Genomic DNA, 257,396 nt, shown 5'->3' on the forward strand with positions numbered 1-257,396 from the left:
AATCTTTCTTGTTAACACCTTGTAGGTTGGCCCTTGATTATTCCGCTGGGTGATTAGCGCCCCTACAATAAGTGTTAATCTCTTTTAAAATGCCTCAAAGCTCTGCCCTTTCCTAAGCGTTGCTGCCCGGATCAGGGTATTGCAGAGAGGATATCCCTATTGTAAGCCCTATCTACGAGACATTTCCCCTGCACACCACCAGCTCAGGAAAGGCCTGCTTCAAATCTTGTGGCACAGTTAAAATATAGTATTGCAAGCCCAGGTTGCACACACCACATTCTGTAGACTCCTGCTGTATGCACTGCTAAAGGCAGAGCCTGGTGTAGTAATACTAGTGAATAGACCTCTAGAGGGCGCCCTCGGCAGTTCTGTCCAGGGAGAGAAGGTTCCAGGTCGTGAGAGCTCTGTAGCCTCCTCTAAAGCAGCCAGAGCAGCTGCCAATGCTCTGCGGACCAGTGTGAGACCACCAGCAGCTTTCTGTAGCCAGTTTTCTCCTAGACAATGAGTGTATATGAAGTAGTAAGTGAACTAAGTTGGCTCCTACAATGAATGGTCCTTCCTATTTCAAAGTGAGGTGTGGCTTTGTCTTAAATGCAGCCCAGAGCAGCGGTTCTCAACCTGTGGGCAGGTGGTCAACTTACATTAGACCATGGCAGTTTCAACACGTTTAAAAGTTTGCAATAAAGAATGTCTTCTGTATTCCCCTTCTGCCCCCTTCTACATGCAGTCAATATAAAAAGTACTCAAGTCTTACCGTGTGTGACATTATTGCAACTAATTTCATTATTTCTCTTTACAGCACACACCTTTAAAGTGAGATGTGCTTTTGTATCATTCTTCCCATTCACCCTCTCTTTGGCGTACACACAGCAAACATTCCCAACCCATTTTACAGGCTAGAAAGTGGAGGTCCAAAGAGACTGAAGCTACCAGCCAGCGAGTGAAGTTAAGAATTTAAGTTCACTAAGCCTAGGATGTGGAGCAATGCCTTTAATGCCAAGACTCATGAGGCAAAGGGAGGGGGAACCTCAGAGATCAAGGCCAGCCTGGTCTACAGTGAGTTTCAGAACAGGCAGGGCTACACAGAGACTCTATCTGGAAAAACCAATAGCTAAACAAACAAAAAAACAAATAAAAATAAAGTTGAACTAGGCCCTACATATTCAGGAAACAGTTGTGAAGCTTGGGCTACCTGAGGTGTCCCTGGCAGTAGGACCAGGATCTGTCCCTGGTGCATGAGCTAGCTTGTGGGAGCCCATTCCCAATGAGGGAATGCCATGCTCAGCCTTAACATAGAGGGGAGGGGGCTTGGTCCTGCCCCAACTTATTATGCTAAACTGTGTCGACTCCCCATGAGAGCCTTTGTCTGTTGGGAAAAGTGGATGAGGAAGCCTGGGGGAGGGGTAAGGGGAATCGGGTAGAAGGGTGGAAGGGAGAATATTGGTTGGAATGTAAAATAAAATTTAAAAATGCATTAATTAAAAAAAATAACAAAATGAAATAGTTTAATGTCGCATCACCCAACTTCCTCAGTCAAGTGCATCCCCGGCTAATGTCTGTAGAGCTCCTTCTCCAACATGCAATCATAATTGGTGTGAGTCACAGCATCAGGACAAGGGCTAGAAACCTATTAGCATGCAGCACCACTGCACGGAGCCGAGAGCATGCGTCTGTCCATCCCTAGACAAGACAAGTGGGGGGGGGGAACCCCAGAACCAGGCACCGTAGTGGCAACTAGTAGTGAGTCATGGAGCTGGAGCGCAGAAGTGAGAATTCCAAAGACTGAGTCAGGGACAGGTGTGAGTTAGCGTGTAGTTTTGGTATTCTTCACCTGCACACTCACCTGATCAGGTGGATCAATGAATGGACCCCCAAGTATGGCTACTGGAAATGGAGGGTACTTATTAAAATCAGGCCCACCAAAAGTGAGACCATGGAAGGCTCATACAAGCAAGCTTCATGGGGATTCTGACCATGTGGGGGATGCAGAAACTGCTTAATAAATGGTAGTATCAAGAGTACTATAAAATTGTAGGTCATTTCAAGTCAATAAATATTACAATTATATAATACTTATTCTTCCAAAATGACTTCCAATTCAAGGCAAATATTCGTTAAAAGCCATGTGCTAATTCTGTTATAAAAAAATTAAAATCCAATAAGCTTAAATTTTGTTCTCAACAAAATATCATGGAGAGAAATTAATGCAACCAATTTTCAAATCCCATGAGAACAGAGTGGACGATCTGATTAAGAACTCTGGCAGGCTGAGAAGGGGGAATTACACAGCACACACAACTGAGGATCAGATCAGCCCTGGCTAATTGTAGCGAAGCTTCTTGTCCCACATCCTTGAGCTTTCTGAAAGGTCAGGAAACAGGTGCTCAGTGCCATTGTTCTTGGCTCCACTCCTCCACTGAAAGATTCTCATTAAATCAAGACACTGAGGAAAGCAAGGAGAGGTCAGGCCCAGGTTCAGCAGCACTTAAAGGGTCCGGTGGGGAGGGATCAGGAAGAAAGGAGGCTGCCAAGGCTGTGGAGAGGTCAGTGAGAAAGGGCCAGAGGGAACAGGTTCTAGCAACAGGTACCCCACCTGAGCCAGCTCTCATCCTGCCTCTCTGGGAAGTTCTTTTGGGAACCCCTCCCTCCACCAGCTAGAGGATATTCATTGGCACTGCCCCAGCCTTCCGGAAACAGCCACATGGAGCAGTAGAAATCAAGCCCAGAACAAGCCCTCACTCTCTCAAGCCATGCAGCCAGTTTTCTTCACTGACATGTATTGGCAGAGCTAGGCCTGACTAGGTGTTGGGGTTCAGAAGTAACCAAGGGAGTCCTCGTTTTCGTGGAGGAAGAACGGATAAGTAAAAACATGTGTAATAAAATGCCAGGATGGGAGAGATACCATGAAGCAAACAATGTAGGTCAATGAATAGAGTGGCAGGATAGTAGGGTACCATTGTAGTAGATGAGGAAGAGGTTAGGTTTGAGCAAAGGCTTAACTAAAAGGAGGGGTAAGCCATATAGGTCTGTGTTGTAGCAGAATTGTAGCAAACAACCAACAGGAGCCAGGGCTCCGAAGACACATGGAGCTTAGTGTACTAGGCATCACTGAGAGCCAAATCAAAGGCAACTGCAAGGATCCCAGGAAGTAGAGCGCGGTGGTACATGCCTGTAATCCCAGCGCTCAGGAGGTAGAAGCAGGAGGATCAAACGTTTAAAGTCAGCCTGCGCTGCATGGAAAATTTCAGGCCAGCCTCAGCTAAAACTATAGCTTCATTATAAGAAATTGTTTGTCTTTAGTTTCTAGGGAAATGTTACAGAAGCCTAGAGTTGGGCCAACAGAAGGGAAAGCAGTAGCTTGGAATATGGCTATGTTGTCTAGCACATGATCATCAGTATATATATTTTTGTACTGTTTAGAGGTTTGCTTGTTTGTTTGAGACAGAGTCTTACTATATAGCACAGACAGGATTGGAATTTGCTATGTAGACCAGGTTAGCCTGGAAACCACAGAGATCCACCTGCCTCTGACTACCCAGTGCTATTACTAAAGGCATGAGCCACCACACCCTGCTCATTTGGAGTTTTGTGACAGCTTTAATGTAGTCCCAGCTAGCCTTGAATGTAATATGTGGCAAAGATAACCTGAAACTCCAGGCTCTCCTGTTTCTACCTCCCAAGTGCTAGAATTACACAAATATGCCACCACACACAGCTTAATTTTTATTTTGTATATTTATTTATTTTGGAAAGGTATTGTGCCCTGGCATCTTTGTGGAGATCAGAGGATAACTTGGTGGGATCTGGCTCTCTTTCTAGCATGTGGATTCTGGGGACTGAACTCAGGTCATCAGACCTGAGGCAGGCCCCCTTACCTACTGAGCCAACTCACTGGCCCAATGTTTATTTTTAAATAGCACTCCCCCCCCCCAACACACACAAAACCACAGAAAATGAGTTATCTTTTAAACATGGAAATCTTTGTTATAAAATTTTGAGTGGCAATTTATTTTTATAAACACACACACACACACACACACACACACACACACACACACTACTTGAAGTCTTACAAAAATCCAGTGAAGGACTAGGGACTCGGGCCAGTTGGTAGAGTGATTCTTTAACATTCCCAAGGACCAGGAGGGTACATGACTATAAGCCCTACACACAGAAAGTGGACAAAGTCCTCTGCTGCTTAGCAAGTTCAAGGCCAGCCTGACACAACCCTGTCTCAACATAAATAAATTATCTGCAAAGCTGACAAAATGGTGCTATTGGGGAAAACAAGGCAGCATTAAAAAGGATGGATAACGTCACAGAAGTCACACTGCCAGCACCCCGCCTGCGAAGCTTCAGCTGTTCTCAGTGGCCCCTTCCTGCCTCCAACACAACACCATGTGGGATAGCCATACACCCTACCAAGTCCACTGCCAAGTGGGGTGTAGGCTTAGCCACTGGACCACAGCTTCTGTATGCTGATCCTGAGGATCACCTCCGTGATGCTGGTCTCTTATTAATTTCAGCCCCAGCTAACCAGCCCCAATTGTCTCAGGAAAGCAAAGGTTTCAGTTATAAAGATTCCTAATGCAAATATATTATATGGTTGGCCCCGATAGAGCCCTTGCTTCTATCTGAAACTTCACCACCCAGGCCTCCACCAACTGCATCTCTCACAACATTCTCATCTTCCGGGTTCCTGCACAGAACAGCAGACTAAGGTCTAAGGACTCAATGACTTTTCCACTCCCTCCACCACCCTCCAAAATGCACCATGGTCAGGCTCTTCACATTCCAGGCACCTATCTCTGTCTTAGTTTGTTTCTCTGTTGCAGTCACTAGCATTGGCTTACGGGTCATACTCCATCATTGTGAAAAGTCAGGGCAGAAGCTCAAGGCAGGTACTGAAACAGAAACCATGAAGGAGCACTGACTGACTTGCTCCCCCTGCACATGCTCAGCCTGTCTTTTTATATCCCCCAGGACCATCCACATGGAGCTGGACCCTCCTACACCAGTCATCAATCAAGACAGAGTCCCAGAGACTTGCTCACAGGCCAAGCTGACAGAGTCGGTTCTGCAACTGAGGTTTATTCTTCCCAAGTGTGTCAATTGGACAGCCAAGATTAGCCATCATAACTATGGTGTCATCAAAGTCTACTGTACTCACTCAAAGAGAAGGGAAAGTTCTGGTAAGAGTGAGGAAGGGGCCTGTTCGTTAGGATGTGTGGTCTTCTCCATGAACTATTTCTTAAACTAAATTTGGTGTTGCATTACAGCCCAACTGAACTTTAAAGGTATGGAATAGAAAAAAACAAAAACAAAAACAAAACAAAAACTTAAACATAGGAAGAACATGTGTAAATGTCAAGTTACCAGTAGCCCTTCCTAGTCAACTCGCAGCCCTGGGGACAGAAGCTGAGGCTGTGCACATGCTAAAAAAGTGCTGCCACCGAGATGCAGGCAGGCCCTGGGCTTTTGAGACAGGGTCTCACTCTGTAGCACAGGCTGGCCTCAAGCATGTGATCCTCCTGGCTCTCTGAGTACTGGACTTACAAACATGGGGCTGCAGAAGCTAGGGCATGCTTATGGGGCTTGAAAGTTGGCCACCAGGAGACCCAGGAGGGCCCTGTGATGGAGGGCCTGGCCTGAGAACAAGCCTCAAGGGATGAAGAGACCTGTGTTCCCGCTCTAAGGCGAGCAAAGAGAAAAAACTGTCCCTGTGGGTCACCCCAGGCCTTCCATTCACACCAGGGAGGACCATCTGCTTTGCTTATGTATCCATTCAAATGTTAATCTCACCCAGAAACACTTTCACAGACATCCCAGAACTGGGTGTGGTCTAGTGGACACATGAAATGACTGGAAGCTTCTTTTTTTTTTTTTTTTTTTAATGATTTGGATTCCATTTCAGGACACAATCCAAATATCATATTTAGAGGTCTCTCCTTTGTGTGTGACTTCCCCATGGGACCAGGAACCCAATCTTTGTCCTATCTGCATTAGTACCTCTCTGCACTGATAATATGGTTACCAATGGCTACCGAGTTTCACTTCTCACAGGCCCCCACCACAAGAGAGGAACTGTTCTTACATTCTGTGGTTCACACTCAAAAGTCCTAGAGAAAGATTTTGACAGACTTGACTTGTCACGAGTGGCTCCCACTGAATCAAGCAGAGATAAGTAAGGGAGGAGGGGTCGCACCACAGCAGGCTTGGGGTCCCATCCTTGAGAAGCAGAGGAAGGGCCAGCACTAAAGAGCAATGACATCAGTTGGAGCTTACTTATCGTCACAGTCAGTGCCCACCCAGCTCAGCTCATCAACCCCACCTCCCTCTCTCTCTCTCCTTTCTCTCTCTCTCTCCCTCTCTCTCTCTCTCCTTTCTCTCTCTCTGAGACAGGGTTTCTCTGTGTAGCCCTGGCTGTCCTGGAACTCTCTCTGTAGACCAGGCTGGCCTCGAACTCTCAGAGATCCTCCTGCCTCTGCCTCCCGAGTGCCAGGATTAAAGGTGTGCGTCACCACGGCCCGGCTCATCTACCTTATTTCAAAGATGAGGAAACTTGGGTCCATAAGTAAATGGCATTCCCAAGGCCCCCACCCAGCCTCTGGGGAAAGAGAAGTGGAGTCTGGGCTCACGGGTACCGGTCTCAGGCACTCTCCTCTGCATCCCTGAGCACTGCCTTGACTTTGGTTTTGATTCCAACATGGCTCTGGCAGGCCTTGCCCTTCTCCCTGATTCCCTCTGCTAAAAACCACTGGATTACATCCTAAAGCTAGCCACCGAAGTCTATTCCCTTATTTGGCCACCCCCCCCCCCAGGTAGACTACCAAGGGCCAGCTGTCAAAGTATTGCACTCCTGCAATCAAAAGCCCCCTCTGGCTGGCCTAAATAACATGCCCAATTAAAATTAAACACCTCATCCTAACACAGGGTTTCCATTTCACCTTTATAAACCACCATTTGCCTATGGGTTACACCTGTCTCCTCTCTAGCCAGAGGCAGTCTTTTGTCTCCCCCAGGACAAATATCTCTGTCCCCTTTCCTTTGGTCCCTTCCCCGTCTCCCTTATCCTCTATCGCCTGTTTTTGTCTCCTAGTCCCTGCCCTCTCCCCCACTGGGGCAAATAAATCTCCCTTATACTGAGAACTTGGTCTTGGGGCTCCTGAGACCATACTTTTTCTTTCACCAATGATTTTTATTGGGGTTACTTACAGAAACAGAAAGACAGCTGCATCACCAAGGCCCACCCCCAGCATGAGTGATGGCTCACAGAAACGCAATGCACAATCTGTAGGGAGCTCATTGTGTTGAAGAGTGTGCTTTCCAAGTGGCTGGTTGGTTGGAGCCTCTTCCAGGCAACTCAATTTAGCTGAGCTCTGCTTCTTTTGGCAGCCTGGCCTTGTCTGACAGCGACAATCTGCAGGCTTTACTGCATATGTATTCTTAGGGAGGGAGGGACGTAGTGAATGTGGTCAGTTTCGGGAACTTCCTGGAACTGTGTACTTCATATTACTTAACCAGCTTCCCTGCAGGATGGAAAGGGCTTTACAAAAGACTGGCATGTGAAGTCCTAACACCCAAACTGACTGTTGTGTTCCTCTGAGACTGAAATATTCCAACTTGCAGGGAAGTTATTTAAGATAGGAAGTAAACAATGCAAAAAATCACTTCAGGAAGTTCTGGGAGCCTACCAGATTTACTAGGCCCCTCCCTCCCTCCCTCCCTGAGAGGAAGCAGTAAAGACCACACCGAGCATCACTCTCAGAGGAGCCCAGCTTCAAAGGAGACTGGGAGACCAGACAAGCATCCTGAAAGCAGCAGAAACCAGCCCACAGCAGCTGAGGCACCTGGATCGAACACTTCTCAAACTGTTGAGTAGTCTGTAGGCTGTGAGGTATGTTCCAGGTTTTCAGCTTTTATGAACTCTCATCCATGCAGGGGGGGGGGGGGCGTTGGCAGTGCAGCTGTCTTTGAGTCATTTCTGACCCTATAAGTCCTCACCAACATTTCTGTAAAACAAGACAATTCATTGGTTCACCAAGTTGGATTTTGGTGGTACGTGTTCTTTGGTTTGTTGTGGGCTCTCTATCTGAGATGAGAAGGTAGGTGTGTGTGTGTGTGTGCGCGCGCGCATGTGTGTGCGTGCGTGCACACGCGCGCTATGTCTCCCTGCCCAAAAAAAAAAAAAACTTGTCACATAATATTGACTGCAGAGACACAAACCTTTCTCATTTATTTCTCCAATAGCAGGATTTCAGGATTAGAATGCAAATTATTTTATTTAGCAAGTAAGTGGGAGAGGAGAGAGAAAAGATTATCCTGCTGCAGGTTTATCAGACACCTAGAATACCATCACTACTAAGACCCTACATTTCCACTAAAAAGAAAGAAGCAATCCACACATAGCAACAAAGCAAGTTGCATACAGAATATTAAATAGAACACTGTGCTAGAAAGAAAAAAGGGACAAATTGTATAAGCCTGTTTATATGAGAGATAATGGCATTAGCAATACCAGCCTGACTGTGAACTGTCTCATCAGAGCTGATTGGGACTGCAGAATGTTTTGCTTTCTTCATGTTACTTTCCTATAGTCCTTGAATTTTATTAATAATTTTTATTGATTACCAAAAACATTATGCTAAGTGGAAGAAGTCAAACACAAAGAAACACATTGTGTGATGTGTGATGAAATCTCCAGAAAACTAGCCAGAAAGTAGAGCAGTGATTAGCAGGAACTGGTGTGAGGGAAGATGGGGTGTGAATGCTTCACACATATGGGGTGATCATGACTAAAGAGGATCATTCCATATGATGAATTTACTAAGTACCATCATATTGTACAGTTAATAATAGCTCATTTTATGTTATAAGACTTATGCCTCAATTCAAAAAAGTGTTTGGAGCTGGAGAGATGGCTCAGTGGATAAAACATTTGCTACACAAACTTGATGCATTAATTAAATAAAATTAACCTTGGGTCAGGAGGCTGAGTTAGCTATTAGGTGATAGAAAGTAATCCTAGAGCCTCAGAGGGCATCTGGGAGAGAGTAGAGGAATAGAGAGGAATTTGGAGTCATGCTCCTTCTGGAAGAGGCCAGCAAGGAAAGAAGGTCAGCTAGTTGCTACTCAACCTTTCTGAGCTGGCAAATTTCCACCCCAGTCTTTGAATCTCGAGTCTTTTTAATAAATAGAACAGTGGAGATTTAGTTAAAGCTACCTTTAGCAGCAGGGACACAACCAGTGCCTTGGAACAGGATTCCCACCAGTTGCGGCCAGAGTGGCTGGGCCATTGCCAGAGAATCAGGCGGGTATCTGCAGAGTCACAATTGCTGGCTGAAATAGCAGTAGATTAAGGTGCAACCATTGTGCAGAAGTTAACACAAGTAGAACATGAGTTCAGATCATCAGCACCCGTATAAAAAGCCTGGCACACAGACTTGTGCCTATAAACCCACCACATCAGAAGCAGACATAAGAGGGTCCCTGGGATGAGTCAGGTCTAGCTGTATTGCTTAGCGCGCGCGCACACACACACACACACACACACACACACACACACACACGGGGAGAGAGAGAGAGAGAGAGAGAGAGAGAGAGAGAGAGAGAGAGAAGTACAGAGTATTTTTCTGCAATGTGGAACCCTGAGGAGTCACAAACTCTCCCTCCACTATGGGTTTGACCACAGCTGGCCTCAACTATACCTTCAGGTTCTAACACTGTGATTCTAGACACATTTACTCCCTACAGTGATGTAATACTTAATCTAAGATTGGGAAAAAGGAAATGTTTTCGACAGATGCATCGCATTGGTGACCTTACACCAAGAAGACAGGAGAAAGAAACTGCAGCTTTCATAGATTCTAAGTGTATAGAGTCATCCAAACCCAATCACAGCTGGACGGTGGCGGTGCACACCTTTAGTCCCAGCACTCGAGAGGCAGAGATAGGCAGCTTTCTGTGAATTCAAGTCCTCCAAAGCTACAGAGAAACCCCGTCTTAAAAAAACCAAAATAATAGTAATAAAGAAACGTGTTGGGTGTCTCTAGAACACACCATGCCTTATAAATAGGTCTTATATTTTAAAACTCAGTGGTTGGGAGGAAAACTTGAAAGTGCAATTTGCCCAAGAACTCATGTCCCGTACACAGAAAGATGGTGTTGAAACTTGAGTTTATTTATAGTTCATAGTCCATGTTCCTCCCATTTATCTATTCTTTTCCCAAAAACAAAACAAAACGGGATTCAAGGAAAAGGAGTGAGAAGTAGGAGCAATAAAATGCTACAGCAAAAGCAAAGATGGTCTGGAGGTTCGCCCGTAGACAGATTCCCAGAACCCTGGGGTGGAGCTGAGGCAGCAAATCAGGCTTCCAGGCCAGGAGAGCTACCAGCAAGTTCCAGGCCAGGAGGGCTACCAGCAAGTCCAGGCCAGGAGGGCTACATAGCAAGTCCAGGCTAGCTTATACATAGCAAGTTCATGCTTCAAAAGAGTCTGAAAATACATGAAAAAAAAATCACAAAAGCAAGCTAGAAAGTGAAAGGAAATAACAAATATCCAGGTAGTCCCAGCCCTCGAGAATGGTCCTCCGTGGCGGGTTCCCATCCTGATCCTCCCGTCTCCCTTCTTGATAGCAATGAAAACTATGTTCTTTCAACATTATATGCAATAAACAAGTCCCACTGTATTTAAAGGGTCTCAGACACATGTTTCCACAAAGGAATTCTAAAAGTTATTGTAGAGTTGGTGCATATTAGTTCTTTTTTTTTTTTTTTACTATATCAAAGGAGCTAGACCAGAAAAGGAAGTAACCCTAAAATTAGATAAATTAGAAATAAAGATTTGTTGTAAAGAATAAGTGAGGTGTGGGTAAAATAATAAGCAAAGCAAATGTGCAAGTAACCAAAATGAAGACTCAGATGAGCACAAATAACTAACGAGGGGGAGAAGCTGAAACCAACTGTGGTCCTCCCTGAAGATGCTTGATAAGGGAAATGCAAAGTTGTAGGAAGTGGGGGGGAAGTGAGAAAGGACAGCAGATCACTCACTGGTAAACAGTAACCTGGCAGGAGCCAGGCGCCAGCTCACGGACAGAGTCTACAGTGTGCAAGGCCCAGCACTTTGCATGCACCAAAGAAAAGAAATGGCAAAGGTAAGGCGGTCAGAGCCTAGAGGAGGCAGCTCCATCCTGACCCTGAAAGAAAATGCTTGGGAGATACTGAAAACTCTTCCAAGAACCAGTTTTCAGTTAAACTCAGAGTCAAGAAATCTCTCTCTCTCTCTCTCTCTCTCTCTCTCTCTCTCTATCTATCTATCTATCTATCTATCTACTCGCGCACGCGCACACACACACACACACACACACACACAGAGGGGCTTGTACATGTACATTCCAGACAAACTCTCTACCACTGAGCTATACACATCTCTAGCTGTCAGAAAAAGAAGACTGCTCTGCCGGGAACTGAACCTGGTGTGAGAGCACCAAATCCTACTATCACTAGGCCATCAGAGGACATGGTGGGTTTCTTTGGCTTGGCCTGCTTGTCTGCTTTCTCCCTCCCTCCCTCCCTCCCTCCTTCCTTCCCTCCCTCCCTCCCTCCTTTCCTCTCTCCCTCCTTCTCTTCCTCCTTCCCTCTCTTCCTCCTTCCCTCCCTCCCTCTTTCCCTCCCTCCCTCTCTCATTCCTTCCCTCTCTCCCTCCCTCCTTCCTTCCCTCCCTCCCTCCCTCCTTTCCTCTCTCCCTCCCTCTCTTCCTCCTTCCCTCTCTCATTCCTTCCCTCTTTCCCTCCCTCCCTCTCTCATTCCTTCCCTCCCTCCCTCCCTCCTTCCCTCTCTCCCTCCCTCTCTTCCTCCTTCCCTCTCTCCCTCTTTCCCTCCCTCCCTCTCTCATTCCTTCCCTCTCTCCCTCCCTCCTTCCTTCCCTCCCTCCCTCCTTTCCTCTCTCCCTCCTTCTCTTCCTCCTTCCCTCCCTCCCTCCTTCCCTCTCTCCCTCTTTCCCTCCCTCCCTCTCTCATTCCTTCCCTCCCTCCCTCCCTCCTTCCCTCCCTCCCTTGCTCATTCCCTCCCTCCTTCCTTTCCTCTCTCCCTCTCTCCCTCCCTCTCTTCCTCCTTCCCTCCCTCCCTCTCTCATTCCTTCCCTCCCTCCCTCCCTCCCTCGCTCATTCCCTCCCTCCTTCCTTCCCTCTCTCCCTCTCTCCCTCCCTCTTTCCTCCTTCCCTCCCTTTTACCCCTTCTTCTCTCCCTCCTTCCCTAACTTATGTACTCTTTTTTGCACAGGGCACCGCACATCCTGAATAAACTATCACTGGCTCCATCCCATCCCACATTTTACCTTTTACTTTGGGGCAGAGTCTCAGGAAATTGCCCAGGCTGGCTTTGAGCTTGTGTCCTCCTGCCTCAGCATTCCAAGTGGCTGGGCTCACAGGCCTATGCCCCCAGGCCCAGCTGTCAAGTAGGATCAGAACAAGAACAAACAGAAGGTACAGAAGATAAAGGACAAGAAAATGTCATGGACCAGCCCAGAGGAGAGCAGGTTCTAGAAGCTAAACCTGATCAAGCTGGCTGCTTGCGTACGGTGTCCTTTCTGGAACATTGCCATTTTGCTAAGGTTAATAATAATAATAATAATAATAATAATAATAATAATAATAGTGTCTGTTTTCAGAGAGTGTGTAAGAAGTCCTGGTTTCAGGACTGACCATTTGGTATTGGATAACCAATTAGGAGCTCATCCTTGGGAAACACTAAAATTTTCTCTGTCTCTCTGTTTCTGTCTCTCTCTGCCTCTCTTTCTGCCTCTCTCTCTCTCCCTCTCTCTCACTCTCTCTCTTTCTCCCCTCTCTCTCTGTTTTTGAAACAGGATTTCTCTGTGTAACAGCCCTAACTGTCCTGGAACTCACTTTGTAAACTTGAACTCACAAGTGCTGGAATTAAAGGTGTGCTTCATAATACCCAGCTAATTATCCCACTCTCAGCAGTCAATAATGGCCTGTAGTTCTCTGTCTAAGGGTGGGTTCTGATGAGATTTCCCCCATACACTCATTAACTTGTCTATTGGTGTTGTCCTTGTCCAGGTTTGGTTTAAGCAACCATTTGAGTTACCCCAGGTAAAGCATCCCTGTCATTTCTGAGATTGTGATCTCACAGCAGATGTCCTGGTCCTCTGACCTTTACAATGTTTCTGTTACCTTTCCTGGAATGTTCCTTGAACTTACAGGAGTTGTATCATAGATGTATCCACTGGGGTTGGGCACCCCATGGTCAGTTGTTACCATTGTTTTGTTTGTTTGTTTTCTGTATTTTAACCAGTGGTAGCTTTCTATAGTGATGAGAGGTGACAGCTACCTACACCTATCTGAGTGTAACAGAAAACATTTAGCTAAGATTATTTGCTTGTTTGGTGGCAGAGGCGGGCACAAGCATGTGGGGTCAGAGTACAACCTCTTCCCATCACCCTTCCCCTTCCATCTTGTCCTTGAGCAAAGCCACTCTTGCTTCTGCAGCTGCACTGTTATGAGAGCATCTGGCCATTCTCTTCCCCACCTTCCCTGTCACCCCAGGAGTGCTGAGGTTACAGACAGAGCCACTGCCTCCTGCTTCTTAAATAGGTTCCAGGAATTGAACTCAGACCCGCAGGCTTCCGCAGCAAGTACTTTTACCCTATAAGCCACCTCCCCAGGACTCCAAATGATTGTTAAAGACATTCAACCTTGCTAACAGCAAAAGGAAGCTGGGCGGTAGTGGTGCACGCCTTTAGTCCCAGCATTCCAGAGTCAGAAGCAGGCGAATCTCTGAGTTCCAGGCCAGCCTGGTCTAGAAAGCTACACAGAGAAACCTTGTCTCGAAAAACAAAAGACAAAAAACAAAAACAAAAAGAAAGAAAGAAAGACAAATTAAACTAAACTCCGTAAAATTGGATAATACCAACATTGCTAGGTGTTTCAGGAAACACGACCTCTTGGACTTCTGGGTGGATTGCAAAAGGGTACACGGGCACCCAATTTAGCAATGCTTATTAAAATTTGAAATGTACATACCCCCACCCCCCAAGTCAGGGTTTCTCCATGTATGTAGCCCTGGCCATTCTCAAACAACAGTGACACTTCCAAAGAAATCCTGACACATGAACAAAAAGACCTTTGCACAGGAATGTTCAATATTGAACGATCTGTTAAGTCAAAAAACAACCCCCAAAATCCAAAACTGAAATAGTCCAAGTCTAATGCAGCAAACTAAGTAAATAAGTTATAGCACATTATACTTTGAAACATCTCTAAGCTACAGCAGCACAAAATAGTGAGATAAATATATCCACACTGATATTTTAATCAATCTAAGATGTACTGTTAAGGAAAACATGTTAAGGAAGAGCATGTGTGTAACTCATTTCTAGCTTTTGCTGATGTTATTGTTGTTGTTTGTTTTTGTTTGTTTTTTGAGACAGGATTTCTCCGAGTATTCCTGGCTGTCCTGAAAAGTGCTCTGTAGATGAGGCTGGCCTTGAAGAGCTGGGATTAAAGGCATGAGCCACCACCACCCTGGTTTCATTTTAGCTTTTTAAAAACAGTAAGATTTTTTTAAACATGTATTACAACAGTATATGATAATTGTTGTTTGGTATTGAAGCCTTGAATTTTATTTTCTCTTCCTCCCTTCCTCCTTCCCTCCTTCCCTCTCTTCTCTCTGTTCCTCCTTCGTTCCTTTCTTTCTTGTGCTGGCAACTAAGCCTAGGGCCTTAGATGAGCTGGGCAAGCTCTCTATTACTGAGCCACTCCAGCAACATAAATTTTTAAATTATACATTTCTGTTCTTAGGTCAGTGTCTGGGTTAATAAAACACATTTACCACTTTTGTAATTAGAAAAGACGATTTTTAATTATCGGTCTACAGGAAGTGCTGATCTCTGCACTCAGCATTTACAACTGTCAAGAAGGCTCTCGACAAATGTCCCAAGCCTTTCTCCAGACAAGGGCACACTCAATTCTGCACTGGGAATCTGTTCTCTGTGCTGACTGAGGTGGGACGGGATCTACCCTATTACCATTAGGGAGAAGCTGAGACCCAGGATCCAGGAGCAAACGCTGAGAAGAGTAGCCAAAGCTCACTCCAAAGAGCCAGGCAGAGATGTAAAACCAGTGTACTGCTGACCTCCACGTGTGCACGCACACGCATGTGCACACACCGCAAGCACACACACCAACTGTGGTGGCTTATGCCTGCAATCTTACTACTCAGGAGCCCCAGGAAGGAAAAGTATCAAGAGTTCAAAGCCAACTTGGGCAACATAGTAAATTCTAAGCCAGCCTGGGCTATTACATAAAACCCTGCCTCTAAGAAACAAACATCAACCAAAACAACTGAAAGAAAAAAAGAAGCCAAAAGAAGCCATAAAGTAGGAGGCTTGTTTAAATATCCTATTTTAGATGGTTTCAGATTTTTTTTTTTTTTTTTTTTTTTTTTTGAGCAGGGTTTCTCTGTGTAGCTTTGGGCCTGTCATGGAACCCACTATGTAGACCACTCTGGTCTTGAACTCACAGAAATCTTCCCGTCTCTGCCTCCCAAGTGCTGGGATTAAAGGTGTGTGATACTACCACCCAGATGGTTTCTGGGTGGTTTCAGATTTTTAAAAAGAAAAAAAATTACCTTCCTAAACTATATATATATATATATATATATATATACATATATATATATATATATATTTTTTTTTTTTTTTTTTTTTTTAGGTGTAACTTCAATTTCTTTCCGGTCATAGGCCTCTGAAATTTGTCATACTTCCTCCATGCAAATATTTGTTAAGACTGCCTCATCATATCAGATCAGCTAGAGGACTTTTACAGAATCCAGCTCTTCCTTTGACATCTGCTTTTGGGAAATGAACTTCATGTTGGACAGTTGCTACCAGGCAGAACCCTCAAACCCCAGAAGTGTAAAGCTTATGCCACCATTTCCATCCCCCGAAAAGCTTTGTGTAGGGAATCTCCAGGGCAGTCAGCCATTTCCCTCTACAGCAAGGCTGGGTGAGAACTCCTTTTTAGGCAAAGCATTAAAAGGAGTTGGCTAAGCAGAGAAGAAAAAAAAGAAAAAGAAAAAAAAAAAAAAAAAAAAAAACCCTGGTCAACAGGGTGGAGACAGCCCTGGGGAACAGTATTACTTCACTGTTGCACTGGCTTCCTGTGGCTGCCAATAGAGGCAGCATCTGGCAGGCAGCCTACCAAAGGGAGGAGGGAATTCGGAGGAAGAAAATAACCCTGGGTATGATGGCTCACACTTTTAATCCCAGCACTGGGGAGGCTGAGGTGGGAGGATTGTTGCAAATCCTATACCAGTAGCTTGGTCTATGTACCAAGTTCCAGGCCAGCCAGTTAAAAAGTGAGACCCTGTCTCAAAGAAAAGACTAAAAGCAGAAGAAAATAACAATGAGTCCTCAAATGTGAAAATGTAGCCAGCCCAGGGCCAGAACTGTCTGCAAGTCTTGCTATTCCGTGGGACTTGGCACACAGCATCCTTCCAGGCTTCAGATACCCATCTGGGGGGAGCATTTTAGTGGTGCTTTTCACACGTTCTTTGACGTATATAATTTATTCAGTATCAGGGGATTAGAGAGCTGGGTGTGCTGGCCACCAGTCTGTAGTCGTAACACTTGAGAATTTGGGGACAGGAAGATTCTGAGCTCAAGGCCAGCCTAGATCTGAACATAAACTAAGTGAGTTTTAAGGCAGCCTGAGCTACATAGTAGGACACTCTCTTAACCCAAACAAAATAATCTTAGCATTCAGAAAGTAGAGGAGGCTAGAGGATCAGAAATTCAAGGTTATCTTCAGTTACATGCAGGTTTCCAGGTCAGCCTGAGCTACATAAGACCCTAGCTACACACACACACACACACACACACACACACACACACACACACACACACGTTATGAGACAGGTGTGATTATCACCTCCATATTTCACTTGGAAAAATGAAAGCCCAGAGAAGTGACATCGGGGAGCCAGTATCAAATCGGGGTGACAGGTCCCACAACCCTTCACAGTATTTATTCATCACTGATTCTCTCATGTGAAAATCAAGAACTCGAGGTAAAGGCTTTGCCCGCCCAACTGACACTGTGGATTGGAGAGATCTTGCCTCCTCCCCGGTAAGTAGTATTTTGGGTTTGCCTTCCTTGCACCCAACCAGGCAAATGACAGCAATTCTAAAGGGAGATAAATATAAAAACAAGAAGTGAAACACAGCAGACACCTGAACCCCGAGCATTGCTGCAAGCAGAGAGCCTGCAGAGCCACGGGACACAACAGAAATACTTGTGTCCTGTTTAGATAGGTTTTGTTTTGCTACACGGCTGCATATGCAGCAAAGTGATAGCAAGTCCTGAGGGTCCAGTGCTCCTTTGATGAGTTAAACACACAAAGGCCTACATTTTGATGCAATCTGATAGCATGCAGTTAAGTCCCAGACAAACTGCCACTGGGAGGAAGCGATAAACACAACTTCCTGCACAAAGCCGCCTGAGATAACACTTTCCATGGACTGGAACGGGAAAGAGAGAGAGAGAGAGAGAGAGAGAGAGAGAGAGAGAGAGAGAGCAGGACATGATTGCTGCAGAATTTAAAAGGAATCATCCCGTCCCTAATAAATAACTTCTTTTTTGATGTGGTCCCAGCAACATCTAAATAAAACCGACGATGACCAAGTGACCCTGTGGTAATGCCACACTATGACTTGATTCTGACTTAGTGCTTGGCAAAAACCGACGGTGACCAAGTGACCCTGTGGTAATGCCACACTATGACTTGATTCTGACTTAGTGCTTGGCAAAGTCACTCGAGATTACTCTCTTATTGATATCAAAGCCCTGAGTCCTCAGGTAACTTCTTGGCCCCACAAACTGCACTGATATATAACAAGAATTCAGATGGAAAGAACTGAGGCTGCCGTAACTGGCAAGGTGCTGTTCTTCATTGAGCCACTAAAGAGGCCCATTCAGTCTAAATAAACACACATCGGAGTAAATGCCAACTTGCCTAGCTTCTGATAGCTGTTTCCACAATGCCAAAATAGGGTCAAAGGGGCGATTTCATTGAGTATTTGTGTAGGTTGTGTCATATATAAACAACCAATAAAAGTCAGGTGTGGTGGCACACGCCTAGAATCCTGATTTCTGGAGGCTGAAACAGGAGGATCCAAGTTCAAGGCTAACCTGGGACACATTGCAAGACCATGTCTCAAAAATAACCAGTAAGTTGGGACTTCTCTGCTAACACATCCATTCATTCCCTCACTCACTAATGCAACAAATTTTTTCATTTAATTTTACCTCAGACCTAGTACTTTTTTCATGTGTGCAGTATATATGTACATGTGTATATCTGTGCTCACAAGTGCAAGAGAGAGAGAGTGTGTGTACATATGCACATGTTTGTGCACAAGTGTGAATGCCACAGATCAACCTCAGGAGTCCTTTAGATGTCATCTACCTTGTTTTTTGAAACCAAGTCTTGCATTGGCCTAGGGCTCACCAAGTAGGCTAAACTAGCTGACCAGTGAGGCCCAGAGATCTGCCTGTCTCTCTCTTTCCTTATTACAAATAGGCCACTACATCGGGCTCTTTTATTTGGGTGCTAGAGGTCAAATTCAGGCTACTAAGTAACTTCTTTCTCCACCAGACAGAAAATCTTCACTGAATCGCTACTATGTACCAGGAAATAGTGGTACACACAGGAAAAAAAACAAAAGACTTAGAATTTTCCAGCATACCTAGGGAAACAAACAGGGTAAATTCACAAATAAATGTATGATGCAAACACTATTTGGTACTTTGAGGAGAAAAAGATTGAGTGATCTGCTTCTAATGAGGGAAGTCAGTGAAGACCTAGCCTTTGCAATGACGAGGCCTGGATCATCCAGGCAAACTAAGAGAGAAGGAAAGCTCCAGCAAAGAACTATGACAGATAACAGACAGCTTTGAGGAATTAAAATGTCACCAGGCTGGAAAGTAAGAAGAAGCCAGACTGCACAGGACTTGTAGACCACATGTAGGAGTTGGGTTTTAGTCTTAACACCTGGTGAATAGTCCACTAATTCTTTATTTTTTAAAAATTTGTGGTGTGTGTGTGTTGATGTTCTTACACAAATCCGTGCACGTGTATGTAGAGGTCAGAAACTGACACGGTCTTCCTTGACCACTCTCCACCATGTATATTAAGGTCTAGTTTTTTTCACTTGAACCCAGAGCTTGCCAATTCAGTTCATGTGGCTAGCCAGCCTGCTCCCTGTCTCTGCCTCCTGGGTGCTCGAATGACAGGCAGGCCATCATACTACCAGCATGTGCATGTGTGTGGGGACCCAAACTCCAGCCTTCACATCACATGGCAAACGCTTTCCACTGAGCCACCTTCCCAGATGCTTTCCACTGACTCTGCTTTATGGGCTCCCTGGTGTTGAAGCTCCAAACTAATGCAGCAGCTTTAACATCCTCCAGGAGAAACTGAAATCAGATTCCTACAGGAATTTGGGGCATCAAAGAGTTCCACTAAGTTCAGTCTATTTGGCTAGACTTCTGATGGTAATAAAATTAGGGCTATAAAAAAATTAAGGATTTGGATCACATGCCATATTATTTTAATGTGGTTCTTGTATCTAGATAGGGTTCTTGTATCTAGATAGGACTTTGGTAATCATATGAGCCCATTCTTTCCCATTTTATAAGGGAAGTGATGGAGGGCTTGAGAGCCACACTGGTTTATCTCCCGATTCTGAGCAGTCTCCTCCATAAAATGGCTGTCCCCGAAGAACAAACATCAGGGCTCCTTCTAAGGCCAGGGCTCAGAATCTGTGTCCAGGTTGCTAAGAGGGCCTCTGGTCCATCCCTGCCTCTCAGACTCTCACTGATGCCTCCTATGCCCCCTTCATTCCCCTCAACCTCCCCCACCACCACACACATCATCTGATCCAGCCTCCCTGGGTCTCCTTCATAGGGTTTCCACATTACACTTCTGAGACTCCTCTGTTGAAGGCATTGTGGCAGGAAAGTGTGCCAATGTTGACAGCCTCACGGAGGACCGAGAACCTGAGTGTCCGGGTTCTGCAAGCCCTGCCATTTGAGCTTTCTTTGTGAATTGCTATTACTCTAAAACCAAGACTCCTGTATCTCTGAGAACATATTCTGTGTCAGGCCCTTGGGCAATCTGAGCCTCACCTCGATATGGAACAAAGTAAGCAAAAGTCTGAGCCTACAGAACCCTTTGGGCACTACTATTACTACTCAGATTGTGTTCCACATGTGTACTGGGGGTGTGTGCACACATATGAATATGCACATGTGGAGGCCGGGGGTCAACCTCAGCTGGCATTCCTTAGGTGCTGCCCACCCTGTATTTTGAGACAGAGCCTTTCACTTGGCCTGGAACTTGCTGATTAGGCTGGGTGGTCACTGAGTTCCCGGGCCATCTTTCTCTGCTTGTCCAGCATGCACTGCCATGCCCCATTTGTTCCATGGTTCTGGGGATTGGCCTGAGGCCCTGCTACTTGCATGGCCATCTCCACAGACCCCTGTAGCAGTGCTCTGATCCCAGTAGTTATCCCATTGACTTTACTGCCTCTGGGCCTCCACTTCCCTTTAGATGATGCTCAGGCCTCACATGGTCACACGCTGATATCCACAAGTCAAAGCATTTGGAATCTCAACAGAAGTTACCTTTAATACCAAACTCTCTAAAACAGAAAGGCAAGGAGAGGGAGGGGGAGAGTGAAAAGAGGAAAGGAGGGGGAAGGAAGAAAGGAAGGAGAAAGAAAGGGAAGGAGGAAGGGAAGGAGAAATGAAGGGAGGAAGAGAGGAGGGAGGAAAAAGAATGGGAAGGAGGAGAGAAAGGAAGGAGGAAAAGAGATGAGGGGGAATAAAAAAAGAAAGAAAGAAAAGTAGTTAATGAACAGAAGCTCAGGAAGGAAGGCTGGGAAAGCTGTACTTTCCAAACCATAATTACAATATGTTGAGTTTTTGCTATGAAATGATGCTTATTTGGCTTTCAAAACACAGCCCAGCAGAGACCACCCAGAGGACTCAGGTTGAATTCCCAGCACCCACATGGCAGCTCAAGACTGTAACTCCAGTTCCAAGGGATCTGACACCTTCATACCAATGCACATAAAGCAAAGTTAGATAAATTATTCTTTTAAAAAAAAGAAAGATGAGCTGTTATCAGTAAGGTTTTCCCGCTGGTCTGGTCCCACCAGCCCCAATTAACACACACAGACTCTGTATTAGATATAATGCTGTTGGACTTGTTTCTCTATCTTAAGTATTAACCCATTTCTATTAATCTAAGTATTTCCACGTGGTCTTATCTTACCAGAGAGTGAGGCTAGTGTCTGCTCTCTCCGGTCTCTACGTGCTGACTCCTCCCTACTCCTTCCTCGAATCCTCCTTGTCTCCTAGTCCCGCCTATTTTGCTTTCCTATTGGTCAACAGTGCTTTATTTATTAACCAGTATAAGAAACATATTTACAGAATGACATCTCCCATCAAATTCAGCAGAACTAGATGGCCCAACGGGCTTTCCTAGCTAGTATTCTGCAGATGCTTCTAATTCATTACTGCCTCCATGGAAACAGCTTTTCACATCTGTGGAATATTTCTGTGTGAATATATATTGCTGTGATATATATGCGGTGAATATATATTGCTGGTTTAATAGAGAAGCTGACTGGTCAATAGCTGGACAAAGTAAGGTTGGGGGAGAGCCAAACAGACAATTCTGGGAAGAAGGGCAGAGTCTGAGAAGTAGTGAGACGCAGAGAGAAGCAAGATGGACATGCCGTGCTGAGAAGGTAACCAGCCACATGACAAAGAATAGATAAAAATATGGGTTAATTTGCCTGTTGGCAGTGGCACACGCCTTTAATCCCAGAAATTGGGAGGCAGAGGCAGGTGGATCTCTGTGAGTTCAAGACCAGCCTGGTCTACAAGAGCTAGTTCCAGAACAGGCTCCAGAGCTACACAGCGAAACTCTATCTCAAAAAAACCAAATAAATATATATATAATGTGTTAATATATAACATATATATGCTAATTTAATTATATATTAATATGGCATATTGATATATAATTATATGTATAATATACAAAACATATATTACATATATGTTAATTCAAATGTAAGAGTTAGCTAGTAACAAGCCTGAGCTATCGGCCAAGCATTTGTAATTAATATTAAGTCTCCATGGTGAGCGGGAAAGAAAAGTCTGACTACACACATCTTGTTATGACTGGGTGTGGTGCTCACCCTCAGGAGACTAAGCACAAGTTCAAGGCTGGCCTCAGCAATATAACAAGACTGCTTCAAACAGCCTGAATGACGTCAGGCATGGTGGCACATGCCTTAAATCCCAGCACTCAGTAGGCAGAGGCAGGTGGATCTCTGTGAGTTCCAGGACAGCCAAGGCTACACAGAGAAACCTTGTCTGAAAAAACCAATTGAGAGAGCATATAATGGGCTAACATTTGCCTAAGAGATGATTTGTGGCACCAACTTTGAGCAGCACATCCTGGGAAATGCTATCCGGAGGAGTCTAGTTCTAATACTTCCTGTGGCCAGCTGCAGGATTGTCAGTCTTCCCAGACTCCGCCCACTCAACGTAAATCACAACATCCTCTGAAGATCAAATACTTCCTACAACTAGAGTGCAAGCATTCTGGAGAGTGCCACTTCCCTGAAACTTTCTCTTCACATCACAATGTTTTGCTTTCCCAACCACTGTCAATGGTTTTGTTCCAAGCTTCATCCACCCATCAATTCTCCAAAAGGAAGAGGTGGGGAGGGGGGAAGCTATTGTGTAATGTAAAAATTTTGGCAAATATTATGAAAACATATTCTTGAAACATCTGTCATTTGGGAGAAACAAAGTAAAATGTATGAATTGTTCTGTTTCATGATTTGTGGCTACAGGGAGGTATTTTGGGCAAATCTATATAAAACAAGTACTGAAACACTCAACTGGAAAAGATGGGGAAAAAAAAAACTCCATTAGAAAAACAAATCTTGAGCGGGGGCAGTGGTGGACACCTGCCTCTGCCTCCTGCATACTAGGATTAAAGGCAATCTCTGAGTACTCAAGGCCAGCCTGGTCCATAGAGTGAGTTCCAGGACAGGCTCCCTCACTAGTGAAACCTGAGGAGTCTTATCTGCAGTCACCTCTGGCCTTCCTCCGGCCTTTGGCATTCCTCCTCAATGGAACCATACTCACCTCATCAGTCCTCCTCGGATCTATTTGCATACACTCCAAATCCTGAAGTCCCCTCCTGGCACTCGCCTTTTCAGCCTTCAGAACAGCTTGTCTAAGTCGCCTTTCCACCTGGAAGCCCATCCCTGCCCTCATCCAACTTGTTTATTCTTCTCGCTCCACAACAAGACAGCCCTGAGTGTTTTCACGTGTCACTTACATATTATATTCTTCAGCTGATACACTGTATGGTGAGAACGGCATTCGGGTCCTCTAACTCAAGTATGTTCAGGTTCACCCCTAGAAGTTTAGACTCTTGAGGCTCTCTCCACTGCTTTTAGGACACATAGTTCATACAAACCGACCCTGTTTGCCTGCTGCACCAGAGCAACTCTGCTACTTTGCTCTCAGTGTTTCCGTCACAGGGACAACTTTCGGTTCCTTAAAAGTACAGTGCTCTGCAGCCTTGAGGCCCCCACTCTGGCCATTTCTGCCTGTCGCTCAATCCACTGCCTTTGCCAAACACACTCCTGTGCATCCTTCTCGACTCAGAACAAACCTCAGGTCCAAAAATACAACAACCTCACCAGAGCAGACCTGGTCAGCAGCATTGTTCATGCTCTCCCCGCCCTCCACACTTGCTTCCATTGATCTGATTTCATAAGTACGCCAGGGTCTTAGTGTTTCTATTGCTGTGATGTAACACCATGACCAACACAACTTGGGCAGGAAAGGGTTTATTGGGCTTATACTTCCACATCACTATTCATCACTGAAGGAAGTCAGGACAGGAACTCAAATAGGACAGGAACCCAGAGGCAGGAGCTGAGGCACAGCCATGGAGAGGTGCTGCTTCCTGGCTTGCTCCACACGGCTTGCTTAATATGCTTTCCTACAAAACCCAGGACCAGCAACCTGGGGGTGGCCTCACCCACAGTGGGATGAGCCCTCTCCCATCAATCACTAATTAAGAAAATGTCCTATGGGCTTCCCTACAGCATGATCATATGAAGGCAATTTCTTAATTGAGGCTCCCTCCTCTTAGATGACTCCAGCTTATGTCAAGTTGACATAAAGCTATTATACAGGACTATAAGGGCTATATAATCATTTGAGTGAAGATTGGCTGAGTTGTTATGGCACATGGATAGCATAGGAGCTGCTTAACAAATTTTGAACGGAAAGGAGGAGGGAGGGAAACGGGAAGGGAGGGAGGATGGAAAGAAGGAAGGAAGGAACAGGCAAGGAGGAAAGAGCAAGGAAAGTGGTAAGCAAAGAGGAAAATAAATAACCACTGACAAAATCTAGATGGTCCAAAGCCTAGTGGTATTGGTGACAAAGCACAGTTGCTTCCTAATATCTTCAAGGTATGCTGTTTTTCTCAAAGCCTGCAATTTTCATATCCCCTATCTTTTCTACTTGTATGGAACCCCAAATGACTGACCCAAGGGCTTCACCGAATGGGACTTTAGTGTTTCTCTTGTGACTAAGGTCTTGAGATCCGCCTGAAGCAGTTGCCTAAGAAAGAGGCCTCACACACCCCTTGTAGCTACTTTACCTGTCACTCTTGCTGCCTGACTTTCTTCCTCAACAGCCCGGTGCTGCCCCTGCCCCCACGGGGCCCACATTTCCAGGCAGGAAGAGGCGGAAGTGTAAAGGACAGGACACATGTGCCAATTGCACTCATCTGTTTTGTTAAGGAAACAATGGCTTTCCTGGAAGTGCCCCACGCAGGAAACTTACACTTATCTCTCAGAGGCCAGACCTGGACTGTGAACATTCCAGATTTAGGAGGTTGGGGGAGATACTTGTTCTTGAAAGGGTGTCAGCAATCCTGAGCACAACTGGAGTTCTGTCAATGAGCAAGAGAAGCCAGTTGCCAGGGTCTGCTACACTGCTGCCTGAGACAAGCGCATCAACTAGATTCCAAAGCTCTGGCTCATCTCAGAAGCCTACAGGGAAATAGTCATTTCTCAAACATGGATTTTTTTATTACAAAGATGCAGGATGCAGGTTCTCTCTCTCTCTCTCTCTCTCTCTCTCTCTCTCTCTCTCTCTCTCTCTCTGTGTGTGTGTGTGTGTGTGTGTGTGTGTGTGGTACTAAGCCAGGCAAAAGTGGAAGTATCCCATCAAATCAAAGGATGGTACATATGTAATTTATTTCTATTTAAACCAAACACAAAAGAAACTTTCTGCCTAGCAATATTGCTTTCTGTTACTGTGCACAGTTTGATTTAAGGATCCCCTTTCAGAAAGGTAACACTGCAGATAGACCCATGTCTATCACCATGAACAAAACTCAAGTCCAAATGGATCAAAGACCTCAACATAACTCCAGCCACACTGAACCTCTTAGAAGAGAAAGTGGGAGGTACCCTTGAATGAATTGGTACAGGAGACCACTTCCTGAACATAACACCAGTAGCACAGACACTTAGATCATCAATTAATAAATGGGACCTCTTCAAACTGAGAAGCTTCTGTGAGGCAAAGGACACAGTTGACTAGACCAAACGGCAGCCCACGACTGGGAAAAGATCTTCACCAACCCCACATCTGACAGAGGGCTGATCTCCAAAATATACAAAGAACCCAAGAAACTAGTTACCAAAACACCAAATAACCCTATTAAAAAGTGGAGTACAGAACTGAATAGAGAATTCTCAATAGAGGAATCCAAAATGGCTGAAAGTCACTTAAGAAAGTGTTCAACATCCTTAGCCATCAGGGAAATGCAAATCAAAACAACTCTGAGATACCATCTTACTCCTGTCAGAATGGCTAAAATTAGAAACAGCAAGGACAACTTATGCTGGAGAGGAAGTGGAGAAAGAGGAACACTCCTCCACTGCTGGTGGGAGTGCAAACTTGTACAGCCATTTTGGAGATCAGTATGGTGGTTCCTCAGGAAAATGGTAATAAGTCTATCACAAGACCCGGAAATCCACTTTTAGGCATATACCCAAATGACCCACATTCATGCAACAAAGACATCTGTTCAACTATGTTCATAGCAAGCAGCATTATTTGTAATAGCAAGAACCTGGAAGCAACCTAGATGCCCCTCAACTGAAGAATGGATAAAGAAGATGTGGTACATTTACACAATGGAATACTACTCAGTGGAAAAAGATAATGGAATCTTGACATTCCCAGACAAATGGATGAACTTGAAGAAACCATCCTGAGTGAGGTAACCCAGTCACAAAAAGACAAACACAGGATGTACTCACTCATATATGGATTTTAGACTTAGAGCAAAGGATCTTCAGCCTATAATTCACAATGCCAGAGAAACTAGGATACAAGGAAGAACCTAAGAGATTCATACAAGGTCCCTCACAGAAAGGGAAAGGAACAAGATCTCCAGAGCATATTGGGAGTGGGGGGGGATAGTGACTGGAGAGGGAGTTAGGAGAAAGAGAAGGGGAGGAGAGGAAAACACGTGGAACCAGGAAGATTGAGTAGGGGGACGAATAGAGGAGAGCAAAAAAAGAGATACCATAATAGAGGGAGCCATTAAAAGGTTTAAAGAGAAAACTGACTCTAGAGAAATGTCCAGAGACCTACAAGGAAGACCCCAAATAACAATCTGAGCAACAGTGGAAAGGCTACCTTAAATGCCCTTCCCTGATAATGAGATTGATGACTATCTTATATGCCATCCTAGAGTCCTCATCTAGTAGCTGATGGAAACAGAAGCAGACACCCACAATTAAACACTGAGCCGGACTCCTGGAATCCAGTTGCAGACAGGGAGGAGTGATGAGCAAAGGGATCAAGACCAGGCTACAGAAACCCACAGAGACAGCTGACCTGAACAAGGGGGAGCTAAATGATCCCCAGACTGATAGCTGGGAAACCAGCATTGGACCAACTCAGACCCCCTGAACATGGGTCTCAGTTAGAAGGCTTGGGCAGTCTAAGGGACCTCTGACAGTGGAACCAGGATGTATCCCATCAGCCAACTATGTGTTGAGTTAGGAAGTCACAGAGCAATATAACAAGGATTCAGACTGCAAAAGAATAGGCCCAGCAAAATGATCAGTAAAGCTCTCGCCATGTGAACCTGATGACCTGAGTTCCATGCCTGGAACTTACATACAGGGAAGGGAAAAACTGACTTCACAAGTGTATCCTCTGATCTCTACACACATACACACACACACACTCATACACACACACACACATATACACACATTCAAACACACACTCATACTCACACACACACTCATATACTCACACACACTCATACACACTCCTACATACTCACACACACTCACACACACATACACACACATTCAAACACACACTCACACACTCATATACTCTCACACACACACTCAAACACATATACACACATACACTTATACACACACATTCAAACACACACTCACACACATACTCACACTCTTATTCTCACACTCATACTCATACACACACACTCATATATTCTCACACATACTCATACATCCACTCACATACACACTCATACACACACATACACATACACACACACATACACACACATACCCATACATACACACACCCATCTACCCTACGATAATGATAAGGAATGGACTGGAATAGAGCTCAATGATAGAATGCTTCCCTAGAGTATATGAAAAGTCCTTGGTTGAGTTCTTAGCACATCACCCTAAAAAAAAAAAGAGGTGCAATAATCTATGAAGGGAAAGTTCTTCTCAGCAAGGAAATTATACATTTGCAAGCAAACACGAGGCCAAGGCCAATAAGGGATTAAGCAAAGATGCTAGAAAACAGGACACGCCTTCATAGGAAGAGTTTGTTCTGAGCTGGTATCCATTCATCAACATTTACTGGCCAACCCTTATGTGCCAGGAATTCCAGTGGAGGCCAGTGATCTTCTTGTGTGTGGTGGGGGATTGGATATTTTGCGAGATAAAACTTTGTAGAACACATAAGCATTTTATAAAGAAAGGGATTATGGTCTGGAGAGACTAAATCCCTCTCTGTTGTTGCCGGTTGAACTGGGTGAATCTGAAATGTCCCCCACCATTTCATGCTTTGAATGCTTACTCCCTAGTTGATAGAGCAAGTGTGGAGCCATGTGGAACTTCTAGGAGATGGGGCCTCGCTGGTGGTAGACTAATAGAGCTGGGCCTTTGAAGGCCACAGTTAGCCCCTATTTCCTGTTGCACTCTCTGCTTCCTGGTTCACCATGACGTGAATAGCCTCCTCTAATACTCCCACTGCCATGAAATGGATTTGCCTTCTCTCCATCCTAATGGACTGAAATCCTCTCAAACCCATGAGCCAAAATGAGCATTTCCTTCAGTTATTTCCATCAATCACAACAGTACAATCTGATCTACAGAAGGAGTTCCAAGGCAACCTCCAAAGCAATACAGAGAAACCCTGTCTCAAAAAAAGAAAGAAAGAAAGAAAGAGTCCATCACCTACCAGGGTAGTTCTTCCGTTGCAAAATGGATAGGTTTCTGCATTGTTGCTATTGTTTTGTTTGATTTTTAAAACTGAATTAGCACATACAAAGTCAAACCATGAAAAAATCATCTCTGACCCTCAGATGTGTGTTAGCTTTGTTTCTTTGGCTGGGGTATTAATTTTCTCTCTATCTTATTTTCGGTGCCTGAGATTCTCCCATCTCTTGTACTCTGTTGGGTGAGGCTTGCCTCTGAGCTTCCTGTTCACGGTCCTAAATTCTTCATTTCCAGGTTTTCCTCAGTTTGGGTTTCCCTTATTGATTCTAGTTTCACTTTCAGATCTTGAACTATTTTATTCATTTCCTTCCACTGTTGGTGTTTTCTTAGATTTCTTTAAGGGATTTATTCATTTCCTCTTTAAGGACCTCTATCGTATTCATGGTCTATCTTAAGGTCTTTGTCTTGTGCTTCAGCTCTGTTGCAATACTCAGGGCCTGCTGTGGTAGGCTTGCTGAGTTCTGGTGGAGGCATATGTTCCTAGCTGCTATTGGTTATTTTCACACTGTAGGCGTCTAGGTTTGGGAAGATTGGAATTCTAAGTGCTAATATCTAGTCTTGTCTTTGTTGGGTGGACACTTTGTTCCTTGGTGTTTGTTGCCCTCTCTGGTTCTTAGAGGTGTGGTGGCTGTGTATTGCCTGGTAAGAAATTCTTCTGGGTCCTGATTGTTATGGCCACTGAAGATCCTAGGTAAAATATTTTATAGGTATTGGGAGCTGATGTTATGAATGGGGATGGGCTGGTGGGGGAATCCACAGGAGGAAGGAAAGTAGGGTGTTCCACCAGGATCTGCTTAGTTCCCTGGGAGTGAGGAGGGGCCACAACAGGTAGTCTGCTACTGAGCTGGGGATGAGATTGGGAGAATGGATCTGAAGGAGAGGAGAGAGAGTGAAGGTCTGTGAAGCTCACCCACCTGCTTAGCTCGCCTCATTTCTTCTCTAGCAGGTTTAGCCAGGGCTCTCAGGGAACTCCTGCAGAAGTTGGTGGCTGGGATGACGGGACGATCGGAGATTGGAGGAGGAGGTCTGTGAGACCAGCTGGAGATGAGGGCAAGGGGGGGGGGTACAGAACTGATCTGAACAGAGGTGGGGTGAAACTAGGGAATTAGATTTGGAGGACTGGAAGGAGAGGTAGAGATCTGAAATAAGGCTACCTGCTTGCTTGGCTGGTGTAGCCTTTGGATTCCCAGGGAGTGCCTGCTGGAGTTGGGGACTGTGGTAAGGCAATGACTGATGAGAAGAACTATGCATTTCACTGGAGATGAAGATAGTGAGGCAGGCCAAGCTGCAGCAGGTGGTCTGCTACAGAGCTGGGGGCAAAGGGGGATTTGATTTGGAGGAGCGAAGAGCTGTGGTTATCCTGCCTGCTCCTCTGACCTGAGTGGCAGGTGAGTTCCCAGGGAATGCCCCATAGTGCTGTAGGCCCAGACAATGGGATGGGTAGGAGAAGGAAGGTGGATGGAGGTCTGCAAGATCTATTGAAGATGGGGGTCAGTGAGGAAGGGGAGAGCGAAGTGAGCTTTCTGCTACAGAGCTGAGGATAAAATTGGGGGACTGGATTTGAAGGGGAGAGGGAGAGATGAAGGTCGGTCTGCAATTAGCCTACCTGTTCCCTTTTGCTCCTTCTCATAACATATGTCTCTTGATGTACAGAATGAAATGATGACTATAGTCAAATCAACTATTTATGGTTTCATAGTGTGTGTGTGTGTGTGTGTGTGTGTGTGTGTGTGTGTGTTTAAAAAAACAAAACAAAACTAGAAAACCTACCTGGATGGTGGTGCTCACCTTTAATCCCAGCACTCGGGAGGCAGAGGCAAGCAGATCTCTCTGAGTTTGAAGCTAGCCTGGTATACAAAGAGAGTTCAGGACAGTCAGAACTGTTACATAGAGAAACCCTGTCTCAAACAAACAAACAAAAAAACAAAAATTTAATTTAATTAAAAAATTTAAAAAATAAAAAACCTAAAAGCCTACTCTTTGAGAAAATACCAGCATGCAATGGGACATTTCCAACTTTAGTTCTCATTGTTGCACTCAGCTCTCTAGACTGTAACTGCAACTTTGTATCCTTCGCAAGCCTCTGACTTGTCACCTGTAAAATGCCAGTAATGACAGGACCTCCCTCACAGGCTGGTTGTGAAATTAAATGAAAGAACATCTATAAAGTGCTTAAAATAGTAAATGGTAAGTCCAAGGCAAATATGAGTTTTATTGCTATGAGTTCGGTGACTATATCTTATAAAAAAAAAAAAACCAATTTATGGGGCGGTAGGAGAAAACGTGTAGGCGCCTCAGATTAAAAGACGAAATAAAACACAATGCTAGCTAAGAGTTACAAATCCATTATTTTACTTGGACCCAAACTGAAAAAAAAAATTTGTGGCTATACTTGTGATCTTAGGGCCACAGATGTTGATGCTTGAATGTGTTCTGTTGGTTTTTCTGTAGGCAGAGACTTTATCGGAACCACCAGCTCCAACATAAATGCACAGAGACTTAGTATTAATTATAAACACTCAGCCAATAGCTCAGGCTGGTTATTAGCTAACTCTTACCCACTCACCCCCCTTTCCGTTGGTTTTCTGAGACAGGGTTTCTTTGTGTAGCCTTAGCTGTCCTGGAACTCATTCTGTAGACCAGGCTGACCTCAAACTCACAGAGATCCACCTGCCTCTGCCTCCTAAATGCTGAGATTAAAGGCGTGCACCAACACTATCTGGCCAAATTAGCCCATGTTTTATTAATTTACATTTTGTCATGCGGTGTTTCCTCTCTTTCGTCTTGCACCTCCTGTTTCCTCTCTCTGTCTTGCTGGTGACTCAGCTCTGACTCCTCCCTTCTTCCCAGGCCTTAGTCTGGCTCTCCCGCCTAACCTCATCCTGTCCAGCTACTGGCCAGTCAGCTTCTTTCTTAAACCAACCACAGCCACATATATTTACACAGTATAAAGGAATGTTCCACAGTTTCCCATTACTGTAACAAGATAGCAGAAGTAAAGAAATTAGAAGGAGGAAAAGATTATTTTGACTCATAGTTTCAGAGATTTCAGCTTTACGCTGAGGCAGAAGCATGTGGCAGCCACACATAATGGAGAGGAGAAGAAAGGGTTGGGGTCCCAATAACTCCTCCCAGGGGCATGCCCCTAATGACCTAACTTCCTACAATGAGGCCCCGCCTCCTAAAGTCCCACCACTTACCAGTGGTGCCACAAGCAGTCAAGTCATTAGTGTGTGTGTCTTTGGGGGACATAAAAGATCCAAACCACAGCCAAGAGCTACCGCCTCCTCTCCAACGTTCTACAAGATGATATTCTCTATGTTGTTAAAGTGACAGATTATCTAAGAGTTTCCGAAATTCTGCGATGCCCCAACTCCTGTCTGTCTCAGTCCTTTCTGATCACTGTCCTTTCTTAAGTACAGTGAGGAGAATAGCAGGTCAAAAATCATTGTAAAATTTTTAAACTAGCTAGCCGGTGGTGGCGCACACCTTTAATCCCAGTACTCAGGAGGCAGAGGCAGGCAGATCTCTGTGAGTTTGAGGCCAGCCTGGTCTACGGATCAAGTTCCAGGACCAACTCCAAAACTACACAGATAAACGCTGTCTTGAAAAAACAAAGACAAGGGCTAGAGAGATAGCTCAGCCATTAAAGGCTAGGCTCACAACCAAAAATATAAGAAAACAAAAACAAACAGATTTTTAAGCTATATCTTTCTGTGAGCATTTCTGCCGATCACTGAGGTTGTCAGGTAAGAGGCCATGGCTGGTTTGGGGCTTTTGACATGAGTACAAATCATGGGTTACTTAGTAAGAAAAAAAGAAAGATTCCTGACTGTCAGTCACACATATTGAGAGCAGCTGGCATTTAAAAAAAGAAACTAACTCTAGTTTAGGTTGAATAGTTCCAACCTAGAGGAGACTGAAGAAGTTTTTCTCAGTGTTAGGATCAAACTCAGGACCTCGCCCAAGCTAGGCAAGCACTCTACCAGTGAACTACATCGCAAACCCCACCCTGCCCTGGCCCTTTGTTTCCTTTGAGAAGGATCTCACTCCACTGCACAAGCTGACCTTGAATTCAAAACTTGTGAGTCTCTTGACTCTGCGTCTAGTGTTGGAACTATAAGTATGTTCTAACCACACCAGGCTTAGGTGTGTTTTAATAGTAGCCTGGTACTTCTGCTGTGGGTCAGGAGACATACCTGGCTGAATGCAACTTTTCATCCAAACAGACATACATAAGAAGATGGTTATATGTACAGGCTATCGTTCAAGGCTCACTTTACAACTTCTTAGATGACCTTGAGTAGCGCAGCTGACGGCGTCCCTCTGCATAAAAGTGAGGTAAGCAGCCTGCTGTGTAGAACAAAGCAATGTGAGAAAAGGGCGCAGGACAACGCCTGCACATATTCATTCGCACCAAGGGAAAGCTATTAATACCCTGTATGCAAAAATGAAAACAGTGAGTGTGTTTCGTACGGAAATCTTCTGGGTTTATTCTTTGAGGGCTACCCAGGTGGTAGGTGCTTTCTTCATCACTGCAAGTGGACTAAACTTAACTCCAGAAATGAAGTCTAAGAAGTAAGCCAGCTGGAAATTGTCACCAATTCCCATTCTTGCCAGTTAGGTGCCTGTAGGAAACCTCGCAAGTCTCGCTCCGCACCATTGTCAAGCGTGTGCCTTGAACCATCATGCATGCTTCCTATGCTGCAGGCTTTCCAGTCTCGGTGTCATCAAAACCTCAAGGCACCAGGAGCTCTGCCTTCGGAGCCCACCTACCTAAGGCTTGGTGGGTGAGCAGAGGAAGCCGGTGAGGAGGAAGGAGCCCTTTCCGCGGGGCTCTGCAGTCCTGGCAGGGACCACAGTGTAGTGAGTGAGGCCTATGCTTGGATCTGAGCTCAGATCAGTCCTCCTCATTAGTTGCTCCAGAGTCTCTCACAACCATGATATCCTTTCTTCTAAAATAAAATTAAAAAATAAATAAAGCTTCACTTTTTCTTTGAAACCCATAGAGATATGCAGGAGAAAAGACAATAGAAAGGAAGTAGGTCTGGTTAAAATTATAACAAGCAATGTTTTGTAGTTAAGAACATGGCCTTTGGGGCAGGCCTCAGTGGTTAAGAAAACAGGGTGTTCTTGCAGAGGACCATGGTTCGGTTCCCAGTGCTCCCAACTGCCTGGAACTCCTGTTCCAGGAGATTCAACACCCTCTGGTCTCCAAAAGTATCTGTACCTGCATATACAAGATGAACATAAACTCATGCAGACACACACACAAATAAATAATTGATTTTTTTTAAAGCATGAGCCTTATACACAGGTACCCGCCCTGAGCTAGGGACACAGCCTAAACGGATTTAAACTGTCAGTTTTCCTTGTCACTAATATGGGGCTTAGAGTGCCACCAAGCAGAGTTGTTGAGCAAATGAAGTGACAATCCATGGGCAAAGCTTTTAGCCCAATGTCTAGGACATAGTAAACGTTCAATAAGTGGTAATTAATGTTTCTGTGCTTTCAGAAGGCTAGGAGAAAGCATATAAACTGTTGAAACTGTGACAACTAATAATACCAGATAATGAACATAGGTGTCTATTGTGTTCTTTATACTCTCTGTTCATCTAAAACTCTTTGTAAAATTTTTAAGTTAGAAAGCAAGAGATCCATAATTCTCTTCAACTCCACCATTCAAGACTTGATCTGATGCCAGGCAGTAGTGGTGCACATCTTTAATCCCAGCACTCAGGAGGCAGAGGTAGGCAAATCTCTATATAAGTTCGAGGCCAGTGTGGTCTACAAAGCTACACAGAGAAATCCTGTCTCAAAAAATACAAAAAACAAACAAATAAACAAAAAAACTTTATCTGTGTCCTCACGAAGTATTTGTGAGGAAAATACTTGTCTAGGCTGGTGAGAGGGCTCAGCAGGTTAATAAGCACTTGCCACCACGTCTGAGGATCTGAGTTTGACTCTACATAGTGGAAGAAGAGAACAGATTTCCAAAAATTGCCCTCTGGCCTTTACATGTATGCTCCTGTGGCGTGAATGCTCCTCACCTACCCTACACACAAAATAAATAACTGTCATTTTAAAAAGAAAGTATTATGAAAAAAAATAAATATTGCTCAAATTGTTGGCCAGGACTTTGGGTATTACCAGTGCATGGGATGCTAGAGTCTCTACCCTCAGAAACTTCTAGTCCAGCTGGATTAAATACAACATCACACAGACACCAGAACTTGCATAGATTGCTTAAAACAAGGCTCTGATAGTGTTGACAATGAAAGACATGTAGGGACAACTCGTTTGAAGGACTGAAACCAAAGGCCTGAGAAGAGCTCAGTTACAGAAAGATGGAGAGCACCCATGGGTTGGTGACTAAAGAGCTAGCTAACTAGAGAGGCTGGGGCTGCAGCTCAGCTGGTGGAATGCTTGACTCATACCCACAAGCAGCCCTGACTTGTCCCCAGCACTTCAGGCCCTGTGCCTGTAATCCCAACATTTGGGGAAGTACAGATAAGAGGATCAGAGAAACCTCAGTGATTTGAGGCCTCAGTTACATGAGACCTGGTACCACCACCACCCCCCAAAAAAAAGAGAGAAGAGGAGCACTTCAGGACCCCGTTTGTTCTCAAGCCTGAAGGGGGAGTGGCAGGCCCAGGAATCTACCGGAGTGTGCTTTGATCACAGAGAACAGACTGAAGGGGGCATGTTTGTGTATGAATGGATTTCTTTACACGGATACACAAGGAATCAATGTAGTAGGAGCCTCTGGGTGTGGGAACTGGAGAGATAGATAAGGTTGGAGAGAGGCTTAATGTTCATGGTGTGAGCTTTACGACAAGTAAAGGGTGGTTTTGATTATTTTTGTGCACACATACTCTGGCCACGTGCATTTATTTAACCTAAGTCAGTGGCATACTCTTCCCCCTTCCCCCACTGGCTGTGCAAGGCCCAGATTTTAGACCAGCTTCCACCTTCCTAGAGGCAGAAGATTTTATAGCATCTGTTATTAATTTGTTCTTTGGTGTCTGTTGGTCACTCACCCTTTCACCCAGGCTGGCCTTGGACTCCTGACAGTTCTCCTGACTCGGCTCCTCAAATGCTGGGGTTACAGGCATCAGCCACCACACCATACTTACTGCATTGGTTCAGAGTGCTTCCGAGAGCTCAGCCGGAGCTCCTTCATCCTCCCAGTTAACCTGTGGGAAGACAGCAGTAGCATGTGGCTCCCTGTGAGTCAGGAAGCTCTATTGGGCCTTCTCTTGAGGATGCAGCAGGGAATCTAGCATCACAACCAGGAAGCAGGAAGACCCCCACCAGCCAGATGGATGCATAGCTCGTGCAGGTGCTAACCTCAGATTCTCCAAGGTTGTCATTACACCCTGCTGGCAGCACAGGGGGTTTCTTAATGGAGTCTCTTCTATTGAGGTCTGAGGTCAGGGGTCAGCTTGGGAGGCTGAATAGTTGCCTGGTGGCCCTAGGCCAGGTATAACTGCTAAATCTCAATCAGCCAGGGAGGAGAGCCGGAGGTAGCCAGCCATATGACACAGCAGGTAAGGGCCTTTGGAGACTAGTGCTCTGTTCAATGCCAAACTCTTAGGCTTTTTTCTCAAGCGAGGAATCTGCCCCCTCTGGCCACTAGCTCTACACCACAGAGGAGCCAGGCAGCCTTGCCCCCCACAGCCCTCTTTTCCTTAGACATTTTGAGTGTTGTGTTGATGGATTTTTCTATTGAAATAAAAAATTTTATATCATTGTATGAGGAAAAAAAATCCCTCTCTTAAACCCAAAAAAATTTAAACCATATGTCAAAAGTATATGCTCATGTGTTTGTGTGTGTGCGTGCACACACACACACACACTAGCACGCACACACACTCTCACCATTGAGTTATATAGCACGTGACATATTTCAGCCTACACCAGTGTTTCTGGTGATCACTGGACTTCATCCCCCTTCTGCCTTTAGAAGTACCACCTTCTAGAAGGCCCAAGAAGGAGGGATTCCAGGGAATGCTGGAGTTTTCAAAGTCTGTAAAGACCATGGCTCTTGAGGCACTGACCATGACCAAATGCCCAGGAATGTGTTCAGGCGTGCACGGGTGACTGCTTCCTGGAGGGAGCTCTAAGGTGCACGCAGGGCTTTCCAAGGGCTTACAGAGGAGTTGCTGCAGGCTCCAGTGTGGGTACAGCATCTGGTCAGTGCTGAAGAAGGGACCTTGTGGGAACCCCATCTTGAGGAAAGAACACTGCTTCATGAAGGCCCTCGACAGCAAGTTTCATCTGTTCTTTGTGACTTGGTCTATGGCTTTTCCTTCTTCCTCTTTCTCATCTTGTTCAACACAATTATTTGACGGCAACTTGTGTGAAGATTGTTTGTGGCCTGCAAGAACGAGGCTAACAATAACTGCAGCGATTTGCTGGTGGTGGGACTGCGGGTTATATTTTGGTGCTTCCTCATTTCTCTCCTTTCTGATGCACACTTACTTTTGACTTTTGCAGTGGGGGAGGATGCGGTGGTCCCTTTCAATTTTGTGTGGGGGTTTTTGTTTTGTTTTCTGCCACCAAATAATTTTTGGTTTTATATTGAAAATACAAAATGAACCTCAGACAGAATTTAGAAAAGTTAAGATGTAGGTACTACCAAGGCTTTGGATTGTACCAAGGCTTTGTTTGTTTGTTTGTTTGTTGTTTTGTTTTCTTCCCTCTCATGTTCCCAAAGGACTCAAAAATTCACCCTTTTCTCAATTCTGTAGCCCTTGTTCCTTGCCCCCCACCTCCTGCCTCCAACACCTGCCGGCTGGGTCACCCCTTGAACTATACTCTTCAGTTCAGCTGCCCTCAGTAAATTAACTTTCTAAACTGGGAAAGCAATACTCCACACCGCTAAGCAGAGTCAGTTCCGCTAAGACAGATGGAAACAGACATGGGACCACATTCACTTGGTGATTTGCATAGGGCCAGACACTGAAAGCCAGAGCCTCAGAACCCAGCCAATGCATTCTTACAACTCCTGAAAAGCCACCCTCCCCTTAGCCTCGGGCCTCAATCAGTGACCCTCCACCCCTTAAGGACTATTGCTAACTGAACCGGGGCTAAGTATACCCAAGAGTCATGCTGCCTTGGCTCAAATCTTCATGCTGCCTCTTCAGCTCTTGAGACTTGAATAAATCACTAAACCTCTGAACCCTCTCTAAGTAGTGGCGACAACATAAATGGGGTGAGATTGGACCCATGGCCCTGAGTGTACCACACACGTGAGCTGTCTTTAACGACAGTGAGTGTGCCATTCCTTCTCGGGGGCTCAATACACACAAGTTTCTCACACTCAGATCTCTGCTTCAGTGAAGAAGTATTTACAATAATATTTTGTATTTAGTGGGCTAAATAAAATACACAATCAAACTAAAAGAAGAAGAAGTACTTACTTACATCTGTGGGTGTAATGACACACATTTTTAGCCCCAGTGCTCTGGAGTTTGAGTCATGAGGATGACTTGAGCCCAGGAGTTCAAGGCCAGCCTAGGCAGTACAGTAAGACCCCAGATAACAAACAAAGCATGCATTTTATTTGAGGGTGATTAGGAGAGCTTTGTCTGGATTTTGTCCAAGGTGTCACAGACATCAGCAAAAAAAAAAAAAAAAAAAAAAAAGAATTCCCTGGTTAATTGTTAAGCTCCCCTTGAACGGTTGCTCAGAACAGCTCTGTGTGTAGAATAAGTGAGAGGAGAAGGGAGAGAAAAGGGGAGCGAGGATGGAGCAGTGCAAAAAGAGATCTTGTTGCAAGGAGCCATCCATGAGGAAGGGGCCCCTAGAGGAAGTCAGTATTCGGTCTTCTCAAATGATGTCGTAGACAAAGCTGGGGAGTAAAGCCATGCTTGGTTATTTGAGAAACGTAAATGTACATCTAGAATATGGGTCTTAACTAGAGGTGGTTTTGTTCCCCAGGGGACATGTTACAACACCGTAACTTTATGACCCTGGGAGACCGAGAGAGCGGCTCCTGGCATCGCTGGGCAGAAAATCAGCATCCTACCTACAAGAGAGCTGTCTGGCCCCGAACACCACCGGTGTGGGAGGTGATGACGTCCACTGAGGTGCTTTCAGGGTTTTCAGATAGGTTTGTTCCTGACAACAGACACCGTTTTCAGGCTCAAGTCGTGATGGCATCTCTTCCTGCTGTCGCTTTCAGGACCCCTGCTCGCTCACCTGATGGCCTCAAGTCTTGCATTTGGGGAAAGGAAGCAAAATGAAGGACAGCAGTAGCTACCCAAATCAGATGACCATGTGACGGCAGAAAACATTTCAGGCCCAGAAGCCACCTAATGTTTAAATAAGTCACTTTCCACTCATCGAGTCACTTCAGCAGTGCCCCTCCCCCACGAGCCACCAAAACAACCAACAAAAAGTGTATCACGACATTAATCAGACAGGGTTTTCTTGGCTTGGTTAATGCTTCTCACTAATCAAACACCAGAGGAATTCGGTTGCTGCCTGTTGGCCCTGGTAACTCGACACCACTATGCTGTGTTTAAATTGATAAATTTGTCTAAAAGAATGCCTGCTTCCCTTTACTGTATGACTCCTTTGGTGGGGGGGTGTCTTTTTCTAAAAGGAGGAGCTTGGTTTCCAAGAACCTAGGGTTCAAGGCAAGGGAGGCCTGCTTGGAGGAACTGAATCTCTCATGTGAATATATAGCCCCAGACTCAGGCCCCTGGAGGACGTAAGGCCATGTCCCTTCTTAGAAGCTGCCTCCCTACTCACGTCAGCTAGGAGAGGAAGTGGAAAGGTCTTTCCATGAAGCCAAGAGCATGGGGTGGGGGTGGGGAGGCAGTAGGATGTGTTCTCCAAATATACCCCCCTCTCAGAACTCCTTGACTTTGATACCTAATGGAGGGCTGAGACGCCCCATGCAGAGACAAATGGCATTCCAGAAAATCAATGACCACTAATCAGGAGTTTCAGAAAAGCAATAGGGCAGCATTTGTAAGATCCATTGCAGATGTGTAGCAAGGGTGGAAGGCGTAGTTTAAGAACAGGACATATGCTGGGCGGTGGTGGTGCAAGCCTTTAATCCCAGCACTCAGGAGGCAGAGGCAGGTGGATCTCTGAGTTTGAGGCCAGCCTGGTGGTCTATAGAGGGGGTACCAGAACAGAGAAGCCCTGTCTCAAAAAACCAAAACCAAACAAAGAAAAAAACAGAACTTAAGCTGGGTGGTGGTGGGTGGCCCACACCTCTGATTCCAGCACTCTGTAAGGCAGAGAGGCAAGCAGGCCTCTGTGTGTTTGAGGACAGCCTGGCCTGCGTAGTAGGTTCCAAAACAGCTGGAGCTACATAGTTGAGCAACGTTCATAACAATTGTGTGTCAGTGAGATGGCTCACCTGGTAAAGAGCAATTGATACCGAACCTGACCAATGAGTTCAATCCTTGGAACATGCAGGACGGTGGAAGCGGAAAAGCCACTTCCAAAGCTTATCCTCTGACCTCCACACTGAACTGTGGCATGCACATGCTCACATATGCTCACAAATATGCATGCATTTTGCACACACACACAAATAAAAAGTGTAATAAAAATGTTCTAAAGGAACTGAGCCTTTGAAAGGAGTTGGCACCGAGGTCAGCCTTACTGTCTCAATGGCACTCCACTATGCCCTTCTGAGCACTGTCGGCCATGATGCAAGACGATGTCTCTCTTTGGATCATTTGATCCTTACAACAGCCTGAGGCCAGTTCGCTTATCCATCCCTGAAGTGAAAATGAGCGGAAGTCTTTGGAGACAGGAATTAGAAAGAATGCCGTCAAAATGCATGGCAGGCAAGGTGGGTTCCACAGGCCTATGTGACTTAAAGAAAAGCTGCAGGAGAGAATTTAAGAAACCCAAGCCAGTAAAGGAGGGAGTGGCAGGAGAGATCTGAGCAGCTTGATGGAAGGACCATCTTCAGGGATCTAGTCTTTGGACAGTGGGATGCAGCTACTTGTGGAATAATGGATCTCTGTGAGCATTTACTAACAGCAAATCAAGGGGTTGCTACCTCTTCGGTTCTGGTCCCTTTGTTTTAAGTCAATGGAGAAATTTCTGCATTTGATACTTACAAGTATTAAGTCCATTTAAATGTTGATGTAATCCCACAGACAAGGATCAGGAATTCAAGGTCCTCTCTAGCTATATGTGGGGTTCAAAGCCAGACCCTGTATCAAATATATAAATGTAGATAGATAAATTTTCACATCATCCTTGCACCAGGGCCATGTTCATCTTCTCTGTTAGTCTAATTTTTGTATATGTGATGTTGAATCCAGCAATCCATTACTTGATAGCAAAGAGGAAACATTTCTCGGTCTTAATGGTTCTCCTCATGAGACCCCACGCATGAGTTGATCTCAAATTGCTAGAAACAAAATAAGTGGTTCTCCCAGCCCAGTGTCCCCAGTAGCCGGGACCCCGGGAACATGCCGTTTCTCCTGACCTCCAGTTTGTTCACAGGAAATGCAGCTAGAGAGTAGGAACACTGGTTCGTCTCACTGTTTTTTTTTGTTTGTTTGTTTGTTTTGTTTTGTTTTGTTTTTTATGATTACTTTCTGTTTACGATGAGTCATACTGGTTTCTCACAGTAATTATGTAAAGTTCTCTCTGAAGACGAATTTATTTTGTAGGTTATATGGTGTAAAGAGAACTGGTTAAATGGGAGTGGGGGAGATTAAAAAGTAACCTAAGGGAGAAAGGGGTTTATTTCCCCAGGGGTTTTTTTCCCCTTACATTTCCAGGTTCTAGTCCATAATTGCGGAAAAGTCAAGGGAGGGACGTCCACAGTCAAGGACGAAGGGAGAGAAATAAATGCACCCAACCTCTCTTGCTGGTTGCCCTCAGTTTGATTTCTCCACTCTCAGCCGTCCCCCTGCCTAGAGAATGGTGCCACCCACACTGTGCTTGGCCTTCTCACATTAGTTAACTGAGATACCCTCCCACAGACATGCCCATAGGCCAACACAATGTGGACAATCCCCACTGAGACTCCTCCCTCCCAGCTACATGAAGCTGACAATGAGAATCATGCATTACCATTAGGTGGTGTGGTGGTTTGCATGAAAATGGCCCCCATGACTCATGAGGAGTGGCGTTATTGGGGGGGTGGGCTCTCTGGAGTAGATGTGGTATTGTTGGAGGAAGCATGTCACTGGGGGGGGGGCATCAAGCCGGGTCCCTGTCTCTTCCTGCTGCCTGTGGATCCAGCTGTAGATCTGTAAATCTTCCTCTGCCTCCCCACCATGCTTCCTGCCATGACGGTCATGGACTAAACCTCTGAGCTGTAAGCCAGCCCCAAAAAATGTTTCCCTTTGAAGGGTTGCCGTGACTGTGGCGTCTCATCACAGCAATAAAATCCTGAGACGCAGGGGTAGTTTGAAAGGTAGTATATGACCTTTGTCCTCCAACGGCCTCCTCACTCATTCACAGGTCTGAGGTGTATGCCACGGAGTTTATGCTTACAACTAAGAATTCCAATTAAGCTACCATGAGCTGTTCATCTCACAGGTCAACCTGACTGTACAAGAATTTGGGGAGCCTTAGAAAATTGGGCCCTTGAGGAAGGGAGATCCTAGAGAGCTGAAGGCCTTGGAAAGGACCTCAAAGAGATGAGAGGGAGCCCTGAAGGGCGCCTGCCACTTTCCCATTTTGATCTAGATCGTGCCTGCCAGGATTTGAACCAATCAACTGGCATTTGTAAATAATAGCATTTAGTTTTGTTGTCAAGTTCGTTTCAAACACTGCTAGTTACAAACTCATCATCACCCAATGTTTAGACGTGTCTTGTTCATGTATGTACAAATGTCTGTATGTATACATTCATGGAGACCAAAGAACAGCTTTGAGGGTCATCTTCAGGGACACCATTCATCTCCTTTGTGACAGAGCCTCTCAGGAACCTGGAGCATACCAGTTAGGCTGGCCAGAAACCAGTTGGCCCCACCACCCCAGCAGTGGGACTCCAAGTGCAGGCCTCCACACTTACTTTTTTATGTGAATGTTGGGGATCATAGCCAAAAACCTGAACCGCAAAGCAAGTACTTTAGTAACTGAGCCATCTCTTATCCAGACTGACGACTATTAACATTTTGAACTTAATTTCATGATCCAACTCTTGTTTTGGAGGGATCCAACTAAGGTTGTTGTTTGTTTTATTGTGGGGTACGTATGTGTGTGTGGCATTGTGTATACCCAGGTGTGTATCCATGGAAGCTAGGGGTCGGTGTCAGGTGTCTGCCTCCGACACCCTGTACCTTATTGTGTTTTGTTTTTGTTTTTATGGGTTTTCAAGACAGGGTTTCTCTGTAGCTTTGGAGCCTGTCCTAGAACTCGCTATGTAGACCAGGCTGGCCTTGAACTCACAGAGATTTACCTGTCTCTGCCTCCCAAGTGCTGGGATTAAAGGCATGGGCCACCACTGCTAGGCTTACCTTGTTTTTTAAGGCAGTGTCTTGGTTAGTCAGGATTGCTATTGCTGGAGGAAAGGGTTCATTTAGCTTACATTTCCACAGCACTGTTCATCATCAAAGGAAGTCAGGACAGAAACTCAAATACAGCAGGAACCTGGAGACAGGAGCTGATGCAGAGGCCATGGAGAAGTGCTGCTTACTGACTTGCTTCCAAGGCTTTCTCAGCCTGCTGTCTTGGAGAACCGAGAACCACCAGCCCAGGGATGGCACCGCCCACCTTGGGCTGGGCTCTCCCCCATCAATCACTGAGTAAGACAATGTCTTATAGGCTGACCTACAGCCCGATCTTCTCAATAGAGTCCCTCCTTTCAAGTGACTTGTGTCGAGTTCACATAAAACTACCCAGGCCAGACAGGATTTTTTCACTAACGAAAGTTCACTAACTGACTAGACTGGATGCCCAGGAAACCCTGAGATTCTCCTGGCTCCTCCTCCCAGGTGTGCGCCAACTGCCTCGTGTCACATGTAGTCCAATATTTTTCTACTGTGACCATAAAACACCGTGCCCAAGACAGAAAAGAAAGGTTTATTGGAGCTTATCGGCCCAGAAGGGTGATATTATGGCAGGAAGCATTCAGGCAGACATGAAGGCTAGAACAGCAAGCTTAGAGCGCATATCTTAAACCACAAGCAGGAAGCAGGAAGCAGGAAACACACAGGAAATGCCACAAGGCCTTTAAGCTCTCAAAGCCCGCCCCCCAGTGACACAATTCCTCCAACAAAACCACACCTCCTAAATCTCCCAAACAGCAGCATCAACTGGAGACCAAGTATTCAAACACCCAATCTTATGGGAACATTCTCACGCAGACCCCCAGACACGGGTGCTGAGGGATGAACCTAGGTACAAGTACATCAGGCACTTTAGCCACTGAGCCTTTTCCTCCGCCACAAGCCATCTCTGAAAACAGTGTTAGCAGTGAAGCCCTTGGGAAGCTGTGGGGCATCAAATGAACAAGATCTTAGATATTGCTCGGGTCTGCCTGTAGGCAGAAGTTTCTGTCCCACAAGACACTCTCAAGTAACCACACAGAGGCTTGATACTAATTATAAATGCTCAGCCAATAGCTAACTTTTACTTTTTGTTTGTTTGTTTTGTTTTTCGAGTCAGGGTTTCTCTGTGTAGCTTTGGAGCCTGTCCTGGAACGTGCTCAGTAGACCAGGCTGTCCTCAAACTCACAGAGATTCACCTGCTCCATATTTCTTCCCATCCAAGTACTAACCAGGCCCGACTCTGCTTAGCTTCCGAGATCAGACAGATTTGGACGCGTTCAGGGTATGGCTGTAGACCCCATATTTCTTATCTATGCTTTCCCACGTGGCTTGGTACCTTTTCTCAGAACAGCATATCCATCTTGATTCTCTCTGCATCTACTCAATACTCCTGAGACTCAGCCCACGATTTTTCCCAGCATCCTCCTAGTCTGGCTCTCATGCCCAATCTTTTCCTGTCCAGCTATCAGTAAATCGGCTCTTTATTAACAATGAGAGCAACACGTTTTCAGAGTGTACAGAAGGGTTATTCCACAGCATCTGCCCCATTGAACATTACTTACATGCTGAGATCCTGACTGTAATGTGTATTGGAAGGTGTTGAAGGTAATCTGGTGTTGAAGGTGGAGTTCTGGAGGTGGAAATAATGCTCTGTGCCTTTCTCTCTCTCTCTCTCTCTCTCTCTCTCTCTCTCTCTCTCTCTTCCTTCCCCCACCCCCTTCCCTTCCCCAATAAAACTTCCTTCTCTTGTAATTTCTGCCTGATGGCATGTTTGTTTCCCACCATGGGATCAGCCTCGTATACCATGTATCTCATGTACAGTATAAAATTAGTCACGTATGTATCAGAGAGGGGCCTCTGCCTAGCACTGGATGCATCAGCTTCCTCAGAGTTCCCACTCTCTAGGACCGTGAGAAATGTAGTCAGTCTACATGGTATTAGAACAGAACAAGCCGACTAATACAAACTGAAAATGTGGCACCCACACAGAGTCACACCTACACCAGCTCTGCTGACTGCCATGGGAAGGGAGGGGTCTGCTCAGTGGCAGCTCCCTCCACTGCTGGTCTGCACCACACTCTGCCTTACAGAAGCCTCAGGCCCCTCCCAAAGTTTTCTTCTCTTCTTTGTTTCTTTTATATCTGATTTTCCTTCCTAAAGATGGAGTAGGGCCTGAGAAATGGCTGAGGGGTTAGCTGCACTTCCTCCCCTCCCAAAGGACTTGAATTTGGTTCCCAGAATCCACATCAGGTAGCTCATAACCGCCTGTCACTCCAACTCAGAGGATCTGACACACAGGCAAACACACACACACACACACACACACACACACACACACACACACACAGCATTTAAAATAAATCTTTTTTTTTAAAAAAAGACTCTTTGAAATACAGCTAGTTTCAACCCAATAGTCAAAAAGCCCTATTGATCCTTTAGAAGTCATCGTAATGCTACAAATAACAATGATGGCAATAGCTCACATTTGCTCAGTGCTTAGTCTATGTGAGGCCTTTCATTAAAGGCTTCATAGGCACTGGTCCCTTTAACACCCACAGCAGTATTTCGGGGCTATTGCTATGAGCACTGTGGTAGTATGAATGAAAACCGTCCCCATAGGCCCGATGGGAGTCCACTATTATGAGGGGTGGCCTCCTTGGAGTAGATGTGGCCTTGTTTGAGGAAGTATGTCAATAGGGGTGGGTTTTGAGGTTTCAAACGTTCAAGCCAGGCCCAGTGTGTCTGTCTCTTCCTGCTGCTGGTGCCGATCCAGATGCAGAACTCTCAGCTGCTTCTCCAGCACCATGTCTGTCTGCATGCCACCCCACCATGCTAAAATCTAAACTAACCCTCTGAACTGTGAGATGCCCCCATTGAAATGTTTTTTTTTTTTTTTTTTTTTTTTTTGGTAAAAATTGCTGTGGTCATGGTGTCTCTTCACAGCAATAGAAACCCTAACAAAGACAAGAACCATTTTAGAGATGCGATGGTAGGGGCCTGGGGATGTGAAGATCTGATCATGCTAGAGAGGTCTTGGGCAGAGCTAGGAAGGTCTGACCTCACTAGATCACAGATGGAGATGTTATGTCTTACCAGCTAACCTCCTCTCTATCCCTCCATCACCTGAATCGAGGCAATCTCCAATCCTTAGGAGCTTCATGGGAGTTAGGTAAAATAAGATGCTGGGAGCCAGAAAGATGGCTCAACAGGTAAACCCTGACAACTTGAGCTGAATCAGAAGGCTTGCAGATGAAAACTGACTCCTGCAAGTTGTTTTCTGACCACAACACATAAACACACACTCACACACATAGACACACACACTCACACACGCACACACACACAGGCACACACAGACAGACACATATACCACAAACACCACAAACACAAGAGGAGTCAGGAAGATTGAATGGAGATGAATAGAGGAGAGCAAGACACATCAATAGAGGCAACCATTATAGGTTTAAAGAGAAATCTGGCACTAGGGAAATGTCCAGGGATCCACAACGATGATCACAACTAGGATTCTAAGCAATAGTGGAGAGCCTACCTTAAATGCCCTTCCCCTATAATGAGATTGATGACTGCCTTAAATGCCATCCTAGAGCCTTCATCCAGTAGCTGTTGGAGACAGAAGCAGAGATCCACAGCTAAGCACTGGGCCAAACTCCTGGAATCCAGTTTCAGAGAGGGAGAAGTAATGAGCAAAGGGGTCAAGGCTATACTGGGAAAGCCCACAGAAACAGCTGACCTGAGCAAGTGGGAGCTCATGAACTCCAGTCTGACAGATGAGGAACCAACATAGGACCTAACCAGGCCCCCTGATCGTGGGTGTCAGCTAGGAGAACTGGGCAGTCTATGGAGCCTCTGACAGTGGAACCAGGATGTATCTATCCTTAGTGCACGAACAGACTTCAAGAGCCCATTTCCCATGGAGGGATACCCTCTTAGCCTAGAGACACTAGGGAGGGCCTAGGCTCTGCCCCAAATGACTTGACAGACTTTGATGATCTGTCATCGAAGGCCTCACCTTCCCTGGGGAGGTGGATGGGGGATGGGATGGGGAGGTCAATGGGGGGCAAGGGGGATGGGAGGAAGAGGGAACTGGGATTGCTATGTAAAAATGAGAAAACAAATATGAAAGAGAGAGAGAAAGAAAGAAACAAAAAGTGAGAGAGAAAGAAAGGAAGGAAGGAAGGAAGGAAGGAAGGAAGAAGAAAGGAAGGAAAAGGCGAAAGAAGTGAGATGCTGAGCTGGGGTCATACTTTGGTCCCCAAGCCTGATCCTAGCACTCAGGAGGTGGAAGCAGGAAAATCAGCCTCAGTCTCAGCTACACCATGACTTAAAGTCAGCCTGGACTACACAAATCTCTGTCAAAACAAAAGCAAACGCAAAAACAAAACAAAAAAGCCCAGGAAACTTGTTGACACAAATGGCCCTTGCCTCTTGCCATGTTCCTATGTCACCATCAAGCAAGCCTTCACCTGAGGACGTCCCTCAGTCTTATACTCTGGGACCCAGGTGACCACCTGTTCTTATGTGAAAAGACTGAGCATACTCAGGCAAAATGATGTTGAAAACCGCAAAAATGAAAGACGCGTCTCAGTTTCCAAATGTGCTGTAAACAATCTGTGGCTATTCCCCCAGGTTCTGAGTAGTTAGCACAGAATAGAAAGATACTTACAAACCCCACACACTTAGCTGAACCCATGTGTTTCAAGCCATGCCCCACAAAGCTGTGCTTCCTGGGGACCTTCCCTGAAAGCTGTTGACTTCTCCAGCCAGCTGCAGCAAAAGTCCCAGGTCCCCTCTCTTCCCTCCACAGTGTGTGGCTCAGCTAGCTTCTCTTATACCAGCTTGGTGACATTTTTGGATGAGAATGAGGGTAATGTGACAGCAAAAGCACTTGGGAGGTAGAGGAGAGAGGATTAAACTCAAGGTCATTCTGGGCTGTATAGGGTGTTCAAAGCCTGCTTCTGCTACATGGCTCAAAACTAACAGACGAAAGAATGCCAGACTGTTTAAGAAAGGTCAGCATTTGAGGATCTGGTGATGTGGCTCAGTGCTAGAGTGCTTGCCTTGCCTAGCATGCAAAAGGCCAAAAGAGTTTGGTCCCTACCTAGTAAAGGAAGAGGAGGGAGAAAGGGAGAGAAGAAGGGGGAGAGGGAGGGAAGGAGGGAGGGAAGGGGAGAGGGAGAGAGGGAGGGAGGGAGGAAGGGAGGGAGGGAGGGGAAGAGAGGGAGGGAGAGAGGGAAGGAGGGAGAGAAGGAGGGAGGGAGGGGGAGAGGGAGAGAGGGAGGGAGGGAGGGGGAGAGGAGAGGGAAGGAGGGAGGGAAAGAATGCCCAGGCTTTGGGACCCTGCTGCCACTTGCCTTCTTGTTCAGAGGGAGAGAATTCACAAGCAAGCAGAAGCCAGGTGGCCAGCAGCCTAGGGGAACAGTCACTGCCAGCCATCTCACTTTCTCCTTTCTCTGAGGACGCAAAGCTCTCTTCGAGCCCATCAAGTCTTCTCGCTGACGGTATTGAGTGGGTGCTGGGTCAGGAAGTCAATAACAGCTTGAACAGTGTCCTGTTGCATCCCTGGAAATGCAGGGCACAGGGGGACAACTTGCTCATCTGATCAGTGGAGAACTGAGGTCCACAAGTGGCATTAATACTTATATTTTGGAGGATTCAAGTTTGAAGAGCCATTGAGGGGCTTATCCTGAGCCAAACAGTGTTGACTTACAAAGTCTATGAGTTTTCTGCCTTGGCATCTCTTGAATTATTTTTTCTCTTGGGACCTCATTCCCCTTCTTTTAAGGAACTAGCTCTCTTATGCTCCAATTCCATGTAGATCTGTTAATCAGAAATTGCCAGTAAGCACCAGAGCTGGGATTTGAACCCAAGGAATCTGACTCCAGAACTCGTTTCCATAGAAACGGCCCTAGCCTGCTTCCTGATGCCCAAACGTGGTGTTTCCTGTTTGCACATCATTTGAGATTTATTGTTCTAAACGGCGGGATGCACAATAGAACTCCTTGGCCGTTTGAATGTACAAATATAAAGAAGATGTTAGTTAAGATGTAAGATTATGGAAAATAAAAGTTCTTATCTCATAATGGGACTAGCTTCGTTTTAGTTTTAGGTTCTGTTTATCAAGAGGACACTAACCTAATTGTCTTGGGAATATCAGTTATGAATCAAGAAGTATATTATGACTTAATTGTTCATTACACAAAAATGATCCGGCCCCCTCGTTTGTTGCATGCTTTCCCTCTATCTAGAAGGATATTTAACTAAGCAATCAGGGATATTACCTAGCACAGCTGAAGCAAGAGCAGCCAAATAAGCCCTGTAATAACACTTCGAAGCCTCAGCAAGGTTGGCTAGGAATAAGCACACAGCACTTAGCTGTCCCTTTGGATGTGTTTGCAGATACATTTGCGATTTCATGCCCAGTTTTCAATGTTAAGCATTAATCTGAAATGGGCACTGAAACATCAATAAAGTCTACATTTTGTCCCTTTTAATGAAAATGCCAGATACAGATTTAATGCAAAACTAAATATTTGGCTCAATATGTTCTACTCCAGTAAATTAGCTAGTGTTTGTCATCTTTTTTAAAACAGCGGGGGTTTTTTAATGCCCCATTTCACATGGTTTTGTTAGGGGCAGATAGAAAGCTGATAAACAACCCATTTGTTCAATTATGGTAGCCCCTCGTCACACCACTGAAGTTCATCCTCAGAGCTCATTTCCTTTACAAACTGTCTTGGGAGCTGAAGTGGGTCAACCCCTTTTAATCATTTGACTGAAGTGCAGTCCTGGCAAGGCTACTTTCTCATATGTCCCAGACAAGTGCTGGATGGCGGCTCCTGAAATGACTCAGGCAACCCAAGAGTGAGGGTGTACCAGCCCACCCCTCCTGTATGTTCTTCAGATGCATTAGCCACTGTGAGCTGGAGGCCAGCCAGGGCACATAAGGATGTCTGGGCAGGCTACGTAACAGAACATTTTCTCTAAAACACAAAATAACAACAATGGAAATAATAATAAAGCATTACCCTTCCATGTCCTTGAGAGAGCCATGTAACTACTTTCAATTTGGAAACTGAGGTCCGAAGATGAAGACTTACAGCCTGTAGGGGATAGACCTCAGATTTTCACACACTCCTGTTTTCCCGTCCAAGTATTAAGCAGGCCTAATGCTGCTTAACTTCCGAGATCAGAAGAGTTCAGGATAGCGTGGCTGTAGACCACACTCCACTTAAGATAGCCCAGAACCAGATATTGGCAAGCTCTGGACTTACCACATGGCTGGAGTCCATAGTCCTGAGTTCCAGTCCTGTGTACTTAACAGGATATTAGGTAATACAAATCCTGCTTTTTCTTCTAATCCTCTTGCTTCCACTCCCCAAGCACTAGAATTACAGGTGTGCTTAATGCATTGCTGGGGATGGGACTCAGGCTTCAAATGGTACTAGGCAAACACTCCGCCAGTGGAGCCACAGCCTCACCCGTGAATCCTGCTTTCTGAAAATGACTTTTCAAAAAACTGCACACTCACTAACACAAACAGCACGTTTTCCAAACCTGCTCAATCAATGTGCACCAAAGTTCCTTGCCACTCAGAGAGCCAGCTAGCTAGCTGGTTACTGCTATGGACAACTAACAGGAACAACAGATATAAAAGCTGTTTGAAGAGGTAACAATACCATTGGGACATGGAAGGATGGTACCCAAAGTCCCACTCTTAAAACCCATAGGACAGACCCGGGCCTGGACTTTTCATAAGAAGCACAGGAATAATTTCTTACCACAAGGGGGGCTAGAAAAGAACAGGTTCCCATCTAGCCCTACTGTGTGACAGCAGTGTCACCTATGGAGCTGGCCTTACCCACACTATCAAAGCCATTTGTAACTACAGAGACCAAGAGGAGATTTGGCACTAACTTTAGACAGGTTAGGAGGGGCACATCAGAATGAGAGCCATTGGCTGTTCTAGAGACTAATAGGCATTTTATTTTTATATAAAGTTTCATATTTGCATTCTATTCATTTAAGCATCCTCTCTCAGCCTCTGCTAAGCCCCAGCCATTTTTCTTTCTGTCATAAAGCAACTTTATTTCTTCATAAATGTCTGATGTTTATAGCCAGGGAGAAGTAGAAGGAAACTCAAGTGTCCAACACTCCTCCCTGGGCTAGCCCTAAGTCCTCAGTAGCAGCACACAGGCTTCAAGAACTTTACTGGGGACCAAAGATGTTGACATCATGAAGGTCAAACTGTTACCAGCTGTTCAAAGTTACCTAGGACTCCATATTTGCAGGGCCATCTGTGGACATCCAAAGACATCATCTGCATTTCGAAGCTCTAAAAAAAAAAAAAAAAAAAAAAAAAAGACTTCTACTAAGTTACTCATGGTGGCCGTGGACTCTAGGAACATTCCCAGTGATTCTGGTATCATCCCAAAGAAATATGTTTTCCTAGAGCAATGCCTTTTGATCCAAAAGACTTGGGAGAGTCCCAGGGGGAAAAACAAAATACTATAATTCTAGACCTGTTTTCCAAACTGTTTACACTGAAGATTAATTCTAAAAGAAATAATGGGCTCCTATAACTAAACAAATTTTTAGAGGCATTGTGTTAGATGAAATTAAATGTACTCTGTTCTAATGGAGCTCTCAAAGCCTTTAAGGTAGTAATGTGCCGTATAGCTATCCAAAAGAGAAAAATGTGCCAAATTTCTCATGTTTATTTCGCCCGGGAATCTTTTATTTCCCATGCCACATTCTCTGAATCTAGTCTATCTCTAATGTTTTAAGCTATGAAGTCTTGAGACCCGTAAAACGACTCAGAGAAGCCTGACAACCTGGCCTGGTTTTTCCCAGCCTCCCAACCAGCCAGCCCCCTCTACTGTAACCTGACCTGTTCCGTTGATGTGGCTAAATTAACTGATTCCTGGAACCCACATGTAAAGTGTTTGCACTGTGAGCTTGAGGACCTGAGTTTGATTTGGTTAGTTTGGTTGGTTGGTTTGGTTTCTTGATACAGAGTTTCTCTGTGTTGCTTTGGAGCCTTTCCTGGAACTTACTCTGTAGACCAGGCTGACTTTGAACGCATAGAGATTCACCTGCCTCTGCCTCACCAGTGCTGGGGCTAAAGGCTTGTGCCACTAATGCCTGGAGACGAGGACCTGAGTTTGAATCCCCATCATCTATGTAAAAAACTAGACACAGTGACATTCTCCTGAGATCCTAGCTCTGGGTAGCAGAGATAACAGGGTCCCAGGTGCTTGCTAAGCAACTAGTCTTGCCTAATCAGTGAGCCCCAAATTCAGTAAGAGACCCTATCCCTAAAAGTAATAATGTTGGCCAGGCAGGCGATTGGTGGCACATGCCTTTAATCCCAGCACTCAGGAGGCAGATGCAGGTGGATCTCTGAGTTTGAAGCCAGACTGGTCTACAAAGGGAGTTCCAGGACAGCCTTGGCTACAGAGAGAAACCCTGTTTTGAAAAACAAATAAAAAATTATAGGGGAAGATATCTGACATTGACCTCCAGCCTATACACACATACACCTGCACACATATTAAAATGTATACACACATACATAAATGAATAAAAACTGGTTAGAATTACACAAATCTCCAGGCATCCAGACTCAAGAAGGAAATCCTATGTGTTTGCAATGCCTTTCTGTAGGCCTCTGTCTTACTTTTCTTTGTGGGGTGGGGGCTGGGGGTTGTTTTATTTTTCTCTGCCTCCTAGGTGCTGGGACTGAAGATATGCACCACCACACCCTTAGTTACTTCTCTATTCCTGTGATAAAATACCCCAGCCAAGGCAATTTGTAAAGAAAGCACTTACTTGGGTTTAAGACTTTAGAGTGTAACTGGGTGTGGTGACAGAAGCCTTCAGTCCCAGAGGCAGAGGTGGTGGATGTCTGTGATGAGTCCCAGGACAGCTAGGTCTACATAGTGAGTTCAGGACATCCAGAGCTGCATAGTGAGACCATGTCTCAAGAAAATAAAACAAAAGTTTCACAAGATTAGTTTTCAAAATGAAGTAACGAAGGCCTGGATAAAGGAACCGCTGAGAGCTCTAGAGGTGGGAAGCACGTGGCGCTGGCGGGAGTCTGGAAACCTCAAAGCATGTCCATAGTGACACACCTCCTCGAACAAGGCCAAATCTAGTTCTTTCCAAATAGCCACCAACAGGAAACCGGGTATTTAAATGTCAGAGGCTTATGGGGGACATCTTGCTCAAAGTACCACAGACTACTTGGTGCCCATGAGAAGGGTTGGAAGAGTGAGCCTGAGACATTCCTCCCCAAGGTGGAACCGCTCCGAAGCATCTGCCAAGGTGCGGAAATGGAGAAGGCAAATCTGATTCATCCTCAGGTATGAAGACAAGATAGTGCTTGTGGACCTTGACAGGGAGGTGGGAACTGTACCCAGGGATGGACTGGGTTCACTTGCTGCTGGATGAGGGGCTGAAGGTCCTCCACCAATACAAAAGATTGTTCAGTTGAAATGGAGATGGGGCCGGACCTCTGCCTGGACTCTGGATCCAGAATTCTACAGGAGATAGATGTTATCTGCCACTGGGTATCCGGGAGGGTTGAAATACTGTAACATCCTCCCTGGACATAAACTTTGTATCTCAGAGAAAGGGTCAAGTCAAGGCAGAGCAGGCGCTGCTGCTAGGAAGAACCGGGACTACCTTAGCTGCATAGTGGTAGCAGGGGGCACTGGTTTCAGAGGGTCCAGGGTCTACACCATCTTGTTATTTGACACAATTCTATCTTTATTATTTCAAAAGCACTTCAACAGAAAATATCTGTGTGTCTTTGCTGTATCCAGAGTTTTGACAGTAGATCATTAGATGGAAAATGAGAAGCACAAGCAACAACAACAACAAAAGTAAATTAATTAGGCTGGGTGATGGTGGCCCACACCTTTAACCTCAGCACTCAGGAGGCAGAGGCAGACAGGTGGATCTCTGTGAGTTCGAGGCCAGCCTGCTCTACAGAGCTAGTTCCAAGCCACCCAAGGCTACACAAAGATGCCCTGTCTGGTCCGGAAAAAAACAAAATAAATAAATATATGCTTGTTCATGTATATTCATAGCATCACTATTCATAAAATGGCTAAGAGCAAGAAACAACTAAAAGTTCTATCAATCCAGAAATGGATAAGCAAAGTTTATGTACTCCCAGGATGGAGTATTACCAAGCCATCAAAAGTAGTGAAGTTATTACTATCTACTTAGATGCTACAATGTGAGCAATCTTGAAAGTTCAAGGCCAGAGTAAGTAGAAGTGGGGGCAGGGGGATTTGCCAGGGGCTGAAGGGAATGCCGAATGGAAAGTGACTGCTTGGTGGGATTTATTTTGCAGCTGTGATTACATGCATAGGGTTCCTACAAGTAGAGCCCCTCAACATCCTGTCATGGAAGGGGTAGGAGCTTGAGGGGGCTGCCCCCTCCCCTGAGGCTTATTACCAGTTAGTTACTGATGGGCAAGGAAGAGACTGTCTTTCTTACTAGTGTAGCCACTAGTAAAGTGCCAATGCTTTTTATGAATGACCTCACCAAATGAAACTCATTGGTCATGGGGGGAAGACATGAGGACAGAAGAGGCCAAAGGGAGGGGACCAGTGAGAGTGAGATGGGACCAAGAGTGGGTAATGGGAATGCAGTACGACTAAATACATTATGTACACGTATGTCAACATGAAGCAATTATTACGTATAATCAATATACACTAGTAAAGCATTAAATAAAAATAGTCTCATTCGTGGTACAGTTTTTATGCTTAGATAAACTAGTTCAAGTATTGTGAGGGATGGGCTGTAGTTTAGTGACAGACATCTTGCCTAGCATGCATGAGGCTGGGTTCAGTCCCCAGGAGCACAGAAACCCAGGATGGTGTTGGCACATGTAGCTCCAATAAGGGGAGGTAGAGGGAAGAAAATCATCCTGAGCTAGAAGCCTAAACTTTGTCCTTGACCAAAATCAGGTAAAAACATCACACTTACAGGCTGGAGAGGTGGCTCAGAGGTTAAGAGCACTGGGTGCTCTTCCAGAGGACCTGAATTCAATTCCCAGCACCCACATGGCTACTCACAATTGTCTGTAATTCCAGTCCTAGGGAACCTGATACCTTTACACCAATGCACACAAAATAAATTATTTTTGTTTAAAATATAACTAAAAATTTACTTACTCAAAAATATTTATGTGGTTATTGTTAATGTGGTACTTACAAATAAAAGTTTCCTTGAAAACCAAAATGCTATGCAGATAAAAATGTATTTTGGTACCTTATGTTCAGACAGGATAGTTAACAATGAATACTATATACCAAGAATTGGAGACTTAAATTCCCTGGTCACCGTTAACACTATGTATTTAATGCCTGAAATAACATCTCAACAACAGGCAGCTGCTTCTGGCAAAATGGTGTTCTGGTGAGTTTAAAGACCTTAATGAGATCAAGTAATTGCTTGGTGAAGCTAACAATTTTACCTTCATTTAACTGACCACCATCATACTGCATCGAAGCTGCCTCATTCCCTTCCTCCTACCTAACATCAAGTCATTATGGGAGGCAGGTGTCTAAGAAACCACTTCCTCTGGACAGCTGAACCTATCTATACTCAGGGAACATTTTTTAGACATTAATTGAATTAGCCTGGTCTAATTTACAATTAATGGAAAGTGTGTCATAATGTGTGAGTTTCCACTGGAAGCAAAGGAAAACAGAAACTTTACCCAAACACACTCTTTATTTCCTGCAATTTGTGAAAATAGTTTCAGAAATTGTTGAAAAACATTTGGGTTTCCTGCTTCCACTTGCTAAATGGTGATGCTGGTAAGATATAGTAGTAACAGGCGCCCCAAATGGTGTCTTTTCTTTTTTTAAGTAAACTGACATTTTTTTAATAAAACTCTTGATTGAAATTGAGAAGTGTGAATCCGTCCTTGAATAAAATGGCCAAGTTGGAAAGGAAAGACGGCCAATAAAAACCACAGAAGCACTTCCTCTTAAAACGTATGCTGTAAAAATGGGGAAGGCTCTTTGGATGCTTACTTAGGCTTCTACAGACTTCTGTGTCCTCTTCCCACCATTCAAAAACCTGGGACTCTCTCCAGCATTAGGACCTGGGAGTAACTGCTGTGTTCCAGGAGCCATTTAAGAGAAGTGTGTTTCCTGTGGCCAAACAATGGGAAATAAAATGATGATGCAGGCCTTAGGGAGGGAGAAAATGCCTCTCTTATCTTTTGAGGAAGACACACAGCTTTCACTTTCATTCTGTTGTACAATGTTTATTAAAAGCTCACTACATGCCAAATACAGAGCTAGATGCTGGTGACTTAGAAGGAAGCCTCTCTACTGTAATGTTGAGAGTTCTCTGCAAAACATGTGTGGATGGATGACAGCAAAGAAATGTACTAAGCGGTTTGGAACATGGAAGAACTTGGACCGGAGGCAGACAAGTTTTGAATGCTCTGAAAGATAATATCATGCATATCAGTGGAATTTCACACAGCTGTAAAGGAAGATAAAAACATAATGTGCAAGAAGATGGACACAACTGGAAATTGTTAAGTTAATGAGCCAGATTCAGAAAAATATCCAAAAAACAACTTTTTCCCCCCCATATACAGAGAACCTAGACATAAAAGTGTGCAGCACTAGGGAGGCAGAGGCAGGAGGATCTCTAGTTCAAGGCCAGCCTGATAGAGTTCCAGGACAGTCAGGGCTATGTAATAAAGAGACCCTGTTTCAGAGGGAGGGGGAATGTGAAAGAGGGTGTATGTGGGGGGGGGGGGAAGAAACTAGCCAGTAGGTAGTATAAAGAGAGGAAGGGATGCTAAAGAGGTGGGCAATAGAGAGAATAAAGGGTATAAATGTGGTTAAAAAAAAAAAAAAAAAAAGGAAGAGTAACTCAAGGACGGAAGAGAAGGGGCCGGAAGGATGGTATCCAGAGGAGCAGAGTGGGGAAGAGGATGATGAACACACGGCGACGTTGACACACATATTTGAAGATCGCACGATAAAACCTAGGACTTTGTATACTAACTTAAAATACTCATTCTAATAAGTTTAGAGCACGATCATGTATTTTATTATGGTCATTTCCCCCAGAAAACAAGAAAATGGTGTTCCTTTTGGTTGAGTCACCAGGTAGAATAATGTGCTGCACCCACAAAAATTCCCTATCCCTATATTTTAATTCTAGACAAATGATTTTTAAAAGTGAACAACAAAAACCCTACCCCACTACAGTTGCCTTCTAAATAGAGCCATGCCAGCCATGTGGTGGTTCATACCTGTAATCCCAGCATGTGACAGGTGAAGGCGGGAAGAGCAGCAGTTCAAGGTCATCCTGGGCTACAAGTAATCAAGTATCAAAAAAAGAAAGAAAAGAAAAGAAAAGCAAGACACAAGCAAAGAAGGCTGAGCAGATTGAGAGTTCCGCCGTAGGTAGTAATGGCTGATACCTGTAAATTCACTTCTCTGTGACAGTTTCTTTACCTGGAAGACAATGAAGCTGATAACAGGAACAACCTCATAATGATGTCATAAGGACAGAAACACTGAAAGATGTTACATGATATTTCGGCCCAGCTGTTGGTTGGCCTTTCATGCCAACACTTGGGAGACAGAGGCAGGTAGATCTCTGTGAGTTCAAGGCCAGCCTGGACTACAGAGTGAGTTCCAGGACAGCCAGAGCTGCACACTGAGGCTCTGTCAATAATAATAACAGTACTATTAATAATAATCCCTACAGCATATGTAATGTATGTTCATCTGCTTGTTGATCCCACAGTTTCCAATGCTTACTGTGTTTCTGGGTAGAAAGTACAGCCCCGAATAAAACAGATAAAAATCCTGATTCTCAGTTAATATCTTCTGAAGAGAAGAAATAACTCAGTAAAACATACCAGGCATGGCAGCTCCTGATTATAATCCCAACACAGGGGATTAGGAGGTGAAGCCTACTCTCATCTATGTAGCCTGCCAGGATCTCTCTCTCTCTCCCCCCCCTTACAAACACGCACTTACACTCACACACACACTCTCTCTCTCCCTCCCTTACAAACACTAATGCACTTACACTCATACACACACACACACACACACACACATTCTCTCTCCCTCCCCACCCCCCTCACACACACTGTTAATTTGCTGGTGCTAGGGATTGGATCTAGGGCCTCAATGTACCACTGAGGTAGGTACACCTCTAGCCTTCTTTCTACTTTTTATTTTTGTGACAAGTTCTCACTAAGCTGCCCAGGGTAGCTTGGGATTTATTCTGTAAGCCAGAAAGGCCATGAACTTTCAACCTCCCTGCCTCAGTCTCCTGAAAATGTGTCCTATTGTAGTAAATGAAGTAGAGAAAAGGGAGACTATGGGGAATGGAGAGAGAAGAGGATTTTGTGGCTATACATAGGGTGGCTGGGTCCGGGGTGCATGTGAGGAGACAGTAAGCGGTTACCCAGGAAAAGGATGCTCCAGGGAGAGGGACTGCAGATGCAAAAGTGAAGAGCATCCTACATCCTGAAATCCCAAAACCTCCAATGATGGAAGTCATGCAGGTTCCCTCCCCTTCCCCACCTCCAGATCTGAATTCCAGATCTGATTTTTTTTTTCTTTTTCTTTTGTTTGTTTGTTTTGTTCTGTTTTTTCAAGGCAGGGTTTCTCTATGTAACAGTCCTGGAACTCACTTTGTAGACCAGGCTGGCCTCAAACTCATAGAGATCCACCTGCCTCTGCCTCCCAAGTGTTGGGATTAAAGGTATGCAGCACCAACCGCCCGGCCAGACCTGAATTCTTGGTCAAGCCTCTTTATGGGCCAGCATCCCATTTCGTTTTGTCAAATAGGAGCCCTGGCTGAGTCTGCCCTCATCCTCTCCAAGGCATCCATCCATGTGTCCCAAGGGTGCCAAGTGCCTTGACCCTGGGTTCTGCTACTGTTGATGTTCCTGTGAGGTCCTGGTTCTGCTTATCTTTATTCCTCACACACCTGAAGCCCTGTAGCCACAGGGTTAGAAGCTGGATAACACTCCTACGAACTTCAAGAAAACATTGTTCTTTACACTGACATCTAAAGAGTGGAGATTATTCATTTTCTGTTCTTAATGGGAAAATAAACTACGTAAGTATCAAGCTTCATGGGTGTGGGAGAATGAAAAAGGGCAAAAAAGGAAGTGTGGGGGGAAATGGAGGATATAATTAAGGTATAAAATATATAAAAAATATAAAGGTTGAGACAGGCCCAACAGGGCTCTCTCCCTGCAAGTTATTTGTGAATACTGGGAGGAGACCCTCTACTGTTAACTTGCTTTACTGTGCTTGCTCATCTGCATATCTTAAGGGTTTGTTTTCTAATTGTTGCGTCGTTTTTTGTAACAATAATCACCCCTTTCAAATTAAAAGCGATCCTAAAGAAGGATTAGAAATAACACCTTGACTAATCTTTCTACGACGGAAAGCAGCCCTCACTGGTTTTCATATGGAAAAATCACCCTAAATTATCAATGACCCCCTCCTTCTCCTAGAAAATTAAAAAGAACGATGAATTGTGCAGGACCATTGGCAGCCCCGAAAAGCTCGCGGTGGCCGCCGCCGGATGCTCCAAAGTCATGATCCTCCGCAGACAGGAAACGTCAGCTCCCAAGTTCTCCTTCCTACAGCGTCTCAGTCTGAAGAGATTTGTGTGTGTCCAACTTCTGAAGACTGCTGGGCTTGCCTAGACTCCTGGGTTTGCTGGCCATGGCATTTGCTGGGATCCAGGTACGAATGCCTGCTTTCAAGAGCGGCATCCAAAGGGGCTGGAAGCTAGAATTCATGTCGCCAGGAAGCAAGGTAGAGGACGCCTACCTGCCTGCCTGCCTCCATGAGGATTACTACAGACATCTCTGAGGCTGCTGCTCGGTGGATCTTGAAGTTCTGATAAGGAATCTACCAAGTGCTTCATGTTTAGATTAGTAATATCAAAACAAACAAACCTCAGGGAACAAACTTATGCTGCTGCTGGGCACTTACAGGGTCCACCAGGGATTTAAAAACAAAAAACCCTCAATGGATGAAAAGTAAATGCTAGTAGAGTCTGTGATTATTTTGGCCACAAAATGACAAGCATATGATGGCATCCAGGGTGGCTGGTGTTCCACATTCTGTCTGGTGTTTTAGATGTAAAAACCTCCAGTCACAGAATCATTGGATCACAAATCACTGGATTTTAAAAAAATCATTTTCACAAGGCAGTATGGCCAGAGTGGAAATTCTGGTGTTTTCTTGAATCCTTGTCCTGTCCACATTTTAACCAAGCCGAATAGTCACAGCGATAAAACCACAAATGAAAGAGCTTGTCAGAAATGTTGAAAGAGAATAGGTACTTTCACTATCAGTGATGGTTTCTGCTTTTCCCACAAGATGTCTTATCAGCTTTTGCCCTGAGAAAAACCATGAAAAGAAAAAAGAAACATTATGCAATAGTTCTCTAAATAAAATAGTACGCAACAGGCTAGTCATCCTTAAAAGTGATGTTGTGTAAAGAGTCAAAGTACATCATCTAGCAAAATCAATACCCTATTAAGTTAGGTAGGATTCTGGATATCAAAGAGCAATGAACTGAATAACTTAAACTATAAGTACACGACCCAGGGGATTAATCACACACTGTCACAGTGAAATTAGGACAATTCTTCCAATCATTAACGTTTTGCTTACAGAAATGTGCTTTTCTGTTTGTCTTTCTGCTAAATGATAACCGTTTTTCAAGTTGAATCTCCTGATAAAGAGTTAAAAAACAAGACAGGAGCTGTGCCATAAAGGTCATCCATGCCGCTTCAACATGAAATAGCCCAAGGGCAAACAAATGAAAAATGTCTGGATTGTTGTAAGAGTTTGTAAATATCCATTGGCAGCTTGTAACAGAGAGCTTTATAAAAAGTTAATGCTAACCTGTGTCCTGAGAATGTTGTACTTCCTCCACCACTCAGTTCTTAAGGACATGTTTAGAGTCAGAATGTGAACAACTTGAAGGGAACCTGGGCTAGCTTCCAGTTGGAAAGCAGCATGCTTTCAGCAAATTGTCCACTTTAAAACAAGATTTCACCCCTTAGCTTTGCTAGTGTCAATCAATACAGAAGCAGCTGTCCCTCTGCCTAATGGTCATGATACAGTTCCTCCCGAGAGTAAACATTACCCAGAGGTTATCTCCAGCAATGAAACACCGAGGTTTTGGGATCAGTTTAATTCCACACAAATGTCTCATTCTCCAGAACTTAAATATAGACAGTCCCACCTTCGGAGCAGACTATGGCCTTTGAAACTTGGATGTAATTTGTTAGGCAGGTCTGGAGCGTGGAGCCTGCAGTCGACTGGAAACAAGGCTCTCCCACCGGCAGGCTCCTTTGGGCTCTGACACTAAGATGTGAGGACAGTGCCAAACATGAGCTGAGATGGGCCCCGGGACCTGGAGTTGTGTAGCTCAATGGACATTCTCTCGGAGTTCTGAGACCAAGAACTAAAATTCCAACTTCCAGGCCTCCCCATGCCCTCCCTCTGCCTAAGGACCAGAGCTCAGTATTTTCTGGAAACCTAATTCACCTGCAATTCCATGGCCCTTCTTGGACTCTAATGAGGCAGGGTGTGAGGACCTATCTTCACCTGGATGTCCATATACAGGGAACAAACAACAGCTTTCCCTGGACAGATTCTGTCACGGGCTCGTTACTGTACAACTGAGACTCCACGGAGGCCAACAGGTCTCTGAGGGAGGGCTGCTAGCCTGGATGCAGGCTAGTACCCACCCAGGGGCATGTCTACCTGCTCAGCACTGTTCCTCCCTCTTCCCACAATTACCCACCCAGGACCCTCAGATTCCTGACTCCCCTGATGCTTCACTGATTCTGCTTGCTGTCCCCAACTCAACACTGACAGGAGTTACCAACAGGAAGCGTGTGTGCAGGGAGGAGGCAGAGTGCTGATCCCATGGGTCTCTCTCACACCCACCTCAGGGCAGCCAGAGCAGCTGCTCTCAGATTCTCTCTAGGCCACTGGCTTTAACATTCCCAGATCCTCTAAATCTCCTGTTCCTCCAAACCCTGCACAGAGCACAGGAGCTGGGCTCCCACCAGGGTGAAGGTGACGCACTGTTGACTCATGCTGGTCAAGGACAGTGGCCTCACTCACCAATCGATGGTGCTCCAACCGGCCCTGCTTGGTACCCTGGTCCAAAACAATCCCCCCCCCAAGCTAACACCCCCTAGAAAAATTCAAATTCACACTCCAGGACATGGACACCCCACCACCCATGGGGCCCCAACCCTCCACTCCCAGTCCTGTGCCAAGCGTGTACACACACACACACACACACACATGCACACACGCGCACGCGCGCGCACACACACACACGCACGCACACACACGCACACACACACGCGCGCACGCACGCACACACACCAAAGCAATTCAAGTTGTGTTTTTAGTTTTTTTGTTGTTTGTTTTTTGGTCTTTTTTCTAACCAAAGAATAAGAATTCCAACAGTGTCATGAAAGTTAACTCATCAAATAAAAAATTTTTTAAAAAATTAAACATCATTTTGGCAGGGTTTTTTTACAGTGAATAATTCTATATACATGCTATAGACATTGTTTCTATAAAACACACTATCTACAATCACTTACATTTAATTGTCCTGCTGTTTCTAGTTCACAAGGGATTGATTACGTTCAGCCACAAATGAATCAGTTTTCCTGCCTGTAGGGACTGAGCCATCCCTGAAGAGAGGTACTGACAGAGCAAAACAAGATTTTGAGAACCTTATCAGCTATCTTGCTTCTAAGAACACACTCCTGGAGCCACGTGCTCTGGAATGGCTTAGGCGTTAAGGCAGCAATGTGAGATGTCACGCAAAAGTCGAGTGTGCCCTTTGAACCTGCTCCAAGGAGCCACAAGCATGGACCCCCTTTCTAACTGTACCCCTGAAGTTGAGTGTATAGCCACAGATTTAGGAGAAGTCATTCAGGAGCAGCCTATAAAACCTTTAAAGTTATAATTTAAATTTTAAACAAAAAAGTTCAAATTACTTCTCATAAATAGAAATTATTCACTTTTTAAAAATGGGGATACATTTAGTTACTTTATCAAAACAACTTAAAGCTGGTATATACACCATCTATAAGTCAAAATTTAAAGTTTCAATATATGTTTGTTAATTAGCCAGCACACCAAATAGAAGATACTCTTTTTCTCTCCCATAGTTTTCCAGTTTGTCTGTAGCAGAACATTCTCGAAAGTCTGGTCTCTGACTGCATCTCCGGCGGTGACCGTCATCCAGCATTAAAGTAGCCTTTGTCACCTTCAATGTCCACCTCCTGGTCGGAATCCTCTGAAATCTCTGAGTCGGGGTCTTCCTGCGAGGCTGGGGACGGTGAACATTGAGAACTATCCAAAGGGGCACCTTTATTCTGTTCACTGGGAGAGTGTTGGCCCTGGTCACAGGAAGTGTCCAAATTGTCCAACTCATCCTTTTTATTGCTTTGAGGGTTCTCCTGAATGAGGAGGGGAATGAAAATGCAGACAGTGAGATCAAAGACGTAAAAAACAAAATGGATTTCTCCCCAGCCTTTGGCATGCTTACAAAGTTTAGTTGATAAACTGTTTTCGTCTAAAGTCTCTTTCCTAAGAAGATAAACTTGTGATTCTTTTCCCCATTGGAAAGAAAAGGAACAAAGTCACATGGGAGAGAGATTAGACATGACACAGACCCATGATCCCATCAAGGTCTTCAGTTTGTAAGGAAAAAAACAAAAAACAAAACAAACAAAAAAAAAACAAACAAAAAACCTTAGTTAATCCAGACTGCACAGTCCTCAACCTTTAAATACTGCCCAAAACAGGGTCTCCTAGCATTTTAAAAAGAACAAATGTTAATGGCTGGTTTGTTGTACCAAAGCCTACCCACCCCCAAGAAAAGAAAAAAGAAAAAACATATACTAAATTAAGAAGCTGTGAAATTATACATTCATTCCTTTTCCATTTATCTTTTTAAGTAAATTTATGAGCACATACACACATAACTATGTACCAAGTTACAAAATCACAGACTCAAATAATATTGTTGAAGAAGTTGCAATTTGCTTAAAAATCTGGGTAAAATTTTCTGGGGAAAAGTATTTCCCACACTTCACAGAAAGCACTGTTTTAAAAGTTCTTGGGAAACTAGCTCCATGCCTTTGAGTAGGAACCAAGCCCAGTCAGTGAGTGTTTAGGCCTATGGGTGTCTAATTTGGATGTAAACATCATATAGAAACATTGTAATTCTCCAGTGACCAAATTTGTAAAAGTTGTACATGTTTAGTGATGAAAGGGGATCCTCAAATAATTTAGGAATAATACAACTACAGGAAGTCTTTTGTTGTTTCAAAAATGTTCTTCCGGGTAGCATCTTTTTTTTCCAAGTGCAATGATACAACTTAAAAATCTACATTAAATTTCCCCACTTATTCATCATCTGTTACTTAAGGCACTGCCAGGTGAGCCATTCAGAGGTTGTCAGATAACTTTGAAAACATCCAATCTGGGACCTCAGGACCAAATCCTTAGCTCTAAGTCAGAGGGTTGCTCTGGAAGATGAGTTAGCCTTTATTTATTATTTTTTTTTTTTTAGTATCACGTTTCTTAACAAAGCTATTGGGACACTTCTTAGGAAGCTTAAGCTATTTTCCAAATGGGCGTGTTTATTTCTTTACATGTTTCACATTCATTTTTAAGAGCTGGCAAAAGATGGATAATAATTTTTAAACTCTTTGATATTTAATTCTTCCTTTTCAAAAAGTGCAAACAAGACTTAAAGGTGTTTGTGTCTTTATATTTACCCTTGAGTCCTGCCTGGTTTTATTATGGCTATGTAAATAAAAGAAACAATTTTCTCCCAAAGATAACTACTTAAGTCATTTACTGTCAATTACTTTATCTTTCCTGCGTTAATGAGATAAACAACATATGGGGTTTATAAAACAATTAGCCAGGCAGTTTACTGGCCAGTGTGTGAAACCCTGGCGTAATTGATATAGGGACTGCATTAGGTGCTTTTAGCATTAATGCCACCTGAGCAACTCATCCTGAATTTCAGCAGGACTATTTGCCTTTTTAATCAAGGTGAAGAGGTTAAACAGTCTCTTCAAATGACTTTTGCATACAACCCACAACAGGTCTCCGCACTTAGATAACATGATACAAACATTTATTTCCATAGAAACAGAGCCATGTCAATACCTGTTTCAGTCGCCTCCATTTAGCTCGTCGATTCTGAAACCAGGTTTTGACCTACAGAAAGAAAAGAAAGTTTACAGAAAGTCGCAAATCCCAAGAGACTTGGGGAGGAAGGAAGAAGGGACTGGTGCTATGGTGAGGACCAGCCCTGCAGTTGGGTAAGGGCAGAACATGCCCAGGGTGCCAGTGGTTTCTTCAGCCCTAAAAGCCTGCTGGGGACCCAGTGAGCTGACCTGTCTCTCGCTGAGTTGCAACATCTTGGCCAGACGCTTCCTCTCAGGTGGGGAGAGGTATTTCTGAGTCTCGAACTTCTTCTCCAGTTCGATGGTCTGGTCGTTGGAGAACCTCACTTGACCGCCCTTCCTTTTGTGCAGAGGCCGCTGAAGGAAAGGGCTCCAGAGCAAGGGCTTGCCTGTGGGCCAGGAGAAAGGCGGTAACCAGGGCGCTAGAGCCTACCTGGTCCCAGGTGACACGGGGGCGGGGGAAGGGGGGGAGAGCGGCAAAAAGCACACATGTTCCCATCACATACTTTCTCAGGTGTATGGATGGAATGACTCAACAGTCCCTACCAATGCACACAAAGTCAGTTAGACTGTTTAGCACGCAGACCACCCCTGAACACTGAAGACACTGCACTACCTGACCACCTCACCTGTGGCTAAATGCAAACATATCTCCTCAGCTCCAAAGAATCCCTGCCTGGCTTAAAACAATCTTCTTTAACCGACCCGCTCTTGTATGTACAAAACTTTTTTGCAAAGGATGCAATGTGCGCATTTAGGGGGAGAAGCGGGCTTGTTACGCCCCAAGGCCCGGTTACACTGAAGCTCTCGCAGGGTGCTTGTGTTTGGCCTCGAGTGGGGCCTCCAATCGTGGCTGGAGCACACCTCGGCCTCCTCTGATTTCACACTCGGCCTGCGGGGGCGGCCAGTTAAAGCCACCCCGCGGGCTATGGCAACATTTCCGTCAATGTGTTTCCTGTTGGTCTGTCTCAAAAAGAAAAAAAAAAAAAAAGCTTCCTTCTGCTCAGGCCCAGCAGAAACCCAAGGAAACCAGGGCGATCTTTGTGAAAACGTTTGCCCCAGGACCGTTCATGCCCCACAGGGAGATTGTGGGGAGCGGCCACACACCCTGAAGGCTAAAATTTAAAAATCAAATAGTGATAACCTTTTAAGTAAAAAATTGTTAACACCCACACCCCAAATCCCGGTAGCTAGCGGTGAGAAGAGGAGCGCTGTAGGCTATGTCATAAAATTCTGACATTAAAATGCTAATTAATTAAAATGTTAATTGTCTTCAAGGTCCCCAGTGAAACCGCCTAAGTGTTAACTTTAAAGCCTGGGGAGCCCTCCCCCTTACTCCTTCTAGGGAATCAGGCTGCGCGGGCCGGGCGATGAGGGACTCGGGCCCTGAACCTAGTCACCGTTGCTTATTTATTTCTTAGGAACATTGTAGGGACAAGCCCCGAAAATCTCATGCAGTCAGTGTGTCTGTGTCGCTCTTCCTAACTGTTCGGGGTCTGCACCTTCCTACTCCAAAGTGGTGACGCGTCGGTATGTCCGCCCCTCGGTCTACAGGCCTACACCTAAACATTTTGAAAGCTGGCATTGTTTTTTCGAGATTTTGCTTGCGTCAGGCTTCAGACTGGTGCAAAACAGCCTCCAAAGGGGGGGGGGCTAGGCAGAGAGGAAGCAACTGGTTATTTTAGCTGCCATAAAGTCACATCCCACACAGAGGAAATGAACAATATCAGAAAAACGGATCCTGGCTATCAGACGTCGAGTGTTTCCTGAATTTGTCTGTATTGAGGATGTCGATAAAATAATCAGCAGCGTGCACTACTCCGGGGGAAGGGTCTGCTTCATGCAGCCAGGAAAACACTTAACAGCTTCAGAAACCAGATTTTCTCCTATCGAGAGCTCAAGATTTCCTGTATGAACGGAAAGGGTCAGGCTCCTTCACTGCACAAGCTTGTTGAACCAAACCCAGCCCAGGAACCTCCCGGGCGGACAGCTATCCCTGCGCTGCAGGGGCCAGGCTCGGGGCGCCCCGACGTCCTCTTCCCGGAGACGCCCGCTAAGAGGGCCCCACCCGGGCCGACACGCGTGGCCAGGGCTTGCCCACCATTACTACCCTGGGCGTCCCAGACCTTCTCCCGACTACGCTCGCCCTGACGTCTGCAAGGTGCAGGGAAAGCAATCAGAGTCGCCGAGCGTCCCAGCTCCAGCAGCGCGTCCCCGGGCGGGGCCCGCGCCTCCTGTGCCCGCGCGCACCCGCCAGTCGCTCGCTCAGGGCTCTCGCCGCAACTTTCTCCCGCGTCTCCCGTCCGCCCCCGCCGCCTCCCGCGCGCTGCCTGCCACCCGCCGGGTGCGCCTTCCTCACGGACGCCCGCTCTCGAGCCCCGCCAACCCCGGCCGCCTTACCCAGGGGGTCGTGGCGGAGCAGGGCGTGCGTGTAGTCGTTCATCGTCCGCGGGAAGGGGTACAGAGGACTTCCGAAGCCGCCGGGGCCGTAGGCGGCGGCCAGCGCGGCGGCGGGGTGGTGCGAGAAGGCTGGGTGGACCGGCGTGGGCTCGTACACCGGGGTCCGGTAGGAGGACACGAGGCTAGTGAAGGAGGAGTTGGGGGATGGCAGCGTGGGGGTGGGCGCGGCGGGTCCGCGACCCAGGATGTCGTCGATGTAGAAGGGCGTCGGGTGCGCGGGCTGCAGCAGCGGCGTGGGTGCATACAGCGGTACTCCCACGGCGGGCGCAGCCGCGGGCCCCGGGTGCGGGAACTGCATGGCTGCGCCGCAGCCCCTCGGAGAGAGCTGCCGGCCCGCGCCACCGCGCTACATTTATTTGCGCTCCGCGCTCCCGGCGATAGGCTCGGGCAGCCACGGGGTGGGGCCGCGCTCGGGCCCCTTCCTGCCGCTAGGCCCTGCGGCCAATGGCGCGGGCCGCGGACTCGCCTCCGCCCCTGCCCCGACCCGCCCCCGCCCGCCCTGCTCCCGCCCCCGAGACGCTCGGGCTGTGGAGCTCCAGGGACCTTGCTCCCGGGTGTCCCGCCGCCGCCAGCGCTCCAGGCCGACTGCGACCGTCGAAGAGGTGAGAGAGCACAAGGCTTGTATCAGGAACGCGGATCCCAGCGGGAAGGCACCACTGCCAAAACTCGGGCAGCCTCTGGCCGCTGGAGGAGCGATGGGACTCTGCGGGCTAGGAGGTCGCCGGCAGGATGGCACTTCCCGCAGCCAGAGCAACTTCCCGGGAGGCTACGCTCCTTGGGGTAACGGTGGCACTGTCTAGTGCCTGGGCCGTCTGCTGCTCAGAGCTCCAAGAAGACCCTAGCCTTTGACTGCGTCCCAGACGGGTTCTGAGTAAGACTGCAGGTGCTCCGTATTCTACCTGGAACCCCCGAACTCAGCCACCTCCCTCGATGCTTGGCAGAATCTGCTCCAGACAAGAATCAAGGCAAGACCTGAATCATACAGCACCCGGCAGATGCTGTGCAGTATTCTTCGATCCAGTGGAAGGGCGGGGGGCTGCTCCTGGACCTCTGTCTTGGGGCCCTGAAGGCAGCTGTGCGCCTGGCTCCGAGGTTTTACACATGTTTTCTATTGAAAGTCGTCGCGCGTTGCTCAGTGTGGCCTCGGGCACTGGGGCTTCACTCGCCTCCGGGGCAAAGGGGCATTTTCTTGATTGACGCCCTCCTGCGGTGACCACACCTTGAGTTGGGCAGTTTCTGCGCAGTTTTTTTTTTTTTTTTTAATAGAAAAACTCCCTGACTTTTTTCTATTGAGATTTTAAATTTTTACCCTTTAGGATTCCATCTAAAGCTGCTCCGGGACTGATCCGGGCAAAAGAGGAAAAAACTGGGTAGCTGGAGGGCTTGGGTTCAAGTTCCACTTCACACATTTTTCTTGAGCAACTACTGTGTGTCATTAACAAACGAGAGAGGCAGTCCCTGTCCTCATGGAAGCAGGAAGCAAATTGAACCCATTAACATATGCTAGGGAGAAATCATGCGTAATGGTCAGAAACCTTAGGGGACAGCGCCTAGTTTGGGGAAAAGGAGAAAGGGAAGGGAAAGTCTTCCCAAAGGAAATGATGTTTGAAAGATAAGTAGGTGTCAACAAGCCTAGGGTGTGAGTCCAAGATTGGACAGCATGTGAGTAGGTTACCTAATGCAGCCTCGGTCAGTTTGCCATGGGCTTTTCTCATCTAAAACGTTTGGGACTTGCCATAAAGCTTCCTAACTGCTTGAGGATGGAGTCATGGACAGCTTTCAGAATAATGACAGACACAAGCTACAAGCACAGACAAACCAGTGAGAGTAGATTGCTATTGTTTGAGTTAAAACCTTGGGAGCTAGAAAGAATATATCTCTGTGTGTTCGCTCTGTTATGTGAATGTGAACGATGATAGAAGATAGCAACAGGGTTAATGTTGACTCCCCATGAAGAGGGGGACAGGGCTGAAAGGGAATAATAGATAGATACTTGAGAATACCTGGAGAATTGAACAATGTGACACTTCTGGTGAGCTCAAAGACATCTTGTGCCAGACACTGTAGGGACATAACAGACAGCTTGAAGGGCCTTCTGTTGGGCAACTTGGGGTGACTTAAGCTTCAAAAATACATCATCAAGGTGCTACCCTGGCAACCTGAGTTTTGATCCACAGAACCCATGGTGGAAGGAAGAACCAGTCCCTCCATCATTTGCCTGCCATGACAACATTGTATACAACAATAATGAAGTTTAGAAAGTATGATAAAATCATGACAATTTTCTTTTGGTGTTTCAAGACAGGGTTTCTCTGTGCAACAGCCCTAGCTATCCTGGAACTAGCTCTGGCCTCAAACTCATAGAGATCCTCCTGCCTCTGCCTCCCTAGTGCTGGTATGAGAGGTGTGTGCCACCAACGCCCGGCAAATTATGACGGTTCTGAGTCCATTGAGTTCAAGTGAAATAAAGGAGTGGTGGATGGGAAAACTGGAGGAATGCCAGGACAAATATAAAATATTTGAGGCTGGTGAGATGGATGGCTCAGCCTATGAGAGATTGCCTCCCTGTGCTGTATACCTGAAGGCCTGACCTCACACTCCAGACCCCACAAGAAACAAAAGAAAGAAAATATGGAGAGAGAGCCCCTCCACTGGAGCGCATGGCATGAGTGCCCACAACACACATCATACGAAATAGCGATTAGAAAACGTTTCATACAGCAAGTTTATTGATTCAGGAGATGAAATAGGAGGAAAGACTCAAGAGACACGTAACTATTTAGTGAAACCCAAGATAAGGATTATGATAGTCTGATAAGGTCTCAGAGAATTCTTGGGACTTGGGGTCAAAGGAGAAGAAATAAAAATGACTTATACGTAGATGGCAGTATTTCGCTGGTGCTCTGTTAGGTATGATTTCGGTCTTGTGAGTTACATACTGGGAAATCCACTACTAAGAGATTCAAACTAAAGAATTTAAGGATGTGGATCATAATATCTGTAACCTTCAAGTAGATCAGTATATACATTGTACTCACACATATGTACACAAGTATAAATATGTGTGTGTGTGTGTACATATAAAGAAGATGATAAACCGCATAAAAAGTATTAGTGAGTTTAGGTGCAGAGCATATGGGTCTTTGTTGTGTTATAGTTTTAACTTCACTGTGGCTTTGAAAGTTTTCAGTATAAAAACTAGAAAAGAATAAGTAGTTTTGTATATTAAAAAACCTAAAGCACTGTGTCATAGAGATGGCTCAGTGGATAAAGACACTCACCTCCAAGCCTGAGGACCTGAGTATCATCAATGGGACCTGGTGAAGAGAGGGCTGATCCACAAGGTATCTCTCTGACCACACATGCACTGGCTGTGGCACTCAGGAGCCCACACACATGCATACACAAACTTAAAAGAGACTAGGAAAATGGCTTAATAGTTAAAAGTCTTTTGCAAAGGACCCAGGATCCATCCCAGATTCTCTCTTCTGGTCGCTGAGGGCACCTGCATGCACATGGTGCTCATAAATTCAATCAGGCAAATTAGTGACTTTTTTAGCGTGGGGCTAGAGAGACAGCTCATTGGTTAAGAGCACTTGCTGCTTTCCCAGAGGATCCAAGTTCAGTTCCTAGCACCTATGTCTGGAAGCTCGCAACTGCTTGTAGCTCTAGTACCTCTAGTAATCCAACACCCTCTTCTGGCCTCTGTGGGCACACCCAACATGCAGCATTCATTCCCACGAAGTTGGGTATTACTAGGGGTTGAAGCCAGAGCCTTTCCAAAAGTAGGCAGATACTCATCAGCTGGCCTATGCCTTCTGCTCCTTTTAATTTAATTTTTTTTGAGACAGGATCTCATGTAGCCCAGGCTGATCTCCAACTGGATAAATAGCCAAGGACAGTCTTGAACTTCCATCCCTCTGTCTACACTTCCCAGTGTGCTGGGGTTCCCCGGCATGTGCTACTCCTAGTTTATGCAGTACTAAGAACCAAACACAGAGCTTCATGCACATTAGGGGAAAAACAAAAAACAAAAACTATCAACTGAGCCATAGCTGCAGCCTTCCCTCTTTTATTGGGAGGCAGGATCTTGCTAAATTGTCCAGGATGAATGTGCCTCAGTGTCTCAAATAATTAGGGTTATGGGCCTGAACCACCACACCTGGTACCACTCAATTTTAAAGGTTTTGTTTGTTTGCTTTGGTTTGGTTTTTAGTCATTCATTAGGGCCTATGTACAATAGTATCATGTCTTTGGAGACATTTGGGGGAGATTCTTACAGAATCTGCACCTCCACAGGTGACTCTTTTCCTACCATTCTTATTACCAGGCCGGATGGAAATGTCCCTGTTTTAGATTCCAGAAAGACAAGGACTCTAGGGACCAAGTAAGGACTGGTATTATCTGAAGTCCAAATGTGTCTTTAAAACTTGTATTTGAATACCCCCCCCCAAATTGGGACCTCAGGGAACTAGCAGGGAACTAGTCTTCTTCGTGAAATACCTCCCCAGCCTTTTGTTTGTTCGCCTACTCAGGAACGTATGGGTTTATGGTGCCAGTTCAGTCTATGCTTGATGCAGCTACCAGCCCAAAAGATGTAAATCTGTAACCCTTCTGAAAGTAAGTATTGAGATGCTGGGGAAATAAGCACCAGTGCAGGAGTGTTAAGTAATTGCGGGTTAAAGGTGCATCCGTCCTTCCCCTGCTGCAGCCACAGACCCTGGGAAGTGGGTGGAGGACCTCAGAGGCATTGATTCTGACATTCCAACCCAGCTACATAATCCTCACCAGCAAACCGGAGCACTTAATTCTGCTAAACTATATAACACTGCCTTTTCAGAACCCAATAGATCCATGTCCACTTTGCTGTAGTTAAAAGAAAAAAAAAATTACAACCACATTTGTGAATGTCACATTTCTTGAACTACATAATTTTAATATCACTTGTGTAGGGTTTATAGTTTGTTTTATTGTTTTAAAAGTCATTTGGGGCTCCAAAAGAACTCAATTTTTCCAAAGTTGTCCTTATGATTTTTTTTTCACACAGTCAGAACTAATAAAACAAAACTGCTGTAGCTATTTAATTCAAAATCTCTTGGAGTTTCAATATTTTCTCTCTGCTGGATACTAAAACCAATAAGGCTACATGAGATTTTAATTATATGCCGAATTAAACAAGACTTGCCAAAAATTTGGTGCCATTTATTTTAGTCATTGTTATTGTGCAGGGGAACAAATCTTGCAAAAGGAAAAAGTAGTTCTGGCCTCTCATTTGACAAACGAGAGCTTAGGTAAACTTCTGCAACTTGCTTTCAATAATTAAGTATATGTAGAGTTAAAATTTCTAATTAGCTGTGCTTGCATGGGTTGGTAGATTTCTCTGTCACGACTTGATTCTGTCTGAATTTACATTGGAAGTTATGTTACCTTCAATTGTTGGGATGAGTAATTTATTAAACCATATGTCAAGTGATTCTGTCTTATTTACTATTTGACCAAAGCGAAGTAGAGTTTTAGGCTTTTTAAAAACTAATATATCAAATAGAAATGTCTAGTCCATGTCATGAATGGGTATCAAAACCCAGAAATAGCAGAGGTGACGCACACTGTGCCTGCCATCTTCCCTTTCCGCATTTCTAAACTACCACATGCACTGCACAGCACTCTACTGTGGAGAAAGTTTACTGCACACGGACTATATAATTTATGGTACTTATTTGTTTGTTTGGCTTTTTTTTTTTTTTCTTGCATCAGGGTTTCTCTGTGTAACAGCCCTGGCTGTCCTGGAACTCACTCTGTAGACCAGGCTGGCCTTGAACTCACAGAGATCTGCCTGCCTCTGCCTCTGCCTCTGGAGTTAAAAGCCTGTGCCACCATTGCCCAGCTTATGGTACAGTTTAAAAAGTGATGACTGAACCAGGGGCTGGAGAGATGGCTGGGCGATTAAGAGCACTGACTGCTGCTCTTCCAGAGGACCTGGGGTTCAATTCTCAGCACCCACATAGTGGCTCACAACTCCAGTTCCACGGAACCGACAGCCTTACACAGTCATACATGCAGGCAAAACACCAATGCACATAAAACAAAAAATGAATTTTAATAAGTGATGAACTGAATAATCAGAGCATCAGATTTTTTAAATGGGTGCAAGAGCTGAAGTTGCATTTCCCCAGAAAATTAGACACAGGTAGCCAGTAAGCATGTGAAGAGAAGTTCAACATCATTAGTCACCAGGGAAATGCAAATCAAAACCACAACGAGACACCACTTTGCACAGGATAGCTATGAGAAGGTTTACAAAGACAAAACTGTTGCTGGGGATGTAGTATTTGGAATCCGCCTGTTTTGGTGGCAGCAGTGTAAAATGAAATGGGAAAACACTCATATAGATAAAACCAACTTGCTATGAGGGTCCCTTGTCTCTACTGGAATTACAAGTAGGCTGTCATGCCCACCTAGCATTTATGCAGGCTCCAGGAATCGGAACTCAGGTGCTTGCTCCGAAAGTGTTTTAACCACTGGGCTATCTTCCCAGCCCAAGGGGGAAAATTAGGAATCAGTTGTGTTGTACAATATGTAAATTATTTCACTAAAGGAGTATCTCACATTTGTAGTTGTTGCAATGAGGAAATGATGTCATCTGGAAGCCTTATGTGTGTAACCTGGAGTTTCAGCAAGGGTTACAACATCCGAAGTGATATCTTAACAGATAATCTGAGTGTGAGGCTGGACAGCCAGACTCCTAGGCGACAGCACTGGAGAAGGTAGCAGAAACGAGGGGCCAGGGTTCTTGCTCTCTGAATCATGGACTCTTCAGATCAGCACGCTAATGTGCCCCTGGATCCCTGGTCTCTTCATTTTCTTTCTTTCTTTCTTTCTTTCTTTCTTTCTTTCTTTCTTTTTTTTTTCAGAGAAAGATGGACTTCATTGCCAAATAACAAAATATCTGCATGGAAAAACACAAGTCAAGATTCTGGTCTTGATTTTTAAGATTTCATGGAGTCATTTGTGAGACTATAGGGACTGGCTTCTCCTATCCTTGACTCTAAGGACTCTGTTCTTAGAAAAGAAAGAAGACCACCAGTGTGGAGAGGCCAGGCCAGAAGGAAGTCATAGGATTGTGTCCTTTAGGGTTCCTGGTGTGTGTCTGTCTGTCTGTGTTTGTGTGAGTGAGTAAGAGTGACCTACAGACAGATGTGTGTATGTGTGTGTGACAGAGAGACAGGGGCATGTGTGTGTGTGTGTGTGTGTGAGAGAGAGAGAGAGATAGAGATAGAGAGAGAGAGAGACAGACAGACAGACAGACAGGAAGATCAATTCAAGAAGTTGGGAGGAAGGCCTGCGGGGCTCTGAGGGGTGGGGTTGCCTTCTGAAAGCGGGAGCTTCTGGGTGCAGCCGCAGTGAGCTCACCCTCTGCCCGCCCACTGGGTCTGGAGGGATGGCATTGCTGTCAAGCAATGTCTGACTTTCGGGGGTCACCTTTCTCTCAGCTGTGAAATGAACTTGAAACATGACATTATTTTAAACCCGCTCAGTAACAGATTTCGGGATTATTAGAAGAGGTGGGAAAAGGTTACTCACACTGAGGTTGGACCTAAAAGGGAATTCCTAGCTGCAATCACAGGTCTCACACGAAACTGGAAATGTTTAGGAGATAGAAACTGAACGATGGTAGGATACATGAGAAGACGAAATGGGAAGTGGCTGTATGAAGCCCCCACTCTGTGCTTTCCAGATCTTGAATCTGCACACAGTAGGGAATTAATAGCTATTGTGTAGTAGGTTCAAAGCTAAGGTCATTAGGCTTTCGAACAAAGTGTCTTTACCCACTGCTCCATCTTGCTGGCAGACACAGATGTCACTGCCATTGACGGACACAGCTGTGACGACGTAGTTATCCTTGGGCTCTCCCAGTCTTCTGGGCCAGAACAGGCATCCGACCCTCTGGAACTGGAGGTGTGAGCTACCATGTGGGTTCTGGAAACTGAACCTAGGTCCTCTGCAAGAGCAAGTGTTCTTAGCCACTGAGCCATCTCTCCGGGCCCCTCTTTTTGCTTGTTTGTTTTGCTTTGCTTTGTTTTGTTTTGAAACAGTCTCACTTTGTAGCCCTGGCTGATCTGGCTTCAAACTCACAGAGATCCATCTGTCTCTTCCTCCGATGTCGATGTGTGTCGATGTGCGATGTGCTATGATTAAAGGAATGTGCCACAATACCCAATATGTTATTTAATATGTATCTTTAAGATTTACTTATTTTAGTCCATGGTGGTGGCCCACGCCTATAATCCCAGCACTCAGGAGGTAGAGGTAGGCAGATCTCCGTGAGTTCTAGGTCAGCCTGGTCTACATATCTACACAGAGAAACCCTGTCTTGAAAAAAAAAAAGATTTATTTTTATTGTATGTGTATAGGTGTTCTTTGGGCATGTATGCCTGTGTACCATGTGGTTGCATTGCCTGTGGAGGCCAAAAGGGGGCATCATATTCCCTGCAACTGGAATTATAAGTGGGTGTTAGCCACCAAGTGGGTGCTGGGAGTTCTCTTAACTGCTGAGCCCTATCTACACACACACACACACACACACACACACACACACACACACACACACACACCATGGCATGAGTGGTTCTCTCCCTCTGCCATACGCTCCTAGTAATCTAACCAATGTTCTTTACCTTGAGCCATCATGCTGGCTACACCCTTGTTTTTCTAATAGTGCTACCTTCCAAATGCCTTCACTTCTTATACATTTTCCATTGGTTGTATTGTTCTTTTCTTTTTTTCTTCTTCTTTTTTCTTGTTCCTTTTTTTTTTTTTTTTTTTTTTTTTTTTTTGTATTGCTTTGGAGCCTGTCCTGGAACTTGCTCTGTAGATCAGCCAGGCTGGCCTCGAACTTACAGAGATCTGCCTGCCTCTGCTTCCGAGTGCTGAAATTAAAGGTGTGCTCCACCACTGCCTGGCCTCCAACCTTTATATACATATATGGAGCTAAGGGCCAAGCCTCTATCACTGAGCTAAGTTTCCAGCCCTTGTTTATTTATTTACTTATTTGAGATTGTATTTTTTAAAAGAAGAATATGAGACAGCCCCATCATTTGTCTTTACAGGGAATTCAGGAAAAGGTTGTTAAACTTATCAGCTCATATAGTACTAATAATTTTTTAAAAATCAGATTCTTAAAAAGAGAGCTTAAGGGGATTGGAGCGATGGTTTAGGAGCACTGGCTGCTCTTGGTAGAGGACCTGGGTTCCCAGCACCCACATGGAGGCTCACAAACACCTGTAACCCCAGTTCCTGGGGATCCAATAAGGTCTTTCAGCTTCCAAGGACACTACACATACAAGATTCATGGGCATCTGTGCAGGCAAAACTCACATAAAATTTTTTTAAAAGGTAGCTTTTTTTTAAAACTGTGTTAATTTTGATTTAGCCAGTTACCTTGTCTGCAATTTAATGTGGAATTAAGGGAAAAGTGTCCCAAATGAGCCCACCATCAGCTAAACAAAACCTCTTGCCACAGAGACTAGGGATGTAGTTTTAGGTGGCAGAGTGCTTGCCTAACATGGATGAAACCCTGATTCAGTGCCCAAATAATCTCAGCACTCAGAGGTCAAGGAAGGGGGTTAAAAGTTCAGGTAGGGGCCCTGAGAGATAGCACAGAGGTTAAGAGGCTGCTCTTCCAGAGGTCCTGAGTTCATTCCCAGGAAACACATGGTGGCTTCCAACCACCTATAATGGGATCTGATGCCCTCTTCTGGTTTAAAGGTGTACCTGAAGATAGAATACTCACATACATAAAATAAATAATTCCTAAACAAACAAAGCTCAAGGTAATCCTTGACTACATGGAAGTCAGCCTGGGAAGTCAGCCTGGGCCACACAAGACCATCTCAAACAACTATTGGCCTCTTAGCTGGTTTACCAGGAGAAGGCATTAGTAGCAGAGTTTAACTTCCCTTCCAAGCAAAAAATCCTAAATAAGATGAGGTTAGACCTAACACGATATCAAATAGGATACTTAACCTTCTTGGATCTTCTCACTGAGAAGTATACCTGGAAGACACAGAAGCAGACTAAAGTTTGGAAAGGAACCGGAAGGTGCGATCAAGGGGAAATTATAAGTGGCACCATTAGAAAAACAGGGGTGTGGCCAGCAAGATGGCTCAAAGTAAATCACATTGGTTAGAGTACTAGGAACCTCATGGTAGAGGAAGAGAACCACTCATGCAAATTGTCCTCTGGCTTCTACATGTTCCATGTGCAGGAGTGCACCGATGTAATAACAGTACCCTACAAAATCTTGCTGTTACAGACAGCTCTGTTCTGCTTTATTATAGTCTCATATAAAGTATACATTCAAGTCAGCATGCAGACAACAGCAGATTTTCTCTCCCAATGAACTTACAAGAAGTTTCTGTCTTCGGGTCTAGACAGTTTCATTGTAGTGCGTGCTGACATGAATTTCTTCTGAGTTCATCATGTTTAGAGTTCAATAAACTTCTTGGCTGTATAGATTCAAAAGTTCTAACAAATTTGAGGTAGTTTTTGGGCATCATTGCTTCAAACATCCTTCTGTACCCCTCCCTTTGACCCCCCCCCCCCGGGGCTAGTTTTGCAAATGCCTGTATGCTTGGTGCACCACAGATCTCTCAACGGCTAACCCGGAACAGTCAGAACTTCTCATCATTATTCCGTTGCTTGTTCACATTGACCACCGGAGCCGAGTGATGCTTGTGACTACTTTTATGGCTCCTTTTCATAGTTTTCTCACTTATATTCTCGACTTGTGGAGAGTTTCCTGTATTGCTGTGGCTCTTTGAGAACATCAGAGTTGATTTTACGTTATTTTTCTAGTACTAAACTCCAGGCTGCCCTGAGTTTTGGATATTCTAGAATGGGATGACTAGAGATAACAATAGTTTGTGAGACATCCATGGTGACTCCCACTTGTAAGCCTAGTAGTGGCGAAGTAGAGGCAGGGTGACAAGACATTGAAGGTCATCTTTGGCTACATGGCAAGTTGAAAGCCAGCCTGAGTACATGAGACTGTCTCTTTAAAAGTGGGGCAGGGAGCAGTGAAACAGCTCGTGGGTGAAGGCATTTGCCACCCACCATTGCACACCTGAGGGCTTGCTCACTTCTGGGAACCCACATAAAGGTGGGAGGGAGCCAACTGACCTCCACGTGCAAATGTGACACGTGCACCCCTACACACACACACACACACACACACACACACACACACACAATTAAATTCAGAGGAAGAATCTTAGGGAAATTTTATATGGCTCGGAGGTTAAGAGCACTGGCTGCTCTTCTAGAGGTCCTGAGTTCAATTCCCAGCAACTACATGGTGGCGCACAAGTAATCATCTGTAATGAGCTCTGGCGCCCTCTTCTGGCGTGCAGGCATACATGGAGGCAGAATGTTGTACACATAATAAATAAATCTTAAGAAATCTTATTTCAAGCTAGAAATTAGGAAGTTTTTTTTTTTCCGTGAGAAATGCCTGGAGACAGGTATGTCCAACCTAGCTTAAACATTATACAATGTATACATAAACCCAAAACATTTATACTTGTTTAAAAATTTGAAAACAGCTGGGCAGTGGTGGCACACGCCTTTAATCTCAGCACTTAGGAGGCAGAGGCAGGTAGATATCTTAGTTTGAGGCCAGCCTGGTCTACAAAGAGTTCCAGGACAAGCTCCAAAGCTACCTGGAGGAACCAGTCTTGAAAAACCAAAGTAAAATAAAGAAAGAAAAGAAAAAAAAAATTCCCCAGGAAAAGATAATGTAAATCCAACCTGTGCTTCCTCAGTTTGTACTTCTCTGTGAATGGGTGACATTTATTTCTCTCCATGTGTCAGGCTGTTTTTCATTTTGTTTTTAGATGGGTGGTTTGAGTATCATAATATACTAAACCCAAGCCAGATTCTCCACTCAAACTTTGTGTATGTCACTTGCTATGGATGTTGGGACTTAGTGACTTTTCCAAACTGTCAACAGGTGCTTCCTTGAGGGGGCTGGAGAGCTGGCTTAGCCTTAAGAGCACTTGCTGCTCACAAGAGAACCAGGGTTCAGGCCCCAGCACCCATGTTGGGCAGCTCACAACCTCTCCAGCTCCAGGGGATTTAACGCCTTCTTCTGGCCACCAAAGACACCTCATTCATATGCATTTGCACACACACACACACACACACACACACACACACACACACACACAAAGGTAAATCTTTAATGCTAATGCGAGCAGTTTCCTTGAAGACCAGACACAGATTAACTGTTGGGTTACACTTAACAGGGCCACTTCAATCTACTTTTGTCTCACTTCCTCCTTGCACAGAGCCTACAGACCAGGCTGAAGTAGATTCTGCCTTCTGGAGCTGTTGTGTGCCACTTTCTAAATTCCTGGTGTATGTAGGTTGGCTTTTTGAGATCCTCTTTTGAACAACTTCATTTCCTGATAAAATCCTCTCCACTGCTTCCCCTCAGGCTACATGCATGTCTTTTTTTATTTTATTTTATTTATTTATTTATTTATTTTTGAGATAGGGTTTCTCTGTGTGGCCCTAGCAGTCCTGGAACTTGCTTTGTAGACCGGGCTGGCCTTGAACCCAGAGAACTACCTGCCTCTGCCCACCAAGTGCTGGAATTAAAGGCGTGTGCCACCACCGCCCAGCTGCATATCTTTATCTAAACTGTAACTGTTTGGCCCAGGTGGCCTTGGGTTGTTCATCTGTGCTGTACTAAGTGAGAACTGTTCCCCACTTTCCACTCTGAAGAAACAAGTGTCTTGTGTCTGTCCTTCAGGTTGTCCAGGTAGGTTTTGACCATGACTCCTCTCCACTTCTTAGGAACTAGAAACCACCAGGACCCTACCTTCTCCTAGTGTGTGCTATGGGTTAGCGTCTGGACTGTATCCATTGGCTAGGCCTACTGGCCAGTGAGCTCCCAGGACCCACCTGTCTCCACCTGCTCCCACTTTACCCAGCTCTAGAGCTAACCGGCCTGTTGCAAGGCCCTGCGTAATTTTGAGGTGGGTGCTAGAGATCCACACTCAAATTCTCATGCTTGTACAGTACCCATTTTACCAGAGGAGCCATCTCCTTAGGGCCTGTGGCTCAACTTCTTAACTGTTGTAGACTCTTCAAGATGGAATGGGAAAAGGCCAAGTACTGCTTGGTTTGCCCTGACTCGGCAAGTGCTTGGTGGCTATAAACCTTTGTTTCCAGAGTTTGGACAAAGTGCTAAATCTTTCCCTTGATTTTTCAAAGCCCTTATCTACTAAGGCACCCTTGTTTGCTTGGCTTTGACATGGTTTTACTATGTAGCCTAGGCTAGGTTTGAATTTATGCTCCTTCTGCCTCAGCCTCCTGGGTTCAAGAATTATGAACCCTTGTCACTATGCCATTTTCGCTGACCTCACTCTCGAGTGCCTGGCACTGCACATGAAGATTTGTAGAGCTAATTTGTGGCTCTGGCTATTAATTTTGGTATTATTTGCTTGTCAGGCAGTTATATTGGTTTTACTACCATGCCCAGAGAACTTCACAATGACAAGCTGCACTTCACGTTGTGTAGGGAGGGTCCTTTTCCTATTATCATATAGAGAAGGTATATGTCCTTGGAGTGCACTGGAAGGCCCCTTTCTTCCTTGAAGGTGACTATATAGAAGCTTGTTTTAGGAGTTTTAAAGCTGTTTGCTTACCTTTATAAATACTATGCCACATAAGAAATTATGGGCAAGCAGGTAAAGGAAACAAATTTCTGGCCTGGAGAGATAGCTCACAGTTTAAGAGCTCTAGCTGCCTACATGGTGGCCCACAATTGTCCTAACTCCAGTTCCAGGTCCTCTTTGGCCTCCAAGCACACCAAACATGAAGGTAGACCACAGGCATACAGAACATCCATACACACACACACAAATACATACACACACACACACACTTAAAAGAATTAAAAAAAAAAATTTACCAATTATAGATTTACCAAGAGCATGCTAGAAAATATCCATAGATTAGATTGATTGACATTTGTTTGCAGAGAAATTTATCCATTGTTTTTATTAAAATAACAGTCTGTCTCTACAATGGGTTGGGGGGCATAAGAAACATAATTTCTTGAAGTAGCTTATTTTCTTAATTTCCTATTAAGATTTAGTTCTTAGCTACAAAGTCAAATCTCTAAAGCCATAGTGACACATGCCTGTAACTCCAGCCCTTGGAAGGATGACAGAGGGTTGTCCTGGGTTCTAGGATAGTTTAGGCTGCATAGTGAGTCCCAAAGCCAGCTTGAGCTGCATAGTGATATTGTCTCAAAAATATAAAAGTTACGTCCCTTTAAAATGCACACACTAAACTTGATGTGACCACATTTACTCTGCATTTGTGACTTCTAAGTGCTTGCGCTGGTTCTTCAACTTGAAATGGCCCAACTTCCAGAAATATAATTGAACAAGGGTTAAGATTTCAACAGAGGGAATGTATGTACATGTTTTATTATATACAAAGAATAAAGTTTTAAAAGATAGACAAAATAGAAGTTATAATCGTAATTGATAGTCTAAAAAATACTCTTGTCATTTCTCAGAGACATAGGCCTTAGGGTGGAACCTCAAAGGAATAAAACCAGAACTCTCGACAGGTCTCCTGTCCAGGAGGCTGAGAGTGAACCGTGGAAGCCAGTGTTAGTCTTGGGAAGGAATGAGACACTCACACATTGAAGCAGGAGCAATTGAGTAGTACTGAAGGAAGAGTACTTCCAGGGTCTGGTTTATTATTGGCAATGACTGTAATCACTGAAACCACATTTCTAGATGAAACCCTGGGTGCCTCATAATAAGGAAACTTTTCTGTAAGTCTACACATGGTTTAATGACAGGATGAGAGAGAGGTGATCTGAGAAGACAAAACAGAAAAGGCAGGTTAGGGGTAAGAAAATACATACAGAACTCAGGCCTCGCAAGACAGGAAAAGAGATGACATTCACCTATTTAAGTCCAAGCCTGGAAGAACAATATCCATATATTTGATATTTAATAATATACAAGAAAACACATTACAGAAGAGCTACTTTATATAAGCTAGAAACACACATTATGTAAATCTCAAATAAAACCAAATCCACTACATGCTTGAACTATAAGGATTATAAAAAAGGACTCTCAATTCAACTACAGTTATTGTGATGTCTTGACATAGTCTATCCCATTGTAATCTGTACATAAGTTCAAATTATGAAGTTTCAGGTTTTACTTTTTAAAAAAAAGAAAACCTTGGCCCTCAGATTAACTAGAGATTTATTGAGGCTCGAAGTGGCAATCTGCTTTTTGTGGCAGAGTGCTCTGAGGTCTCTTCCGCTTTAGACTTTTCCATTGGGTTAATGCCTCTGTTTTCTTTGTCCTTTCCATGTGGCTTTTTATGCTGTGGATTTAAGAGGAAAAATAAAGTCACAATAACATAACATTTGCTAGACATTGTAACATTTTATTGCGAAGTTCTATACATTACAGGCAAGAATTTCCAGGTGATGGTGGTGCACAACTTTAGTCCCAGCACTCTGGAAGCAGAGGCAGGAGGATCTCTGTGAGTTCGAGACCAGCCTGGTCTACAAGAGCTAGTCCCAGGACAGCCTCTAAGGCCACAGAGAAACTCTGTCTCAAAAAACCAAAAAAAAAGAAGTTTAAATTAGAAAACCACAAAAGCAAAGGCGTGTGCCACCACCACCTGGCAAGAAATACTACTTTTTTTGCACTACTTTCTAAAACATAATTATAAAATTTCCCTTAAGACAGTGGTTCTCAAGAGCAAGTAATTCTGCCCCCTAGTGGACATATGCCAATGTCCTGAGACATTTTAGAATAGCATAAACTCCTAGCTCTGGTAAGAAAGAACAGGGCAGCTGGCCACAACACAGAATTACCCGGATTAAAATGTCAATAGTGCTGTTTATAGAGAGGAAGATTTGTCACCATGAAGAAAAGACCATTCTACTCTAGGTAGAAACGCTAACACAGTGACTATGAAGCATCTCCAGTCTTCCGTTTATTTTCTACTGAAAATGTGTTTCATGCTGGGCAGTAATGGCGGATGACTTTAATCCCAGAACCTGAGAGGCAAAGGCAGGTGGATCTCCAAATTCAAGGCCAGCCTGATCTGCAGAGAAACCCTGTCTCAAGAAACAAAAACAACAAAACAAACAAACAAACAAAAAAACGAGAGAGAGAATTTCATACTATGCATCTGGGGACTCTATACCTCTCTGCAAGCCCCCTACTTCTGAAAGAAATTAAAATACTACATACTCAATTATGAATGTTTATAATTTATAAAGCTTTAGACTCTAGAGATGTCCTATGGACTCTAGAGATGACTTACCATGTGTAAGGCCCAGAATTCTAACCCTAACACCAAAAAGCAAAGGCAATAAACAATAAAGTCTAAAGAATCGGACAGTCAGTGAGATCAGTGGTATAATGAATGACTAGCTGTGCCAGGCCAAAAACAAGGGTTAAAAGATTATGGGGGTGAAACTGCCTTGAGATACATGAAAGGATTTGAGGGAATCTGCACAAATATAGGTGGGTGGTGCTGCATACCTTTAGTTCCAGCTCTCATGAGGAGGAGGCAGGTAGATCTCTGAGTTAGAGGCCACCCTGGTCTACAGAGTGATAACCAGGACAGCCAGCTATACGACACAATGAAATACTGCCTTGAAAGACCAAAACACACACACACACACACACACACACACACACACACACACACACACACACACACACACCAGCATTTCAACTATAAAATTCAATATTGCATGTCTTACATAAGGAAATTTTTACTTTATCTATGGTCATATCTTCAAAATACAGGGAAAGATGCCAGGAAGTTTTTTGTTGTTTTTGCTTTGTTCTTTTCTGTTTTGCTTTTAAAACAATCTTATCCCAGTTCCCTCCTGTCCTCTCACTTTCCCCAACATCTCCCTTTCCCAGGGAATCATCAAAGTCTGTTACATCATTTGGGGCAGGACCGGGGCCCTCCCCCATGTATCTAGGCTGAGAGTTATCTCTCCCTAGGGAATGGGCTCCAAAAAGCCAGTTCATGCACTAGGGATAAATACTGGCTCCACTGCCAATGGCCCTATAGATTACCCAAGCCCCCAACCGACACCCACACTCAGGGGGCCTAATTCAGCCTAATCCAGCTGTCAGTCTGGAGTCAGTGAGCTCCCACTTGCTCAGGGAAGAGCCTCCTGTGGGCAAGCTCAATCACTAGTACAATTTCTAGTCCCAAACTTTTAAGTCCTTTAACCTTCAAAGTATGATGGACAGAGATGGATACCAGGACCTACTGGGTAAAGGTACAAGTAAGAGAAATAACTGTTCTTACAGTAAGACTCAGAAATGAGACAGAAATAATAGTCAAAGGTTACTTGCTAAAGTTATACATGAGGTCAAATTTTACCTATATGTATTCTATAGAAGATTCTTTCATCAATATCAGATTATGTGCACAATTTAAATAAAAATTAACAAGCCATTTGAAAGGAATGACTACATTTTGTTGTTGTTCTACACCAAGTATATTGGGGTTTTTTCGTTGTTGTTTTTTAGACACAGAGTTTCTTTGTGGCTTTGGAGGTTGTCCTGGAACTCTTATAGACCAGGCTGGTCTCAAACTCACAGAGATCCACCTGCCTCTGCCTCCCAAGTGCTTGGATTAAAGGTGTACACTGCCACCACCAAAACCAGGCTATGTTTTGTTTTTAAAGACAGGTCTTTGTAGGGAGTTTGGTTTTTCTGCCCGCCGCCTGGTCTTGTCCCGCCGCTGCACCAGCCCCAAATAATGCACAGAGACTCTGTATTTGATACAATGCTATTGGCCAGGTGCTAGTTTCTTATCGGCTAGGTCTGTCTTAATTATTAACCCATTTCTATGTATTTCCACCTGGTCTTACCAGGGAGAGGTGGCTGGCAGTTCTTCCTTCTCCAGACTCTCCATTTTGGCCCCTCCTTCCTACTTCCTCTTTCCTCCTTGTCTCCTAGTCCCTCCTATCTTCCTTTCCTATTGGCCAACAGTGCTTTATTTATTAACCAGTATGAGAAACATATACAGAATGACATCTCCCATCAGGTCTTGCTTTGTTAGCCTAGGCTAACTCCTCAGCCTCACAAGTGTGGGGACTTCAGGCGTGTATCATCGTGCCTGTCTAAGTCAGGCACGACTCCTTTATACTAAACAGTAAACACTGTATGAGTGACAACAGGCGAGGAAGGAAGGTGAGTGAGATACATTGCCAAATACCTGGAAAAATGGAACACCGCCATTTGAAGAGCAATCCACACTGGTATGTACAAATGTCTCTTGACTTAAAAGTTCTTCAGTACATTGTTCCAGAACCTCCTTCTCGTCATCTATGTCCTAAAATAAAAAGCTAGATGAGTGGGTAAAGTCCATGGTACGGGATGGTCACGCAGAGCAGGGTACCATGGGACATACTGTACAACCCCAGCACTCAGGAGGAAGAGGCAAGAGGATTGTTTTAAGTTTGAGGCAGCCTGGTCTATGTACCAAGGTACAGGACAGGCAGGAAAGAAAACAAAAATCATCATAAAAGCCAGGCAGTGGCAGCACATGCCTTTAATTTTAGGAGGCAGAGGCAAGTCTACAGAGTGAGCACTAGCACAGCCAGGGCTATACAGAGAAACTGTCTCAAAAAAACATTATAAAAGCAATTTCTTCTTTGAATGATTTCATATGCATTATATGAAAGTTAAACTTTGATAATTAGTAAGAAGTCTACAAAACATAGTCTATTTGCTTGTACTTATTCTCCACTTTGACTTTTCTATACTTGTTATTAACTACCGACCACAAATTGTAGGCTTCATTGCCCTGCCTCTAATTGCAGCTTCATCTTCATAACCCGAGACAAAAGAATTCTGTTTGTTCGTTCACAAGATGCACTAGAGTGGTACCCATCACACAGGGTTACTGAAAGGGTTGAGTTAGCATACATGTAAACTTAGAACAACAGTGTCTGGTATGGAATGGCAGTTTAAATGCTGGCTTAGAAATTATTATCTGCTAGCCTAAAAATAAAAATCAGATTAACAGCAAGTCAGCAATTCTCAGAGGACTGGAGTGAAAACTAGCAGTCATTACATAAAACCAACCACTACATCAACAGTTTATAGTGCTGGGGTGATGACTCAGAGGGTCAGGCATTTGCTCTTCAAATGCAAGGATCAGATTTTGGACCACCAACCCCCACCTAATATCTCGTGGGTGTGGCAGCCCACCTGTACTCCCAGCACTTAGGAGAGCTGGTAACTAGTAGCTGTGGGTTCAAGTGAGAGATCTTATCTCAGTATACTCAGGAAGACACCCAAAATCAACCTCCCGGCTCCACACGAATGCACACATGCTGTATGAACACCCCCGTGCATACATGTGCCCCCACACATGCAAAAACAAGTTCATGGGAAAATTCTACAATTATGTTTTAAATTTTACCTGCCCGGCCTCTTTGTTGCTTTCTGAGCAGTTCAGCATCATTAAGGGGTTACGCTGTTTCTTTTGCAGTTGGTCAAGGAGCTGTTCCCGTGGTTCAGTTCTCACCAGTGTTGATGGATATAAATAGTTTTTCCTCTCTGGTGTCAGACCTTTATAGCAGATATTAGAAAAGCAGGGGAAAATTAAGTATGAAATGTAACTTTTAAAATAATGTTAAATGTATACTTTCAAGTGAGTTGTCTTCCAAAACCAAAAATGATTTCCATACATCTTTACCTGCCAGTCACATACTGGTTGAAACTAGTATTTTATTTTATTTTTTTTTCAAGTAGTAATGTTTTCTTGGGGTTTGTTTGTCTTAAATAAGACTGGCTTTCTCCTACTTCTAGGCTTCATTCAAGCCCAGTCTCTGCTGGAAAGCCATCTATTTTTCTTTTTAAAATTTATTTATTTATATTTTATATATGAGTGTTCTGTATGTAGGCCTGCATGCCAGAGGAGGGTGTCAGATCCTATTATAGATAGTTGTGAGTTACCATGTGGGTGCTCAGGTCATCTGGAAGAGCACCCAATGCTCTTAAATGCTGAACCATCTCTCCAACCCTGTATTGGATCTTTAATAGATCTGACAATTTGCAAAAGTCACCTTACCTACAAAAATATGAAGTTTCCATTTCTAAGAATGTACAAAATATTAGGCTTAAAGATGAATTGGGGGGTGTTGAGGGGCAAGGGAGAGAGGGAGAGGGAATTGGAATCCATATGTAAAATAAGAAAAAAGTAATAAAAAAATCATGAGAAAAAAAAAAGAATTTGGGTATTCTGAGAAATGGTGACATATTGAAATTAAGTTTTACCAATGTGATTACTTCAAAAAGAGTAGCCATTTCTTTATAAATTTGGTATAGTGACTGGCTCCTAAGGCACATTTCTTTATAAGGGAGTTGCCTTTTCACTTAACATTCCATTTTCATGATAATTAACAATAAATCTGAAAGGTTGAAGAAACTAAACCAATGTTCTCATACAAACTCTTTATAATTACTTCTTTAAAAGGAAGCTTTGAAATGTAGTTTATGGCCGGGCCTTGGTGGTGCAAGCGTTTAATCCCAGCACTCAGGAGGCAGGTTAATGTCTGTGAGTTCCAGGCCAGCCTGGTCTACAGAGCTAGTTTCAGAACAGGTTCCAAAGCAATACAGAGAAACCCTGTCTCAAAAAACAAAACAAAAAACAAAAAACAACAACAATAAAAAAAAAAAAAAGGGAAAAAAAAGAACAAAAAGAAAAAAAGATATGTAATTTATGTCACAAAAATCATTCAAAAAAAAAGTGTGCCAATCAATGACTTTACAATCCAATGAAGAATCTATTATTAATCTGTGTAAATCAGTTTACCAATCATGGTAGTTTACCAATCTTTGGCATTTTTGATCTCTGAAAATGGTGATTTCTTTTTTTGTTTGTTTGTTTTGTTTTTTCAAAACTGGGTTTCTCTGTGTAGCTCTGGCTGTCCTAGAACTCACTATGTAGTTCTACCTGCCTCTGACTACCAAGTGCTGGGATTAAAGGTGTGTGCAGCTACCACCTCACCTTAAAAATGGCGATTTCTAAATGATGCCAGTCAATGACAAAATAAGAGGGACACAGACACAGTGACTTTGTATTAAGCAACTTAGCTTTTCTATCCTTTGTGGGTATTAAAACATCCTTGTAGACACAGCCAGGTCAATTTTGTTTTTAAAATGCGTTTTGGTTTGGTTTTTTGAAACAGGAGCTCTTGTAGCCCAGGCTAGCCTCAGTTTACTATGTAGCCAAAGATGACCTTGAATTCTGAGGGTCCTGTTTATACCTCCTGAGTACTGTTATTATAAGCGTGTGTCACCACACCTAACAATTGATTTTTCTCTTTCATCAGGAGCCCAAGATGGTCTTCAAGTGACAAATTTCTTTCTTCAGATTCCTGAGGAAAATAGATTGTAAACTGCCATAAACACTCAGACAACTGGCTTTGTTTGTAGGCATGATTTTAAGCCACAGCAGGCTTAAAAGTGACTTTTCTTAGCAAAGTCAGTTGTCTGAATGCTTACAGAATTTTCTATTGTGCCCAAATTTCTAGAAATAACATACCATCAACAAAAAACAAGCTAAGACTGAATTAAAACTATTTTGGTGTTCTAAACGTTCTATATTTAAGTTTATTAAAGGGAGATAGTAAATTCCTGTCAGGCAAAGGCAGGGCTCAGTTTCAAAAAGTATCTAACACTGTATACAGTTGAATTCAATTTCAAGAACTTTAACGATTCTATTCCTTTTAAAATACCCAATGAGGGTAAAAGAGAGGTGTCAGTGATTAAGAGCATATATCACTCTTCCAGAGGACCAGAACCAGTTCCCACCAACACACTGGGTACCTCACACCTACATCTTATTCCAACAATGGAGGGATCCCTTTTCCCAGCTTCCAGGGGCACTACACTCAAGTGCATACCCAACTACCCCTGTCCCACATAAGTAAAATAAATCTCAAAAAGTAAAAGTAAAATACCTGTTGGGACATCTAGTTTCAGATCCTGTTGCAGAAAGCAATTAAGTTTTGTCAAACCAGTTTTTATAGTTTCATCAAGCTCTAGACTTCCTGCTTTTAATTTTTCGTCATCTGAAGTTATCTGAATGGTGAAGGAGGTGTGCTGGTTCTCAATGGCAGCTGCATGCACACTCTGTTTTTCGGTGATCTCTGAACTTGAAGCCTCACAACATCCATTTACAAACTGTAAAGGATACAGACAAGCTTTCATTACTAAAGTTGGAAGCACTTTAATCCATACACCATTTTTAATTATCTAGAAATGGTCCATAAAATAGGTTTTAAAAACACACATAAAAGTAGAGAGAACCCTATGTTCACTGCCATCGTGGGTTCTGGGGCCAGAGGCACTCTGGCTTGCTAGGCCATCTCTCCCACTACCCATTCTTAACATACTCCACTATACAGATTTAAGGAAGGTCTGACTTAAAACTAGACTGAAGGATGTCTGGTTTGCTCTGTAGTTTATTCTTTTATTGTTATTATTATTATTATTATTATTATTACTTGAAAAACTTTTAAGAAACTAGGTTTTAAGCTGGACAAGGTGATACACACCTTTAATTATAGCACACAGGAGGAGACAGAAGGATAACTTTGAAGTCATCCTGGGCTAAATAATGAGTTCAAAGGCAGAAGGAGAGAGGAAGAGAGGGAAAGAGGAAAGGGCTTGTGTGGGGGCAAAACTAGGCCTTTCCCCATGTCTCAAGTTCTGGACCTGGTCACCGTCTCTATAGCAGGTTTCCTTTTGTTCATATCCTTTTCTGAGACAGTCTTAAGACTCTGTGGCACAGCCTGGACTCAATCCAACTCAGAGTCCCCCTGGCCTTTGGCTTCCAAGTGATGCTATCACAGGTGTGAACCATCAGGTCCATCTTCTACGCAGCCTCAGTTTGATTCCAGAAATCTATGTAAAAGTGGAAGGTGTTGTGTCCCTGATCTCCATATATGTGCCACGGCATACATGTCCACACATACACATCATGTACACAAACACAATAATAATCATTTTTGGGGGTGGAGAGACGCTTAGGAGTTAAGAACACTTGTTTATCCATAGGATTCCTTAGATTTCCAACACCTGTGACTCCAGCTCCAGGGGTCAGACACTTTCTTTTGTCCTGCAAAGGTGTTCTTTTGTGCACAATCGCGCACGCACCCCAAAGGCAATAACCCCCCCCCCCCCCGCAATCCCTCACCCAGACATGGTGTCTCTGTGTAATAGCTCCAGCTGTCCCGGAACTCGATTTTCAGACCAGGTTGGCCTCGAACACACTCTACCTGCCTCTGCCTCCTGACTGAGATTAAAGGCATGCACCACTATGTCCAGCTCACATAAGGATTTAAAATAAATCCTAAGTCAAGAATATTTTCATACCTAATAATAGCTATTCTCCCCAAAGTTGGGTCCAGATACATATTACCTACCTCCATTAAGTCCTGAAGTTCCTCCTTCCTCTTGCTTAAGCAGGATGCCCACTGCTCAGAAAAATAAACTGTGCTTGTGTTCAAAGATTCACACTTCCGTGTGGTCTCCTGAGATACAGTTTCCAGGTTGCTGCTGAGTGAATCACAGTGCTTTACAGATTCTTCAACCAACTGTGTGCCTTCTTGACTGAAATGTCTGAGTTCTTGTACTAATCCATCAGAATCAGCAATTAGTTTTTTACTTTGAATTGTTGTTTTGTTGATTATATCTGCAGACTTCCTATAGAAAAACAAAATCAAAAAACCAGAATAACCGTAAGTTCAAGGCCACCCTGGTCTACAAGTCATGGTCCAGAACAATGGAGTTACAGAGTTTTAAAAAAAAAAAAAAAACAACCCTAAATCCTCTAGTTGTCTGAAATCAATTATCACTCTAGAGAGCCAAGAAACCACAAGTTGAATGAGAAAGGCAACCAACAGATGCCAATAACAAGAACACTTGTTTCAGAGTTATCTGGCAAACATTGCAAACATTTTATGGGAGTCTTTGTAAAAGTGCCTCAAAAAACAATCAAAAGCCTTGAGTCTGTGATTTCAGCATTTGGGAAACTGAGGCAGAATTGCTCTACAGTCAAGGCAATCCTGAGCTACAAAGTGATGTCCTGTCTCAAGAACAGGATGGTAGAGAGGAAAGAATACACTTATATACATATATACACAAATATAGTGTCAACAAGTCACACATTCACTTGCAAGTAAACCAGAACTGTTTGTACTACTTGAAGTTTTTTTTTTGTTTTTTTGTTTTCCTATTGAAAAGTCACTCCAGGCTTACAGAAAACTTCAAACGAAGTTAAAAGTGTCTTACTGCTCTGTATTTTGTTGAATATTGTTCAGCGGTTTCTGGACATTTTCGCACTTTCTCTCCAAAGCACAGAATCTCTCTGTCCAAGTACTGATTAACTGGGAAAGCTCCTGTAAGAAAGATTGAGGAAGGTAAGATTTGAAATGGTCATATTTAAATGTTTATTTTCTGAATATGAATGATAACATGATCATACAGGTGAGAATTTAGAACTTGTTTGGTCATCCTGCCTTAGCCACTGAGCGCTGGGATTACAAATACCACACTTAGCTGAACTGTATAAATTCTTTCTGTTGTTATTGTTGTCCTTACGAGACAGGGCTTCTCTGTGAGGCCCTGAATGTCCTAGTGTTGACACTGTAGACCAGGCTGGCCTCAAACTCGGAGATCCTGCCTCTGCCTCCAAGGGTGGGATTAAAGACATGTGCCACCACCACCTAGCTCAACTATATAAACTCTTGACAAAAGATTTTTAATTTCACCTCTCACACACAGAGAAAAGCCCTGAAAGGACTATTAAAGGAACATTTTAGGACTTTTTCAAAAAGAGTAAAGAATTTTTTTTTTTAAGATTTATTTATTTATTATGTATACAGTGTTCTGTTTGCATGTATCCCTGAAGGTCAGAAGAGGGCATCAGATCTCATTATGGATGGTTGTGAGCCATCATGTGGTTGCTGGGAATTGAACTCAAGACCTCTGGAAGAGCAGCCAGTGCTCTTAACCTCTGAGGCATCTCTCCAGCCCCAAGTAAAGAAATTTTTTTTTCTTTGTCTTTTTGGAGAAAGGGTCTCACTAAGTTTGAATAACTGAAGAGTCTGGTTCCGGGGTAATAAGCTCACTACCAAAACTTCATTGTTATTTGTTACAACTCTGGGCCTAAGAATAACAGATGCTGGAGCTTGGTGTGGTGCAACATGCTGTAGAACTCAGTAGGCAGCAACAGGATGACCAATGATACAGCAATGAGAGAAGACAGGGCTTAGCCTATCAGAGATAGTAGCTTTCCATGTCACCCTAGGGGGGGAAACATGCAATATTTTTACTTAAAATGCTACAGCAACCTTATAGGTATGTTTTCTATTCCTTTCCTCTTGCTGGGAAGGGACCATTTTGTTTGTCAGGATGTTGTTTAGCAGAGAGTTCCAGGCGCAGCAAATACTCAAATATTCTCAATTTACACAGATTACCCTGAGAAATAACAGTAGCTATGGTTCCTCAGGTTCTATATTAGTTTTTTTTTTTTTTTTTTTTGCAACATTCAAACCACATGACAGGTTATTAAGTTCATCAAGCCACTAAAAATGTCACTTAAGAGATACCTGCAAATGGGTTTCCTTTATTGTCTTTAGGTCTTCGTTTAGGTTTCCACAAAGCTTCTGTGATTCAACCAAGGAAGAAACTGTATTTTCTTGGAGTTCATGTAGATTGCTACACAATACGCTCAGAAAACTGTCCATTTCTCTTTTTTGATCTTCTATCTTTGAAGAAAAGAAATGTTAATTTCTATCCCATCTAGCCACCTATCCAATTTGAGGCACTAAGAAGACACATGTGTACCTTTTCAGCCACTGTCAATGAGGTCCTGAAAATACGCTGCAGCTGCCTATTGATGCTCACGATGGAGGCCACACCAGGGGCTAAGATGCTCTTCAGGGAGCCGAGGAGATCAGCCTCAAGTTCATGCTAGTTTTTAAAACAAATGCATCTTTAAGAATGTTTTCATTTCCATTAACCTGGCTGCTAGATCTCTCAGATACTTAGCAACCAAACACTGACATTCAAAACTCAAAACTGACATTCTTTATAACCTAAAGAGACATAGCTGTGTATCCATAATAAATTCTTCCTAAATCATTTAGTCCTGTTCCACTAAAACAATGTTCACTAAGTGTATAATAAATGCTGAATTAATTTTCTCTTTTTGTTTGTTGAATCTCTTGTGACACAGGCTGACCTTAAACTCACTGTGTAGCCGAGGATGCTCTTGAACTCCTGTTCCTCCTGCCTCCACACTATCAGGATCACAGGTATGCACCACCATGCCTGCCTTTATAGTCAATTAACAGTCTAATAGAGAGTTCAGAAGAGGAGAAAAATGACAGTAAAGCGTTAAGATTCTAGCACTCCAGTTTGATCCCCATCATGAGAAAACAACAAAATCTATAGATATATTTAAGCATGATTTTTCTTTTCTTTTCTTTTTTTTTTTTTTTTTTTTGAGACAGGGTTTCTCTGTGTCACAGCTCCCCCTGCATCTGCCTCCCGAGTGCTGGGATAGAAGGTGTGTACCACCCCTGATAGCCTTTCTTTCCTTCCTTCTCTTCTTTCTTTCTCTCATCCTTCCTTCCTTTCTGAAACATAATGATTTCTAAACAGCTTTAGGTTATTGACAAAAAAGCTAAGCCAAAAAGTCACTAGAGTAGGCCTTTAGGCAGCTAGAAAGACAGCTCAGTAGTTAAAGCCTGTGCTGCCTTTGCAGAAGCCCAGCACCCACTTTTAGATGGCTGTAACTATGGCTTCAGGGGATCCAATGTCCTCTTCTGGACTCCACAGGTACCTGCACTCATTTGCATATATATACCCTTGTACCCCACATAAACAAACAACAAAAAAAAGGGAAGCTTTGGAGCAAAACACTGTAGATCATGCCTGAGACCCTGACACCCAAGAGGCAAAAGTAGGATGATTAGCATCAGACCTAAAGCAGCCTGGACTAAATATTGAGTTCTAGGCCAACCTGAGACACAATAAGACCCTGACTCAAAACACTGGAGAAGGCAGGAGACCAAGCTTTCAGCTAGAAGTATTTAATTGTGAAGATCCTATGACTTAGAAACTATTTTATCAGAACTTGTGTGCTCTTGCTCTTGAAAAGGAACAGGGCAACAAATAAATACAAAACCTAAGCAGAAATGAGTTAGTAGAGCCGAAGTGACATGCTTGTAGTATAATCATCAGGATCTGAGTTTGTACCCCCAGAATCCACATTGCACAAACAAACAAACAAACAAACAAACAAGATGAGTGTAGCATGGGAAAGCAGACAGGATCCCTGGGACTAAGCCAGTTAAAGGTTACTTCCAAGCCTGACACCGAAATTCCATCTCCAGAACCCATGTAAAGGTTGAAGAAGAGAACAGACTCCACAGTATCCTCTGAACCCCATGTGCATGGTCATGGCCACATACACATGATAATAACAAATCAAATCTTTAAAAAAAATAGCACCTTAAGAGAGGTATCTAAGATTATTTTCTGGACTCCTTATCTACCTGTGCATATGTATATACACACACACTCACACACACACTTTCTGAACTCCTGATCTACCTGTGCATATGTATACACACACACACACAAACAAACAAAAGGAAAAGGGAGAAAGAAAGAAATGAAGAGAAATGAGTCAAGCAGTTTTAAAAAAGGGGGGGAGGCTATATTGGTTTTGAAAGCATGCTGGCTTCAGTGGATTCTGTAAGAACAGTGGTCATCTCTTTCTTTGATTAAAGTAGAGGTTCTCCCCACCCCCATTTGTTTGAGACAGTCTCACTATGTAGTCCTGGCTTTCCTGGAACTCTTTGTGTAGACCAGGCTGGCTTCAAACTGAAGAGATCCACATACAATATTTATTTTGGGTTAAGAGAGGAGCCCATAATTCAGACTGAGCTGGCAGTCTCTATATAACCTATACTGGCCTCAAATTCATGATCCTCCTGCCTCAACCTCCCATACTGCTGTGTACCATTATGCCTGGCAGAATGAGTGACTACAGAACTATGGAGAAAGGCTTTCAAGTGAGGCCTTGTGGGGTTTAATCACATAGAGCTAACGTAAAGAATAATTATTGTATGATCCTCGATTCTATGTGTGTTGCTATTACACTTTATCTCATACTGCTATTACCACCACATATTATTTACATTTTAAAATTAGTTGCTCATGAACCAGCAAGAAGGCTCAATGGCAAGCCTGATTGATTACCTTTGATCCACAGAACCTACAGTGGAAGGACTCTGAAATTTTGTTCCTTGAGCTCACACATGTTATAGCATGCATGCACCCTCAATCAAGCCCACAAGCCCACACTAATAAATTAAAAAAAAAAAAAAAAAAAAGGGGGGGGGCTTCTTATGTTGGGCCATTTGTGCTAAATAAGAAACCAGCTACTTGTTATCTCCTGTTGGGTTAAGCTGACTCTAGTTCTGGTGAAGAGAATGATTACCAATTTCTAAGCAAAATAACAGATCTCAGATCTCCTGAACACACTTCAGCTGCTCTTTGAGACTAGAAGGCTTATTAGTAACTGCTACTCTTTTGTTTGTGCAGGGTCTCATGTAGCTTTGAACTCACTAAAAACTAAGGATGGCTCTGAATTCCTGATCCTTTTGCCTCCATCTTTCAAATGCTAAGATTACAAACATGTGAATGACAATGGATTAATTATTCCTATTCTCAACTACACCAAATGAGTGAAAACACTTTCAAAGTTCAGTCATATTTCCTGGAAAGCAGTCTTTCTGTGAGGGAGAAACAGAAGCAAAAACCCTGTAAAGTGTAAGCTAAGAGCAGTTAATGCCATTTCTGATGGCCTGTCACCCTTTGAAAACATTAAAAGATTTACTAACGATCAATCCTTGCAGCACAGTTTTACTCTGTGCTGCTAACGACTGCTCCTCCAATATCCTATCAGAGATCTGGGTGACACGAGCTGACACGTTTTGTGGAATAGACATGAGAGTTCCAAGCGCTGTCGTGGTAACGGTGTCTAATGCAGAGACACTAGAAGACATGAGATTACCTACAAAGAGAGAGAGAAAGAGATGTGAACTTTGGCATAAATATATTTAAATGCAGTTAAGACCACTTTCAATAATTCAAAAATCAATGTTTACTATGTAATTTCTAATAACTACATTAAAGAATTGTCTTACTACACAATAAGATTTAAATATTGTTCTATAAGCCCTGGCATATTAAGAGCACATCATTCTCCAGTATACCTTAGAATAATATTAAAATTAGAATGCACTTAATTCTACTCAATCATACTTCAGCTTTCCAAGTACTAGGATTGAAGGCATGAGCCACCCGGGTTTAAGACTTAGAATATTCAGCCAGGCAGTGGTGGTTCATGTCTTTAATCTCAGTACTCAGAAGAAAGAGGCAGGTGGAGCTCTGTGAGTTCAAGGCCAGCCTGGTCTACAGAGCGAGTTCCAGGACATCCAGGACTACACAGAGAAACCCTGTCTCAAAAACAAAACAACAACAAAAAAAAAAAAAAAAAAAAAAAAAAAAGAATTAGAATATTCTAAAATTAGTATCAGTTTTATAGTAAACAGGAATCTATAAAAAAGAGATAACTACACCTTATTAGAGTGAAACTCACTTATAGCCTCAGCATGTTAGAGGTGGAGATAGGGGGATCTGGTTCAGCTACACAGTTCAAGGTCACCCCAAGCTACATGGTAAGAGGCAAGTTAAACTGGATTATATGAGACTTTTATCTCAAAAGAAAATACAAAAAACAACACACACACACATGTTCTGACAATACAGCAAATTATTAAGATACACCTTCCCACAAGAAAAAAAGTTGCATGATAATTTATTCAAAGGAAATATCAGGAAGGGGGTTGGGTAAACACCTGCCACCAAGCCTAAGGACCAGAGTTCAAACCCTGGGATCTTCATGGAAGTATAGAAAAGTGCATGTTAAGGCAAAAGTATATACACACACACACACACACACACACACACACACACACACACACTAAACAAACAAAAAAATTGTTTTGTTTTTTTTAATTTTGTGTGTATTTGTATCTGTGCACTGAAAGATTCAAGAGAGGATGTCAGATGTCCTGGAACTGGAGTTAAAGACAGTTGTGAGCTGCCATGTGGGTGCTAGGAATTAAACTACTCTCTCTACAAAAATTTAAAAGTAACATTTCTAGGAAGGGATCCAAGAAACTAAATAGTAATAACCTCAAAGAAATGAGTCAGGCTCAGTAGTAAATTTTATTTCTAATAATATGCTAATTTGATAAATTTTAACTTCAGACCGTCTAAAATCAACAACGAACCTCTACAATTTGTTGCAAAGAAAGCAAAAACATTAATCTCTTGACTAAACAGCTAACATGTTCAATGGGACAGCTCAGGTGACACTGTCACGTGAGCTGTCTTATTTGTTTAAAATAGCACTGAATGTCACTGTGAGGTGTGTTGGCTCACAGCTGTAACCCCAGCACTCAAACGAGGCAGGGGGATCACAAATGCAAAGCCAGCTTGGGCTACAAAGTAAGTTTAATTTGCTCAACTTAATGAACCTCAAGATAGACAGATGGATTTTTAAAATAAAGTAAGCCAGGCCTGGTGCTACATGCCTTTAATCCCAGCACTCAGGAGGCAGAGATAGGGGGATCTGAGTTCAAGGATATCCAGAGCTACACAGAGAAACCCGTATCAAAAAAAAAAAAAAAAAAAAAAAAAAAAAAAAAAAGGGAAGCATATATATCTGAAAGACTTAGAATGAGCTGGAGATTTAGCTCAGTTGCAGAGCAGGTGTGGTAGCACAGGTCTATGATCCCAGTACTCAAGTGGGAGACTGGAGGATTACATGTTCAAAGTCATCCTCCGTTACACACCAACTTCAGGACTGGCCCAGGGTACCTGTGACCCTGCCTTAAAAACAAACAAAAGACCAGAGTTTAGTGGCACTCTTACTGTAATCTTTAGTGCTTAAGTAGAGATGGAAGGATTTAGTTAGAAACCAGCTGGTCTAGTGGTGGTGAAGGAAGGCAGAGGAGGGAGGAGAAATGGGAGACTGGGCAGAGAAGGAGGCAGGGGGATGGGAAAGAGAGGGAGGAGAGAAGGGAGAAAGAGAATGTGAGAGCAAGTGAATGAGCTAGCCTGGACTCAACAGAGCCAGCCCACCCAGTAAGGGGGAGGCTAGAGAGATGTTAAGAGTATACACTGCTGTACCACAAGTGCAGTGTCCCCACACCCACATCAGGTGGCTCATATTCCAGTGGAGGGATCCCTACGCCTCTAGCCTCCATGAGTACATGCACCCTAAGGGTAACACTTGTTCCAGTGGAGGGAACCCTACGCCTCTAGCCTCCATGAGTACATGCACCCTAAGGGTAACACTTGTTCCAGTGGAGGGAACCCTACGCCTCTAGCCTCCATGAGTACATGCACCCTAAGGATAACACTTGTTCCAGTGGAGGGAACCCTACGCCTCTAGCCTCCATGAGTACATGCACCCTAAGGATAACACTTGAGGTTGTCCTCTGGCTTCTATATTCTTATACCTGCACATCCACAAGACACACCCACAGAAATGCTTGAACTTACCAAACAGTGTCTTATGATCTTCTAGCATGGCCTTTTGTTTTGTGCTGCCATCTTTAATTAATTCTTCCATATTATTAAACAGACTGTTGAGGTTTTTGCCAAAAATAACCTGAGCTTCAGCATTGTGTTTATCAATTGCTCTCTTACGGTCGAGTTTTGAATGGAGACCAGATACATCCTTGGTGGTTTCTTTAACTGTGCTAAGCAACTGTATATTTAAAAAACAAAAAACAAAAAAGGTAACATAAAAACAGTCTAATCAGCTGGGCATTGATGGCAAATGCCTTTAGTTCCAGCACTGGCCAGGGAGGCAAAGGTAGGTGGATCTCTATGAGTTTGAGGCCATCCTGGTCTACAGAGCTAGTTGCAGGACAGGCTCCAAATCAATATACAGAAACCCTGTCTCGAAAAACAACAAAAAACCCATGAGTCTAATCAATGTGCCTGCATTCCATAAGGCTCTCTCCCTAGTGAGAACCAGATACTAAAGACCCAGGTGCTTGGTCCCCACCAAGCCTCTCTCCCCTCCCCATGCTCCAATCCCCCTCCCCAAGCCAGCCATCTGTGCAGAAAACTGATTAGCAAATTTATTTCAGTAATTATGTTTGACACAAACTTTTTTCCTTTTGCTTTATTTACTGTCTCCTCAAAAGCATGCCTAATGAAACACGTAATGTTTTCATTCCAGTTATAAAAAGAAACATAGGTCAAATAGTGAAATATTGTTTCATAACTGGACATAAATAACATTTGGAACAAAAAATTAAAATCTTATAACTGAAACTTAGCAAGCAAGGATACTTCTACCCACCCTTCAATGTTTTCAATACAAAGGACAAACCTTGCTGGCGGCATCATGTAGCTTCTCCTCAGTTCTTTCCAGGGCTGAAGAGACATATTCCTCTTCAACAAGCTGTAATTTTGTTTCTTCCAAATGTTTCTGAGTGGTTTCAAGTTCCTGTGTCTTAGTTTGCAGGTCAGATTTACACTGGTCAAGTTCATTTTTATTATCCACAAATAACTCTGTAACCTACACATAACACATTAAACAATTCTTTAAGAGTCAGAAAAATGCTGGTGGTTGGTGAAACACTTGGGTAGTTAACAATATTGGAAAAACAAAATAAATTATTCAGATGCAAAAACTGTGATAATTTGTCAGACTGGTCAGAACATTTTTTTTTTTAAATGACATCTGGTGTCTTCCAGAAAGCTTATTCAAAACTTAAATAGCAGGTCTAATATGGTGGTGTTGATTCTCCAGGCTCCTTCCAGGACTTCGGTGGATTGCCCTTATAGGTGCAACATGAGGGTCCGGTTGCTTGTCTACCTGTCCAGTGTCTCCCAGTTTCTGAAATCCTTAACTTGAAAGCTTCTACCCCCAGCTCCGCATAAAACAAGGGCTGGTGATGCATTGCTATAATCGCAGGTAGAGGCAGAACAAGCTCAGTCATTGTTGGCTATAACTTCGTTGCTCTTCTGAGGAAGGGTCTTTTTATGTAGCCCTGGCTAGCCTGGAACTTAATACAGGACTAGGTTGGCCTTAAATCATAAAGATCCACCTGCCTCTGCCTCCTTTGTAACTTAGAAGCATGTGTTTGAAGCTACCTAAACTACATGTCTCAAAATAAAACTAAAAACTGAGTGTACCAGGAATCCTAGGCCTGTAGCATGCTTTGGCGGTCTGTACAATATGTATACGCTATAGTGTTTACATAACAATGAAATCATTTAAAATACACTTCTCAAAAACATAACCCAGTCATTAAGCAGTCTGACTTATTTCCTCTAAAGTTGTATTAATAAATATCAAAATAGAAGCTTTTTCAATACTAACTAAGGTAAAAATATAATACAACTTCAGTTTAAGAATCAAAAAAAAAAAAGGGTCTGGAGAAATGGCTCTGTGGTTAAGAACAGTGACTGCTCGTCCAGAGGTCCTGAGTTCAATTCCCAGCACCCATATGATTGGTCACAACCATCTGTAATGAGATCCTCTTCTGGCATGCAGGCATACATACAGACAGAACACTGTAAACATAGTAAGTAAGTAAATCTACCAAAAGAGTCAAAAAGAAAAGAAATTCTTTCAAAAGAGGAGAAAAAGCCCCACACATTCTAAGTGTCTTTCAGTATTTCCTTTCCCAGGACCTCACACACCACCCGGAATGCCTACCTTACTGAGCTCCTCCTCAAGGACACCGATCTTTTCAGACAATTCAACAATCTGTTCCTCCTGAACTGTTAATTTTCCATTCATGGCTCTAAAACAGTTTAATACAAATTAACAGTTACTGCTTTGTTCTAAATCCTACAAAATTTAATTGTACAACAAAATACAACCTATTATATAAACTCATCTCCATACTTCTCACCCTCATACGATACCCATGTGGTGATAAATATTAAGTGCAAAACACAACGAACAAATGCATCCTCTTTTTTGAAGATTTACTTATATGTGGTTAATGGATGAGTGTTTTGCCTACATGTAAATCTTCAAGAAATGGGTAAGATAAATGATGAAATTCACCTAGAAGACTGAGTCACAGTATGTATACAGAACAGTATCAAACCTCAGTATATACAGGGGATGCCACACACACAGTTATACTAGATATATTTGGTATACTGTAAACACCACTGGTACTGGGCCTTGTGAGATTCACTAGGGCAGAATTTCTCAGCGTCAGCAGGACAGGTACTTTGTACAAGATCTTTGCTGTGAGCTAATGTGGTAGAATATTATTTTCAGGTGTGTTGCTTTTGTTTATGCTGCATTTGTTTAACTCTGTGAAGCTGTGATCCGTTGCCTGTCTAAAACACCTGATGGCCCTAATAAAGAGTTCAATGGCCAATAATGAGGCAGGAACAAGGATAGGCAAGGCTGGCAGGCAAAGAAGATAAACTGAAGGACAACCAAGGAGGAGAGCAAGAGGACAAGGAGAGGAAGAAATCAGTGGCCAGCTGTCCAGCCATCCAGAGTAAGTGTGCAAGTAAGGTATACAGAAATAGAGAAAGATAAAAGCCCAGGCACAAAAGTAGTCAGGACAATTTAAGAAACTCTAGAGGAAACAAGCCAACCTATGGCCAGGCAGGCATTCATAACTAAGAATTAGCCTCTGTGTGTGATTTACTTGGTAGACGGGAGGCAGGCTCCCCAAAAAGACTAAGAAACAAACAGAAGAAAAAATAAATTTTAGCAACAAGCTATCATGCACATTTGAGAATATTTGGTAACATCACTGATTCCTATCTACTAGATGCCAGCAGTATTCTCCACCCACACAAATGAGACCACAAAGGAGCTGGATGAGGTCTGGGGTTGAATAGAAATGTAGAACTATTTTTGCTTAATCTTTGTGCACTCTACAACATTTATGTTACTGGGTTCAGATCTGTGCAAAGGTGTGTTTAAATGGTGCTGCTATGAAATAGCAATCACAATGTTTGCTTCAGGATGCCAAGATGACTTGATATCCTGCTGCAAGAATTCCAGAAGGGAAGGAATAGATTTTTTTTTTTTTAAATAAAAACAGGACTGTACTATCTTAAACATATGTTTGCTTATTAGAACATATTAAGATGTGTTTATTTGCCACTAGCATAGAACATTTTATGCATTTTTATAACTACATTCTTATGTTCATATTTTTACTGCAAGTGGATAAGCTAGTGTTGATACTGAGATGAAAATGCTTATCAAGAGCTAGATTTTAATTCTACTGAGCTAGACAGACTTTTATTACCACCTCTCCCCTTACTGAGCATGACTGTCTAGAAAAGGTGATGCTTCAATGCTCATCTGGCTGGCTTTCCACCAAAAGAAGCCCCTGGTTGGTTGGTTGGTTGGTTGGTTGGTTGGTTGGTTGGTTGGTTGTTGAGATAGGGTTTCTCTGTGTAGCCCTGGCTGTAGACCGAGATGGCCCTCAAACTCAGAGATCCACCTGCCTCTGCCTCCCAAGTGCTGGTATTGAAGGTGTGTGCCACCACTGCCAGGCTAGAGCCTAAAGTGCAAGAAATTATCACAGCTATCAGGTTGGACTTGGCCCTGGGGAACAAGTGACAGAACCAAATCCATGAAAACAGCCTAAACTTTTGGAATGTGGAACATGAATTCTTAAACAGAGACCAAATTTTTTTTTGTAATCTTTGTTAAATACATTCTATGAAAACCCTCAAGGTTTGTTTTAATGAATGGATGAAAAGTCACATGGATCTGTTACTACTACATCTTATTAATATATTTGACAGTGCTATAAATTATAACAATAAAATTGAAAGGTTTTAGTGGCAATACTGATTTTTTAAACCAGAAAACACCATATTGACTACTTACTACAGTAAGAAAAATAAATGCAAAAAAGGGGGGGAGGGGAAGAAAGAAAGAGAGAAAGAAAAAGGAATCAATCAACAAAATTCATGTGAAGAAATTCAGTGAAAGAGTGAGTGAGCACTTGGCTCAAGAGCTCAAACTTCCCATGATCTTCTGGGTGGTTAAGATTACCCAGCACCCCTTGCTCAAGGTTAACAGAAGGTTCTGGGGGAGAATTCTAGAAGGTTTAATATACCTGACTGTGATTTGATTTATAACTCAAGAAGAAAATCCAGGTGGCCTGGAGTCTAGAGAGCTTAATTCAGATCCTAATGCACTGCAAGTGTATTTTAAAGTGTTTTCTCTGGGAACTTCCACATCATGGCATCTTAACAAAGGGCTCAGGGACTGTGGCAGCAGAAGCCATGTGTGGAGAAGACTTGGATCGTAGCCCTAGGCTGTGGGGACACTGTCTTGTTCTCAGACTCAGACACCAGCAGAATCAGTCAGGCTCACTCAGGAATGGGGTGTCTCCCCAGACCCATGGAATATGCACCAATTGTATCAGGAAGATTTTTAAGCCTTAGGATGGAGTGATGGAATTAACCAAAAGAATACTAAAAAGGTAAAATGCATTGGAAAATGTCAGGTTTTAAGAATCTTTATGTTTTCTCATGACAAATTTTTCAAACTAATTTCCATTAAAAAAAAAAAAAAAAAAGTAACAAAAAGCCTGCCATGTTGCAACTTCAGTTTTTAAGTTCTACTTCCTGCTACCTTTTGTCTGCATTTTAAATCTTCTCGGGCCTATTTAATTTTATAGACCTGAATGACATTCTGTTTCTCACCTTCCATCTGCCTAAGTAAGTATTAAAGCATGTTGTATAATACTCATCCAATAAAGTCTTTGATTAAAACCAATAGAGGCCTGGATATTGCTGACTATCCTCTAGGGGGCAATGAACCTCCTTCCTGAAAGCCAGGAGTCTGCACTAACTGCCAGTGAACTTCAGCTTCCCTCTCACTACACACGAGGAGCCAGGCGCTTAAATGAAAGTCTACACAGTGAATGGTGAAACCTACCCTAATTGTTAACAGTGGCCACAGTAATCTCTAACCAGAGGACTGGGCGAGTGTTCTCAGAAGGATCAAAGCACTTTTCCCTACAAACTTCAACTCAGGAAAACTTGTGATAGAGGCCCAGACACAATTCCAGGTACTACTTCACACTCCAGTCAATTCATAGGACCCTAAGCTCCCATCCCCAATTATAATCCATATTTTAACACCAGTTAAAATTCACTGGACAGAGCCGGGCCGGACGCTGGTGGTACATGCCTTTAGTTCCAGCACTGGGGAGGCAGAGACAGGCGGATCTCTGTGAGTTTGAGGCCAGACTGAGCTACAGAGTGAGTTCCAGGACAGGCTCCAAACCCTGTCTCGAAAAACAAACAAACAAACAAACAAACAAACAAACAAAAAAAATTCACTGGACAGTTGAGGAAACAATCACAAATAACAGAAATCAGTACAAGAAAGTAAAAAGAATCCCAAAATGTGGTGATAGTGTATACCTTTAAACACAGCACTCAGGAGGCAGAAGCAGGTGGATCTCTAAGCTAAGAGGCCAGCCTGGTCTATAAAACAATTTCCAGGACAGTCAGGACTATTACAGAAAATGAAGTATGATGAACACTTCTTAAAGATGGGCTGGCTTTCAACTCAGAGGTCTGTCTGTGGGTGAGTGCTGGGATTAAAGGGATGTAACACCACACCTGGCTGAAGCAATGGTTTTTTTAAACACAAAACTTGAAGGCCTTCCGACCCACTTTAATGGGTCACACTGATTTCTTGAGTGTTAGGAAATTTCAGAATGACTGGGTTGGTGGTTTAGCTCAAGTCTAGAACTTTTAGAGGGTAAGTTTTCATAGTGAGAAGAGAAGATGAATATGACTTTAAAGAGGCAAAGTCACATGTATACATATATACTGCAGTGATGGTTATACAAATGTATACATGTGTCACAATGGTATAGAACCATACATACACAAGGTACCAATGCCAATCTCCTGTGCTTGCTATCGAATCATGGTTACATAAAGAAATATTGGTGGAAATTGGGTAAATAATACATGGGGAGCCAGGTGTTATGAGCCACACCTGTAATTTTAGTTCTCAGAAAACTGAAGTAGGATTGCTACAAGTTCAAGGCCAGCCTGACCTATCTAGTGAGGACCGCATAGCAAAACCCTATTTTTAAAAAACAATGAAAGGGCTGAGGATGTGACCCAAATGGTGAAATACTTGTGTAGCATCCAAAACCCTGGACTTGATCCCCAGGGTTCCATAAAACTGAGCATGGTGGCACAAGCCAGTGTCCCAGCACTTTGGAGGTGGAGGCAGGAGGATCAGAAGTTAAAGGTCACCCTTGATTCACAAAGAGCTAGAGACCCTGCCTAAGTAAATCATCATTATGCATGGGGCTTCTGTACACTTAGAACTTTTCACATAAACCAATGATCATTTTAAGAAGCTAAAGGACTTTCTAACAGTGTTTGATAACAATTTGTGTGTGTGTGTTGTGTGTGTGAGTTTAAACATTTATTTGTTGAGGGCGATGGTGCGTGTGCTACAGCACACATATGAAGGGCAGGTGACAACTTCTGGCTCTGGAGGACTGGTTCCCTCCTTCCACCCTGTGGGTTTAAGGACTTGGGTCTCAGGTCTGGTAGCAAGCACCTTTACCTGATGACTCATCTCACAGATCATAGCTTTACTCTTGAGGCTAGTCTTGCTATGTAGCCCTGACTGGCATCAAACTCTCATTCTTTCCATCTCTGCCTCCTGTGGCATGCCACATTTAAAAACAAAACAAAACAACAACAACAACAACAAAAAACTTTATTTTCTTTATTTTGGGTGTGTGTGAGTGTGTGTATGTGCGTGTGAACAAAAGTGCATACATGTACATGGGCAAATATGGCATATGTGGAGGTCAAAGGTCAACTTGTGAAAACCGGCTCTTCCCTTCCACAATGTGGGTTGCAGACATCAAACTGAAGTCAGACTCTGCAGCAAGTACCTTTACACATAGCCACCTCACTGGCCAGTAACTACTTTTTAACATCAAACCAAGAGAAACATTTATTAGCATTAGACACCATTTCGTTATTGCTTCATGACTTAAGTTATACTTCAAAGTACCTGTTATCTGAAATTATTGGTTTTAGAAATGGGTATATTAGCATACCTCTGTAATTCTAGTAACTGTGAAGCTGAAGCAGGATTCAGAGAGCTCCAGACCAGCCAGGGCTGTATATATATAGTCAAATCATCTCCAAAACAAAATGTAAGAGGCTAGGGAGATGTCTGCTCATCTGGGAAACTGAGTTCAGTTCCCAGCACCACCTAGCAGCTCACCCCTGGTTATAACTCCATCTCCAGATCTGGGGCCCTCTTCGAGGCACCTGAATGGGGGTATACATAGGCATACATACAGACCAGGCATATGCTTAAAATAAGTAAACTTATAAAAAATAAAACATGACTTATCAACTGCACAATCAAAGGCTTACCTAAAAGTTTCTTCAGAGATGTACACCCCATTTTTCTCACGGACTGCAGCAAGATCTCTCTTTAGACGCTCTATCTCTTCTGTATACTCCTACACAAGAACATACAATACAGTTTTCAAGTTAGTTGTTTATGTTCTATTATTATTGGAGAGAATATGCCATCCTTAGTCTCCGCCTTTGAAACGCTGAGATCACATGTGCACACCCTACCCCAGCTACAACTATAGCTTTAAATCCATGCTAATTTTTCTAGAAATATTCTTTCAATAACCTTAACGTGTCTTTAATATGTTCATTATAAACTTCCTATCCACCTTTGATCTCTACTGCTGTGATAAAATACTGTGAACAAAAGAACTTTGAGAAAGTGTTCACTTAAGCTTACAAAGCTCAGGTCATACTCCATCACTGGGGGAAGTCAGGGCAGGAACTCAAGCAGAGGCCATGGAGAGTGCTGCTTACTAGCTTTGCTCCTCATGGTTTCTCGACCCTCTTTCTTATATACCCAGAGGTGGTATGGTCCACAGTGAGCTGAGCCCTCCTACACCATCACTCATGAACTAAAAAAAAAAAAACCCCTACAAGTCTGCCTACAAGCCAATTTGGTTCAGGCATTTTATCAATAGAGGTTCCCTCTGCTTGTGACTCTAGCTTTGTCAAGATGACAAAAGCTAATCAGGCAAATCTGAGAATCATATACAAGTACAGTTAGTAGCATGAATAAATGAATGGGATAGAACAGAGTCCAGAAATAAGCCCACTTAAATCTGGAAAACCTGATATACTAGACAACACCAAAGATGAGAAGCTGTACAACAAAGCAGAAAAATGCGTGTGCCAACCTCATATATTCAGAAAACTTTATATAGAACAAAGTAACTAAAAAAAAAAAACTGAGAATCTAAGGGCTGGAGAGATGGCTCAGCAGTTAAGGGCACTGGCGGTTCTTCCAGAGGACCAAGGCTCCATTACCAGCACACACGTGGCTCACAGACACCTCCAACTCTAGCTCCAGGGGAGCTGACACCCTCTTCTTACTTCCACTGGCCCTGCATACATGAGATAAACACACTTGCAGGGGGAACACCCCACACATTAAAAGCAAACAATCTAAAAGACAACTCTAAAACACCACTAAAAGACATAGAAACATTAGAAAATAGTGCTAAGGACATAAACGTTTCACCAAAAAGAACACCTGAGCTGGATGGCGGTGGCACACACCTTTTACCCAGCACTCAGGAGGCAGAGGCTGGCTGATCTGAGTTTGAGGCCAACCTGGTCTACAGAACTTGTTCCAGTAACTACACAGAGAAAACCTGTCTTGAAATACAAAACCAACCAAACAGACAAATAAACAAAAAGGACAAATTAAATCAAGTAAGCAAGTACAAGAAAAGGTGTTCAACATTATCGGTCATTAGGGAAATATAAGTTAAAGCCAAGCAATACAACTAACACCCACCACACATTTTCAGAATAGCTGCAAAGAAAAATAGCTGTATCACCAAATGCTGATGAGGATGTGGAAAAACCACTTATGTTGCTAGTCAGAAGGCAAAATTTACAGCCATTCTAAAGAATGGTTTGGTAGAGCCCACCATAGTGGTGCACGCCTGTAAATCCAGTACTCAGGAAGCAGAAGTATTAAGAGTTCCAGGACAGCCTGAACTAGAGACTCCACTCCACCCTATCTTTAGTCATTCCTTAAAAACTGAAGCATTCAGTTACCATATATCACAGTAAATTCACTTTCTGACAATTACCACAAGAAAAGAAAGTGTAATTCCAGGATCTTGGCTGCTAAAAGCATTTGCCACAGAATCCTGACAGCCTGAGTTCGGTCCCTAGGACCCACAGTTAGGGTTGGAGTTAGGGTTTGGGTCATGGTTAGGGTTAAGAAGAAGAGACTCCTAGAAGCTGTCACTTGACTTTCACATGGCATGCACATGGATGGACATGGTTATAGTTACTAATAAAAGTTCTAAGTGAAAATGTGTGGTGGTGTGGATGAGAATGGCCCCATAGGCTCATATATTTGAATGCTTGGTCCCCAGATGGAGCCTTAGGAAGGAGTAAGAGGCACGGCCTTGTTGGAGGAGGTATGTCAGTGGGGGTAGGCTCTGAAGCTTCAAAAGCCCATGCCAGGCTCAGTCTTGCTCTCTTGGCCTCCGTCTTTGAGATCAGATGTGAGCTCTTAGCTGCCACTCCTATGCGATGGCTGCCTACTACCATGCTCTCCACCAGGATGATCATGGACTACACCCTCTGAAACCGTCAGTAAGTCCAATCAAATGCTTTATTTTATAGGTTGCCTTGGTCATGGTTGTCTCATCACATCAATTAGAATAGCAAAAGACATGTATGTTTACACAAATGACTATGAATTAATATAAATAGCACTTTCATTTGAAACAGAAAAAAATTGAAGTTATTCAATAAATCATTCAAGATGGTCAAACAAATTACACAAACAGTTCAGACACCATAAAATACTCAGCACTAAAGAGACCTGTCGAGATACAGGACAATTTAGGTGAGAACTCAAGAAAATAATACAAAACTTAAAAGGACAACTCTAGAAGTTTATGCACTATATACAATTCCCTTCAGTAATACATCTGAAACTACAGGAGTCTGCAGAACAGAGTAGTAAGTACAGGAATTAGAGCTGAGAAGAGAGGAAGAAATTCTATGAGTGTCTTATAGCATTTTGGGAAATAATCTATTGGCTGATGTATGTTTAAACAAAGTATAGTATTACCCACATAATGGAATATTATTCAGCAATATAAAGAAAAACTACTGGCACACATCAACAACAGCATAAATAAAATCTCAAATGTTATGCCAAGAGATAGAAGCAAAGGCTAAATAGTATATGATTCTCCATCTAGGAAATGTATAGGAAAGTCAAATCTATCTATTGAAAGTGCATTGATTAAAAAAACAAAAAGTGCGCTGATAATCCAGGCATGGTGGTTCATACCTGTAATCACAGCAGGAGGGTAAAAGGAAGCAAATGTCAGGCCAGCCTTGTCTACAAACTAAGATTCTGCTCAAGAACAAAACAAAAAGACAGACAGACAGACAGAAAGCCTACCTGTGGCCACTTAGTTACAAAGAAGGGAAACTATAATGTTATTTTTTTCCCTAAAAGTGGATTCCTAAAAGTTGGACAACTACATTAATGTATTAAAATCGTTGAAATGTTGACAAGCGGTAAATGTCACGTTGAGTAAATTTCACCTCAAAGATGAAACAAAATATGTAATTGTTAGCATAAATGCTGTCAAGTATGTTATAAAACTGGGAATGTCAACATATTAGTGTTAGAAGAACAGTGTAACATTGCAGGCATTATATAAAATGCCTACCACAGGGTCTCCAGAACCATCATGGACAGAACCCTTTTGCTTGGTCAGTGAGACCTTCACTCAATAACAAATGCGTACAACAAGCAATGTAACAAATCTTGATTAACAGTGAAACTTTGCTATTCTTAGCCAGGCCTAATGGGATACCCCATTAATCCCAGCACTTGGGAGACAGGCAAATGGTCTCTGTGAGTTCAAGACCAGCTTGGTTTATAAGAGCTAGTTCTAGGACAGCCTCCAAAGCCACAGAGAAAACCCTGTATCGAAAAACCAAAAAAACAAAACAAACAAAAATAAGTGATCTGTTGCAATTCCATATTTCAGACACGCCAAGCATGATTACATTATTCCATACAAATTCATAATTACCTTAATGAGAGCTTTTTTGGTTAGTTTCTGGTTAACTTCAGGCTTATTCATTATGTTCTTTGCTCTGTGAGCATATTCCAATGTACTCAACGTTTCCTGTCATGAAAAGGAAAGGTCAATTACTGAAGGCATGAGGATGAAGATACTTCTGTTATTTAAAATGCACATGGGAGGGAGAGGCTTTTGGTGATATACTGTCTTTGAGTCATTTCTGCTTTTGTAAGTAATTCTTCACCCATATTACTGTAAGTAACCCCAATAAAACCCATTAGTTCACCAATGTGAGCTCTGGAAATGTCTTTGCTTTGGTCTGGCATACATTCTGTCTAAGGCGAGTAGACATTTGTCTATGGGATTCCGGGAACAGTATCACACAACACCAATAACCATATAATTAAATAGTGTGCACACATAAAAAAAAAATGAAGTGTTCATATATAGTACAATTTTAACATAGTACAATAATCTATCATAATGAAAATAGTATGCTAAGTATAAAAGGTCGATGCCCCAAAAAAAGACCTGACTCAGTCTAAGTTCTCAATGAACCCCTACACAGCGCCCATCACTAATGACCTTCAGCACTCTTCTTCTTAATGTGCTAAGTGTATGTATACATGACTGTATACTCCGTGTGGGTGGGTCTAGTGCCTGAGGCAGCCAGAAGTCACATCTGGAGTTACAGGTGGCTCTGAGTCACCATGTGGGTGCTGGAATTCTAATCCTGGTCCTCTGGAAGAGCAGCCAAAGCTCTTATTCATTGAGATATTGTTCCAGCCCCAGCAATTTTTTTCTTTTTAAATGTAGGAAGGGTTAACAAAATGACTCCACCAACCCAAATGACCTGAGCTTCATCCCTGGAGCCCATTTGGTAGGTAGAAGGGGAGAACTGACCCCCATCTGTATACCCCCACACACATACACACACAAGTAAACAAATGAATGTAAAAAACGTTTTTTTTTTTTTTTTTTTTTTTTTTTATCTAGAAGGTAGTGGCACACACCTTAAATCCCAGTACTTAGGAGACAGAGGTAGGTGCATCTGAGTTCAAAGCCAGCCTGGTCTACAGAGCGAGTAACAGGACAGCCAGGGCTATGCAGAGAAACCCTGACTCAAAACACAAAAACAGAAACAAAAAACTTTGTTTATAAATTATGAAGCCAATTTAATATTAATAGCACATGCCTATCATCACAGCACTCTGGAAGCTGAGGCAGGGAGAGCAGGAAAGACACAACAAATCCTATATCAAAAGAAAACTAGCAAAAAAAAAAAAAAAGAAAGAAAAAAGAAAAAGGAACCGTATTGGAAGTCCTAACTGGCTTTTTATTGTAGTGGCATTCTCTAGGGTATGTTCACATACGATGTCCAGATTCTTATATGTTATAGAATAGAATGAAACCAGGGAATGAACTTTAAATATATGACTGTTAAGAAAGGCTTACAGTTCCTACATTTGCTGCTTTCTCTAAGGGCTTACCTCAAGATTGAGAGATGCCGGGGAAATAGTTGCAATTATAGAAGTTCTTGTGCGCCCCCCAAGAGAATCTTGCAAGATTCTAGTTAATTTGGATTCTCGATAAGGAATATGAGGTGTTCTTTCCACAAGAGCAGTTATAACTCTTCCCAAAGTCAACAGGGACTGGTTGATATTTCCAGCTTCCCGGGCCCTCTTGTCAACTGCACCAGAACGCCCAATATTTTCACTTCCTGCAAGATCAACCTTCAATTTTAAAAAGAAAATGTCAATGTATTGTGTTTAGATTCAATGATTTGTATTCTTTTATATCTTTTATTGTATATAATGTACAAATGGCTAGCAAAGTAAATTTTCCATAACAAATTTCTTCTTTTACTCCAAAGCCATTAATGAAGTTTACTATAAAAATACTGTATGTAAGTGAATTCCCAAGCTCTCTAAGAAGTAATCAAGAAAAGTACAGTGGCATTAAGGCAAGATGCTTACCAAATTCAACTTTCCAATTTTAACAAGCTCTTCTCCATCAATGGTAGTTTCCTTCATATGTATTGTAACAGAAAAAACTGAATGGGAGCGACTAGAAAACAAGATCAAGTTGGCCACTCATTACAATGTAAAACATTATATGTTCCCTAAGAAATACTGAAAACAGGCAAAGATCTAAATAAATGCACAAGGGAAGACAAAGATATCAGTCAGAAAATAAAACTTGGAATGACAAAGTCTCTAGCTGCTACCTACAATACTGATCCCTAATAAGAAGCTATATCAAAACTACCCTAGAACTTTTATTTTTAGGGCTGGAGATGTAGAGCCTGTATCTAGTACACACCACCAGTTCTTGGGTTACATCCGCAGCAACACACACACACACACACACACACACACACACACACACACACACACACACACCACAAAGAATTTTCAGGGATCTCTGAAAAGGAGGAGTGTCTCAGAGCAGATGGATTCCATCCAGAACCTTGCTGCATTTACAATGACATTAGCAGTGGAGAATATAGTAACTTTTCATTTTTTTCTTTGTACTTTTAAAAATCTTTATGCAGAGATTTGGACATATGAGCGGTAGGGCACACACCACATGGAGTTGGTTCTTTCCTTCTACCTTTAGGTGGATTGACTTTCAGGAAAAACCCAGGAACTAGTTTTTCATGACAAGCATCTTAACCCACTGAGCCATCTCAGCTCTATCCACCAGTTTTGAAGATTGTGGAATTAATGCAATTAAGCCTAAATATCAACTGCCTTGGGAAAGTGGAGTTTTTTTTTTTTTTTTTATTATTTATAAAAAGTGATCTTTATTTAATGTGAAAGAAAAAAATGTATAACCAGACATGATGGTAAATGTATTTAAAGAAATTTGTTCCTGTCTCTCTTTTCATGAATGCCAGAGTTATTGACTATCTATGTGTCTACATTCAAGTAAAATCAGTTTAAAACAAAGATCTGATCTCAATTTCTATAGCTCAAGTGATTAAGTGCTTGTCTAACATATGCCCTGGATTTAATTCCCAGTACAACCAAAAAAAAAAAAAAAAAAAAAAAAACCCAAAAAAACAAAAAACAAAAAAACAAAGCTCCACAAAAGAATGAAAAACAGTGCCTCAGAGGCCACTTTTAAAAAGTAGTTTAGGAGCTGGGCTGTGAGGGTGCAATTCTTTAGTCCCAGCACTCAGGAGCAGAGGCAGGAGGATCTCTGTTGAGTTCGAAGCCAGCCTGGTCTAAACAGCAAGTTCTAGGACAGCCAGGACTGTCACACAGGGCAAGCATGTCTCAAAAGGCTGACCCCAACCCCGCCCCCCAAAAAGCCTTTGCTCCTTCTGCAATAATTTAACTTATCTTTGTTTTCCTTCCACAATCTTTCAATATTGCTATATCAAGAACTCCCCTTACAGCACCAAATCTATGCTATGACGCAGTTCCCTAACCCGACCTGACTTAATGCCTCCAAATTATTCATAAAGCAAAGGCAATGCTCCCTACCTGGAGTAAGCGTTCATCAGGGTTGCTGCAGTTGTCCGTTTTGCTGCCCCCTTCTCCAAAATTTGGTATACTTCATCTTTATTGTGTACTGTGATTTCTTCTAAACCTTTGATTATCACTCCCCTCTGATCAAATATCAAAAGAATATCTATTACTTTATAAAGAAAAAGTAAACCAACTTTTAAAAGACCCAGACGTTAAAATTCAGACACTTTCTTCTCAGACTGAGTTACCTTGTTCCGAGGATCGTCAAACATCTGTAGCCTCTCAGACACATCGGTAGATGGACTAAGAAGGTCAAAAAGTTCTTCATTGTAGATTTCCAACAGCGACACTTTGACTGAAAATTCAGTGCCATTATCAGTAAGTTTCTCAAAAATTTGATGAAGAGTACGTGGAATTATACCAGCCAAAGGATCCTGAAATTATATTAACAAGAATTAAAATAAACTCAAAATGCCATTTACTACAACAGTTAAAACATGACAAAGGTTCCGAGCCCGCTGAAGAGTTGCCATTCTCAAGGCCCATCCTCCCGAACTAAAGTTTATGGACATGAAGTCACCACTGAAGTTCAATGGTGGCTGATGTATATGGAATACTATGGGGCTTTGACCACTTTATGGAACTTGTGACTGATGAGTGTGTGGAGATGGCAACAGAGTAACATTGGCATGGTGGTCATAGGAGGAATCAGCATCATCATGTTAGAAGCCTTGGAAAGAGCCTGAGTTATAGTATAAGGCCTTGGATCAAAAAGCCAAAATAATGGTAATATTAGCAGCAGCAGCAGCAGCAGCAGTAGCAATGTTAAACTATCACCTAAAGCACAATAGCAATGGTTCTGGCAATTTGGATATATCAAAGCGTAAAATGTAAAGTCCTTCATTTAAGTAACAAAGACCAGTATAATAAAATTGAGGCAGAAACCATATTACAGAATATTGTTACATTCCTTATATTGTTAGTTATTATTATAAAAAATTTATCATGCCAAATTTATGAATTAGATGCTATCATAGGTACACACGTAAGAAAAGACACGGTATACATACTATTTACTATTTTAGGTACCCACTACTAGTTTTGAAACACTAAACCATTTCCTTATAGATAAAACAGGGTGGTAGGGGGAGAGACTATATTCTGCTCCTGCTGTTCTAGAGTCTAAGTAGGAACTCCACACATACACACTTTTTTATTTTTTAAGACAGGGCTTCTCTGGGACTCACTCTGTAGACCAGGCTGGGAGGCAAGAGATGTTCCTGCTTCTGCCTCGAGTGTGCTGGGATCAAAGGCATATACCACTACCACCCAGCAAGTAGACCCCCTCTTTTTATCACTTAATGTGTTGGTCTATCTCTCCCACTGAGACCATATTTTTCTAATACGTCAGTAATTTTACTCAAGCATTACTGATTGTGCATTAGTACAATAAAGAACTTAGGTTTATGGTTGACATGGTTCACTGATCTTCTATAAGGTTTTAGTTGGCCACATTTTTGCCACACTCAAGACAAAAGGACATTATAAATGATAAATACCTCCTCCCAGGTATATGCTTCATTAGGTGACCTTTCACCTTCCATTGTAAAAGTTTTTCCAGTGCCAGTCTGGCCATATCTGTCAAAATTTCAAAAAAGTATTAAATCAAAAACAAAGACACGCATCTAAACCCATCAACTTGAAAATTAGTTGTTTTGCTTACGCAAAGATGGTGCAGTTATAGCCCATAATGACTTCATCTAGAATGGGACAAACAACACTCCGGTAAACATCAATTTGTTTCGTAGATGCTCCAAACACCTAATTTAAAAAAAAAAAGAGAAAAGCTCTGAAAATGTATCATTCATGGTAATAATTTTGCCCACTAGAAACTAGTTCAACAAACTTGAAGCCAAGGTTCAGAAGTATACCATTTTCCATAGGAGTACTTCACATTAGTGAGTAACTGAAAAAGGAAGGCAGAAGACAGTAAGTACCATATCAAAAGTGTATGTTTTCCTTGAGGTCTTGTCGGTCAATCCTGCAGTTCGTACACTAACTTCTTTCCGTGCATGATCACATTCTACCACTGAGTGGGCGTTAGCTTTCCGTTCTGCCAGATTAAATGGTCTGTAAAAAGAAATAAAGTTAAAGTTAAGAACTTTTAGTTACCAAGTTAAATAATAGCGCTTTCCTTAACTACATTAGTCAGGAAATATGTGAGTAGTGGAACACTCCTCTAATCCCAGCACTCGGGAGGCAGAGGTAGGCAGATCTCTGAGTTCAAGGTCATCCTGGTCCACAGAGTGAGTTCCAGGACAGCCAGAATGACAGAGGAACCTTATGTTGAAAAAGAAAGAAAGAAAGAAAGGAAGGAAGGAAGGAAGGAAGGAAGGAAGGAAGGAAGGAAGGAAGGAAGAAAGAAAGAAAGGAGAAAAACATATATAGTATGAAGTTGTTCATAAGGATTAAATAAAGAAGAAATGACACTATAAAGCAGATAGAAGCAAAGGCCTCAGTTCTCCAGAAATAAAATTAGTTTTCAACGATAGGTAAAACATATTTCTAACAATTCCTTCTTTCTCCCTCATCCTTTACCTTTTTGAGACGGTCTCAGATAGCCCAGGCAGGCTTTAAAATCCCTCTGTAGCAGTGGCTGGCCTTGAACTTGTGATCTTCCTGTCTCTACCCACCAAGTACTAAGATTATAAGTGTGTGCCACCATGCTGGGTTTATGAGGCAGTAGAGACCAAAACCCAAGGCTTTGTGCATGCTAGGTAAGCACTCTTCCAAATGAGCTGTATCCTTAGCTCCAATTCTAATCATTTTTTTAAAAACAGAGACTAACATAATTTAAGATGTAAGAATATCCTTTTCAGGATTTTAATTCTCACTTTATTTATTTTGAGGCAAAGTCTCTCTGTGGCCCTGACTGTCCTTGAACTCAAAGAGATCCTCCTGCCTCTGCCTCCCAAGTGCTGGGATTAAAGACATAAGCTACTATACCCAGCTCATATGTCCAATATCTCCATTATTATATGATATAATAGAAAGAACATCAAATTTGTAGGCAAAGTATAAGCCTTCCAGAGTCTATCTGGCACAAAATAAAAGTATAAAAAATTAATGACTCAAGAATGGTTGTCAAGGGCTGGAGAGATGGCTCAGCGATTAAGGGCACTGACTGCTCTTCCAGAGGTCCTGAGTTCAATTCCCAGAAACCACATGTTGACTCACAACCATCTGTAATGAGATCTGGTGCCCTCTTTCTGACAGGCAGGCATACATACAAGCAGAGCATTATATACATAATAAATAAATTTTTTAAAAAAAAGAATGGTTGTCAAAGGCCTGGAGTCTGAGGCAGGAGGAGCTCAAACTCAAGAGCTGTCTGAGCTACAGGTGAGTTTAAGGGAAACTTTGGAAATTTAGTAAGAGTTTTTGGTTTTTTTAAGACTGCAGATATAGTCAAATAGCAGAGTGTTTTCATTGCACATGTGTAGCCTTCAGTCCAATGCCCAGCAACACTGTTAAGAGAAGTATTATGCTAACTCACTGCATTAGTTTCTCAACCTGCTGTTAACAGCAACACTATTCTCATTTTTCAAATGATGAAACAAGTGCTACACTGCCCAAGCAGGAGAGATCAACGTCTTCATTCTAAGAAAATGCCGAGGCTTAAGCACTATTTCATAGGGCTCAGAAGATAGTGCAGTGGACACAGTACTTGTGGTCCAAGCGTGAACGCAGAGTTTGGATCCCAAAATCACTTGGAAGCCAAGCTGCCTGAGATGTCTGAGAAGACATGATGAGAAAATACAACAGTAACTTGATATTTTCTAAATATTAGTAAAAAGCTTCTCTTTCTCCCCTATTCTGCAGTTTTGTTCTCTGAGCCTTATTGGGATACTTGCCTGTACCTTGCCTCCAGCTTGTTTTGATTGTTTATTTGGTTAGTTGTTTTGTTTCTTTTCTCTTCTATCCATGCCAGTGCTATCTGTCACTGGAGGTGGGAGTGGGGTGTGTCCAAATTGCTTTCTATTTCTATAAAGTTTTGCTTTCTCAAAAAAAAAAAAAAAACAAATAAAAATAAAATAAAATAAAATAAAACCAAGTATATACAAGCCTCCTGTAATCTCAGAATTTGGAAGCAAGGTACAGGCCAGCTGTGAGGGTGGGGAGAATAGGATTATAAAATTCTCAAGATGTACTTTAGAGTCTGTCAGTTCTACATAAAAGCATACTTCCAAGCTACTACTTTCCTGCCCAGCCTTCTCTAACTGAAAATTTCAAGGGTCCTGCTGATCCTAACAAACTCAATAAATCTGGGGCCTCAATACAGATACATAAAACTTCCAGCCAAAATGATAAGGGAGGAAAATACTAAAGATTTTTCATAAATTTTTAAAGTCCTGTATCATTTCACAGATATTCATCATATATTTATTATATGATAAAAGTAGGAATAAATGAGTGAACAAAACAAAATCCAGAAAACAAACTGTGAGCTAGAGAGATTGCTCAGCAGCTCAAAGCCCATAGTGCACCCACCCTACAGCTCCAGCTCCAGACAATCCAACAGCCTCTTGTGAATTCCAGGGACACTACTGAACTCCCATGTATAAATCTACACACAGACACACTCAAGACAGGCACACACAGAGACATCACACACACACACACACACACACACACACACACACACACACACACACTTAAAAATAAGTCTTTTTAAAAAAGGTGTTATGGCTGTAACTCAGTTAATGAGTGCATGCTCACCTAATATGCCCAGCCCTAGATCTGATCTCCAGCACCACATAGACGTGTGATACACATCCATGATCCCAGAACTCAGGAAGTGGAGGCAGAAAGATAAGGTGTTTAAGAACGAGGCCACTCGGTACATTAAACCCTGTCTCAAAAGAAAAAACTAAAGAAAACATACAACCAAATCCTCCTCCAGAAACTTTTAACATAGTCGGAAGAGACATTACCAAATAAATATATTAGGTATTGATAAATTAGAACTAAAAAAAAAAAAAAAAATGAAAAAAAAATGGGGCTGGAGATGGCTCAGTGGTTAATGCACTGGCTGCTCTTTCATAGGACCCAGGTTCATCCCTGCACCCACATGGCAGCTCATAACTGTCTGTAGCTCCAGTTCCAGGAGATATGATACTTTCACACCAATGCACATAAAATAAAATTCAATAAATTACTAAAGAAGAAGCCGGGTGGTGGTGGCGCTCGCCTTTAGTCCCAGCATGGGGGTGAGGGGTAGAGGCAGGTAGATCTCTGAGTTCCAGTCCAGCCTGGTCTACAGAGCGAGTGCCAGGACAGGGCAGACTCCAAAGCAATACAGAGAAACCCTGTCTCGAAAAGACAAAAGAACAAGAAGGGGGGGGGGGGGACCCATGGACATCCTAACACTACAACTTAAACAAATTAATCTCAAGGCCAGAGGCAGAAAAAAAAGAGAAAAATAGAGAGATAAAATTGAAAACTAGAGAAAAACAATGAAGATCAATAAATTGACAAGCCCTAGCTAGGCATACTAAGAAAAAAAAAAAAAGCTTAAATTACTAAAATTAGAGGTGAGAGTGCTGATAATACTATTGATTTTACAAAAATAATAAGTGTAGGTTATATCAACAATTGTACACCAACAATTGTTACTCAGCTGAAGAAATTCCTCAAAATACAAAATTTAAAACTTAAAGCCAAATCAGAGGTGAGGGGTGGGAGTGGAGGGCGGGAAATGGGAGGTAGAAGGGGGGGTGATGGGGAGGGTATGTATCACTTCCCAACAGTCCTGCTTCCTCATCTCCATCTTCTGAGAGGCAATAAATAGCAGGGCCAAGAAGTTCCAGGAGTTACACACTCCAGAAGTAACTGGCTAAGAGAAGGCAGCCCAGATCAAGGCTGTGCCCCCTTACTGGGGAGCATCACTCCAGAAAGCTCAGATGTACTCCTTGAAGACAGACTACTAGGGGAAGACGCACCCTAGACCAATGCAGGGGAGAGACCCTCACCAAAAGTAGCTAGGCACAAACTGGGAGGTAAAGTCCATGATTCTCTGTCCTGCAAAGACGAGAAGTCAAACTCCCTAATCCCACAAGAGAAGACAAAGGCTGAGTTGTGGGCCTCTGTCTGTGTGGTGCTCCTACATGACAACAGCAGTCCTACTATCAACTCTTAAAGTCCCATGTAATCCTGGCTTTCTCTAATAAAGCTAGTTTACCCAGACAGAGGAAAGGACAGAGGGAGAGGGAAGAGGAAGGAGACTGAACCCTGAACCTGGTGGTTTCAAAGTTAATTCTACCAAATAATTAAAGAGCTATTAAATTAATTTTCATGCCCTCTGAGAAAAAAAAGTAAGGGAGGTGTGGTGATCTGAATGAAAATGACCCCTATAGGCCCATAGGGAGTGGCACTATGAGGAGGTGTGACCCTGTTGGAGGAAGGATGTCACTGGGAGTGGGCTTTGAGGCTTCAAATGCTCAGGACAAACCCAGTGTCACACTCTCTTCCGGCTCTAGCTAAACCAGATGCAGAACTCTCTACTATCTCTCCAGCTTGTCTGCCAGCATGTCACCATGCTTGCCATTATAATGACAATGGGCTAACCCTCTGAACCGTAAGCCATACCCAATCAAATGTTTTCCTATGTAAGAATTGTCTCTTCACAGCAATAGAATCCTATCTAAGACAGGAGGGGACAGCTTCCCACTCACTCATTACGAAACTACTTTCCTCTCTTTCTTTGTGTGACTTTTTAAGAACGTTCATCCTGATGTCAAAACTACATAAAGGCCCAAGAAAACTACAGATCATTATCACTATTCTCTATGAATTCAAAACTACAGATCCATGATGGTGGATTCTGGTGTACTGCTTGGGGGCAAGAAGTCAACAAAACACTAGCAAACTGAATTTAGAAGCATAGATTGTGTACATGATCAATGCAAGCATGATTTGACTTAAAAAAGTTAATCAGTGTACGACACAAAGACAATCAAAAAAACAAACTTTCGTTTTAATTGATGCAAAAACAGTATTTGACAAAATTTAAAATCACTTCATGTTAAAAACGCTCAATGAAGAGGCTGGAAAGATAGTGCAGCAGTTAAGAGCACTGGCTGCTTGCTCTTCCAGAGGTCCTGAGTTCAATTCCCAGCAACTACATGGTGGCTTACAACCATCTATAATGAATCTGGTGCCCTCTTCTGGCCTGCAGGCATACATGCAAGGTAAAACACTATTTAAAAAAATATTTTTTTAAATGTTCAAAAAAAAAAAAAAATAGTTCAATAAAAGTGAAATGTTAAAAATTCACAGATGAGCCGGGCAGTGGTGACACATAGAATTAATCCCAGCACTTGGGAGGCAGAGGCCAGCCTGGTCTACAAAGTGAGTTCCAGACCCACCAGGACCATCCCACAGAGAAACCCTGTCTGGTGAGGTGCACATTCACAGAAGAGATGGCTCAATACTTATGAGAACTTGCTGTTTTTCCAGAGGACCTGAGTTCAGTTTCCAGAACCCATGTCTGTTGCTTACAACTGCCTGTAACTTCAAGTGATCCAATGCTCTCTTCTACACTCTGCAGGCAGATACATGGTGTACATTCACACAGACACTCTTCTGGCCTGAAGCACCCACACTCAAGACACACACACAGACACACACTTAAAATTCAATCTTTTTTTTTTGTTTGTTTGTTTTTGGTTTTTCGAGACAGGGTTTCTCTGTATTGCTTTGGAGCCTGTCCTGGCACTCGCTCTGTAGACCAGTCTGGCCTCAAACTCAGAGTGCTGGGATTAAAGGGAAATTGAATCTTTTTAAAGAAGGAAAAGAAACACCCTCAGCAAATAAACTCGATGATCAAAGATTAAAAGCTTTTCCTTTAAGAACAAGGGTAAGGGACCAGAACAATGAGTCAGTGGTTAAGGTCATTTGCTGCTCTTCCAGAGGACCTCAGTTTATCTCCTAGTGTTAAAAAATTAAGTTTGGGGTCACACAGAGATGACCACTCCCGTTCAAGAGTCTGGACAAGGCAAAACTTTACTTCTAACAAGAGGATGTGTTGCACTGTACTTGGAAAAGTAAACACAGAGACAGGAAGTTGTTGTGTCATTTTTCCCCCATTGGCTGGGGTCTGACCTTACAGCCTTTCAAGAATGGCTAGTTTTATAAGAATCAGCTGAACTGGGCAATGGTGACACACACCTTTAGTCCCAGCACTCAGGAAGCACAAGCAGGAGATCTCTTGAGTTGAAGGCCAGCCTGGTCTGTAGAGTGAGTTCCAGGACAGCCAGAGCTACACAGAGAAACCCTATCTAGAAAGACAAACAAAAAGTCTGATAATAGGAAATGAAAGGGGAAGGGACAGCCACTTTAATACAAGATCGTAGCAGCACTTTTGAATACACAAAAGCTTGTGGGGGATATACTGGGGAGAGAAAAAGATGTGACTCCTTGTCCTAAACAAAAGTACTACAGTATTTTATAAAAAAGACTCATTGTTACACCAGCACCATCAGGGCTCACAACTGCCTGTGACTGCAGCTCCAGGAGATCCAACACCCTCTCTTCCTGCCTCCAACAGGTACACAGGGTACATGGCATTCACTCATACAGACAGTGGGACAGACAGACACACACATCTATGCACAAGTAATAAGAATCTTTTTTAAAAGAGAAGAAAAAAACCAGAGTGAACCAAAGACAACCCTCACCACTTCTGTTCAACATAGCAATCAAGCATGAGAACATGAGTAATTAGGCAAGAAAAAGAGTAGACTGACAAACTGGAAAGGAAGAAATACAACCGTCTCTAATTATTTCTGTTCTCAGGTAGTATGAATGTTCTCACATACGTTTTTCTTTTGAGCATGTGTGCATGTGTTGCACAAGTTAGGTAAATACTTCCCTGTAAGGAGTAGGTTTTCCGCAGAGCCTGCCCCAATTAATGCACAGAGACTCTGTCTGTATTTGATATAATGCTGTTGGCCAGGTACTTGTTTCTTATCGGCTAGCTCTGTCTTAAGTATTAACCCATTTCTGTTAATCTAATATTTCCACGTGGTCTTACCAGAGAGATGGCTGGCGTCCAGCTCTCTCCAGACTCTCCATCTTGACTCCTCCTAACTACTTTTTCTTCCCCCCTTGTCTCCTAGTCCCGCCTATCTTCCTTTCCTATTGGCCAACAGTGCTTTATTCATTAACCAGTATGAGAAACATATATACAGAATGACATCTCCCATCACTTCCCCACAGAGATATATCCCCAATTCCAGGTTTTTCCTTTTAAGAAACAGGATCATGCTAGACATCTAGACTGATCTTCCACTCCTGGGCTTAGGCAATCCTTTTGCCTGGGCCTCTTAAGTAGCTGGGAGAGAACCTTAATGATTACACACACACATACAAGTTAAGACAAGTAAATAAACTCAGGACTAACAGGGGAGGAAAGGGAATCACCTAGAGTAGTGGGGGAAGAAAACAAACAAGCACAGGCTACACTATACTCATAGCAGCACTGGGAGGTAAATAAAGCATGGCACTCACACTCATTGCTACTTCTGCCATGCTGAAAAGCTGAGCAGGGCAAAACCAACAGTCAAATCCGCTGCCTTGGTCCTAGCCAAGCCTGCTTAACCCTTTAAAACATTTGGTCAGAAAAGGATTTCAGATACACAATAAGGACAGATTCAGACCAAAAAACAAAAACAAAAAACACTTTAAACAGAAAACAGTGTATTTGATAAGTGTGCATGGGCTTGGGAGAGAGAGGATAGAAGATAGAGTTGGCAGGTGGATCTCTGAGTTCAAGGCCTGCCTGGTCTACAAAGTGAGTTCCAGGACAGTGCTGGGATTAAAGGTGAGCGCCACCAATGCCCAGCTAACATAAAAATATATTGACATCAAAATCTGAGTCTAAGGATATGTTGCTTTGGAAAAAAAGTTCTGGTTTTGTTTCCACAGAAGATGAGAAGCTGTGGATTCCTTCCAGGCTAATATAGTTTGGTCAAGTAAGACCCCCCTGAGAGTGATGGCCCAGGCGATCCAACATCTAAAATAGCTACAAGGCAACTGACTGAGATGACACAGCCTCACAGGCTACTACAGCCAAGATTAAACCATAATTCTAAATTCTCTCAGGATCCCCATAGTATTACCAGTGCCCCTAATCAGTAGGAAGTAGTATAAAAAACTAAACCCAAATTCCCAAAATACTGCTTATGTTTGTTTTCATTTAAAGGGGGTAAGTTATAAATAGTTAATGGTCATAGTCAATCTCTAAAGAAAGGGGGGGATATGATATAAAAATGAATACTTTAAATTGGTATGGATTTTTGGTTTATTGATACAAATTTAAGGTCAACTTTCATATACTACATGTATGTCTCTATTCTTGTGTAAGGTATTGTGTTTATGCGGCTCATTAAAAAATGTAATGTATAGGGCTGGAGAGATGGCTCAGAGGTTAAGAGCACTAGCTGCTCTTCAAGAGGTCCTGAATTCAATTCCCAGCAAGGACATGGTGCCTCACAACCATCTATAATGAGATCTGGTGCCCTCTTCTGGCATGGAGGCAGAACATTGTATACATAATAAATAATCTTTAAAAAAAAAAGTAATATATAGTTAATAAATACAAATTACTAGTCATCTATAATAGTCAAACTTATAGTCATGTTAGGTTTTCTAGATATACAGAGATATATTTCAGATGAACAGGTAATCTTCAAACACTTCAAAGACCTATAGAATATGGCATTTAAAATGTTTTAAAAACTTACGACTTTTCTCAATGGTGAGACACATCTGCTCCTGGCAGCACCAATTACTTCAAAAGGGTGATGGGCATTGAAGAAACTCCTTACGGAGTTTGCTTTCAATGTGGCAAAGCTAGTCATTTGGAAAGGAAACTGCTCTTGCCTGGGTGGGAGAGAAACTCCAGCTACAATATACTTTGTATTTTAAACTAAAAAGAAACAAAAAAACTTTAAAATTAAAGAGTCATTGAGGTAGGTCAATGGGAAATGGTACATCCCACCAAATCTGTCAACCTGAGTTCAATTCCAGGGTCCCAAAGGGTAAGTAAGAGATAGAACCAACTACTGAGAGCTGTTCTTGTACCACTACAGTCTATATGGTGGTACATGTACAGAGGCTTGTGCTTGAACACACAGAACACATGTAATTAAAAACACACAGGACAAAAACCTTTTAATTACAAATTAAAAGTAGAGGCAGAAGGGATAGTTCAGAATCTAAGAGTGCTTACTGCTCTTCCCAAAGACCTGAGTGTACTTCCAAATACCCATGTCTAGTGGCTCATGACAGCCAATAACTCCACCTCCAAGTAACCCAATGCCTCCTGTGGCTTTTGCAGGCAGGCACAATTCACATAATGAAAATAAATATTTGTATTAAAAAGTCTACACACCACCCAACACACACTCTATGGCATGTGAATGCTGGCACTTACATACACATCATACTACATATAATAATAAGACTTATAATTAACATGTAAAAATCAATTGCACTTATATATACTAGCAGTAAGCAGTCTAAAAGAAAATTACAAAATTAATTGAATTTGAAATATCAAAAATAAATTAATTTAGTCAGGTAATTAAAAGATTTGTAAAATGGAAATTACAAACATTACTGAAACCAGTTATGGCAAATCTCAACACTTGGGAAGCTAAGGCGGAAAGATCAACGCTGGAGGGTAACCTAGGCTTCATGAGCCTGTTTCAAAGATACCAAAAACAAAACCTTGCAAAACTCACACTTCTTGATTTTAAAACTTATTCTAAAGCTTTAATTAATCAAAACTACATGGGACTGACTGACATAGACAGACAGACATTAGACCAGTGGAATAGAATGCTCACAAATAAATGCTGTTGTATATGGGCAAGTGATTTTTTAGGCAAGTGTGCTAAAATCATTCAGTAGGAAAAGAAGTCTTTCTAACAAATGGTACTATGAAAACTTGGTATCCACATACAAAATAAAGAAGCCGAATGCTTGCCTAACAACACACACACACACACACACACACACACACACACACACACACACACCCCAACTCAAAGTGGACCAAAAACTGAAATTTAGAGAAGGAATAAAAAATAAATAAAGCCCAACAACATTGGCTTTAACAATGACTCCTTGGATAAGACACACAGGCAACAGCATCAAAAACAGGCATGGTGGCTCACATATGTGACCCCATAATTCAGAAGGCTAAAGCAATAGGACTGCATTGAGTTCAAATCCAGCCTGGACAGGCAATTGAGTTTGAAGCTAGCCAGAAAGATGTACTGAGATCCTACCACCAAACACAGAAACTAACACCCAACAGCCCGAGAAAGCCTCACATATTGCTTATCAAAGTTTAATGACAGATTTGCACCAGAAACACTACTTGATAGAGAAAGACTAACCAGACCAGAAAAAGAAAAACCTATGTATTGCTTTGGAGCCTGTCTTGGAACTTGGTCTGTAAACCAGGCTGGCTTCGGACTCAGAGATCCACCTGCCTCTGCCTCCCAAGTGCTGGGACTAAAGGCATGCACCACCAACACCAGGCTTGACAAAGTTATTATTGTACATGACATACACAATAAAACATTTTTCCCTGGTAAAAAATGTAAAAGAAATCTCTTAAGGCAAAGCTTAAAGTGTAAGAAGACAATAAGGACACATGAGATGTTTTATTTATCAATTTGAGTGATAAATAAAAAAGTATGTTTGTTACAGTGGTCTTTTGTTTTTGTTTTTTTGGGACAGAGCACTCGGGAGGCAAGAGGATCTCTGAGTTCTAGGCTAGTCTAGTCTACAAAGTGAGTTCCAGGACAGCCAGGGCTGTTACAGAAAAACTCTGTCTCGAAAAACTAGAAAGAAAAGAAAAGAAAGGAGAAATAAATACATTGCACCACAGACATTAATGCTTGTGAGCTTCATAAGTCCACTTCACTTTACAGCTTAGCTTTCAATGCTTAAATTCAGTGGTGTCTACTTGGCTAATTAGAAGTGAATAAACTATTACATCTAGAATAAAGAAAACTAGCAATTACTCTTTCCGAGGAGAAAATAACCCCAAGGCAAGCGCCAAACTACCTGAAAAGTAGATATGAAGCTTTATTCCCAAACTGACAACTTGGAATGGAGTAGGCTAGAGCAATGACACCTAAATCCCTGCCGATAGGGGTTTTTAAAAGGGAACGCACTTTGCAATGAAGAGCAACCATCCAATTCTTTGTGTATGCAGCTGTATTCTAGCCAACACCAACCTTCTTTCCTCTCAGAAACAAACCCTAATTTAGATCTCAACCTGGTACCATTTTTACCGAACAAAACACGGGGAGCCTAGAAACGGGTATTGAGATTCCTTCCGAAAATGCGAACAAATCGCTCTTGCGAACGGAGCAGGAGGGAGCCCAAGGGCGAAGCCTCCACGTCTGGACTCGTACCAGCCTCTCCCTACCTGCATCTCACCACCACCTGGATGTTCTTGCCCTTGTCCTCTTTCTTCTTGGAAGAAGAACTCGGCTGGGACGCCATGACGCTCGTGCCAGAAACCTGCCGGCGCGGCGGTGACTCCGACGCTGCGGGGGCCTGGGCGCCCGCTTCCTCTCGTGCGGTGCTGCCGCGGCCTGTAGGACCGAGACGCGCAGCTCGGCGTCTCCGCGATGCACGCAGGCCTCTGGCCGTGGCCACCGTCCCGCAAAGCCAGGCGGACGGAACCTCCCAGCTGGTCTCTGCACCAAAACCAGCAACGATTCGGCGCCTCAATTTGAAAAAAAGAGTCGAGTTACGGAGCCAATAGCGGCGCGGCGCGGCGCGCAAGGCACCATGGGACGCCGTGTCGTCGGCGCGGCCACTCTGGGGCGTGGCTGAAGGGAAAATGGCGAGGGCTAGCGAGTGGTGCGCTCTGCGGAGCGTGGTGCCGGGCTGCCGGGACCAGGGACGCCTACGCCGCTGTGCTCGTCCCGGCCTGCCCACCTTCCGAGGAGGCCTCTCGCTTTCCGTAGAGGGCGTGTGTAGAGGTGGCGGCCGGGGGACCTGAGAGGGCGATTCCTCCGTCGCATTGCGCGCCCGGAGCTGCGATTCTGTTTCACGGAATCTGAAATGCCCTTCAGCCTCCTTCCTGTGCAACTCGCGGGTGCAGGGGAGAGCGCCCATGTACCTTCCAATTACCTGCTTCCACCATCCAGACACCTCGTCCTCTCGGTTAATCGTAGTCAACTACGGATAAACTACCGTTTCCCGGAGACTCACTGGCATCTCAAAATGCCCCACAAAGTGGACATACCGCAACTTTTATTTTTTCGAGACAGGGTTTCTCTGTGTACTCCTGGCTGTCCAGGAACTTGGTCTGTAGAACCTCCTCAGTGCTTAAGGCGTGCTCCACCACCGTCTGGCGGGTTTCCTTGTTCTTAAACGGAGATAATAAAGGTATTTATTATATTATCTGAAGCTCAGATCTGTTGCTTACTAGATGCTTTACAAACACACACCCCTCCAGAACTGCCCAGAGTACAAATTCTCACCTCTGCCTTGAAAGCAAGGCCAGGAAACATGTTTATATAGGTTGAGCCATACGATATCACGACTATAAAATACCTTTTCCAGGAAGACAGCTCTCCACAGCAGAATCAGCCTATTCCTGTACCATCGTCCTGTGAAAGCATTTAGGAGGCACTGAGAATTGAACCTAAGGCTTTGTGTACACTAGGCAAGTACTCTACAACTAAGTGACATTCAGAGTTCTTAAATGCTATTTTGAGTATGTGAAAATTTTCATTTTTTCAGGGTGCCTGCCCCACTGTTAATTTTTAGAGGATTAAAATAACATGTAAAATACCTAGCAAGTAATAGTTTTTAAAAAGAAAATTTTCTTTCTCCTTAGTAAATACAGGAACTCTTTTAGGTTGTCACAGGAATTCAAGAAAATAAAATTTTAAAATACAGATGAGGGGTTCAGTAGTATAGCATTAGGTTAGTATGCATAAGATCCTGCTTTTGATCCCCAGCACTGCAAAAAGAAAAATTGTTTTAAGGCTGGGTATTTTGGCCCATTCGGCACACACCCATAATCTCAGCACTTGAGGGGTGGAGGCAATAGAATTACTGGTTTGGAACCCTGATACAAAACAAGCAGAAAAACAATAAAAGTACGAGAAATTCAATTGTCTCACTTCCTGTGTTTCCTGAGTCCAGGTTTTGCTATGGAGCACAAACTAGCCTCAAACCCCTAGCAGTGCCCACTCCTCACCCCACCTCTCAGGGTTCAGACTACAGAGCTTCCAATAATGGATATAGCTACCAGTTATCTAGGGCACACTATACTATAGGGTTTGCTCATATCACATCAATATTCAGAACAACCCTCTGGAATGGAGCTAGTATTTTATTATTTCACAGTAATAAACCAATGGGTCATGTAAGCATAGTGTCTGGCCATACAGCTATTAACCATCAGGAAGAAAGTTGAGAGTTATGTCTGACCTCAAATTCCAGACTGTTAACTACTGTTTGCCCCACCTAATTTTTTTGTTTGCTCACTGCACATGTATTGACTTTCACAGTATTCTTATTTGCTGCTTACTGTGGGCTAGGCAATGCAAACAAGTTGAATTATTGCCTGGACCTCAACATAAACTAATGGAGATGGCCAGGCTCCTGTGAATAATTCTAAGAGTTTTGTTGCATTAAGCAGGTGGCTTCTCTGAAATGCTCGTATACACTGTCCTTGTAGACCTCAAACTAATGAGGCTACTGATCAACATTTCTCTCTTGAAAGTCTGCACAGGACTGTGGACATGGCTTAGATGACCAGTGGAAGTATTTTAAGTGTGGTTAACATTCATACTACCAATGTAACATCACAGCCTGTGGTTTTGGCCTAGCAGTTCTCAGTCAAAAGAGTTTTGTATTTTTTCAAAGGTATGTGTGTGTGTGTGCCATATATGCTAGTGCCCAAAGAGACTAGTAGAGGTGGTCATTGCATTCCCCAAAGCAAGAGTTACCCACAGCTATGAGCTACTTGACATGGGTGCTGGGAACCAAGCCCAGGTCCTCTGGAAGAGCAGTAAACATTCATCATTCATAACCAATGAACCAACTCTCTAGCTTCTTTTTATACTTCTCTCTCTCTCTCTCTTTCTCTTTTTCTCTCTGTCTCTCTCTCTCTCTCTCTGAGTCAAGGTCTCACATACCCCAGGCTCTTCTTGACTCTCTTAAGTAGCCAAAGACGGCCTTGAACTCCTGATCCTTTGCCTCCAGTTCCTGCATATTGGAATTACAGTAGCTCAGAATTTTTCTTTTTGTTGGCACTGGGGAGATGGCTCAGTGGCTAAAAGCATTAGCAGCTCTTCTAAAGGACCCAGGTTCCATTTCCAGGACCTGCTTAGTGGCTCACAACCCTCTCAGACTCCAATGCCAAGGGACATGATTTTCTCTTCTGACTTCTGCAGTCACCAGGCATGGACATACATGCAGACAAGAAACACATACATATTTTTAAAAATATCTTTTTAAGTCTTTCTTGTATTGTGTTGTGGGTGTGGGTGGTATGGCACATATGTATCTGTTTATGTGGCCATATACACATTCAGAAGCCAGAAGTTCACAGCAGTTATCTTACCCAATTGCTCTCCACATTTAAAATTTTTTTCCTAAATATCTATGAATGTTTAACATGTTACAGAAATGTAATGAAACCTGTACCAAGCATTCTACAGGTGGTTAGAGTAATATTGAAGAGCACTATAACAGCATTGTCCTGTTACAAACCTATCTGCTAATTGTTTTCTCCAAACAATGACATTATCTGGAATCCAGAGAGCTTCATTTCAGCTTCTAAGTGAATGAACGCATTTGTTTCCATTAGCAACACCATGCATATGCTTTGCTTGTGTATTCCATTTGAATTGTGATTGATAACAGGGCAGTTATAATTAGTGAAACGAGTCAAAATCAACTTTGTAGTCTAAACAGTGAAAAGCTTGTAACAGCAGTTTTTCTTGCCTCAATGCTTCAAAACCCCCAGAAGCAATTATTATCAATTTTTGGGGAAAAAAAAAATCAATATTGCCAGGCAGTGGTGGCTTATGCCTTTAATTCCAGCACCTGGGAGGCAGAGGCAGGAGGCTCTTTGTGAGTTTGAGGCCAGCCTGGTTTACAAGAGGTAGTTCCAGGACAGCCTCCAAAGCCACAGAGAAAACCCTGTCTCAAAAATAAATAAATAAATAAATAAATAAATAAATACAAAAAAAAAACCAAAACAAAAAACTTAATACTGATATATTTCCAGCTTTGTGAGGAATTTATGTACACTGTTACATTTTGTTTCATCAGTTTAAAATGTTATTTTTTGACTTACAGATAATGAGGATTTGATTCCTGAGTTTATCATCCTTTATACTCTCTGCCCAGAATACTCAATATTACTGTGTTAGGTTTTGTTTTGTTTTCTTTTCTTTTTTTTCTCTCTCTCTCTTTCGAGATGTGGATGTCTCTGTGTAGCTTTAGAGCCTGTCCATGAACTCACTCTGTAGACCGTGCTGGGCTTGAACTCAGAGATCCACCTGACTCTGCTTGCTGAGTACTGGGACTAAAGGTCTGCACCACCACCACCTGTCTATTATTTTTATTAAATCAGTATTCTGTGTTTGGGTTATTTTGCCTATTCATGGCTGAGCATTTCATTCTAGTGGCTGAGTTAGAGATCTTACAATCGTGTCTAAATGCAATTCTATTTTCATCCATTGGATCACGCATTTGGAGAATCCTTTCAGCCTGGCAATTCATTTCCTTCAGTTCTCGGAAATGCTTTTGAATAATTCATCAAATAGTCTACTCATTTGCTCTGTTCTTGCTTCTGGAATTCTTATGTATTAGATTTCCACTTCCCAGCATGCACTACTATTGTATTGATATATTTTTTTCAAGTTGTCTGTATGTATATTTAAAATCAGTGTAATCACAATTGAGTAGTTTTGCATCCTGGATTAACATAACTGAAACATTCTTCCAAGACCTTAAAAACTGCTCCTAAGCCTCGTTCTTATTTGTATGATCTTTAAGAGTAATGTCTGTGAACAAATGAGGGTGCCATTCTTGATTATAAGCATGTGTTTTTAGCTGCTGGAGTCATTAATATTAGCTTCTGTTATGTCTATGAGTATGAATACTGAAGAGAACATCAGTAAGTATGTCTGCATGCATTTGTAAACTATGGAGAAAGCACAGTTCATGAACTGCATATAGCCTTGTAAATAATAGTTAAAAATGCTTACATAGTGTAGGAATGTAGTTCAGTTGGTTGAGTGCTTATCTAGTTTACACAAAGCCTTGGGTTTAATCCCCAGTACCACATAAACTCAGGCATGGTGGTGTGTACCCATAATCCCACTGAGGAGGTAGAGGCAAGATGATTAGAAGTTCAATTATATCCTTGACTACATAGTAAGTTCAAGGTTCAAAGATACACGAGACTGTCTTTAAAAAAAAATATATAGAGTCTTCAAAATCTAGATTTTGATTACTGTTTTGTGTTTTCAAATACCTGGAACATACACCAGACTTCCTCCTGATTCAAACACTTTCTCCACCCACCCATCCCTTACCCCCGAGACTGTATTAGAACTCACTTTGTGTACTACGCTGGCCTCAAACTCACAGAGATCCATCTACCCGTGTCTCCTGAGTGCTGGCAGGCTTTCCAAACACTTTCTATTGGTGTTTTCCACATGTGTTTCTCCCTCAACTGTTCTCAAATTGTGTTTAAATTGCTGTGACAAAGTTAATGCCATTTCCTCATTGGGACCTTCTCCAGCCACTTTTCCTAAGATAGCTCCCCCAAACTCTCTCAGGGCCCCTTTTATTCCTTTCCATACACAGCAAAAGAATAGGCAGAGGCAGGCAGATCTCTGTGAGTTAGAGACCAGTCTGGCCTACAAGAGCTAGTTCCAGGGCAGCCTCCAAAGCCTGTCTTGAAAAAATTTTTTCTTCTGTTCTCCATTCTTTCTGTTTTAAGACAGGGTTTCATGTAGCTCAGGCTGGCCTAGAACTTGCTTCATAGCCAAGGATAGCCTTGAACTGCTGAATCTCCTGCCTCCTCCATTTATGTGTGTTCATTTTATGCAGTATTCTATACATATTACTTTCTTGCGTATTTTACTGTTAGTGGGCATTCATATTGTTTCCAGTTTGGGACTATAGCTAATTTTGTTGTTATGAATATTATAATACATGTATTTTCATGCACATTTGTTCATTTTTGTTGGGCTTATTTATAGATAAAAATGAAATTAATGGCCATATTAAAGCAGTTTTAGTGGGCACTACTCAACAGGTTTTCATGGCCTTTTGTCTGTCTTCATACTGATATCATATTGTCTTAACCACTTTAGCTTAATAATGTTATTAGTAATGCTTGGCCTAAATGCTTCATATTCCTTTTCAAAAAGCCTTGGGTAATGGCTCATACCTACGATGCACTTAGGAAGCTGAAGTAGGAGAAATGAGTTCAAGGTCAAGCTGGGCTTCATAGTATCTCTGGTCACCTGGAATGGAAACAAACAGACCCTATGTGCTACTTCCACCGCCCACTATATACCTGACTTCTCGTGTCCTCCTCCAGGTTCTAGCCTGGTAAGTGTGAGCCTCTCTCCCCATCAAGGAAGCTTCTCTTTGCAACAGACAGAGAGCACTACAAAAACCCACAAGCAATCAAAAGGCAGAGTGGTGGAGCCCAGTCCCAATACATCTACAATACAACTCCTGCACTAAAGGCTCAGGGGACATTGAGGAAGAGGGGTGGAAAGATTGTAAGAGGCAGGGGTCATGGACTTTGTGAGAAATTGTGCCTGCTAGTGACATCAGAAGCCATACCTGTGAAGTCTCACCAACAGGATGACCCAAATGTCAACTAGACATGGATGACACCAACAAACATGCCAGACTGCAGGGGGAAAGGCCCAGGGAGCAGGAGAGGTCATCTTCCCCAGGGAAGAGCATACCAGTTAGTTGTCCAGTGCTAAATGGTCAGCCCTGAAAACATACACACAAGTAACAACACTGTGTGGACCCAACAGGCTATATTTAGGAATACATACAGATACATATGCAATAACAATTGATGAAAAAGGACCATCACTATGAAGGAGAGGTGGGAGGGAAATATGGGAAGGTTTTGAAAAGAGGAAGGGAAAGGGAGAGATTTAATTAAAATATAACCTTAAAATCAAATGAAAGAAAAATGCAGATTCTTCAAGAATAGCTTAGAGCCAGGTGGTGGTGTATGCTTTTAGTCCCAGAACGCAGGAGGCAGAGGCAGGCAGATCTCTGAGAGTTCAAGGACAGCCAAAGCCACAGGGGAACCCTGCCTCAAAACAAAACAGTGGCTTAAAAAACTAGATACATCATTCTCAACTACACAGTGTCTTCAAAACCAGCCTACATACAGGAGGCCCTAGCTCAAAAAAAAAAGCAAAACAAGGCAAAATAAATAAATAAATAAATAAACAAACAAACAAAAAATTGGAGGTGGGAGAACATGGCATAATCCTAGCACTGAGAGACAAGTTTAAGGCAACATAGTTCAATCCCAATCGTGCAATTCCGTTTCTTAAAGAAATGAGGCAGCCAGATGGTGGTGGCATACAGCTTTAATCCCAGCACCTGGGAGGCAGAGGCAGGTAGATCTCTGTGAGTTCAAGGCCAGTCTGGTCTACAGAGTGAGGTCCAGTTCTTCCAGAGCTGCTATACAAAGAAACTCTGTTTTGACACCCCCACCAAAAAAAGGGGTGGGGGGAGAGGCAAAGGCAAGCATATGTCTGTGAATTCGAGGACAGCCAGGGCTACTCATGGAGACATTGTCTCCAAAGAAACAAAACAAAAAAATGTTGGCATGGATCTTTTTCTCTCCTTACATCCCTGTATAATTGCTTATAAAACATTGGTCATGGCTTTTTTTAACCCATAGCTACTCTTCCCTCTCTTTCATATTGTAATTTATTTGTCAAATCAGGTCTTAGCTAGTCGTGGTGGCATGTATCTATAGTCTTCCCACTTGAGGTCACTGTTTTGAAGCTACTTAGGATTACCTAGCAAGACCCTGGCTCAACAACAATAGAATAATTAATTAATTATCCAATTAACAATCAGATAATTATTCCTGGAATGTCTTCAACATTCTAAACTTGCTAACTGTATTATTGCAATGGTGATTTAACATGTTGCCCACCCCCACCACTGTCCTTATTTCCTGTCAATGGAATTGAATCAATAGGCTTGAGTCCATCCAACAGCAGTTTACTAAGCACTGTACTTGTTGCCAGGTATAATACAACAGTGACTTCAGGTATCATTCAGAATACTTGTTCCAAGCAAAAGAAGTTAATATTCAAACAAGAATCTCCAGAGAGCAGCTAACTACTCTGGCAGCTCAGATCAGAGAGAGACTATTCCCAATGCACTAAGCCAGGAATGGGAATGAAGGAGAGTTTTGTGAAGACGATGGCATTTAACTGGACTTGGAAGTCGTTTGAGCACTGACAGAATTTTAATCAACTGGCTGTGAGAACTGGAGTTACTGGCTAGTGAGAGTGGGGGTTGGTAATGTGATGTAGTAGGTTGGGTGTTGATGCCTACCAACATATTACACCCTAGAGGTTGGGAAGATGGCTCTGGGTGAAACCTCTGTCCTGCAAGCATGAGGGTGGGATCCAGAGTACCTACACAAAAGACACCCAAGGTCAACTTCTGGCCTTCCCGTATACATGCACATGTATCTGTGCACGCATGTCACACATGTGTGAACATGTACTCTAACATGCATACCACACACATACACATGATAGTCACATTTAAATTCTAGAAGCCTATGAATGTTTAATTATTTGAAAAATACATCTTAGTAGGTGTGCTTAAATTCAAAAAGAGGAGATAACATGATTTTAGAATAACCAGATGGACTCTGAGTCCAATGACAAATGTTCTTATGAGAGATAGAAAAGGAAGAGATACACAGAGGAGATGGAAGTGTGAAGACAGATGTGTACTGGCGTGACATAGCTGACAGCCAAGCATATAGGCAACTACAGGGACTGGAAGAGATGAGGAATGGATTCTTCCCTATATACTATAGGAACCACAACTCTGCCATACATTAATTTTAACTTCTGACTAGGAAAGTTTCTGTTGTGTGAAGCCACCAGTTTTGTGGTTCCTTGTTCTAACAGCCATAAAGAACTGACTTAGCAAGTTGGGGCTAGAATGCTGTATGATGGAATTGTCTTTTACTGCCATAGCCCTATGAAAACTCTAGACAAAGAAACATCATGGCTTTTCCTTCTCTGGGACCCCTCTCCACATACTCTCAAATTTCTCTCACACTTTTCGCTTTCCTGTAAAATTTTAAAAGCTCATTACTTCTTTACACAATCCCTGAAGAGTTCATATTTTCAATCTTCATCGGTGTGAGATAAGGAACTTGGAGTCACTGTCTCAGGTTGCCCTTTAGTGACTGTTGAGTGTCCCGAACTTTAGGACCCTGAGTCAAATTTACAGCTGAGCCGAGAAAGGTTCCATTGTACTAAAAAAACCCTGGAACAATAGGGTCTCTTGTAGCTCAGACTGGCCTCAAACTCACTTTGCAGCTGAGGGTGACTTTGAACACCTCTTTCTACTCTAACTCTCAAGAATTAGAATCACAGGTGTGCACCAGCCCCACCCAGGCTAAAATTACAACTCCTTTGACCAATTGTTGGCAAGTTATTGAATCTCCCTTGACACACCTCCTCATCTCAGTGAGGAATACCCTTTTGGAGGGGAAGTAAAGCAAAGATTAATGAAAGTTACATATAATACCAAATCTACAATAAATTTCAAACTGCGTTGGTTTCTTTCCATCCACAGCCTTTATTGAACCTACTAATATTGCACTTTCTTATATGGTACCTCTATTTCCACCAGATATAGTTTATCACTATGCTAATGAAGTTTAAACTGACTTTAGGACCCCTCATTTGTACTTGGCTAGAGGCATTCAAGACAAGCCAGGCCTATGGAGACTTGTTCTCAAAAACTAAATAGAGGCTGGTGAGATGGGTCAGAGGAGAAAGGAGATTATTACTAAGCCTGAGGATAAAAGTTGGATCCTTATAACCTACCTGGTAGGAGGAGAAAACTGACCCCTTCAGGTTGTCCTGTCTTCCACATGGGTGCTGTGGCAAATATGTGTCTACATGTGTGCATACACACACACACACACACACACACACACACACACACACACACAGGAATAAGTGAAAAGGAAAAAATTGTCCTTATTTGTCCTAAATTGATAAGTTTGTCCTAAAATGACAAAACCAGAAAGCAAATTGCACTACAGAGTAAGATACAAAAGATGAAGCTTTGAAATGGTGCAAGTACAATTAATGGTAATAAAATTCCTAAGGTCAAAAGTCAGTGTGCTGATATAAACCTAAAATCTAGTCCTGTTTGAAATGGAGAGGCTCTCAAGAAGCTGGCCTATGATTGGCAACATTCACAAACAAAACATTGCCTTAAGGACATTGATCTAATCAAAGTAAAGACTTACATTGTCTGCTTAAGTTCATCAGGCTTTTTGCTACTTGGGAAACTGTTAACAAAAATCAGGATTTATAAAAAAAAAAAAAAAGTTCATTTGTTTTTGTCAAAGTGATTATCTAAATGTTTCACAAAGGCTAAAAGTAGGGGGCTGGAGAGATGGCTCAGCAGTTGGGAGCACTAACTTCTCTTTCAGAGGTCCTGAGTTCAATTCCCAGCAAATACAGCATCTATATCTGATGCCCTCTTCTTGCATAAAGGAGTATGTGCAGATGGAGCCTTCGTATACATTAAGTAAATAAATAAATCTTAAAAATAAATAGCTAAAACTAAAGTTTTGAAACTGGTAAAGTTGTACTTTTGGTTGTTCAAGAACCAAATCTCAAATGCTTAGGCAGAAGAGGGAAAAAAAGGGCTAAATGGACAATCGATATGATACTTTAGTCCTTAATCGCCAATGCCAGCTAGGACCCAGGGGACAAGAAGTCTTTTCTAAAGGGCTCTTGACTTCAGGAGTCTCCCTACCTTTTGATTGGAGAGACCATGGAGACTCCAGATCAATACACAACCTACAAAACAAATAGTTAAAGGTGGAAGGAAATCTTATGCTACCTAATGTAGGAGCTGGGAACCAACCTAGGTCCTCTGCCAGAGTATCAAGCATTCTCAACTGCTCAGCCATGTCTCCAAGCCTCCAAGCCTTTTCTCTTCCTTCCTTCCTTCCTTTCTTCCTTCCTTCCTTCCTTTCTTCCTCCCTTCCTCCTTCTCTCCCTTCTTCCCTTCAGTCCTTCCTTTCTTTCTTTTTGGAGAAGAGGTATATGTAGACTAGGCTGACCTTGAACTTGTTTTGCAACCAAGGACCTGAAAACCTTGATCCTCCTGCCTCTGTCTCAAGTGCTGGAATCACAGGCATGTGTTAACAAGCCCAGCTCAACTTCAGCCCTTTTGAAGATCTTTGCAGTAGGCTCTAAGCAGATGTGTCCACATCTTCAGCTGCGATCAAGTTACAGGTCCTGTCACCAGGGTTAACATTGTGCTTCTCACAGAAGCCCAAGCAGCCTGTTACTGAGTTACTTACAGATCTCTGTTTCTTCTTTGGATGAAACCTAGTTCCATCATACACCTTCATAAATCTCCAGACCTTCCTAATGCAATAGCAAAGTTTGTGTGTGTGTGTGTGTGTGTGTGTGTGTGTGTGTGTTTCATTTCTGAATTCTATGATGTAATCTTACAAGCTGTCTCTTTCTATTCCCTCAGGATTATATAGGACTCAACTCACTTCGGGAATTTATCATAACAGGGCAGTGGTGGCACACACCTTTGATCTCAGCACATGGGAGGCAGAGGCAGGCAGATCTTTGTGATTTCAAGGCCAACCTGGTCTACTGAGCAAGTTCCAGGACAGACAGCTTTGGCTATACAGAGAAACCCTGTCTCAAAAAACAAAACAAAACAAACAAACAATAAAAAGAAAAAACTTATTGTCTACCTGTTCCTCAATGGAAACATATATATATAGGGAGACCAGCGGTCACAGTGGGTGTCTTCCTCAGTTATGCTTCTGTTTTTCTGTTTGTTTTGAAACAAAATTAGACACTGACTGTGGAGCTTGCTGTATGGGCTATATTAGCTGGAGAGCCAGTTCCAGAGATCTACCGTCTCTCAGCCTTGATGTGTCTGGACTGGCTGGCCAGTGGGCCCCAGGTATGGATCTTAATCCTTCTCCCACCCTTGCACTCTGGCAGCGCCTGGTTTCAGACATGCACCATGCCTGATGGCTTTTCACATGGGTGCTGGGGATTTGAACTCAGTTCCTTACAAGTTGGACAAGTGCTTTAGCTACTCAGCCATCTCTTCAGTCTCTCACAATGTAGCCTTGGACTCAGAGATCCACCTGCCTCTCTGTCTCAGTGCTGGGGTTAAAGGTGTGCACCACCAGGCTTACCCCTGGGCAGAACTCTTAAATTTGCTAGACTTAGGTTACCACCTTAAGTTATGACCCTCATCTTTACTTCTTTACCTCAACATTACTGGTGTTCTATGCTGGATCTAGGGTTTTCTCATCCTAACAGTCACTGTTAAACTCCTTTGCTATCATCCTAGAATCACTCTGGGATACTATCTGTCCTTATTTCTCTACCTGAACATTCTTAGAAGAACTACTGTGGTGGCATTATACTACTCATTGTTATTTTGTTCTCACTCCCTTGTCTAAGGAACAACTTCTCCTCCTTCACAAGTGTGTCTCCTTTACCCTTGTTGGGGAATATATATATATATCCTAAAGGAGAGCGATCTTCCCATAACACACGGAACTTGTCTTAGGGTAATTTTTCTCCTGCTGTTCAGCTTTCCTGGCAAAGCTTTCAAATCTGACTTCCTTGCTGTGTTGTCTGTCTCCCCCATCCCCCTTTTGATTGTTCTCTTCCCCTCTGTCCCCCCACCCCAGCCATAAACAGGACTAGCTAGCTGTCTGGTCTGACTAGCAGAGAAACCTCTGCTAGAGCCCTCTGTACCAGGCTTTTTCTTTTAGGCCACCAAATCATGACATGGAGACTTATTAGTTATGAATGTTCAGCCCAGTTTAGGCTTGTTTCTAGCTAGCTCTTTTAACTTAGATTAACCTGTTTGTCTTTATCTACATTTTGCCTTGGAGCTGTTTACCTTTTCTTTCTTTATATCTTACTTTCACTACTTCTTGCCTTTGGCTTGTGGCTGCCTAATTTCTTACCTTGGGCTGCCCCTTGTTCTCTCGTCCTTCTCTTGTTCTTCTCTTGTCTATTCATGCAATGTGAAGTTTTAGTCCTTAAAAGCTATATAGGATAACAAAGGAATGTAGGTTAATAGTTACCTATAAATATCAAACTTATAGTCATGTTAGTTAGGTTTTCGAGGTATACAGAGATATGTTTCAAATACACAGGTAACTGTCAAACACTTCAAAGACTTATAGAATATGGCATTTAGAATGTTTTAATAACTTAGACTTTTCTTGACATGAGCCTCGTCTGTTCCTGTTGGCACAAATCTACTTCTAAAGATGATGATGGGCATTGAAGATACCCCATAAGGAGTTTGCTTTCTTTGTGACACAATCTGTCCTTTAGGGCAAGAAACTGCCCTTGCCCTCAACTGCTGACAGCACCCTGTCCACACTGGACAAGCAGGACACAAAGAAAAGTGACTGCTGAACTTTGCCAAGATGATAGGACAGTCCTTCAAATTTTTCTGCTTCTGAAAAAGGTCTGTAGATATTCCAGGCCTGTAGGCCAAAGATGGTTACCCCAACATTGTAGAGGAAGCTTGGGCTGTTTCTGCCATTTCTTACATTTTGTTGGAAGTCACTTGCTTGTACTTCCTGCTTACTCAGGTAATATTATTTTCCTTCTCAGGTCTTTGATGGGGTTGAAGACGGGACAGTTACAATTCCCCTGAATCTTGGCAAAAGACATATTAGGTACAAAACTTTGGACTCTCCAGAAGAGGACAGCTATTGAAGTAATCTCTATAATTTTGCCAATTACTTATAAACTAGACATTTGGAATGTATTTCTTACTTAATAATTGTTCTTGTTGTATTTCACTTTTGTTAAAGTTGTTAGCTTTCTATCTGGACAACACTTGATAATAATTCTTATTGTACATAGTTTTGTTATGTTAGGGTTAGAACCTTCCCTTCTTAATTAGACAAAAAGGGGTAATGTTATGGAAATTCTATTACTGCTCTGTTAGTCAAATGAAAGGTGCATTTTTGATCCAGAGGTGGGGTTTTCATTGGGAATGGATGTAACTGACAGAAAAGACAGGTCCGAGGGATGCATAGGCCCTTTCAAACGAGAACAGCTGTGGTGTAGGCAAGCAGAGGCTGGTGATTCAGTTTAGATTCCCATTTTGTCTTGTTATATTTGTACATGAATGTTGCTTGATAATAAAAGATAATCTTTTGACACCCTTTATCAGGAATGGACTGTTATTGTCAGTCCTATATACTTTATGCAATCAAAATTTCTCTTTATGGAGTGCCAATATTGGTGTTTCTGGATGGAAGCCATATGATAAACAGTTTGTTGATACTTCCTATACTGATCTGTCAACTTATGCTGAGACAACAATGCTAAACTAACTAAGCTCTTTTGTTGTTGTTGTGGTTGTTTTGTTTTCTCAAGATAGGGTTTCTCTGTGTAGCTTTGAAGCCTGACCTGGCACTTGCTCTATAAACCAGGCTGACCTCAAACTCACAGAGATCTGCCTCTAGAGTGCTGGGATTAAAGACATGTGCCACCATCACCCAACATAACTAAACTTCTTAATGATTCTTTTTGGCCTTTTAATAATACCAAAGGTAAATATTTAACAGTAGAAGAGACCATCGGCATTCTGATAAATGTAACATGTGGGCCCCTGACCCAGACATGCTGGGTGGAGGGAGACCTGACTCTGGAATTCTCTTCTGACCTCCCCATGTTTACCTTAGGAAACATACATCCCCGCTCCCAGAGGGGAGGAGGAGAAATGTTAAAAACAAACAAACAAACACCCAAAAAAACTAACTGTAGTTCCATCTACAACCAAGTGTGACCCACTTTTCGCTTGATTTTTGGAGACCTGAACAGTCGGGCACCTCACAATTGGTCCTCTACCCAGAAATCTGTATTAATGTATACTTCCCTGGTTGGTGCCAGGCCAAAAGATTTCATTGGGGCCTCTGGGATCCTTCCATTCTGGCCAGCTGTTGACATGACTAGGTCCTGTGGCCAGCCACTGGAGTAAGCCTTAAGGAGACAGACTACTACTTTCTACATTGTGTCAATCAGCGCTATTCTTTTGCACTGGGGGAGGGGAGTGGACTGCTGTACAAACGCTGGTCGCCATCACTGATGCCCAGGTCGCTGGCATCTCAGACTCTCTATCCACTGATGCTTTTTACAACCTACATTCTTTTCTGAAGAAGGCACTCTTGCTTTCATACACTTGTTCCAAAATGTAGCAAAAACCAAGTTTCAAATGCCTGATATTCTTGTCAGGGTTGGTTGAAGAAAAAAGGCACTCCAAGATGAAATTTTAGGGCCTATATGGCAGCAGAAAGGTTCAGCATCTCTAATGGACTGAACCCCCAATAGCCATACAAAGGTGTATATATATTGTTACCCAAAGTATTTCCTCATACCAAGGTTCCTAATCTAGTTTACATGTCTTACTTAAGGACAGCATCACATGCCCTCAGGACTTCAGTCCTTTATTATGTATCATTTGCAATACAGAATAATACAAGAGCCTCAGGTGTGCCTGAGTGTCTTGTGATCAAAGTAATGGGATGGCTGCAATGCCTCTTCAGCAAAACAATTCTACAAATCACAGAAAATAATCACTGTTTTCCACAAGGATCTTCAAGGCCAAAGTACTTCTTAAAAACAACTGTTCATTTCTAATGTCTACCCCAGATATGTTGATTCTTGCTACATTCCTACAACATATTCCAAAGTTTGGATCCCTAGCCACAAACAATTGAGTTTTAGAACAGACAACTAATTGATAACTCTGGCCAATACTCAGATTTTCCTACTTTTTTGTTTGCTTGTTTGTTTTGTTTTATGTTTTTTGAGACAGGGTTCTCTATATTGTTTGGAACCTGTCCTGGAACTAGCTCTGTAGACCAGGCTGGCCTCGAACTCACAGAGATCCACCTGCCTCTGCCTCCCAAGTGCTGGGATTAAAGGCGTGCACCACCAATGCCAGGCTCCTACTCCATTCTTAATGAGAATTTCAACTATAGAGATGAATATTAAAATTATCTCCTATCTATAATCTAGAAGGCCCCAGTAGTCACTCTAGAGGCACCATGAAGCCTCAACTTCCCAGCAGGAGTGGAATCCAAATCCATTACGTCTCTGGTAGTGTTGGGTCTTTCCAGTGTATTTGCTTTCAAAAAAAAAAAAAAAATTGTGTGTATGTTCATTGTGCCACAGAAGAATGTGTATGGAGGTCAGAGGACAGCTTTGTGGAATCAGTTATCTCCTTTTACCTTTACACGGATCCCAGGGATTGAACTCAGGTCAGCAGGCTGATAGCAAGCACCTTTACCCACAGAACCATCTTGCTGGCCCTTGTAGTATACCCTCTCTCTTCCTCTTCTTTTTGGTGACAGGGTCTCCTGTATACTGGGTTCAAACTCAGCAAATTGCCAAAGATTATCTTGAATTTCTGATCCACTCATCTCTGCTTCCTAAGTGTTTGGATTACAGGTATGCACCATCACACAAGGCTTTATTGACGTGTTAGGGTTTCCTGCATGCTAGGGATACGCTATACTGACTATACTGACTAAGCTATGTTTTCAGCCTCTGCAATGTATTTCTTTTCTTTCTTTTTTGTTTGTTTTTTGAGACAGTGTTTCTCTGTGTAGCTTTGGAGTCTGTCCTGAAACTAGCTCTGTAGACCAGGCTGGCCTCGAACTCACCTGCCTCTGTCTCTGCCTCTAGAGACATGTACTAGCACTGCCAGGCTTGCAATATATTTCAATAAATGTTCTGCTTGCTCACTCTGGTCTTGGTAAAATCTTTTTGCCCATCTGTATCTCCAGGCCTCCACAATGGTCTTAAAATACACAGTGTATCTCAGAGAGTACCCACTTCCACTGTGTTTGTATTTGTAGCAATAATAGGAGTCAGAACCTTGTGTTTGGCTACAGTGTTTAAAGTAGTTAATCTGAGGATATACCTCCTCCCCACCCCCCACCCCCTGCGCGTGCACCGATCTTGACCTGCCTTTAAATTCCTATTCATCACCACTATAAGGCTATCTTTGGATGCAAAGCACCAAGACAGCGCCAGGGAGAAAAGTCATGTCTTTAAAAAGTAATGACCTTTTGGCGCTGGACTGGTTTTCATATCTAGCTCCAGACCAGCTAGGGCTGCGTAGTGAGAACCGGTCTCAGGAAAAAGAAGTAATAACCTAAGTCCACTGGCAGTATAATTGGCAGCACTAGATAGCAATGGTTTCCCACTCTGGGCTGGTGCGTGGAGCACACTGGTAACCCCAGCTCTTGGGAGGACGGAAGCTCAAGGTCATCCTCAGTCACTAGTGAACTAGAAGAGGCCTGCCTAGCGTCCTGAGACCCCGTCTCAAAAACAAGTTTCCTCTTCTGGATCCGAAAGTCTACAGACGCCTTGTTTTGCTGAGGCCTGCCCTGGCTCGTGGATCACCCCACCCCCCCCCCCCCGAGATCTGAATTGTCCTTATTCCCTAACCCGACAGGTCTCCAAGCGCCGCTGCTTCCGCAGCCCACGTTCCTTCCGCGCTCTAGAGGGAGCCCGCGGGCCCAGCTTCGGCAGCGGATACGTTTCGGAGGGGTAGCGGCCTGGGAGGACTTCGTTCCAACACCTGCTGGGCCGCGATCCTGCCTGGGGACCCAGCGCCGAGTGCGTCCTCCCCACGACACAGCCAGGCAACCCTCGGCTTCAGCGGGGCGCCGGGGAGGAGCCGGGCTGGGACCCTGCGGGCCCACGAGGGGTTAGGTGCTGGCCCTCTGAGGTTGGGGGACCAGAACCGCGACCCACCTGCCAGCCAGCCGCCGCAGAGGCTGCGGCCGTCCCCTCCCGCCCGGCTGCGCGTAAAACCCGGAGCGGAGGCCGGTCCCCGGCTCCCCAGAGGCGGCGCGGCGCGGCCGACTGGGCATGCGCAATGCGCAGGGCCGGCTCCCAGCGCCAAAAGGAAGCGTTCGCCGAGATCGCAGCGGCTGCGCCGGGGTATGCGGAACGGGCTCGCGTGGCTGCTGCACCCCGCGCTCACCAGCACCTTGCGCTCCATCCTCGGCGCCCGCCCGCCGCCCGCCGCGAAGCGACAGTGTGGGTAAGCGCCCCGAGCGCCCGGGCCCACGCGGCCCGCGGGTCACCGTGGCGGTGCCGTGTGCTGCTGCAAAGTGGTGATTCAGCACTTAGCGCCGCCGCCGCCCCTCACGCTGCCAGTCCGGCCCGCCGGGTGCGTGGACGTCCGCGCCGAGGCCGCCCCCGGGCACCGGGAAGGGTCGGGCCTGGCGGGGAGGGAGGACCGGGACGGTGCCCTGGGATCGCTGGGCGGACGCCACCAGTGTAGGGGGGCTCGGGGCTGCCCGAGACTGCCCGGCCGCTCCCGGAGCCGCGCACTCCGGCTGTCCTCCGTGAGCGGCCGGCCACCTGAGGCGGGCCCCGGTGCCAGAGGTGAGGGGATCCGGTGAGTCGTGGGAGAACGCTCCTCACCCTGCAGCGCTGTCCCCGAGGGGACCGAGTTTCCTGGACCAGGGCAATGAGCGTTGGGTACTGTAAAAGTTTGTCTGCCTTGTTGGGGCTGAGCAGACAAGGGGGATTTGGGAGCCCGAAGATACCTTGGGATCCCACACAGCATCTGCCCGGTTTCACACCCCAAACAACACGGGTTCAGAGAGATTTTAGTGGTTTCTCTTACAATTGCAGAGATTATGGCAAAGCCAGGCTTAGGATGCACGTCCTGTGTCCCGTCGTCCCCCCCTCCCCCAGTTAGTGGCGTGCTCCCTCCACTTTTACCCCGCTCTGTGTATACTACAAAATTTCAGTCTCGTAATAAAGGTGTAAGGTGTTTTCTTTACTGTGAATCGAGAGAGATAGGCAGTATTATCTTGCTCTACTTAGGTCATTATTTGAAGCCTACCTGATTTTTCTGGTAGTTAGGACCTGCCGAATGCTGTGATGGGCTTTGTGTGATCTGCCTTCCAAGCACCTCTGATTTGGAACCATTTGACAAGCGATGAGCTTGACAGTGGACAGTCAGGAACAGAGAGGCAGAGGTGGGTTAGGGGATCTGGACTGATCTTTGAAGTCATGGAATCTGGCCATGTGTGGATGTAATCCAGGCCAGGTGTACTGCTAGTTTGTTGGGGATAGTGAACAGATTAGTTGGAGCTTGGGGGAATTTCCCTGGGGCAATTAAAAAGGCACATATGCTGTACAATGCCACCTTGGGCCTCGAATTGTAGTTGGGATCCCCGCGACCCGGAATCTTTGAATAATAGTGAATATTAGGGTTTCAAATTAGATCGTGTTGCACGGGTGTGTAATCCCAGTTACTTGGGAGGCTGAGGCGAGGATTGCAATTCAAGGCCTGCAGAGGGAGTTCCAGGTCTGCCTGGGCAACCCAGGGAGATGCTCTTTAAAATAAAATAATATAAAACAGGACTGGGGATGTAGCTCAATGGCAGAGCTCTTACTTGAGCATGGGCCCTAGTACCCCTCTGGGGGGGGCAGTGTTCTCATGGAACTGGGAGTGTAGGAGATTTGAATGGAGTAAAGCTCTCTGTAGGATGTAACGGAGTAGAGACAGAAGGCAGAGAAATGTGCCTGCTAGGTCTAGTCTTTCCTGCTTGGACTTATGAAGGTAGCAGGGTTATTAGGACAGGCAAGTGGCAGTGAGGAATTTATGGAACTTGTGTTCCCTTCCATTATTTCCCGCTACACTATAAAGTCCATTACAGTGTGGGGGAAAAAAAAATCCCTGGGAGAAGAGGGTGTGGTAAGCATGGGTTTGGTACCTTCTTAGCCTTCCAGGTGCTGGAATTATGGGCATGTACTACTACCATACATGGCTTCTAGAATTTAAAAACTTATATATGTGTGTGTGTGTGTATGCATATATATTTCATACTGTTGTTTTGGAATTCTCGTCTCAACTTATATATTATAGACAATATATAATATTATATTATAGACAACTTTCAGATTTTTTTTTTTTTTTTTTTTTTTGTAAATAAAGACAGGACTTCATGTCCAAGGTAGCCTCGAACTCTCGAACTCCTTACTTAGCTAAGGATGAACTCCTGCCTCCATCTCCAGGTTCTGGAATTACCTGTATGTACCACCATACCTGATTTATGTGGTGTTAGGGAATGAAGGAACCTGGGCTAGTTGGGTTTTACCAAACAAATCTGTTCCCAGCCTTATTTGTACTTGTAAGACAAGGTCTTACTACATAGCCCTGACTGGTGTGGAACTTGTAACTTTTATATAATCCTGGGCTTGCCTCAAATTTGTGGTGATCTTTGTGCATGGAGGCATGGCAGTGTGTAGGCAGATGTGATGCTGGCTACATCTTGATCAGAAGGCAGCAGGAAGTGGACTGAGGTACTGGGAATGGCTTGGGCATATGAGACCTCCAAACTTACCCCTACAGTGACATACTTCCTCCAACAAGGTCATAACTACCCCACCAAGGCCACACCTCTTAATAGTGCCACTCCCTATGAGCTTATGGGGCCGATTACATTGAAACTACCCACACAGTGGTTCACAACTACCCATAACTCATTTTCCAGGTAATCTGATGCTCTCTTTAGGCCTTTAAGAGCATCAAGCACCCAGATAGTACAAATACATACAGGCAAAGCATACACACTATAAAATGAATAAATTGAATGAAAATTAAATATAATATGCACCATTCTGCCAGTCCTAATTATTTTTAAACATTTTTTTATTTTATGTGTATGAGTGTTTTACTTGTATGTTCAAGTGCACTGTGTGTATGCCCACAGAGGCCAGAAGAGGGCACCAGATCTCATGGAACTGTAGTTGTGGGTGGTTATAAGCTGCTATATGGTTGCTAGGAAACAGACTTGGATCCTTTGCAAGAGCAGCAAGTATCCTAACTGCAGAGCCTTCTTTCTAGTCTCTCTCTCTCTCTCTCTCTCTCTCTCTCTCTCTCTCTCTCTCTCTCTCTCTCTCTCTCTCTGTCTGTGTGTGTGTGTGTAAGTGAATGTGTGAGCTTGTGCCAGAAGAGGGGGTCAGATTCCCTAGAGCTAGAGTTATAGACAGGTAGTTTGTGAGCTGCCAGACACAGAACTTAGGTTTTTGGAATAGCAGCAAATGCTTTTAACTAATGAGCCATCTTGTCAGCCCTTGGTTTATTTATTTTTGAGACAGGGCCTCTTGTAGGCCAGGCTATGTTTTTCTTGCCTCGTCCTCCCAAGTGGGGATTAATGATAAGGCATGCACCACTGTGCCCAGCCTTTGTGTATTTTACTTATAGTTAGACTTTCATTGATGAAATCCAGGGCATTGATAAATCACAGCTTCAAGTTAAGGATCTCAGAGAAGGAAATTCAGAAGGCTCAAAACTTAATGAAGTCAGCTAGCTATCTGGAAATGCTATACATAAAATCGAGTGACTGAAACTATGGAAAAGTGAGCTCTAATCAAACTGATTAGAGCATAGTTTTAGGAAGGCGAGTATTAATGTCTGAAACTACCATATGTTCCAATTATTTTATTTAAAAGTGTTACTGTATGTGTATGAGTATTTTGCCTGCATGTACATATGTATATAACATGCCTGCCGGTATTGGGGTCAGATCACCTAAAACTGGAATTACAGCCGATTGTGAGCTACCATGTGGGTGCTGGGAATTGGGTCCTCCGGAAGAGCAGCCAGTGCTTTTAACCACTGAGCCGCCATCTTTTTAGCTCTACATTCAGATCTTTTTTTTTTTTTTTTATTTTGAGAATAATTTAATACATTAATCTCAAGATACAACTGTATTCTAAGACCATTATTGTAAAGGAACGGATCCTTGCAAGACCAAAATAACCCATATACCATGATGTTGGTTTAACCTTTCTTTTTTATCTCCTCCTTCTTTCAACAAATGTGCACTGCGATGTTCCAACAGAAAGGCCGATGCCATGAACACGAAAGCTGTGATTTGCAAGGTACCAACCATATCTAGAACCCAGGAAGGCCAATCAGACAGAGTGAGCATCTCATTAATTAATTAATTCTAATTAAACAATCAGGTGACGTCACAACACTTTGGGGTGCAGCACTGAAAATGTCCATTAAGTTTCTTTTTTCTTGATGATCAGAGGTCCCACGTTGTCTCCAGTCTCTTCATTATGTTTTATGTGAGCCCCATCACAGAACGGAAACTTTTTGGACCTCCAGCAGCGGCAGTACACAGCCTTATCTCCCAGGTCCTCCATGTCGAAAGCGTGCACAACCTTGGGGTTGTCTTTCTGGATCTGAAGGTTCACCGTAGCTTTGTTACGATTATCTTTAACGTAGAAGTTTTTGTAAGCCAGGTAACCGAGAGCAGCTGTCCCAGCAGCAAATGTCACGGCTGCAATCCACTCAGCTCACACTGAGGAGTCGCAGCTGGGACCCATGGTGCCGGCAGCGGGAAGGCCGTGGCCAGACCGCGCGGGCGAGCGCTGGGGGTTACGTTCAGATCCTAAGGAAGTTAGTTTTACTGTACATAGCAAAAAGAATGCTTTCACAGAGTTAGTCACCCGGAAGAACAGGTGAGAGCCTGTTACAACTGGTCAGGTTATAATGCCTATGCCAGTGTTCAAGCATTTGTTTCCTGATCTAAACTCTCAACAAAGAGATGTGTAAGATACTTCATTTAAAAAGAAGTCCAGTGAGATGGCGTAGTAGGTAAAGGTGCCAGTTGCCAAGCCTGACCACATGAATTTGATCTCCAGAGCCCACATGGTAGAAGGAGTTGTCCTCTGACTTCCACACAAGTGCTTGGTACACACATACATGTACATTTCTGCACACAAAATAAATAAAGTAAGCTTCTTAAAGTTTTTAAACAAAGAATGAGTAAACAAAAACTGGTTTTCCGAATAGCTGTACTGGAAATTGGGACTCTGGAATTATCTTAACTATTGGGGACCTAGAAATACTCTATTCTCGGTAATCACTTGGGACATGGCATCAGTCAACCTTGCTGTTGGCTCTTCTCTGAGTTTCTACATGCTTAGGAAACAGTCGTGTACCACTCTGGATTGACTTGACTATTAAGCTGTTCAGACCTTTTAGGGCTTGGGGGCATAGCTCAGTCAGTGGTCAAGTACTTGCATGTAACACACAAAGCCTTAGGAAACAATTCAGGCTTTTAAACCATTTCTAACCAGACAAATGCCTGTTAATAGTTTAGAAAGACAGGTTATCTTCAACATCAGCCTGCAAAATAAAAAGTTGTATTCTGCCCATCTGCCTAGAAGTCAGGGTACATAGCAGTCTCACCAGAGTGTGGGGTAAGACTGGGGAGTCTTTGAATGAGTTTCATGAAAATTGCTTCTCTTTCTATTTTATTGCTTGTGTTTTAGATTTCTTAGGCACACACCCAGAAAATCAGCTTACCTTCCAGCCAGGCTGCTAAGGCTAGGAGACTTTCTTTCCAAAGTGGTAGGTCTCCTAGGTGCTTTGGGCTCTGGAACCTTGACTAGGGCCTTCAGTTGGCTTTTCTTCAATCTGCCCTTACTGTTTTCTGCTTGTTTGGCCGTTATTTGTGCTCATTAATTGAGTATCTATATTGTTTTGATTGTCCACTATGCTTAGCATTGTGAGAGTTGCAGAGATAATCGGTCATAAATCCTGTTCCCAAGGAGCTTTCAGTCATAAATAATGGATAATTATATTCCTTTCTTTGCTTCTGTTATTTTATTAAACATCTCCACTTTTATGCTTTGTTGCTGCTTCCAATTATTTTTAAAATATTTGGGTTTTTTTTTCTTTCTTTCTTTCTTAAAATCACATGTCTGAGAGTTGGAGAGATGGCTCAGCAGTTAAGAGCACTGACTGATCTTCCAAAGGACCTGGGTATAATTCCCAACATCAACATGGCAGCTCATAACTGTCTGTAACTCCAGTTCCAGAAAATCTAATACCCTCACAGACATACATGCATGACAAACACCAATGCATATAAAATAAAAATAAATAAATCATTTAAAAAATATTGTATCAGGCCAGGCGTTGGTGGTGCATGCCTTTAATTCTAGCACTTGGGAGGCAGAGGCAGGCAGATCTCTGTGAGTTTGAGACCAGCCTGGTCTATAGAGCTAGTTCCAGGACAGTGTCCAAAGCCATAGAAAAACCCTGTCTCGAAAAACAAAAAACAAAAAACAAAACAAACAAGCAAAAAAAAAAAAGGAAAGAAAACAAAAATTGCATCTGGGCCTTTGGAGAGACAGCTCAGTGGTTAAGAGCAATGACTGATCTTCCAGAGGTCCCAAGTTCGACCAAGTTCGATTCCCAGCAACCACATGGTGGCTCACAACCAGCTATAATGGGATCCAGTGCCCACTTGTGGGTTGCAGATGGATATGCAGACAAAGCACCCATATACATAAATAAGTAAATCTTAAAAAAAAAAGAAAAAAGAAAAAAGAAAAAAAAGAAAAGATTGCATCTGTTTCCTTCTTTTCAAAGTAGAACACAAAAATCTTTTTAAATTTTTGTGTATATGTGGTTGTGTATGTGTTGAAGTCAGAGGACAGATATGTCCACCTTTGTATGGGAGTTCCAGAAATTGAACTGAGGTCCTCATAATATATATATATATATATATATATATATATATATATAATATATATATATAATTTTTTTTTTTTTTTGAGACAGGGTCTCATTGTGTAGCTCTGGCTGTCCTGTACCTCACTATGTTGACTAGACTGGCCTTGAATTCACAGAAATCCTCCTGCTCCAGGCTCCCAAGTGCTGCCACCATGCTCAGTATTTTTGTTTTTAACTGTATGTATATATGTGTGTATGTACATGTCAGTGCAGTGTCTTTGGAAGCCAGAAAAGGATGTTGGGACCCCTTGGAGCTGGAGTTACATGTGGTTGTGAGCCACTGTGTCCTGGTGGCGTGTCTCTAATCTCAGTACTTCAGAGGCAGAGGGATGAGGATGGGGAGTCTGAGGGTAGCCTGAAATACAAGTGATACTCTGTCTCCAAGTAAATAAATTAAATTAAAACTTTACCCTTTTTTAATGAACTGCTTCTCTTCTTTGTCTATTAAAAGTGTATCTGAAGCCGGGCGTTGGTGGCCCACACCTTTAGTCCCAGCACTGGGTGGGGGGGGCAGAGGCAGGAGGATCTCTGTGAGTTTGAGGACAGCCTGGTCTACAGAGTGAGTTCCAGGACAGGCTCCAAAGCTACACAGAGAAACCATGCCCTGAAAAACCAAAAAAAAAAAAAAGTATCTGCCTTAAAAAAAAGATATGGGTTCCTTTCCTCCTTCCTTCCTTTCTTTTAGATATTGTCTAATTCTATACCTTAGTCTGACCTAGAGCTTACCATGTAGCTCAGTCTTGTAGGTAGATTTTTCTGTCCTGCCCGCCAGCTCCCAAATAGCCACATGGAGACTTACTATGAAATTATGAAAGTGCAGCAGATGGCTTAGGCTTGCTTCTAACTACCTCTTATAACTTAAGCTAACCATCTCTGTTAGTGTTTGTGCTGCCCCAGGCTTGTTTATCCTGCTGTCCTGCTTCCTCCCAGTGATCTCTGTGCCTGGAAATCCTGCCTAGCTATTGGCTGTTCAGGTTTTTATTAAACCAATTATAGTGACGCTTCTTCACAGTGTACAAAAGATTATTCCAGAACATTTCCCCCTTTTTGTTTAAATAAAAAGGAAAGGTTTTAATGCTAAATAATATAGTAAAATTATATACAATAAGAATAATTTTAAAGTAGGAATTACATTCACAATGTCCAGTCCACTTGTATTTGGCAAATTCAGAGAAAGTACTGTATTATTTATCTTACCTTAGTTTAAGGTTTTATACCGAAACCACTTTCTACCATAACTTGTATTACCATCCTAAACAGTGTGTTTTTTAGACTTTAAAACATCTTAGATAAACAACTTAAGCTCCTAAGTTTCTCAACCTTAAAAGCTTTACATCTCTTATGTAAGTTTCTTTTCTGAATTTGGTAACAAGGAAAACTGTAAAACTATATCTGGTCTTCAACCCCATCAAAGATCTGAGAAGGATATAATATTATTACCCGAGTAAATAGGAAGTGTAGAGCAAACAACTTCCACAAGTATAGAAATGACAAACATCTGGCTGCCTGGACAGTTACTCAAGGTTCCTCTGCAACCTTGGGCCATCCATCCTCAGCTTACAAGCTGAAAATATCTGGCAGACTTTTCTGTGAAGCAGGATTTTGAAGGACCATCCTACCTTGTCTTGGCAAAATTTGGTAGTTGCTTTCTTTTGTGTCCTGCTTGTCCACTTTAGACAGCACACTGTCAGCAGTTGGGGCAAGGACAGTTTCTTGCCCAGTGGCTTACTTTTGGGTTTTTTGTTCAGTGGCTAGTTTGCCACAAAGAAAGCAAACTCCACATGGAAGTTCTTCAGTGGCCATCATCTTCTCTGAAGTCGATTGGTGCTGCCAGGAGCAGACATGTCTCACTATCATGAAAAGCCTTATGCCACTGAAACATTTAAAATTCCATATTCTATAGGTCTTTGAAGTGTTTGAAGACCATCTTCTTTCTATTTTAAAAACATCTATGTATGGTCTTGAAAACATACCTAACATGGCTATAAGTTTGATATAGATGACTATTAACCTGCATTTATTATCCTAAATAGCTTTCAAAGATTAATACTTTACATAACATTTTAAAATGAGCTGCATAGGTACAGTACCTTAAATAAGAATAGGAACATAGTATAGTATAACAAAAATAACCTTAAATTTGTATCAGTATACAAAAATCCATACCATTGTAAAATATTTGAGACTAGTAGTTGTTTAAATGTAGGCTCAACAGCTGGATGGTGGTGGCACATACCTTTAATCCCAGCATTTGGAAGGCAAAGGCAGGTGGATCTCTGTGAATTCCAAGATAGCGAAGGCTACACAGGGAAACCCTGTCTCAAAAGACAAAACAAAACAAAAACCCAACAAAACAAAAAACAAAAAAACAAAACAAAAAGTAGTCTCAAAAATTTACCCTTTTATCTCATCATTTCTATACTATATCCCCCCTCTTTTTCTTCAGAAAGGAGATCCTTGTTTAGCATTTTTCCCGACCATAACCAATAACAAGTTGTAATCAACTCCTCTAAGTGATGACAAACATCTATTGAATGATCAGAAGCTATCCACCCCACCTCTTGGGAATGTGAATGTCATTTGTACTGTTTACCCTCAGCTGATAGAGATCAGGAAGGGTTTCACTGAGATCATAGGGTATGAATAAATTCTAAAATTTGGATGAATGGGGTATAGTTGATAGATTTATGCATAGAAGACATGGGATTAGCAAAGGCTAAAAGAAATAGGAAAACTCATAATATTGAGAAACAGATTTTTATCCCATAGGAAGTAAAAGTATGTCACTTTCAGTGATGGCATGATATACAGAAGCTAATCCCTTTGGTTTTTAGAAACACAATTTGAACCCTAGTAGGTAGAGGGCTTGCCTATCATGCTTGAGGTCCTGGTTTGATCCTGGTACTGGGTGGGGTGGGGTCAAGGATGGATGGATATGAATGGAGCTGGGTGCAGTAGCACATACCTGTAGTCCCAGCTACTTTGATGGATGAGGTATGAGGATAACTTGTTCAGGAATTCTAGGCTGTGGTGGGCTACACAAATTTGTAAGTGACAAGGATAAGACTCATTAGATGACTCATGAAAGAAGATCCAGCAGCCTCTAATGATGGTTTGGGCGTGTAGGGGTGGAGCCCAAGGTCTTAGAATTAATTACTTTAAAATGAGTACTGCATGAGCCTAGACTAGGAGGGACAGTCAGAGCAGAGAAAATACCAGGGAATTGAGCTGCAGGCTGTGGGAAGAAGGCCATCCAGGTGAGATGTTGGTCCTGTCTGGCAGGTGGCTGGTTTTCCCAAGGCATGCCAAGAGAGCAGGTCGGTCAGGTCCGGCGGCAGAGCACAGTGGCAGTCTTATAGGCCTTCAGGAAGTTGGATGACTCAGGGCTTCTCAGGATAGTGGATGGGACTGACAGTCCTTAATCACATAGGAAGGGAAATGACGGTCTAGTTCATTTGTAGGTAGTAGGTGAAGGGCTCAGTTAAAAGGTCAAAATTAGGTTGGTGAGCTGTGGTCTCTTAAATTCCTTCTGCTTAAGGACCAGAAATGGATGTAGGAGACCCCAAATAAGACTAACCTCAGATGTAAGTGACATAGATCCAGCTGTTAGCTTCTTGCTGTTCTTGGAAGTGGTTTTGTTTTTGTGCCCCAGACACAGGGTTTCTGTCCTAGAACTCACTCTGTAGATCAGGCCGGCCTCGAACTCAGTGATCCACCTGCCTCTGCCACCACCACAGCCCAGCTGTTCTTGGTAATGTTTTAGTGGCCACAGGAATTCTGCAAAAGAGTAGTACTATTAATTTTCCTTTTCTGTATGAGAAGAGGGATGCTCAACGGGGTTAAGTTCAGTAATACACAGTAAGTGGCTTGGCCAGATGTGAATTCAGTTGGGCTCATTCAGGAACCTTGGGGATTAGCTACCACTACATCACTTCACTGAAGGTAGCTTGGCATCTCTAGTGGAGATAGAGAAGCCAGAAAAGGAGCTAGTTTTGGAAAGGATATGCAAAGTGGTGTTAAGTCTAAAGCAGTCCATAGTCAAGGGGAGACTTACTAGAACCATTTGAAGTATGACTGGACTTAGGCTAGAATGTCTAAGCTGTTTTCTTAGATTGGATGTGGAGTTGAGAATATGGACATGTGTGTCTATACTGAAAATATTTATGTAGAGATGTAGATGGTACATGACCCCGTGAAATGCTGGCATTTAGAGATACAGAGGAAACACATTTGGAGAGCTTGGAAATTCAAAGAACAGAAGTTGATATGGTCGAGTGGTTATATGTGTTAGTCAAAAAGGTTTCAGGGAGAAATGGGATGTTGAGAAAAAATAAAAGACCATTTTGTTGGCCACTGGCAAACAGTAAAGGATGGAAGCCAAGTTTCGTGGGGTCCAACACAACTATTCTGAAAAACAAAACCTGAAGTGTTAAGTTTGGAAAAATCAGACACATGGGAAAAAGCAGGCCTAAGCAAAAACAAGGAGAATAAAGGTGTGTGTAAGTGGGTTAAAGGGAGAAGCTAGTGGAAAAGAAAAGCCTAGGAAAAAGAGTGGGAAAAGTGGGAGGGGTGGGTAGGAGGGTAGAAGGAAAACATTAGTATTATATACTAATAACAATGAGGAAAGGTTGCTGGGCGGTGACTCAAGCCTGTAACCCCAGCAATTAGGAGTGGAGGAAGGTGTTTGAATGTAGACCAGCCTATCAGAGAGCGAGGGAGGAGAGGGAGTGGATAGCGAGGCCTTTCTAAGTTCTGCCCCTTTTCTCATGCTGTATCCCAGCAGCCAGGGTGTTTCTATGGGATGCTACCAGTCCTGGCTCCTGCAGTGGGCATTGTTCTTGCTCAGCTCAGCCTTGTAGGATACCTGGTTTTGGGACATGAGAACAAGGGAACAAGGGAAGGACAAGGATCGCCTCTAGTCTATCCCACGTGTAGGTGGCTACTAAGTATTTGTAATGTGTCTGTCTAGAGTCCTGGCATGCCCCATGCTGGGTGATTCCAGTTCTGGGTGTTCTGAATTAGAAGATTTTTATTCATTCATTCATTCACTCACTCACTCACTCACTCACTCACTCACTCACTCACTCACTCACTCACTTAGTTTTAGTAAGTCAGAGAGTTCTTATGTAGTTCTTCCTGGCGTTGTACTTATTGTGTACCCCAGGCTAACTCCAAACCTGATGTCTTCCTGCCTCAACCTTCCCAGCACTGGGCTAATAGGTGTGAGCCACCACACATAGCTTTTACTGGAACATTTCCAGGAGTGTTTTCACATGGTTCTTGCTTACCTGTTGGTGCTGGCTCCTCAGCCACGCAGTTGTCTGTCATTGGCAGCTGCTTTTCTGCTCCCTCTTGATTTTACCTGGCTCTGGAACCTCCTCCTGACTTGTCTGAGGCGAATGTTCACGATGTTGGAAAGTTCCTGAGTCGGGGATGCCGTGGTATTTAGTCCCCAAAGTCACTGAGCGCACAATTTGGGTCTGAGGCTCTTGGCTCTCGAGCTGGTCACTGTCTTCTTCACAGTGCTCCTATGCAGAGGCAGGTAGCTTTTCTTTGGGACTGATGGAAGAATCCGTGCGATTCTAAATGAGCATCTTCCCTAGAGGAAGGAGGAAGAGAGGCACAGGTGACATTTACAAGGTTGTGCAATTTGTGTCGGCCTGTAAAGTTTGGGCTCAGTAGTCAGTCCCCAGAATACAGTGCCTCAGGCCCACAGGCTTTGGGGAAAAGCTGGACCTATCTTCATGTTGTTGAATAGGAAAAAGGAGAAATAAGAGGCACAAGAAAGCCCACAGTCTTGAAAGACTGGCTTTTCACCACAGCAGCGCTAGAGTGAACCTACAGTCAAGTACTGTGCCACTGAGCAACGTCCCCAGCTGAGAAATAAGTTTCTCAGTTCTATTGTTCTCAATGGTGACTATAGTTAATAACAATAATGTATTGTATGTTTCAAAATTGCTAAGAAAGTAAATTTTTTTAACCTGAAAATAATAAATATGTGAGGTAACATATTAACTTAATGTGGTCATCCCACAGTGTGTCCATATATGAAAACACTTCCTTGTACCTAGAGGAACAGGAAAGCAAGCGGGAAGGAAGAAGAAAGTTAACATTGGCACACCACTGCCACGCAAACGCCAGGCCTTTCAGACGTGTCAGTGGCGCCAGGGGTCTTAAAGGAATCGTTCCGCTCTTTTATTGTGGCTCTTCTTAGTCTTTGACAGGAATAGTTCCACAGTCTTTGCTTACCTTTTACGACCATGGCTCTGGAGTTTACACGCCTTGTAGAATGTCCCCCGTTCGAGTTTACATACTTCTCCTGTGTTTTAGGTGTGGGCTTTCCAGCTCCTGAGAGTCTACCACAGGGCTGATATCAGTGCTCTCACTGTGTGCTAGCAAATGGCATCTGGAGTTCATTGGTCTCTTTACTGATACTCTTACTGGGTTTGTTTTTCTGGAGACAGGGTTTCTCTGTATAACCCTGGCTGTCCTGGGACATGCTCTGTAGACCAGACTGACCTCGAACTCAGAGATCTGTCTGCCTTGCCTCCCTAGTGCTGGAATTAAAGGTGCCTGGCTTACTTTTACCAACTGAACAGTTCATCCTAGCTAGCCTTATTTCTTACTTGTTATAAAGTTAGTTTTTCCCTTTGCTATCTTTTGGGGAAATACTTTAAAACTATTTAAATACATTTTTTTGTTTGTTTTTAGGTTTTTGGAGGCAATTGTTACTTTTATTTATTCGTTTTTGTAGCTCAGGCTGTGTCTGTGTCCACTTTGAGTGCCTGTGTGGAGGCCAAAAGTTGATGTTGAACATGGTCCTTAATTGCTCTCACTTAATGTGGAAATTCCTGATTCAGCTAGAATGTCTGGCCATCGAGCTCTGGGAATGCCCCTGGCCTTGCCCCTTGCCTCTACACCCCAGCATTAGAGTTACAGATGAGTGCCACCACGCCTGGCTTTTATGTGGGTGCTTACACAGCAGGCACTTTACCTACTAACCCTTCTCCTCAGCCCCTGGTCTTGATGTATGTCCCTCTTGTCTCAGCCTCCTGAGTGCTACTAGTGCCAGAATGTGCCATCCATGCTGTGCTTTGTTCTTCATGTTTATCTTTCAGCATACATTTATGGTGTGCTGCTTTACACAGTGCTTTTCTTGTGTGTACGTGCGTGCATATGTGTGCATGTATAGTGTGGAGGCTGGAGATCAACATAAGATATATTCCTCCGTCGCTATTCACCTTACTTTTTGAGATGGGATGTCTTTCTGAATCTGAGGAGCGCACACTTGCTTCCCAAGATTGGCTGGGCAATGAGCTCCAGGGACCCTCCTCTACCTCTCCTATACTAGGATTCTGGGTGCAAACATTTTATCAAATGAGATGTCTCTCCAGGTGCACTTAGAGGTTTCTGTCAAGGCCTTTTTGTTTTCTGAAGCAGGGGCTTTTGTAGCCCTGGCTAGTGCCGGTCTTGCCATGTATTAGAGGGTGACCTTGAGCTCCTGAGCCTCTTGTCTCTGCCTCTTGAGTCACCAAGCCTGGTTAGCTTTAATTCATTATTGTTACTATTTAATGTAATCTTACTGTTTTAAATATGGGCTTTGGGAGTCTGGATGCTAGTTTCTATCCATTGAATATCTATCTAATCATTCTGTTAGTTATTATTTTTTGGACCCCAAGATGTTTCAGGTTTATTTGTTGTTACCTTCTTATTCTAGTCATTGAATTAACCATTTCTCCAAGGAGTCACAGCTGTTTTTAGTGGAGAGGCCAAAGTTGGGAGGCAAGTTTATGGTGCTATGTATATATAGTCTTTGCTACTTAGGAAGGGAAGAATCAGGGCCCCAGGTCATCTCATTGGTCAGGACAAAGGTAGGAGGTTTATGTATACAAATAAATAGTTATCTTATATGTGGACGAGTAAATGTACCTGTATATGTTTATTCATGTATATGTATTATGTATTCAAGTCTGTAAATAGAAACACATACACATAAAGACATGTTCACATCCGTATTTATTTCTGTATCTGCCTGTATATTGAAAGCTGCAAGATCACACAGATGGCCCCAGTGAATTACAAGGTTAATTTTGGCTTTTATTCTTTGCATATATATTCGTGACTCTTCCCTGCTGTGAGGACCCTGGTTCTCATTGACCTACGTATTTCTTATTTACTGTACCCCACCTCAGCATGACCAACGCCTGTCTCATCCCTGCTGCCACATCCTTGCCTGTGAAGTTGTTCCTCCGGCTCTTGTCACTCCACACTGCCAGGAACGATTGCCCTGTTTATTTATAACCGTTGAGCTTTGGCAGACATTTGTAACTGTTGTTGCAGGTTCTCCTTGGGTACACCTCTGCACCTCACTCAAGTTTTGTCTCCTGTTGGGCTGCAAAGATGGGGGTGCTGCCCTTGTTCCACCGAGGATGCAGCTATTAGAAGGCTCAAGTTCCTTATTTTAAATAAGGCTGTGGTGGCGCACACCTTTAGTCCTAGCACTCAGAAGGCAGAAGCTGATGGATCTCTGTGAGATCAAGGCCAGCTTGGTCTACAGGGCAAGTTCCACATAGCAAGGGTTACACAGAGAAACCCTTTCTTGAAAAATCAACAACAATGAGAGAGAGAGAGAGAGAGAGAGAAGAAAAAGGAAAAGTTGAAATAGAGCTCAGGATAAGTCCTAACTCTGTGTGTTCCCTATTTACATAATTCAGGGTGCAGGCTGAAGAAAGATGGGTATCCTTGAAACATCAGTATCTTGCTTTTTCCTTTGTTAATTTGCCTTGTTGTGACATGGACAGTCCTAGTTAGCAAAAACAAGTTCATTTGGAACTGTAAGTTTTCAAAGATTGCGTTCTGTAAAGTACACAGAGTAAAGACCTGCTATCCCGTTACGCACAGGCACCCATCCTTCGAGAACTGTATATAGTCTATTGGTAAATTAGATTATCAATGTGGTTAAGACATGGTGCTTGATGTCTAAAGATTTGGATTTGATTCCCAGTCCTTCTGTCTAAAGCCTGTATGCCTTTAGCCAAATAACTCCCCTGAGGTCTCATTTCCCAGGCTCCATCTAATTGGTTCATTGAATGTGTGTCCCTTAAAAAGCGTATGTGCTGTACAAGACCCTGACTGAACACTATGGGGAAAGGCCAGCAGTCCAGTACACACTTCTAAGGGCTCAGTGCACCTTTTTAAGGTGCACCCCTGTGTTTGTGCCCCAGACTGCCCATTGTTGAACAAGGTTCCTGTGGATCTTTTGTCTCTTTCCTTCAAAGTCAGTTCTCTTCCTTTTCTTTTAAGCCTTTTCTGGTTCAGATGGATGTAGGTAGGTAGATTGGAGTTTATGATGGTTTATGCATTTTGATGAGGCTGTCTCCTGGCCGTAAGTGTATAGGATTGGATGTAATAACTCTCATCCATTGTTTTGGGGGTGATAAAGTGGAGCTCTAAAGGAGTCTTCCATCCTCAGGGTTGTTGACATTGTGAGCCAGATGGTCCTTTACTGTGGAGCTGTGCTGTGCTGTGCACTGCAGGATGCTTGCAGCACCCCTGGCCTCAGTACTCTTCATTTGTGACAGTCAAAAATGTCTCCAAACATTGCCAAATGTCCCCTGGGAGCAGGGGTGAAATTGTCAACTACTGAAAACTATAAGTAAATATTGCCTCCCTAATAGCAATTATACAGGAATAGTTAGTTATCTGCTTTCTTGGTAGTCTTCCCGATGATGTCTTGACCTCTGGAGGTGACAGTATGCAATTGGAATTTTCACGAGCCTGCATTAAGAATGCCAGTAATAACACAGTGGTTATTGAGGCAGCCTCTTTGCATCTCACTCTTACAGGACCACAATAACAGAGATGATTCTAATAAGGCTGCCATTTGTTGATGCCTTGTATGTGCCCGGCAATGCCCTAATGAAGTTTAGTTAAATGTATTTTACTGGAGAAAACAAGTGAAATCTTCCCATCTGATGCAGCATGTCCCTGTCAATTTAATAACCGAAATGAACATTTTGACACCCCCCCCCCACTCCCGACAGGGTTTTTCTGTGTTGCCTTGGCTTTTCTGGAATTTCTCTGTAGACCAGACTGGCCTCGAACTCACAGAGATCTGCCTGCCTCTGCCTCCCAAGTGCTGTGATCAGAGGTGTGTGCCACCAATGCCTGGCAAAACATTTTGACTCTTGATGAGAAAGTCCAATTCCAAAAGAGTCCAGTAGTATCCCAGATCAGAGGAACAAAGAGATCATCTGTTAATGATGAAATAGGACTACTAAGCCATGCTAAGAGTGGTCAGTGGGTTTTTCTTAAATAGCATTATCTGAAGTGAGCAGATTTTCTTGTGTCCCAACCAGGGTGTACGTAGTGTTCAAATGAGCCCTCAAGAGATATCCTCTGTACAGAATGGGAGCATTTATGATTTGCTTTCCTTGGAGGGCTGCTCTGACAGAATTAGACACAGGCCAATAACTGATTTGGATTAATCTTTAGAAACTGTGACATCGATCTTTAAGCTACTTTTGCTGTTTTGGGTTCATAGAACATCTGTAAGAAAGGTAATCCATGTATATGTCTTAAATGTGAATTTAAATAAATATACCTTTATATGATACTCTCTTAAAAGTAAATAATCTGTATATATATATATATATATATGTTTTGTTTTTTGAGACAGGGTTTCTCTGTGTAGATCTAGCTGTCTTGGAACTTGCTCTGTAACCCAGGCTGGCCTTGAACTCTAAGAGATCTACCTACCTCTGCGTCCTGAGTGAGTGCTGGGATAAAAAGTAATGTACTACAATGCCTAGTCCCCTTCGTCCCCTCAAGATCTTGCTCTGTGTCCTGGGCTGGCCTTAAATTCATGATCCTCCTGCATCAGCCTTCCAAGTGCTGGGGTTTCAGGCCTGTATCACCATACCAATCACACACCAGGCTCAGTAGGTTTCCTATTTCTTGTGTTCAAGACAGCGTCAACAGAAGTAATTGTCACAGGAATTAGGCTATTATTTCTTAGCCTTCTTGGATTAGAATATTGTTAAGGTTTTCAGGGTGACTTTTGATGATTAATATTTATGTTAGTAATTGATTTTTATTTTACTGTGTTTTATGAAAGGAGTTTTGATTGTAATATAATAGGTGTTTAGCATGATGTGGTTTTACAAACTGAACATACCTGTATAACCAGCACATGACCAGGAAGACTTCTTTGTAATCTTTTTAGTTACTGTGCCTCCCCAAGGCAATGGCCTTCCAGATGAACACATAGTTTGGTTTGTTTTTATGCTTGATATATATGCAAGTATATAGCATTTATTCCTGTATCCAGCCTCTTTCACTTGACCTCCTGTTAGTGAGGCTCATTCTTTTTCTGTCCTGTTTTGTTTTCTCATTGATATATGTTAATTCGCTTCTGTGATTGAACCACAGTATCTCTGTCTCTGTCTCTCTTTTCTTGAGACAAGGTTTCTCTGTGTAACAGCCCTGACTGTCCTGAAACTCACTCTGTAGACCAGGTTGGCCTTAAACTCATAGAGATCCCCTGCTTCTGCTTCCAGAGTGCTTGGATTAAAGCATTGTGCCACCACCCCTGGCCATGCTATATCTTCTTATAGTCACTGGACATATCATATTTAGTTTGGACTATTATAGATAGCGCTACTATGCTAATGCTATGGAAATAAGATGCACTTATTTTTAGTATATCTGATACTAGAATTGTTAGATCACATTGTTAGTCAACATTATTATATAGTGACTGTTTTTGGCTATTTTTCTTTTTCTTTTTTTAGCCAGGGTCTCACCCTGGAGTCCAAGCCAGTCTTGAATTTGTGGTAATTGCCCTGTCCCATATTCTGGAGGGTTGAGATTGTAGGGGTGAACCACCATGCTTGTAGTAATAGTTTTTGAAGATGACTGTGGATTTGTGTCCCTGTATCTGTGTATGAGTCAGGTACCTATGTAGCTTCTCTGATACTTGATATTTGTGGTCCATTCCGGTAGCTATGCAGTGGAATTTTAGAGAGTCTATGGGAAGAATTAGCTAAAAGTTTGGAGTTCCTTGTAGCATTAATTTACCACATCAACCCCATACCATCACCAAAGCCTTCCTGTAACCCCTTTCTTTATGCAGTAGAGCACCCTGTTGGGACAAGCATAAATCTGCACTTACAATCAGCAAACACTCCCGGAGACGATGTCTGGAGATGGTCATCTCAGTCCCAGGGGCTCCTGCCTCTCTGGAATTCCAGTTTTGGTCTCCAGTGCTTCCACAGCCCTTCAACATATGCAGAAGCGTGATTTTGTTATTTATTGTGTCTTTTTCTAGTTGAAGCTATGTCGGTTTGTCATGACCCACTTTGTCCTCTGCAGGGGTGAGAGTTACCATTGGATTCTTGGTAGTTTTCCATGAGCACAGTCCTGTTCGCTGGTGGTTTTTCTCCCCTTCTATGTGTTTTGTTTCTTTTTCCTTGCTTTCTTGGACTGTGTACACCAAGGACAGGGTTGAACAGAAGTGGCACCTTGTTCTGGGGCCTCGGGTACTACATTATTTCAGGGTTACTCGAGATCATTGCTCTTGTTTTTTGTAAATGTGCTTTTTTAGAGAATCTTTTTTTTTTTTTTTAAACCTTTTAGTATGTATATGTGTGAATCTGAGTGAGTTACAGGTGTTTCGGAGCCATCTGACATCAATACTGGCATCTGAACTCATGTCCTTTTAACTACTGAGCCAGCTCTCCACCCCTTGTTGACTTCCCTTTAAAATTCGTTTTAGGCCTGCCAGTGGCAATGCATGCCTTTAATCCCAGCACTTGTGAGGCAGAGGCAGGTGAAGGTCTGTGAGTTTGAGGTCAGCCTGTTCTACAGAGTGAGTTCCAGGGCAGCCAGGGCTACACAGAGAAAACCTATCTTGAAAAGCTAAAAAAAAAAAAAAAAAAAAAAAAAAAAAAGTCATTATTGGTTTCATGTAAATATTCTTTACCAAGATGATTATGACTCTTCTTTTTTTCCTGTTTGTGTGGTTTTATGTATACTTTTGAAAAACAAGTCACATATAAACTGATTATATAATTGTTTTCATATTGCAATGTCTCTGCTGTTTCTTTAAAAAACATACTTTATATATAGCAATACAATTTACATACTAAACAACTATAATATAATTACTTTAAGTAGTATTGAACAGAAGAAAAAGGAAAAATTTCAGGTTAAAAAACCATATCCCAAAAGTAAATTTAAAAATAATAATTTTTTTGCTAGTAGATGGCGGTGCACACTTTTAATCCCAGCACCTGAGATGCAGAGAGAGGCAGATCTCTGTGAGTTCGAGGCCAGTCTGGTCTACAGAGCAAGTTCCAGGACAGGCTTCAAAACAATACAGAGAAACCCTGTCTCAAAAAAACAAATAATAATAACAGATTTTTCCCTAAGTGGGTTAATGTAATAAATGTATTCAGTGACTAGTCATGCCTAATTCCTGTTGCACAAATGGTCAGTGGAATTAGAAAGAGAGCCCAACTTTCACAATCACTGTCTCAAAGCAATACCAAATGTTGGATTCTTTTGGAATATAAAATGGTTCTTACTGCTTCAGTACACACAAACTGAATTCACAGATCTACCATGGAAATAAAAGAAAACTATGCTGGCGTTGAAACTAGGAAAAAAAAATAGCTTCATGCGTTCTTTGTGACTCGTGTGTCCTTTGCCTTTTTCTTTCATGAGATAGCGTCTCATGTGTCCCAGGTTTCTTGGAACTCACTGTATATCAGATGACGAATTTGAACTTCTGATTGTCCTGAATGCTGGGATTACAGGCGTCCTGTCTGTTGGTGCTGGAACTGAACCCAAGGCTTAATGCTTCGTAGGCAAGCGTTCTTCCAACTGGGCTACATCCCCAGCCGCATTTTCCTTTTTGTGGGACATGGATTGTGAGGCCGGTTTTCATCTTAGGGACTCCATTGGCAGACTGTTCTAGGATCCTTCTGCTGCCTGCCTGTTTTATATAGGGAAGGAGAAAAATTCTGAACTTTGCTTGGAGCACTTGTTTTATTATTTGGCATAAGAAAGGATAATGGGGTCAAGGAAGGACTGTGAGGGTAGTAGCTGGAGCCAAGGAAAGTCATGTATGATTGCTCTAGGTGCCACCTGCCACCCTGCCCTTCCCACGCTTCCTCTTTGTCTGCAGTTCCTGCTTTACCACAAGTCAGCTACCTGCCTGACTGCAGTTGGGTAGGTTACTTAATCACCAGGTTTTGTTTCTTCTTGGGGTTGAGGAAGGTGACCATCCCAGCAGCTATGAACCCCTGTAAGGAGAATGAGAGGATTAAATGGGAGTAATTGTTAGGATTAGGTTTGTTCAGTGCTATCTCACATTTTATAATAACCGAAGACAGACTGTGCAGAGGGTACTGGTGATGAAGACCCTTGCCCCCACCTGTTAAAAAGGTCTGCGCTAGGAGTTGTAAGTGCAGGCGGCATAAAGACGAAGTTTGGCACATTCACATAAGCTATTATAGAGTCCCTGAGAGGCATCCCCCTTGACAGCTCACATTAGGAATTAACAGCTCCTGATAAGCAGGCACCTGAACTACACATTCAGTAAAGAACTGATATTTAGAGTGCTGTTGCTATAGGGTTCCTTTAAATTCAGCCACCCTGATTCACTTAAGGTTTTAGTTGTTGATCATGAAGTCTTTTTTCGAGGCGGCCAGGGCATAGAGTTCGGCTTCTGCCTAGAACAAGGGCACAGTTTCCAACTGTGGAAGATGTGAGTTAGCCTACAGGATCTCAGTCTGTGCCCACTTTCACAAGCTAGCTTCTTTATGAACTGAAGAGAGCCTGCCCCTAAGCAGGAGAGCCATGCGTAGATGGTGCCCTGAGACATGGTGCTGCTTTTTTAGATCCAGTAACACTTGGTAACTGTCCTCATAATGTAAGGTGGTATGTTAAGGCATTGTAGGCTTCCTCATACTACCAGGGAGACTCTGCTCTGCTTCCAGTGGGAAGCAGGGAGTCTGGCTGTGTCTCAGACAAGGTGCTTCCCTCTGTACCCCTCCTCCACAGGCAGGGGTGTTGGAAGATCTGGTTTCCATTTACAGTTGGGGAGTGGATGGGTGGATTCCAGGAAGGGAGGTTTTGATTTATAAACGTAACTATTAGCATGATCACTTACCTGTCCAGGTTTACAGGTCATTATTTCTAAATTGGTTTTAATTCAACTCTTGTGGAGTACAACTGGGGTGGGAAGGAAGCAAGTAGCAAAGTATTATTAAACAGACTGTGGAACACTTAACAACACTGGAGTAATACTGTAAAAGGTCATCTGCATAAAAGGCTATTTACATAGTAAGATTTTAGAAGCAGTAAAATCACATTCAATTTAAGAGATGTTAGATACTTCATAAGACATAAATCTGTTGGTTTCCAGCATTGTAAATCACAGCCTTCCTTCTGTGGAACACCCCAATCAACTCCCCAAACAGCATACTCTGGGGGCTAGCGAGATGACCTAGCAGGTAAAGGGGCTCACTCCCAAGAACCTGAGCTGACTCCCTCGAGCTGTCTTCTAACTTCTACACACAAAAAATAAATAAAAATGTTATAAAGAAATAAAATTCTTAAGATTAAAAAAATCTAAATTCTTAAAAACTGGGTATAGGGATTTGGAAATGACTGAATTTATTTATTTATTTTTGTTTTTTTTAAGACAGGGTTTCTCTGTATTGCTTTGGAGCCTGTCTTGGAACTAGCTCTGTAGACCAGGCTGGTCTTGAACTCACAGAGATCCACCAGCTTCTGCCTCCCTAGTGCTGGGATCAAAGACATGTGCCACCAACACCTGGCACTGGAAATGACTTTCTATTATGCAGATTTGTTTTGGAAAACATCAAATCCAGGCCCTCACATGCTTTACTTCATGATTTTTTGTTTGTTTTTTCGAGACGGGGGTTTTTCTATGTAACCTTCAATGTCCTAGGACTCACAGAGATCCACCTGCCTCTGCCTCCTAAGTGCTTCAATTAAAGGTGTGCGCCACCACCACCTGGCTGTAATTTGTTTATGTTTGGTCTTGGTTTTGCAGTGCTGGGAATGGAACCAGAGCCTGGCACATGCCAACCACTGAGCTCCATCCTCAGCCCGTGGACTTTCAGGTGGAGGTTCTAGTTACATTGCACTTTGAAGAACATCAGGCTCCTGGGTTTTAGCTGTAGTCGCCTGCTTTTTTCTGTTAAGAAGCCCGACTTCCTTCTTCCCCTCTACTCTGATTGTTCCTGCCTCTCTCTTCCCCTAAACTGGGCTAGGTACTCCTCTTTCCTTACTTCATTATGCTGCCGGACCAGCTGGTCACCAGCTTAAAAGATAATTACTTTCCTGTCTGGGTAGTGCTGGTCTATGTCCTGCAGGGCGAAGGCTCTGGCGTCCTTATCTTTGTTGTGGATGGATGCACACCCATGTGGTGCCCAGGTCTGGACCCTCATGGGCCTCCTGAAATGATAGTTGGATATGGGCGTTTGGCAGAGGCCCATTCCAGCAGGGTGTGAGTTAGTTGTGGTGGTAAGTTTTTGGGGAATAATTTTGGGGAATGATTTGCCCTCCCTGAGCTTCCTCCTGGGAGTCTGTTAAATAGCAGAATGTGGCTGGGTGTCTGTGGTGGGCTCTGATATTTTATATCCCATCAAGCACCCAGGAGGAGCCAGCACTTCCAGTACTCCAATTCCAAAGGTCATTTGGTTGGCTTTTGTGAGTATAGTCGTTTTAAATTCTGAAGAGATCACAAAGGAAATCATTTCTAAACATGCCTGTTTATCAGAATGCTGGGTGATGACAGTTCTGTACCTTAGGAAGTTTCCAACATATGGTAATGTCCCTAAAGTTGACAGCAGTTTTATTGCTCCTACAGTTTTGACTTTGACAAGTTTAAAAATACCAAATAAATGTCTGGGAAAGCATGTGAGTTAGCATTTGCTCCTCATCTAAAACACTGGGTGCTTGCTTATTGAAGATGAGGGAGGCTTATGCTAATGAGGAAGCCAGATAGAGAGACATGTGATCTCCTGAGTATAAATATAAGTCCACAGACAGGCAAGCTGTTGATAACTCCATCATCAGAGGAGGCGTTCCCAGTCATTTCCCAGTTCTCCAGAAGGTAAGGATCAACTCTATGTAGAGAGGGTTGATACACTGTCTGGAAATGAGTCCTTTTCAGAATGTTGCTTATGTTTCCTTTTTTTTTTCCTTTTTTACTTCCTCGGAAAGCAGTGGTATTTGATATGCAGCATTGCCAGTTGGGAAAGTTTTAGCTATTCTTGATTCTATGTACAAATGTCTAAAAGTAGTTGCATTGGTTTTTATGTATAACTTAGAGGATAAGTTTGTCTCCTGTCAGCTACACAGGGTTATGAATCAGGTACAACTTCAGTGTTCAAATGCTTACAAGCCATGTCTGTGACAGATTCCAGTCATTTAGAAATAGTATTTGCTGGGCCTGCAACAGTCAGTCCTGGTAGTCTGTGTTCCTGCTTCCTACTTTCTGTTTTACTGTGTGTGCAGTTTGAAATATGATCTTGCCACATAACCCAGACTGCCTTCTAACCCTTGTTCATCCTGCTTTGGTCTTCTTGTTATTAGGATTAGAAGTGCCTGGCACAAGTTAAACATTTTTTTTTTCTATAAAATTTAAACCTGGAAGTTGAAAACCTGCAAGAAGTACAGTATATATTGTTATAGTTGAATTAGCTATTTTTATACAATGAGGTGGGTTTTGTTTTTATTTTTTTTAGAGACAGGATACCAAGCAGGTTGGCCTCAGATTCCAAACAGAGCAGAGTTCCTTATGTATCTGAGAATGACCTCCAACTCATGTTCCTGCTGTGGCCATTTTCCAGAGGCTGGGTTTACAGGCTTAAATGCCTCCTCACCTGGCTTCCAACTGTTTTAACCCCCAGAGGATTACACAGTTTGTACTATCAAAGGAGCTGAACCTCACCTGCTCAAAACTGGTGTGCATTGAGGGAAGGTCGTGAGTCATCATTGTCATATTTCCAGTCATTTGTAGTCTTTGGGTCTCCTAAAGTGTACTGAACTGCCTGGGGCAAGCTCACAAGCAGAAGCTGCGTGTACATGATGGGAATGTACATAAAAATCCTGTAGGTTTAGCACCCACCCAGGGAAAAGCTTCATCAGAAGCATGGACCCTTCCTGTAGTGGAGCCTTGCTGAGAGGTGCCTCATTATCACATCTATTTGTTTGTTTGTTTTGTGACAGTGTCTTATTATGTAGCCCTGGCTGGCCTGGAACTCCATATGTAGACCAGGCTAGCCTCAGAGTCACAGAGATCTGCATGCCCATGCTTCCCAAGTACTAAGATTAAGGGAATGCATGGCTGTGCATGTCTCCCTTTTTCCTTCCCCCATCCCTCTTCCTTTTTCTTTGGGGTGGTTATTTGGTAGCTTTTGACATCTACTTAGAGTATTGTCTCCGCTATTATATGTCTTTCTCCTGTTTTGATACACAGTCTTGCTATATAGCCCAGGCTGACCTGGGACTTGCTGTGCAATCAAGGATTGCCTCAAATTCAGTATCCTCCTGCCTCACCCTCTCAACTACTGAGAGACTACCTGCCTTGTAACTAATTTAACATTATGCTGCCGCTAAGTTGGAACTCAGTCCCCCACAACCCGCACCCATAGTGCTGGGCATTGCATGATAGGGAAGGCACCATGACCTAGCCACACTCCTAACCCTTCCTTGGATTCTTTTTGTTTAGGCTTTTCTGAGATTGAGTGGTGAGTGCTGTGTGTGTGTTCGCGCCTGTGCGTGCGTGCGTGCGTGTGTGTGTGTGTGTGTGTGTGTGTGTGTGTGTGTGTGTGTGTGTGTTGGTATGTAACCACTGCTGATCTTCTGAAGATCCAGCCTCAGTGTGTTGACTTTATAGGTGTATACCACCAATGTAGTGAAGGCATCTGCTACTTCTGGTTTGTTTTGTTTTTCAAGACAGGATTTCTTTGTAGCTTCCTGGAACTCCCTCTGTTGTAGAACAGGCTGGTTTCGAACTCACAGAGGTCTGCCTGGCTCTGTCCCTAGAGTGCTGGGATTAAAGGCATGCCACTACCACCTGGCTGCATTTGCTACTCCTAAACAAATTTGTCACTTAAGAATCCCTAGGCTGTTGTCTAAGCTTGTGCCCTTATTTGAAGTCTTAAACACAGTTTCTCAGTATCCTGAGGTGTGTTTTTGTCACAAACACTGGTTTTTAGACTTTACATTCATATTTTAATCTTTCTTTAACAATAAAGTTGCCTTATAGCTACTGACATATGAAATAGTTGTTAGTGATGGCGTTTCACCTGGACATGGTAGAACATGCTGGTACCTGCTTGAAATTCCAGTACTTGGAAATAAAGACCAACAGATCAACAGATTAGGAATTCAATGTCATCATCAGCTACATTTTCTAGTTTGAGGTCAGTCTGTTAAACACACACACACACACACACACACAAAACCCCATTCCCAAAACAGGCATCTCACTTTCAAATTAATGCCCTCGATTTTCTCTAAAATGTCCCAAAGTGTGTGTGTGTGTGTGTGTGTGCGCGCGCGCGTGTGTGCACATGTGTAGAAGCTAGAGGCTGATCATTTCCACCTTATTTTATTCACTTGTGTGTATGTGAGAGGCTAAACATATGCTTTGGCTGGCATGTAGAGTCAGAGGACAACTTGCAGAGGTTCCAGGGATTGAGCTTAGGTCGGTTTGGTGTCCAGCATTCTTGTCTGCTGAACCATCTGTCCAGCTCCCACCCAAGCTTACTCACTGAGGCCAGGTCTCTAGGTCAAACCCAGAGTTCCCACTATGATTGGTTTTTGTAGCCAGCTTGCTCTGAGAGCCTCTGACTCTACCTTAGAGCCTGGGATGATAGGAGTGTTACCTCGTCCACCTGCATTTCTATGGACTCTGAGACTCTGAACTTGGGCTCTCATGCTTATGTAGCAGGTGTTTCCCAGCTCTTTCCCACACCCTTGTCTTGAGGTGCTAACACAATGTTTTTTCCAGAATAATGGTTGCTGGTCATGGAGTCAGGGTATCCGCCTGTCTCTGCGCCCACAGTGCTATGGTTAGAGTGAGCTGCAGCATCCAGCTTTTACATTGGTGCCTCATGCTTGTGCAATAGGCATTTTATAGATTTGAGACCTCTTCCTGGTCCCAGTTTTGCATTTCATATTTTCTTTAAGAAATTTTATTTTTAATCTATCTGTGTTTTGTCTATATGCATATCTGTGCACCAAATACATACCTGGCTCCTGCAGAGGCTGGAAGGTCATTGGATCCCCTGGGACTAGAATTTTTTTTTTTTTTTGAGACAGGGTTTCTCTGTAGCTTTGGAAGCTGTCCTGGAACTAGCTCTTGTAGACCAGGCTGGCCTTGAACTCACAGAGATCCACCTGCCCCTGCCTTCTGAGTGTTGGGACTAAAGTCGTGTGCCACCATCACCCAGCAGGGCTAGAATTCTAATAGGCTGTTGTGAGCTGCCATGTCAGTGCTGGGATGGAATCCCTAGGTCTTCTGGAAGAGCAACCAGTACTTTTAATCTCTGAGCCATCTCTCCAGCCCCTACTTTGTTTTTAAAGAAAGTATTTGTACTCTAAACAGGGCAAAGTCGTTATTAGCCCTGCCTGTATAAGGCATGATATGGCTTAAAATTTTTTGTTGCTTTTTGTGTGTGCTTGGTCTGCATGTTTTTGTGTATCACTTGTACACTTGTGCCTGGTGCCTGTGGAGGCCAGGAGACGGTTTATCACCTGAAACTGGAGTTACAGATGGTTGTGAGCCATCAGATGGCTTCTGGGAACCCAATCTGGGTTTTCTGCAAGACCAGCAACTTTTCTTAACCACTAAGCTGTCTCTCTAGACCTATATTATGTGATTTTTTTTTTTAAAAAACAAGTATTATGCATTTAGTATTACTTGTAGTATTGATCTTTAACATTCCAAATATCAATGGAGCACGGTGGTGCACACCTATAATCTTAGTTCTTGGTGACTGAGGCAAGAGGATAGTGAATTTGAGGATAACTTGGGCTGTGTAAGAGAACCCATCTTACCAGAACAAAGCAAAACTCAGCCAAACAAAGTCAGTATCATTTCTGGAAAAAAAAAAAGTGTGTGTGTGTGTGTGTGTGTGTGTGTGTGTGTGTGTGTGTGTGACTGTGTTAATAGCAGATCTCTTTGATTTACCAGCTTTTACTCTGATTACATATGTAATTACATATAATTTCACAGAGGAAGGCATTCTGTTAAAAGTCAGGCTAGACTTTTCTCCTAATGCCTTGAGGTTCGCTCCTCATTCTCACATGTATGTGTAGTGTGCATGTGTGTATGCATGCTTGGCATATGTGTGGGCGTGTGTGTGTGTGTGTGTGTGTGTGTGTGTGTGTGTGTATGGAGGGGTACATGGAAGCCTGAGTTTGTCAGGAATTTTCCTTGGCTCTTCTGCCATTTTAATTGGAGTGATGAGTTCTCTTCATCAACCCAGTTTCCCATGTGACTAGTCTTGCTAACCAGTTTGATCTGGGGAATCTCCAATCTCCACCTTCAGAGGCTGGAATTACAGGTGAGCCACCTCACCTTCCTGACATTGACGTGGGTTCTGAGGCTCTGAACTCATGTCCTCATGCTTATTTATGTGGCAAGTGCTTAGCACTGAGTCATCTCACAAAACTACTTCTTGAGGTTTTAGCACAGTATTTTATCCAAATAATTCCATGCCTATTTATGCTCCCTGTGGTTTATCTTTAGGTCTGGCTATTGGCTTTTTTTTTTTTAATTGTTTTAATATGGATGGTCTAGTTCAGCGCCTTATGCATACTAGATCAGTGCTCTACCTCTGAACTATGTCAGCAGCCCTGGCTATCATCAGTCTTCAACGATCTACCCTTGTCTTCTAAGAAGCAAGGTACCAGCGTAAGCTCGTTTCTCCACTGTAATTTCAGATAGGTTTTCCTGCTTTACTCTATTCCTATATGTACTGGCCAATATTTGAGGTTTAATGTTTTGTCTCTTAAGCAGTTCCTCGTTAGACTAAAGTACCACCTATCCTACTGTAAAAAACAAAACCAAACTATGCACACTCCAGAGTGTGGAATTTCTTCATTGTACCAACCCCCAACAAACACCCTATAGAATCCCATTTGCTGGTGGTTCTTTTTCTAACACTGTCTCTAGCCTTCCTGGAGAAGAAGGGAAGGCCTGCTAGAGAAAGCCCTTTGCTTGTTTGGATGGTGCTGGAGATTGAGCCTAGAGCCTCACACATGCTAAGCTCTGCCATGGAGCTATAGCCCCAGCTCAAGAAAACCTTTGAAGGACAAGACTGCTCCTTCATAGGAGTTAGCACTTCAGCAGATTACAAAAATCACTTGGGGGCTTTCTGACTTTTCATTTGTTTCATGGCCTGGCTTTTGTTGCAGCCATAGGCAGCTTGTTTGTCTTGTTTTCCAGTATTTCACCGCATTATTCTTCATGGAGGCTATTCTGTGTGCTGTGAGCACACATGTGTGAGACTCAGATGATTGTTTAGCCTTATCTTAGACTCCATCATGGCTGATTCAGTATAGATTCTTACACAATCTCTCACCTTACTCTCTAGCAGATACCTTTGCAATGTATGTGAACTTAGTTATTGGTGATTGCGAGCCCGGTTGTAGGAGCTCACTGACCAGCTCATGGTCCAGCCATCCTGTCAGGTCTCCACTGAAGTGCTTATCTAGATACAGAAGTGTTTCCATAGAACAACACTGTTAGTGCCTCTCTGTAGTGTGAGGGCTAAGGTGGAGAGGAGGGATGGCTACACCCTCTAAATAGCCTATAAAGCATTCCTTCAGGGCTCAGTGGGAAAGCAAGCTTAGCCGAGTGTGTGAATCCAGCCCTCAGCAGGAGAAGCTGCAACAACAGAAGCTGCAGCCAAGGGTTTCGGTTTGTTTTCTGTTGTTTTGGGTGATATTATATGAATTTGCTTGATGTTTTTTCTTTTTTTAAAGAGCAGTCACTATACAACAGATACCTTTTTCTTTCCAGTTTCCAAAAAAAGACTTACAGCAAAATGAATAACCCAGCCATCCAGAGAATAGAAGACCAGATTGTCAAGTCTCCTGAAGACAAACGAGAATATCGTGGACTGGAGCTGGCCAATGGCATCAAAGTGCTCCTCATCAGTGATCCCACCACGGACAAGTCATCAGCGGCACTCGATGTGCACATAGGTACAATTTAGTCTTGTGGGTGATCCAGTGGCAACAGCATTTGATAGAGGGTGCCATGAGTGTAAGGACCCAATAGTTACCACATTTATGCTTTTTCTTACATTTTTATTATTTTTTGTTTGTTTTGGTTTTGTGACAAGATCTCACTCTGTAGCCTAGGCAACCTGAAATTCATGCTGGTCTCTAATTTGACATAATCCTGCCTCTCAAGTTATAGACATAAGCCATCATGTCTGTTTGTGGTGTTTTGAGACATGGTCTTGCCATGAGCTCAGGTTGGCCTAGAACACATTTAATAGAGTCCTTGTGTGTTTCCAGCTTAGGTGATATAACAGCAAAGAAATTGATTCTATCCTTCAAGCCAGTTCTTTCTTTCTCTGGCATATTGAACTTCATATTTTATAGATTCTTATGTATGCATTTCTTGTACATATAATGTCACTTTAGTCCTATTATCTGTAACACACATATTTAATGGGAAAAGAGTTCTTTTTAACAGTGGTTTCTTCTTTAATAAAAGCTTTAATTCAGTGACATTTTAGAATTGGGGGAATAAGGTAATAATGAGCAAATAACTACTACTTACCTTAATGCCGTACTTTGCAAATATCTAATTTTGTTGCTTTTCTTTTTTCCAGACAGGTTCTCTATTATGTAGCCTTGGCTGTTCTGGAACTCACTATGTAGACCAGGCTGCTGATACCTAATTTTTATCTAGAGGGCTAAGATAGGAATATATAAAAGATATAACTGAAGCAAGAGAAGTAAAGTATCCTGCTTAAAATTTCACAACTATGCTGAGTGTAGTGGCTCACATTTTTAACACTAGCAAGTGGGGGTTGGAGGCAGGAGGATTACTGCTAGCTTGAGACTGGTGTGGGGGTACATAGAGAAACTTTATTTTGAAACAACAGCAAACAGAAAATTAGAAATAAGAAAATTTTGTAATTGTGGAGCTGCTGCTCCTCCAACTAGGCTCCCCAGGGACATCCCATGGTTGACCTGTGCTGCCTGCTAAGTGATGTAACAGCCCTGGCTGTCCTGGAATTTACTGTGTAGATCAGGCTAGCCTCAAAGTCATAGAGAGCCAGCCGCCAGTCTGCCTCCCAAGTGCTGAGATTAAAGGCATGTGCCACTGCCTGGCTCAGCCTGGTTCTTCTTGTTTACTCTCTAAGTAATGCCATTTCAGAACAGCCACACTCTCTCGGTGTGTGTTACGTTGAGAATTCCTGTTTACTAGCCGTTATCAATAAAGAGTGATTAATTACATGTGTTTCCATTAATTACATATGTTTTTTCTCTTGCAGGTTCGTTGTCAGACCCTCCAAATATTGCTGGCTTAAGTCATTTTTGTGAACACATGCTGTTTTTGGGAACAAAGAAATATCCTAAAGAAAATGAATACAGCCAGTTTCTCAGTGAACATGCTGGGAGTTCTAATGCCTTTACTAGTGGAGAGCATACCAATTACTATTTCGATGTTTCGCATGAACACTTAGAAGGAGCCCTGGACAGGTAACACTGAATGCCTTGCCAAATGTTGAATTTTGTACAGTTACTCACATTAATAAAAGTAGTAATTACTGTTTTTCAAAGATGACATCACCTTTTTATAGTTTAACAAAGCTATTGTAGGGCCGATGAGGTGGCCATTGGTGGCCCTTGCCACTAAGTTTGTTGACCTGAGTTTGATATAGGATCCACATGATGGAAGGAGACTAAAGTCGTCCTCTGACCTCCACTTGCATTCCTCTCCTCCTCCCTGCCCAAGATAAATAAAAAGTCCCAAGATAATTAAATAAAGTATATATTTTTTCAAAAAGATATTTTGTAGCCAGGATTAGTGGCAAAAGCCTCTATTCCCACTCTGAGGCAGAGATAGTTGGTGTGAGAGCCAGGCCATCCAGGGCTACATAGTGAGATCCTGTCTTTAGAAGACATAGCCAGGCGGTGGTGGCGCAAGCCTTTGGTCCCAGCACTGGGGAGGCAGAGGCAGGCAGATCTCTCTGTTTGAGACCAGCCTGATCTACAAGAGCTAGTTCCAGGACAGCCTCCAAAGCCACAGAGAAACCCTGTCTTGAAAAAAACAAAACAAAAAAAGAAAGAAAACAAAACAAAAAACTATGTTTATAAAGCAGGAAAAGTTAATGAGAGATGCCACACATTTACTTCATGGTAGAAAGAAAATAATGATACAACTATAAACTGGCCTTTAGGACTATAAAAATATTATATTGACTTGTAAAATTCTTACTAGCCCTTCTCATTCTAACTGGACTCTCATCATTAACAGATGGTAAAGAATAACCTATGACAGGGCCTGGAGAGATGGCTCAGTGATAAGAATACTTGTTCTTCCAGAACATCCGGGTTTGTCCCAGCACCCACTTGGTGGCTCATAGCCATCTATAACTCTAATTCCAGGAGATCTGATGCCTTCTTCTCCCCTCCTCTGGTCCCAGACACACATAGTGCACATGTATACATGCAAGGAAAACACTTAAAAACACTAAAAGATCTTAAGAGTAAAAGGATAATTTGTGACTGTCACAGATCTCTTTTAAAACCCACCTAGTGTTCCAGATGTTATGTCTTAGATATTCTCTTTCACTGGTGTCACACTTCTCAGGGATACCTACTTAGTAGGTATAGAGTTAAAAACAAAACAAAGCACGATCCTGTGTGTGAGTGTGTGCATGCCATGGTTTTGTGTTAACGTGTTCCTCTGCAGGCATGTAGATGCCACAGAGTGCATGTGGAGTTTAGACAACCTTGCATGTCATGCTTGGCTTGCACCATTTGAAGTAGTCTCTCATCATTTGCTACCGTAGACAACACCAGGCTAGCTGTCTGCCTGCCAGCTCCCCTGAGGAGTGCTAGATTACAGACTCAGGGCACTGCATTTGGCTCCAAATTCAGGTCTTCAGCCTTGCACTGCAAAGGGCTTTACTCTCTGAGCCATCTCCCCAGCTCAGACACAGTCCAGCCAACCTGCTATTTCAACCTTTAAGGCATCTTGAGAGTATTGTATGGAGCAGGACAGTGTAATTCCTTTTAATTAAAATTTTTAAATGAGCCAGGTGTGGCGCACACCTTTAATCCCAGCACTTGGGAGGCAGAGGCAGGCAGATCTCTGAGTTTGAGGCCAGCCTGGTCTACACAATGAGTTCCAGGACAGCCAAGACTGTTAAACAGGGAAACCCTGTCTCAAAAAAACAAAGTAAAATGAAGTAACTTTTTAATTTACTTACTTAGTGTGTATGTGCAGTAATGCATATGTCACAGGATTCATGTAGAAGTCAGGACAGCGTGTGAGAGTTCTTATCTCCTTCCACTATATGGACCCAGGGGTTGAACTCAGGTCACCAGGCTTAGTGGCAGACACCATCTTGCTGGTCCCAATATAACTTTTTTTTTTAAGTAAATACATTCTTTTTCACATTTATTTATGTATATATTTTGTGTTTATGGGTGAGGTTTTTGTGGGTTTTTTTTTTTTTTGTTGTTGTTGTTTTGTTTTGTTTTCCTGTGTGTACACCAGAAGAGGGCATCAGATCCCATGGACTATAGTTATAGGTGGTTGTGAACCACCATCTGGGTGCTGGGAATTGAACTCAGGACTTCTACAAGAGTAGTCCTATGGACTCAAGAAAGGTATATTGGTTGCTTATGTAACATACCATGTTATTTGTTGAATTGATGCTTATTAAAAATTCATAGCCTATTTACTATTTTATAAAAGCTCGTAATCATGACTTAGACAGTTGTGGCATACTTGAGGTCTTTCATTGCACTGTTTTTTTTTCCTAGTAATTAAAGTTTTTCTAGAATTTGAATCACACCTTTTAAAATTCAGTCACTCACTTTGTTTGTCCTGAGGTGCTTGAGTTTTAATGAGATTCATACTGCGTTCTATATACATTTAAGATTTTTAAGACATTTAAAAAATTATCATTAAGTGTGTATGTGAGTGTTCATTATAGTGTGTGTGCTTGTGAGATGTGTGCATGATAAAGTGTGATGTGTTTGTGACGTGTGTGTGTGTGTGTGTGTGTGTGTGTGTGTGTGTTGGAGGATAGAGTTTGTGCACATGCCTTGATGCATATACGGAGGTCAGGGGGATTTTTCTCTTGCTACTGTGCATTCCTGAGACCAAACTTAGACTGTCAGGCTTGCATGGCAAGCACTTTTATTTGCTGAGATATTTCATTGGCTATACATTAAGGCTTGACAGAGTTATTAACTGCTTTTCCCCCTTTGAGGAAGTTTAAGTTTCATAAGAGATGTCAGACTGCAAAATGTAGGCTATAGCTGTCTCTTAAAGCCATTTTTGACCTTTTAACATTAATATACTTATATTTTCACTAATTTTAGCATCTCTGAAAAGATCAACACTTCTTATTTTACATATGTCCAATATTGTATTTTTCTTTTTTTTTTTCTTTTGGTTTTTCAAGACAGGGTTTCTCTGTATTGCTTTGGAGCCTGTTCTGGAACTTGCTCTGTAGACCAGGCTGGCCTAGAATTCACAGAGATCTGCCCGCCTCTGCCTCCTGAGTGCTGGGACTAAAGGCGTGGACCACCAACACCTGACTAATAGTGTATTTTTCTATTACTTAGAACTTCTTTTATATTCCTTTTTCTTAGAGCAATGGTACTTACTCCTTCCTTCCTTCCTTCCTTCCTTCCTTCCTTCCTTCCTTCCTTCCTTCCTTCCTTTTCTCTTTTTTTAAAATGAGACAGGTCTCACTATGTCCCTGGCTGACCTGGAACTCAGAGATCCACTTGCCTCTGCCTCCCAAGTTTTAGGGTTAGAGGTGTGTACCACCAGGGGATGTATGTGTGTGTGTGTGTGTGTGTGTGTGTGTGTGTGTGTGTGTGTGTGTGTGTGTATATATATATATATATATATATATATATATATATATATATATAAAATTTTTTTTCTGGGTCTTGTGCATTCTAGGCCAGCATTCTGTTACTGAGCTGTGTCCTCAACCCCAATTTCTTCTGGTCTTATGTAATTCATATTAACTATCTAACAGTTTGAAAACTATTTTAAAAGCTGTCCTTTCAAAATCATAGCTCTCAAGTTGGTAATTCTGTCTACACCCTTAGGTTTGCCCAGTTTTTCCTGTGTCCCTTGTTTGATGCAAGTTGTAAAGACAGAGAGGTGAATGCAGTTGACTCCGAACACGAGAAGAATGTGATGAATGATGCCTGGAGACTCTTCCAGTTGGAAAAAGCTACTGGGAATCCCAAGCATCCCTTCAGCAAATTTGGGACAGGTTTGTCAACATCATGCATCAGCCGCTGTACTCCTGGATCTCACTGAGTCTCATGGGTTCCCTGCATAGGATTTTCGTAACTTCTCATTTCATTTTGAATCCCTTTCAAGTAGGAGTAAACATATTTCAGGAGTAGAACAGTCAACCAGGGCTTCAAGCATGCTAGGCAGACATTCCAAATTAAGCCACACCCCTACTCTTTGTTTTTGTTTTTGAAACTGGGTCTTGCCTTGTAGCCCACCTAGCCTCAAACTTAAAATCCTCCTGTGGTAACTTTCTTACTGCTAGAATTGTAAGCAATTACCCAGCAAGGCTACTGTGCTTTTAAAAAACAATGATATTATTTAGTATATGTATAAATTTATGTTTATTTTATGATTTAGTTTAAATTTAGATCCCATTTTTTTAGACATGCAATAACTTCCAGAGAAATTGACATAACTACGGAATTAGGTGTTTGTAGAAGTTAATTAGAAAGGTAGGCATAGTGGCTTCCTAACTACACTCTTACAGAAGCCTCCCTGTCTCCCTCCCTCTCTCCTTCCCTCTCTCCCTCCCTCTCTCTCTCTCTCTGTTCTTTCCTTTCTTTCTTTTAGATGGGTCTTTTGTATCACAGGCTGATGTTATCACACTGTGTGGAGGAGGATAGGTTATCTTGAACTCTTGATCTCCCAAGTGCTGGGATTACAGACCTGACCACCCCCATTATTTCTTTTTAAATCTGAATCCTTGGTTGGTATCCACGTGGCTTCTCCCCCCCCCCCCATACCTTTGGTTTTAGTTCTATTGATTTTAATAAATTAGAAGCCTTTGTTCTTCCATGTTTGGTTTTGGTATTTGATTATGGCTTCTTGTTTTCCCTGTCCATGGAAATTAAAATGAGAGCAGTTGAGTATTTTCACAAGCAGTTTTCGAACAGGAAGGAGAAAATGTAGTTGTGGTTTTTCTCCAGTGATGTGTTTATCCAGTCATAACCCCATAGACACTGAGAGCAACTGGGTGTGGCCACCTGGGAAGGAGATGGAAGAGGAAGGGAGAGAGGGCGGCTCTGTGGACCAGAAGAAGTGGGAGGACTTTTGGGTGGGGCTGTGTTTCTGCTGTGGGTGACACTTTCTTAATTGTGTGTATGTTAAATTGTTACATAATCTTCCATAACAAGTTCCAATATTATAAAGGAGGCCATGTTTACTTTGTCAGTTGGTAAGTTATTTTTTTATTCCCCAGAAGGTAAAGGGCATTGTCTACACTAGCCGGGTCAACAGGTGGGGAGGCAAAGCAAACCCAGGATTTCCCAGGAGTCAAATCAGGCATGGTTTCTCAGCATCATGGTCTCCTTCCCACTGCTGGTTTTATTGAATGCTGTGTTAACAAGCACTTTCTTTACCTAGAGTGCTTATTTATTTGTTTGTTTTTGTTTAGTGTTTTGAAACACGGTCTCCTGAGAAACCCATGCCTTTCTCAGCCTCCTGAGGGCTGTGATGGCAGTTGTGTGTGTTACTCAGGTAGCCCACAGTGGCCTCAGACTCCCTCTGCAGTCCAGGGTGGCCTTTCAAGTGCAATGGTTGCTGCATACACCACTACATATGGCCTCCTCTGCCCGTAGTTTGATCAGGCTATTTTGTTTTTCTACCACGGAGTTGTGTGGGGTCTTTGTAAATTTTGGGTGTTAATTCATTATCAAATCTGCTATATGCAGATTTTTTACCAGTCTTTTCTTTCTGTTGGGTTTTTTCTTTTTTTGCTCTTCTATGCAAAGATTCATTAGATTGATGTAGTTTCATTTATGTAGCTTGAATTTATGATATGATGTGATATCAAAAAAGTCATTGGCATGGCAGTAGTAAATTTTTCTCTGTTGTTCTAGAAATCTTTTGTTAAATCTTTATCTGTTTTGATCCTAACTCTTCTTTTGTGTTCACACAAAATGGCAGGTGTTGAATCAGATTCATTTTTTAAAGGGTTTATAGATATATTTATTCATGGTATTACTGGACTATTAGTACAGAGACTAGAATACAAAGAAATCAATATTTTAAAGGAATCAATATATTTTTAAACTTTTGTTTTGTTTTTTTGACATAGAGTTTCTCTACATAATCTTGGCTGTCCTAGAACTCATTATGTAGACCAGGCTGGCCTTAAACTCACAGAGATCTACTTGCCCCTGCCTCCCAAATGCTGGGACCTTAAGTCGTATACCACCATTCCTGGTGGAATAATTGATTTTAAATATAACATTAGGTGGATGGATCATTTTGATCATTTTTTATGTGTATATCTGTGTGTTCTATGTTTGCCGTGTGTGTGTGAGTGTTTGTGGAAGCCAGAAAAGGGTGTCAGGTCTCTGGAACTGGAATTATAGGCAGTTGTGAGTCACCTGATGTGGGTGTTGGAAACAGAACTTGGGTTCTCCTTAAGAGCTATATACGTTCTTAACTGCTGGCCATTTCTTCAGCCCCCAAATCTGATTAAATTCACAAAGAAATGTAAAACTAGTTCTAGAGCTTTCATTCTGAATATAATTAGAACCGGAGTTCTAGTGTATTGCATTCTCAAACCAGCTAGATGGGCCAGCAAGATGGTTTAGCCCGGCAAGCCACTTCCTGCCAAGGCTGATCTGAGCTTGATCTCTGGGACCACATGGTAGAATAAGTAGCTCCTGCAAATTGTCCTTTGACCACATGCACACCCACACAGTATATACTCATAAGACACATAAATAAAATCAGCTGTTATTTTGTTGTACTTGGACAAAGCATAATCAGTTTTGTTTTTAATTAACTAGGCAGATAGGTAGGATTTTTATAACAGCTCTTTAATAGGATAGAAACCAGTGAGAGGAAAAAGCATCAATGCCAGATATATACAAAGTGGAGACCGTCAGTCATGGGCATGCCGATTCTACTGATTCCTAATCATGGGCACACTAGTTCTACTCTGTGAGTTCTAATTCTAGCAACAAACCAGTTAGCAGTAGCTTACATGCCTTTGTGCTCCAGATCAAAACCAATAGTAGCTCTGCTACTAGGGTTTCTGGGTTCAGTCAATGAACAGCTTAACCATCATGCTCTTGGTAATAATCCAAGAACATGGTTTCTACATTGCAGAATTATTGACAATGGAGGCCTTCCCACAGCTGAAAGCAGCCATACAATTTGAGGATCGGATTTCTACTTATATAATGCAACCATTTATAAATATTTATGATATCCAATGTAATATTGTGCAGATGTTAATTCCTGCCCCTATGTTAGGGTAAGGTTTCAATTACAAGGCCTTCCAAAGCTTTTGCCTTAACTTCCACTCTAGGCATTACTTTTTTTTTTTTTTTTTAACTTTTGAAACATGATCTCACTCTGTTGCCTTGGCTGGTCTGCAACTTGCTCCATAGACCAAACAGGCTTAAAATTAAAAGCAATCCTCCTGGGGCTAGAGAGAGGGCTCAGTGATTGAGAGCACCGGCTGTTCTTCTGAAGGGTTCGATTCCTAGCACCCACATGGCAACTGTCTGTAAGTCTAGTTCCAGGGGATCTGATACCTTCACACAGACATACATGCAGGCACATAAAATAAATAAATATTAAGAGAGAGATCCTCCTGCCTCTGCTCCTTAGTGCTGGGATTAAAGGCTTTGTGTCGCTACCACTCAAGCCTCGTTACCATGTTTGATTGGCCAAGGCTGAGTGTAAATTTTTAGAAGTCAAGACAGAGGTAACACAGAATGCAGTATACTTGGCTGTAGTAGGAAGTTGAAATGAATACAGCGCTAAAGAAGAATGTAAACAAGTAAACACAAGTAAACACACACCAAGAAACGTACAGCCCTTGCTACCCCTCGATGAGAGGAATTATGAAGAGCCAGGAACAAGCATTTGTCCGTTTCTCCTTTGTCCCTTTAATGTACCAGTTCAGGCCATGTTTTAATCACAGAGTAGGTCATGCCTAGAGGCAGCAAAACAATGACAGACAGCACAAGACTCTGCAGGAGCCCAGGTCCTCTGACAGTCCCCAAACTGGAAAGGACTTCTTCAGTCTCGAGATGGAGGAGAAAAGGCGAATTTCCATGTACTTTCACCCCGAGCAGGCTGCAGGGCCTCCAGTGAGAGGTTCCTGATAAGTCCTTGTACCTTCTGTCCATTCGGATAGCCCAGAAGTTAAATGACATTTTTATTCACTCTTCTGCATTTTGCCAGAACTAAATGGGCAACACCTTCACGACTGCAAATACCACTTTTGAGTCCACTGGTGTCCACAGAGGTTGGGAGCTGTGTTTCTTTCATAATCTGTGACCAGCAGATAATCAGTACCAGGTTTATGCACTAGCTGACAAATGCCCACATTCCCTCAGGCTGCTGTGAGCCAAAGGTCTGTCCCATCCCTGCTGTCACAGATATTTGGGTCAAAGCCACTTTCCAAAAGCTGCTTAGAATAAAGTATTCTATCAATACAGGCTTGTAGCAAGGAAGCATTCTGAGGATCGTTTATAAAAACATATGGTGGTGTGTGATGGTGTACCCTGTAATTGCTGCTTTTGGGAAGTGGAGGCCAGAAGATCAGGAGTTCAAGGTCATCCTCAGCTACATAGTGAGTTTAAGGCCAGCCTGAGCCACATGGTACCCTATCACAAACAAAGGTAGGGTACTGCTCTGACACGGTGGGAGGAATATGTGTAATCCATAGGATTAGATCTTCCCTTCAGTGGTCACTCAGTGCTTTATCTGAATTCCTTACAAAATTCAATGGAAATGGTCAGTGACGTGCCAGCTGTCATCTGCAGCCTAAAGCAGACTCCCAACAGCATCAGCTCCTACCAGCGGGGCCAATCAGAGGCAAGCAGAGCTTGCTCTGGCTTAGTGTTGGCTTCTTGCCCTTGACTTTTTGGCGTGACAGTGTAACATGAAAAATAAAAGGCCCGGAGACTGATATTGGGGTTCAGACTTCAAGCTGAAGATTAGAAAAGCAAAATGGCAGGCACTAGCTCTTACTACTGCCTCAGGCTGAATGGGCTGACCCTGCTGCCTGTCCTCAGTGTGGCTGGAGAATCCTGAGACTGAATGTCTTCCTATCTTCAGTGTGGCTGGAGAATGAATGCTTCATCTGAGTCCTTGATCCTGTTTTATATAGCCCTCATAAATCCTGGGATTAAGTTCGTGTGATTCCAAGTGCTGAGATCACCTTTGTGTGAGCTGTTTCTCTTTAGGACTGGATCAATTTTGTGTAGCTCAGTGTGGCCTTGAACTAACAGAGATCCATCTACTTCTTAATCCTGAGTCTTAGGATTAAAGGTGTGTGCCACCACTTCCTAGCTCTAAGGCTGCTGGAATTAAAGGTGTGTTTCACCACTGCCTGACCTCTATAGCTTGTGGCTGACTTTGCTTTCTGAATCCTCAGGCAAGCTTTAATAAATCATAAACAATATATCACCACAGGACAACTTTGTAATAGATAGTGATATTCATCCATTGGGCATACGGTGATTGTTTATCTGTGGAGTAGTGAGTATTGATCCTCTATGCCTTTCCTCCCTAATTGTGATTCTCTTAATTCTGTTATTCATTCTCCATTCATTAGCTTGTAGATACAATGAGTAGGAAAATCCCCTTTTCTACTGTTTGTTGGGCCAGTGGTACAGTTATTGAGCAGGATAAATGCTTCATTCATTCTGTTCATTTACCAATTTTCCAGATAATGTGATGGTTCTCTGCCATCCTTCAGAGATAACTAAGTTATGTTTTGAGTATCAAAATCCATTTGTGGATATAAAAATACTGATATATCTAACTGACTCAATGGTTACTATTGTGTAAGCTTTTCCACAGGCTTTGCATATACTTTGTTCCCCTTTGCCTTCCCCCCCCCCCCAGTAGTTAAACATTTTATTCAGAAGCAAAGTACACTGGAAGGGAGCATTGGGACCATCAGGCCGAAGCTGCTCAAGGTCATTTATTTCTTTAAAAAGCACTTTCCTTCCTTCCTTCCCTCCCTTCCTCCCTCCTTCCTTCCCTCCCTCCCTCCCTCCTTCCTTCCTTCCTTTTTTTGTCCTTTTGAAACAGAGTTTCTTTGTATAGTTCTAACTGTTCTGGAACTTGCTCTGTTGACTAGACTGGCCTCAGATGTGGAGATCTGCCTGCCTCTGCCTCCTGAGTGCTTGGATTAAAGGCATGTACCACCACATCCTGGCTTTTAAAAAAATTCTTATTTATTTATTATTCCTTTTTTTTTTTTTTTTTTTTAAAGGATGCTGGGTATAAAACTCAGCCCCATGCCTGTTCAACAAATTATCCACTATTGAGTGACACTCTTTACCTCCATGTTTCTTTCAGGGATATGTAGCTATGGAAAACTAGAAATTTTACTAAAAAATGAGAACCGAATCAATCAAGGGTGGATGTATTTTGTGATAGCACTTAGAAGATTCTCCTGAAGTCTTCTTTTTAGAACACATGTCTTATACTTAGATATACTTAGCTACCTGCAACAGAATTGTTCTTTTTCTTTTTTTTTAAAGATTTATTTATCATGTGTATTTAGTATTCTGCTGGCATGCATGCCTACACACCAGAAGAGGGCACCAGATCTCATTATAGATGGTGTGAGCCATCATGTGGGTGCTGGGAATCTTAAAGCAGGACCTCTGGAAGTGCAGCCAGTGCTCTTAACCTCTGAGCCATCTCTCCAGCCTCCAGAATTGCTCTTTTAAATTTTCCAGGAAAATTCATATTTGAAAAAAAAAAAAACTGTAGTATCTTCCAGAATTTCTAGAATATCAAGAAGATGTAAAAAATATTTTACTTTTTTGTTTTATTTTGTTTTTTTGAGACAGGGTTTCTCTGTATTGTTTTGGAACCTGTCGTGGAACTAGCTCTGTAGACCAGGCTGGCCTTGAACTCATAGAGATTCGGCTGCCTCTGCTTCCTGAGTGCTAGGATTAAAGGTGTGCATCACCAACGCCCAGCTTACTTTATTATTTATTATTTAATGTGTATAAGTGTTTTATCTGCATGTGTGTATATAATACATGTTTGCCTGGAAATCAGAAAAGGGTGTGAGACCCCCTGAAACTGGAGTTACAGATGGTTGTAAGCCACCATGTGGTCTGGGAACTGAACCCAGATCCTTTTGAACCATCTCTCCAGCCCTCAAGAACGGGCTTTAAAAAAAAGGTCTATAATGTTCCAACTAACTGGAATTAATTCATCTTTAGCATAATACTCTAAACCACGGGTCTTCAGATCACGTAGGGCTGTTGTGGCTGTGCTGTAGGTTTGGCCTTTGCTTGAGCACCTTTACTATTACACAGGTAGTTCAAGACACCTATAGTTTCTTTTTTTTAAATCAATTTTTATTTATTTATCTTCATGTATATAGGTATTTTACTTACATGCATATCTGTGCATCATATGTATGTCTGGTACCCACAGAGGCCAGAAGAGGGTGTCAGATTTCCCAGGACTGAAGTTACAGATAGCTGTGAGCTGCCATGTGGCTGCTGGGAATTGAGTCCAAGTCCTCTGGAAGAGCAGCCTGTGTTATCTCTCTAGTAATGAGATACTTATAATTTCTAAGACAGATATCTAAAATATCATACTGATTCCTTTTCACAATAGAAAAAAATGGTCTCAAAATATATGGGAAAAGTCAATTTTATTTTCTTGAAAATTAGAATTTGGATTACTGGTACTGTTTATAGACTTTTGTTTCTGGTCTTAAATACAATTTCAAGTAGTTGTTACAGTGAAAATATGCAGTGCATTTAATGGCTTTTCTAATTTTCAAAGCCCTCTTCACGTACACAACACATTCTTTTCCTTGTGTTGATACTGTACCATGCACATGCTAGACAAGCATTTTCCATGCTGAGCTACATCCCCAGCCTCATCCTGTCTCTCAGGCTCCTAGGTTGTCTGTCTCACAGTGGGGAGTGAAGGAGTCAGGTATAACTCTGCCCTTGACCACTGGCCATGTCTCCATGTCATCGGGTTTGCAGACCCCTTTGGGATGTTTGGAGGCTTTTTCAAAGTTACTTAACTTTCAGCTGATGGAGTCAGGCAGAACAAGAATTCCTGAATGTTGCCTGGTGGTGGTAGTGCACACCTTTAATCCCAGCACTGGAAGGAGTCACAGACCGAGGATCTCTGTGGGTTTGAGGCCAGCCTGGTCTACAGAGCAAATTCCAAGATAGGTTCCAAAGTTAGACCGAGAAACCCTGAGAAACCCTGTCAAACAAACAAACAAACAAACAAACAAAACATAGAAACAAACAAACAAACAACAAAAAAAAAAGAATTCCTGAATGTCCTAAATGCCAGCCAAGGCAGGATTTCTCCCATCAGACCTTGGGTGAAAGGGTCACAATCAACATCCTGATGTCCTCAGTCTAGAGCTAGGGCTTGCTTTAATATTGACAGAGCCAGGTAGGATTTCTGAACTGAGTGGTAGCATTTTAATTTGGTACAAATGACCCAGCTGAATTAGCACTGATTTAGGGCATTGTGTGTCTGAAGAGTGAACTGTTTGTTGTTAACTCAGCTGTATTCACATTGTTCCCTACATGTGGGATTTTGGGTGGGAAACGGTCACCAGGACTGAATTCAGCTTTCTTCTCTACTTTTCAAGCTCTAGTGTTTACTTTCTCTCATTTGGAATACATGCATCTTTTTGTGTGATACATACACTTCCCTGTAGCAGCAGCCCCTAGTTTACAAGGTCTTTATTACAGAATGTCACTGATTTTGATATGCGGAGAGCTCACACTGGCATACCATGTGCATCACTTGCGAGCTATAAAAATGACACTGCATCCTATTTTTCCCAATTTAGATGAAACCCAGGAGAATTCACATCACAAATTTAATGCTTTTTCTCAAAATAGTAAATTTGTTCTTTTCTTTCCACAAGTGTAACTTGGTAAATTCCAAAAAGATTCCCCCAGTGAGTCTGTTCAATTAATTATAGGATGCACAGGGAATTGAAAACCAAAGCAAATGTGACTGGAAGCCAGTGGATCTCATTTTATCTAAAAATGGCCATAATGCCTATCTCCTGAAGATTTTAACAAGGTTTTTATTCATTTGCTGTTGAGACAAAGTCTTTTTAACCCAGACTGACCTCAAACTCACTATGTAGCAGTCTGACCTGCAATCCTTCTGCCTCAGCCTTCTAACTATTAGGATTATAAGCATATGCCACCAAGCATAGCTTTCATATAACATTTTTAGTTCTTTATGGAAAATTCTGAAAAACATTACTAGTTAGCCAGATGTGGTTTTGACCCAAGCACTCAGAGAAAAAGGCAGGCAGCTTGGTCTAATGTATCAAATGAGCCTGGGCTACAAAGAGACCCTGCCTCAAACAAACAAATAAAAGTAATAATCTGTTTTTACTGTTTTGCCCTGCCCCTGTTCATTCACACTGTGTTCAAACATGAAACATGTTAGTTTCTTAAGGTTCATCTTATAGTTTCTTAAGTGTCAGTAACAAGGAAACTGTTAAGTTCCCAAATGGTGCCTTATCTAAGAAATACCTTTCATTCGTTTTTAGGAAACAAATACACTCTAGAGACTCGACCCAACCAAGAAGGCATCGATGTAAGGCAAGAACTCCTGAAATTTCATTCCACATATTATTCGTCCAATCTGATGGCTATTTGTGTTTTAGGTCGAGGTAAGAACTCTTCAAAAAATTCATAGTTAGGGAATGGTTTTTGATTTTTTTTTTTTTTTTTTTTTTTTTTTTTGTCCATTTTGACTTTTTACAAAGTATTAGAAGAGTATGAGGTATAGGTGTTTATCTGCTCATAGTCTTTTGAAGATGATCTGCAGATGAGAACTTTACTTAAGCTTGCTGTCTTCCAAAAAGAACGTGTGAATTACTGATAGGTTTTCTATCAGTAATATCTATCATAATAAGGAAAGGATACATGGTAGAAGACTGACAGAATTGATCTTATAGTAGTTAAAAATTCTGCAAATAGAATGAAAATGTAAAAGACAATAGATGGGAGGAAGTATTTGTAAGCACCAAAGATTTATTTTTAAGGTGGGGATTATTGATAATATGTTTTTCTTTCAAACTGCTGTGTTTTTGCTTTGTTTTAAGCAGTGCTGGGTTTGGATGTGGCTGCTATTGTATATTGCTGGTGGTAAATGGGACTTTTAGTTGCCCTAGTCTTTCTGAAGGGCAATTTCTTTTTATGGTTATTTGAGGCATTGTCTCACTGTGTAGACCAGGCTGGCTTTGAATTTGATAGTCCTTCTGCTCCTGCCTACTAAGCGTTGCAATTATAGGTAGGAGTCTGGCCCAAAATTAAAATAGTTATATTTGGGTTGGATACAAGACATAATGAAAAAACAGAATGCTAAAAATGTATGAATGTAGTGCAGCAGTTAGAACTCACACTCTATAGTGTTCAGTAGACTTTGATGGCCAGATATACCACCTACTTAACTCTGTGGACTTGGCGCTTGTGAAATGGAGATGGGGGCTGGAGAGGCTGTCTTCTGACCCATTGTGTATGCGCACATGTAAGTAAATGTAACCTAAAAAAACTTTGTCGTACTGCTTACTAAAGATATATAGCCTAAGTTACTGGATATGTAGAACCCAGTCCTGGAAAATGGGTACCTAAAAGCTACGTTGTATCTCAGATAAAAATGTATGATGTCTGCCAAGATTTGTGATAAATACTAATTATTTTAACTTTGGCACAGTGGCTGTAACTCTATCTACTGCTAGCTATCTCAGACAGCCATTTCAACTCCTCACTTATCCACCCTGCTTCTCTAGTGGCGCCCTGGGCGCTCAGGCCACAGCCTGGTGGGAACCTTGTCCCCACAGGCACCTTTAACTAAAGGTAGCTTTAACTAAAACTCAAGGTTCATAATGCTGGGGTGAAAACCTGCTATCTCGGAGAGGCTGGGTTTTAATTAGCTAACCTTCCCTCTTTGTTGACCTCTCCAAAGGCCCATGCTTCCCCACTTAGCCACTCCAGAAAAGGCTGTGCCTCTCCAAACCCCACCCTACTACTTCCTGTGTCTCTCTGGCTCTCCCAGACATCCTCTGAGGCTCTAGGATTACTTTCTGTCAACTAGTTGCTAACTCTGCCTCCTGACCCAAGCTTAATTTTATTTAATTAACACAAATGCAAACTCAGGGTTCACAGTATGATGGAATATCCCCCAACAGCTAATGGCACTAACTGAATTAAACTTGAGCTCTGCCCTCAGTGTTTTTGATTTAATAGAAGTGATAGAGTAAGTATCTTAAAAAAAAAAAAAAAAAAAAAAAAAAAAATCAGATGTTTCATTTTCCTGGCCAGTACACATCACTTCCAACCTAACTGGCTTCTGCATTGAGCTCAGTAGAGTTGAGGGTGGATTCTGGGTGATGTGTCCTTGCATTACAGAGATGTGAGGAAGAAACACTGTCTTTTACTGGATAAATAAAGGATTCACTTTTTCTTTGGGGACGAAAGGACAAAAACATTGTCTTTGTTATAGGAGTTCTTCTGGTTGTAGCAGCACCAAATGTCCAAACATTTGGCAAATAAGTAACGATCAAGTATAGACAATGAGAGGTTACGAAGCCCTGATGTCACAGTTAAGAGGCTCAGCTCCCTGGGCCCTGGTGCTCTCAGCTTAGGAAAGCCAGACTGTGCAGTGTTACTCAGGTGCCTTGCCTTTTAGAAAGTTCCATTGGTGGTGCTGGAGAGATGGCTCAGTACTTGTTTCTCTTGCAGGGAACCTGAGCTTGGTTCCCAGCACTCACATGGATGGCTTAGAACCATCTGTAGATCCAATTCCAAGAGATCTTGACACATTCTACTGACTTCCATAGGCCACAGGTATGCGTGTGTTGCACATGCATACATGCAGGCAAACACTCATAAAATAATAATTTTTTAAAAAAAAATCTCCATGTGGTTTTTGTGTGTTAAGGGTAGAAATACAGAGAGTTGTAGCATATCTGGTAAAACTTATCTGAAGTACTTCACTGTCATTAATACTTGATGTTGACAAAACAGTTGGCAGTCCTCCATGCCTCAAGTTTTATGTTCTATCAGTGCATAAAGATGTCTCCTGGCGTTTTGTTTTCTTCCACTCTTAAAAATAAGTAGCCCAGACTGGTCTATAATTCAAAAAACTCCAAAGTTGGCCTTCCTTTGGAATGTTAGGTGTGTGCCTCCATGCCTGGCCATCTGACAGCTCTTGCATCAAATACATTTCACCCATTCTCCAGTTCACTTGTCATATAACAATTAATCCCTGGTCTGCCTTTTGTCTGACTGTGCACATTTTCCTAAGTACAGCTAAGTAGTTGGTTGTGATAGTGTATACCTTTAGTCCCCATGCTTATAAGGTATAGACAGATGGATCTCTGTGAATTCCAGGCCAGCTTGGTCTACAAAGTAGATTCCAAGCCATCCAGGAACATAGCTAAGTGCTCTGTTGCCTCTGATATTTGTTTGGGATTTGTTGCAAGGTTACATATATGGACAATATATATGCAATCTATTATGAAAACTGTCTGGACATTTGCATCTGCACAGCAGAAGTGACTGTGAGAGACACAGCTGTCAGTGTTCCGCAGAAGCTTTTTGCAGTGTAGGCGGTGAGTCTGACCGCTTCATCTTGATCAGATTCAGGGCCTTTTTATTTTATGTTTTCCAGGTTTTTCTTTTAAAACTGGAAGACATTTCAGAAGTCCTAAGGCCTGAAATCCTATCTGTACTTCAGGTTCTGGCCGGTTAAATTCTGTTCTTTGTCTTCGTTTCTTGTAGAATCTTTAGATGACCTGACTAATCTGGTGGTGAAGTTATTTTCTGAAGTAGAGAATAAAAATGTCCCTTTGCCTGAATTTCCCGAGCATCCTTTCCAAGAAGAACATCTTAAAGTACGTGCCCAGAATTCTGTTATTTTTCATTTGTGGGTATCATGGAATCAAATCAATTTTATATGTAGTAGGGACATGTATCAATTAAAAATGCACAAATATGTTTTGATCTTGGCATGCTACGAGTAGTTTGTGTAGCTGTGACCTTGGCAGGCTATTAAAAATGTTGTCAGTGCCAGAAGGCAAGTATCCAAATCTGTCTCAGGGTCCAGGGCACCTAGGGCACCAAGCCCAGATCACTTAGCCCATGTAATAAATATGTCCTGAAAGAGAACCAGACTCACTTAGTTCTTTGTGGTCATTTCTTTGCAGTCTGGCAGCTTATTAACCAAAAATCAGCATTCTTCATTATTACTAAGTATTTCACTCTGTAGAAGTTGTATATAGCAAATATTTTGTGATTTGTCTTTTTTTTTTTTTTTTCCCAGCAACTTTATAAAATAGTACCCATTAAGGATATTAGGAATCTTTATGTGACGTTCCCCATACCAGACCTTCAGCAGTACTACAAATCTAATCCTGGTCATTATCTTGGTCATCTAATTGGGCATGAAGGTCCTGGGAGCCTGTTGTCAGAACTCAAGTCAAAGGGTAAGTGTCTTTGGGCAGTGCTCTGAATGTAGTCCCCCCCATCTTTCACTGGGCCCCTCATTGTCACCTAGGAAGGGTTTTAGATGACACCGTTGGTGGTCTTAAGTAAAGTGGTCATTGTTACTGTGTCTTTGCTTTGTTTGGGGCTCCTTTTCACAAACCTATTTTACCCTTGATTATTAATTGACTAGTGAAGGTGAGCTATTTCATAAGTTATCATCATGTACGTTGGAATTGAACCTTTGCACCTGCTAGGCAGGTACTCTACCCCTGAGCCATATACTCAGCTATGCTTTAAGTGGTAAAGAGGTGAAGAAAGTCACAGTTCAGCTGAGTGCAGTGGCACATCCCTGTAAACCCACCTGTCAGGAGGCCGAGGCAGGAAGGTCACCGATTAGAGGCCAGCCTATCTCAAAATTTGAAAGAAAAGCCTGTGATGGATTTTCCCCCTAAGTATTTATGTGTACATATTGCTTATTTACCTGCTTTGATCCATCAGATCAGAAAGGTGTAGGATCTAGAAAGAAGATGGTTTCCAAAGCCCTCTCAGGACTTACTGTTGCTACTGTATACATGTAAGCACTTGTGCAATTGCTGGTGGAGGTTGATGTGCTTCCAGAGCTTCCTGAGCTAAGTCTTTCCTTGCAGGGTCCACTTTAATTTCTTCAATTATATGATATGGATAGTCCTTGGATGAAGTAGTGGTGGTGCATACCTGAAATCCAGCAAGTCTAAGGCTAATCTTAGCTACACAGGGAGTTCCAAAGTGTGCGTGTGTGGTGTTCAGGATTGAAATCAAAGTGTCCATAGGTGTGAAGTAAACACTGTACCACTGAGCTATGTCCCTTGTGAAAGAAACCAGGGTTGGCATACTGTCCCATCACTGGAAGCACTGGCTGCACAAGCCAGATGACCTGAGTTTGATCCCTGTATCCCGTGTGGAGGTGGAAGAGCCGACTTCCACATCATGTTCTGGCATGTGTGTACCACATACACATACACCGTGCACATAAGAATACAATTTTAAAAAAAGAAAAACCACACTTTTAACTTAATTGCCTTTTTCTTTGAATATTGCAGGCTGGGTTAATACCCTGGTTGGTGGACAGAAGGAAGGAGCCCGGGGTTTTATGTTTTTCATCATTAATGTGGACTTAACTGAAGAAGGGTTATGTAAGTACTGATTGGATTTATTTTTTAATTTCTCATGCCATAGGTCTGTTTCATGTTGAGAAGCTGTAAACACTTTAGTTCATATGCTTTCTCCATCGTATTCTCTATGTGTTAACTTGGCCTTTGTTTGTGATGATTCTTACCCCTTAACAATTGATTTTATGTTATATTGGTAGAATGTATACTTGTCTATTTTGTCATTTATCTGTGAGCCCAGAGGGTTGTGTGTGGGATAAATAAACCCAGACTCAGGGAGGCGAGGACTCCATTTTCTGAAAGGGACCATCTCCACTTGCCCGATTCCCTTAGGAGTGATCCATGCTTGAAGGATTCAAGGACTGAATGGTTTTTAAGTGTGCCCCTTTTTTCCAGTACATGTTGAAGATATAATTTTGCACATGTTTCAATACATTCAGAAGCTACGTGCAGAAGGACCTCAAGAATGGGTTTTCCAAGAGTGCAAGGTACTTTTGTTTCACCAAAATTTTTCTTAAGGAATCTATTTTTCAAAACCAAATATATGTGAACTAATTTAACCTTAAGGCCCATTTAAACTTTTGGGGTTTTTTTTCCCTAATTAAAGTCTAAAATGTTGCAATGCATAGTTGTATTAGTTAAGGCTTAGATATAGAAGTCTAATTTGTTCGCTGGGGCCCTGTTTAGGGGTTGAGATATTACATAGCCTCTGTAGGAGGAGAACTAGCATTTTTCAGGGTTTGTGTTACTTCCTGCCCGAAGCTGCATGAAATCAGTTTTTAAATCTAGTGAGAAAGCTCTACAGTGAACTCTAAAAGAAACAATAAATTGTTTCATGTGCAATAATTGTGTTCCTTAAAGTTATTTTATCATATGTGTAGAAAAGCCTCCATTCCCTCACACACACTCCCTTTTGAGACAAGGTCTCACTATGTAAACCAGCTGCTTTGAACCCACAGAGCTCTCTCTACCTGTGCCTCTTCCTCCCGAGTGCTGGGATTAAAGGCTGTATCTGGCCTTTTTTTTTTTTTTTTTTTTTTTTTTCCTTTCCCCAATATATATAACGCAGAAAGTGTTTGTCTTTCAATTCTTTTAATTCATCGTTATTTATTATTGTTATTATTATTTTCTGAACAGGGTTTCTCTGAATAGCCCTGGCTGTCCTGAAACTTTCTCTATAGACCAGACTAGCCTCAAACTCAGAGATCCACCTGCCTCTGCCTCCTAAGTTCAAGGACTAAACCACTACCACCCAGCTGTCTTTCAAATTTTCAAAGACTTCTTCTAAAGTCTAAAAAAATACTTTATATATAAAGACCTATCACAATTCTGACATGAATTTTGGATTGGGTTACTTTTTCCCACTGATGCTGGGGATCAAGTACTATACTTTGTGTGGGTTAAGCTAGCACCCTACCACTGAACTATATCTCCAGCCTAAAGAATATGCTGCTATACACAGTCAAAATGTATAATTATTGCTTGTGGAAATTATGACAATAATTTCTAACATGCAGCATTTCTTTGAATCATCATCTGTGGAATTTTTGGATTCACAGGTTGTACACAGTTCTCTGATGCCTTGACCAGTTGGCTCAGTGATTTAAGGTGTAGAACCTTTGGGTTTTTTGTTTTGTTTTGTTTTGTTTTAATTTTTAAAGCATCATCTTACTGCTGTGCCTTCTAGGCTGGCTTTAAACTTCTGATCCTCCTGTTTCAACCTCCTAAAGTGCTAGGATTCCAAAACTGTGCTGTCATGCCTAGATGTGGCTCCTCTCAGTTTACCTTCATTTAGAATTGTTTATTTATTTTTATTTATGCCTATGTTGATAATTTTTAAGTAATTTTTTCCATGTCTTATACATTCCTAAATCAAGTACTGCCAGTTTTTCATAAGTGTAATGATGATAAAATTGGAAGTACAAAGACTGTATAGTTCAAACAAAACACTAAAAATGTATTTCTGAATAATAATCGGCTTTTGTCTAATTGATTAACTTTCTGTTTTAGGACTTGAATGCTGTTGCTTTTAGGTTTAAAGATAAAGAGAGACCACGAGGCTATACATCCAAGATTGCAGGAAAACTGCATGTAAGTTGATTTTCCTGTGTACGGTGGTGTGTAGGATCTTTTAAGTCCTCCGTGTGTTACTATAGTACTACACAAATGATACAGTTGGGGCTCATAAAACCAGACAGTTTAGCACAGGGCAACCTTTGACAACAAGATCTGTTTAGAATATTACAGTTCCTTTTCCTAAAAACTTCCCTCTATAGTATTTTCATTATGTGGGCGTTTTGCTTATTGGCTGCATTTTTCATTCCTACAGCATGTGTCAGCTGCTCCTGTCCCTTCTCCCATTTCCCTTGCCACTGCTTTCGTCTGAGCTACTGTCATTTGCTACTTTGCTGCTTGCATGGTTTTCCATTTTGTTCTCCACAGTAGTTTTCTAGCGTCAGTGATTTTTTTTTTTTTTTTTAAGTCATACATCTTTAAAATTCTTTATTTTGTGGCGTTGGGGTCACACTCAAGGCCACATACATGCCAGGTAAGCACTATAAGCCTCCAGCCCCACCGTGGGGTTCAGAAAACTAAATGCAGATTGTTTTCTCCCAATGCTTAAAATTCACCAACAGTTTTCCCTGAGAGTTACCATCAAATCCAGACCGCCCTTGGCCTTTGCAGGAATCTGAGAGGTGCCATCTTTGCCGCGTTCCTAGCCGCTCTCCAGCCTCCCCTTCCGTGCCCGTTTTGCTGCGGCTGTACTAACTTTCTCACTTTCACACATTCATCGTACCCCTTTCTTTTTGTGGCATTGGAGATTGAATGCATGGCCTCTCATAGGCTAGGTGGGGCCTGCACCACAGAGCTGCACCCCAGGCCTCTTTCTTTGCACTTGTATTTTTCTCATTTTGAAACATTGTCGCTGAGTTGCTCTAACTGATCTTGAGCTTGCTTTGTAGCTCTGGCAGGCCTAGAACAGCATTCCTCCTGCGCAGCCTGTCTTCCGCAGGCCTTCAGTGTCAGGCCTGGCTGGCTCTTCCTTTGGTTTTTCTTTTTAGGACCTTTGAACTTGCTATTGTCTGTACATGGAGTGCGTCCCTCTGGTGTTTGTTTTTCCTTATCATAGATGGCTTTTGGGAAGACCTTCCTTGGCTTCCCAAATGATGCCTCTGCCTCTGCCGCTCTTATTTCCTTCACAGTTCCTATCATTATTATTCCACCGTTTGTTTATTGTGCCAATTAGAGTACATGTTCCCTGGAGAGTAAGGACTTCATGTGTCTTTCTACCCTTATGCCCTCAGTCCCTGAAGTAGTAGCTAGCACAGAAAAGGAGTTCAGTACAATTTCTGTGATGAGCCTGGTGGTGGTGGTGTCCCATGCCTTTAGTGTCAGCACTTGGGAGGTAGAGGCAGGCAGATCTCTGTGAGTTCGAGGCCAGCCTCGAGCAAGTTCCAGGTAATGCTCCGAAGCTACAGAGAAACCCTGTCTCAAAACACCAAAAAAAAAAAAAAAAAAAAAAAGATGAATCCAGTTTGTCTCAGTGCCAGAGACCTTTTTTTGGGTGGTGGGAAGAGATGGACATGATATGAGGGTGAATTAGGATGGCTGCCAGCAGCCTTTAATTGAGAAAAGATCACACTTTTATACCCTATAGTTGCACATAGGATTTAACAGGAGACAAGGGGCATGTGAGCTGAGTGTAATTTAAGATCAAGAGTTGAGGAATACAGCATTGACCTTGACAGTAGGCGCCAGTCTTATGTTAATGAAAGGCCACATGTTTCTCTTGCTAGAGATAAGAAAAATGATATCAAGCAGGAACTTTCCTCAAGCCCCCAAGGGAATGGAGGCCCTTGTCTAAATGCATGACCTTGGAAAAGGACTTCTGCATTACGTGTAGTCTACTGCATGGGCCTGTTCCCCTCAGCGCTCCTGCAAGGGAAGGTCCTCATGTCTTACTCTTTCCCATTATACTGAACTCCTGCCCTTCATGGCCTCAGGCTCTGGATCTGAACGGTTCATCCTTGGGATCAGGTGTGTCTAGTAAATCTCTAACTTTCCTGGTCTTGGTGTAATTAGGAGTGTATACTGGAATTCCTGGTTCCACAGTAGCAGGGATTTTTCCCAAAGAATTATTTTATTTTATCCAGAGAAGCTACCATTGTACACATTTCCATCCTTTACCAAAGCCCGCACAAAATTTCCCAAAAGAAAAGGCATTAGTAGTGAGAATCATTAGCAAATATCAATTTTTAACCAGAAATATATGTTTCCTCAAAACAAATATGAGAGCCAGGTCTGGTGGCTCATGTTTGTAGGAGGCTGAGGTAGGATGTTGAGTTCCAGGCTAGCCTGGGCTATAGACTCTACTTCCCCACCTCACGGAAAAAAGTGTCTCAGTAATATAAATATATGAAGGCTGACAGTATATTTGTCAGAATTATCACATTTTAGGACTTAAGGATGTGGCAGGTTTGGGTCAGGAACAGCTGAGGAAGCATAGGCCCTGGTTTAGTCTCCAGCACTGGACAAGAGAAAGATGCATCAGGGAACAGAGTAACACGCAGGGCCTCAGAGTGCTTGCTAATGGAATGGAACAAATTGAAGGAAAGGGACCTATGCATCAATAAACTTAACTTATTAGAAATCTGCTTACATTAACAAACACTGTGATAGCCTTCCCATGTTAACTATCTGTGCTTCCCCTCTTCACAGTATTATCCCCTAAATGGAGTGCTTACAGCTGAGTATTTGCTGGAAGAATTTAGACCTGACTTGATAGACATGGTTCTTGATAAGCTCAGACCAGAAAATGTCCGGTGAGTCATCTGCAGATTTTACTATTACGTACTAAACTTCTCTCGTGATTGTGAATAAAACACTTTTATTTCTACTTATCTATTTTTGAGACAGGCTCTCATTATGCAAGCTTGGCGACCTGAATTTGATCCCAAGGTAGAAGAAAAAACTGACCCCACAAAGTTGTTCTCTGACCATGCATGCATAACATAGCATGTGTACCCACATACACGGCATTCACTCACATGCACACACACCCTTGAAAAATCATGATTTAAATAGTAGTGTTTGCTTGTCAGTACCAATGTTTTTTAGGAGTGAACATGCTGGAGCCTGTGCTTTACTTTTGATTAAATTGCATGTTTCTAAATTTGATATCTTGTGCAATTAGACTTCTCTTTTTCTCCTTACCACAACTTTAAAGAAAATTGTTTTTCCTGTAGAGGCTTAGATCCTTTGATTGCTGTCATCATAACTGAGGCAGGTCACTAAGGAAGTGCAGAACAGCCTGGGATAATCTTGCCGACTGCCTGGCAAGAACTGTATTGCTTAATTATTTTTTAAATCCCACTGAGACAAGTTTAAGATTGACAGCAGCAAAGGAAATCCCTGGAATGAGAAGAATGTCAGAGGTCATTGGATGCAGCCCACCAGTCTGCTAGCTTACCCTGTACCACTTACATAATTACCTGCCTCAGTCTAAGTTCCTCTAATGATGGGAGCTCATTAAGTATTGAGGTAGAGAAATTTCTTTTCAGTGTTGATAATATTTGCTGGGCCATGGTTATTACCTGTTTTACATCATCATCATCATCATAACTCTCCTCCTTATACCTTTGATGTGTTTATCATATTCTACCTTGGTGCATCAGGAGTACCTTTGCTGTGTGCCTACCTTGACTCATAAATGGTCCTATTCATTTGGGAGTTGTTATTAATGATGAATCCACTCAAGTCCTGTCTTCTGGTCTCTTTCATAGTCTTAACCATTGACTGTAGAATTCTCTCAGTAGTCTGTGCCTAACCCACTGGCTTATGGTCACCTAGCCTGAGCTTTTGCTTTTTCTGTATTTGGTTCACTGCACCATTTAAGATCCATGGTGTTTTCCAAAGATAATTTAGTAAGAGTGGCACCGTGTCTTTTAACATGAGTTAGCTTGGCACAATTTGCTTTAAGCTATGTGTCCTATTGAGTATTTTCAGAACTCAAGCTGGTGTGGTAAGGGCTCAAGAAAAGTTGACTGAATGTTCCTTAAGCTTTTAGTGTAACATGAATAATCCAAACTTACAGACAGTTTTGGTGATATTAATTGATTATGATCTAATAAATCTTGCCTGGAGACCAGAAAAGCAAATTGACCAAGCACCAGAGAGCTCTCACCTCTACCAGTGTTCAGACTGAAGGGGTGATCCACTGAACCTCAGACTGCATCTCCAGACTGCACTGCTCCTCACCAGATCTCAGACTGCTGCCTGAGACTGCACTGTGCTCCTTATATTGTCTCTAGTGCTGGGATTAAAGGTGTGAGCTCTGCTACTCTTTTAGACTGATTCATGTCATGTAGACTGAGAGTCATGTAGCACAGAGTGGCCTTGAACTCATAGAGATCCTTCTGCCTCTGTCTCCTGAGTCCTGGGATTAAATGTGTGTGCCACTACTGCCCAGCTTCTATGGCCGTGGCTAGCTTTGCATTCTGGTCTCAAGGCAAGCTTTATTAGTTCATAACTAACATATCACCACAGTTTAGCCTCCTTTTTCTTCCTTACTTACTTAAAGTAATTCCTCCTTAGTTTCAGAAACAACATATAGCAGCTGGATTGAGGGCTCGGTGATTGAGAAGATACACAACACACAGACAGACATGTATACAGTGGTACACACACACACACACACACACACACACACACGCATGATTCACCATTTTTCATAAGTCAGGTTTTTCTTATCACTTGTCTTTTGCTGGTATTTGATCTTGTTTTATCAATAGAATTTTGGTTTGTTTATTTTGCACTTTTTTCTTTTGTGTTTATCATTTAAAAACCTAAGAGGTTAAGGGTGTAGCTTAGTGGTGGTGCATGTGCAAGGTTCTGGGTTTAATACTGGCATCTAAAACAAACAAAAATCTAATTTGTTATGAAACTGTAGGATTCTACTAGTGAAAGAATAAAGTTAATCTAATTTGAATCTCCTTTGTAGAAAAACAATGAAACTGAGGCCCGGAGAGGCTAAATGACTGACTAATTTAGATCTTCACAGAGATTTTGGCAAGATCTCAAAGGACATGAGTCAGAGTATCTACCAAAGCCAGGTTTCTACTTGTCAGCCTTGTGCCCTAAGAGTAACTGAATCCGTCCAGATTACCTGTGACACCTCTTTCCATCCTTCAGCTATTGTCTTCTTTTTCTCTCAGGCATTATTTGTAAAAGTCTCATGGGAAGTCATTCCCTGGAAACCACCCTTCTCTTAATATCTGTAGTGAGGAAGCCCTTTGTTTCCAGGTGGACTTCATCCAACTCTTGCACTCCTAAACATGTTTTCGCTAACATGAAGTCATCAGTAGGCCTGCAGTCTAGCCTCCCCTTTTATTAAACATTGGTTTCTTTTCTTATCCAATATAATCTGAATGCAGTTTCCCCATCCCTCTACTTCTCCCAGTTTCCGCCCACCTCCTCTCCCATCCAGATCCACTCCCTTTCTGTCTGTCCTTAGAAAAGAACAGGCTTCTAGGAGATACCAACAGGACTTAACAAAATAAAATATAATAAGGGAAAATGAAAACCATTGTATTGAAGTTGGATAAGACAAGCCAACAGAAAAAGAAAAGAGCCCCAAGAGAAGGCACAAGAATCAGAGACCCCCTCGTTTACACACTCAGGGGTGTGGCTGTGGGTCTCCGTGTTTGTTCCCATCTGCTGCAGGAGGGAGCCTCTCTGACGGTGGCTGAGTAAGGCGTGTGTCTATGAGGATAGTAGTTGGTTTTACTCTGGGTCTCTGGGCTGTCTAGACTCTGGTTCTTGGTCACTTGAGCAGTGTCAGGTACAGGTTCTGTCTTACGAAGCAGGCCTTAAGTCAAATCAGTTAGTCACTCCCACAAGCTTTGTACCACCATGGTCCTAGTGTATTTTACAGGCAGGACAGATTGTAGACCAATGGTTTTGTGGTTGGGTTGGTGTTCACATTCTCTTTTTTTTTTTTTTTTTTTTTTTTTTTTTCTCTTTTTTTCTTTTTTTTTTTTTTTTTTGTAGCCTGCAGTGTGACTTTCCATGTCATAAACACTAGAACATGGGGTGAGGGCTTTATGTGTATGGTGATATATTATTTATGATTTATTAAAGCTTGCCTGAGGATTCAGAAGAAAATTGCTTTCTAAATCCTTAGGCAAGCTTTAATAAATCATAAACTGTATGTCTCCACACAATGTAGGCACCAGTTCTGTCTCTTTGTGTTCAATGAGTTGTATGGGTGTTGTCTTCAACAATGGGTCCTTGTTATCACTTTGTGGAGAGCAACCTATTGTCTTGGCAATAACCTCAATTGTTTGGAGATTTCCATGAGACCCTTTCAGACAACTCAATTGGATGAAACCCAGTCTCAGGACTGAAAGCTTTTTTTAGTAATAAAAGATGGCTAGGAGGGATTCTATGCCCCTCATTATTGTAGACAATGAAATATCACGTTCATATATTATAGGAAGTTCCCATACTGCTCCTCAAATGCTCTTGAATTCTGCCTTTTCCCTCACTGTCCCCCTCCATCCCATCTCCCCTCTGCCTTCCAACCTGGCCCTCCCATTCTCACATCCGTCATTGGGGGTGGGCATGTGCTTTCCATGGCGTGCTTATGGAGGTCAGAGGACAACTTTGTGGAGTCAGTTCTCTCCTTCTACTTGAGACAGGGTTTCTCTGTGTATCCCTAGCTATCCTCGGTTATTGTGAAGCTCTATAGCCCAGGCTGGACTCGAACTCAGAGATCCTCCTGCCTCTGCCTCCCGAGTGCTGGAATTAAAGGTGTGCATTACCACCTCCCAGCTCTCCTTCTACTTTGATGTGGGTTCCAGGGATCAAATCCAGTCATGTTCTGCAGTGCATGCCTCTTAACTGCTGAGCTGTCTTGCAGGCCCCTGGGGAGGTTCTTGACTTGTCAGCATACATCATTTCCTTGTGGACCTTGTGACAGAACTCTTTCATCTCTGAAACTCTGATTCTTGTGCTTTTGTGGAATGTTTCTTCTTATTTAACTTGTTTTCCAGAATTGGTAGTGGTCAATGACAGGTAGACCAGTCTAGATTGGCAGATAGGTGAGTTGAGTTGATTAGCTTGTCTATTTCAAAGCAGGTTGATAAGACCAAGTACAGTTGTTCTGTAGCGTGAATAAGGGATAGAAGGTAATTCAGACAACTATCCATTGTTATTTGGAATAGAAATCATGATTCTGCATCTGGAAAAATGGCTTGCTAGAACCCAGGTAAGTGACAGGTAGCCATGTTGAACCGCTTAAGAGTTCCAGCCTTGGAAGACAGAGGCAGCGAATCCCTGGGCAATGTAGCTAGGGAGACTAACAGTATTGGTTAGCTCTGAGTTTGATTGAGAGACCCTACCTTTGTGAACAATGTGGAAGAACATTGAGGACGATTTAGCATCATCAATCTCAGACTGCCATGTGCATGCACCCACACACACATGCACAACACATACATGATACATGCAAATGGGAAAGAAAAGGAGATTCTGAAAGTGAATGGTATTGAGCAGAGGGATGTTTTGATGGTAGCATCAGGCGTTCAGCTTGAGGGCAGCACTCAGAGGCTCCACCAAATGTCTCAGGACAGATGGACGGAAGGAGGGAAGTGCTGACATAAACCTAGTTATTTGACTTTGACAGTAAAGAAGCTGAACTAACTGATTCATGCCAGTCCAGCCAAGCTAATTGGCTAGAATCCCTCAATCCAAAAGGTTCAAATTAGGCTTTGTCCCAGTGAAAGTTGACTGTGCTGCTGGACATGTAATGATTCCATTGGGACAGGTAAGAGAAGTGTCTGTGATGTTGCTCGCCAGGAAAAGCTTACAGAATTTTATTGATGGGAGATTTTTCGTACTCCTCTCCTTATTCCTCGTGATGCTTGACATCTAACTCACAACATATTTCATGATGGCCAGTGCTCTGCTGTTGACCTACATCTTCAGCCCAATGATTCTTAAAATATTCTTTGCCTGTGGACATTTTACTTCTACCATCCCTCCTTTCATTAGTTACTTTTCCATTGCTGTGCTAAAATGCCATGGCCAAGGCAGCCTATTAAAGGAGGATTAGTATGGCTTATGGTTCCAGAGGCATAAGATACTGTCATGGTAGGGAACCATGGCAGCAAGCGGCAGGCATGCCAGCGGGAGCAAGACGCTGGGAGCTCACATCTTGAACTGCATCTGTGGAGCAGAGAGCGAGAACTAGAAATGGCATGATGTTTTTATTTATTTATTTATAGCTGAGATAGCCATGAAGAGCAAGCTTGTAAGCAGTGTCCCTCCAAGATTCTTCCATCCCTGCCCAGGTCCCTGCCCTGACATCCCTCAGTGGAGGACTGACCTGCAAGGTGAAATAACCCTTTCTTCCCCAGAGTGCTTTTGGCCCTGGTGTTTACCACGGCAACAGAAAGCAAACAAGGATAAGGCCCAACACATTCTTGGACATAATTTACATTTTCATGAGTCAGGGTCCTGTACATAATTTACAGGCTTGTTTCTGTTTGTTTTTTCCATCTGTCTCTAGGGTGGCAATAGTTTCCAAATCATTTGAAGGGAAAACTGACCGCACAGAGCAATGGTATGGAACCCAGTACAAGCAAGAAGCTATACCAGAGGAAGTCATTCAGGTAGGCTCCCGTCACCTGGGAGTGAGTAAGCCCGACATGTGGGGACCCGGAGAGTCAACATAGGTTCCGGAGTGTGGAGAGTGGTGGCCCACTGCTGTCCTTACCGTCCCCGGAAGGCACGAGATAAGGCAGCAGGGGCCATGGGGCCATGGAGGACCGGCACAGCTGTGGAGAGCCGGCCATGGAGGACCGGCACAGCTGTGGAGAGCCGGCAGTGCTGGTGCAGTCCTGGCTGGCACACACTGTCCTTACTTTTCGGTAGCGCTGTATTTTTCCCTGTTTGCCAACGTAAGGGAATTGTGACTTATTTCCAAACAGTTGTGCTTAGATTGCATTCTACTACATTTGTCAGATTTTTGAGGTTCTGCTTAGTTACATAGAATCTTTTTCTCTCTTTCCCTGTTGACTGTGGACCCTTGAGTTTGTGTCTATTACTCAAAAGTACCAGAAAAGCTTACAAGTAATAAACTTTTTTTTTTTCAGTGATAACACAGGAAAAGAAATATTTTCTAATTTTTTATCTATTGTGTTTGCACAAAATGTATGTGGAGGTCAGAGGATAACCCTGTATGGCCAGTTCTCTCCTTCTAGTTCCAAATGGGTTCCCGAGATGGAGCTCAGGTATGCAGACTGCCGTGGCCAGCGTACCTGATGGGGTGTGACTAAATCCATATTCCTAAACAGAAGGACAGACATCTTTTTTAGTCAGTGCTGGGCTGCAATAAACTGAGGACAAAGGGAGCAGTCCGTTTACCAAATTCTGGCTATAACAGCCAGAGAATTTTTTTTTTTTTTTAATTTATCTGGAAGTTCAGCAGTGAGATGGCTTGCTGTGTGTTTCCAAGCCCTCCGCTCAGCCTTTCTGGAGACAAGCTGCTGCTTAAAAACCCTGTGCTCCACACCGATGCTCTGCCCATGCCAAAGATACTATGTGTTGACACCAAAATTGAACTGCACCGTCTACAAAGCTGTGGCATGTTAGCTAGGTGACAAGTGATGGGATCCAGAACCGATGGCACTTGCCTGCCCCTTTGAATTTTCAGTAATAAAAAGCCTTTTAGTTGTGAGCCTGAGCCTTTCACAGCTGAGCAGTCCCTGCAGCTGATAACATGTTGTAAATTAGGGATCAACTGTCAATGGCCTGTGATCTGTCCTGCTGGCACCAATTAGAAAGTTAGAACCAGTTCATGTGTGAACCTTAAATCTTTTCATTGTTTTATGGGCTCACTAGGCACTTTGCATGTCTTCTAAAAGAAATGTGGGTCAGACCTTAAGAAGCCCTGAAAGGATGGGCTGGTGACAGTGCTCAAGGGGGGATAAAATCACTTGCTGCCAAGGCTGATGACTCAAGTTCAATCCCCAGAGCCTGCATGCACCCATGGTGTGTGGAAGGAGATAATTGATTCCTACAGGTTGTCCTCTGACCTCTACAATAGGCACTGTGGTGTGTGCAGCTGCATACACAATCAGTAAGTGGAAAAAGCTAGGAGTAACAAAGTGGAAGAGGCCCAGCTAGCCTGCCCTTCAGGCTCTAACTGGAGGCAACAGCAATTGAGAATGTGGATTTGATTATCCCTGTGTAGATAGGTGGTTATCTTTTAAAGAGCAATATGATCCTATCAGTTTCTCTGTGTTCCACACAGATTTTTCTTTAAACAGCTGAGTAGACGCTCCAGAGAGGGGTCAGGGACAGGTGGGGTGGGAGGGGGGGGGGAGAGACATATAGATGAATGTAAAGTCTTTCTTAGTACCAGAAAGAGAAACTCAAGTTGCAAGAAAATCCATCAGAAACTGCTGATTCTGGTTGTAGCCCCTTCATATATGAGGGAGAATGCTCCTCCCTGTTTGCTCACATCGAGCAGAGATACCTTTTTGTTGTTGTTGTTTGTAGTTGGGGTCTCCCTGTATAGCCCTTGAGAAATCAGCCAGGCTGGTATCTTGCTAGGGATCTTTCTGCCTCTGCTTTTTGATAACACTTATTGCTATAGACCGAACCTGGGTATAACCTCAGCCCAAAGACAGTAGTTTTAACTCTTGGGTTCTGTTAATAATTGCTTTTGTATGTGTGTATTTTATTATTCATCTAGAAATGGCAAAATGCTGAACTGAATGGGAAATTTAAACTTCCAACAAAGAATGAATTTATTCCTACAAATTTTGAGATTTTGTCATTAGAAAAAGATGCAACATCCTACCCTGCTCTCATTAAGGTAATGTGTTGAGTCTGTGGTCTATTTGTTTATGATGAGGGTTTCCTTTTAGGGTACCCAACTCTTGGGGGGGGGGAAGTGGGCAAGTGTTCCTTTTGCCTTAGCCACAGAGTCAATGGTTTTAAATTTAAAGGTCAGACCTATTACATGGAGAAATAGAGGTAATTTCTTCTGTTTGATACTTTGTTGATTTAGGATTTGTCACATCCTATGAAATGATAGAAATGCTATAAAAGAATACAAGAAATTAAAAATGCAACAGCAAACAAAACTACCAAACAATAGAATATAGAGGATTGCTTTTTTGCAGAAAAAAAAGGTCAGGGCTCTAATGGACTAGAAAGTAGTGACCAAGTAGGGAGCCAGAGTCTTACAATTGAATCTTGGGGGTAGAGTACCATCGAGTCTGTCATTTTCTGTCAGTTAGGCAGACTAATTCTGATTAGAGCAGGACTATACGAGGGTGAAGCCCAGCCAGCAGGGTTATAGATCACTCTAGAGGCTGGCTGACACATCCATCCAAAAGATGCCCTGGGTTTCTTGGGCTCCCGGTGTGTAGAAAGATGACGCCAGTGTTTCCCATCTGTCTCCTGCATCATGTTCTCATCACCCCACTCATTGGCTGTAAAGGCTGGCTGCTTTCTGCCACAGGGGTTGGCAAGCTTCTCTGTTCTGCTTGTGAACCTGGTGCTTCAAGGTTGTGGGGCAGCAGCAACTTCAGAATCCTTTGACCCTCAGCTTCATGGGTGCTCCGAGCAGATACTTTTGTGAAATGCACCTCTGTTTCCCTAACCAAACTGTCTCTCTGTCACAGGATACAGCCATGAGTAAGCTGTGGTTCAAGCAAGATGATAAATTTTTCTTGCCGAAAGCTTGTCTCAACTTTGAGTTTTTCAGGTATGTAGTTGAGTCCAATTTAGGAAAACAACAATTACATTTTTGTTGAGATTTCTCTTCTTAAGCATGCATTCTTGAAATAATAAGGATTAGATTTCTCCTAGACAAGAAAAGACTGCTAAGAAGTGCTTAGAATCAAAGTTAATTATTCCTTGCATTAATGAGTGCTCCCTTTAGCTGAGTTGATTTATGGTAGCTCTTATTAGGAGGCTCTTATTATCCTTTGGGATTTGGGAATCTAGAAAAGCTATAGATTTATGGAGAAGGTTCGTTAAGGAAAGAATTAATGATTGGAATGTTTTCATTGGTTAATTTTTTTTTTTAATTCCTGAAACTTGCCCAGGGATGTGTGTGTACAAATAAACAAATAAATAAATAAATATGTGTGTGTGCATGTGCTCACATGCACATATATGCATGTGTGAATAAATACACATATTTGTGTGAGTAAATGAACACATGAATGTGTTTATACACACACACTCAAAGAGGAGGGAGATGGGGTTTTGGTTTTTGAGATAATATCTCAAAAACATAACTCATGTAACGATGTTTGCCTTTTAGAGAGGTCCATGCATGGATCCTTCTAACAATTACAGAAGTGACCTTCACTTTCTGGTATATCCTTAAGAGGAGCAAAGCCCAGAGAATGCCTCGACTCTCCTCATTACACACCTTGAACTAGGATTACCAAACTGCAGTTTTCACGTTTCTGATCCTCAGACATGTGTGCATCTCATGGTTAAATGTCAGTGGATTTAAACTGCTAAATCTTAGAATGCCTTAGAATAATGTGAACTAACACAGTCTGACTATTCTCCTGCCTTGGGATTACAGATGTCCACTACCAAACCTGACTTAGACTGTAATTTTACATTTCTGAACTAGATGTTCTCTTAAAAATGAGTTTATCACTGGGCAGTGGTGACACACACCTTTAATCCCAGCACTCAGCAGGCAGATGCAGACTGATCTCTGTGAATTTGAGGCCAGCCTGGTCTGTAGAGCAAGTTTCAGGGTAGCCAGGGGTACACTTTGACTTGAATAACTGGAAGAGAGGGAGGGAGGGAGGAATTGTATGTGTGTGTGTTGTGTCTTTTTCATCTTTTCAGAAGTAGGATTAAATCATGTATACTTTATATATACATTAAATCATGTATACTTAAAAATCACAGTTTTTAAGACCCTGTGAACAATATGTACATTTTTAATATCTGATTATAATGTATTTGGGCCAGAATTTACATATTTCAGTGGAATCAATGTCTCTTAAAGGTTAAACTTTTGGCCTATTTCAGTACCCTGTACACACAGTCATATGACTTGGTATTTTAGGACATTTGTCATTCTTTTCTAAGCTTGAATCAGATGGTATTGAACCACCAACCCTGGCACTACTAACTTTCAGACCCACCTGATGTCATGGCCTTATTTTGTTTTGATGGGCTGGCATCCTCACCGCCACCTCCCCCATAAGCCACTGTATGTGGTGTTGGTATGTGGGTGTAGGTGGGGGGGGTTGGGGTTGTGGGTGTGGGTGTATAATGCCTTAAGTGTAAAGCTCCTCATTGCCTAAAGAGCATTTGTCATCGTATGCAATACTGTAAGAGAATTAAAACAAGGTCAGAGAGATGACTCAGCAGGTAAAGGTGTTGCCACTAAGCCTGATAATCTGAGTTCGATCCTGATCCTAGGACTCATATGGTAGGAGAGAACCAGCTACCCCAGGTTGACTTCTGAATTTTATATGTGCCATATAATAGGTAATAGATGTGTGCACAGGTAGATGAATACGTTTTTTAAAAGAGAGAATTAAATGGCAGCATCCATTTAGATATTTTTCTCTTTGACTTTATTTCCTGCTTCCCCGTCCCCATAACCGTATCACCACCTGGCATATCAGCCTTTAGCTTATTGCTTGTCTCTGCCAGTTAAGCTATAAGCCCCGCACACTCCTCCTCTGCTCTCAGTTCCTAGAGAGCACTGTAGTAAGTGTGTTGTGATGCATACTGTTGAGTGCACGGCTCTTTCCTTGGTGTGGATAAAGGTAAGCGGTGTTGTATAGTCAACTAAGCAGGCTGACTTGTGTTTGAATCCTACTCTGCTGCTGGGGAAAATAGCTTCCTGTCTGAGAGAGGAAAGTTGATATCTGGTTTTATTTACCTGTTATATGCTGCAATTGCTTCTCTTTTCATACACTCTCACATAGGTATTCTCATACTGTAATTTTTTTAAAATCCTAGCTGCTTTATTAATGTTTGTTCCAGTAATGCTCTAGTTCTCTTGATTAGGGGTAAGCTAATATTTTCACGGTTCTTTTAAATCTTTCTCTTTTAAGGCCATACAGTTAGAGCACACAGGTTTCTCCGTTACATCTTCCTGTACCTTACGAGAGTAGCTTGCTTGGAGAGAGAAGACATGCCGATGCTGAATCAACTCACCAGTTATACCTCCTCTCAGCTGCTGAAGGCAGCCATGCACTTCAAACATTCACTTTCTCACCTGCCTTTCCTTCCTAGCTGGTTAATTCTCTATGCCAGATGTTCTCAACCTGTGGCTTGTGAGCCTTTCACAGGGGTCACATCTCTGACATTCTGTATATCAGATATTTACATCACGATTCATAACAATAGTAAAATTAGTTATGAAGTGGCAACAATGTAATTTTATGGTTGGGGTCGCCACAGCATGAGGATGTGTATTAAAGGGTCACATGCAGTATTAGGATGGTAAAGGGTCACACGCAGTATTAAGAAGTCTGAAGACCGCTGGCCTCATACCATCCAAGATAACCAGTTCTTTCCTCTCTGCCACCAATGCACACATGTAGCGTACTTGTGACATCTTCCCTCTTAGACAGATTCAAGGATTCAACCATGTCCTCAGAAATTATATAAGCTAATGTTCGGTTTCTTCGCCTGTCTCGAAAGGCCGCAGCACATTGGGAAGTAGTTCATCAGCTCTTTGACTGTCAACATTTTCTTCCAGCCCATTTGCTTATGTGGACCCCTTGCACTGTAACATGGCCTATTTGTACCTTGAGCTTCTCAAAGACTCACTCAACGAGTATGCATATGCAGCAGAGCTAGCGGGCCTGAGCTATGACCTCCAAAATACCATCTATGGGATGTATGTAAGTACCCATGCCTCAGCCTTCCACTCAGCATTTTTATATTAATTTGATGGAAGCGTTTTTAATTGTGGGTATGAGTTTAATTTATTTTAAAAATCTCCATGGCTTATCATATTTTCTCTTCATTTAATTTTTACGTTAGCTTTTATTCTAACATTCCACTGTGTACCGTTCATAGTATGCAGAGGTTTGTTTTTTGTTTTTTGGTTTTTTTTTTTTTTTTAAACATCTTTCATCAGAATGTCACATTTTTCTCCTCAAACAAAATTGTGCCCAATCTAGGTTTAGCTCTCACCCATTCTGTATCTGAGATCTTGAGAGGTTCAGAAAACAAAATGAAGTCATCTCTTTGTAAGAGTGTGAGGTTGGCCTACCCTGTTTCCTCAGAAGGCAGAGCACGAGGCTGCATATCCATACTCTTCGGTCATATCTCTTCATTGTCATGCCACCGTGTGAGGTATCAAAGCATTTTTCTGTTTTTCTTTTTGTTAGTCGCTACATTTATGCTGATCCTCTCCATTGCAACATGACATACCTGTTTATCAGGTTATTGAAGGATGATTTAAAAGAGTATACATATGCAGCACGCCTGTCAGGTTTGAGCTATGCCATTGCATCAGGAATGAATGCAATACTTGTAAGTAAAATGCAAAACAAAGAAAAGGCAGCACCCTGTTAGAGCTTTCTGTTGAGCTTGGGAAACTATTAATACCTGCATCTGTAAACAGGAAGGCTGGTGGTTTTCTTCCTGTGCCTTTTCAGTGACTGGAAGATTCAAATTAGTACTAGCTCACTAATAAGTGACTGGGAGAACTTAGTGCATCTTGTGAACATGTATGTGTGCTACATGTATGTGCATGTTCTGTTTGAGATGTTTAACATACTAATCCTAGAAGCATGTTTTTGTCCTAGTATATCTGAGTTCTTTTCTATTCATAAGTAAAAGCTATTTGTTATTATTGTGGTGTTTGAATTACATAAGCATCTCTTATTTCTAGAGACACTAGTAGAAAGTTCCTGTGTTCACATCCCCCTGGCAGCTTATTTTGTGGCATGTTTCATTAACTGTTTTACATGTGTTGTTCCTACATCTTACCCTGGATGATATCTCAGTTTCGAATCCATTTAATGGCACACATCCATTCTTACTGGTCTCGAAAGCACATGTTTAGTAAAAACTGAAATGGGCATATGTCCCAAAACTTAAATTTTCATTTATTTTGCAGAAGTGCTCTTCTTTTTACCGTTATTTTCCAAGTTGCTCTTGTTTAATGTATAAGAATACGTATAGTCTAAGCATTTTCAGAATCTACAGATTGAGACTTAGAGATCAAAATTAGCCACAAGTATTAAAGCAGCAGTTTGTTTTGTTTCTGGCTAATGGCTTTTAGCAGCTGTTAGCATTTATTTGTGATAAAGCAGGCTTTCTGATAGTTGTGGATCCTATGGTACACAGCCTGCTTCCTGTGGCCAAGGACTTTATTCCAGCTGTGGGTCTTGCCTGTCATTCCTCGCAGGGATGTTCTCCTCGAAGTGTATCCTGTGTTGCTCCAGGTGCTGCACACAGATATGTAATTACAGCCTTTCCCCTCCTTGCTTTCTGAATGTGAGGCTTTCAGAGGCTGGTAAAGTAAGAGATTCTAAGGCAAATCCTCATAGTATATACACTATATTTTCCCTACAAATCTGTGTGCTATTGGCATCTAGAACCTCAGTAGAACTTATAAAATAAGCAGGAAATTAAGATCATGATTCCTTAATAGATAACACTAAATGAGAGCAGTGTCGGGCTGTGAAATATAAAATTAGGGCTGCCTGATTATTTCCAAAGATGATTTTTCCCCCCCTTAGAGGAGGCAGGTAGTTGAGACAAGGTCTTGCTGTGCGTTCCTGACTAACCTGGAACTGGCTGAGTAAACCAAACTGGCCTCAGACATGGAGATGCCTGACCTCCTAGTTACATTGAGCCAGAGCTGACTATTTAAATACTTCTAAACAGTTTTGGGATGTGTCCAGCAGCTAGGTAACAGCCCCTGTGATTTCTTCCTTCTTACTACATTCATAAAAGTATTAATTCTGGAACTGGAGAGATGACTCAAAGGTTAAGAGCACTGGCTGCCCTTCCAGAGGTTCTGAGTTCAATTCCCAGCTACCACATGGTGTCTCACATCCATCTATAATGAAATCTGGTGCCCTATTCTGGCATGCAGGCAGAACACATCATAAACAAATCTTTTTTTTTTTTTTTTTTTTTTTAAGTATTCTACTATTCATCAGAGTCTTTAAAGGAAAATTTAGGAGCTTTGGGTGTCACTCCATGGAGGAGTGTATACTTAGCATGGTCCAGAGTTCAGTCTCCAAACCAAAAAAGAAAACAATAAAATTTAAAGCACATTCTGTAATTAAATTTGATGCAACGAGAACATGAATGTTGTGGTGTGGTAGGTATCACTGCCACTTGGGATCAGGTGAGTTTACCTACTGTTGACTTTATTTAGGAAAGGGTGTTGTCTCATAAGAAGATGACTAGTGCTAAATTGAGCTTATAATGTTTAATATACCTAGTATTGGGATTTTGAAAGTGTTTTTAAAATCAAGCTTAAGATGAAGCTGTTGAATGTTTTGTAAAGTTTTAATACCTTTTTAACTCTTTCTGTAGCTCTCAGTGAAAGGTTACAATGACAAACAGCCAATTTTGCTAAAGAAGATTACTGAAAAAATGGCTACTTTTGAGATTGATAAAAAAAGATTTGAAATTATTAAAGAGGCGGTAAGTTTTGTAACATGTTTCTATAATTTTTATTAATACAGTTGCATTACCATATTATAAAAATTGCTAATAATGGAGAGAGGATTGGGGAAAAAGCATTTATAGTCCTGAGTCATCGCCTTTGCTGTATTCTGCTTAGAAAGCTGAGCCCACTAGTATACACCTGACTGTCAGCTTCCAAACCTACTAGAATTGTAGAACTAACTCTGGGGGAAGCCCCAGTGGCAGTGAGAGACTTTAGTTTTCCCTCCAACCTTCATTTCAGACAAGCACATGGTTGGGGAAACAGAGGTCTGCCCACCAGAAGAGCTTTCTTACTTTGTAGTGCACCCTTTAGGGTTGATGTGTCATCCATTTAGATCCATGTCAAGATTAATGGAAGTACAAAATGGAGAGCTACTTTCAACAAGACCTTCATTTATATGCCATAATAAACTGTCAGTTTTCAGTTGAGTATACAATAGCTACTACCCATGTTACTTGCTTATGGAGACGTTGGAGTTGTGCCATATCCAAGGATCCCTGGGAATTACTTTCTGAGGCATGCAAGACATCCCATAGTGAAGGCATTTAGATACGCATCAGATGCCAGAGGTTAAGATGCTGCCTGGACAAGCAAAATGCGTGCCAGTTAGTTTAAGAATCAGAAAAGGGTAGTTACTGTTCCTGATTATATAGAAGAGAAAGAAGTAGATATCCTTGCATTCCAGTTACACATAATTTATGTAGAATAAGTTGGACTATAGCTGATCTTTAATTGACTTTGAAAATTAATGAACCCATGCTTCCCTTCTCTAGTATATGCGATCTCTTAATAATTTCCGGGCTGAGCAGCCTCACCAGCATGCCATGTACTACCTCCGCCTGCTGATGACTGAAGTGGCCTGGACTAAAGATGAGTTGAAAGAAGCCCTAGAAGGTGAGATTCCACCTACTTCATTTCCTACCCTGATTCTAGTCATTCCGTTGTCTAAGGGCTAGGTAGCAAGAGCCTCAGAGCTTCATGTGGTTCAGTGGCATTTACCAACTACCTCCACACCCAGCCCTGCCAGTAGGTGAAACAGCCATCAATTAGAAGGGTTCCTGGGTTGGGGACTAGGGTTGGGAAGCATAAGTAGAAACATCATTTCCATAAAGATGGGGTAGGTGAGTGTTACGCTACGGAGCTAGAGAAGGGGTTGCCAAGGCAGCACAGTGGGAGTGGGTGTTCTAGTTCTGCAGAAACAACTTCAGGCTCGTGTGTGTGTGTGTGTGTGTGTGTGTGTGTGTGTGTGTGTGTGTGTGAGAGAGAGAGAGAGAGAGAGAGAGAGAGTGAGAGAGAGAGACCTTTAAAATTAAGACAGTAGCTCATAATTTTATATTGAAAAATAACATCTGTGAAATACCTGACCCATCATGGGTTTAAGTAATTAACTTAATTAGTTCCTAAAGAAGGGCCAGTACGTGTAAAAGGAATGTGAAAAGTAGGAAAATTACTACTGGCACACTGTATGATTGCCACAGGCAGTGTCCATCTGCAGATACTGACATTAGTACAAATTTGAGGGGAATAGAGCTAGTGAGATTGCTCGATGGGTAAAGGGTCTCACCGCCATGCCTGATGACTTGAGTTGGATTCCTCAGTACCCATGTGGTGGGGAGAGAGAATTGATTTCTCTATGTTGTTCTCTGACCCCTATGTTCATTATTGGTACCACTTCCATGAGTAGACTGACACACATACTGAATAAATTTAAAAAATAATAGTACAATAAAAAAAATTTTTAAATATTTGAGGGAAAACTGCCTCAAACGTTCTCCCAAACACATTAATTCTAATAGGAAAATTTGGTTTGGGCTTTGATAGGCTTTGGAAGTAGACACTTTCAAATAGCTTGTTGAACATACATGAATCACTCCATTATTACCTAAAGAGTAAAAAAAAGCACATTTACAATGAAAACACCTGGCAGACACCACCACAACCAGGTAACTTGTGATAACATACCCAGCACCATGACACACCCACCTCAGCAGTCTGATGCACGTTGCCTCTGTGTTGCTGCTTCTTCGTGCTGGTGCATAAATGTAGTTTGATCTTGAGAAGACACTAGATGAATAAAGGAGCTCTGAGGAACTGTCTCCAGTGAGAGGACAGTAAGGATGTATGGCAGCTAATTGCAATGTAGGATTATAGATTAGTTCTGGTCTATCTACATAGCAAATTCCAGACCAGCCAGGGCTACACAGTAAGACCATGTCTCAAAAACCAAACAACAAAAAAACTAAGACCAAAATCCAATCAGAGCCTGTATTTGGGTTAACAGTATTATTGTATTAGCTGGATAGTGGGTGGAGTGCTTGCCTACCATAAACAAAGCCTTGGATTTGCTGTATAGGACCTTGAAAAACACACAGTGTGTATCAGTATTGATTGCTTAGGTTCTGATAATCATAGTGTGGTTATTGACAATATAAACAAAACTGGGTGAAGGGTGAAATACACTCATATTTTTGCAAGTCTTGTATATATCTGAAATTACTTCAAATGCAAAGTGTTGTTTGTATGCAGGTCTCACTATTTCTTACTTATCTGCAGATGTTACCCTCCCCCGACTTAAGGCCTTCATACCTCAACTACTGTCACGGCTGCACATTGAAGCCCTTCTCCATGGAAACATAACAAAGCAGGTGCGAGGTGAAGTTTTAGCAGTCTTTTATGGATCACTGTAAACAATTATTTCCCCTGTTCTGTCTCAAGACTCACCCAGCACAATGCTAAGCACATAAGAATTAATCCGCTGTCTCTGTGGGAGAAGGAAGTAAGGACATGTGAGAAATAGAAGTGCTCACTGCTGCTGCCTGGCCTTTGCAATCAGAAAAGGAATGGGAACAATTATCCCTACTCTGTGTAGACTCACATAATGTAGACATCAGGCAGCCTGTGTACAAGCCCTGACACTGGTGTGTACTAGATATGTAATCTAATGGAAAGGCCTTACCTCCCCTGTGCAAGTGAGAGTGATAGCAACACCTACACCTTGGCTTACCCAAGAAGAGCCCCATGGCAGTCTGCCTCAAGGGCCCTTACTCCCAACACTCCATACAGCCTCCAAAACAGTGTGCAAGGGCAGGTGCTTGCTCGGCTCAGTTTAACTCACAGTATACTCTTCTGTGTATCTCTTCTGTTTGGCTTCTGTGCTCAAGATTACTGACATGGGACTAACTTTTCCTTACCAGTACCTCCATCTTTAGAAAAGCCTTTATTCCCTGCCATCAGTAAGTTTCTTTTCACTACTACCGTATTGATTGACAAACTCAATTTTTATCCATTTGCATAGGAGTAGATAAATTTAGTAATTAAAAATATATTTTATGATCATCTAAGCTATTTTATAAGTATGTTTCATTATAGTAATGGGCTATCCAGTATTCTGTTTTGATTTTCACAGACAGGATATACTTTTTTTTCCCGTTTTATAATATGCTGTGATATTTCTCTTCCTTCAGGCTGCATTAGGAATTATGCAGATGGTAGAGGACACCCTTATTGAGCATGCTCACACCAAGCCTCTCCTTCCGAGTCAGCTAGTTCGCTACAGAGAAGTCCAGCTTCCTGACAGTAAGTGAGATGTTAAAACTTTGAGTACTAATGTGCTTGTTACAATGCGTTGAATACACTTGGAAAATAATATATGCTTTCATGTCAGAGATCTACAGGAATTCTCTGTAATTTATAGAAATAGGATTACAAGTAGGTAGTTTTGCCATAGAATTCTCTGATTGGTGAGCCATGTGCAGTCATTTTGAGGAGATTGATATAGAACTCACTAGTACTTGAATATAGAGGAGTTAGAGAATAAAGGTGGCCTAGCACTCAGGAGGCAGAAGCAGACAGATCTGTGTGAGTTGGAGGCCAGTGTGGGCTACAAAGAGAGTTCCAGGACAGCTAGGACTATTACACAGAGAAACCCTGTCTCAAGAAAACAACCAATGAGATAGGAACTATGAAGGCTGGAAAGGTAGCTCATCAGGTAAGGTCATGTGCTGTTTGTTCCTGGAAAGGACTTGACTTTGGTTTCCAACACCATGTTGGGGGGCTTAAAATTTGCTGTAACTCCAGTTCCAGGGGATCTGATGCCCTCTGGCCTTCACAGGTACCTGCACTCATGTAGCCAGGGCTACATGGTGAGAATCTTGTCTAAAAGAGGGAAAGCTGGCTGGATGTGGTTTAGCTGGTAGAGTGCTTGCCCAGCACACACAAAGCCTTTGATTTGATCCTGGCATAGGATACAAGTGGGCATGGTGGTGCATTTGTAATCTCAGCACTTGGGAATTAGAAACAGGAGAGTGAGAAATCAAGACGGTAAGTTAGAAACCAGCCTGGGGTAAATGAAACTGTGCGTCAGAAATAAAAATTGAGGAAAACTAAGAAGCAGCTGAAACCATGGCACTCATTGGAAGTCCGTCGGAATCATTGACAGGAGTAGTTTTAGAATAGCCACAAGTATAGATAACAACATATTCCTTACATGTATATTTTTCTAAGGGGGTAACATTTGTAAGTACTTGTATTTATATGTTGGGACTTACAGTGTCAGATTATAGTTACATTAACAGTGGCTTCTTGTGATATAAGAACTTAGTAAACATTGTTTGAATGTGGAAAACTCTAATGGGAAACATACTAGACCAGGAATGAGGGCATGGATTCTCTGGCCATACTTCATTGTTGGTGGCCCCGTGCATACGTCATCTATGTCCCCTGCTCACAGCTCTTTTACCTACTTAAATGGTGTCCCTCCCCCCCCCCCCCCACTTCTCAGGAACCTGTGTCTGAATTCTGGTCCTCTTCCCTGGCCTGTCATACTCCTCTATTTTAGTCGGTTTTGCATGACTATGACAAAATACCCCATCTACAATAAAGGGAACAGTTCATTTTGAATCATAGTTTTGAAAGTTTCAGGTCATGGGTAGTTGACCATTTGCTTTTGTACCTATAGCAAAGCAGAATATCACAGTAGGAGGGCAGAGTGAAGGAGTTCCTCACCTCATGGCAGCCAGGAGATAAAGGGGAGGAGAGGCCAGGGTCTCTGTGTCCCTTTCAAGCACAATTTCCAAAGATTTAACTTCTTTTTTACCACCTTCCATTAGCATCTAAGGCTGGAGAGCATGCTGTAGGGCTAGGGATGCAGCTCAGCGGGAGGGCATCTGTCCACCATGTGCAAGGGACTTGGGCCAAACTATAACAGCCAGTAAACTTCCTTTGACATCCTGAGCTGGAATAACCACCTGTGAGTTTTTCTGAACACTTTGAAGCTCTCAGCACTTTTATTCCTTCATGTAGATTAAAGGGCAACACCATTTTATGAGATTATACATTCCTTTAAAGCCAGGGGTTCTGCTTTGAGTAGCCACTAAACAACTCAAATATGTTATTACTTCACGCCATCTCTGTCGAGCACAGCTAGTTCTGTTGTCGTGCCTGGCCAGTCATCACAAAATAGGTGATGGTTTTCAGGTGCAGTTTCTAGTGTGATCCTCGGTCAGGGCACACACAGTAGAGAGGAAGAATTAGGAGCTGCTGAGTAAGAGCCGTTCCATTGGGCTGAGCACAGAGCTCTGAGGTTGAGCACATATTTAATGGTGGGTGGGGGTGGTCCTGGGTTCAAGCCTCAAACCAAATGGAAAAAGAAACTACAGCATTTACTGCCACTCAAGGTGATCCAGTCTAGAACAGAATTTCAAAGTGGAGTTTTTCAGGCCCCTTCCTTTCCTCTCTTAGGACCCTGTCTTTTGCCTCCTGGTTACTCTGTTAAATTCCCTCAAACTCAGAAATAGCACAGTTTATATCTCATTTTCAAAATGAAAGTGTTAGAAAATCCTTCTGATGTAGCCGACTGCAGATGTGAATGTTTAAGTAACCCCTCGCCTGATGGGCTTGGGAGGCATCTGCAGCTGGAAAACAGCATCTTCTGCTCTGTGAAGGAAGAAATGTTTTGAGATCTATGAGAAGAAGGAAAGATGGCTCCAAGAGCCCACAAGTCCTTCCCTCTTCTGAGGAGGAAGATCACTGTCAATTTATATCAGGAAATGGGTTCTAAAGCCAGGCAGCTGGCCCATGCCTGGAACCCTGGCACTGGGTGGTAGAGACAGAAGAAGCAAGAGACCATAGCCAGCTTCTGTCACCTAGCAAAATGAAGACCAGGCTGGGCCACGTGTGACCCTGTCTCAAAAACAAACAAACATTTTTTTTTTTTTTTGAGATAGGAAAATTGCGTGTTGAGTGGGCAGGCATAAAGAGGGTATGTGGAGCACACGTGTAATCTCAGTGCTCATGAGGCAGAGGCAGAAGGATTCCAAGGCCAGCCTGGCTGCAGTAATTTGCTTTCTGTTGCTATGATAAAACACCAACCAAAACCAACCTCAGCTTCCAGGTTACAGTTCATCAACCAGGGAAGCCAAGACAGGAGCTGGAGCAGGTGCTTGAAGCAGAAACCGTGGAGGAAGGGGCCCGCTTCCTGGCTTTTTTCTCATGGCTTACTCGGCTTCCTGTCTGGGTGTGTGTATATGCATGTGTGTATGCGCGCGCGCGCATGTGGTGTGTGTTTGTTTTTTAAGACAAGGTCTCTCAATGAGCCTTTTCTGGTCTGGAACTCACTAGGTAAACCAAGCTGGCCTCGGGGTCATAAAGATCAGTCTACCTCTTATCTCCGGAGTGCTGGGATTACAGGCGTGCACCACCACACCTGGCTTAGCTGCTTTTCTTATGCAGTCCAGGATTTATGCATACCCAAGCATGGCACCACCCACAGTGGGCTACAGTGGACCAGGACTGACTGTACTCTCCCCTGTAGATTACCCATCACGAAAAAATGCCCTGTGGACATGTCCACAGATCGGTCTGGTGGAGACAGTTCCTGAAGTGAGATTCCCTCTTCCCGAGTATGTCTAGATTTATATCCAACTGATGAAAACTAACCAGCACAATGGGTTATATAATAACAAATTCAAGGCCAGCCTCGGGTACATGGTGAGACTTTGTCTGAAAAACACTAAAACAAAAAAATACTAAAGTAAGTAAGTATACCATTAGCCTTATTACATTACAGATAATTCTTTTCTTTTTGAAACTTCTTAGGAGGATGGTTTGTTTATCAGCAGAGGAATGAAGTTCACAATAACTGTGGCATCGAGATCTACTACCAGACAGACATGCAGAGTACCTCAGAGAACATGTTCCTGGAGCTTTTCTGTCAGATTATCTCTGAGCCTTGCTTCAACACCCTGCGCACCAAGGAGCAGCTGGGTGAGAAGGCAGTGGGTTCCCGGGATACAGGAGACAGAAATGAACAGCTTTTATTTTCAGCAGACATTTCCCACCTCATCCTCCTCTTCTTACTCCATTGGCTCCTCCTCTTCCTTTCTTTCTCATGGCGAGGAGAGCGAACGCAGTCTCCTCTATACCGACTAGGCATGTCCTTAGCCCTAGTGTTAAAGCGATTCTTAATGAGGTGATGCTGGATTTCCAATGGTTTCCATAAAGACGAAATCTTAGGTTTTAGGGAGGGAAGAAAGAGTGCTAAAAGACAGTTCTAAGCCATTCTGAGAGGAAACATAAGACCCAATCAAAAAAACCAAACAACTAGAACAAAGAGAAGTTTAGTTCAAAGAAACCCCCATACAAACTTGGAAGAAACATTTAAAAAGGATAGGCTTCTCTCTCCACATAACCCTGTCAGTGTAGAGTAACCCCACGCTAGGTGCTGAGCATGGCAAAGGGACACGTTAAGGAGCTCACAGTGGTGGCCTATAGAGGCGTGACTATGTTTCAGTGTGGTGAGTGTTCCTGTAAGAGTGTTCAAACAGCAAAGCTCCTGAAGAGAGCAACATCCCCAGAGGCCCCAGGTCCCAGACTGTCTTGGGTGGGAGATCTGTGCAGGGCTGCTGAAGGAAAAAGCCAAGAGCTAAATGGAGAAAAGGGTTGGAGTGATGACTGTGAGGGCAAGGTGACTGGCGCCCTGTGCGGACTGCTGCTTCCTCACAGCAGGGCTCGATGACACGATGACACAGTGGCTGCTGCAGTCCCGTGTGCACAGGAGCTGCTCGCCGTCTGTGGCTGCCTGTTGTGCCTCGCACACTGTCGATAACTAAGGAGCGGAGCCCCCGCATCTCCAAGCTCTCTTAGACCAGTATCTACAGCCTGACCACCCAGGTGCTGTGCCTGAGTGGTGGGCAGATGAGAATGCCACAGACCTGTACATGTTCTGAAGCGTTTAGCTCGGTCTCCTGCTCTGGTGTCACAGCCACAGACCGTGATTGTTGCCCCGCCCCCAGGCCACAATGGGTGCCTAGTGGCGCTTGCTGAGCCCGCCACCAGTTATACACTGGAATTCCATTCCAGAAGGCGGCTTTCTATGACTGCAAAGGCTACTACCTGTCATCTTCTAGGCCCAGTGATACACATGAGACAGGAAAGACCACCAAGGTGGGCTAGGACAAGATCTTTGTCCTGAAATAGCGGTACCCAGGTTTGCTTCAGATACCAGCTAAAGGAGCTTGCCCATGTGCCAGAGCATGGAACTGTTGACTGCTCACAATGAAGAGGCTGACTAAGATACTTTGAGTGCACCTGCTGCATGCTCAGTGGCAAGTGTTAGATGCTGAAAGCCACCAGAGGTACGCAATTTGCTGGCACCAAGGAGGCCAGATGCTGCTCTAACATGCTGGTGCATCACATTGCAAGCATCCAGTGGGAAGCCTGTGACTGCCAAGAAGAACGGGCAGTTGACTGTCCCATCAGCAATACTGACCTCTTCCCCACAAACCTGATGCGGTCCTCTCCCTGTTCCATAGAAAATACGGTGTTACTGGTTGCCACAGAGTCACAGGTACCTTGGACACCAGCCACTGTAACTGAAGGCCTGTGCCCAGATGGTTGATCCTGGCCTTGCTCAGCTGAGACTGAGTGCTAGCAGCTCCCCCAGACCCTGCCATAAACAGGTGTTCAGGACCCCAGTGTGGTTCCCCATAAGGTATCACCCACCTCTGATAGTTTCAGAGAAAAAAAATCCACATGGCCTTTACTTCTTCTGGCTACAAAAGCCTTGTCTACATCTAGAACTTTGCCGTGGTGATTTTGATGTTGTAGGCTTCACTACTGAATTTGAGCAGGAAGATGTAGGTAGAGTGGCTTTGAACTAGAAATAACAAAGTAAACTAATGTCGGTCTTCAAAAGATGGGAGGCGAGAGGTAGAAAATGTATTGGGTGACGGGTACGTATAAGGATGTTGATAGATCTGTGACCTTCAGTTTGTCCTGTCCTAGAGAGTCAGGTGATCCAGAGTTGGTTCAGGAATAGATTATCAAGTAAATGCATTGTAGAGCCAGGGTCATGTGAGAACTCAGATGGTAAAGCAGCGGGAGTTAGGGGTTGGCGGGGGCATGAAGTGAGCCCAGCGGTTTGTAGGGATAGGGATAAGGAGTTTAGACAGTTGACTGAGCAAGTCACAGAATGTGAATTTGAAGGAATTGAAGGTCAGCCATATGCCTCAACTGAGCCCTTCAGCTCTGTCCCAAGGAAGAAGACCATGTCTTAAATGGTCGTATTTCTAAAGATGTGAATGAGCTAAAGTAGATTTCCTTTTCTCTGAAAGACTAAAAGTGATCTGAGTCTAGTGTCAAGATCCTGACTGGCTGTGTGTGTGTGTGTGTGTGTGTGTGTGTGTGTGTGTGTGTGTGTGTGTGTGTGTGTGTGTACTTCAGGCTATATTGTCTTCAGTGGACCTCGCCGAGCCAATGGCATCCAGGGCTTGCGATTCATCATCCAGTCAGAGAAGCCACCTCACTACCTGGAGAGCAGGGTGGAAGCCTTCTTACTTACCATGGAGAAGGCCATAGAGGACATGACAGAGGAGGCCTTCCAGAAGCACATCCAAGCACTAGCCATCCGTCGACTCGACAAACCAAAGAAACTCTCCGCAGAGTGTGCTAAATACTGGGGGGAAATCATCTCTCAGCAGTACAATTATGACAGAGGTAAGGTAAAAAGAGCTTCATTATCACATGTGGGTATAAAATTTAGGAGTATCAAAGCCATTCTATATGGCATTCATTTTGTGGGGTTTCAGTAGTGATTTAGCAACAGGATAGGTCTGCACTTATTTTTCTTTAAAAAAAAAAATGTGGTGTTTTTTTTTTTTTTTATTTAATATAAAAACAGTTTCCTGCTAGGAACTCCCTTCTCCAAAACTAAAGCTGGTCTCTATGTTTCACATTAATTTCACTGTTTCTTTTCTGTCAGCATAGCCTGACTGTGAACACTGATACATGAATATCTATTTTCCATACGTGACTGGGGGTGGGGGGATGCAGACTAAATGTTCATACAGCAAGAGCTATCCCTGCAGTTCAGGAATCTCCAAAGACTCCACTTTCAGATGTAAAACAGCTGTGCATTGGAGGGTCCTGTGTGTCCGATTCCATTCCCCTTTCATTACAAAAGAGGTTAAGCAATGGAGCCGAAGCATACTAGAAGTCAGGAGACAGGTTTCATTCCTGGCATCACCACGCTGACAGCCTTGACTGGCTGCTGTTGTTGCCTTACTGTCCTCACCTGTGGGGCTTTTTATTTGAGTGTTTGCTTTTTTGTTCTGTTTTGTTTTGTTTTACTGAGACAAGGTCTCACTATATAGCTTTGACTGGTCTGGAGCTTGCTGGCCTCAGGCTCAGAGATCTGAATTCTGCCCGCCTTGGCATTCCAAGTGCTGGAATTAAAGGCATGCAATACCGCACCTGACCTTTACCTGTGCTTTTTCTAGCAGTTGGATCTACTACTAATGTTGAACATTTACCTTGTGCCTGGCATCATTTGTCATGTCACCTTCTTGGTTGTGATTATAACTTACCAAACTAAATGGTTACTTTCAGTCTCCAGATAAGGCAACTAAGGTTTAGAAAACTCAAAGTGACTGGGTCCAGATCTAGCTTCCCACTGGGGCGAATGGAACCTGGTTCCCAAGCCAGGTCTTAACTCCTATAGCACAGTCAATTTCTTGGGGTCTATCTCCTCCCTACTTAGATAGCAGATGGTGGCTTTAAAATGTGGATACCGGGCCGGGCAAGGGTGTCAGCACTTGGGAGTCAGGGGTAAGCAGATCTATATGAATTCGAGGCCAGCCTGGTCTTCAGAGAGAGGGCCAGGACAGCCAAGGCTACACAGAGAAACCCTATGTTGAAATCCCCCCCCCCAAAAAAAGGATGCCTGGAACGGGCTGGAGAGAAGAGCAACATATGTCTTAGCCTGAGCTTGATCCCTGGAACCCACAGGTAGAAGGAGAGACCCAGCCAAAAGCTGTGCTGTGACTTTCACAGACACATAAATGAAAATAAAAGTCTTTAAAATCGAGGATTCTCAACAGGCTTAGAGTGAAATGTATTGTCTTCCAGTGCGGTATTTTAGATTGTTTAACGTGAAAACATTAATGAATTACTGCTTGCTTACCTTTTCAGATAACATAGAGGTTGCATATTTAAAGACACTTACCAAGGACGACATCATCAAATTCTACAAGGTCAGTGATTGTGTTATCTAAACTTTATTCTATTTCCTAATTAGTAATTATGTGTTCAGTATGTATATGTGTGGGTGTGTGAATGTTGAAGTCAAGGCAGCGTGCAGAAGTAGGTTCTCTCCTACCATGTGGGTCCCAGGTTGTCAGGCTTGGAAGCAAGCACCTTTTCCCGCTTGAGCCACTCATTGGCTCCTAAGTCTTGGTTGATAATGAACTACTTGCTGTACTGTGTATTTGACCTATTAGATGCACTTCGGAGGCTGCAATGGCTCTTGTGGTTTCCAAGCCCCATTTCCAGGCTCCTTTTCTGTCTTCTGCCATGCTGTTTAAATGGTGTTGCCGAGCTTCTCAGTGGGCAGGGAGAGCAAAGGAAACAACACACTGGTCAGCGTGGTTTCCAAACCAACAGTGACCAGTGCTCCAGAGTTTTCAGGGTCTGTGCTTCCTGAGAAGGCTACAGAGAAAGGAGAGGCACTGCCGTTAGTGTCTTCCAGCACAGCTTTAAGAGAATCTTTGCTCCATCGAAGTCTCTCTCTCTCTTATACACTTTATAAGTCAGGGTTACCATTGCTCTGATGAAACACCCTGGCCAAAGCATCCTGAAGAGGAAAGGGTTTGTTAGGCTTATGCTTCCACAGCACTGTTCATCACTGAAGGACGTCAGGGCAGGAACTCAAACAGGGCAGGAGCTGATGCAGAGGCCATGGAGAGATGCAGCCTACTGGTTTGTTCCCATGGCTTGCTCAGCCTGCTTTCTTCTAGAACCCAGGACCAGCCGCCCAGGGATGGCCCCACCACCACTGGGCTCAGCCGTCACCAATGAATCACTAATTGAGAAAATGCTCTACAGGCTTCCGTGCAGTTGGATCTTATTGTTCTCAGTCGAGGGTTCCTCCTCTCAGGATGACTACAGCTTGTGTCAAGTTGACATAAAACTAGGCAATACAACATGTCAAATGAAGACTTTCACAATGTATGCCACAGTAGAGTTGTACTTACTTGAAGTGTTGCTTATTCTTTGTGATCTGTTGGAATCTCTAATTTACATAAAGTACTTCAATGCCTCATTTAGGATAAAGAAAAAATTATAGTCTGCGATTACCTTCGCACCATGGAACTGCTGCCCATGTCCTAGCCACTTAGCCTGGATCATGTTTGTGATTATGTACTGTCTGGTGAGGAACTATGCTCAGCCATGCTCGTGTCTTTCGGGGGGAGATGTCTGTAGTGCCACTCTCCGGTGCTCTGTTGTGGAGGCTCTTGATGTTCTCTTAAGGATGGGCGTGTGAAGAGCGAGGGCTACCTAATTACATTCCTACTGTACTAGGGCTTTCCATGCCCCTTCTCCATCACCAAAGGAGCTGTGGCAGGAGAGTCAAGAAAAGAAAACAGGGCCGGGCAGTGGTGGCATATTCCTTAAATCCCAGCATCAGGGAGACAGACAGGAGGGAGGATCTCTGTGAGTTCAAGACCAGCCTGGTCTACAAGAGCTAGTTTTAAGACAGTTCCAAAGCCACACGAGAAACCTTGTCTTAACCAAAAGAAAAGACCCTGACTTGGAAGTTTCATAAAGGAAACTGATTAGTTTATACTGTCCACAGTCAATAATGTCTCTTCCCCCTCGTGTGTAAAACCACAAAAGCTGCTCTTTTCTGTGTGTGGGAAAAAGTATTAATGAAGTCACATCACCCTAACGATACAGAAGGGGGAATATGGAGCTGGAAAGGGAACTTAATGGTAAAGTGAACCCTGTACAAGCGAGAGGACCTGAGTTCAGGCCCGGCATCTGTGCAGTGAGCTGGCTGTGGCATCTGTGCAGTGAGCTGGCTGTGGCATGTGTGCCTGAGCTGGCTGTGGCATCTGTGTAGTGAGCTGGCTGTGGCATCTGTGCAGTGAGCTGGCTGTGGCATCTGTGCAGTGAGCTGGCTGTGGCATCTGTGCAGTGAGCTGGCTGTGGCATCTGTGCAGTGAGCTGGCTGTGGCATGTGTGCCTGAGCTGGCTGTGGCATCTGTGCAGTGAGCTGGCTGTGGCATCTGTGTAGTGAGCTGGCTGTGGCATCTGTGTAGTAAGCTGGCTGTGGCATCTGTGTAGTGAGCTGGCTGTGGCATCTGTGTAGTGAGCTGGCTGTGGCATCTGTGTAGTGAGCTGGCTGTGGCATCTGTGTAGTAAGCTGGCTGTGGCATCTGTGTAGTAAGCTGGCTGTGGCATGTGTGCCTGAGCTGGCTGTGGCATCTGTGTAGTGAGCTGGCTGTGGCATCTGTGTAGTAAGCTGGCTGTGGCATCTGTGTAGTAAGCTGGCTGTGGCATCTGTGCAGTGAGCTGGCTGTGGCATCTGTGCAGTGAGCTGGCTGTGGCATCTGTGTAGTAAGCTGGCTGTGGCATCTGTGTAGTGAGCTGGCTGTGGCATGTGTGCCTGAGCTGGCTGTGGCATCTGTGTAGTAAGCTGGCTGTGGCATCTGTGTAGTGAGCTGGCTGTGGCATCTGTGTAGTAAGCTGGCTGTGGCATGTGTGCCTGAGCTGGCTGTGGCATGTGTGCCCAAGTCCCACACCCACAAAAGGAGACTGTGTCTCCAAACACACAAGATTTCTTTTTTTATTATGTTGAGGGGGTATTTCCTCATGATTGAAGGTGCTCACAGAGGCCAGAAGGGATCACTGGACCCTCCGGAGCTGGGGTTACAGGCAGTTATGAGCAGCCTGATGTTGTACTGAGAACAACTCAGCTCCTCTGAGTTCCTCTTAAACACTGAGCCATCTCTCAAGCCCTTGTTTTGTTTTTTAAGACAAGGACTCATTCTATAGCCTACGCTGACCTTGAACTCATAAAACAATCCTGCCTCTGCCTCTTCAGGGCTGTGGGATAATAGCCATGTTTACACCTGTTTAGAATACGTGTTTTGAGTGCTGATGTTTGAGCCATTTAGGAGGTAGAGATGGATGGCCAAACTCATCACTTCTGTTGCCTTGTGTGGAGGAAAGCCTTGCACCTAAACTACACTAGTTCCCTTTCAATAATAGCCTTTGAATATGTGCATGTGTAAAAGGCAAAACCCTGGCCTGACATGTGATCGAAAGTGGCCTTTGTGTGGTGAGTGCAGACTCGGATGTGGGTGTGTCCAATGAGGCTGTGCAGCTGTCTAATATGCTGTCTTACTTAGGTCCCCCTTGGTCCTTAGTTCGTTCTGCAGGGCAGCAGCAGGAGCATGTAGGGTCTCTGCCTACAGACTAGGACCCAGGTACCCCACCCCCACCCCAAACTGGTGGATCTATGGCTTCAGCCAAGTCACCTAAGCTTTGAAGCATCAGTCTCCTGATCTAGAAGATAGAGCTTCATTTGAATGAGGTACACAATTGCCACTTTGTGACATTAAACAGTCTCGGGCTTTTGACAATGTTAAATCAGAGTGTGTTCTCGTTCTAAATGTTAGGAAGTTAGTTCTAGCTGTGTTTCCTTACTACCTGCTGGCTGTTTAACTTTGTGAGGACAAATACTTGTTCTCAATTGCTTACTGGTGAGGGTGGTCACATTCAGTGATTGTCTGGCTTCTGAGAGTATCATACTAAAGTATTACTAGTCACCTGTTCCCAAGGCGACATCCCAGTGTAACCTACAGTAATGCCTCCAGGAGGAATGAAATATTGCTTCTCTCTACATATGCTGTTGTTTATTTAAAATTACAATACCTGCTTGGGTTTCAAAATGGTGATCATGAGAGTATTTGTACCAACTTTGCTAAATGCAGAAGAATCTTGTCTTACTGCCCTCCAGCTAGCATTCTGCAAGGTACTAATAAGCCCCACTAGTAAATACTGAAATAGGTTTGCAATCCCAGGCATATATTAACTATGAGTTTGAGCAAATCGATTAATTCCCTTGGTCTTGGTTTCCTCATCTATAAAATGGGAATAACTCTTGGCAGTGCTAGGGGTGGGTATAGCCCAGAGGAAGAACATCTGCCTGGCATGAATGAGGTTCCTGGTTCAATTCCAAGCACCACGGAAAAAGAAAATTAAGTCTTGCCTGCCTCCTTGAATCTTTTACAGTAAAATCACTTGAGAGGAAAGAAAAGAAAGCTTCTTTTCGTGTATAACTTGGTTGATTCTTCAGAGCCTCAGAGAGTCCTTTGTCCTAAGTTTCCTAACAGCATAAGAAAGTGACCTTTTTCTTTGTGCTTAGGAAATGTTGGCCGTGGACGCACCAAGGAGACATAAAGTATCCGTCCATGTTCTTGCCAGGGAGATGGATTCTTGTAAGTATTGGTTACTGACCTTTTAAAAATTCCATTTTTCATCTGATGTTGAGCCATATGATTGATGGTTGTCCCTCCCATAGTCACTCACCTTACAGAGCACCAGAAAGTGAAAGCATAAACAAGACAGCATGTGTTCCATGGACGCAGAAGTTCAGGGGAGGGGGGTGGAGAGGTAGAGAACTCATCATCTCCAAAAGTGGCTGTCAGAGCCTTAGAGTCTAATCAAGTTGACCTGAGCTCTAGAGCTGCTGAGGCCAAGGCTATAGGGACTCAGTGGTGTCAGCGTGGAGCGGGTGCTTGGGACATCAACTCGGGCCTTGGAACAAGCAGCTTGGGAGGACCTGAGAAGTGTTAAGGGCCTGGTGTGGCCTATTTTTCTCAAATGACCTATAGTCTATCTTAGTTTTTTTTTTTTTTGAAAATTCTTCATGTTGCAAGTATGGAGTAAATAGTAAGCTGTGGTTTCCTTGCAGGTCCCGTTGTTGGAGAGTTCCCATCTCAGAATGATATAAACTTGTCAGAAGCACCAGCCTTGCCACAAGTAAGAAACGTTAGGCATTGTCTGAGTTCTTCTCCTTAAAGCAGCTTGTTCACCAGACCACGTGAAAACCTGGAGGTTCGGGTCGCTAGTGTCAAAGCTACTTCATCCAGGTCTTCTCGAATGTCCCATCACTCAGCCTCTGCCCATTGCCTCTGTTGTCTTTTGTTTGGGGGTCATGTAACGCAGGCTGGCCTAAAACTCATGTGTAGATGAAGCTGGCTTGAACTCCTAATCCCCCTGCCTCAACCTCACAAGTACTGGGTCATTCTGTACCAAGCCACCTCCAGCCATAGCTTTCCCAGATTTGACTACTGGAATGAAAGTGTGTGGCCCTTCCTATAGTGCCTCTTCAAAGTCTAGCATTTACCTGAAGGGTGAGAAAATGGGCAGTGTCATCAGACTTTTGCTGAGTGGTTAAGTCAGCCTATGTAAGCCCAGGTGAAAGCCAAGAGTCCTCTTCTGGCCCAGAGTCCCATGTACCATGGGCTCTGCAGACTCGTCCATGACCCCTCTGGCCCGGTTGCAGTATGGGTATCTCGTGGTAAACACCACCTCCTCCCCGACACCGCAGCCCCCGCCAAAAGCTGCTGTTGTTCAGTCTTATTTTTGAATGAAACACTAAAGAAAATTGTTTTGTTTTTTCCTTTTCAGCCTGAAGTGGTTCATAACATGACAGAGTTCAAGCGTGGCCTGCCCCTGTTTCCCCTCGTGAAGCCACATATTAACTTCATGGCTGCAAAGCTCTGAAGAGAGTGGATACGTTCCTGTGTCTTCCGGGGCCGGGGGAGCAATCTTAGCCACTTGAGTAGTTTCTGGCTTGCTATTAGAGAGACAAACAGAAAAGAGTTATCAGACGTTATTATGTAGAAATGTTAAAAACCCAAAGTAATAAAATTATAAAATCTTATAGATGTAGAATATTTTTAAAATACATGCCTCTTAAATATCCTAATTTTTTTCCCTTTTTAGTCCTAAGAGAAAACACCTTATATTAACTGTTTAATCTGAAGAAGGATATCCTAATAGAGTCCTTCTTCCTTATTCTGTAAAATACTCACTTGTCTGAAGAAAAGAAGAGCTTTTTTCTAAAAGGCTTCAAAACATTTAGAAAGGACTACCTTTTTAAGAACCGATCCTCAAATCTGTTTTCTATTTGATAGTTTCCTGTAAATTGACAGAAAACATTACATTTGGCAGATAATGCACAAAGCAATGTCATTTTCTTTTATTAGTGAAATTGCTGATTATCTAAGGCATGGTTTTAATGTTTTTATAAAATTTGGGTATGTTTTTTAATCTTCTTAGTCAAATGCTGGAAAGCCCCAGAGCACTCGATTTACAGTGCTAGAAACACAGGTCAGCCTTCCACCAAGCTCGGGATTTCTCAGGATTCCTGTGGGTTCTTTCTCTCTCATTGAATTCTGTTTCTGTTTTTCGTAGTTGGTTTGTAGTGTCCCATCAGCAGATGTGCGCTGCTGTGTAGAGTGTGAGACACACTATGCTAATCAGCTGTTGTGACCCCCCCCCCCATAATTTCCATCAGTGTGTGAACTAAATCGTTTGCCCCTTTGAGGGACTTAAAAGGCAGCAAATACAACGCCACCTCTTTGGAGATGCAAGCAGCTGCATTCTTGCATAGCAGTCTCCAAAAGACTCAATTCCCCTGCTGCTTCCAGTCTCATCTTGCCTTAAGTGTTATTTTTTTGAATATATGAATATAAACATACAGATGATGACTGGGGTGGACTTTTAAAGAATATTTTTTTCACAAGATACTATTTTAGGTGAAAATGTTCCTGTAGATTTAACAGCTGTTTTAAAATACTTGCTCTTATTAACACTTGCTTCAAGAACAAGCGTGGCTGTTTTCACCCACGGGCAATAGTGATAGAAAGCGCCCCTGTTTGTCCACCAACTCAGGCAGAGTGCAGAACGGCGTTTCCAAGTGATATCTGACTGCCCCGTATGACTTGATTTGCCAGGATTTTCTGCTGTAGTCTTGGCTCCTCACAGCTTAAGTTTTCATATTTGCCATTTTCCAAACAACGTGACCTTGGGTGGCTGTGGAGGCCACCCTCCCCGTGGTGCTGCGACTATCTTTTATCCATGTGTTTTAGAGCCTCCCGATGAGAAACCTGTCTTTGTCCATCCCATCAGAAGGTGTGAGTCATCATTTCCTTCTTGTCTAAGCAATTGGCCAAGCAGCCAAGGCTGACTTTGAACTCCTGATCCTCCTGCCTCCACTTCTCAAGTGCCGGGATTAGGCGTGCGTCACCCCGCCCAACGTGACTATGCAGCTTTTCATCGAACTGCAAAATATATACAAGACACATCTAAAATTAGTCCTGAGTATTTGACTCCATCAACTGTAAAAGCAAATAACAGTCTGCTACCTTTTCTGTCAATGATTACATGCCGTTGAGTAACTTAGCTCTTTTTTAAAAGATGGATGCAGTTAAAACCATGCCTTTTGTATGAGAAAAGGCACTTGAAGAGATGGGAAAACAATCCCGTGTTGCTTCCGTGAACCTGTCCGTGGTGTTCAGTGTGCTCCAGAGCTCCTGTGTCACTTGGCATCCTGACAGGTTCATCTCAGTGGGTCCAGGTTGTGGTCCATGAACAAGGACAGACTAACCAGAGACTGCCATGTACTCAAGCTTAGCAAGCGAGATTTGTGAAAAAGTCATGAGTTACCAGAGATGTAAAAAGTCTTTAATCAGTTGGCGTGTAAAAGCATGTGACTCTGCCAGTATGGTAGGTCCTAGGGTTACCCTGTTTACAATAAATCTCCTGAACCGAAACTGCCTGTGTTAGATCACTTTATAGTTTGTGTGAAATCGTGCCCACCCTCAGCACCATGATCTGACAGGATTTCTTGTTTCTGTTACTCTGTTGCAGAAAGCAATGGATTACTGTATATTTGTGTGCATACACATGTATGTGCATATGTTGGTGTCTTGTTTGCTAAAGTAGCTCAGTTTCAGACTCTTACAAGTAGAAAACTTTTGTAAAATAGGAGCCTTGTTGTGAGAGACCAAACTGTTGTTGAGCCATGTCACTGACACAAAAGCAAGTCACCCAGACAGATGAAAAGAAATGAAGGTTTGATTATCCATCATCAAAGAGTGAGCTCATAGTGAAAGCCCTTCTCCCCAGGGCACACACTCAATTAGAGCAGGAAATTATATCATTTTACATTAACATTCTAGGAGATACAGAAGGGAACCCTTCTCTACTCGATTGGTATTATTTATCATAGTATCAGAATAGAGAGAAAAACAGCATGCGACCATTTCGGTAAATTAATGAGAGTGTTTTAGGAAGCTAATGATGAAAGTGTCAGCAAAGTGTGCCCACCTCCGCCCCACTAGGGAACTTTATGAAATCGACACAGCTAGCATTTACTGAAGGACAGGCCCTTCTCCTGAGGCCTTCATGAGAACACCTCTTCTCGTCCCTCTTGTGTCCGAGATCCTAGGCAGTGCAGCAAGGTGTCAGCGCTGGGAAATGTAAAACATGGTCACAAGCCCAAAATCACAAGGAATCTTCAAAGCTGCTATTAACAAGATACGAGGATAAGAAGAAGGCCAACAAACCAATGTTTCAACATGTAAATGTTTCAGTAACTCAAAGAATGAAAATGTAAGGGTAGCGCTACCAGAACATGGAAAGGTACATACTAAAACTGTCACCAGCTACAGCGGGTGTACAACCAAGTCACGACTGCAGGCTGACAGAGCATGGAGGTCACAGGAAGTTTTCAAACTAGGGAAGCATGGAAATGTTATTCTTAGAGCTCATGGTAAGACCCTGTCTCCAAAAATTGCAAAAGGAGTTGATGTGGCAGCTCATGCCCAACAGAGTTAGAGGCAGGCAGACCTCTTGAGTTTGAGGACAGCCTGGTCTGTGGAGTGAGTTCCAAACTAGCCAGGACTATACATTGAGATCCTGTTTCTAAGAGGGCACGGTGGGGACAAAATGAGATGCTTTTCTCTGAGGGCTGACCCGGAATTCAGACTGGCCTCGATCCTTGAACACTCCTACCTCCTCCCTCCTAGTGTTCAGATGACAAGCCTGGGCTGCCATGTGGCTAACATGTATGTTCTCAAAGAGGAGTTGAGGGTTCCTTTATGTAGGGTCCTTAATGGTTGGCACATACAAAGATGAGCATAGCCAGTTTTTCTAAAGCTCATATGGATGTTTCTGGAGATGCTGATACACATTGGAGGTGAGAAACACAAATCCTGGAGTTTGTCCCCAGCTGGGTCTGGCTGTGTCTGCCTGTAATCCCAGCAACAGGGAAATGGGAGACACGACTGTGTAGGAAGAATCTATCTTTAAGAAGCAAACAAGGGGCTGGAGAGATGGCTTAGCGGTTAAGGGCACTGACAGCTCTTTCAAAGGACCCAAGTTCAATTCACTTCACCCACATGGTGGCTTAAAACTGTAACTACCCGTCTAGGGAACCCAACATCCTCACACAGATATTCATGCAGGCAAAACACCAATAGACATAAAACATTTAAAATTTTTTTAAAAAGCAAACAAAAGCACAAGGAATCTACTCTGAATTTTGTGGCACAAGTGAGTGCATGTGAATATGTAACACGGCCTCACGGAGGCCGGAGAGACACTTCAGCGTCTTCACCAAGAGTGAATTCGTCTGTCTCCATCTCTGGGGACTCTGAGATCAACTGTGAAATTTTAATTATTTTTAATTCTTTAATGTTTTAACGTAATGGTGTGAGTGCACGTGTGTCTTTCAGAAGTCTGGTGCCATTCTTCTCCTCAGGTGCTTTCCAACTTGTTTTTAAGAACTATTTTGGTTTTTTGAGACAGGGTTTTTCTGTGGCTTTGGAGCATGACCTGGAACTCGCTCTGTAGAACAGGCTGGTCTCGAACTCACAGAGATCCACTTGCCTCTGCCTCCTGAGTGCTGGGACTAAAGGCCTGCACCATCAATGAATGCCCTTACTGACCTGGGACTTCCAGGTTAAGTCATGCTGTTTGGCCAGCAAGCTCCATCACACCTAGCTTTAAAAAAAAAAAAAAAAAAAAATCTGTGTGTGAGGAGTTACGACACTAGTGTGGAGATCAGACATAACCCAAGAGTGGTCGGTCCTCTTTCCATCATGAGAGTCCCAGGGAATGATCACAGGTCTTGGACTTGTCAGCAAGTTATGGTGCCAGCCACTTTTTTTTTTTTTTTTTTTTTTTTTGAGGTCTCGCTGTTTATCCTAAGCTAGTCTCGAACTCACAGATATTTGCCTGTCTCTGCCTCCTAAGTGCTGTGATTAAAGGTTTGTGTCACCATACCTCTCTTTTTTTGTTGTTGTTTTTGGATGTTGGTCTTATTTTAGTCATTCTGATTGAACTAGCCTGGGGAGGAGTGCAAATCCAACACTGTCCACCAGATGGAGACAAATACTTCCGTGAAAAGTGCTCCACACAAAACCTGGTTTCAATGCCAACTCCAATCTATGTAATATACCAATCAGGTCAAAAATGTAGCAAGAACCGAGTATGCACATCCATAATCCCAGAATTTATGAGGTTGAGGCAGGAGGGTTGCAAGTTTTAGTCTAGCTGGAATTACATAGCAAAACCTAGTCAAAAAAAAAAAAAAAAGGTAGGTGAAATTTCTTTTTTCTTTCTTTCCTTTCTTTTTTTTGTTTGTTTGCTTGCTTTTCGAGACAGGGTATCTCCGTAGCTTTGGAGCCTGTCCTGGAATTAGCTCTGTGGACCAGGCTGGTCTCAAACTCACAGAGATCCACCTGCCTCTGTCTTCCAAGTGCTGGGATTAAAGGCGTCTGCCACCACTGCCTGGCTGATGAAATTATTCTTGATCCTGTTGTTTGCCCTCCATAGAAATTATTGTCATCCTTGAAAAAAAAAGAAGCTGACTTTAAAATAATGCATTGCTACAAATGTATTGTAATTATTCTAATTACATGAAATTGTATCTACAGATACTATTTCCTTGTTCAGCTGTCAAAAAAGCTGACCAGAAAAACTCACTTCAAAATTGGGATCCTGGCTCTGGAGAGATGACTCAGTGGCTAAGAACTCTGGCTGCTCTTCCAAAGGTCCTGAATTTCATTTCCCAGCAACCATATGGTAGCTCACAAACCATCTATAATGAGACCTAGTGTCCTCTTTTTGAAAAAAAAAAAAAAATATATATATATATACACATACACACATATATATGTAGGTGTGTATATACATATATATATATAACATATATATTACTATATATGTAATGGGGACCCTGCGTGTCACCTCCCCCCCAAGCCCTGGGTCTTGCTCATTCCGTAGGCTTAGCACATGCTCTCATTTTACCTCCATGCCTTACTTATTAAGGTACCCATCCCCACTCCCTCTCCAGGCTGTTAGGTAACTTGATCTGTCTGACCCTTTGCTCCCTTGTAGGTAAGTGGAGATGGATAATGGGATTTAGGGGAAAGCCACTCCAAAGCCTCTGCTCAAGAACTTTTACTCCCGTGCCCCTCCCTCCTGCCCTCTACCCCATCCTCCTGAGGTGCAGCAGCCATCACTGTCCCTGAGATAGATGACAAGTGTGAGGTCAAAGGCCACCACTAAGGATGGCAGAAAGGCTCGGGGTCCTTTCTTGGTGACCACTCTAAGCAGTGACTATGTCTATGGGGATTACGGAGGTATGAACTAGGTTTTGAGAGCCACTGTTGGACAGGCTTACGTTTGAGGATAAAATTATTGCTACTTGATCCTTCATGATGTTAGCGTGTTGGGTTGGACTCCCGTGTAGGGCATGCATGCAGAGTGGGGTGTGTCTTGTGGAGCGCCGACCTGGGACGGAAAGCAAGAAGCAGAGCCATCAAGGGTCTGAGCTGCGCATGCCTCATAGCACAGGCCCAAGAGAGGGGCGTGCCTTCCAGAAGCATCTGAGCCTGTTTGGTACATTACAACCCACCCCAACCCCACCCCTGTAAGCTAACAGATGGAAAGAAACTACATATTTCAACCCCCGGTGGAAACCAACCATACCTTTTAATTTATGGTAGGCCAACAGGAGGTGGCCAGGACTAGGGAGGAGTGGCCCAGAGGGTGAGACAAGGGACACAAGGGACACAAGGGACACAAGCACATGCGAATATACACTACACACAGACATCATACACACCACACACGTCTCTCTCTCACACACACACAATCACCTAGCATCACCCAACCACGAACCCTGGAGTGACAGATGGCCTTCTCATCTGACTCTCTGCTACTGTTTGCCCCGAGCTCTGGGGTCTCCAGACACAAGCACAGGCTTTCCCTAAGCCCGCCACACTGTGCAGGCCTCTACCCCCCCCCCCCGGAAGTGTCCCTGTCCCGTGCTTTGCTTCTGCCTCCCCACTCACTCAAGCTCCTCCCCCGGAGTGTTTGCTCAAACTTAACACCAACCTCAGGTGGTTTCTTTTATTTATTTATTTGTTTATTTTCTTTTCTCCCTTTGGGGGTGGTGAAAGTTGAGTTTCTGACCTTTGAACCTTGATTTCCAATTAAGTGTATTGTCAAATATTAACACAACTGGTGGGTTAGCTTCAGGACAGAAGTTCTATTTATTTTGAGATACGATATCATTGTGTAGCCCTGGCTGACCTGGAACCCTGTGTACAGATCAGGCTGGCCTTGAACACACAGCAACCAACCTGCCTTCACCTCCCAGATGCTGGGATTAAAGGCATGCACCACCACATCGGGATATTTGTTTACTTTTTAAACTTTTTTTTTTTTCATGTTGGGGAGGGAACACTTGTGATGGAGGTCAAAGGAGGACTTTCCACCATGTGGATCCCAAGGACAGAAGACACATAGCTTGACGTGTCCCGTTGATTATAGACTGAATTTCTTTGTGGGCAGAACTATTCAAAACAAAGGGGGGGGGGGAACAACAACCCTAAGCTGTTCCTTTATTCCACCTATCTCAACCTGTGATTACATCAGGGGAGGAGCCAGATCAAGTCTCACAGATCGTTTCTATGACCAAATGCACAGGCAGCAGACAGAAACAAACAAACCAGACAGCAGAAAACCGTGTCTAGTGGTCTGTATGTGTGTAGTGACACACTACATGTGTGTAGTGGTGCACATGTCACCCCAGCATGCAGGGTCCTCCCAGACACTAACCAGGAAACTGAGTGTCCTAGGGTCACTGTCTCCAGTCCCTTTCCCTCCTTACCTACTCGGTATCCTGAGAGTGCTTCAGCCTCCTCCCGATCCCCAGGCTGTCAGCATCTTCCACTTGAGCCCAGCATTACTCCTTGATGCCAAGCTTTGTACAGCTCCCCTGACCATGCTGCCACCAGACAACTTTATCTAAAACCACCACCTGACCCCATGGCTCCTCCCACCCCCATGGTCTCAGCTAGCTGAAGTTTACATAAAATCTGCCACATGGCTGAGACTAGCCTTGAGGTATTGATCCTCTGCATCTGCCTCTCACAGGCTGTGATACCATGCCTGACTCACAAGGGGGCCTTTTTTTTTTTTTTTTAACCTACATATTTTCTAGGAGTTTCTCATTTTATGCTAATGAATGAACCCTATTAAAATATTTTAAAGGTTTATTGTATGTGTATGAGCACTTGCCTGCATGTATATATGTGCACCACTTGCATGTGGTGGTGACAGATCCCTGGAACTTGGATTATAGATGGTCCTGAGATGTCATGCAGATGCTGGAAAGCAAACCCAGGTCCTCTGTAAGAGCAGTAAGTGGTCCTAATGGAAAGGAGAGCTTCATTGTATTAGCAAGGCCCCTCCATTCATTTGGTGCTTGGCGCTGAACACAAGGACTCACGTGGTAAGCAAGCGCTCCTTCCTCCACTGAGCTACAGTACCCAGCCCACCTCTAGTACTGGCATTTTCCTCCTTCTATCCCCAGTATTCCAGCTCTTATTTTCACATCATGTGTATTCTATTACCTTTTTCTCCCTCCTTTAAAGCCTTTTTTCTCCCCTTTCCAAGTTCTGCTCACACTCACTTTCATATAAATACACAAACTCCCAAATTAGAAGTTGGGATACATATGAGTGGTGGTGCACACCTTTAGTCCCAGCACTCAGGAAGCAGAGGCAGGCAGATCTCTTGAGTTTGAGGCCAGTGTGGTCTACAGAGTGAGTTCCAGAATAGTCAGGGCCACATAGACACCCTTCTCTAAAAAACATGATAAAAAGGATACATTGATGATGGGAGATGTCATTCTGTAAATATTTTCTTATTGGTTAATGAATAAAGCACTGTTGGCAAATAGGAAGGTAAGGTAGGCGGGACTAGGAGACAAGGAGGATTCTGGGAGAAGTAGTAAAGAGGAGTCAAGATGTAGGATGTGAGAGAAGAGGTCCGGACCCTCTCTCCGGTCAGATAAGATCATGTGAAAATACTTAGATTAATAGAAATGAGTTGATATTTGAAACAGTGCCAGCCAATAAGAAACGCCAGTAACTAGCCAACGGTTTCATAATTAATACAGCATCTCTGTGTGTTATTTTGGGACTGACAAGGCTCTGGGACCAAGTGTTAGTCTGCTGCACCTGGATTTTCTCCCTTAGTATATTTTCAGGCCAGTGAGATGGCTCAGAGGGTAAAAACACTCAGTTGACAAGCCTGGCAACAAAGTTCGATCCCCATGAGTTTGATGTCCAACTCCCAAAAGTTGTCCTCTGACCTCCACACTTACACCTCCCAAAACAATAAAATATTTTCTAGCTACATCTGTTTTCCTACAAGTTTTATAGTTTTCATCTTTCTTTAGAGTTGAGTAAAATTCCCTTGTGTATACCTACCAAATTTTCATTATCCACTGATCTGTTGATGGACATCTAGGCTGATTCCATTTACTTGCTATTGTGAATAGAGTAGCAATGAACATGAGTGTCCAAGTGTCTCTATGGCAGAATATAGACTCCTTTGGGTATGTGCCTGGGAATGACAGATAGAGCTGGGTGATATGGAAGTTCTAATTTTAGTTTTTTGAAAAACCTTCATTTGATAATAGTTTGCTTGTGCTCTAACAAATAAAGCTTGCCTGGAGATCAGAGTGCAGAGCTAGCTACTAGTTAACCATAGAGGCCAAACATTAAAGGTATACACCTTTAATTCCAGCACCGGGGAGGAAGAAACAGCGATATGATTGGGTGGAGAGAGGAATATAAGGCAGACAAAGGTAAAGACTCACCCCCTTTTCAGGCTGAGGAGGTGGCTAGTTAAGAAGTGGCTCCTTGTTCTCTCTGATCTTTGAGCATTTATTTACCCCTATATCTGACTCTGGGTTTTTATTATTAAGACCACTTAGAATTCGAGTTACACCTCCACTGATTTTCATAGTGCTGTGAAATCCATTTTGGGGGAACAGTCTCATGCAAAGTAGCTGACCTAGAACTCACTTTACAGCCAAAGATGACCTTGAATTTCTGGCCTTCCTGGTGGAGTTTCAGGTACTTGCTATCTTGTCTGGTTTCCATAGTGCTGGGGATTGAACCCATGGCTCCAGGCTTGCTAGACAAGCCCTCTACCAACACAGCCACATTCCCAGCCTATGTTTAAAGATCTAATTCCAGCCAAAAGGGAGGACCCCTTACATCCTAATCAACTCTTGCAATAGCATTAGGATTAGGGATTAACACAAACATCCCAAAGTCAGAATTCACTAACTGTACCAGCTCACAGATTGTCTATTCCTCCAACTTCGGACAAGTGGAACTATTTCTTTCTTGCCTATCTGTTGGACTTTACCCATAAGACTACTTGATGCCATCTATTTGGAAAGCTATTGGTTGTGCAATTTTCAATATAGTCATGTGACTACCCATTGATTTCTCTTTCAATGAGGGTTGGTGGATGCTGTCTTTCACGGAACTGGCTGCTCCCTTCATTCTCTCCTTTTGCTCTCCCTTTATTTATGATAGGGTCTTACTCTACAGGCTAGACTGGCCTGGAACTCATGTTTCCCAGGCTGGGATAACTGATGTGAGGCACCACTCCTGGCCAAGGCCCATTTCCTCTACACTGAGGTTGAAAGTGGAGAACTGTTTGTGAGATTCCTCATGTATTTATCAAAACCTGGTGACCTGAATTTGACCCTCAGAACCACATGGTAGAAGGAAACTACTGATTCCAACATGTTGCCCTCTGACCTGCATGTGCAAGCCATGGTACACATGTAACACACACACACACACACCACAAAGGAAAAATGCTGTGGGTAGGACTGATGTACTCTCTTCCGTTTCCAATAATAGAAGCTTGCATCTTTTCTCATTTTCTTTGTTAACCACGAGAGCGGGTTGCTTTATCTTTTCAGAAGACCCAATTTCTCCATTACTTTCCTGTATTGCTTTTGTATGATTTTTTTCTTTTGCTTGTTTTGGGCTTATATTCTTGTTGTTTGGTTTTGGTTTTGTTTCTTTGTAGACAGGATTTATGTATCCTGAGCTGGTCTCAAAGCGCTATGTAGATGAGGTATGAATTTTGTCTCCCAGGTGCTGAGATAAACTGTGCCACCATGTCCAATTTGTGTCCTAGTGGGGATCGAACCCCTGGTGGTTCTGTGCATACTAAGCAAAGATTACATCATCAACCCTCTCTCCTACACTCCTCCCCCTGCCCTCCCCCACCATACTCTCTCACATTCCCCCCTCCTTCCCAGGCCTGTTTTGTTTTCTTTTTTCAAGTCTCTGTTTTCTTACATGTGCTTTTCAGTGTTACAGATCCATCCCCTGCCTCTGTGGTTTTATTTTTGTTTTTTGTTTGTTTTGCTTTTTCAATAAACTGTATTTTTATTTAGTTTAAAATATTAAGGTTTCTTTTGAGACTTCTTTGACCCATGTGCTATTTAGTAATATGTTGGGCTTTCTTATTGTTGTTGTTGTTTTGGTGTTTGCATTTTTGAGATGGTGAGCCTAGGATAATCTTGGACTTTGTGGGCTCAAAATATCCTCCTGCCTCTGCTTGGAAGTAGCTAGAGGCTACTTGGAAGATTCCCAGTTAGGTTTCACTGTAGCCTGAGAGTATATGTCTGTTTGCTTTCAGATAGGGTCTTGTTAATAGCCCAAGCTGGCTTCCAGCTCACAATCCTGGTGTTTCTACCTGTTGAGTGCTGGGATGAGAGGCGTATGCCATGCCAGCTGCTGAGGTCCGTTTTGTAGGACTTTTCTTCTTAAACTTGTTAAAGGGTGACTTCAGTGAAGGTTTTACCTGAATTTGAGAATAATGTTTGCCCGCACTTGTCAGATTGGTGCTCTGCAAATGTCAACAGATCTCGCTGACTAATGATGCTGACTGGGTTGCACTTGGCCTTGTGCGTTTTCTATTGGATTGGTCAATCACTGTTAGGCGGACACTAAAGCATTCAGCTCTAATGGACTCAAGTTTTTTTTGCGTTTTCATCTGTTCTCTCAGATATTTTGACTCCCTGCTGTTCAGCTTGGTCGTATTAATGGCTATTAGGTCTTTTGGGATAATAGACTACAATTGTTTTACTCCTCCTTGCCCCTGATTATTTTCCTTGCGCCAGTGTGCTCTGCCGCTAGCATCTTGCTCCATTTAAGCCCCAAAATCTCCCATCCTCTGGGAGGCAGATGGACATCTTCGGCCTCTGAGGCTGCCGTACACAAGGTGCTGCTGGCCCACAGAGCAGCAGCCAGGAACTAGCAAGGAAGGGTCACATATCCATTCTGAAACAATGCCCTCCGTTGCTTTTGGTCGTCTTCACAGTTTAGTCACGAACCTCGCAAAACCGTCGTTTCCTGTTCCACTAAAGTCTTCGTACTCGGCAACAACACCGGTTGCACCTTGGCTATAGAGTCTAATATCTTTTTTTTATTTTCAGTAGACTTTTTCTTTGCAAAAACATTTCCTCTGATCCAATATCTCCTGTAGCTCCGGCAAACTCTGGGTGGACCCAGAGTACCCCTGGAGCTGGAGCTGAGATCAGAGAAGCCCCGGGGGGAGTCACGAAGCCGGGATCCTCGCGCCCCAACCACCACGGTTAAGGATTCTGATTCGTTACCAAACGGCCACCCAGACAGGAATTGCAATTTGAGCTTCTACCAGAAATCAGAAAAAGGTAAAGGTAGCCTAAAAGTCACACCCAAATTATCCGCTATCATCCAGGACATCAAGCAAGCAGCGGTCAGGGGGGCCTGGCTCCTCCCACCTAGACACTCACTGCTTCCCTTATTTTCAGGACAGCCTCATGGCCTGCAGGGATGACTGAGGCCCTGAGTCCAGAGCTTTGCTGAGTCGCCACTCCGGAGAGGAAACCTCCAATGGTCGGCCAGAGCAGTGTGAATCACACTTGAAGTAAGTCCTTGTTCTTCACCTGACCTGTTCACTCCGGACTTGTGTGTATGCCTGCATGTGTGTCCGCTCGTGTGACTGTGCACATGTGTGTGGAGGCCAGAGGTCATCCTTGGGTGTTGTTTGTTGGGAGCTGTCTCTCTCATTGAGACAGCCTTCCACAGGGGCCCGGAGCTCACCAATAAGGATAGGCAGGCAGGCCAGCAACCCTGGGGATTGTCCTGGCTCTGCCTCTCCAGCCCTGGGGTAACAAGGTGTATTACCAAACCTGACTTTTTAGGTGCCTTCTGGGCATCAAACTCGAGTCCTCAATTTGCTGACTGAACTCTTCTCCCGTCCTGCTCTTCAGAGCTTTTAAGAACTCAACAAGTGAACAAGATTCCTTTACTTCTTGCTGACTTAGTCGTTCTTTATCTTTCAGATTCATAAATAATTGTATGAGTGACTGTGTATGAATGTATATAAGCGTGTGTATAAATGTGTGTGTGTATGAATGAATGAATGTGTATGTATGAATGTGTGTGAGTGCGTATGTGAGTGCATGTGTGTACTTCAGTACTCTTAGAGGCTAGAAGAGGATGTTAAGATTCCCGTGAGCTGTAGTTACAGGCAGTTAGGAGCTTCTGGTCCAGAAAAGCAACATGCTTTCTTAAGCCTGCCTTTCTCTGCAGTGTCTTGCCCCAGGATCCTCAGTAGTAGGACTACAGGACGAGGTACCAAGGCTGCTCACCCCTTTAGGTTTCCTCGTGTTTTCTAGAAAGCTAACCTACATCAGGTTCTGCTTCCAAAACTGCACTGCTATTTCTCCTGGCAGGCCTATTGATTTTGAGTTTGACCTGTATTAATCTCTGTACCGTTGTTAGTGAGGCTTCAGTTGGGGAGTGGAGGTAAATGTCCACATTCATTTTTTGATGACTAGTGGGAAACATCTCAAACCTCTTAGGCACATTAATTCACTGTTTAATCTGCTGTCCTGGTACGCTGAGGCCAATGCTCCTCAGATTTATCACTTGTGAGCTGAAGGTAAGAGCTCAGGTGGCCCTTCAACTTATGCTGTTACTATGTCTACCACAAATTCAACCTCTCTCTCATACTTGATAAATCGTAAAACACGGTGTCTTTCACACAGTGGCATTAAACCTGTGCCAGTCAGAGTGAGATCTTACTCCCTCTTACATTTTTGTTAATGTATTTGTGTTTTACACACATTAGGGAAAACCCAACCTTAAAAGCTAAGAGGAAAGCATGAAAAATATATAATTTATTGGAGGCTTATGAAAATGAATCTACATAGGGCCTTTTCTCCCCTTGTTTCACATATCATTCTCATATAACTTATATTTCTAGCCCAAACAAGTATAGTCAATACAAATTAAGGTCAGTACCCCACCCCAGTACCCTGCTGAATGTGTTTCACCTGGACATGTGCATGTATGTGAAGGTCAGAGGTCCATATATGGCATCTTCTGTAACCGCTGTCCACCTTAACTTTAAAGATTGGACCATCTCACTAGAGCTAGCAATCTGGCTAGGTTGGGATCCTCCTGCCTCAGCCTCTCCGGCGCTGGAATCACGAACATACCCGGCTTTTTTCTTGGGTGTCAGGGATCCATACTCAGGCCCTCTTGCTACTGAAACAAGTGTTTACTGACTGAGCATCTCCACCTCTCCTCATACCCAGCCTTGGATTTTGTTTGTTTCTAAGGTCTTGCTATATAGTCCTTAGTACACAGACATAAAGATAACCCTTAATGTCATCTCTCTTGCCAGCTTTAGTCTCTCTCTCTTTTTTTTTTTTTAAACAATTAAATGTTTTGTTTTGTTTTGAGACCGTGTAGCCCTGGCTGTCCCTGTTACAGCTAGACCAAGGTGAGCTGAGTATGCTCTTACTAGTTGAATGTTGTTCTCCTCTTCACCCCCCCCCCCATACCTATCTACTCACATCTCTTTACCACAAACATTGACTCGTAAAAATTATAGCCAGGTGCACACTTCACATTCCAGCACTTGAGAAGTAAAGGGAGGAGGGTTAGAAGTTCAAAATTAGCTTCAGTTAGATAGTAAGCTTCGGCCCAGACTGGGTTACACAAGACCCTGTCTCAAAAACTAATTATTTGGCTGGGTCACACCAGTTAATCCCAGCACTTGAAGGCAAGAGGCAGGTAGAGTTCCATGAATTTGAAACCAGCCTGGTCTGCACAGTGAGTTCCAGGACAGCCAAAGCTACATATACAACAAGACCCTGTCTCAAAAAAAAAAAAAAAAAAAAAAAAAAAAAAGCAACAACAACAAAATATTAGTTGACATTAATATTTAACCAAAACTCCAAACAAATGTTATTTAAGGTAATTCTTTCAGGAAGGTAGTTCTTTTTTCTTGGAATTTCTCTGATAGTGTTAATGAGAGCTACAGAAGTAAACCTTCCTGATAATTTTATAATCATAGCTCATTCACTGATCCCAATTTCAAAGGAGGAAATCCATGTGTTTGCTGGCCTCCCAAATATTATGCATTTGATCCCTAAAATAACTGCATGCAGGATGCATGCTGGGTCATCCTTAGCAGCTTCAGGAACTCAGCCTTTTTCTCCGCCATCATTGGCTAGAGGAACCTGTGGCCTGACCTCTAATGTCTCAAGGTAACAGCCAGAGCAAAGAAATACATTGACCAACTCCCACGCCAGCCTTGAGATGAGCAGGCTGGCAATGGCTTTGCCCACTGGTCCTCCCAGGTCCTGGAGGCTTAACAGTGTCAGGAAGAGAAGGCAAGGAATACAGAGATGGGGGAGGGGTGGGAGGTCAAGACATTCCATGCGTGGACTTGCTAGTGCCTGGCTAATGCTAACCAGCATGGAAAAGTAAGGGGTAGCGAGTACTTCCAACGCTGTCTGTCCTTGAATGCAGAAAGCTGAGCAACCCTGGCTCAAGAGAGGAGACACACACTGTCTCCACTCCCCAAAGGGCACATGAGGAGAAAAGCTGGCATCGGCCTTCAGCTGCTCGGAGCACCCAAAGGGCCCTCCAGTGGATCTTCCTGCTCCCGCCCACCTCGGTCCTGCAAGTGGTGCTGCTGTTGCTGGCAAGACCCAAACCCCCATCTTGCTGCTTGCTCCTGTCTTGCTCTCTCCCGCTGGTTTTCATGTTTTACAGAGTCTCTTCTCTTTCCCACAGAGGCCAATCAGAACCTGAGCCCAGCAGGCGAGGAAAGGCTCCAGCATGGCAGGGTGCATGGTCAGGAGATGTTCACTCCTCCAGGCCGTGGAGACTCAGACTGAAAGATTCCAGAGGCCCACAGGTTAGGCCGCTTGGAGCTTGCAATGCAGGGGCTCCCAGCACCAGCCAGCTGCAGGCGCCAACAAAGAACCCCGCTGGACCCTGGAGCTCCATGTCCTCTATACCCAAGCTACAGTGGAGCACCTGACTTGCCCAGGCATGCCAATCCTCACTTCGTGTTGGTCTTCAAAGTCATTCAGATTCCTCTTGGAAACCTTGAAGCAGCGACTTCTTCCCGTGCGGTTGAACCTGAACTGCCTAAAGAAGCTAAGATTGGGCCCCTGGTGGTCTTTGCCCGTTCTTAGACGATAAGGCTGGAGCTGGGTCCTTGGGCAGAACCACTAGCCAGCACATGTGTGTGCTGCCCAATGGGGATGGATTTCCTTTTGGACATATCTCTAAGCTGGTTTGTCTGGAGCTCTCACACTTGTGCTACCATGTGGGCGGAGGGAGAGGACCACAGGGATGGCTGGCTGTAGCTGTGCCAGGCAGGGAGGCCTCACAGCTGCGCTCCATGGAGCAACCCAGGCCCCGCTAACCCGAATCCATGTGTCATCAAGGCTAGCTGTCCCACAAGAAGGGGATTCCTGTTGTAACATGTGCTGGTGGGAGGGCCGTTGTTCACAGGGGAGATGGAGGGAGGCGATGAAGGGGAGGGCTGTCTTATTTCTAAGTCAGGCTGGCTTGGATCTGGTGGGCATAGAGTCGTGCTGCTGTCCTCCATCCATCTCCTTGTCCTTGGGATCTGTGTTGCTCCCCTGAGGACTCTAAGAGGGACAATGAAAGACTGGTGGCAGGGCTGGAACCATACCCCTTGAGGTTAGCAGACAGCTGGAGTTGTACCTGACTGACTGGGGGAGGTGTGCTGTTGTTGGTCATATCACCCGAGGGTGGCATCTTCCGGTGCCAGGGCAGCTCAGAGTTAAAAAAGAGCACAGGAGAAGACATAGGAGGCCATTGTCTTGTTGAATTTCCAGCCCGTTAAGAAGTCCTGTCTGTAACCTTGAATGCAGACAGAGACACCCCTGCCCTCCTCATACTGCTTAAGTTCCTCATCTTGGTGGCCCACATTTATCAATGGGTCCATCACAGTGTTCTCCTCCCTGGGACTGAGAATGAATGAGTTGGCCTTTGAATGTAGTCTTCTCACCATAGCCACATAGGATGAATGTCTCCTGCTCAGCCCCTCTCTGGCAGTTCCCTGAACCTCTGTAGGTCAAAAGGCAGGAGCACACCTACCGTAGCATTGAAGTCCCAGGCTCAGTGCAGCTACTTTAGGAGAATGCCAAACTGCCCCACAAAGCATCCAGCTTGTTGTAAAAGACAGATTGGCTGTTGAAGCCACAGTTTGCAATCTTGATGTTCATGCCAGCATCAGAGGGTTTGTCTATCTTTAAGTCTATAAGGACAATGCACTTCTGGTGACAGCATGCACATTAGACACTACTTTGTTGGAATTTGCTTCAGGCCTCTGTTTTCTCTCCCACTGCTATGAGGCACTAGGTACCCAAATACCCTCCCTTCTGCTAAGCGGGTTTTATAACAAGGCTGTTTTTCCGGTGTCTGTCACTTCAAATATTCCACTCTGTTGGGATTATTGGAGTCTTCATGCATCCTTACTTGATGGGGTGTTCTCGGCCCATGAGGCGTTCCTGGCCCGGAACTGTGTTGACTTTACCTCAGCCGGGTTATATTTGCCGAGGATCTTCAGAAGCACAGCTGCCTGTGTGGTCTCTCTTCAGCAGATATGACCCATGGAACCTGCAGCTTGTCGGGGACTTCCTGCTGGACCTCAGAGTTAAGGCACCCCAGAGCCAGCTTAGATTTGAGAGAAGTATGCACTTGTTTCAAGTCGAGTCACCTCAGGAGAACACCCAGAGTCCGCCTGGTGATTTATCTTTAGGGTAGAAATAAAGCACAATGCTCGATGAAAAGTAAAGGCAAAGGAAAAGGTGATTGAAAGAAAAAGTAAAAAGAAGTAAACTAGGAACAGATAAGAGGCCCAGTAAAGTAGTCCCACTCAGGGACTCACAGGTGATTGGGATTCTAAAATAATGGCTTCATCCAAGGTCACAGGAAAAGTGACCCTAATCAGGGTTCTCAAATAGCCCTTTTTCCTCTCAAGAAAAGTATTTATAGTCTCTCAAAGGGCTTTTGTTTTTACGTGGGTTCTGATTACCAATGTTTATCTTATTAGAAGTGACAACCTGTAGGACTCGTCCAATGTCCTTCTCATTCCAAGCTTGCAGCGGTGACACGGTTCAGAGCAGCTGCGCTTAAAAGGATGGGTTTCAAAGTGATGCCACAACTTAACTAGCATTTCGACAAAGTGACACAGTAAGTTACTTTACTATCAGGCTAGGCAGAGAGGGGATGACCGTAGCGTGCCCAGTTTCTTTGGAGTAGATTCCTCCTTCCCGAGAGAGCTTTAGAGCTCTCTGGGCCAGTCTCAGCATCTTGAAATGAAGCTGGTTACAAAGGAGTAGGCCTGTAGCCCCAGCTACTCAGAGACTGAAGCAGGAGGATCGCTTGGGCCCCAGAGCTCACGGCTAGTCTGGGCAACGTGGTAAGACCCTGTGCCTAACAGTCAGTAGAAACAGCGTCCATGAACTGAGACACGGCACCTTTTTCTTTCTTCGACTCCACAGTGTGTTTTGTTCCAAGTGTCTCTCACTCAGCTCAGTATGGGATAGTGCATCCAAGCACTGGACCCATCCCCAGGGACCGCTTGATTACCGTCAGGAACATTTTATCTTAGTGTAATACTGATACAGAGAAGTGGCATCTGTCAGTACAGAGTTTGGTGACTACTCCCAAATCGGACTCACCTATTTAACTAGCATCTGCTGGGTCAAGTGTGACACTACAATATGGTATCCCAAGATCTCTTTTTCCAGTCACTCTTTCTGCAGTGGGTTCTCTCTTCCTCAGTAGGCACATAGACTCACAAATTGAATCTCGTGTGGCTCATTTGTTCAGTATTTGGGGAGGCCTACGTACTGTTTAATATTGTGAGCCCCAGTTGTGTGACCATAAGTCTGTTTGTTGGTCACTTGAATCGTTCTCAGCTTGTAAATGTTAAACACAGCTCTAAACATTCTTATGAAGATTTGGGGGACCAACCTGTCCTGCTGAACATGTAAGTTTGGGAAAAAATTGCTGCTGTGGGAGGTATGGACACTTTAGTCTCAGCGCAAATGAAAGTGGTTTGTGCTAAGTGACACAGCCATCTCTGTCCTGGGTCCGCTCTGATGACGTCTAAAGTTCTGATGGCGTTTTAAAGCCTTCACCTTGCTGTAGTACCGAAGCAGCGCTTAGGCTCGTGGCTTGCATTTCTCTGATGCCTAGTGACTGTGAAGAACAGCATTTTGGGGACCCGTTGGCCATCCCCTCTTTTGAGAAGCACCAGTTCATACCTGGCCCTCATTTCTCTGGCAAATGGCTTTCATTTTTCATGTTGGCTTCTACTTTCTATACGTTGCAGGAGACACAAGGCTACTACATGCAGCCTGAGGACGTCTTCAGATGAGCCAAGGAGTGTTTAGTATGGTTTAGCCACACTCTGCTCAGGTGAAACGAGAACTCTTTACAGCCCAGGCAGGCCTTGAGTTTGCATGTCCCCTATCTCAGCCTCCCAAGCAGCCGAGGCCACCATTCCTATGAGACAAAGTCAGGTTGTTGACTTAAACCCTAGAAGCAGAACTTCAGGATAAGGTAATATGAACCCAAGCCTGAAGTTTATTAAGGAACGGGTTTTTAATATAGATGGATGTCAGTATGGACATTAAGAGAGAGGGAAGGAGAAACATAGAAGAAAAGGACAGTAGAATATGTCCTGGAGTGGGTGCAGACTTGTAAAGAGTCACATGTAATTGGTGTGTGTGTGTGTGTGTGTGTGTGAGAGAGAGAGAGAGAGAGAGAGAGAGACCTTGTTGGCCTCCCAAGTTTCATTGGTCAAAGGATTTAAAAGATTAGGTGGGGATGTTTTCGTACACTTATTATCTAAGCCAGTGGTTCTCAACATATGGGTCATAATCCCTCTGGCAAACCTCTATCTCTAAAACAATGTTCACATTGCAATTCCTAACAGTAGCAAAATTATAGTTATAAAGTAGTGTAGTGACCAGAATCATATTATGGCTGGGGGTCATCATGACACGAGGAACTGTATTAAAGGGTCCCAGCATCAGGAAGGTTGAAAACTACTGATGAGGAGTTTTCTTTTAGAAATTAGGTTTACCGTGAGCTTTTTTTTTTTTTTTTTTTTTCTGGGAAAATTACTTCACAGTGCACTGTGCAGGTTTACAGGCTGATAAACTACAGGTCAAGTTGGGCGTGTCAGCACACATACCTGTAGTCTCAGGTGGAGGCAAGGGGATCAGGAGTTCAAGGTCATCCTCAGCTGCATATCAAGTTAGAGCTACCCTGGTCTATATGAAGCTCCGTGTCAACAAAACAGCCAAAGCCTCAAAGGACCCTTACTATACACAGTACACAAAGGTGACAAGGAAGGAGGGTGACGTTTGACTGGGAGTGTGGTCCTACTCTTGTTTGTGAGATTCTCAGCAGTGGGGTGAGGAGCTCTGTTTCCTCCCTGTATCCCCCATCTTTCCCTGCCTCTGCTGGCTGCGAATTCTTCGTTGGATATGGCTCTGCATGCGTTTCCTCTCTTCTCTGCATTCTGCTGTTAATCTCTGTTAGTTCCCCCAAATCATCCCTCCCCATAGTGGACTTCTTGTCACTTGAAGGTGGCAGGCACCTTCCCACCTTGAATTCTATACTGGCTCTTGTTACTGCCGGGGACAGGCCTTCTCAGGCATCCACATAATTCTCCCCTGCCCCAGTTCTTACAGGTCTTATACTGTCCCTGTCCTTCAGTTCTTTTATCTTTTGGAGACAGGGTCTTACTCTGTAAGGCTGGTCTCAGACTTTCACAACCCTCCTTCAGCGTCCTGAGTGCTAGGATTATAGGCATGAGTCACCATGCCCGGCCAAATCACTCTATTTTGGGACAGGATCTCGTGTAGCACAGGCTAGCCCTGAAGTCCTGATCCTTCTGCCTCTGCTGACCCAGTAAATTGTAGGTGTGTGTGCGTCACCATGCCTCCCATCATTTTCTAAAAAAAAAAAAAAAAAAAAAAGTACTAAGAAATATTCAACTTTGCATAATTATTGTAAGAATGTTTTACTCCTACATCCTCAGTATTGACACTATTTTCACTTAACTGTCTTTGTAAGGCATCATCAAATAAAAGGTATGCCGTAGAGAATTTGGACCTTGGATTTTCTTCCCTTTTTTGATGGTGGTGGGTCTTCTGCTTCTCTTCCTTCTCTTCCTCCTCCTCTTATGTAGCCAAGGCCAGCTTTAAAAACTCACTATCAAGCCCAAACTGTCCTTAAGTCCCCAATCTCCCTGCCTCTACCTTTCTCAAATCAAATGCGGGGGGGGGGGGGGTTTAATAGGCATGTTCTACCTCGCCCAGCCGTCATGGCTTTGTTCTGTATTTCCTCAACCCTGGCGTTTATGCTGACGGTGATTCATTGTAGGCTTGTAAGCCAGGTGACATCAACCGTCTTTCTGGGGTGGGTTTGGGGCTGGAGAATGACATGGGCTCAGCCTATCATTCAAAGACTAAGTCTTGAAACTCCAACAAGAAACTGAAGCCTGATGCCCAGTTAACGTTCTCTGGTTGACAGTCGCTCTGTGCACGCTGTTGTCATCTGTACCGGAGGACACGCTGCTCTGAGGACAGCAAAGCCTCTACCCCTGGACCCTTGCACCATCTCACTGCTCCTGCTTTGGCTAACTCTGGTCTCTATATTTGTCCTGAAATAAAACGTTTCTGTACATAACAGCTTTCAAAGAGCCCTGGGATTGCTTTTAGTGACTTACAGACCCCTAAGGTGTTTTTGGAAAGTCCTTTATATTTGTAATTTGCTCAGAAGTGAGGCAGTCCAGAGCTGGAGATGAAGCTCAGTGGCAGAGTGCTTGTTTAGCGTACTCAAGACTTCGAGTTCAATCCTCAGTACTACAAGAACAAAATAAAACTGGCTTTTAGGCAGTGAGGGCAATCATGTGGCTATATCCCTCACCTTAAATAACTATAATCGTTTTTCCCTAACCTCTTTGTAGATGATGGACAGATTTAGCAGTATGGGGGGGACTCCTGCTCTCCAGGTAGTATACAGACAAGCAAGATTCATTAAAATGCCTCTGACACCGGGGATGTGACTCAGTGGTAGAGCACTTGCCTAGCAAATGCAAGGCCCAGGTTCAATCCCCTGTTCCAGAAAAAAGAAAAGTCCCTGACTCCCCAGCATGCTTTAGAAGGGAAAGGGTAAAAGGACAAAATGGACAAATTTTTGATTTGTGAACAGGCATAACCAATCACTAGGGGTAAAAGCTGCCAGCAGAATTTAGAAACAGTGAACTCAGCTTCCTAAGGTCCATTAGATCCATAAACACAAAAGAGCAAAGCAAACTCCCATCCCTCAGTCCTTTGACCAACTGAACGAACGAGGGGGAATGCTAGATGAGCTTGGGCGCTCAGAGCCGCAAATGACTGACCTTAAGAGCCACGCCCATGGGGGAAAATCATACTGAAATAGCAAGTGTTGGTGGAGATCAGCAAAGGAGGGAAAGAAAGCGATATCAAGTCAAGGGACCCATCGCTACAGGATGAAAATGTGTAAATGGTTACTAAGAAATGAAGTCAGGCTGAGCAGTGGTGGGTATGCCTTTAATCCCAGCACTCAGGAGGCAGAGGCAAGTGAGTCCAAGGCCAGCCTGGTCTACACAGCTAGTACTAGGACAAGGCTCCAAAGCTACAGAGAAACCTGTCTCAATAAATAAATAAATGAAGCCAAGAGTTGGAGAGACAGCACAGTGCTAAAGTGCTTGCTGTGCAAGTGTGAGGGCCTGAGTTTGCATCTGTCACTACATAAAAAGCTGGGGGTGGTACCTGCATCTGTCATCTTAGTGCGGGGAGGTAAAGATATCAGGATCCGGGAAGGGCAGCCAGTCTCCCTGAATGGATGGACTCCAGGTTCAGTGAGAGACCCTGTCTCAACAAATAAGGTCAAAGGCCAGTAAGAAGGTTTAGCTGCTAAAGGACTCGCCACACAAGCCTGATGACCTGACTAAAATCCCCCGAACACACTAAACAGTGGAAGGAGGGGCTGGAGAGATGGATCTGTGGTTAAGAGCACGGGCTGTTCTTCCAGAGGTCCTGAGTTCAATTCCCAGCACCCACATGGCAGCTCACAAACCATCTGAAACGAGATCTGATGCCTTCTTCTGGCCTGCAGGCAGACATGCACTGTTTACATAATAAATAAATCTTTAAACAGTGGAAGGAGAGAACCAGTCTCATGGGTTGTACTCGGCTCTACACACTTCCCATGGCATATGTGATCCACAGGCATCATCTACATCCAGCTAAGTTAATTCATACAGTACAGCACAATAGAGAAAGACACCTCATGCTTACCTCTTGCCCCACACATGCATACACAGATATGAGGACACACACACACACACACGTACACACATACATACACCTCCCCCACCACATCCACCCACCCACCCCCACACACACACACAAAGTTTAAAATAAGAGAAAAAAGTTAACAAAAATAAAACTTGTTTAAAACAACAACAAAGAGAGAGAGAGAGAGAGAGAGAGAGAATATCAGTGAAGATAAATCCCTTGGTGTAGTGCCCTAAGAAGCTGGGTGAATTGATGAATTGATAGGAGATCCTAGAAAAGACTCTAAAACAATTTACCTTTCCACCCAGTTTGGAAGACATTGGATGTGTAAGATAAGGATGGTGTACTGGTTACTTTCCTATTGCTGTGATAGAACTCCGCCACTAAGACAATTTGTAGAAGGAACCACTGGTGCTTGTGGTTCTAGCAGGGTAAAGAAGCCATCACTTTGGCACGGGGGAAGCATGGCAGTGGGCAGGTGACTGGAGCAGCAGCTGAAAGCTGAGAGAGAATTTGAAATGGCAGGAATGTTTTAAACTCTCAGAGTTGGCCTCCAGTGACACACTTCCTCCAGCAATGCCACGCCACCTAAGCCTTCCTAACAGCACCTTCAGTTGGAGACCAAGAGTTCAAATGCCCATGACCATTTCACCACCACAGTCAGCAGAGGTGATGGCTTTGCCTCTTCAAGTTGAAGAATGGTAAGTGCTGGGCACGGTGGCATACGTCTGTAATCCAGCACTTGGCAGACTGAAGCAGGAGGATTGCCACAATCCCAAGACCAGCCTCAGCTACGTAGGAAGACATTGTCATATAAAAACAAAACAAAAATAGGGCTAACAAGATGGCTCGTTTGGGTAAAGGCGCTTGCTGCCAAGCCTGATGGTTAAGTGTGATCCCTGAGACCCACACAACAGGAGAAAACCAACTCTTACAAGTGGTTTTCTGACTTCCACACACAGAGCACAGATGTATGCAAACACACACACACACACACACACACTTAATAACACTAGTTGATGGTGGATATATATATATATATATATATATGTTGATGAATAAAACACTAATTGGCCAGTAGTCAGGAAGTATTCATAGGGCTACCAGACCAGGAGAAGGCTGGGGAGAGGAAGGCAGAGGAGCCACCAGAGAGAGACGCCATGAAGAGGCAGAAGGAATGACATGCCAGGGCATTACCAGGTAAACCAAGAGCATGTGGGAATACTTAGTTTAATAGAAATGAATTAATAATTAAGAGAGAGCTAGCCAGTAAGAAGCCCTAGCCATCGGCCA

General features: G+C 43.1%; 3 protein-coding genes and 1 pseudogene across 5 annotated transcripts; 1 reads left to right on the forward strand and 3 right to left on the reverse strand.

The window, feature by feature from the left end:
* Positions 1 to 62,755: 62,755 nt before the first annotated feature.
* Hhex (hematopoietically expressed homeobox) lies at positions 62,756 to 68,314 on the reverse strand. Its single transcript, XM_051199604.1, has 4 exons — positions 67,898 to 68,314; positions 65,708 to 65,886; positions 65,478 to 65,528; positions 62,756 to 63,751 (listed from the first exon to the last, which is right to left on the reverse strand). Exons 1-4 carry the CDS (start codon positions 68,253 to 68,255, stop codon positions 63,530 to 63,532), a joined length of 810 nt encoding a protein of 269 aa, XP_051055561.1. The 5' UTR covers positions 68,256 to 68,314; the 3' UTR covers positions 62,756 to 63,529.
* Positions 68,315 to 83,239: 14,925 nt separating this feature from the next.
* On the reverse strand, positions 83,240 to 146,111 carry Kif11 (kinesin family member 11). Of its 2 annotated transcripts, none has more exons than XM_051199576.1 (22): positions 145,993 to 146,111; positions 116,809 to 116,941; positions 116,535 to 116,632; positions 116,371 to 116,449; positions 115,060 to 115,245; positions 114,827 to 114,951; positions 113,312 to 113,402; positions 112,826 to 113,068; positions 111,345 to 111,440; positions 107,599 to 107,687; positions 101,885 to 101,972; positions 100,550 to 100,738; positions 99,709 to 99,916; positions 96,975 to 97,147; positions 93,907 to 94,032; positions 93,669 to 93,827; positions 92,350 to 92,456; positions 91,482 to 91,761; positions 90,015 to 90,237; positions 87,470 to 87,618; positions 86,258 to 86,374; positions 83,240 to 83,380 (listed from the first exon to the last, which is right to left on the reverse strand). In XM_051199576.1, exons 1-22 carry the CDS (start codon positions 146,109 to 146,111, stop codon positions 83,249 to 83,251), a joined length of 3,210 nt encoding a protein of 1,069 aa, XP_051055533.1. In that variant the 3' UTR covers positions 83,240 to 83,248. The 2 variants fall into 2 exon arrangements, with proteins under 2 accessions (XP_051055533.1, XP_051055532.1); XM_051199575.1 differs by lacking the exon at positions 145,993 to 146,111 and adding an exon at positions 128,322 to 128,649.
* A 29-nt stretch (positions 146,112 to 146,140) lies between these two features.
* Positions 146,141 to 232,916, forward strand: Ide (insulin degrading enzyme). 2 transcript variants are annotated; one of them, XM_051199577.1, is made up of 25 exons: positions 146,141 to 146,284; positions 175,875 to 176,059; positions 177,367 to 177,574; positions 181,178 to 181,347; positions 190,888 to 191,010; positions 194,126 to 194,238; positions 194,667 to 194,829; positions 195,910 to 196,002; positions 196,375 to 196,466; positions 197,989 to 198,069; positions 200,698 to 200,801; positions 206,549 to 206,651; positions 208,739 to 208,861; positions 209,676 to 209,758; positions 212,747 to 212,891; positions 215,551 to 215,661; positions 216,460 to 216,580; positions 218,240 to 218,331; positions 219,151 to 219,262; positions 222,782 to 222,949; positions 225,407 to 225,679; positions 227,153 to 227,214; positions 231,393 to 231,465; positions 231,942 to 232,009; positions 232,661 to 232,916. In XM_051199577.1, exons 1-25 carry the CDS (start codon positions 146,184 to 146,186, stop codon positions 232,754 to 232,756), a joined length of 3,063 nt encoding a protein of 1,020 aa, XP_051055534.1. In that variant the 5' UTR covers positions 146,141 to 146,183; the 3' UTR covers positions 232,757 to 232,916. The 2 variants fall into 2 exon arrangements, with proteins under 2 accessions (XP_051055534.1, XP_051055535.1); XM_051199578.1 differs by lacking the exon at positions 212,747 to 212,891 and adding an exon at positions 213,384 to 213,528.
* On the reverse strand, positions 150,042 to 150,615 carry LOC127233230 (CDGSH iron-sulfur domain-containing protein 1-like; annotated as a pseudogene).
* Positions 232,917 to 257,396: the final 24,480 nt, after the last annotated feature.

The sequence above is a fragment of the Phodopus roborovskii genome, unplaced genomic scaffold, assembly GCF_943737965.1.
Source record: "Phodopus roborovskii unplaced genomic scaffold, PHOROB, whole genome shotgun sequence".
In the NCBI taxonomy this organism is placed as follows: Eukaryota; Metazoa; Chordata; class Mammalia; order Rodentia; family Cricetidae; genus Phodopus; species Phodopus roborovskii.

Bases quoted from the DNA above. Each gene is read 5' to 3' on its own strand.
- Hhex (XM_051199604.1), bottom strand. From the start codon at position 68,255: ATGCAGTTCCCGCACCCGGGGCCCGCGGCTGCGCCCGCCGTGGGAGTA. The intron at 65,887-67,897 runs GTAAGGCGGCCG...CCTGGCCCACAG, and splicing joins GCTCCGCCACGACCCCCTGG to GCAAGCCCTTGCTCTGGAGC. The intron at 63,752-65,477 runs GTATTGACATGG...CTCCTCATTCAG, and splicing joins AATGGAGGCGACTGAAACAG to GAGAACCCTCAAAGCAATAA.
- Kif11 (XM_051199576.1), bottom strand. From the start codon at position 146,111: ATGCCCAGTCGGCCGCGCCGCGCCGCCTCTGGGGAGCCGGGGACCGGC. The intron at 101,973-107,598 runs GTAAGCCTTTGA...AAACTGTTTTAG, and splicing joins ATCTCTGAAGAAACTTTTAG to AGCCATGAATGGAAAATTAA. The intron at 83,381-86,257 runs GTATTTGGCAAT...TTAAATCCACAG, and splicing joins GCGGTGTTCCATTTTTCCAG to CATAAAAAGCCACATGGAAA.
- Ide (XM_051199577.1), top strand. From the start codon at position 146,184: ATGCGGAACGGGCTCGCGTGGCTGCTGCACCCCGCGCTCACCAGCACC. The intron at 146,285-175,874 runs GTAAGCGCCCCG...TTTTCTTTCCAG, and splicing joins GCCGCGAAGCGACAGTGTGG to TTTCCAAAAAAAGACTTACA. The intron at 194,830-195,909 runs GTAAGTGTCTTT...TGAATATTGCAG, and splicing joins GTCAGAACTCAAGTCAAAGG to GCTGGGTTAATACCCTGGTT.